Here is a 283,945-nt window from a genome sequence, read left to right as displayed (position 1 = left end):
TTCCCCTCATGGTTGACTCTGATTCATGATTAATTGTTCCTCTTCTAGGGTTGTTCTTAAACCAATTATCCCACCTACTAGAGGTCAACATCTGGAAACATTTCTCTGACCTTTCCCAAGGAGTTCATAAAACTTCATTAAATGACTTGCTATCATGAAAACAAATCATAACTATAGTATTTCTTCTACCAGTCAAGTAATCTTGCCAAAAAAGAAAATGAAATTGGCTTAACAAGCTCGTAACTGACTCAGTGATCACCGCTTCCTTCTCTAAGAACTGTGCTCACAAACCATTTATTCAATAAAGAAACAGGAAATCTGGGTTTAGTCTAGCTATTCTAGAAATGAGAAAGTTACACAGGTCTTCAGTTTCCCAATGTGTAACATAAAATGGCTGAATCAGATGACTTTTCTAAGGCCCATTGCAGCTTTAAAGGAATTAGAAGCCAGTGTTATTGGTCTAGAGCCTTTCTTAAAAGTTATAAGGAGTGGGCTTCCCTGGTGGTGCAGTGGCTGAGAATCTGCCTGCTAATGCAGGGGACACAGGTTTGAAACCCTGATCTGGAAAGATCCCACATGCCATGGAGCAACTGGGCCCGTGCGCCCCAACTACTGAGGCCTGCGCACCTAAAGCCCGTTCTCCAAAACGAGAGGGAGAGGCCACCACAGTGAGAAGCCCGCACACCACAACGAAGAGTAGCCCCCTCTCACCGCAGCTAGAGAAAGACTTCATGCAGCAACAAAGACCCAATGCAGCCAAAAATAAATAAATTTTTTAAAAAGTTATAAGGAGTTACTTCAGACATACTAAAAGGTATAATGAAGAATATGATTTCCTTTTCCCCACCATTCTTCCTATAGAACAATACTTTACCTATACAAAAAAGTTCCCCACAGTCCCTTCTCCGATGGCATCTCCCTCCTTCAACTGCAGAGGGAACCATTATCCTGAGTTTGGTACTTACCCCTGCCATGCATTTCTTTAGACTTTTAAGTTATATACCTGTATATATTCCTTTCAAATATTTTATGCTTTAAAATTTTTTTAAATTTGTCTTCATGTTTGTCCCTCTGTCTGCACATTGTCTCTGTTCTAATCTCCTTTTCTCATAAAGACATCAGCCATATTGGATTAGGGCCCACCTGTATGACCTCATTTTCCCTTAATCATCTCTATAAAGGGCCTATTTGCAAATAGAGTCACATTCTGAGGTACTGGGGCTTAGAACTTCAACATATGAATTTTGAGAGGACACAATTCAGCCCATAACAGTAATGAATGCACCACCATTTTTTTTATCCCATCTCTTCCTTTGACAAATATTTAGGTGTTTCCTATTGTTTGCTCTACAAACAATGCTGCTATCAACATTCTTGTACACGTCTCCGTGTGTACTTTAGGGAGTAGAATTATTGGGTAATATACACATTATCAACTCAATTAGATCGTGATAAAGTGCTTTCCAAAGTGATTGTAGAAGTATACACTCCTGAAAGGAGTGTATAAGGATTCTGTTGCTTCACATTTTCGCCAACACTTGTATAATAACAAGGTTTTTAAAAAATAGATGTGAAATGATTTCTTGTGGTGGTTTGATTTATGTGTCCATGATTATTAGTAAGTTTGAGTATTTTTTCATATTTATTGACTACTCATCTATAAATTGTCCATATCTTTTGCCCATTTTTCTATTGGTTTGTCTTTTTCTTATTGATTTATGAGTTCCCTATATAATCTGGATATTAATCCTTCTTAATTATATGAATTACAAATAACATCTTCAAATCTATAGCTTGTTTTCACTTTTTGAATGCTGTCCTTTGAACAGAAGTTTTTTAATGAAGTCAAATTTATTAATTATTTTCTTTATGATAGCTTTTTTATTGTATATTATTTAAGAGGTTCTTTCCTGTCTAGGAATCATAAAGACACTTTGAATATTTTCTTCTAAAAGTTCTAAATATTTGCTTTTCACATTTAAGCCTTTAACTCATTTGTGGTGAATTTTTGTGCATGTTGTAATGCAGAGATCCGATTTTACTTTTTCAATTACAAATTGAACAACAAATGTATGACTCTATTATTGAATCTATAAACTGTGAGTCTATAGGTTCTTGAATTAATCTTTCCTTCCCATTTAACATAATCACTGAAGGTTTTGTAGAAGAATGGAGCCTTTAAGAATGAATAGGATTTCAAGAGGCAGAGGTGGGAGAAGTCGTTTGAAGAAATATGGCATAAATAATGAGGAGAGGGAGGAAGAATTAGAAGACTGTCTAAAAACCAGAGAAAGAAAGAGTCTCCTTTGATTGAAATGTTGATTACTGTATAGAAGATTGGCACTGTATTGAATTACACTGTCCAATATAATAGCCACCAGGCACATGTGGTTTGAAATGTGGCTAGTCCTAATGGAGATGTGCTGTAAGTGTAAAATACACATCAGATTTCAAAGACTTAGTAGGAAAAAATAATGTAAAATATCTTAATAATATTTTGTATTGATTACATGTCAAAATAATATTTTGATATATTGAGTTGAATAAAGTATACAATTAATTTTATCTGCTTCTTTTTACTTTTTTAATGTGGCTACTAGAAAATTTTAAATTGCATATGTGGTTTGCATTATATTTCTATTAAATGGCACTGGCATGGGATGGATTTGCAGGCTGGATTTTGGATTTTGAATGCTGCTATAAAAAGTTCCATGTGTTATTCAATAAGTAGCAGGGAAGAATCAAAGGGTTTTGAGCAAAGAAAGGTCAAGCTAATATTCTTAATTTGATGACTCAACATCCCATCTACACACAGCCACTTTTAGAAACCATTCTACCATTAGCCCTATGTGGATGATTAGCTCTGGTCATTTGATTCGTACAGAGAATACTTAATATGGTAGTCCTTGTTATTGTTTTTAATGTAACATGAATGGAACAAATCTAATGTGTGTTCCTTTGAGTGAGAAATTCGGACATTAATGAGTCAAAATTTTAATAGTTCCCCATTGCTTAGGGGATAAAGTTATTCTTTTGCTCAAATTATTAATAACTCAATATTGTCAGCTTTCCAAATTCTCTACATCTCCCTCCACTCCAGTCAAATATATGTTAAGCCTTAAATCGTAGCAACGTTTTCTTAGGTCAGTCTCCCAAGGCAATAGAAATAAAAGCAAAAATTAACAAATGGGACCTAATCAAACTTACAAGCTTTTGCACAGCAAGGGAAACCATGAACAAAAATGAAAAGACAGCCTACGGACTAGGAGAAAATATTTGCAAATGATGAGGCTGACAAGGGATTAATTTCCAAAATATACAAACAGTCCACACAACTCAATAACAAAAAAAAAAAACCCAATCAAAAAATAGGCAGAAGGGGCTTCCCTGGTGGCACAGTGGTTAAGAATCCACCTGCCAATTCAGGGAACACAGATTCGAGCCCTGGTCCGGGAAGATCCCACATGCCGCGGAGCAACTAAGCCCGTGCACCATGACTACTGAGCCTGCGCTCTAGAGCCTGCAAGCCACAACTACTGAGCCCGTGTGCCACAACTACTGAAGCCCACGTGCCTAGAGCCCGTGCTCTGCAACAAAAGAAGCCCACGCAGAAAGCCCACACACCACAACGAAGACCCAGTGCAGACATAAATAAATAAATTTAATTAATTAATTAATTATTTTAAAAAATGGGCAGAAGACCTAAATAGACATTTCTCCAAAGAAGACATACAGATGGCCAATAGGCCATGAAAAGCTGCTCAGCTTTGCTAATTATTAGAGAAATGCAAATCAAAACTACAATGAGGTATCACCTCACACCATTCTACAAATAAATGCTGAAGAGGGTGTGGAGAAAAGGGAACCCTCCTACATTGTTAGTGGGAATGTAAATTGGTGCAGCCACTATGGAAAACAGTACGGCAGTTCCTTAAAAAACTAAAAATAGAGTTGCCATATGATCCAGCAATCCCACTCCTGGGCATATATCCAGAGAAAACTATAATTCAAAAAGATACATGCACCCCAATGTTCATAGCAGCACTATTTACGGTAGTCAAGACATGGAAGCAACCTAAATGTCCATCGAGAGATGAATGGATAGAGAAGATGTGGTAAATATATACAATGGATACTACTCAGCCATAAAAAGAATGAAATAATTCCATTTGCAGCAACATGGATGGACCTAGAGATTATCATACTAAGTGAAGTAAGTCAGAAAGAGAAAGACAACTACATGATCTCATTTATATGCAGAATCTAAAATATGATAGAATGAACTTATTTACAAAACAGAAACAGACTCACAGACATAGAAAACAAACTTATGGTTACCAAAGGGGAAGGAGATCGGAGGGATAAATTAAGAGTTTGGGTTTAGCAGATACCAACTACTATATGTAAAATAGATAAACAGCAAGATCCTAGTGTATAGCACTGGGATATTCAATATCCTGTAATAAACCATAATGGAAAAGTATATGAAAAAGTATGTGTGTGTGTGTATATATATCTGAATTACTTTGCTGTATACCAAAAACTAACACAATATTGTAAATCAAGTATACTTCAATAAAAGAACAAATATGTGTTAAGCCTTATAGACAGTATGACTATAGTTAACAATTCTGTCCTACATATTTGTATTGCTAAGGGAGTAGATCTTGAAAGTTCTATTACAAGAAAAAAAATTTTTGTAACTGTATGGTGACAGATGTTAACTAGACTTATTATGGTGATCATTTTGCAATATATACAAATATCAAATCTTTAGGTTGTGCACCTGAAACATAATGTTAGATGTCAATTTTACCTCAATAAAAATTAATTTTTTTAAATATGTTAAGAAATTGTTGAAGGTTGGGTAGTGTCAGAGAATGATAGAACAGAATCCATGGAGTCTGATCTTGTTATATCTTTGCTATTAACTCTTTATGTAACTTCATGAATGCTTATTACATGTCAGACACTATTCTAAGCAATTTATGTAAACTATCTTATTTCATTCTTGCAATCATTTTATTGTCCTGAGACAGAGAAATATCTTACTCAAGATCACAGAGTGGTAATAAGGATTCAAAAAGGGGCACGTAACTTCAGAACCCAGGCTTTACGTAGTGCATTTATCCTTTCAGTTTTTCAGTGTACATATGTGCACACTTTAAAATTTTTAAAATTGAAGTATAGTTGATATACAATATTATATTAGTTTCAGGTGAACAACATAGTGATTCAGTGTTTTTAGAGATTATACTCTGTTAAAAGTTATTACAAAATAATGGCTATAATTTCCTGTGCTGTACAATATATCCTTAAGTTTAAATTTAAATTTTTAATTTAATTTAAATTTTTTTATTTGAAATATTTCCTAACTTAACAATATTTTACAATTATTCCCAAGTTGTGTTCTTTTATATATGATTATTAAGGGCTGCATATCATTCCTTATTAAGGCTGTACCATAATTTATATAGCCATTTATGTCATTTACAATTTTTTTTCCAATTAAAATGCTTTGACGTTCTCGCTTGTAATCAGGTCTTTTTGCACATCCCTGATTATTTCTTTAGCACAAATTCCTATGAGTGGAATTGCTGGACCAGAGCAATCACTTCTAAAGCAGTTGGAGTTAAGCAGATGGCATTAAGGCAAAGCAACATCAGCTAACGAAAACACTTTAATGTCTCACTCTAAACCCCACCGAGGGTAATTCTCCGCGCCAACCCTATAGCAAAGGGCAGTGCTCAGATTACTGGTGGCTGTGGAACAGAAGAGCCTCCAATGCCAAGATCAATAAAATGTCTTTCTGCTGGCATGTTCAGCTTTCCGCTCTGGTTTAGTAGGATTTCTGCCCTCAAGGCCATTGGGGGTGACCTACTCCAGGGTTTGCGTCATGTAAAATTACTTGGACTCTATTAAGGGACCTACAGGACAATCCCACTATCCCTCTGCAGGGTCCTTTCTCCCACTTTATACTACACAGTTCAATCCAATAGCTTCAGAACAGCACATCTGTATTCTCTCTTAGAGAGATTCATTTTTTGTTGTTATTGTCGGGTAGGTTTTAGAACTGATATCCACCCTATTAGCAATAGCATAGCAGATCTGGTGTCACTACAACTCTTCAAAAGTGACAACATACCTCGCCGTTCTGTTAATCCTGGACCTGTTAGAGAGGTTACAAATCAAAGAAGTCTAATAATGGTTATTGGGCACATAAGTGTCTCGCAATTTTGAGTTAACTGGTAAGGCTGTTGAAAGGTGCATGATTTACGTCTTCTTGTTTTTCTTGGAGTATGAATCCAGAGCTTTATTGGGTTTAAAACAGTTTCACAAAATGCCGGCGGAAGGAAGCGATGACACAAGGTTCCTCCTTCTTAAGTAAAACACTGTAGCATAAACAATTCCTCGCGAGAGCCCGGATAGCTCAGTCGGTAGAGCATCAGACTTTTAATCTGAGGGTCCAGGGTTCAAGTCCCTGTTCGGGCGCTCAAAATCACAGATCTTTTCGGTTTTTTTTTTTTTCTCAAGTACTAGAAACCTGAAGGAAAAAAAATTCCTTCCCGCTGGGAAACTACCATGCAAAACCTCCATACTCGCCCAGAAATTGAGTGATTTGGGTAGTCGCTTCTTTTTCTTCTCTGAGAATGTTTATTTAGTATACTCTGAAATCAATGAAAAATGAAATTGATTCGATTTAAGGTAGAAGTACGCTGTGGCACTGAGATTTTCGTATATGTAGTAAGCTAAGAAAGGGACAAGAAAACAAGGAAACGCCCGAACAGGGACTTGAACCCTGGACCCTCAGATTAAAAGTCTGATGCTCTACCGACTGAGCTATCCGGGCAACTCCTTTTTCTCTTGTTTGATAGTATTCTAATAAATTGCTTCTCACATAGATTAAATTTAGGTTTTAATTAGTATTAAAGTGTTTTTTTCAGCAAGATGAAGAAAAACATTCACTTTTCTATATTTTTCTCCATTTACTTAATACATGTTTTCTTCAAGTTCTTTCATAGTTCGTGTTTCTTAAATTTCCAATATTTACTAAGCTCTCTAAAACCAAGCGGTACTAAATGACAGAGATGGGCGACCAAGATGAACATTAAAAATTCAGACAGCTACAACCTTTTTTTATTACAATTCTTCTGTCTGCCATATATTACTTCCCTGTTAGGACTTCTTAATTTTAGTTATATTCTACTGAACCAGATTACAGTATTTTTCCCATATTGTTAATGAACAATATATTTCCCTTCACTAGATGATGTAGCTGTTAAATAAGCATTCCTTAGCACAAAAGAAGGAAAGATACATTTGATTCATGAATAGAGGAGCTAATATAGGAAAACAGAAGTGACTGGAAAGGTGGGTCTGAATTTAGATTGAGAGAAAGAGAGTTTAGACCTTTAATTTAGATTTTGATTCAATTTTTGCCTTTCTCCCTCTTCCCGGCAAGTTGCAGTTTTCAAGTCAGATTCACAAGGTGAATCCTTCTAAAGCAGTATAAGTGTGTACCAGTGGAAGCAACATGGAGTATTAAGAATAAAAATCTCCAGATCAGCCTAGTTTTTCCTAAAATCAACTTCATCAACCCTGACGCATAGGGTGTGGAACACAGGATTATGAAATTTCAAGACTGATAAGGGAATTCATTTTTGTTTCTGGGAACTTGAGGCTTCTGAACACAATGAACAAAATTGCCCAGCCTCAGTTGTAGGAGTTTGTTTCCTACAATTGTCTGATTCTTTTAGAACAAAGACTAACAAACTGTGTGATCCTAAACAGGCCTGGGTTTCCACATCTATAAAATGAGGGAAATTGATTAGATGACCTGTAAGATACCTTCTAAATCTAAAATTTTACTACTCTGTTACTTTTCCCACTGTCAATAAGATTAGAAGGAATAGACTCAAAATGCAACAGGAAAGAACAATTTAATTGAACAAACATTTATTGATCATCTATTATGGCTTAGGTTCTGTGCTGGCTCCAGAGTCAGAGATATATAGGACACGGATCCTGTTCACAGTCTAAGAAAGAAGGCAGACATTTAAGCAATTAACTTTAACAAAGTAATAAATGCAGTAATAAGAATTCAAGTACAGGAAGTGGCAGGAGATGAGAATGGACAGAAAGGCAGTAGGTATAAAATGAGGACAGGGGTCCCTAAGTTTTCAGGATCGGAGTTGAGTTTCAACAAGTAACTGTCAGAGGTATGCAGAGGAAATTGTAATGAGCCAGGCAGACATTTATCTATTCAGACATTTCTTGAGCACTCATGTGTTAGATACAGGAAAACTTTTTGCTCCGTTTGTTTGAATGAGATGTGGAAATGTATTATACCTAACTTTTTTTTAAGAAAGGGAAATGGTGTCTGTCCAGTGTCCTAAAGGGGCAGAAATAAAGTTGTTGTTTTTTTTCCTGCCCAATGGCTTTGTTACATCATATTCCCTTTCCTCCAGGATAATAAACCAGTTGTTTAAATACACTGAGATTAACTCATGAATTGCTTATTGAGTACCTATTTCCACAGCAGTGAGCTAGGCACAGTGGGAAGGAAAACAATAAGTCTGGAAGGAAAATGAGGAATGAAAATTGTGTTTAGGGAATGGTGAATAAATTAATCTGGCTGGAATGGAGGGAGGTAGAGAGGAAGAGAGGGGTTAGAGACAGCTGACGGGGTTTATTTCAGGCGAAGGAGAATAATTTTATCATATAGGCAACGGCAAAGTTTGAAAGTCTAATTGAAATTTGACTTGTTAACATTGTAAAGTCACACCTGAGGTAGCATGAACTGAATCTGCTTTTGCTATGTTGCATTACAAAACGCCACCAAGTAGTGCTATCTTGTTCCTTTTTAAAAGCATGAAATCTTCCTGGAGTGCTTCATCAAGCTTCTCATTCACATTGACTATTGAACTTAATTCTCCCACCAGAGGGCAGTCTAAACTCACAGATTCTATATTTGCGGAACCCCACCCCCCAACCCCGCCCCGCCGCAAGCTAAATTTCTCCCACTAATTTTTAAAGCGACGCTCTTTGTCCTCCTACTCATCAGACTCATCGGTCTTTGGAAATCGCCATCACCTCTGTATCAGAGCTGGGAAAGGGAGGAAGAAAGGGGTCCCCAAACCAATGCCTAATGTAACTGCCTACTCAGAGACCCAGTAGTTCACCATCACTGTATACAGTCTTTGAAGTTTGAGACCATTACAAGGTACTGGGAAGATGCGTGGTACAGAGAAGTTGTTCTGAAAAGTCTCCTTTTGTGTTTTTGGCCTAATAACTCCAAACTGAGAGCAGCCTGGGTTTCTGGTGGGCTCTCCAAGCTCTCTCCCACTACCCTCCTCTCTGAGAACACAGCAAGGCTAGCAACTCAAGAATCTCCCACAGCACCTAGAGCCCAGACACTGACTTCCTTGTCATTCCACAGGGCATTTTCAGCCCTGCCCTCCTGGATGTCTCTGCTGCACTTGTGTCCCCATCCCTCTTTCCTGACACTTTCTCCTATCCTACTTTCTGACACTCTGGGGTCTCATTTCTTCCTGCTATCAACCTGGCTATTTCTTCTCGATGATCTCTTTTGCAGGCCTATTCCTTCCTGTATATGCCCACCTGGATGATCTCATATATGCCCATAACTTTGTTGATCATCTATGAACTGAAGAGTCCAAAATTGATATCACTTGTCCACACCTCTACTTTCAATTTAGTTTCATAAATCCAAAGTCAGCTAGACATCTCCACCTAAACATTCCAGAGACACTGCAAATCCAACATGTCCAAAATTAAAGTCATGGTTGCTCCCCCAACACCTGGGACCTGTCTTACTACAGTCCCTCACGTAGTAAATGGCACCACCTACCACCAATTCCTAAGGCATCAAGTGGGGAGTAATTCTACATTCCTCCCCCTCTCTGATGATCCCTACATTCAATACATTATCAAATATTATTGATTTTGACTTCCTGACTCTCTCTTGTATCTGTCCTTTCCTTTTCACACCCCCTGCCCCAGCTTTGAGATTCTCTGATCTTGCACTCTGAATGTAGACATGGCCTCCTTGTTGAGCTCCAAGCCAGTACGCCTAACCTAGCAGGATGCCAATGGCATACTCCACTTTGACGAAACAATTTACAAAGGGCTGGCAGGGTATAGGACAACCACAAGGAACAGTGTGCAGTACCCAGGGATCAGCAGGAAAAGGAGTTTCCACTCCCTGGCTTGAAAGTCAAAGGAAGGGAGTGAGTGATTATGTAAATTAAGAGAGAAGAGGAAAAGGAAGAGGGAGGGAGAGGGGCTGAGAGGGAGGGGGAAGCACCTGGAGGGAAGCTGTGATCTTTGGTTGAGGGTGGCAGCCAGCCCACAGTGAACCCAAAGAGAAGGATCCTGAGGAAGAAATATCCAGACCTCTTTGACCTCCCTCCTCCCACTCTCCTGCGGTGGCTCCCCACTGGCCCACCCCTTCTAGGAAGCCAGAAGGCCAAGAGTGGATCTACAGGGGCAAAGGGAAGAAAGACATGCAGTGTCTTCCAAGTCCTCCTGTGTAATATGCACGTCACTGATCACATCACTCCCAGTCTACACCCTGGGTTCTCTGTCACCTACAGGACAAACCTAAACTTTTTGATATGCCCTGGTTGCTCTTATAACACAAAATTTTCTCCCTACCAAAATGCTTTATAAAGCCTTTAATATGATCCCCCAGTGACCCAGGCAGGCCTGTTTCCTGTTATCTCTTCCCTGAAGACTCTTCACTCCAGCAAATTTGGAGCATTGGTGGCCCTGTGCTACTCTGTTCTCTCAGGCTTCTGAGCTTAGCCTGATGACAGGCACACAGTAAGCTGTCACAAATATTTGTGTTGTGATCAAGCAGTGAATGAGTGAGTGAATGAATGCATGTTTTTATCCCCTGTGGCTCTTGAGGATCATGAATAGCATCATGTAGACATCATGATACATGCAGAGCATGCTGCCTGCGGTCATCAAAATGGTCCATTACATTCTCTCCTTTGATCTTCACAACAGCCCTGAGTGGTAAGCGAAGCTGATGGAACTATTGATGCTCAGAGGGCGAATTGGACTACCCAAGGTCCCGGCACAGTGGGTAGAAAAGAAACACAAGCCTCTGTCACATCTCCTTTCATGAGCTTCTCCTCCCATTGTCTCATTCAAGGTTGCCTGCAATTAAGGGTCCTTTGCATTTGCCCAGATTTCACCTTATATGAGAACAGAACAATATCCCAAGAGATCCTTCTGAATCATGAACTCACTTTTTTATATTGCTTTCTTCCCCTACGTAGGGCTTCCTCTGGTTATTCAAATTCCCTTCCCAGCAAATATTTATCCTCCTTTGAGCTCTGGAGTCTCTTCCAATTCTATAAGTCTATGAATCTAAGACTTGTGTTGGGTTTGTTGAAGTCTCATATTAGTGAGGAAATTTTAAAAGGCCCCTGATATTTTTAAAAGGGCCTTTCCGACACCCTTAAAAAAAAAACCCCCACAAAACTCCAGTGAACCCAAAACAGGCTGGAAGAGTAGCTTTTAACAAATATTTAAAAGCTACTAGGGGCAGCTTTGCAGAGAAGCTGCAGAAGGGGCAGGTTTGCCGATGTTTCCCTGGGAACCCTGGCTGCAGAGTCCTGGGTATCTGATCAGAGGCTGGGAGTCTTGAGCCTTAGATACCTGAAGGGGACTGCAGGGGAGGGAGGCTGAGAACCAGGTGTTGATCATCGTCTGGCAAGAAAGAAAGAAGGAGGGCCCTGGGGGAGAACAAGATTCAAGTTTTGAGGAAAATGTACTTTGAGATCAGAGATCATAGTTATTATGCAAACCAAATGCAAATGAGGATCTGGCCAACTATTTGTTTCTTTGGGTGGAGCCCTTAGGAAAATTCTTCTAGAGACCACTGCTCAAACAAAGGTACTGAGTCAAAATTTTAAATATAACACACTATGAAAGATTTTTTTCCCCTGCGATAGTTGGGTTGGAGGACCTACTACCACCGCTCCCCCCTCAGGTTGTACAATGCTATTTTCTGGGGCTCGGGTCAGACAACCCACTAGGGCGAGTAGAAAAACTAATGAGTCTGAATGTGCAAAGCGCCGAGACAGCTTCCCCCCACCGCCACCTCCATCCTCAAGGTAGGGGCTCCTTCCGGATCTCTATCTTAATGATGGGGGGAAATTCCGCAAACCGATAACTGGACCTCAAAACTCTGTCATTTCCAGTAGAATGATTTGGCATTCATCTGACACAGAGCAAAGGGGTCCCAGCAGGGAAAAGTAACGACCATCTGCAAAAACCCTCACGCAAGTGGGAAGTGGAAATCTTGGCTCTTGGATTCCCGAAGCACAACTTGACGCCAGCGCTTTTCTCTTCCCCCACGCACTGGGAGGGGAGGGAGGGAAGGAGGGAGGGGAGGGAGGGAGGGAGAGGAGGAGAGGAGAGGAGAGGAGAGGAGAGGGGAGGGAGGTCAGGGTTCCAGGACCCGCCCCATCCTCCCGCTCGCGGCGCAGTGGGCGCCGCGGGCTGGAGCCGCGGCTGGCGGCTGCCTGTCCGGGCTGGGTCTGGCCGAGCCTCACGTCGCCGTGCAGTGCGCCAGGTCTCCGGGAGATGGCTTCTCCCCTCTCGCCCGCTACTCCCGCTATTGTCTCACCTGGGGTTGCCTGACTCTGCGGGCTCGCTCACGCTCTCGGCCTAGAGGACCCCCCCGCCCCGCCCCCGCGCTGCGAGCTGGTCCTCGCGCCCTCTCCTGCCTCTTCGCTGCCCCGGGAACCCTGGGGTCGGCGCCCGCCGCGTGCAGCTCGGAGGGGGAGCGGCCCGGGAGGAGGCGGTGCGCGGCCGCCTCGCGTGGGTGCCGGAGCCGCCCGGAGCCGTGGAGCCAGCAGCCCTGGTCGCCGAGCACACGACACATCAGGTTTTGCAGGAAACTCGCAGTGAGCACAGGTAAGACGGGCACCCAGCCGGGAGCACCGGCCCGGGGTCTGCAGATTTCCCGCAGAGTGGAGCGAGCGGAGGTCAGGGGCTCTCCCTCCAACATGGCAACAGCCGAGGGGCAACAATGGAACGAACCGAAGGTTCCCGGTGGCGGGACGCAGACGCGGTGAGAACGGAGCTCCAGTCCCGGCGCCGAGCAGGTTGCCAGCCCCCACTGCCTGCCCGCTCCAGAGGTTTCGGGGCGTCTCGGACCCCGGGCACACTCTTCCCCACCCCTTTTCTTCTAAACACACTTCCTGGCTCCCAGCTGCTGCAAGGCGACCTGAACCAGCCAGTGGTTTTGGTATTTGTTTGTTTGTTTAAGATGAGAAATAAAAAGCAAAACCTGCCCTGGAGTGAGGGTGTTGGTGGGGTGCTTTCTCTTAGGGTGGGTGGAAAGTCAGCATCTAGCCTGGGAAATATATACATTTTTTTAGCCAGATGGATAGTAGAATTAGCTTCTCCCTTATAAGGATACTGCAGCAAAAGGAGAAAGCTTGGGAGAGGGAGAGGGGCCCTCAGGCCTGAGTTCCGGAGCCTTGGGGGAGGCGCTGCTCTCCTGGTCTGTACTTGTCTCTCATTTTCAGCTCCGACATGGGTGGCTTTGATGTTGGGGAGCAGTCGCAGCAGCAGGAAGCCCAAGGGAGGCTGCCAAGCTGGGGTGGGGTGGGGTGGGAAGCCCAGGGGCTTGGCAGGTTCCTGGTTTGTGGGAAGAGGTTACCAAATGTATGAGGTTAGTGCACACACCCTAGTTGGCTGAGGGGTGTGTGTGAAGAATCTGCCATTGCTCGTGCTCCTTCACGCCAACCTTCTTTCTCTCCGTCTCCAGCCCCTTGTGGGGTCTTTGTGGCTTCCCTGCCCCAGTCCCACCAGTCGGGCCTGGGGTGGAATCTCTATTGTCTCGGCTGCCCTGATGTTTTTTCTCAATTCTGTTGGAGAATTTTGTACCCTGTGCAGGCTGGACCCAGCATGGCCCAGATTCCTTAGCACACAATTACCCAGGATCCCAGAAGTGGGCCAACATGCCCCTCCTTCTCTCTCTAAACTACCTGACTGTCTGGGTTGTGGCCAAGCAGATGTAAGTCATTTGCACTGAATTCCAACGCTGTGTCTGTCGCTGAATGAAAACTTACTGTATTGCTGCACTAGGCCTTGGAAAGATATTGGAAGAGAAATGGTCCAGGGCGTGGCAAACCTGATCCCCAAATACTCCTCCCTCCCCACTTCTAGCTTTGGATCCCAGAACAGAGAGGTTATGATGCTTCAGAATTGAAGCTTCTTCAGAGCCTGGAGGTCCCATCTGGGGTTGTGTCCATGGAAAAATTAAGTCGAGGCACAGTTTATAGCTCTGCCTGGCCGCCAGCGTCTGAGGAGATGGTGGCTCTGAGCCGGAACCCTGGACTGAAGCTGTGGCTGCTTCTCCTTTGGCCTTTGGGTGAGCCAAGGTTTGATTTCCATGGCTCTGAATTTACTGCTGAGTGTGCATGGGTGTGTGTGTCTGAATCTGATCAAACTCTCAGCCCTGGCCAGAAGGGAGCTTGTCCATTTCCCGCTCCCTGGAAGCATTGGTGAGGGAGGCCCACGGGGTGTGCTGGGGTGAGGAAGGTTCAGTTTATCTGGGTCCTCAGGCTTTTCCCTGGGGTTCTCCTTTGGGATTGTCCTGGAATACCTGCGTCCTTGGCCATGATGTAGTGGTGCTCTAGCAGATACCCCACACCCTTGTGGACCTTTGGTCTCCTCTCTGTGGTTTCCCCACCCCACCTAGGCCTGGCCCTTTGCAGGCATCTCATGTGTATGGTCATTCAGCCTGGACAGCACTGCTAGCCAGCAGGAATAAAAATGAGGGATCTCTGTTCCCTTTGGGGGTTTGTAACTGGCCATAAACTTCAGGCTCCTCATTCTCCCAGGATGTGAACTTGGACGTGATAATGCGGAGTAGTAGAGAAAATAGTGGGTGGGTTCAGCGTCAGGAGGCCTGGCTTCCTAGCTGTGTGAGCATGGACAACTTGTGAACGTAAGACTCAGTTTGCATATCTGTAAAATGGTGAAAAAAATACCCTTGGCTCATAGGATTGTTTTAAGGATGAAATACACTGCTTACCATGAACTGAATAAAATCATGTATGCAAAAGCACTCTGAAAACTGCAGAGTACTATACAAATGTAGGTTATTCATCCTGAGTTTAGTCTCAGTAATGAGGGAGGGAAAGTTGGTGGTGATGGGGGGAGGGGTGGGAGGAAAGGGATATGAAATAGAGAATGTTCCGGAACCTTTCTTTTCTGACTAAGGGAAGAGTAATGTGACAATGCCAAGGTAACTATTCTTTGGGTATTTCTCTTTAAAAGGTTGGTAGAATGGGAACTGGGAGAGAAGGGAAATCTGCTTAATGATATTTGTAGGAAATCAGGGGGAGACATACACCCCCAAAGGCTGGCTACTGTCTATAGACAGGGTAGTACTGAGTTGGCAAATAATATAATAGCTGACACTTACTGATGTCAGCCAGCTAGTAAATGACAGAGAAGAGATTCAAAGCCCTGATTCCAGACCCTGTGCTCATAACCTGGGTGCCACTCTCAGGGAGATATTGGGTCTTGGGAGAACAAAAAGTGGAAGCAGAGTTACAGAATTCATTCATACTGGATTCCTTGATTTGAATGCTTGTGAAATGGCACCAGACTGGGACATACCTTAGATAACAAACTTCTCAAGGACAGAGTTCCTGGAGGACAAATTTCCTCCACCCCGCTCTAGTCCAGCATAGTACCTTCTTAATTCTTGCATTTCCTATGGTCACATATAGCTTTAGAATTGGAAAGTCATTTTCCTGCAAAGAAATGACTCTCCCAAGGTCACATGATTACTAACAATGCTGGAACTTGCCCCACAGATCACTTTACTACTAATGAAAGGACCTATCCTTTGGCACTTCAGAATGTACCTATCAGTGGCCTATCAGTTGACCCCATCATTGTAGGGAAATTCTCTTCTCTCATGGTGATGGAATTCACTGTCCTCAAATCTCCACTTTGTTAGAGATTAAGGACACTGGACACCCGTGTTGGGGCAGAGGCTCTTGAGGTATGGAGAAGGAAGAGGAGAGGGACTCCCAGTAGCCCTAAGGCAGAATACAGAATCTGTGACAAGGGATCTTTAGCAATTCATCCTTCCTCTTCTTGAGAACTTCCCGTAGTAGGTGTAGTCTTACCTAGCAGAGGCTTCATAGTGTTTCAGAGAGAAGCCAAAAATCATTTGCCTCTTTGGAAACTCTTTTCCTTCCTCCTTAACTTTCACACCTGCCACTCTTCTTTCTCGAAAACATTGTTCAACTCCCTTCCTCCTGGACCTTTCTCTCTTAACCCTAGCCATCCCTAGTCACTGCGAGACTAATCTCCTGGGCAGTGGTTTCTTTTCTCCTTGGTAGTTCTTCCCACCATGCTTTGTGCTTCCTTCTAAGTCTCTGCCCCATGGATCCTGTCTTACGGGTTAGCTTCTCTTTCTGTATCCTCCCCACAGTGGAGGTGGATGCCAGGCATGAGAGCTGTTCACACATGTTCCCCAGGCCCACCAGGAATAAGCTTGCATGGAGGCAACCTCTCCTGCCAAGTTTTTTCTCTCTTTCTATCTTAGTCTACTTGGTACCCTTGACAGCAAACCAGAAGGCACAGAGTGAGGGGAAAAGAAGAGAGAGCCAAGGAGATTCCATTTTGAGGAAATAGTACAGTTTGCCTTGCTAGGGCGAAGAAATAGATACGAGCTCTTCCCGTCTCAGGTTCAAATTAACCTAGAACCCAGATAGGAATAATGATGGAGCCCTGCCACTGTTGAGACATCTCTGAGAGCCCCACTTTTCTGAAAGCAGAGTGTCTGTCACATTCCTGACTTGCCATGCTGTTGTGTCTGCCAAAGGGTAAAAGAAGTTAAAGTACTGGGAGCACTATTACAGCGCATTTAATTCTGACCCAAGATGGAGAGATTTTTTGCAAATTGGATATTATGGGAACCTAGGAGAAGGCAACTATATTTTCCCCAAAATATTATAACCAGGATGTCAGATTTTCACTTTAGAATTCAAGAAGGCAGATTTCTTCCTTCCTTCCTTCGTCCCTCCCTCTCTCTCTTTTTCCTTCTTTCTTTCTTTCTTTCTTTCTTTCTTTCTTTCTTTCTCTTTTTCTCTCTCTCTCTCTCTCTCTCTCTCTCTCTCTCTCTCTCTCTCTCTCCCTCCCTTCCTTCCTTCCTTCCTTCCTTCCTTCCTTCCTTCCTTCCTTCCTTCCTTCCTTCCTTTCTTTCTACTAAGAGAAAAGATGGATACAGTTCCCTGACAAGAGACTTTGAAAGATAAGAGTGGTTCCAAACATTTGGCAATTCTCTGAAGTACAATTTTGATTATGCTGTTGTATATGGTCCCAACAAGGAAGGCAAAAAGGAGCCACTTGAGGAAAAGTTCAACTACCAAGAAAGGCAAGAGCATGTGATAAAGAAGAATAGCCACCAGCACTGAGTGTCTGTCTACCCGTAGCTTTTCAAATTTTATCTTAATTCCACACTGCCCCCCCAATCCTTGGAGGAAATGGATGATAATGGAATTGTCTCATCCCCATTTGCAGATGGGAGAACTGAGGTTAAGCTTAGGTTTACATTCAAACCAAGATTAAGAAACATGGCTAAGGTTGTACAACTAATGAAAGAAAAGCCAAAGTTTGAGTGTAGGTCAGGATACTTCTAGAACCCGTGTTCCTTCTGTGCTACACTGGAGGGACCTGTGAGGAAAAAATGTCAACGAGGCCCAAGTTCTGCATGAGATGGGACTTCCCCAAGAGCCAGGTGACAGCAGCACGTGTTCTTCTGAAAGTCGTCTGTGGAAGAAATGATCACAAGAGTAATGAAAGTCTGTCAGATAATGTTTAAAAAGATCTCATTCGTTCATTCAACAGATGGTTTTTGAGTGCTTACTTATGACTTTAGGTGCTTTCAGTGACTAGGACACACAGCCTTCCAGAACATATTGCTGGGTTGGGAACATAGATAAGTGAGTAGGCTGGGTGTAGGGGGTGGGGTAGTATGGGATGCTTTGAGAACTCGTAAGCGGGGCATTTAGGGTGGTCAGACTTCCTGGAAGAAATGAAATGTTAGCTGAGATCTGAACAATGAGTAGGCGTTGGGGTGGGATGGAGGGTGAAGCGAGTGGTAAAAGAGGTGGAGGGAAAGTAGTTTAATTTGGCCAGAGGCATTGAAGGAGTTTGCATCTTACCATTTATTCATCCATCCATCACCCGTTATGCATTGAATGTACATGATGAACCTGACGCTCTCCTCAGTGCACAGCAGTGAAGAGGACAGACAAAACGAACTACCTGGAACAGTGCCTGATACATGGCAAGGGCTCAGTAAATGGTGGTGGTCACAATTATTTTATCATCTTCCAATAGCAGGTTTGTGCTAAACCCTAGGGATACAAGCTTGAGTTCAGTATGGCCCCTGACCTTGAGGTAACCACATTGTACTCCAAAAAATGCAAGTGAACGGATGAGTTTCTTTATGTAGTGCGCTAATTCTATAAGCTCAGTATGAGTCACTAGTCCTGTGGCTGCCCCAAGAGTTGGTGTAATCTTGGGCAGCATTTCATAAAAGTATAGAAGCTAGGACTAGAGTGCTTAATATTTTGGAGGTCTCTAAATTCTGAGAATCTAACAAATGCTATGGAGTATCGACCTGGAAAAACCAATGACAATTTTGCCTTCCTCATTCAGCTTCAGAATCTCTGATGCTACAACGGGGAAGTGATAACTCTTCTCTGGGTTGGTCAGACCACCCTCAGAACACAGTATTTAACAGCTCTGTGCCATGTGTAAAACATTGTATTGAGCATCGTGAGGAAGACAAAGATAAATAGGAGGTGATTTTTTTCTTCAGATTGATGGGCTTATATCTATACAGTGCTTTGTAACTATAAAGCACCTACATGGATAGGTTGTTTTCATTCTCATCACCAATGGGGTAATACAAAACAATATAAATGCAGTGGGATGCATTAAAATTTTTACAGATGTCCGAAAGAGAGCAAAGTCACTTTCAGTCTTAGGAGATGAAAGAAGGCTCTAACGTAAGAGCAGGTGTTTGTAGAGGGCACTAGCATGAGTGAAGTTTTGTGGGAAAACATGGGGCCCTGGAGAATGGTTAATAACCATCAGCGTTTTGGGGGGCATGCAGGGGACTGGGCTGGGACTCAGTGTGGGGGGTCTTGAGTACCTGATAAGGAAGGGGAGAGACAAAGTATTTCATTGGAAGAATGACACGATCAGAGTTGTGCTGCAGGATTCCCTGGCACCGGAGTGCAGATACCTCAAGGAGTCGGCAGGGGAGACAGAGAGGCTAGCTAGGACGCTATTCTAATGGTCAGGTAAGAGAAAGGAATAATAATTTTTTGGTGCTTAAGATGTGCTTTCTATAGGTTATTTCACTTAATGAAAGTAATCAGAATCTTGGAAAGGAATGGACCAATTTGAGAGAGGTTAGAACAGAAAGGCTGAGGGACTTTCTTCCCTGGAGGATTTTGGGAACGGACAAGATTGGTTGTGGTTCAGTCTGGAAAGAGCACTTGAGTGGGAGTCTGAGACCTGCTTCCCGTTCCACTTCTGCCACTGACTACCTGTGTGACTTCAGGCAAGTCATTTTTCCCCTGCGGGCCTTGGTTCTCTTATCTGCAAAGCTGTGGGTCTGGTTTTTAGGGTTTGTTTGCTTGCTTGCTTATTTATTTATTAGCTTGTTTTTTTCAGTGGCTTGAGACAGTGACACAGTGTGTTGGTGTTTGGGGAGAGCTTGGGGGTGTACCAGAATAGTCACCAATATCAGCTTGAACATTTGATAAAATGTGGTATGCCTGGGTCTCCATGGCAGGATGGGAAAAGGACCTCAAACAATTTTGGCCTCAAACAAGATTCAGTTTAACTTTTATTTATTTATTCTAATTTTAAATGTTATTTATTTTATTATTTGCTTATTGAAGTGTGGATGATTTACAACAGTTTGACTCAGTGTCTTTTACTACTTGTGTGACCTTGGGCAAATTACTCATTCCTTTTCTGTTTTCATAAAATAAGGATAATAATATGCACAGTTAAGGATTGTTATGAGGATTAAACAAGACAATACCTGGCACAAAATGCTGGGGTGGGTGGGGGAGGTCTGTTTCCTTCCTTCTCTTTCTGTGATGCTCCTATTCACTTAGCCTCCCTCTCTGTCCCCCCCACCCCCAACCTACCTTCTCTTTCTTTTCACCAAAACAAAGTGGGATACCCTGACTCCAGGCACGACAGTGGACATATCCGTGTAGTACTAATTTGACAGACTTTGTGATGGAGTTTACATACATTGCAATGGTATTTCAGCAAGGTAGCTAAGGATGGTTAGTTCCATTATGCCTGCACATTCAGTCCCCCATCTCAGTATCCCTTTCCCTGTGGTCTGGGGATTCTGGACACTGAGGCCATCTCAAAAAGGATCTCATTTCTCAGTTCCCTCTTAGGGCCCTGCATCCTGAGTGGGGTTTCTCCTTTGACCTTGGTAAGAGAGAATCCGTGGTCTCCCCCAGGGTTCAGTGTCCTTGGCTGACCCGGAGCAGGACATCCTTCCGGCCTGCTACCAGGAAGAGTGGAGTGGAACTTCATGGCTACTGGGTGAGGCCAGGCTAACAGCAGCCAAGGCCAAGTATTGGGGGGGAGGGTCAGTGACTTAAAGGGACAAGCTGCCTGGTGGGCAGCGCTTGGGGGGACTTGTGTCCTGGAGAGGGGCAAGGGATTCCTGGGGCTCAGGAACTGGGACCAGGGGAGGCCATGGACAGGCAAGGCCTATGCCAGAGATCCACCTCCCCTACCTTTTAATGGATCATTTCTCCCAGTGCCACTAGAAATTTCCTTTTCCACTTCCAGATTCCTTTAGGTTGAGCACCCCTCTTCTCAGACTCTGCTTTTTAAATGCAAACGTCCCTGGGAGGGACTAACACTTTGGCCTCTAACACCCCTGTGTAAATTAGTATCAGATGTTTGGTGGTGTTTTGTTTTTGTGTGTGTGTGTTTTTTTCTGGTCTGAAAGAAGGGGGCTACTTGAGAGCTGACACCCCTTTCTTTTCCCACTCTGGTTTGTGAGGACCCCAGGGCTTCTCCACTCTGCCTTGACCTAGGAAATAACACCTGTCCCTGAGGCTGTCCAGAAGCCAGGTGACCTTTGGGCAAAGGCCTTCCTGGGCTCTTGTGTCTGGAGTCTCCTTCCCTGGCATTTCCCTCCCCGGTGCTCTCCTCACTGGCCCAGCCTGTCCCCGCATGCTGGAATGTGGACAGGGAAGGCCCAGAGCTGCCTCTGGAGCTTAGAGGTCCTGTTTTCCTTTTTCTTCTTGTTCAACTTTCCGTCTACTCAGAGGCAAAAAATATACAAATCAATTTTCACTGCAAAGTAAAGGAGCTGTTACAGTGGAGGATTACTGGACTGAATGTCAATATTATGTCATAGTATGAGTGTGTTTCGTGTGTGGTAATTGCAATCATTGTTGCTTTTGTTGTGATCATCCATTTATAATGCTTGGTGTCAGTTTATTTGTCTTTTGTAAAAATAAAATACAGTGTGTGTGTGTGAGTTGTGGGGAAAAAATTTATTAGATTTATAGATAGAATAAGATTTGTAGTCTGAACTTAAAAGCTTAAAGAAAAAAAATACTTCATTGCTTCAAAAAAAAAACAAACAAACAACTCTCCGTCTACTTTTCTCAGGCTTCTTTGCCAGTGGCACTAAGGCTGTCACCTCGTGGTGTCTAGGCCAGCTTCTTCTCCTACCCTTAGGGAGCTAATGAGGGAATGAGTCGGAGGGTGCGGGAAAGTGTGCAGTTTGTATGATTACTGTGGCTTTGGGTCCCTGGGAGTGACTGCAGTCTATCAGGGATTTTCTTGATTTGGGGAGTTAGCACTAATTGCAGATATTCTCTATTATTAGACTGCATGTCAAGATTGCTGGTTTAGGGACTGTGGTGGCAGAGGGACAGTGGGCAGGGCTTGTGGACAGTGGCGCAGAGCCTCCCTACCAGGAGGGCGGGAAGGAGCTTGCCCTGGGCACGGTGTGGCGGCTGGTCTTTGCTCCTCCGAGGTTCCCACGGATGACTGGCTCAGTCTTTTTCTGCTCGACTGCCTTTTACCCTCTTCCGAGCCAAGCAGGTGGCTGTCAGCTGCCCACACAGCCTGTCCTTGCCCCCTGGCACAGGCAGTGCCACTACACTGGGGCTGCTGGCCCCACCTTCTCTACCCTGTAGAATTGTTCTGGGGACCAAGTCCCTCAGTCCTTCTCGTCCCAGGCTCTGGCACATCAGTGCCAAGTGTGTACTCGTGGGATGGCGTGCAAGGCTGGGGCCAGGGTTGTTTCTGAGGACCAGCACCAAGTAGCCTCCCCACATGGGTTCTGTGGGCCCTTCCCAACTCTGCCGTGGCTCCGCTGTGAGACCCAGGGCAAAGTCGCTGACCGTTTGTGGGCCTCATTCTACTAGATGGTAGGACCCTGTCATGGAGAAGAGAGATTACCTTTTAGATGTCTAAGAAAGGTGCTACCAGAAAATAACCAAAGAATTGTTACAATTGAATGAATTGGAGACACTCCCTAAAGATCAGAGTGTTGATCCCCAGCAAAGATGTCATTCTTTTGGAGGATGGTCTCACTGGCATTCTTCGGTAGACTCTGGTTAGTCTGATGCCTCTGTAGTTACCCTGAGATACACCCCCATCCCCTTGCCATGGGGTTGGGCTGTAATTTGAAGTGCTGCTCAGGGCTGCCTCCTTCCTCCTTGCAGACTCTGATGGGTTAGCCCCACCTAGCTTGTGAGGACCCAGAGAGTCTGGACCTGAGCCGTGAGGTGGAGGACATTGCCTCTCATCTCTCCCCTCTGGTGAGTCCTCCAGGCAGAGCAGAACCTTGCTGGCATTTTGGGTCCTCGCTTTGGTGCCCCGGCTGGACGGGAGCAGCTGTGACCTGCTTTCTGGATCCTGCTTAATGGGCTGGCCTCCTCTAGCGAGTTTTCCCAGCCCGTGAAGGAATCCTGGAGAACTGGATTCCAAAGGGCATGAGTTGGGGAAGCTGGACTGGAGATTCAGCTAGAGGTGACAGAGGCGACAGTCTGAGCCTTGCAGGAGCCCTTGGTTTGCAGCAAGCAAGTGGCACCGAGAAGGGCTGCTGTGTCCCCATGCCCTCCTCCACCCACTTTCTTACATCCTCCTCACAGAGGGGCTCCCTTTATGCTTCAGGAGCCTACAGGACCTTCAGAGAGGCTAAGGTTTCCTAGATGTTGCTGTTTGGAAATGTCAGGTTGTTTTCCTCATGTGGGTGGGCTGGTGTGAACTTTGTCCGTAAAGAAGTTTCCTCAGGAGTCCTCTCAACTGGAGGCCAAGATTATTAAGGGAAGGTCATCCTGGGAGCTCCTCTTTTCCTCCACCATCCAGTCCACCTCCTTTCTCTGGAGGGTCGAGGAAACTGGAAGAGTAATTCTTAACCACCGTGCTCCTTGGAGGAAACCCGGCCGATCTGAACTAGGAGGCCTGGGTCTTGGGGCTGCGGTTGCTGAGGGCAGGGGGTGGAAAAAGCAGGAAGTGTGGACCGGACAGAAGGGAGATGTGGCTGTTCTGGCTCCCGGGATGGTTCCTGGCCAAGACCTTTCTTTCCCTTTTGCCAAACGTTCCATTCAGCTGATTGCCAGCTCCTGGTCCCGGTCCCTGCCATCTTAATCGCCAGCTCTAGGAAGGAAAGTTTTGAGAGGAGCCACGAGCTGCCTCACCTCTTCCATCACTGACTCTCTTTGTACCCAGATCCCAAATCTACAGGGTGTGTGCTAGGAGCTGTGATCTCCAGGGATTCCTTGTGTGTGTGTGTGTGTGTGTGTGTGTGTGTGTGTGTGTGTGAACAGAACAGCTGCACAAATGGTTTCTGACCCGGGGACTGGGGACTCAGGACTCTGAATGCAAACCCGACTGATGTAACTGTGTCACACAGCCTCCTATCCCTCTGCTCTCTTAGGACCCAGAGAGCCCTTTATTAACTCTTGTGTCCACTTTGGCTTCAATTGGTGGAGAGTCCAGGGTAGGCCCAGGAAAGAGAGAAATGGAAAGTAAGTTCCAGTAGCAAAACTGAACCACATGGGGTTGCTTTAATTTGGCTGAGAGGAGGCTAGAGAGGGGCTGTATGAGTGGGAAGAAAATGAAAGCAGTTATATTCAGTTTCCTCACATTTGGAATTAAGTGAGAACCACACAGAGAGAACATAGTTAAACAAGAGAAAGACTGTTGGTGCGTGTGACTCAGTGATGGGCCTGACATCAAAGAAGCTTGTAGAGCTGTATAAAACCTGTAGGTTTTCAATACGGAAGCAGGGATCAGCTGCACATCTGTTTGAGGCAGGGAGCTGACCTACTTGACTTATTGTTATACCTTCCTGCTGGAGGAGTCGTATTCCTGGCACAGGGCATGCTGACTTCCCTGTTGGAGCTGGGGCTGTGGGAGGGGAGAGGTGGAGCTGGGCAGCAGAGTGTGGAGTGAGGGGTGGGGGACGGGTACCTGGCTGCAAAACCAGTGGGATTTGGGGTCTGGGTAAGTGTGGGTGCTGGGGGTAGATAGGGGCAGGGTCCTCTCAGAAGAGAAAGCTCTGGGAGCCAAAGGGATTAAGTCCTTAACCCCTTGAACCATTCTGTCCTGAGAGGAGGCACTGAAGGTCTCTTCCTAGGGCAGTCCTAGAACTGAGTCATTTTCCCTTAGTAAAAACTACTAACAGGCTGGGGGCTTGAGACCCTCCATATTTTTCACCACCTTTCTCGATAGCTCTCCATTTCCCCTGCTCAGTGAAGATGGGTCAAGATGTGCAAGGTTCCCTGCTTTGTGCCCGAAAGGGGAGATTGAATTATTTATGATACATCTGTCACCTTTGTTAGACCGTAAGCTTCCTGGAATTGTGCCATGGTCATCTGAATACTTCTGCGTCTAGCATGGTACCTGGCACGTAGCTGGTACTCAATGCCCATTAGAATCCAGCTCTGTGGCTCAGGATTTGGGGAGATGACCGAGACCCATTAGTCTGTCCCAAGCAGGGCAGTTCTCATACGGTGCCCTCCAGCAAGACAACAGGAAGCCCTCTCCACCCACGGCTGGTGTCATCGCTGGACCCTGGGGCCCCTCCCTCTCTGGCACAGGCACGGAACAGAACCAGCTCACTTGAGGGAGTGCCCTCTCCTTTCTCTCCATGCTCTGACTCTGAGCCATTGTGTGGCTCTGCCCTGACCCCCTTCCTCCCCGCCTGACCTCCAGCCATCTGTTGGCAGCTGTGTGGGCTGAGTTTGGTGCCGCCTACACCCTGGCACCGACCTGCTTGGCCATAAGCATGCCCTCTTCCTTTACCAGCTGACTGCCTGGTGCTCTTTGGGGTTCCTTTCCCCAGTTCCGTCCTGCCTTCCTGGTAGTTCTGAAACCCTAGTCTTTCTTTGGTGTCAAACTTTACCGCACATCTGAATTGCCTGAGGGGCTTGGAAATGTTCAGAGTCCAGGGACTCACCCCACTGAATCAAACCCTCCAGGAGAGGGGCCAGGAATTTGTATGTTTGAAGAACTTCCCAGATGATAATTACAAACATTCAAATGTGGACCCTATATTGGATAATACTATTGTTAAATAATAACAATTACAATTTAACGTACTGTCAACGTTAAATTTAGCTGGTATGCTAACTGGCATTGTGTTTACATCGGAGAATGTCCTAGTTCTGTAGAGATTCAGGCTGAAGTATTTAGAAGTGAAGTGTTTGCATCTTAACATTTGAAAATGTTAAGCAGAGAAAGAGAAAGTGTGCTCAAATGTGGGGAAATGTTAACAACTAGTGCATGCAGGTGGTGAAAGGAATCTGGCTGAAAATGGTCTTTCAGATGGTTTCCATCTACTTTCTGAGAGATGGATACTAGAAGAGAACACAGCTAGGGCCACCAAGGTGCACAACTCCAGCAGGCACCATTCTCTTTGTTGTGGTAGAGGGTGTCATTCATGTAGAGTACAGTGTGTGGGTGCTCCGTGGAGTTGTGCGACAGAGCGGTACTGGCCCCAGTCTTCTCTTCCTGGATGAGCTGCAGAGTAGCAAAGACCCAGGCCCTCGCCCACCCCAACTCTTTCCTGGGACCTATATGGATATTTGCTTTTTTACAGAATCCCTAGTAGCCCTTGAGGACTCAGGGAATAGAGAATTTGTCAACCCAGCAGAGCCTGGCAGGGAGGGAACTGAATTGGGGAAGAGAATGGGGGAGGCAAGAAACATGAGACTCTGATTCCTAAAATACTTTGTGTATCCCCACCCCTCCTGGAAGATGAAATTCTGAAATTCGGGGCTGAGTTCTTAGCAGAAGCCAGCTCCCTTTAGCTGCAGGTGGTTGGGGTTGATTGCTCCTGCCTTCCCTCTTTCCCTCTCTGGATTTCCCCTGTGCCTGGCTGCTGCCCTGAACCTTCACCCCACCTTAGGGGCGGCTCTCCCGGTCCTGGTTTCCTGGTCCTGCGGGGGATGCTGCTTGTCCTGCCTCCTCACCATGGATCCCTCAGCATCAGAGCGAGCAGAGCACTGCACTTTTTGGAAGGCACAGCTGCCGGTGTAGCCCCGGGTACAAGATGGGCTGGGCCCCCTCTGCACAGCTGACAGACAGTCTGGTGGTGTCCTGGCCGGGAGCCAGGGGGCCGGTGGTTAGAGAGGGGTGGCTTAGCTTTCCGTGTTTGAATTCCAGTCTGGGAAGAGCCTTAGGAGCTGGGCCTGCTGGATCTCCCTCGGGTCTTTTTTTTTTTCCCCTCAGCCGTGCCGTGTGGCTTGTGGGATCTTAGTTCCTAGATCAGGGATTGAACCCGGGCCCTCAGCAGTGAAAGCGGGGAGTCATAACCACTGGACCACCAGGGAATTCCCCCTCAGGCCTTTCTTCTCTTTCCTCCCAGGGCTAACTTTGGCGTCCTCTGAGAAATGTGACTGAAGGGAATCAATAGGTCAGAATCAAAGAATCCCAGGGCTGGAAGGCACTTTCTGTGGTGGTCTTGTCTATCTACCCACCTGCATTTACAGATGCCAAACCTGGTCCTGTTAGTTGAAACCCAGTCCTACCTTTGAAGGATCCCCAGGGAAGGACACCACCTGCATCCTGATCACACATCTCTATGTCTGAAAATTCTTACCACCAGAAAGCTCTACCCTTATATGCCAGTTGAAGTACATTTTTCTCAGTGGAAATGAGGTGATTTTGGAACTTGAGGATCTCAGTGGGAGATGACAGATTCATACACATTTAACTTTGAATAAAATATTTCAAGATGATATTTGAGGTATATACAGGTTGCTATTGGGAGCATGAACGTGGGGCACATTGTTGAATCTGGAGGTTCAGAGAAGGCTTCTTGAAGAACTTGATGTCAGAGCAAAGTCTGAGCAGTTAGAATCACATAGGCAAAGAGCGTTGGCAGTTGGGAAGGGCGTGCCCTGGAGCCGGAAGATACTGCACGAAATCACAGAGGTATCAAATACGTGGTTCTGAATGGTTGGAGATGAGAGGGAGATGGGGGCTGGTGATAAAGGCCTTGTAAAGGAATCAAATAGAGAGCCTTTGAAGGGGTTTAAGCAGAGAGTGAGATGGTCAGATTTACACTTTAGAAAGAGCCCTCTGACTGATCTGGGGAGCAAGCTTTAAAGAAGGAAAGATTAGGAGGAGGAAGGACTGTTTGAAGGCTATTATAATAGCCCAAGTGGGAGAAAATACGGGTTTAATTAGGGCAGCAGCAGTTAGCATAGAAGGAAGGACTAGATTTGGGAAGTATTAAGAGGAAAAGTTGGCAGGCCTTGGTGATTGGATATGGGGTGAAAAGGAAGGCGGAATCCAGGATGACTGTCGGGTTCCTAGCTTGGGTGACTGGATGGTGCCATTCACCCAGATGGGGAACGAGCAAGGAGGAGAAGGTTGTAGGAAGGAAATAAGAAGGTGATAGTTCAGTTTTGAACATCTGGGCTTTGAGATATGGGTGGGCATATCAACTTGATGGGGGAGAGACACATTTGGAATCATCAACACGCACGTGATGTGAGTGGGAGAAGCAGATGAGACTGCCCAGTGGGGTTGTCACATTAACAGAGGCTGAGAATGGAGTCCTGAGCCAACACCAATATTTCAGGGGTGGACAAAGGAAGAGGAGGACAATGACAGAGGTGGAGAACACGAAAAAGTAGCGTCATGGAAGCCAGGGGGTGGAGGATGTAAGGAAGAAGGGAGTGGTCTGAGAGCCAAGTGCAGCAGCAATGTCTGGGCAGATAGAAATGCCTGTGGAACCGGGTGGCCTGGGCATTGTTGTTGGGGCATTTTAGTGGAATGTTGGGGGCAGAAGTCAGATTACAGTGAGTTGAAGAGTAAATAAGGGAGAATTGAGAAACATCATGTGTCTTCTGTGAAGCTTGACTGGGAAGGGAAGGAAGGACAGGGAGGGTATGAGCTGAAGGACAGAAAGGCAAGAGAGGGTGCTCAGGGTGTAGGGTTCTGGTTTTTGTTCCTTCTTTTTCTTTTTAAGGCTAGAAGAAGCTTGATCGTGTTTATGTGCTGAAGAGAGAGACCCAGTTAAGGAGAAGAGGTGAAAGTACAGGAGAGGGAAGGGAAGTTGGTGGAGCATCATCCTGGAGGAGATCCAGTGGGTGGGGCAAGCGCCCTGGAGGCTTCTACCAGAGTGGGAGGCTGGGACCTGCTTTCCCTGAGACCAAAAGGAAGAAGGGGAAGCCAGGGATTTCCCTGGTGGCGCAGTGGTTAAGAATCCACCCGCCAATATAGGGGACACGGGTTCGAGCCCTGATCTGGGAAGATCCCACATGCCGCGGAGCAACTAAGCCCATGTGCCACAACTACTGAGCCTGCGCTCTAGAGCCCACGAGCCACAACTACTGAGCCCATGCGTCACAGCTACTGAAGCCCGCGTGCCTAGAGCCCGTGCTCCACAACAAGAGAAGCCACTGCAATGAGAAGCCCGCACACTGCAACGAAGAGTAGCCCCCGCTCGCCACAACTAGAGAAAGCGCGCGCGGCAACGAAGACCCAACACAGCCAAAAAATAAATAAAATAAATTAAAAAAAAAAAAAAAAAGGGAGGCCAAATGCAAGTGTGGATAAGTTAGTAGGGAAGAGAGGCAGGAAGGCGAGAGAGATTATTTCCAATGGCCTCTGTTTTTCTCTTCACAGTGGTGCCTGGCTAAGGCCAGTGTTACTACTCTGCTTGTCCCAGCTTGGGGCTGAAAATACAGTCGTTCTCTGGATTAAAAGGCTTAATCTCAGTTCACCTTTGAGCATTTATCTTGTGTGTCCCATCAAAAGTACTAGGCCCTCCTTTTCCTGGGCCCAGTTTCCCAACTCTGGGCAGCCAAGTTCTGGGTATCTTCATCTGCGCATCCAATTCCTTTGAATTTTAAATAGCAAGACTCCCTCTTACCCTCTGTGGATAAAAAATAATCTATAAGGAGCTGTTGAAGCATGGAGAAACTCAACAGGCAGAGAAATCAGCAGAGAGCCACTTTGTTATGCCCTGAAGCTGGGCTTGGGCTATTCCATTTTGGGGAAAATACTTCCTAAGACTCACTGAGCCAGCGTGTGCCTGATGGATGCACCAGGATCCTGGAAGGGCACCTCAGGTTAAGGGATACTCTTGTCCTAACTTGTTTGGGGTCTGATGGAACTTACCACCCACGAATCTATCTGAACTTTTTTCCTATTGATGCTTTCAATTTTCTAATCATGAGGAAGGACGTGCTTCATATGTTTGTTACCTGCTGGGTAACAGTACAATAAAATGAAGGCTTTTTGATAATTTTATGAAATCATGAACTTCGCAGCTGCTGGTGAGAAGGGTCAGAAACCACTTACTAAACACGCACCTGCCCCAACCTAATCTGAAACACATACACACACAGGTCCATGGTTCTCAGCTTCAGCTACAGGCTAGAACCTCCTGGGGAGTTTTAAAAAATACCACTGCCCTACTGCAGACCAATTAAATCAGAATCTCTTGAGAGTACCTGGGCTTCAGTACTTTTAAAAAATTCCTGTTTCTAATGTGCAGCCAGGGTTGAGAACCACTGGGCCAGCTAGCCTTTTCGTTGCAACTGTGCCTTCAGTGCCTTTTCACGTCACGGCTTCTAAAGGAAAAGGGTACCAACACTGGAGTGAATGAAGGGGCTGCTCGTGGCCAGAGGCAGCTGGCTGGCAGGTGTTATCTGCCTGTCTGGCTTCCTAAGGGCTGAGGGAACTCAGTATTTCGGCACACCTGTACTCCATCAGGTGCCCGGGTCTCACCTGTTGGCAAGCTTTGTTTTATTGCTCATATTGGTGCATTTTGGGAGGATCTTAGTGCAGTCTGAGTAGCTGTTTCATAGGGCTTTGTTGTACTTTTCATTTATAGCTTTATTGAGGTATAGTTGACATACAATAAATTGTACATATTTAAAGTGTGCAACTTGATAAATTTTGACATATGTGTATACCCGTGAAACCACAATCAAGACAGTGAACATTTTCCTCGTCCCCAAAGTGTCCTTGTGCTCCTTTGTAACCCTCTTCCCACCCCTTCCCAGAGAGCCACTGATCTGTTTCTGTCACTGTAGATTAGTTTTCATTTTCCAGAATTTTATATAAATGGAATCCTACACACTCATACTCTTTTGTCTGACTTCTTTTCCTCAACATAGTTACTTTGAGATTCATCCATGTTATTGCATGTATCAATAATTAATTCCTTTTTGTTGCTGAGTAGTATTCAGTTGTTTGGACGTATCACATTTTTTTAATCCATTCACCTGCTGATGGACATTAGGTTGTCTCCAGTTTTTTCATGTTACAGATAAGACTGCTGTGGATATTCATGTACAAGTCTTTGTGTGGACATATACTTTCATTTTTCTTGGGTAAGTAATTAGGAGTGGGATAGTTGAGTCATATGGTAGGTGGATGTTTACCTTTTCAAGAAGCTGCCTATTTTCCAAAGTGGTTGTACCATTTAACATTCCCCACCAGCAGTGTGTGAGAGCTGTCCTCTTTATTTATTTTATTAAAAAAATTTTTTTTATTGAAATATAGTTGATTTACAATGTTGTGTTAATTTCTGCTGTACAGCAAAGTGACTCAGTTATACATATATATATTCCTTTTCATATTCTTTTCCCTTATGGTTTATCACAGGATACTGATGATAGTTCCCTGTGCTATAACAGTAGGACCTTGTTGTTTATTCATCCTATATATAATAGTTTGCATCTGCTAATCCCAAACTCCCAAACCTCCCCCGACCCGCGCCCCCCTTGGCAACCACAAGTCTGTTTTCTATGTCTGTGAGTCTGTTTCTGTTTAATAGATATGTTCCTTTGTGTCATATTTTAGATTCCACATATAAGTGATATCATATGGTATTTGTCTTTCTCTGTCTGACTTACTTCGCTTAGTATGATAATCTCTAGGTCCATCCACGTTGGAGAGCTGTCCTCTTTAAATTGACTGAAGAGCCCTTGTCTCCATCTTTTCCTCTTAGCTGATACAAGGTGCCTCCTTCTTTCTTCGGGGTACCTGTGAGCGAGATGAGGATGGGATTTAGGGACCAGAAATGGAAACATGTATAGATACATTGAAGTGTGGATGAATGTAATAGATAAATAAAGTTGTCTTGGTATCTCTTTTTTTCTCTATCTTTCTGTTTCTTTCCATCTGTTGTAGGCACTCAAGAAACAGGCAGTGGCCCAGATTATGTCACCCAATCAGATTATTGACACGTCTCTTTTTGTGGCTGAATGATTGATATTTTTCCTCCTCACTTGCAGGTACCCAGACACCATGCCACAACCCTGCAGAACTGACATTGCCAGGAAGTAGAAGACTTCCTTGTTTCCTCTGTCCCCCATCCTCACCATGTCTTCGACTCAGGGCAGTGGGGAACACTGGAAGTCACTGGAGTCTGTGGGCATCAGCCGCAAAGAGCTGGCCATGGCCGAAGCCCTGCAGATGGAGTATGATGCTCTGTCCCGGCTTCGGCACGACAAGGAGGAAAGCAGAGCCAAGCAGAACACAGACCCCTCTCTCATCAGCTGGGATGAGCCCGTCCTAGACTTCTACAGCAAGCCAGCGGGAAGGCGGAAGGACCTCAAGCTCTTACGTGGTCTTTCTGGCTCTGACCCTACCCTCAATTACAACTCGCTCTCCCCACAGGAAGGGCTGCCCAACCACTCTACCTCCCAGGGCTCCCAGCCTGGCCCAGATCCCTGGCCCAAAGGCTCCCTGGCCGGAGACTATCTCTACATTTTTGATGGTTCAGATGGGGGGCTCTCTTTGTCCTCAGGACCGGGGGACACAGATGACACTTTTAAGAAACTGTCCCCACCTCCTCTGCCTCCCCGAGTCTCTATCTGGGACACTCCTCCCCTGCCTCCCAGAAAGGGGTCCCCCTCATCCTCCAAGATCTCCCAGCCCAATGACATCAACACTTTTTCTTTGGTCGAACAACCTCCAGGCAAACTGCTGGGGCATCGGCTCCTAGAAGAGGAAGAGGAGCTGGGAAGTGGGGGTCCAGGGCGCCTACTGGGGTCCATGGACTATGACGGTATCAATGATGCCATTACACGGCTCAACTTGAAGTCAACCTATGATGCAGAGATGCTGTGGGATGCCACCAGGGGCTGGAAGGAGGGCCGGGGACTCCTGAACTTTGGCAAGGACACTCCTGGAAAACCTGTGGCCCGGAGCAAGACCATGCCCCCTCAGGTGCCCCCCCGCACCTACACCTCCCGCTACGCCAACCGGAAAAATGGGGCACCTGGCAAGAACCTCCAGATTTCTGCAGCTCCGGTGAGGACCTTATTGTGTTTCTTCTGTCCCCTTTCCCCTTGTCATTCAGAAACAGAGTCCCTCTTTCTTCTTTGCTGTCCAAATCACAATCTGCTCCACACTCACCCCTTCAGTCCTCTTCTGCCCTCTGCTTCTGACATTGGTCCCCCGGGCCGTGGTGGGGGAGGGAAGAGGGACACTCGTAGAGAAGGCTCCTTTTCAGGGCCAGTTTTGTGTATCTTGGCCAAATGGTCCTTCTGGGGGCAGGCGTTTTGGAATGCCCGCTTCGTGATATAAGGACAGAACTGGGGTGAGGGGATACACTGTTGACTGCATGGCTGAATGGCCTTGTGCACTGGGGTGAGTTCCTTCTGCTTTCTGACTTTCTGCTCTGCCAAAAATGCTGCGTGGTGATGAGGTTCAGTCATGATACTAACCGATGTTTAGTGCTCACTAAGTCCCAGACCCTGGTCCAGACCCCTCAGCAACCCTGCCTGATGATCCGCAGTGGCGTAGCCCTGTTCTGTCTCATCCCAGAGCTCCATTGTTCTCGCTGGCTCGCTCGTTCGCTCTCTCTGCGTTACTCCCTCTGTCTCTCTCTCCCTCCCTTTGTCTCTCCCCCTCTGTCTCTCTCCTCCCTGTCCTCTGTGTGTGTGTGCGCGCGCGCGCGCACATCTCTCTCTCATTGTGATAAAATATACATACCATAAAATTTACTATCTTAACCAATTGTAAGTATACAATTCAGTGGCATTAAGTACATTCACACCGTTGTTCAGTCCTCACCATCATCCATCTCTTTTCACAGTGAAAATGTTAAGAAAAAAGTATGCAGTATGACAGTAATTATTTCACTTTTATCAGTATATAGTATAAAATCGCAAACTCTCTGCACAGAAGCATGGCGTAGGTTCCAGGACAGCTTTGATCTTTCTCTGGTTTAAAAAGTGTCAGCAACATCTCCATGGGCGGGGACCTGAAGCCTGCTTTGTGTTTTGCACTTGGAAACCCTGGCCCCAGGGGGAGTCAAGAGGCACCCCTGTGGCTGATGACTTCTGTCCTAACAGCTTTCCACCTCATTCCCTCCCTGTTTCCTCCTTATTCATTGTCTAAGGGACACTGGGGCGTTCCCACCTTGTGTCCCAGCAGTTGGGATCCTTCACAACTCTGGAAAAGCCATGTGGTCCTTCCTTCCTGTGCTTCGGCTAAGAGAGTCCCCCAGAGCAGAGGCAGCTCCTGGGTTAAGTCACAGCTCTAGAGCGCAGGGCTTTTTAAAGGCCTTGCTCTGAGAGGTGGGGCTGTTCCTGCTATTTATAGGGACAGGGAGATTCTGTTCTGCACAGCTGGGCCTGCTTGCGCAGCGGCAGGCCACCCTGGTAGGTGGTCACCTCTGTGGCTCCGTCTCCTGCTCCCCCCACTCCCTCACCCTTCCCCCCCCACTCCCTCACCCTTCCCCCCCCACTCCCTCACCCTTCCCCCATCCCCTGTGTGTTATCAGAGTTCTGGGAGGGAGCTTGGTCCAGAGTCTCCTTGAAGAAGCTAGGGCAAAGCAAAAAGCCCTTGCCAGTTCTTAGGGGGAAATGCGGCCTTGGTCTTCCCCACCCCAGCTTGGTGCAGGGGCTTATCCCACTGGGAGGGGGAGCCCCTCGGGCTCTCGACCCATACCACCGCCCCGCCTTCGCCGGGCTTCCAGCCGGAGGGACCCACCTTATCCCAGGCCTGTGGAGCCAGCTAAGGAAATGGTTGGCTCCAAATGCCAGCCTGGTACCCCTGCTGCCAGCCTCTGCCCCGCAGATGCCCCCAGCCAGCATTGGGCGATGCCATCAGGGCCTGCCAGCAGGGCAAACGTAAGTGGCTTTTGTTTTCTTATGGAGCCAGTGAGTGGTACTGAAAGGCATGAAAATGGCCCTCAGTCGCCACTCTGTTCTCTACCCTCCTTGCCTTCCCCTCCTCTCGCTGTCTCTCTGTCTCTGTCTGTCTCTGTCGCTCTCTCTATCGCTCTCACTTTTGTGGGTTAGTTGCTGACAGTGGTACTATTGTTTTGACTGGGACACAGGCATGAACTTGGCAGAGCCAGGGCCTCCCATGCCAACTGCCCCCACGGCTACCCTCCCCTCTCTGCACCCCCTCCATGCTCACCCAGGGGAGCAAGGCCAATGAGAGAGGGTCACTCAGAGGAAACAATCTGGATATTCAAATGAGGAGCTCAGTTGCTGCCATCTGCCCCGAGGGGCGGGGAGGACAGGAGAATAGCCAGGGGGAGGCTGAGAGGTGAGGCGTTGCGTGTGTGCAGACTGTCTCCCCGGAAGTATCCGCCTTTACCGGATGCAGGCCGGCACTCCGTCAGAGCTGTCGCTTCATTCCCTTGCGGTGGCCCCCCTGGTGGCTCTGGGCAGGCCGGCCGAAACCTGCCAGGCACCAGCTCCTCCTCCCCGCGGCTGTGCTGCAGGCCTTGTTTCGAGGGCTGCTTTAGAACTCCTCATGGGGGACTGAAAAGAGCTCTGTGGTGGGAGACAGTTTGAGGTCTTGTCTGTGAGAATCCCCACCAGCACACACATGTTCTTGGACAGGAAGTGGGGCCCAGGCAGGCTTCCTGACATTCCAGCTGTTGGGGACCAGAAGACTTGGGAGCCAGGAGGAGCTAAGCCTTCTACCCGGTTCTTTCCTGCCCAGAAAGCTGCTTTGGCGCTTTCTTCCTCCAGTAGTACTGACTGGGAAGGCACGTGTGTCTTGAATCATTGCCTCCATTCACGGTTTCTCGGTCTCTCTCTGAGTTGGGTCCCTGGGGCTTACTGTGGATGTTGAAGCTTTGCCCAGGGCTCAGCTTCCCTGGGGACTGCTTGGGCAACCCACTTGCTCTGGCCTCAGTGGTGGGACGGGGAAAAACAGCTGTCTGCTCAGCTCCCCGCCACGCCTCTGGGAGCATCCCCCAGAAAGCCAGCCCCACGGCCCAGCGTGCCGGGAACCACCTGACCTGCAGGGTTGAGCTTATTAGACACTGGCCTCTCGGGAAGGAGGTTCGGCCACACTCATGTCCATCCCACCCAGGCTTTCAGACTCAGCTAAGGCGTCAAGTACTCTTCCAACTTGGCTCTTGGTCTCCCAGGATGGCAGATAAATATATTCCTGGATTTCCCACATTTTTTTTATGCCCCTTTCACTGGAAAGTCTTTACACCTAGAGTTTAAGAGTTTAGGCCTAGGAGCCTGTGGGAAGGGGATGGCATGAGGGAAAAGGCACTGAGTAAGTTGTTCTTCTCTTAAAGGTGGGCTCCCGGCCCCACGCTGTTGCCAATGGCCATGAGTTGTTTGAGGTCTCAGAGGAGAGAGATGAGGAAATTGCTGCCTTCTGCCACATGCTGGATATGTAAGAGTTAAAGACTGGGGGGTTGGGGAGGGTTGTGGGCGCTGGGGAGGAGAGTCACCCCTTTCAGAACTTTCTAGGGAGGAAGAAGAGCCATATTTAATACATCTCAATGTACAACTATGGGATGCTTCCTGCAACCGGTATTTGCAGGCTTTTTGGAATCTTAGAAGTTTCACAGTTTGGACAAAATTCAGGAAACCTCGATCTAACAGTCAAATTGTTCCAATCACTTCAGGCTCAGTTGCCTTTAGGAACAAACACACCCCAGATGGAGATAAGAGTGTAATCTTATCTGGAGCTAAAAGAGAAAGGAAATGGAAAATTTTTCCATGGAAAGCTGTGTGGTTTTAAAACTATCCTTAATGTTCAACTCAGCTTGGGAAACATTTTGCAACTGTAACAGATGTACCAAGAACAGGGTTTCCCCCAGCTGCTTCCCCCCTGCCCCCATCCTGGCCCACAGACCCACGGGCTGAGTGGGGACGGAGGGGTCCCTGGGCCTCAGGACGGGAGGTCCCAGCAGGCCTCTTGTTGACCATTCTCTTCTGAAGGCACAGCGACGGTCCTTCTCCCTCTCTTCCTGCACAGCCTCCGATCTGGCTCTGACGTCCAAGACTACTCCCTAACTGGGTATGTCTGGAGCACTGTCACCCCAAGCCCGGAGCACCTCGGGGATGAGGTTAACCTGAAGGTGACCGTGTTGTGTGACAGCCTGCGGGAGCCGCTCACTTTTACCTGCAACTGTAAGTTAGTGGGGAGTCGGTGTGAGCATCCCTAAAGGTGGGGCAGGGGTGACGGTGTTTTGACTATGTGGGGTCTTTTGCCGTTGATTCCCAGCCCCAAACTGTGTGTTTGCCTGCTTTATCTGGTTGTTGATGGCTCTGGGGGAGGGGACCAGGATGAGCCCCGCCTGCCCCAGTGCCCCCCCTCATTGCTTCCCCTGCCTCACCCTTTGCAGGTTCCTCCACTGTAGACTTGCTCATCTACCAGACCCTGTGCTATACCCATGATGAACTGAGGGGTGTTGATGTGGGTGACTTCGTGCTAAAGCCCTGTGGGCTGGAGGAATTCCTGCAGAAGTGAGTGCCCTGGTGGGGACAAGCGGGCAGGAAGTGGCACCTGCCTTCTAGGTAGTAGGATTATGAGGGGGCTTCACCGGGGTGGTGCTGGGCTCGAGGCCTGGGGCTGGCAGCTCCCTGCCAATCCCACAGCCAGGACTCCTGCTTTCTGGGCATACTGTCAGCCACGTCGTACTTTCCCCAGGAGCTCGATCTTCCAGCGGGATTGGCTGGCTTCCTGAGCCAAATCTGCTGTGGAAAGAGCTTGGAACTGGGATTAGGCAAAGACTGAGTTGTATCTGCTTGCAGACTTCTGCGTGTGGAGGGGTGTGTGTATGGGGGCGGGGGAACTGTGTAGGGTAGCTTCTCCCGCCCTAGATTATGTGTGGGGTCTTTATGGCCAAGGGCAGGAGGAGGACTGGGCAGAAGCGCCCTGTGGAAATAGCGGTAAAAATCACAGTTGCTCTCTCCTCCCCCTTCCCCTGCCGACAAGCCTTTCCCCCGCTGGCATGTGCAGCTGGTTATCCTCCTTAGCAAAGGCTCGCCTCCAGCTCCTGTACATCCAGTGCCCTCTGCAGGGAGCAGCCTCCCTGGAAAGTCTGATGTGGACCAGTGGCAGCAATCCCCTTTCCACTGCCTTGGGACTCTGGGGTGCTGGGGTGGTGGGAAGGGGGATTGTACCCCTCAGGTGGTACAGCTGTGTGGCAGGCTGTAGAGTCAGCCAGAGGGCAGCGGATAAGGAAATAAAGAGAGCTGCTTTCCGCCCTAAGCTTCCAGTTGCCTACTGCCCACTACTACTGGCCACTTGGTGAAGCAGATCTTGGGAGTGGGGAAGGAGAGGCCGGCATCTCAGGTCTGAGGAGTGCGCGATGAGGGCCACCCCTTGCTCTTTCTCTTATATGCAGGTCTAGATGCAAGGATGGTTGATCTATGGCTAGAGCAGTTCTTGGCTGGTTTCTTTAACCTTAGGGATATTGTGGGCCCTTCCTGGACTCTGTGCTCTCAACTGGAAAACTGAGAGAAAAGAAGGGGGCAGGGCCCTACGTGGCACAACTCCAGGCAGCACAGTTCAAATGTGTATCGCTCTCCCCTAGAGGAATAGAAGGGGCCCCAGACTCAGGGGCTCCTGGTGAAGAGCACCTGCCACTGTTGTAAGGGAGCAAGGGGCACAATGGGTCACATCAACACAGCTGGTTTGGGTTCCAGCTGCCACTTGCTAGTTGTGGAGCTCTGACCCTCAGCTTCTTCTGTAAAATGTAGCAAGGGTTAAATATGTGAATGACCCAATGAGCAATCAGTAAATATTCCCAGGGAAGGACCAGTCCAAAGAGAGGATGCGGATTAGATGGATACTGTCATTTCCCTTGCAGCCCCCTAGTCCTTGAGCCCCCAAGTCCAGAGGTGGTAGATAAGCCGTCAGCTTCTGACATCTTGCCAAGACCCAGGTGGAGTGTTCCAGGGGAGGTGGAGAAGGATTTTTGGTCCTAGGGTCATGCCTCTCCCACTCTAACTTGAATGCACACAGAGGAAGGCCTTCCACAGAGAAGGTCAAGCAAGTCCCCGGAGGACCTGTGTCCATCACTCTTGGTCCAGGAGCCCCCTCCTCCGCCAAGGCTCTTCTCTTCCCTCCCATGCAACAGAAAAGCCCAGACCCCTGAGCACAAGATAGCTGCCTTGGGTGGGGGTGGAAAGGACCCTCTGGGGGTTCCAGAAAGCTGCTAGCTCCCAAGGAGGCCCTGTGTTTCCTACCCTTGCTTAGAAAAGGGGCTGACGCTGAGGGGGAGTGGCAGGTCCAGGATGCAGGCTGCTCTCAGATAAGAACCTTGAGACAGTCCCCGGGGAGGATTGGGTTTCCTGCCACCTCCCCCACCCCTGACACACTCTTCCTTCCTCCCGGGGCACTCCCACCAGCCCCACCCCACAGCCCAGCCTCTCCCACCCCCAGGTTTTGGCTGCAGCTCAGTCTTAGCAGGTTGGGGTCTAAATCAGAGGCTTGGCACCTCCGGATGTGGAAAACCCACTTACGTCCTAGCTGGACTGGACTGGCCTCCGGCCCAGGCACCTCTGTCGGCTTCTGCACAGAGCCCTATGCTTTGCTCCTCTCCTCTCCATTTCTGGCCTAGATTCCCAGCTCTGCTGAGGAAGGAAGTCCCTTTCCGGCTTCTGTTACCCAGCTGCTGGGACATGGCCCAGGCCTGCAGTGCTGGCCTGCAGGTGGGACTCAGCCTGCCCCTTCTCCTCGGCTTCCTTTCTGACTAAGGTGTGATCTGGAGGGAGGAAGGGGCTGGATCACCGAGGGACTCCCTAAGCCCCCTTCTCTGAAACTTGGGGTGGGGGGGCGGGGGTCTCACCTGAGCAGTGGGAATAGCATGCTGGTAGTCTGTAGAGATTTACATTGTTATTCACGATCGCAGGACCCACAGAGGGAGGTGAGAAGCAGAACTTTGATGAGTTGGGGATAATAGACCTGGAATCTTGGTGGGTTTGGTTGGTTGGTCTCAGCACCCAGTTGGTAATGGTGGGGGATGTGAGACTTAGGATCACAGTGTTGGGGGGAGAGTGTGACCCATTGAGCTCCACACCCGAGCCTGAGCACAGGCTGGCTTCTGTCGTGTCCTATGTACCAATGCCAAGAGGATGGGGTTTAAACACTGCCCCTGAGAAATCTCTCTGTTCCCCACTCCCTCCAGAAGTTCCCACCCCTAAAGTGAACCAGTGATAATGGTAATAAATACCTAGGAAAGTCATTGTTTGTACAGACCAAGGGTTAAATGTAATAGGTGGCATTTCTTTAGACAGACCTCTGTTTCTTTCCCCAAGCTCTACCATGACATCTCCCAAGAGCTAAGGTGGGGGTACATCACAGGTATACTCCCCCTTCACCTTTCCTCCCCCTTCCTCCTGTTTCTCTCTCCCTGAGGCTAAGGTATGCATTTCCCTTGAAAGTCCCAGTGAGTTCCCAGAATGCTAACGGCCTTGTCCCCCTGTCCCACCAGCAAGCACGCCCTGGGCAGCCACGAGTATATTCAATACTGTCGAAAGTTTGACATCGACATTCGGCTACAGCTGATGGAGCAGAAAGCTGTACGCGGTGACCTGGCCCGGACGGTTCGTGTGTGGTGGGGAGGCTGATGGCTGCATAGGGATGGGGAGGTAGTGGGCAGAGGGTGATATGGAATACATTGGGTGGACATGCGGTAGGAGCACTGAGCTGTGATACAGGCACCACCCTTCTCTGAATAGGGCACTTCTTACACAGGTGAATGATGACCAGAGCCCCTCCACCTTGAACTACCTCATCCATCTGCAAGAGAGGCCAGTCAAGCAGACCATCAGCAGGTGAGAGTGGGTACCATCTTGGATGTGGCCCAAGCAGGAACCATGAGGGGACCCTAGCAGATACCCTTACTTGCCTTTATGCCAGGGCCGGGGGTTCTTGCAGGTGTTGGGGATGGGGCCCAAGAGTCTTAGAGGAGAAGATCCCCACTTCAGGGTATGCTACATCTCTTCCCTCTAGTACTTTGCCACATTCTCCAGGTAAAAGGTGGCCAACTAGAAAGGACTTGCCAGCCTTCAGTCTTCATGGGACATAAGGGAAGAGTGGGAACCCCTTTAAACCAGAGTCTGATTCCTGAGCTGTGGAGAAGGAGGGAGAGGATGGGTCTTCCAGTACACTGGGTCTGTTCTGACATCTTCTATGACCTTTCCCTGTCCCCAACTCCCCAGGCAGGCCCTGAGTCTTCTGTTTGACACTTACCACAATGAGGTGGATGCCTTCCTGTTGGCTGATGTGAGTACAAATTCTGGGGCTGGCCCAGCTGCCCAAATCTCCTCCCTTCCTCTCCTCCAGTCCTCCTGGGATCAGCTAACACTAAAGGGATCTGGAGTAGATACTGAAAATCTATTAGCAGAGCACTTTTTTTCATTCCCTTAGCACGTGGGCAAACCAAGACTGCCAGCTCTTGGGCAGCTGGCAAGTGTGTATAGAAGGGTTCTGCTCCTCTGTAGAAGTAGGTCAGGAACCGTGCCCTGATCCTATCTCTGGAGTAGGGCATCTTCAAAGCTAAGGGACATAGAGTTGTCGCCCCGCTGCTGAACTTGAATGTGCACTGGAGTGTGCATCCTGTGAGCAAGGCCCAGGAACCTCTGATTTGAGAGGTTCTGAGGTGCTGGTGTCACAGGTGGAAAACCGTCAGGAGGTGGAGGGTTCCCAAGGTAGGGAAGGGCCAGGACTCTCCTTACTTGGATTCACATGGAGTTTTAAGCCTCAAAACCATGAGAATTAACATTTGCTCCACATGTCGTGAAGCTGAAGAAAATCAGACAGTGATCTTCAAAAACAATCCCTGTCTCACTGATGCTGTTATAGCGGTCATCCTTTTGGGAGAGTTCAGCTTTGTATCTAGCTCAGCCCTCCACCGACTACCAGAATCCCTTCTCTAGCAGCCTCTGCTTGAAAATTTACTGTGATGAGAGGGGAGTTCTCTGAACACCTGTTTTTGCACTATTCTGGCCCTCTGTTAATGGCTACTGTGGATGGAGAAGCATAAGAATCGTCTTAGCCTTCAGGGAGCTTGTGTTCCTGCCAGAAAAATGGAATAGTAACGTAAAGCTATTAGTAGACAGGACAGGTTGGTAATGAGTTAATCAGGGGCTCTTGGAGAGTGATAGAGAGGGGGACTGTCCAGGGAAGGCTTTGGGAAGGAGGGTGGAGTTTAGCTGGTCCGTGATTTGCATTTACTTAGGTAATCAGGGTAGGACAGGTAAGGGGATTCCAAATGAGAAAACTGCAGAGCCAAAGTGCAGAGGGCAGGGCATGGCCATGGTCTGAGATGAGACCTATCTGGACATTCTTGACAGTAGTAGGAGAAATAAGGCTGCGTGGGCAAGTGGGCCCTCCGTGTGATCTCTTTGGTCCCCCTGCTAGTCCCTGTGGATTGATTTTATTAAAACTGCATGTCTCTGGGGGAGACCCTGCATGTGTTTGTATAGTATAAGCAGACTGTAGTGGACAGAGGGAGGCTGGGAATAAGAGGAGGTGCAGGCAGGGTGGCTGAAAGCGCTGGGGAACGTGGGCTTGGCTCCTTTAATTCAGCAGGAGCTGTGTGTGGTTCACTAATGCTGGATGTTTGAAAATCAAGCATGGATTCCACTGGTTATTCCTGAGGGTCATGAGCCACTACTCCTCCCGGCCCATTCCTTCAACACTGTGGGTGCTGGAGGCTGAGTGCTAGCCTGCCAGCCTCACTGTGCCGCCTCCCACAGGGGGACTTTCCACTGAAGGCCGACAGGGTGGTCCAGTCCGTCAAGGCCATCTGCAACGCCCTAGCCGCTGTGGAAACCCCTGAGATCACCAACGCTCTCAACCAGCTGCCCCCCTGCCCTTCCCGAATGAAGCCTAAAATTCAGAAGGTAACGGGGCCCAGAGCACTAGCGTGGGGAAGGAGGAGACGAATATTCCCCGGACACTAGGTGACTAGGTGTCTATTTACTAAAAGGCTCTTCTCTCAACCTCCATCTTTTATGTTTGAACATTTAGTCACAGAGTTTTTGGGAAATGGATGCCAAGTCTGTCACCTCTTCCTGAGGATGAGAGTGGGCTAGGATCTGCCCCCAGGACTGGTTGCCGGGATCCCAGGCCAGCAAAGGCTTTGTTCACAGTCACTGAGGCACTGCCTGGCAGTTTTCGCACCCAGCAGGGTGCGAGACCAAAATCTGCCCCGAGCCGGGGATTTGGGACTCCGCAGTGGGGGCTGTGTGCTGTGCAGACGGGGCCAGCCAGCACGATAGGTGCTGTGATCTGTAGTGGGGTGGCCTGAGGGCTGGCGTGTTTCATTTGGGTGGACACGATGATTTTATCCTTGGTCTGGTTCACTGTCCATCACACGAATCTGGTACAAACTGTTACTCTATCCTCCCTGGGGAGCCTCTGCTCCTCAAATTTCGGTCCAGTCTGGTCCAGGTGAGCACAGCTGTGAAAAGCCCTTCTTCCAGCTGTGATGGAAAAGGCCATGGCCCTGAAGCTCCCCTCCCTCTCCTTTTTCCCCAATAGGATCCCACCGTCTTGGCTGTGAGGGAAAACCGAGGTAAGGGAGCTGCTCTCTTCATCCAGAAGGGGCAGCTGAAAACTGCAGTCTCTGCCCAGATTCCTTTTTCTCCCTGGCCCCATTGATTTATGGGTCCGGGTCTGCCTCTGTGTGTGTATGTGTGTATGTGTTTTCCTATATGAGGCATGGACGCAGCTGGAGAGCACATTTCTTTCCACAAAATGTTTTCTTGTTATTTTTACTAGTTATTCCTGTGGTGTCCCTGGGAGATGGTGATGAGGTGGTGCAAGTGTGAGGGTAGGCGTGGTGGGACAGAGTTAGCCCTGGGTTCCAGATGGAAAAACTTTCACTTGGGTAGGTTGTGAGCTCATAACCCCTGTGGTTCCAACTTTGAAGGGGCCTGGGGAGATGGTGATAAAGAGTTTTTCCCTAGGATTCCCCCTTAAGTCTTTCAAGCAGAATGTTGCCCTACAAAGCTCATATCTCTAGGATCCTTGGTCAGTGATTCCCAGTGTTTCAGATTTCGTGGACCAAAAAGCATTATTTTGGGGACCAACATAGAATTATCAGTTTTTATTTTACTAAGCAATGACTTCTTTTAAGTAACTAGTAACTATTATTCCCACTACTTCCTGAAAGAAAGGACATTTTGCACTAAATTAGTAGCAATACGTAAAAATAAGGACAATGTTTAAAATTGAGTATCTGTCATTTTATGAGAAGTTCATGACACGCTCCTGCTTTTTCTTCATTTCATCACAGATGGGTGACTGGCATTTGGGGACTACTGTCCTAGGGTATCCCATCTTAGCCAGTGCCATGACAATAAGATGGGGCTTGTTGAAGCCTCACTATTCTTCCTTCTGTCCCCTTCCTTTCACAGAGAAGGTTGTGGAAGCCCTGACAGCTGCCATCTTGGACCTGGTGGAGCTGTACTGCAACACGTTCAATGCAGACTTCCAGACAGCAGTGCACGGGAGCCACAAGCATGATCTGGTCCAGGAGGCCTGCCATTTTTTTGGGTCCCTGGCCTTTACGGTCTATGCCACCCACCGCATCCCCATCATGTGGGCTACCAGGTGAGCACTGGGCTGAATGGCCTATAGGGAGCAAGCTGAGTTAGACTTCAGATGGCTTTTTCTGTCTGCAAGTGACCCCACTGTCCTAAATTTAGGATCTGTGGCATTATGGTGCACTGTGGCTGAGGGGATGAGCCCACTGAGAGGGAGACAGACGTGGGCTGGGACATCCCAGAGGAGAGAGAAAAGGCAGCAGTGGTCAGATCTTGTCATTCCCTCTCAGTGATGGCTGCTTAGGCATCCCTGCCCCCTCCCATCCAAGGCCAGCTGATGGAGACGCTGCTGCGACAGATGGCCCCTTCCCAGATCTGAGTGAACGCCTCACGGCCAATGACTGCACTCCCCTGCAGATGTACAGTGGGAGGGGGCGGGGAGGTGGGAGATGACCCTTTGTCTGGAGTTCCCTAGGCCTGCAAGGGTGGGTGGAGGAGGACGTTAACTTGGTAATCCTGAGCTCCTCTCAGGGTCCCCCAGCATCCCAGGCCTGGGGGAATAGGCCTTTGGCTCCACCCGACCCCCGCCCCTCTCTTCCCAGACCCCCTCCCCCTCCCTTCCCCTTCTCTCTTTGTTCCTCACTTAATGTATTCCTCTGGGCGATTGGCAGAGAACAAAGGAGGCAGCCTGGGAAACCAGGGCCTTCTCTGACCTCTTCTGTCAGGCACCTGTCACGAGCCGCAGGGACTCCCATGTGTTGGCATTCATTTCAGCATATGTCGTTTTTCATCCCCCACGCTTCTCACCTGCGCATGCGCATGTGCGCAGGCGCGCCCCCGGAAACCCCATGGGCTGGAGCTGGTTCTAAGGAGGAGGCTGCATGGCTACTTCCCAATAAAGAAGGGAGAAAAACCAAGGGCTCAGCATGGAACCTGAAACTGGGCAGAGAGATCCAGATCGAGTTGCTTTTCCCGGAGCACACTTCCGCAAATCCAATTTGGCTGTCCTGTCCCTTGACCCCATGTTCCAGTCCCACTGATCAAGAGTTTTACAGGGGAAGTGGAGTTTGGCATAGTTCGGGTGACTGAGATGAGGTCTGGGAGCTGAGTGTCCTGACCTACGCCCTTTCTCTTGTAGCTATGAAGAGTTCTACCTCTCCTGCTCCCTCAGCCATGGCGGCAAGGAGCTGTGCAGCCCCCAGCGGACCCGAAGGGTTCACTTCTCCAAGTACCTCTTCCACCTCATCATCTGGGACCAGCAGTAAGACCTCCCACCAGGCTCCAGTGCCCACTGCAGACCCTTTCAGCCTCCTGAATGCCCAGATTAAACCAGGCTCTGTCACGAACCCTAACCAAACAAGCCATTCAGACTCTTGAGACTCCACTTCCCTAACTCTTAAATGGGGACAAGTGTAATTTCTACCTCTCAAGTTGTTATGAGTTTCCAATGAGAAGTATCCATAAAGGCTTGTTGTAAACCATGAAGGACCATATAAACATTAGTTTTAATAATAATTCATTGTTTTGATCTTGTCTCCCTTAAAAGGTTAACTAGTCTGAGGGAGTCTCATCTTCTCCCTTCTTCCTAAAGTTCCCGTGGAAGAGGGAGATGAGACTGTGCTTTCTCCCTTATAGATCTGGAAGGGCAGGCTGCCTAGAGGGAAGACTAATGGGCTTAGAGCTATAGGAATAAGGCTCTACTTCTAGCTCTGTCTCTAGTCGTATGTTCTCTCTGGCCTCTTCGGGCCTCAGTTTCTCAAACTGTAAAATGGGGACATTTGTTTAACTCAGAGGCAGTTGTGGCACTGAAATGAGGTAAGACAGGTTATAAATATAAACATGAAAACACAAGCACAAGATAGTATTAACCACCGTTTATTAACAGTAATTTGCTGTCCGGAAGGTAGGCATCAGCCAAGCAAAACAGGAAAGAAATGGAGGCCAGGGTGCCTCGATGGTGACATTGCAGAAGTTTGTGCGCCTTGTGCCTTTTCTGTGCTGCTCCATCCTCCCTCCAGACAGTCAGGAAGCACCTTGTTTGCTCCCCGCAGCTTCACTTTCCCAGACTGACTTATCTCTGAGTCCTTATATGCAAAACAGAACTGCAAATTCAGTATTTGGAGTGCAGATTAAAGAGATTGAGGAGGGTCCTTGGGGAGGCCAAGGATACCAGAATAGGTGGATGGAGAGTCTGTGGAAATCCTGGGAGAGGTGGGCCATTTTACAGATGGCCAACGGGAGAGGCAGACCTTTTCTCCTGTCTTCACACGTTTATGGTTCTTAGAGCAATAAAGGTATAAATAAAGTCCTTTAATTAAACAACCATCAGAGCAGGAGAGACTCCTTGGAGGCTGAGGATGGCTTCATTAAATGGTTCCCGAATTTCACCATCCCCTTGGGATTCTCTGGCCTCAATTACTACGTGCTTTACAGCACTCCAGCCCAGGCAGACCGCACAATGAGCCTTAGACCCTTTCCCCACGGAGTATCAGAGGTGTGGAAGCAGCCCAGCATGTCCCACCTCAAGCTGCCTGCTCTGTGGTCTCATTCTACTCCCTGTCTGAATCTCTGCCTCAAATCCCATAGGGCTGCTATCCTTCCTAGAGCCTTGGGGAGGGTGTCATCTCAGCGCTGCCCCTCCAGATGCCCCATGGCACCTTCATGGTCAAGACCAAGGCATGTGGGAGGAGGCAGTACAGTGTAGGCTTTGGGTGCCATCATCCTCTCCTTCTCACCGTAGGTGCAACCTTGGGCAGGTCATTCAACCCAAAATGGACACAGTAATAGGGCCTACCCTACAGGGTTGTTTGAGAGCAGTTAGGACATTGCAAGTAAAGTACTTGGCACAATACCTAGTACATGATAACTGCTTTCTTCTTTATCATCTTTGTTGTGTTCTGAGCTCTCTCAATTCTGGTTTCTCTGTTCCGAGTGACTGACACAGTGACTGACACATGGGGATGTTTGTGCATGAAAGTACTAATTTATATAGCTCCGTTCCAGTGCAGTAACCACAGTGTCACATAGCAAAAAACACCCAGTATATACACACATCACACAAGTGAAGCCATGTCTCCCTTTTCACTGATGAGGAAGCTGAGGCACAGAGGTGTGAGTAGTTGCCCAAGCTTGTGAGAGGGAGAACCAGGACTGGAACCGGCACATCCCAGGAACGCTGCCTGGAGGAGTCAGCCCCTGTGATGTGCTGTTGAGGAATGGGTTGCAGAAGGGAGGAAGTTCAGGGCTACAGCTAACCTACTGGTTGTCCTGACTGACCCCAGGTGAAGGTCCATGAGGGAGGCTTTAGAATACCAGATATACCCAAGGGCTGAGGAGAAGGGGCCCTTGGTTGGTTCTAGGCATTATGGTTTCAGCTAGAAAGGTTCCTCACTCTCTTTTTCTCTGGATGCCCAGCTGGAAGCCTCTTCCTGGGTGAAAAGAAAGGGATCAGGACCAGCTCCGTCTCCTCTTTGCTGTGGGATCAGCTGATTGTCTCCCTCACTGTAGCAGCATGGGGTCAGCTAACTCTCAAAATAGGCCCTGCAGCCTCGCTCTGCCACTCTAGCGAAGCCCTGGCCTGGCATGTACGCTGGCTGCTGGCAGGGTCCTAATTATAGCTGTGGGCCCCCATGGTAGAGGCAGCTGGGGCAGATCAGGGCCCTGCCAGTCTGGCGGGAAGGAGGGAGTGCCTCACTTACGTGGAGATTCCCCTGGAGGAGTGAAGGGCAGCGGTGGAGGGAGGCTGCTTGATCATGAAACTGCTAACCTTGGGGGTGGCCGCCCTGCCTCTGTGCCCTCTGGCATAAAAGCTGCTGGGCCCTGGGCTGGCCAGAAGGGTGTGACAGTATGGACTTTGGCCCAGGGACAGCTTCCCCGAAAGGTAATGTGGGTCCTCCCTCTTCCCACAGCTCCCCTCCCCTCTCCACCCACCCCACCCCAGGTCCTTATCCTGAACTTGGAGGGAGTGGCCGGGTGTGATTCAGGCGTGGGAGCCCGGGAGAGACCATCTGGGTTGGGTACTGGCAAGGGCTTTGGTGTCAGTTCTCTGGGCCCTGCCAGTTTGCTTTCTCACTACCCAGGGACTTGGAGGAGCCCCTTCTTTTTATCCCTTTGGCTTTGAAAATGTTTCGGGGTGAGAACAAACATTTGTGTCCAGTGGGTTAGGAGAAGAAGGGGACACGGGAGGACAGACAGGTGGGAGGGCTGTGGGGGAGGGTGCGCTGAAGGCAGAGATCATGCTGCTGCTTCCTGGCTGCTCTCAGTTGGAAGAGGTGGGGGAGGGCTGGGGATTGTTCAATGGAGAAGGATTGTCAAAAGGAGCAACTTCTCGGTGACTCTCTGCAGAAATCCTAAAACAAGGGAAGGAGTATGGCTGACAGTATGGGGCATGTAGACACCTGAACTCTAGGTGGCTCTGGCCAAGTGAGTTCTGTCTGGTCACCGTGGGTAGCCTCAAAATCAGAGGATGTTTGTCTTACTCTACCAAGAGGCTGCAAAGACATATAGACTGTGCTCCTGCAGGCATTGAGTGGAGGTTTTGCCTGCAGTTTGGGATCTGTCCTGGTTCTGCAGGAAGGCTTACCCAGGGAGCATATCGGGAGGCCAAGTTCTCAGCCTCATCTTGACTTCCTGGGCCACCTGGCCCTGGAAGCCACAGGGGTGGCACTTCCTGATTTGGTTTCCTGTCTGCCCTAGGATCTGCTTCCCTGTGCAGGTGAACCGGTTGCCTCGGGAGACCCTGCTGTGTGCCACTCTCTATGCTCTGCCCATCCCCCCACCCGGGAGCTCCTCGGAGTCCAATAAGCAGCGGCGGGTGCCCGAAGCCCTGGGCTGGGTCACTGCTCCGCTCTTCAACTTCAGGCAGTATGTGGGCCCAGGGCAGCTTGGCCTTGGCAGGGAGGAGGGGATAGGGAGAGAGGCCTGGCTGCTGCACGGGCCAATGCCCCTTGGGCAGGTTGGCCAAGTGGGGCTCACCGGCAGAGTCCAGAGGGTCCCAGCCCTGGTGGAGAGGACCAAGGCACAGGACTGGTGGCCAAGACAATTGATGTAATCAAGAGCTACTGGGCAGGACTGGTGGGAAGGGGCATGGACATGCATGCTCAGGCAGCGTCATCTGGTCTTGTCATTGGAAGGACCTTAGAGGTCATCCAGTCGGGCTCTCTATGTCATGAAGGCATCCCTGCCACCAGGTCATCCAGACCAGGGAGGGTGTGGTTAGTTTAGGAAGGCTTCCTGGAGGGGGTGGGTTTTTATAGGACGTGGAAGAAAGAGAAGGCCATGGTCTGTGGGGAGAATGAGAGAGAGGAGTTGGGCAGTGGCTTCAAGCAGAAAAGGCAGAGTTTTGGATAGGGGGAGCAGGAGGAGAACCATCTCCTTAGCTACTGGGTTTGTTGGCTTATCCCACCTTCCATCCTCCTTAGAGTCCTGACCTGTGGCCGGAAGCTTCTGGGCTTATGGCCAGCAACACAGGAAAGCCCCAGTACCCGTTGGAGTGCACCTAATTTCCATCAGCCAGATAGTGTCATCCTGCAGGTGAGACCCCAGCCTCTCCCTCCCACCAACACATCAGGACCACTCCAGAGTTGGCTCCATGTTTTCCCTTTGAGGTTTGGGCTGGGGCAGTAGGAGAAAGTGCAGAACTTTGCACGTGGGGTGATGAGACTGAAGCAGCTAGGTGAACATGGTTAGACCCAGAGTGGGAGGGCAAGTTCTGCGGAAGCTATGTCCCATCTCCTTGAAGTTAACTGATTTCAAGGAGCCTGAAGGCAGGGTCTGAGACCCTTGCCAACCAGGGCTCAGCTCTTCAGAGTTCCTTAAATTGAACCCTAATATTACTAATCTGAGCCATCCCCTCTTGGGGCCCATGGGGAAGCCCTCCCCACAGCCACTCAGTGCTCTAGTGGGGTGGACCCATTCTCTGGGGAAAGGAGGAGGAGCTGGTCAGGTCCAAGGTCTAGTTACCGTTCCTGGTTCCTTTTCTTGTGGTCATGAAATGCTTTGGTACGGAATATGGAATATCAAAGTGGATACAGAATGAAAGCTCCAAGAGGCAGACGTTTTTACCTGTCTTATTTACTACTCTGTGCCCAGGGCCCAGAACAATGTTCGGTACATATTAGGGTTCAATAAACATTTCTTGAATGAAAGAATGTGGAACTCCCTTTGAGGACTGGCTCCCTGAGCTCTGACATCCATTTTAGAAGGATGAACATGGCAGCAGAGAGCAAGGGAACCCAGCATTGCAGGCTTCAGAGTTGGCAGAGCTCTCACCTGGCATGTGGTCCCACTTTCCATGAGGAAAGTGCCCTCCAAGACCACACTGAAGGCTCCCCAACCTCAGCGTGGAGGCTCCCAGTGGCTCAGCCTAATGACGCTTCTGTTCAGAGTTTGGCCTGGGGCCAGTCCCCTCACCTAGATGCATCTCAGCCCAACCTCTTCCTCACTTGACCGTTTTTCTTTCTCTCTCTTTGTTTCCTTCTCATTTTTCGCTGGAAGTTATAGCTGGAAGGGACTTTAGCGATCACCAAGTCCAACAAGGTTATTTTACAGACAAAGAATCTGAGGGTAAGGGAGGGGGGAAGGGAGGCAGGAAGGCTGGTGGGTAAAAGAAGAGCTGGAGACCCAGGTAGGTGGCAGCCCCACCCAGCTTGCTGTTCTCTCTCCTCACTTCCCTGATGTCATCTCCTAGATTGACTTTCCCACCTCGGCCTTCGACATCAAGTTCACCAGCCCCGCTGGAGACAAGTTCAGCCCCCGCTATGAGTTTGGCAGCCTCCGGGAGGAAGACCAACACGTGCTTAAAAACATCATGCAGAAGGAGTCACTGTACTGGTGAGGCCCAGGGCATCCCCCATGTGTGACTCGGGCCTCCACTAAGTCTCTCGAGTTCTAACTGACCTTCTCTTACCTCCCAGCAGGTCCCTGTCCTCCTGCTTTGGGAGTCGAGGTGGGATAGGGTGGGCATTGCCGCCTAGGCAGGAAGTGGTGGAGAGAGGGCTCTGCAGTCCCCAGACGTTTTTCATGAGCTGACCTCAAGCAAAGTGGAGAGCTGACAGTCAGGATATTAGATCTGGGAACACCCATCCCCATGATGAGGACTTGGCCCAGAATCAGCTTGCCAAGAGGACCAGAGTTTTGCCCCACCCCCAGATAAGCTGTGTACTATTTGCTGTCCATTGGGGCAGCTGGCTGCTATGCTTACCACCCTGCCCCCACCTCCTGCCCCTTCCACACCCACAGCCTTTGCATTTCTCTGGCCCTGTCACTTTCCAAAAGGGATCAGGTGTCAAGGCAAGCTGGCAGCTGTCAGGGGTAAGCGAGTCCAAGCTGATCTCATCCTTGGGGCTGCTTCTCTCACCAGGGTTGAAGAGGCTGGAGGAGCTGGTGGGATCTGGGCTCCTCCCCGGCCTGCTCTCTCGTATACCTCTCTGGCTCCTGCATGGCCCTTGCATGTGGTGGTTGGGGGAAATGAGAGAGATGGGGCTCATCTCTCTCCCTCGTGTCTCACCCAGGGCAGCGAGAATCACTGAGTGACTGCAGACCTCCCCTGCCCCCACTCCTCTGCTGACCCCTTGCTTCATTAGCCCCTCAGCTCCCTTCTCCCATTAGACACCTGATCTCAGGCAAGGCCCAATTAGCTGCAGGTCCTATAAAACCTCCAGCTGGCCCCAGGAAGCCCCAGGAGGCCTCTCAGCTGCCCAGACCCTGAGTAGTGGGGACCACTGCCCTCTGGTGGCTCTACTTGGGAGTGATGTCCTACGGGCATCCTCAGGAGGGGTAGCAAATTCGGTGCCCTTGGCCCCTGCATGCTGCCTTGGTGTGAGATGTCCCTGAGTCAAGGATCAAAGATGTGATTTGGACCCTGGCTCCCAGAGTTTGCTTCACACATTGCAATCACTTAGGGATATTTTTAAAATTACCGATGCCTGCCTTCCCCAGACATTCTGACTTAACTGGTTTTGGGTGTAGCCTGGACAAGAGGCATTTACAAAGCTCCTCAGGTGATTGTAACATGCAGCAAAGTTTGGGAACTACTGAATTGGAGTGTGTAGCATTCTCTTGGAGCGTGAGTACCTTACCCTCTGGCTGACTCTGCTGTCTCTCTCACCTCCCCCTACCACTTCCACCCCCAGGCTCACTGATGCTGACAAAAAGAGCCTGTGGGAGAAGCGGTATTATTGCCACTCGGAGGTGAGCTCACTCCCCCTGGTGCTCGCTAGCGCCCCCAGCTGGGAGTGGGCTTGCCTGCCCGACATCTACGCTCTCCTGAAGCAGTGGACCCACATGAACCACCAGGATGCCCTGGGGCTCCTGCATGCCACGTGAGTTGTAACACCCACCTTTCCTGACCACGTGTCCTTCCAGAAGCCAGGGCTTGGCACTGCCCATCACTGATCTGGCCAGCCCTGGGGAGAATGGTCAAGTGGGCATGGAAATTCAGGGTTTTTCCACTTCTCCTTTTCTCTTTCTTTATTTTATTCCATCCCCACCCCCCATGTTATATTATGAACATTTTTCAAACATACAACAAAACTGAGAATTTAATAGTGAACATCCATATTCCCACCACCTAAATTCTAACCATTTGCATTTGTTATATTTGCTTTATGTGTTTATACTGTCCATCAATACATCTTATTTTTTTATGCATTTTGAAGTGAATTGAGACATCATAACTCCTTCCTAAATACTTTAGCAAGCATAACATTAACTAGAGCTCAATGTTTGTTTACGTTTTTTTCTTTTGAGACAAAATTTACATATAAGTAAATGCCCAAGCCTTATGTGTACATTTGCTGAGGTTTGACATATGCACACTCCTGTGTAACCCAAACCTTATCACTTAGAAAGTTCTGCTCTTACAGTCCTCTCTTCCTTCATTCCTCTGGGGACACAGCTCCCAGTCTCAAACCCCTAGATCGTACCCAATGTTCTTGGTTTATTTTCTACCACTCTTAGTAATTAAAATGTACCTGATCCACGTATTTTGCCTTCAGGACTTTTTGAGGCAAGGGTTTTGCTAATCTCTGCTAAACTAATTCTGGCTAGGTGTACTGGCTTATATATAATTTCATGATCTCTGTTATTTGCCTGGCAAGCTTTGCATTAAAAGGATGGTACCGGGCTTCCCTGGTGGCGCAGTGGTTGAGAATCTGCCTGCCAATGCAGGCGACACGGGTTCGAGCCCTGGTCTGGGAAGATCCCACATGCTGCGGAGCAACTGGGCCCGTGAGCCACAACTACTGAGCCTGCGTGTCTGGAACCTGTGCTCCGCGACGAGAGGCCGCGATAGTGACAGGCCCGCGCAGCGCGATGAAGAGTGGCCCCCGTTCGCCGCAACTAGAGAAAGCCCTCGCACAGAAACAAAGACCCAACACAGCCAAAAATAAAATAAAATAAATAAATAATTTAAAAAAAAAAAAAAAAAGGATGGTACCAAGAAACGATAATGCTTTGACCCTCACGAGGGCTCTTTGATGATGGGATTTCTGGCACAGTGGGAGTCAAGGAAGAGATCTTTGGGAGTGGGGTTGAGGACTTTATCCCATTTTCTTTAACTCATACAGGGAGTGAGAGTGGCTTCCATGGCCCAAGGCTGACTCTGACCATGGGCCAGGGCCATTCTCAAGGATTGCAATCCAGAAAAGGTGCTTAGGACTCTTCTAGTGGCTTTGGCAGATTCTGGGAGTCATTGCCATTTCTTCACCCATGGCTCTGAGGCCCAGGTGTGAGGGTGCTTGCTCACTCCTGTGCCTCAGACCCTGTGGCTGGATTGTCAGGGTCCTGGGCTCTATTTTGCAGGTTCCCAGACCAGGAGGTGCGTCGTATGGCTGTTCAGTGGATTGGCTCCCTCTCTGATGCTGAGCTGTTGGACTACTTGCCCCAGCTCGTGCAGGTGGGTGAGCTGGCCTTCCCTCCAGTTCTGATGGTCCCACCCCCAGGACCCCAAGGCAGACTGCATCCTGCAGGGATAGCAGTTGGTGTAGATTACAGGCAATCAACAAAGCCTCCTGTTCCCTGTCTCCTACACAGGCCTTAAAGTATGAGTGCTACCTGGACAGCCCCTTGGTGCGCTTCCTCCTGAAACGAGCTGTCTCTGACTTGAGAGTGACTCACTACTTCTTCTGGTAAAACTGTGTGCAGAAAGAGGAGAGGTGGACACATCTCCTTCACTTGGGAGTGTTTTACTGTAAGCCTGCGAGGGTGGGGAGCTGAGCCATCTGGGTTGCAGTATGTGGCTGACTTACCAGGTGGCCTTGGGCCAGCACCTTTTCCTCGGGGGCTCTCAGCTCACCCGCATGTAAGCGCAGTGGAGATCATCCCTGGCACTCCCCTCCACCCACGCATGGCAGAAGTACAAGGAGAAACCAGATGCAGAAAGGCTTTGAGCTCTACTTAAAGACAGCATGGGCAGACTGAGATATGGCTGAACACCTCTGTATAAGTTTTGCATCCAGAGCCTGTTTTCCTTCCCAAGTTTGGGGTGGGTTTTCCAGGGAGTTGGAGCTGGGTCTGACCACTCCCCACCCCCCCCTTGCCTGTTATCCTTTGAGTGTTCTGACTTCCCCCCTCTCTTTGCCTGGTAGGTTGCTGAAAGACGGCCTCAAGGACTCTCAGTTCAGCATCCGCTACCAATATCTGCTGGCAGCCTTGCTGTGTTGCTGTGGCAAGGGGCTGAGAGAGGAGTTTAACCGCCAGTGCTGGCTTGTCAGTACCCTGGCCAAGCTGGCCCAGCAGGTCCGGGAGGCCGCCCCGTCTGCACGGCCGGTGAGTGGGGTGAGGCTGCCTCTACCCATTTCCGGTTCTGGGCCTCTGCAGCCAGTCATTAACTTCTTAGGCATCCTGACCAGCAGGATGGCACTTGACCATCTCTGGTGAGGGGCTGGAAAGAGGTGACTCCCTAACCTACAGGCTACAAACTGACAGTCTGCAAGCTGGATACAGCCCACGGATGTGTTCTCTTTGGCTTGCAAAGTATTAAAATTTTTATTTAACTGTTTACCTTAAAGGCTAAGCCCAGTTGTGTAAGTTGTTCACTGCACAAGAGCACCCAGCCAGAGGGGGCAAGTGAGGACTAAAATTCAGTCATACTTGGTTCACTGTGCTGTGAGCCACGGCTCAGGGCTGCTGCCACCCAGAGGGGGCACCTTTATCTGTTTGCACAAAGGGGTTGTATTAGTCCAGTATTAGTGATCCTGGTTGCTAACATTTAAAAATTGGGAGATTGTGAAGTCTAGATGATTGGCTTTTTTGGCAACAGCCCAAGTGGCAACTCCTCCTTGACCTGTAGCCCACCCTCTCAGTTCACCGTGGGCTGCTTTAAGCTGTTCTGTCATCCACCCAGTCTCTATAGATGTTTGGGCTGTGGCCCAGGCTGTGGTGTGGGTGGGGTGGTCTTCCTTCTTCGCTGTCTCCAGGAGGTTGTCCCCATCTCTCGGGTGACTGTTTCCATGCCAACCACTACTGGCACCCGCCCCTGGGAGAGGCCTGGCTCTGAGTGGAGCTTATGGGCCCCTCACCTCACCCCTGCTCTCCTTTCCCCACCAGGGGATTCTCCGCACGGGCCTGGAGGAGGTGGGGCAGTTTTTTGCCCTCAACGGCTCCTGCCGCCTGCCGCTTAGCCCCAGTCTGCTGGTTAAGGGCATCGTGCCCAGGGTGAGTGACTGGTGGGTTTGGGGCTCTCGGAGTGGGGAGGGCTCAGTGGAAGGCAGGTCCTCACTGACCTGGTTATTGAGAGAGATGAGGAAGAAAGGCATATGTGGGGCCTCTTCCCAACGCTAACGCGTATGGACTTTTACCTGACAGCTCTGCGGGGTGGAGGAATCGGGTTGGGGGCTGGGTAAGTGCCTCTGCTGATGATGTCGGGGTTGAAGTCCAGGCTGGTGATGCTACCACCTGTCATTCATCGAGCACGCTCTCTGTGCCTGGCACCGTTCTAAGCGCTTTCCTTTGGTTATCACATTTCATCCGCACGACTCTTACGAAGTCGGTACTGTTGTGAGCCCCATTTTACAGAGGAGTAAACTGAGTTATAGATGGGACACACGACTTGCCAGAAGTCACACAACTAGTAAGTTGTGTGTGGAATGAACCGAAGGGATGAGAGATCAGGTGCAGGAGCTGAAGTCATAACAAACTGAACCAGGGTGATGGCAGTAGGGAGGGAGGGAAGGAATGTGGGCTCCGCAGAAATCTGGAAGAAACAATGAGCAGCAGCTGGCAGAGAGTGGGAGAGGCCGTTTTCCTGCCTGGGCCTGGGCCTGGGCCACCCTGACCCTCATCACTACCCTCTCTACTGTGGCAGGACTGTTCCTACTTCAACTCCAATGCAGTCCCCCTCAAGCTCTCCTTCCAAAATGTGGATCCGCTGGGCGAGAACATCCGTGTCATCTTCAAGGTGAGGACACTTCTCTCAAGCTTGGTGGGATGCAGATGGTGGAGAGAAGGAGAGGTGGGAATCCAAGGGCGGCAGAAGCAGCCTCAGGCCCATTCTCTTCCTGCTAGTCCACACTCATGCTGCCATTTTAGTGCGTGAAAGACTATCAGGTGAAAAAGGAAATAGATTAATTGTGTGTGGCCCCAGAGGGCTAGGAACAGTGTTGGGATGTGTAAGGATGCGCTTTCTAGGAGGCAGAGCTACCTCAGCAATGGAGTGGATAAGGTGCTGACCTGGCTGTCCCTGGAGTATTCAAGCTGAATGACTATGGCAGGCGTGCTGAAGAGGAAATTCATGTATCAGGTGCAGGTTGGACTTAGATGAATCTTAAGGTCCCTCTAACTGGTACATCCATGATTCTGAGGAATAAATGATAGTCTCAGAGCATGCAATCCAGTGGGGGAAATGAAAGGCATGCATCACTTAGTAACATATATTTGTTGTGTGTAAGTTCCAAATCCAAGGTGTAAACATTCAAGTTTTAAGGCTTTGATGGTCAGGAAGACTGCATGAAGAAGAGGACCCTGACTTCAATTCAAATGGGGACATGGGGTTGGGGGAAGAGCTGGAACACCACACGGGCAAAATGTGGTTCCTGGCCCATCTCTGGTGTCTGACCTGGTGTGAGCTGGGTGAGCAGGTCTGAGTGTGAGGTGGGAGAACTGAGAAGTCCCTGGTCACTAGTTTGGGCCAAGATTGCCCTCCTGGGAGATCTGGGAGCTGGGAGAGGTGGTGGAGGTGGTTCTGGTCACTGTCTTCCTTCATCCAGTGTGGGGACGACCTTCGCCAAGACATGCTGACCCTGCAGATGATTCGCATCATGAGCAAGATCTGGGTCCAGGAGGGGCTGGACATGCGCATGGTCATCTTCCGCTGCTTCTCCACTGGCCGTGGGAGAGGTCAGTAGGGAGTGGGCGGGGCGATGACTGGGCAGCTGGTGTGGGGGGCATTCTTGCTTACTGCCCTTTTGCCATTCCCTGACGAGAACTGTGTGCTTCTCCAGAAAAATGAAAAGGGCAAGATTATCCCATTAGAAGCTGTGGAATGGCATTAAAAAAAGAAGGCAGGGGAGAGAGACTATTATAAAATAAAGCAGTCTTGGAGACATAACAACCAAGCATACTGCGTAGACTTTGGGTCCCAATTCTAACAAACCAACTGTAAACAGATACTTTTTGACACAGTTGGGAGAAATTTGCATGTAGACTGGGTTAGATCAGATCAAAGAATGGTTGTTAGATTTTTGGATGTGATAATGGCATGGTGGTTATGTCCTTGCTAGTTATACTTGAAATACTTATGAGTGAAATGACATGTATGGGATTTACTTAAAAATAATCCAGCCGCGAATGGGGTAGGGGGAGGGTGGAAGAGAAGGGGGGGAAGCAGGGCTGGGTGAGTGAAATAGATGAAACAAGATTAGCAAAGTGTTGATAATTTTTGAAACTGGTTTTGTGTGAGTTCATGATACCATTTCTTTATTCTTGTATGTATTTGAAAATCCCATAGTAAAAGTTAAAACAAAAAAGGATCATGGCTATGAGCTGGGGGGACCAAAGAGTCACAGCATGGAGTATGAAACCAGGGGAGTGATCTTTCCCCTTATTATCAGACTTTGTCCAAATGCCCTAGAGCTTAATTTATAGGGAAGCATCCAGCAAAGCTCTTGTAGTCCTCTCCTGACAGACGCCTTCTCTCTGCTCTGGAGAGTGACTTGATGTCTCCCCTCACAGGGATGGTAGAGATGATCCCCAACTCTGAGACCCTGCGCAAAATCCAGGTGGAGCACGGGGTGACCGGCTCCTTCAAGGACCGGCCCCTAGCCGACTGGCTGCAGAAGCACAACCCTGGGGAGGACGAGTACGAGAAGGTAGGATTGAAGCGTGGGGTGAAGCTGGGGTGGGATGTGCGTGACTCCGGCACACTATGTTCCCATAAGGCCCACACATGCAGAGAAGACAGCTCAGCTGTATTGGGAGGAAAGAAACACTCTTGGTTGACTGGTGCCTCCAGATGTCTAGAGGTGGGTCAAATGACTTTTGTAAGCTGACCAAGAACATCCCCTGGTATCCAACTGGGAAGCCTTCGCTGAGTTCCTCTGGCAGATTGAGTTTGGAGGAGGGGGCCCTCTTAGTCATGGATCCTATTCAGGTCCTCCTGTGTCCTGCGAGGAGTCCAGTGGTGCTTTGCAGAACAAGAGTTGGAAGAGACTTTAGAGATCATTTTATCCAACTCTTCTTTTCATAGATGTGAATTAAGACTCACTCATTTGTTCCCAGTTATGGAGCTGGTTTGTGACAAGCATGTAACCGGAAGCCAGGATTGAGGATAGATATGAGACAGAGATGATAGAAAAGGTAGCTGACCTTCCTTCCTCAGGCAGGGCTATACTGGATGGTAGGGCCTTGGTGACCTGCTGTGTTCTGTGGCTGGTCCACAGCTTCATGGCTCTTGCCTCTGGGTTAATTAAGTTTAGGGGAGAGAGTAAATCATAATAACCAAGCTCATAAGAGAATGACCATAAACCAGAAGCGATCCATATACTAATTTATATTGATCAATGGCTTTTATCCCTGAAGGAGAACCTACGTGGGCAGCCAAATTATAATCAGAATGTTGTTCAGTGAACATGTAATTAGATGATCTTCCGAGGCCTTAAGTGTTTGCATTCCCCAGGGTTTAATTCCTGGCCTGCCGTGCTCTTTGTACCCTTCTCGTGCCAGCTCATCATCTCTTATTACTTTACCGCCCACTTGCTGATGACTTCCAAAGCCATTCCCTCTTCCGTCTCTCACCACCCGATTGCTGGACCTCTCCGCTTGTGTTTCACCTGTACGTCAAACTCAGTATAGGCAAAACCGAGCTTTCTGTCTCTCCTTGTCCTCTTGAACCCTGCTTTTTTGTGTTTCCTGGATGGTATGACTCTCTCTGTGCAGTCACCCAAGACAGAGCCATGAGTCTTCTTGATGTTTCCTTCTGCCTCTCCTCTGCTTTACCAAGCCCTGTTCCCCAGATGTCTCTTGAATCTGTCCTCTTCTTACAATTTCTTTCAGCCATTTGCTTTCTGTCCCCTGAACTACTGGACTGCCTCTCCTCCTTCCATTACCATCCTCTGCTTGATTTCAGAGTCTTTTAAAATAAGGTGCAAACTGCTCATGTCACTCCTTTGCTCTCAATTCTTCAAAGGCTCCCTGTGTCCTAAAAGATGAGTCCGTCATCCACAACATTGCCGCAAGGCCTTTTGTAATCCAGCCCTGCCTGCCCCTGTGGTCTCATCCACTGCACCTCCCCATCTTATGATAATTTATGCTGTAGTTTAGGGAGCTACTTGCATTTCTTCGATACCTTTAGACGATAGTATTTCCTTTGCCTGGAAAGCCCTTTCTTCCCTTTCCCATCCCTCAAAACCCACCCCCTGTATGTTGTAAATGTTAAGGTCCTCTACCCTTGGAAAGGAGCGATATTGTTTCCTCCCTCCCTCAACCCCATGTACTATTTATACTAACATGTATTTTTCAGGTATTAAGCAGCCACCATACAGCAGCACTGTGCTTGGTGCTGGAGTTATGATTACTCCTTGCCAATGTAATAAAGAGTCATAATAAATATTATAAAAGCTTGTACAACAAGAATACACACAGAGAGTAACTAACTCAGTGTCTCAGTGTTTAATATCCGTCTTTCAAAAATAGCTCTCAGCTCTTCTAGTCTTTCTGTTAGAATGATGCTGGTAGTTTCTTACGGTGCCTTCCAGGAGGAAAGAACTAGAGATATTTGTCTCTTGGCCACCTACTCAGCAAACAGAGTACCTCCATCCTATAAGTGAAACCCCTTAAATCAGGAGAGCTCTCTTTATACAGTGAGACTTCTTTCCAGTAAAAAGCCAACACCCTGCATAACTTAGGTGATGAGACTTTAGTTATTTACTCTGTGGCAGAGTACAGGCATATAGCTGCTTTGTAAGTCAAAATAGGATGCCTTTCAGGTAGAAAGACCATCTGTGACATGACGACAGGTTGATGGAGATGGTCAAGACTGGGAGTTGATGGGTTATACTTACTGAGTGGTTTCTTTTCAATTATATATTTCCCTATCATAGAAATCATCTTTTTCTTCCAGAAGGTACATTCTGTGATTTCTTTACAAACTTTCTATTCTTAACTTCCTAGGGATTAGTCAGCTGGTTTAATTTAACAAGTAGCCAGGGGATTTCTGTGTGTAGCTGGTTTTGAAGTAGGCCTGTGGAACAGCCAAGAGGCTGCTGGGAGATAAGATCCCTGGACCCTGGGAAAGTGAGAATACTAAGTTCTGAGTGAATGGTGCCTGTAGGGGCTCAATGGGGAGGAGTCAGTGCAGGCTGCTAAGATCTGGGAAAGGTGTGGAACTCAAGGAAGGTCCTTGAAGGCTGGGTGGCAGCTTGCAGAGGGAGGTGGGAAGGACATGTGTTCTATGAAGATTTCTCTCATTCCCAGCTTTGTCCATTCTTACTTGGCTGTGACAACTGTTGCCTCTGCTGATGAGTCTTTCTTGAGTTCTCGGGAATTCCAGAAACCTCACAAAGAGGATTTAGAGGATGAAAGGTGTCCATTCACTAATTCCATACATTTTTACTGGAAAGACAGATAAGGGGGCAAACGTTGACCAGATAAAATAAGGTAGACCCAACCCCTTACTCCCTCCCCTCCTGCTTTAAACTCAGAAATTGCTCTAACACATTTTACCAACTAGAGATGTCTGATTTTCAAGTGTAAAACATCCCCTAGAAGTGTTAAGCTGCCTCAGCTCTTCCTTGGAGTGAAGTGACTTTAATTAGATTAGCATTCATCTGTTACCAAGAACAGTGGAAATGGGAGTCATACTGGGGGCAGGGAGAAGGACAGAAGAATTCTGAGCAGGGTCAAGAAGAGGCCCTTAAGTCAGCTGCCTCAGTGCTGTGCTTGAGTTAAGGTCACCACAAACAGTTGGGAAAGTTGTAAACATCAGCCTTCCCCGATTATGGGCTGGTCAAGTCTGGGCTCCCGGATCAGTGCACTGTCTTTGCAACCAGTTTCCCAAGGAGAAAGAAAGGTACAGAAGGTGGTGAATTGCAGATAACGTGGTGGAGATATACCTATAAGCCTTCCATCTCCTTTTGCCCCATAAGATACAAGAGAAGTTTCTGTGTGCATCATTGTGTAAGTATGTGATGAAGGCTAAACAGGCAGATGTGAGAGCTGTTGGACTCATGAGAGAGGGGCAGGGCTGGCTGAATTCAGTCTGGCTGTGCCCCTGGGGTCCCTCCACACCAGCTTTATGTCCCCTCCTCCCCTCTGCCTTCCTTCTCCCAGGCTGTAGAGAACTTCATCTATTCTTGTGCTGGCTGCTGTGTGGCCACGTACGTCTTGGGCATCTGTGACCGACACAATGACAACATCATGCTGAAGACGACTGGCCACATGTTCCACATAGATTTTGGCCGTTTCCTGGGCCATGCCCAGATGTTCGGGAACATCAAGCGGTAAGTGGTCTCCTGAAGCCAGGATGTGCGTGTAGGCCAGGGAGGTCAGCGGAAATGGTTCGGAGCGGGAACACGAGCCCTTGATGGGAGGGCCCGCACTGCAGAGTGTGGTCCCTGGGCTGAGCAGCTTTGGAGAAGAGAAGACTGAGAAAGAGGTCAAGTCCTTTCAGGGCCTTGCGGAAGAGGGCAGGCACCAGCCATTCTCCCTCCCTGCTGAGGACTGAGCAAAGGGAAATGAGCCCAAACCCCAGCAAAAGGAAATACAACTAGATATCCAGGGAAAATATCACAAGCTCACAGGCAAGGAACCAATGAAGGATGTGTCTGGGGATTTTTTAAGATTAAGGGAGGAAAAGAAAAACGAAAATGTTAGAGGAGCCACATCTGTCCATTTCACACAGGTGTTGAGGGATGAGGAGAACCATCCCCTGACGCAGCCCACAAAGTGGGCTTCCTCCTTCATGTTGACCTTCTACCTGTGTGTTCCCCTTGGCCCAGGGACCGTGCCCCCTTTGTCTTCACCTCGGACATGGCGTATGTCATCAACGGGGGTGACAAGCCTTCCAGCCGCTTCCATGATTTTGTTGACCTTTGCTGCCAAGCCTACAACCTCATTCGCAAGCACACCCACCTCTTCCTCAACCTTCTGGGCCTGGTGAGGAGCTCCATCCCTTTCTGAACCCCTCCTTCTTATCATCTGGCACCATCTTTAAGACTCCCTTGTCTTGCTTCAAAGGATTTCTGGAGATCTACTTCTCTGAGCCCTAGGTAAAGGCAGGGCTCAGACCACTTGGAGACAGTGGTGTCTGCAGGTATCTGACTTCCTGCTCCAGCCCCCCCAGTTCCTGTGGACTGCTAGCCACTGCCCACAGCATCTGCCTGCCACCCTCTAGAAGGGTTAGGGAGCCTAGCTGTAGAAAATCTTGCCTTATGGTAAGGAAGAAGAAAGAATTCCTGGTTGTTACAGGCACCCTCTCTTCTTCTTTGCTCTTCTAGATGTTGTCCTGTGGGATCCCTGAGCTCTCAGACTTGGAAGACCTCAAGTATGTGTATGATGCCCTGAGGCCTCAGGACACAGAGGCCAATGCCACCACCTACTTCACCAGGTAAAACTCTGTACAAAACAGTGCTGCCCACTCTGGGTAGTTAATTTCCAGGCTGCCGGATTGGGAGGAGCAGGGCTAGGGAAACGGGAGAGGCTTAGCTCCGGTGGCAGAGCTTAGAGTTGACAACATGGGTCAGTTGTCCCAACTTTGCCTTTGACTTGGGTAAATCATTTTACTTCTCTCAGACTCAGTCTCCCGTCTGCACTTGGGTGCTGACCTTTATATAGAGGTATTGCGATCCCCTACTTGCATTCTCACCATGTCCTCGGTCAAGGATTTTGTCTATGGGGCAGTGTATAGTAGGGATTTTGTACTAGTTTTTAGCTCTCTGGATCAGAAGCTTCCCCCTTGTCAAAACATGGAATTCCATGGTTCCATTTTCCCATATTTGACTCTCTTAGACACACTTTGTGTGAAAGCAGGGAAGTGTCTGTATACTAATGTCTACTGTTTTGTCCGTTTTATTATGCACCCTTTTTGGAACTTAGCGAGCTAAATTTTCTCTGTTGGGTCTAATATAGTACCTTTCCTTTTGAACTAAAATCTCTGGATTGAGCTTTGTTTGGTGAGGTTCCATTGTACTGAACCTTGAAACTCAGTGTGACAACAGTATTTAGACATTTACATGGTGAGCCCACGGTGGCGTCCCTAATTCCTTCCTACCTTGGTTTAACTGTCTTTGGCTCAGGTGGGCAGTGGGGGGAGATAAGACCCCAAGGTTCACAGAAATAAACTGTATGCTGATCATTGTGTGTAATCATGCACTCTATGAGGATATCACACAGGGAAAATGATCTGATCTGAGCTGAGTATTAGTCTCAGGTGTCAGGGGATATTTCTCGAGATAGCTCTGCCAGGCATTGGGGACTTGGGTCCGTGGTCACATCCTTTTCTTCCCATCCTCCTGCAGGTTGATTGAGTCCAGCCTCGGCAGTGTAGCCACAAAGCTCAATTTTTTCATTCATAACCTGGCTCAGATGAAGTTCACAGGCTCAGACGACCGGCTGACCCTTTCCTTTGCTCCCCGAACGCACACTGTCAAGAGCTCTGGCCGCATCAGTGATGTGTTTCTCTGCCGCCACGAGAAGATCTTCCACCCCAACAAAGGCTACGTAAGTGTTTTCTCCGATCTGACCCTCCCTTGCTCCCCACTGCCCCAGCTTATTGGGGTTCTGACTGTTTCTTCCCTTCCGCACTGTGGGCGCTGGAGTTGACTGAGCACCCTGTGCTGGGAGCAGTCGCACACCACTTCCTTCTCCACTGCCCAAGTGGCCTGCCTACAATCAGGGAGCTGAGTTGGATGGCTGTTCCCTCTGAGTCAAGGGTCTTGTGAAACAAGGATTCTTGTTAATCTTTGCTTTCATTTTGCTGCATATGTATATTATCTTTGTCTCCATGAGAGACATTTTTATCCTCTTCCTTCTGGAAAGCGTAACTCCTCCAACACACATGCGTGCACACACACACACACACACACACACACACACACACACACACACTTCTGTCCCCTCACCTCCCCCCTTCATTGGGTGCAGAGGGTTTGGCAGGGCGTATTCTCTAAGATTTGGATTTTGCAGATTTATGTGGTAAAGGTGATGCGAGAGAATGCTCACGAGGCCACTTACATCCAGAGGACATTTGAGGAGTTCCAGGAATTACACAATAAGCTGCGGCTGCTCTTCCCTTCTTCCCTCCTGCCCAGGTAGCTGTTGCCTTTACTCTCTGCACTGAGGGATACTGGGGAGGGAGAGCGGATGGGGGCTGGGCAGGACTGCAGGAGTGAGAAACTGCCCTTTGGAGAAAAGACCTATGTCCTTGGTTTTCTCCTCCTGGCGATGAGTTTGATGACAAGTGCTCCCCCTGCTGGTCATGCTTTTCTGAGGCTCTCAAGAGGTCTTCCTCCAGCCTTGAAAATAAGCTTGGGTCCACCTGCCAGGAGAGCAACCTGGGTCTACAGGTAGGGGATTGACTGAATCTGAAGATTTTTCGAAGTTTCTAATCTTCTAAAGAGTAAAAGTATGTTTCAAGTAGATAAACAAAATGCGGTGTATATACAAAGTGGAATATTATTATACTGTATGATTCCACTTATATGAGGCACTTAGAGTAGTCAAATTCATAGAAACAGAAAGTAGAATGGTAGTTGCCAGGGGGAGGGAGCAAATGGGGAGTTGTTTAACGGGTATAGAGTTTCAGTCTTGCAAGATGAAAAGGGTTCTGGAGATGGATGGTGGTGATGTTTGCACAACAATGTGAGTGTACTTAATTCTGAACTGCACACTTAAAAATGGTTAAGACGGGGGACTTCCCTGGTGGTCTAGTGGTTAAGACTTCCCCTTCCAATGCAGGGGCTGTGGGTTCGATCCCCTGGTCGGGGAGCCAAGATCCCACATGCCTCCTGGCCAAAAAACCAAACAAAACAAAACATAAAACAGAAGCAATATTGTAACAAATTAAATAAAGGCTTTAAAAATGGTCCATATCAAAAATATATATATTTTAAAAAATGGTTAAGATGGTAAATTTTATGTTATGTGTATTTCACAACAATTCAAAAAAGCAATTTTTCAAATGAATTTTTACCTTGATGGGGAAAACTGGGGGCTCCAGAGCCGCTGAGGCACTTCTGGGGAGCTGTAGGACTCTGCTCAACAGTTTGGTTTTCTCATCCGGTGTCCTAGGAACTGTCTGGTGTGAGGTGCTGCGTGTGTGTCCTTGGCACAGACCTGGGGAGCTGGGGGAGGCATGGAGTCGGGGAAAGGTCCCTGGGAATGGAGGCTGGTGAGAAATGCAGATCGGGTGACTGAAAATGCAAGTGAAATGTGACTAAATCCTGTTGCCTCTTCATTATCTTTCTCCATCTTCCCCCTCCTGCGTCGCCACTGCCCACCTGCCGCCCAGCTTCCCTAGTCGCTTTGTGATTGGCCGCTCACGGGGAGAGGCGGTGGCGGAGCGGCGGAGGGAGGAGTTAAATGGCTACATCTGGCACTTGATCCACGCAGCCCCTGAGGTGGCCGAGGTGGGTGGCTGCCTCTGTTCCTGGCCGTCCCTGGCGCTGGTGGGGGGGTGGGGGATGCGGACGGAAGCGGGTGGCAATCATGGAGGGGACTTGGCTTTTCTGGGTCTGACTGTGTGCAGGAAGAGGTGGGTGGGTCGTGGCTCCAGCCCCACGGGACTATGCACAGAAATGCAGTGAAACACAAACATTCAGCTGGGCACGCGGAGAGACAGGTCCGTGTTAGGTGCTTGTAGTGAGCAAGAGCCTGAGGAAATGGAAGGTTTTGAGCAGGTTGAGTGTGTGTATCCACCTAGATTTTTTTTAAAACAAATGGTACTATAATGGGCATAAAGACAAATACAGTCATCCGGAGTCCCATCAGCCTAAAAAACCATCTAACCCCATTTCCATGTTTCCTTCCTATTTATCCATATATAAATGTGACTTTTATAGTTTTATAGTGGTCATAGCTTAAATATAATGCTATATTCTGTTCTTTTTTCACTTAAGTGTTTATAGTAAGCACAACTTTAAATATGTGTACCAAATTAATACACCAACTTGCAATACCATAATCTCTTTAACCATTCGCTTCTTGAAAGATATTTAGATCATTCCCCTCCCCCCTTTTTTCACTATTAATGCTAGAGTGGATATTTTCACACATTTTAGTTTTTGTTTTTGTTTTCCCTAATTGCTTAGTAAACATTCTCAAAAGTAGGATTCATGGGGCTTCCCTGGTGGCGCAGTGGTTGAGAATCTGCCTGCCAATGCAGGGGACACGGGTTCGAGCCCTGGTCTGGGAAGATCCCACATGCCACGGAGCAAGTAGGCCCGTGAGCCACAATTACTGAGCCTGCGCGTCTGGAGCCTGTGCTCCGCAACAAGAGAGGCCGCGATAGTGAGAGGCCCGCGCACCGCGATGAAGAGGGGCCCCCGCTCGCCACAACTAGAGAAAGCCCTCGCACAGAAACGAAGACCCAACACAGCCAAAAAAAATAAAATAAATAATAATAAAAAAATGAAAACTGACATGTGCTATTACAAAGTAGGTGCAGCTGAAGAAAAATGCTTTAAAAAAAAAAAAAAAAAAAGTAGGATTCATGGTCTTTGTCCAAGGCTGGGTCAGGCATTAGTTCCCCGACCAGGGGTTGAACCCGGGCCTGCCAGCAGTGAACCGCCAAGTCCTACCCATTGGGCTGCCTGGGAATTCCAAGAACAGACTGCTTTTGACCTGATGCGACCTACTTTTATTTGATTATTTTTCTTTTCTTTAAACTTTTGTATTATGAGAACTTTCAAAACATATAGAAAAATAGAGAAACAGTATAATGAATGCCTATATATCCATCACTTAAACAGTTATTATTTTGACATGTTTGCGTCATCTATTTTTTATGAAATATTTTAAAGTAAATCACAGACATCGTGACTTCTACCCCTAAGTACTTACTATGCATCTCTAAAAAACAAGGACATAATCTTACATAACTACACTGTCATTATATCACCCAAAACATAGTCCATATTCAAAATGTCCCTGTCATCTGCAAAATTCTTTTAACAGTTGGTTTGTTTGAGCCATGACCCAAACAAGAACTGCATATTACATTTGGTTGTCACATTTCATAGGTCTCTTTTAATGTGGAACAGTCCTTTTCCTTTTTTCACTGGGCCATTGTCTTACTGAGGAATGACCCTGTTTTCTGATTCCATTCCAGTGTGATTTGGTGTACACCTTCTTCCACCCCCTGTCCCGGGATGAGAAGGCTGCGGGCACCAGCCTGGCTCCCAAGTCCTCAGGTACAGTGCCTTCTCTGTGACATTTCTGCCAACCTCTCTGAACCATTCCCAAAGGTCATTTTTCCTGCCCCTGCCTCTTCCCAGTTCTCTTTCCTTGACTCGTCTCTGTTCCTTTGCTTACTGGCTAGAGAATCTGGTTTCCCACTCAGGCTGTGGGTCCACAGCTCCTTAAGCAGATTCCCCAGGGACTGGATATGCTTACACACTGGAATTGGATAGACGCCCCCAACCCAACTCTGAGTCATGTTCGCAGATGCCACTTGGCAGATCCCTGATGGGGTATCAGGACTCTGACGTGGAGTTACTGGCAGCGGGTCAGAAGAAAACAGAAATGTCTGCCTGGCACCAGATGGGGACAGGGCTGGCCTCATGACGTTTCTCAGTTTCCTTTGTCCTTACAGATGGCACATGGGCCCGGCCGGTCGGGAAGGTTGGGGGAGAGGTGAAGCTGTCCATCTCCTACAAAAACAACAAACTCTTCATCATGGTGATGCATATTCGGGGCTTGGTAAGTGCATACACAGTCCTCATTTGGATCTTTATCTTTCTTCTGGTACTTTTCTGACTGATCAGACCTTTCTGCCCCCCTCTCGTGAGAGTAACCACAAAGATTACTGAATGGGCCTGCTACTGTGCTAGGCCTATGGTATGACCAAGCAATACTAGACACAGCTTTTTACAACCTGTGGTCTTTGGCAAGTAGCCCAATTATTCTTAGCCTCGTTAAAATGAGGATAATGTTAGCACCTATCTCATAGGGTTGTTATAGGGATTAAATGAGATAATGCATGTAGAGCACTTGACATAGTGCCTTGTATTATTATTATGGTGATTATTATATGGGAGAGGCCCAAGGGGCGTATTTCCTGGTTATAGAGGTAAGGCAGCCATGTGACATCCTTCAAGCATAATCAAGGCAGAGTATAATCGCTAAATTTTTGCTATGATTCTAAGAACCTTGTGAGTGGAAGGGGAAGGGAACTCTTATTGAATACCCACAATGTGCTGGACTTTTGCAGGTTGGGGCATTAGTATGCAGCAGGAGGTACATGAACTTTGGAATCAGAGAGATCTGGGTTTCACTCTTACAGAATCATTCATTCATTATATTCAACAAATCTTCATCAACTGCCTACTATGTTCCAGGCACTGATACATTAGCTCTGGATACAAGGGTAAACAAAATAAAATCCCTGCCCTCAGGGAGCTTACATTCTAGTAGCAAGAGGCAGACAGACAAATAGTTAAGTTAAATATATGGCAAGTCAGATAGTGGTAAGTGCTCTGGCGAGAACTAAGGCAGAGAAGGAATACTGGGGTGGAATGAAGGTAGCAGCAATTTTGCAGAGTGGCCAGGGAAACCCTCATTGATGAGGAGGTATTTGGGCAGAGGTGGAAGGAGATGAGGGAGGGAGCCATGCACATACATCTGAGGGAGGATTGCTCCAGGCAGAGGGAGCAGTTAAACCCAAAAGCCCTAGTCAGGAGCCTGCTTGGGGCATGTCAGGAACTGCAGGAGGAGGCCAGTATGGCTGAAGCCCCTGGAGCAGAGGGGAGAATAGCAGATGGTGAGGTTGGAGAGGGCAGACCAGAGCCTTGGTCCCACAGTCAGGAGTGTGGCTTCTCCTTGAGTGAGATGGGAGCCATTGGAGGCTTTTGCGCAGAGGCGTGACAAGATCTGACTTAAGTTTTAAAAGGATCAGGCTGAGTGAATCACTAATTGGCTGACCTTGAACAAGCAACTTAATCTCTCTGACTCATTTCTCTACCTCTTAGGGGTTACTTGGATCAAAATAGACAAAAGTTACTGGGCAGAGATATCTGGGGACATAGTTCATTCAGAACAGACCAAGTTATGGCGTGCCCTGAGCATTCGTATACGAAGTATAGACTGGATATCATAGACAATCTGATTGATGTTTTAGGAGGACACCTAACGTTACCATGGTAGGTGTTTCTAGCAGAATGCAATGGGCTGGGAAACATAAATTATTGTGCATTGCAAGAAGCTAGGTGTGGGAGAAGAGGGTCTGGATCAGGGAGTGATCACAGGAATGGTGATAAAGAGACAGATAGAAAAACCTTCATCTTTTTCTCGGTTTTCATTCCCTTTGTAGCAACTGCTCCAGGATGGGAATGATCCCGACCCCTATGTCAAGATTTACCTCCTTCCTGACCCTCAGAAAACCACTAAGAAGAAAACCAAAGTGGCCCGGAAAACCTGCAACCCCACCTACAATGAGATGGTATGTGGGGAAGGTGCTGGGTGGGGCTGGGGTTGGCCGACTGTGCCAGTTTGTAAATAAAGTTGTATTGGGACGTGGCCATTACTATTCATTTAAGTCTTGTCTGTGGCTGCTTTCATGTTGTAGCAGCTGGGTTGAGTCATCGTGACATAGATCAGAATGTATGGCCTATAAAGCCTAAAATACTTCCTATTTGGCCCTTTATATAAAAAAGTTTGCTGACACTTAGGGTAGGAATTCCACAGCTGGGGCATGGTCTGTGGGGAGGAAGAGCCTGCTGGTCCTTTGCTGATAGTGAGCAGCGGCCCCAGTGACAAGCCTTCATTTGCTTGAGCTAAGAGCAGGGGTCTTTATTTTTTTTATTATTTTTTATTTATTTATTTGGCTGTACCAGCTCTTAGTTGCAGTTGCAGCATGCATGTGGGATCTAGTTCCCTGACCAGGGGTCGAACCTGGGCCCCCTGCATTGGGAGTGTGGAGTCTTATCCACTGCGCCACCAGGGAAGTCCCCCAAGAGCAGGGTTCTTTAATTTAATCTGCATTTTTTTTTAATCAGTCATCAATTTTATACACATCAGTGTGTACATGTCAATCCCAATCGCCCAATTCAGCACACCACCATCCCCACCCCTCCGCAGTTTTCCCCCCTTGGTGTCCATACGTTTGTTCTCTACATCTGTGTCTCAACTTCTGCCCTGCAAACTGGTTCATCTGTACCATTTTTCTAGGTTCCACCTACATGCGTTAATATACAATATTTGTTTTTCTCTTTCAAGAGCAGGGTTCTTTAAAGCTTCCCTTGGGTTCTGTATGCTTTCTCTGTTCCCTCGGGCTCTGTCTGGTTGGGGAGGTAAAGTGGTCTTATGCTCAGCCACATCAGATCACACCACCACAGACTTAAGCATCTCCCCCTTCCATGTTCCCTGTCTCACTACTTCCCTCTCTTCCCAATTTTGCATTTGCAGCTGGTATATGATGGAATCCCCAAGGGAGACCTGCAGCAGCGGGAGCTACAGCTGAGTGTGCTGAGTGAGCAAGGATTCTGGGAGAACGTTCTGCTGGGGGAGGTGCACATCCGCCTGCGAGAGCTGGACCTGGCCCAGGAGAAGACCGGCTGGTTCGCACTGGGATCTCGAAGTCATGAGACCTTATGAGCCCAGCGGAGCCGTGGCCCAGGACCCCAGGCTCATGTCAGAGCCGGGGGAGAGGACTCTCCCTGCTTGACTTGTCCCTTCCTTGTGTAGGGGCAGGGCCCGTGGCGGGGCTCCCCTCTGTCCCGGCGGATCGGGCCTCCGTGGTAGGAGGCAAGGAGAGTAAAGATGCTCTCTGCTATCCGTTCCTCTGCAGACTGCGTTTGGGTTGGTTGTGATGAGCAGCCCCTTGGAGGCTGTGAGGGTGCAGCAAAGTTTTAAGTTTACCTTGTGTCAAGGGAGCAATGCCTGGTTTGAGGTGTGGGGGGGGGGCTGTAGAAGTAGCATCTGGGGGGAGGGTGGGTGGATATCTTTATTTTTATTTTTAAAAAATGAAATAGTAATGTTGTCCTGACTGGACAGGAAGCCTTGTGAGAAGGGACTTACATGTGCCTCAGAAGGCAAAAGAGCAATTGGACTTTTTGTATGATTGAGGTTCTTATTGGACTTTTCCCTAGGATTTTATTTGTTGTTTTTGCATTTCTGTCTATAGGAATTATTTGGGGAGGGGCCCAGTGGGCCCTCAGTTAGTGCCCTCCGTCTCTGAGGCAGGTCGGGAGGGACGGGGAGGGCTGCGTGTGCTGGACTGAGGCCTGCGCCACTGGGCCTTTCTGATTTTGCCTCCAAAGGAGAGCGATGTGATACCTACGTGTGTAACGAAGGGCCTTCCGTATGGAGGTCTGCAGAGGACCTGTGTTCAGGGACCTGGGCTCTTTTGGGGGGAGTTTTTCCTCTCGTCTTCCCCTAGTTTGCTAGGACTTGCCCTGAATACTGTCTTCTACCCCTCTATTCAGCTCTTCTGGGGGTCATCTGGTCCCTGTGAATACACCTGGGTGCTCCCCCATAGGTCTCTCCCTTCATTTTTCTCTGGTGAGATAAACTGCTGCCTCAGCCCTTAGGTTTGGTTTCACCCCAGGGTGTCTTGGCCCTAGGAATGGGCCTCTAGGCTGCAGATGCCAGCGTGGCTGGCTGTTGCGTGGTTTCTGGGAAGCTTTCCTCATCACCCACCACTCCTTTTGTTTTGCTGCTTCTCTCCCAAACTCCATTTCTGTTACATTTTTTTAATAAGAATTTCTCTCATTCTATGGGGCCATAAACCTATTTTGTCTGGAGCCAAAGGGATGCCCCAGCTGAAGAAAAAGGGTGCGGGTGGGGGATCCCATTAAAACTGTTGTTTTTTCCAGTGATTTTCTTTGGTTGTGAGGAGGCTGGATTGAGCTGAGCTGGAAGGGAGAGACTGGGTCTCTGATCTCTTAATACTTTTCATTCCCTACCAAATGGATTTGAAATTCACTCGCACGCTTTACTCCGAAAGGTTGTCTTCCTTGAAAAAAGGAGAGACTTTGAATTTGATATTAACTTTTTAAATTGGCTGGTTGTGCCCGGTGATTGGGGAATGGAGTTAAGTGGGGATACGATGTGGACTGTCCCTCCCCAGCTCCAAGGATCAGAAATTCCCCCTTTCGCTGACTCATTCCATAACTGGAGAAAGAAGCTCCATTCGTTGAAGCCACAGAGCAGCAAGGAAGTTTAAACTTTTAAATTAAAAATGTCAAGGATAAAGCTGGCTGCTGTGGGCAGGGGTTAGGGGAGTGGAGAACAGAGGTGGAACTTCTCTAGATGAATGGACCAGAGATGTGCTACGGGCTTTTTGCCTGTAGCTCATTTTACCTTGACCCTCTATGCCCCTGTTAAAGAGGTCTGTGTACTGTACCCACTTCCCAGACGTCCTTTATCTCCTACTTTCTCTGGAATTGTATTTTCTAATAAATGATGTTTAGAAAAACAAAACTATCATTTTCAAGATTTGTTGATGTTTAAATGTTTAGATTAAAACATCTGATGTGGGACTTCCCTGGTGGCACAGTGGTTAAGAATCCGCATGCCAATGCAGGGGACACGGGTTCGATCCCTGGTCCGGGAAGATCCCACATGCCGCGGAGCAGCTAAGCCCGTGAGCCACAACTACAGAGCCTGTGCTCTAGAGCCCACGTGCCACAACTACTGAAGCCCGCGTGCCTAGAGCCCGTGCTCTGCAACAAGAGAAGTCACTGCAATGAGAAGCCCACTCACCACAACGAAGAGTAGCCCCCGCTCACCACAACTAGAGAAAGCCCTCGCGCAGCAACAAAGATCCAATGCAGCCAAAAATAAATAAATTTATAAAAAAAACAAACAAAACAAACAAACAAAAAAACATCTGATGTACAAGATGAAGATAATAATGATAGTAGTGTTTCTACAAATGGTAACTTTTATATGCACTGGTGTGGTGCACCAGGCATTTCACATGTGTCAGCTAAATCTTTCCTTAAAACAACTTGATCAGGTGAGTATTATCTTCCCCAGTTTACAGATGAAGGAACTGAAGCCCAGAGAGATTAAGTAATTTGCTTAAGGACATAGCCAGTCGGCCTTGGCTCTAGAATTTGAACCCAGGTTTATTTGACTCTTGAGTGTTTTAATATACATGATGTCATTTTTCATTACAACTACCCTGGAAAGTAGACATGGCTCATTTGTTAATTCTGTCAACAAACTTTTACTGTGCTTACCAGTGCTACCTGGTGGCGTGCCTCCATTCATAAAGAATACTGACCTTGGAGCTGTGCCCTGGGCCCTGTACCAGGTAACCGGCTGTGGGTTACAGATAAATTAAGACAGTTCTCTGCATTTAAGAAGTTTACTGCCTAGTGATATTTAACCAACCCCATTTCATAAGAGAAGAAACAACCCCTGAGATGCCATGCAACGATTACGTTGTTAGAGCAGAGCCGTAGCCCAGAACTGAACCCCAAATGGAAGCTGGAGGTGACGTTACCCTTGTTCAAGCAGTTTACCCAGAAGTTTTCAAAACTCTCCAGTTTGGAGTCATATTTTATGCTGGGAAGTTTTGTGGGGCTTCCAAGGGACTGTTAGTAATAACAGTAGTAAGTGATAACCTACCTGCTGTGTTTCTAAGTGGTTTTGAGATGTCACTGCAGTTCTGGGCAAGTCCCAATGGACCTTTTAAAAGTTAGAACTTGAAACCGGCAAGAGTCTTAGTTAAGGAAATTTCTTGGCCAAATGGGGTAGAAATCTGAACCACCCGGAGGGAGTGGGAATGAGAGAGCTGGGGAGTTGGGGGAGAGGGGATGCCCAGAGAGAAGAGAAACAAAAGAAGCCCAGGAGACTGGATTTTCTGCGTTCAAACAGCGGTGGTAAAAAGGAAGTAACTGGACTTGTTAGGATTTGGGAGCTAAAGGTTAGACTGGACTTGAAAGGTCAAAAGCGAGGCAACATTTTAAGTTGGGAGGTAATTCTGGTGCCTGGGACTTGTCTGAGGTGTCTGTCCACAACACTAATGGCCTTCTCTGGGTCAAGTGGGTACCAGGCACTGTGCCTACTAAGATGACAAAGGTGTGGATCCCATCCTCAAGGAGCTCAGAGTCCAGCTAGGGAAGCAGACATGGAAACAGATGATTTCAGTGCTGTGTCTCAGGGACAAAGGTGGAAAAGGGGAGGGGTGGGCAGGCGGAATGGGAGCTATTTGAACTGAGTTCCATCAGAACTCTGGATTTCATTCTTAGTGTGACGGGGATGCCATTACAAGGTTTTGAGAAAGGGACTGCAGCACTCTACGTTTTCGAAGATCATTCTGGCTGCTGTTTGAAGCAAGAATGGAAGCAGTAGTCTAGGAGGGGAATGAGAGTAGCATGGGGATAGTGAAAGGTAGTTAAATTCTGGATATATTTTGAAGGTAGAGCTGAAAGGATTTGCTGTTGGATTGGATGTGGGGTTGAGGGAAAGAGGAATTTAGGATGACTCGTAAGTTTAGGGCCTTGGCAACTGGACAAAAATGACTGTGGGGGCATTATGGGATGGGGAAGATGGGCTTGGTGGATCACAATTAAGAATTTTGATCATGGTAAGTTTGAGATGTCTGGACATCCAAGTAGAGAAGTAGGAGGATGGAATCCGAAGCCCAATGGAGGGGTCAGTCTGGAGTTTAGAAGTGAAGGTCAGCATTTAGTTGGCATTTAGTGCCATGGAACTGGATGAGATCACCTAGGTTAGAGAGGCTAAAAAAAAAGGCACCGGTGACTGAGCTCTGATACAGGTCAACATTTAGAGGAAGAGGAGGAGTCACTGAAATTGTAGGGAAACCAAGGGAATGGTGTCATGGGAGTCTAAAGAAAAGTATTGTCAATATCCTAGGGCTGCTGTAACAAAGGACCACAGACTGGGTGGCTTAAACAACAGTATCACAGTTCTGGAGGCCAGAAGTCCAAGATCAAGGTGTCGGCAGGGTTGGTTCCTTCTGAGAGTTGAGAAGGAGAATCTGTTCCATGCCTTCTCCTAGCTTCTGGTGGTTTGCTGCCAATCTTTTGCATTACTTGGCTTGTAAGTACATTATCCCAGTCTCTGCCTTCATGTTCACACGGAGTTCTCCCTGTGTGTGCGCATGTGTCCAAATTTCCCCTTTGTGTAAGACATAGTCATGCTGGATTAGGGCCCACCGTAATGACCTCATCTTAATTTACAAAGACCGTATTTCTAAATAAGGTCACATTCGTAGGTACTGGGGGATTAAGACTTCAATATCTTTTAGGGGAGTGCACATCAACCCACAAGTCAGAGAACTGGATTTGGCAAAATGTTCTTAGTGATGTTGATAAGAGCTGTTTTAATGAGTGTTGGGGATGAAAGCCACATTGGAGTAGCCTGACGACAGAATAGGTGTGGAGAAAGTGGAGACTGTGAGAATAGACAATGCTTGAGAAATTTTTGCTGCAGTGGTGTAGAAACTCGGAGGTGCACGTATCCCGGAGAGGTTTTCTTTTTTTTGTTTTTTGTTTGTTTGCTTGTTTGTTTTAAGATAGGTGATATTAACCCATGTTAATGTGAGTGTTCCACCAGCTTAATGAATAAACATTGTGAAACAGTCTCAGTGTAGGAGATGCAAAGCTGCTAAGGAACTATCTAGGGGGACTTCCCTGGCAGACCAGTGGTTAAGATTCTGCGCTTGCACTGCAGGGGGGTGCAGGTTCGGTCCCTGGTCTGGGAACTAAGATCCTGCATGCCGTGCTGCCAAAAAAAAAAAAGGAACTATCCAGGAATGCCTGGCATGGATGAAATTTGTCATTACAAATAGGAAGTGAGTCAGTCAGCATGTCTGAGTGCTTTTCTCCAGCAATGGTTAGCTGCAAGGGGGTAGGCTCAGAATAAGTGGATAGTTGGGTTTCACTAGGGTTGGGGTTTTGCCAGAGAAGAATATTGGTGTAGAGCACAAGAATGAAGGGTCTTTGCAAGGGGGTAGTTTTCATACTGGACCATGGAATTCATGCTTGGGTAAGGAGGGAAGTGAAGGAGGGTGATGAATCACAAAAAAAGTGGTAATGGCAATGGTTTGGAGGTTTGGCGGGTGGGGGGGCGGTGATAAGTACCTGAATAGGGATTCCAAGGCAGCGAGCTGGAAAGATAGGAGGTGGTTTCCGGAGTGTGGGATACTTGGAAAAAGATTTTGGAGGTGGTACTGACTGAAAAATGAAGTGAAAAGCTATACACCCTTTACCTCAGGCCCTGCAAAATCTTTAAAAATAAACATAATTAGCTGAGGTTTAAATTACCTTCTGCCAAAGTGCCAGTCAGCTGGCCCGTCTAAAGACTTCTTGTCTTCACCAGCACGCACACAGCCCTGGCAACACAGCGCTATCTCTGCGAACAGAGCTGCCCTCCCTCTGCCGCCTGGTTGATAGAGGGCTGCAGGAGATGGTTCACACTTTAGTTTCCTGCAGAGACTGACAAGGCAAAGTCACATATTCTTAGAGTTTTCCAGTACTTTATGATGGCATTTTTTCCCTTTAGAGCAACTTCCAAGGTACGGAAGATAAAAAGTATGTATCCAATGACTAGATGGGGAAGGAAAGGCCCATTCAAGATGTTTTAAGGAACATTTGGGGGGAGGCCCATGGTGTTAGTGACAAAGTTGAGAGTGGAATGTAAAAGTCTTGACCATAAGGAAGATGCTATTATTTTAAAGTATTATTACGCTTCCATTCATTCAACAAACTGGCACCTATTATGTGCCAGTCAACATGCTAGGTCAGTGGTTCCTAAACTTTTTGGTCTCAGGACCCCTTCCTTTTTACACTCTTAAGAATTGTTGAGGACCCCAAAGAACTTTTGCTTATGTAAATTATATCTATGGATAACTATTGTTTTAGAACTCAAACCTGAGGAATTTAAAAAATATTTATTAATTAAAAAATAATAAACCCATTACATGTTAACATAAATAACACTCTTAATGAAAAAATATTTTTTTCAAAACAAAAATGTCTAGCAAGAAGAGTGGCATTGTTTTACATTTTTTTCCAAATGTCTTTAATATCGGGCTTTATAAAAGACATCTAGGATCTCATGTCTGCTTTTGCATTCAGTCTGTTGCCAGATCCCATATCATGTGTCCTTTAGAAGGTACATGTCCACTATATACTCATGAGAAAATGAGAGTTAAAAAGGAAAATAGGGCTTCCCTGGTGGCGCAGTGGTTAAGAATCCGCCTGCCAATGCAGGGGACACGGGTTCGAGCCCTGGTCCTGGAAGATCCCACATGCTGCGGAGCAACTAAGCCCGTGCGCCACAACTACTGAGCCCGCGGGCCTAGAGCCCGTGCTCCACCACAAGAGAAGCCACCACAATGAGAAGCCGCGCGCCGCAACGAAGACCCAACACAACCAAAAATAAAAACAAATAAATTAATTAATTTAAAAAAAAAAAGGAAAATAACAGCTTAGTATTATCATGAAAATATTTTTGACCTTGAGGATCCTCTGAAAGGGTCTTAAAATGGGATCCCCAGGGGTTCCCAGAGCATACTTTGGGAACTACTGGCATACAGCCCTCAAGGAGCTGAGTCCAGCAAGAGAGAAGAACATTCACAGGGATATATAGTGTAGTGCTCTAATAGAGTATAACAATATAATTCTGACTGGGAAGTTCAGCAAAGACTTCAAGAAGGTGTTGCCATTTGAGTTGGACCTTGAAGCATGAGTAGGTATATAACAGAGGAGGTGATGGCTTTCTTGGCTGAGAAACAGCATGAATAGTGGCATGAAACAAGCCCAGTGTTCCTAGAGTATAACCTGCATGAAGGGAAGTTACTGAAGAGAAGTCTGGAAAAGTATAGTGGAAGGACAGACTGTACAGAGCCTTTATTCTGCAGGTGATGTGAAACAATTGTTAGCTGCTACATAACAAATATTAGCTGATGTTTGTGCCCCTACTCTATCTAGGGTAGGCACGATATTAGGAATTTCGTTCACTCACCAACCCACTGAAGCTTTGAGTATATAATTTGCATACTTGGATCTCTTGGTCTATTATTAAACTGACTCCTATTATTAATACATTTTTTCTGAAGTTCTGAAGTTCTTAGGATTGTAAATGAGGTATTTCCAGAGATACGGATAATAAGATAAAAAGGGGTAAACCACAGAAATCGAGGACCTCTTAGTTTCCTAGAAAGAAGTGGCTGTTCTCTGAACAGTCCCAACAAAGAGGAGCAGCTGGCCTCCTCTTGGCTCCTAAAAGATCTTACTGCTGTCCCCAGTGCTCAAAACTGCTACACTCCCTCAGTAACAGATACTTGACTTCAGAGGTGTCGTCGATTAAAAAGTTTTAGCAGAAATAAAGAAATGGACTAAGACCAAACTCACAAGAGAGAATCAAATGTAGCAACTAAGATTATGAGACATAATTTTTTCAAAGGATAATGGTCTGTGCTTCCTTCTTTGGGTGTTGTATCCTGTGGTTCTGTGGGCTCAGGATACAAATATGACTTGAATATGACTTGAATGGGAAGTATAAAAGAGAGTAAACAGTTCTGGGGGCTCCGTTTCTTTCCTCCTCTGTGACTTCAGTTTGCCCCACCGAGGGAATTGTCTAACAGGGACACCACGTGAGAAACATGAGTTCACTTTTTTATGAGACATATGTGGGTTGGATGCTGAAAGACCTCAAAGCTAGATCCTAGGTAGAGCTAAACCGTTGGTTAGAAACCCTAAAACCGACGGGGCAGGAATGCATAATGATTCATTTTTCTTTTTTTTTTTTTAATTTTTATTTTTTTGTTTATTTATTTTTGGCTGTGTTGGGTCTTCGTTTCTGTGCGAGGGCTTTCTCTAGTTGTGGCAAGTGAGGGCCACTCTTCATCGCGGTGCGCGGGCCTCTCACTATCGCGGCCTCTCTTGTTGCGGAGCACAGGCTCCAGACGCGCAGGCTCAGTAATTGTGGCTCACGGGCCCAGTTGCACCGCGGCATGTGGGATCTTCCCAGACCAGGGCTCAAACCCGTGTCCCTTGCATTAAGCAGGCAGACTCTCAACCAGGGCGCCACCAGGGAAGCCCTCATTTTTCACTTAAGACTTATTAATCACATTACTAGTGTTAACACCAGATATGTATCTACACAGCATTTCCCAACTTTTATTATACTAAGATCTTAGGTTGATGATCTACTTAGCACTCAACAACACTGGAACTCCAGTGTTGCATAGATATATGCAAGTCTAAGATATTTGTATACACTTGGGTGTGTATTAGGCCGTTAAAAGGCTTCCAGGGAATTCTCCACCTCTTTAAGCCGCACCCCTTGGCCCAAAGGGCGGGGAGGAGGGGCTGGAGGGGGGGGGGTGGAGGGGGCGGTTTCCTAGGCGACCGCCGAGCAGCAAGTGCGCACGCGTAGAGCCTGGGCCCGGCTGATGCAATCTCCCTCGCGCGAGCTGCGTCTACCGAGAGTAAGGAAGCCGACAGGGACCTGAGCGAGGCCAATCAGCGGCCACAAGGAAGAGTGCGGAAAGGCCCGCCCGCCTGATCCTGCGAGTGACGTTCGGCGGCCCTGAGCTGGTGGCGTAGCCGTCCGCCATCCTTCGTCTCGTCCGCTTGCCTGGAGGCGTCCTGCCTCGGCGCTGGCCCTGCGGCCATTTTGAGCTTCGCTTCCACCCGCCCGCCGGCCCAGCCCTTCCGGGGTCGCTTAGCTGAGGGGCTTTTCCACGGTCCGTCTCTCCTGGCAAGTCGCCGCCGCCGCCTCCGCGGAAGGGCTCCTATCTATGGTGGAGAGGGCTGGAGAGGACTAGGACACCTCCTTTCCGCCAGGATGGATGTCGCCTCGGCCGCCGCGTCCTGTGCCCGCCGTTCCGGACTGTGGTCTGCCGCCCGCGGCCGAAGCCGCTCTCCTCTGTGGCTCTTCTGTTGGCCCGGGGATCGGCCTGGGGCATCAACTCCGCCGCTGGGCAAGGCTGAGACTCTGTAGGCCTTTTGGAGTCCCTCCCGGCCGCCCGCCGCTGAGCTCCGCGTTCCTCCCTGAGAGACTGCCGAGAACGCGGAGATGGAGCCGGCAGCAGACGGATCGCGGGAACGGGCCGCCCCGCTGGCGGACTCCCGGTTCCGGCTGCCCTTCTTCTTCCCTCGGCGCTCGCGACCAGGCACTTCCAAGTTCCCCGCACCTCCTGCCTCGGAACACTCCGGGGATCTCAAACTGGCTTCTTGTCCCCCGCCCGAGGCTCGGCGCAGCTCGTGGATGCAGGTGCTTTCCCAACTCTTCGCGCCGCTCCCCGGCTTGCTTCAGAAGCTGCTGATCTGGAGCCAGCTTTTCGGTGGGATGATTCCGACCAGATGGCTAGATTTTGCTGGAGGCTACAGCGTGCTGAGAGCCCTGAGGGCCCGGGAGGAACCCGCCGCCCCCACGGCGCCGAAATCTCTGAGTTCGCTGCGGCTCGACCCCTCGGCTGACGCGGCCGCCGTTCCCCTCGATTGGCTAGAGGAGGGCATCCACTGGCAGTGCTCGTCCCCAGATCTAGAATTGGAACTTAAAGCCAGGGGAGGAACTTTGGACTCCGCAGCCCACGCTTTTCTCCTAGAGCAGCAGCTGTGGGGAGTGGAGCTCCAAGCCAGTCTGTTCTCCGGCCGGGAACTTGGCCCTTCGCCCTCCGGGCCTCTCAACGTTCAGCGCTTAAGCAATGCCAACGTCGTCTCCTATTTGCTGAACCCCTCCTATCTGGACTGCCTGCCCCGGGTAGAGCTGAGCTATCAGAGCAGCGCTGGAAGTGGCGAGCTGGTCGATTTCCAGGCGCTGAGCTCAGAGAGCGGCTGCCTGGATGAGGTCCCGTCTCATCCCCAGCCGCTCAACGCGGAGATGGTTCGCGTCTCGTGGCAGGGATGTGCGCCTCTCTCTAGAGAAGGGCTGCCCGAAATCCACCATCTTCGCATGAAGCGGCTGGAATTCCTTCAGCAGGCCAGCAAGGGCCAAGCGTTACCCACCCCTGACCAAGATCATGGCTACCACAGCCTGGAGGAGGAGCACAGCCTGCTCCGGATGGATCTGAAGCACCGCAGAGATAGTGCAACACAGTGTGTTCCCGCTGCTGGAGCCGTTCCCGGAACCGCTCAGGAACCCACTGAGGAGAAAATAGAATTGTTGACTAAAGAGGTTCCCCTTGCTCTGGAAAGACAGGGCACCTCGGAAGGCTGTCTATCTTGTGAGGTTCCTACGGAGCAGGAGCCTGGAGAGGACCAAACAAGTGTAGTTGACTCCTCAGACATAGACGATGACCTTCCCACTTCTGCCAGACCAGCCTGTAGCAACAAATTGATAGATTACATTTTGGGAGGTGCAGCCAGTGACCTGGAAACAAGTTCTGATTCAGAAGGTGAGGATTGGGATGAAGACGCTGAGGATGATGGTTTTGATAGCGATAGCTCACTCTCAGAATCAGACCTTGAACAAGACTCAGAAGGGCTCCACCTTTGGAACTCTTTCTATAGTGTCGATCCTTATAACCCCCAAAACTTCACAGCAACAATTCAGACTGCTGCCAAAATTCTTCCCAGAGACCCTTCTGGCTCAGAGACGGATTTGTCTGACAAGTCTAATCTAGAAAATCCTCCCCGGACTGCAAGCCTTCCTGAGTCTCCTGACCGTAATTCTGGAGAAGAAGATGACTGGGAATCTAGTGCAGATGAAGCAGAGAGTCTCAAACTGTGGAACTCTTTCTGTAATTCCGATGACCCCTACAACCTTCTAAATTTTAAGGCTCCTTTTCAAACATCAGGGAAAAATTGGGAAGGCTGTCGTGACTCAGAGAGGCCATCTGAGTCTATTGTGGCCATTTCTGAGTGTCACACCTTACTTTCCTGTAAGGTGCAACTGTCAGGGAGCCGAGAAAGTGAATGTCCAGACTTGGTACAGGGTGGGGTTCTTTCTGGAGAAAGACACACACACATCCAGAGAAAAAAGGTTTGTTTCTTTCTTTTAACATGCCTGATAATTTGTATTGCCTGTTCTGATGTGGTTAAGGATATCAGCATGACTTTCCTGGAGGCATAACAGTGCATTTTTTTGAGGAAGGACTGCAAGCTCTTATACTTGGATTGAGAAATGAGCTTCCCCCCCAGCCCCCACTTCCCTCATTAGAGTGTTGTTCCTGTTTGAATTGAAGGTGCCATTGTATAGATGTTAGCTGGAAGGTGCTGTTTTCTTTTGGATTGGCAGCTCTGGACTGTTTTCCTCCAAGCTTCAACTTTTCACTTTTTTTTTAAGAAACAAAAATTAAACCTTGTGTGTACACGATTTAATTCTAGAGATTGAGAAGATCCTATTATAGCCATAGAGTTTTAAATGGTAATAAATGTGGTGTTTGCAGACGCTTAGTGTTGTAGTTACATGATAACAGTGTCTTCGTTCCTGTCCGTTAGAACCCAAAGGGATGATGGTACCAAGTAGCAAGTCATACTTGTCTGGTTGTTTGCCATGAAAGAAAATACTAATTTCAATATTAAAAACTTTTGGACATTTGGGATTTTAATTGACAGTCAAAAACAATACAGAAAATAGTGTTGCTTTTTCTTGAGAAAGCAGTACTAGTTATTATTGGCCAGCTGCAGGTTAATAATCATTTGTAACAATGATGGTCACTTATTTGGTTTTCTTGAGTAGTTGCTTCCTATTCCCAGGCTAGTCTTAAAACTTCACGGAGCATTTTATTTTACTCTTTCAACACATTGTCAAGTTAACCTTATTTTGGGAGTCTTTTGAATTGCTTTTTTTTCTCTGTTGTTTATTCAGCTGAAGTTATTAATTGGAGAGAGATCCCCCCAAACACACAGGGTATCTTTTATTGTGAAGGGAAAGTTTCTTCAGTTACCTTTACTTATATTTGGAAAGAGAAAGGTGTAGGTAAATTATTATTGACCTCAGATTCTGCAGCATCAAAGTTTCAAGTGGAAAGAACCATCCACTGGCTCCAAATGACCAGCTTAATACTTTGAAACTCTTCCAGGGGTAGAAGATGTCCCTAAATGGTGGTAATCTTATGTCTTAGCCATAGAAGCAGAATAAGGCATATTAAAAATTAAATTTCAGTTTACACTTTTGTGAATGCTGTCATCAAAGAGTTTTCCTCTATATTTTTAAAGGGTCCCTGACAAAATGACCTATTTAGTGAATAGGTAAGAAGCGAAGTGGGGCAATGGAAGGAGCACTTGGCACCTGGAGACCTTTGTTCCCCACTCCTGAGTAGTTAGGGCCAAGAGATTTGGGAAGACAGCCAGAGCTAGGAAGTAACTTGACCTCTCATGGCTTTGATTCACTTATTTATCTTATGGAAGTAATAATAATAATAATAACTATTGTATGAATTATTGCACGGTTTAAATGAGGTGAGTAGATAAAACTCACAGTTAGTTGCTTTGCCTTTAAAATGGTAGCTCTTTCTTGTTCAGGGACCTCAGGCCAATCTCATGCCTCCTTTTAGCTTGCTCATTGAATAAGACTGAGATGAGTCAAGGAGATGTGTCTCAACTATTACTATGAACTAGAAGCAGCATTTGTAAAAGATTATGTCTGAGATATGGTAAAATTATTTATAGCCTTTGACTACATGCCATTCTTTAGGTATATGGGAATAATGGATAGAGCCTACTTCTTAGAATAAGGCTTTCAGATCTGGGAGTTTAAAATGCTTTGCGTCATGGCATAACATGATGCAGATTGTGGAGCCAGACTCAGGGTTTGAATCCTTATTGCATGCATAGAAGCTGTGTGATTTGAACAGGTCAGTTAACCTACCTACCTTGGTTTCCTTATCTGTACAATGGAGATGATAGTAATACATACCCTATAGGGTTGATATGATGATTAAGTGAGATAAAAATTGCCAAGTACTTTGAAAAGAGCCTGGCATATGATAACCACTATATAAATGTTTGTTGTTGTTATTTATCTTGGTGACACAATGAATGAGTAACACTAGAATGCAATATCTTTTAAGGTATTACATACCTACTAATTGTCCTCGGGGGTATTCCTTGGCCTGATGTAAAGGGAATGAAAGTAGTAGGTCACAGTGGGATTAGCTGATGTAACTATTGAACGTATTTTAAAACAAGTTTTTACTTTTGGTGTTTGATATCTTAAAAAGAAACTTCTATATTAGAAATTAAGTAGGGATTAAAAGGGACTGTCACTCTTACATGTGATCATGTATATTGTAATATTCTCAATTTCATGTATATGTAGTGATAGCGTATTGAGGAGGAATACAAAGAGGGTTTTTATCTTAACTACAGTCTCTCTTATAGTAACATAACTTTAAAGATATGTTAATTTTACTGCAGTTTGTTTACTAAGTAACTCTCTTCTGTATTCTTATTACAAAAGTAATAATATAAGAATAATACTACATATTTATGATTCAAGAATTGGAAAGCACTGAAAAGTGAAATTTTTTTTTGGAAAAAGGAAGAATAGAAATAAGTGACGATTTTGTTAAAGCTTTTGTGTTGTAATAAAAGCATTGACTCCAGGAATATATTTCTGAAATATTTTGTTTGGAAACATTTGTCATTTGGAAGAGTATCACAGAATTGATTTCCCTAAGGATTAAAAAAAGTAAAGATTAATAACATCAGAAGAATTTCACTTACCCATCTGGATTCATTTTTAACACCAAAACTAGGAGGGGGTAGTCTGGGGTTGACTGGATAATGGATGGGGGATGGGACTCTGGGTGTTGTGTGTGTGTGTGTGTGTGTGTGTGTGTGTGTGTGTGTGTGTGTTGTGTGAGAGAGAGAGAAGGAGAAAGAGAAAGGAATTAAAGGGACATTTGCCCACTGTTTTATTCAGGTGTCATCTAGTCAGTTAGAACCCTTCCTTTCCTCCCTCCCTCCCTTCCTTCCTCCCTTCATTCCTTCCTTTTGCTTCTGTTATATTTGAGATTAAAATTAGTCTATATCTTTATAGGTAACCTTCCTTGAAGAAGTTACTGAGTATTATATAAGTGGTGATGAGGATCGAAAAGGACCATGGGAAGAATTTGCACGGGATGGATGCAGGTTCCAGAAACGAATTCAAGAAACAGAAGACACTATTGGATACTGCTTGACATTTGAGCACAGAGAAAAAATGTTTAATAGACTCCAGGAAATGTGCTTCAAAGGACTTAATGTTTTCGAGCAATGTTAAGATGATGTGACAGCCTCTGGCCCTAGCAAACACTACCTCTTACTTGAGAGGTTTCTTTTAAAAACAAAAATTGGCAGCTGTCCTTTGACTTTTTTCTTAGAGGATATGCAACTTGGATCCAGTGACCTAATTTAATATATTTTTTTTTGCAACATATCCCACTCAGAAATGTACAGGTTTGAAGCCAAGCCCTGAAAATGAAGGATGAGACGGTGTGATTTCTAATCCTCCTTTTTTGTTTAGTTGGATTTGTTTTTGAATGTTGTTTGCTTGCTGAAGTGAAAAGGGGACCTCTTATGGTGTAGTTTTGCACTTTGAAAACCTATTTTCTTGGGAAACAATATTTATAGGGTTCGAAGCCCATTTTTCATTCTAATTTAAATTACGTGTACCTGTCTAAAAACTATGGGCTCTTTTTTCCCCCCGAACATTCTGAAATTAATGGGCTGTTATGTTTTCTCTCTATATTTTTTTATTTCAGTAATTTGGCCCTTCTACTTCAAGGCTAAGAAAATAATCTTGTATGTACTACCAACTTAAAGTACATTATCTTGTGTCATTGTGGTTTTTTTTTCTTTCTAAAAATGACTGGTTGAAAATGTGTGGTGGGTTTTTATTTCTGGATTAAGCTCTACCTAGGATATTTCCAAGGACTGCCACAAAACCTATATGTGCAGTACTTTCTGTTACTTTGGGAAAGCTGCATATTTCTGCCAAATTTTAACATCTGATACACTTAATTTCTGTGCAAACTCTTTTTTGAAGAAGATTCTGTATATGTTATTATAGTTCCCACTTGGGTGGTTCTTTGTGTCTTCAACAGGTAGAAATTGTTGTAAAAGACAGCAGAAGTAATAATTGCATCATAGTTGCTTTTAAATTTAAAAGCTTAAAATTTTCCTGGGAAGAAGATAGGAGACATCTCAGAGCAGTTTGGTCTTGTTGTATGTGCTCTCAAAAGAAAACCAGTGTTATTAATATCATGCCTCAGCACCGTCACTTTTAAAACCTGTCAGGATGGCACTGTGAACTTGGAAATGGGCAGTTCTTAATTTTCCAGTTTGAAATGTAAAATGTAGACTTCAGTCAATATCCAAGTTTATGGTGTTCTCCTTTTTTAATAGTGAGAGAAGTAATGGCAAGACCTATAGTTTCAGGAAAGAACTATAGATTTAACAAATAGAAAGTCTTAATATCTTCAGCCCAAAGTTTACTTTTGTTTTTTTTTCCACTTGAAAAAAGACGGTATCTTTAATAAACAAAAGTGACAATGTTCATTTTCCAAAGCAAACTACAAGCAAAAAAAAAAAAAAAAAAAAACTAAAAAGAAATGAGATTTTCCAGATTTACCTTGACCAAAGTTTACTTTTGAATCAAAGTTTCTGCAGTGACTGATTGTGTTTGGTTTATTTAGCTAGTTCTACATGGTGTGCATTTGTTAGGTTGAGGGAATGTTAACCAACTCCTTAATGGTCTATTTTTATTTCATGTGCCTCCTATCACAGGTAATGGAAAACATGAATAGAATAGATGACCTCTTAATTTTGAAGTTGTTCCAGAGTGGGGACAAATTTTTCATCAGAAGTGCTTGCAGGGTTACTACCTCAGTTTATAATCTACCTGGTCATTATTTTATTTGTTTGGTTTGCTCTAAGAACTGCCTCTAGTGTTAATATGTATATATATGTGTATATATATATTCATACGTAAACACACTGAGAGTACAAGTAAAAGTCAGTTTTTTGCAGAGCCCTTCTTCAATGTGGTTTGTGCCCCTGCATTTTAGGTAATCACAGGGAATGCATTTATAGAGTCTGGTATAACACCATGGAAATAAGCTAAGTTTCAAACACCAGCTGTGTCAGTTGGAAAGAAGGTGTCACTTGCCTTGAAAAGAAAACTTTGAAAATGTGTAGGCATTCTTTTAAAACCAGACTGAAGTATACTGTTTTCAGAGACTTAGGTTGTGTTTTGTGTTTCTGAAATCTTGCACCTCTGCATATATGAAAATAATGGGATATCTTTACATTTACTGGATTTTGGAGAATTGTTCCCTTGAGATTCCAGCCTCACTACCAAATACGTAAAAGCTTGGTGAAGAGTTCTCGCATTTACTACCCTCCTTTAAAAGAAGTGATCAGGTGGTGATAAGGACAAAAGGGACCATTTTAGAGTTGGACAAGGGAAGAAACAGAATTCTTACCAGTTTCATTCCGATTCTAGTTGCTGGAACAAAGTTAAACCTTCAGTCTTAAAATCCTTGGAAGTTTTAACTGAACATTTTACACACCTAAAAGTCTTGCAACGGTGCTTTAAGTATCAATGTAGCATATGAAAGGCTTTGTACAGACAAGTAAAATTTCCTTTTCTGAGTGTTCAAATGTGATAACACCATCTCGTCATCTTTAACTTGAAATCAAAACTATCAGATTTTATTTTTTTATAATTTAAGGAAGGTGAAGTTAGGGGACTAGAAGACATCTAAATTGGCTTCTACAGATCCAATGATTTAAATGTAACCAGTTTGTTGGGACTTTATAGCTAAAATTATATTTGTGTATATAACTGTTAGCTAATCTGTAAATTGTAATAAATATATTTGCAATTATTAAATGTTACAAGATATTTTGGTTCAATTTTATATTGTATTTTACATTATTTTCAGTATTACTGAGCAGGATTTCCAGAATTAAATCAGGTGTTTTTGTAGAAGCACTGTAAACTTCAAAGGTGCTGCACAAATGTATGTGGTTTGAAAAGGTTATGTGACCTGGAAATTACACCACACCTAACTGAAGCAGAAGGAATGGTAAGGGGATAAATATTATAATTGTAAACCACATTTTGGTATTAGAAAAGAGAATTTCGTTCTTAAGAGTATGAAATGCCCTTCTTAGAGACTGGGGGTTTGATTCTAAAATTGGCCCCAGCTATGTATTTCTGCTGCAAAGAAAACAGTAAAATTGGGGGCTTCCCTAGTGGCTCAGTGGTTAAAAATCCTCCTGTCAATGCAGGGGACACGGGTTCAAGCCCTGGGCCGGGAAGATCCCACATGCTGTGGAGCAACTGAGCCCATGCGCCACAACTACTGAGGCCCTCACGCCTAGAGCCTGTGCTCCACAACGAGAGAAGCCACCGCAATGAGAAGCCTGTGCACCGCAATGAAGACCCAATACAGCCAAAAATAAAAACAAATTATTAAAAAAAAAAAACAACAGTAAAATAAACTATTCACAGAAGCAGTAAATTCATATTCTGGGATTAGCATAGTGTTTCTACTAAGTATCAGGGAATTCTGTTTCTTTATTTTGTGCATTATTATTAATGATAACCATGGTATTTGTAAGTCATGATGTTATCTCATGATATTGAATAAATGTGATGGTAACATCAGAAAAAACAAACTTATCCTGAAAAAAAGACATTGGGCTATAGCAAGCCTGTTCATGGACTAAGGCATAATAGCATTCTTAATTTAGGCATTTGGATCTTCCAAGCTAATGAAAAATTATTAAAGGTGTATTTCTGAACTGGAAGGAAAGAAATTAACATTTAGTTGCAGATAAATCAATGTTTAGTACAAATTGAATTGACGGCCCAGGTTATACTTCTATTACCATCTTGGGGTTAATTTAAGCATTTTTGGCTATGTCTCCCCAGGAAGGGGAGAAAATATAATAATAGTCATGTTTACACCAAGCCAGATTTATTGTTATGACTATCCTGATATCCCTATAGAAGTTGTGCTGTGTTTCTTTTTTATTCTACTTTAATAGAAAGTTTAAAGCAAATATTTAATTGCTGACTCAAATTTTGATAGTTATACACAGATTTGGGAGTTTGTTGTTCTCATTTGGAGACTTCCTTTGGACCCTCCTTTATGTACCTTTTAAAAATAAAAATGGAAATATCTTCATTTTTTTCTCATGTTACTTATAAAAGTAATATAGAGATATAAAGACATCCTGGTACATTCTAAAGGGCAAGTATGTTGCTCAGCATACCTCTTTGAGCTAAGAGACAATTTCTTTTTATGTGCGTGAAGAGGTTTTGATATTTCTTCATTCAACTGATTATGACACGAATGTTGGCTATTTGGAATATACCTACATTGGTTCTTAGGATTCTTATGGACTTAGTTGAATGCTTTGGTCAATACAAAAAACCAGTCTTTTTCTCCCTGGATTTGCTCCATTGAGACTAAGTTTTTATTGGTTAATTATGACTTTAAAATACAAAGGCAGCATGATATCAAGCTCTGCAAAAATAGGTGTAATAAATAGGATAAATAGATCTAACCCTGCTCACTTTGAGGATTCATACAAGACCTATAATGCTTTCAATTAATACATATTAGTGACAGTTTTGACACCAGGGAAGTTAGAAATAATTTTACACGTGGAATGGAGAACATGGTGGAGGTGGTAGTACTGTGTAACAATTTGAGTCACATCATTGTTTTACCATTGGCCGACTCCTTAATTTCACCAGGGAAAGATAGGGGAAACTAGATTTATGGAAAGTGGGTTGCTTGACCCAGGGAGAGGATACCCTGGAGATCTAATGAGAACATAGGTCTAGAAAGCTGAACTATAAGCGAAGATGCTTTGGAGCAATTTTTCAGGTTTTGTTCTTCAATCCATTACCCCTCCCTTTGTCTCAGTACTATCCTTTTCTTCCACTTTCCTCCTGCCTTTGTTTGCTGAACATTTTATTTTCACGACTGTTTCATAGATCCTTACCTAGAAGAAGAAGGATGAAGACTTTCACAGCAAAAGAACAGCACAATTGCCAGAGGTGTGTTCATTAGCAATACTATCCATCAAGAAGACACATTGCACATTTCCCCACCAAAATGTTAGGTTAATGTATACACTGAGACTGGATTAACTTTAAGAAATATCCCAAAGATGTTTAGGGTCAAAGAAAGAGGTGGTACTAAAGCTGGATTATGCTGCTTTGAGGTAAGCCTGTTTTTCTTAATGGGCTTCACACATTGGCTTTGAAGGCAGAAACCAGAGAGGAGTCCCAGAAGAATTTTGAAAAAGGCTCATCTAGATGTATGTTCTGGAATGGTTGTTTTTAAAAACAAATTTCATCGTGAGAAGACTGTTTGGATCTCAAATATCATCTCCAAGAGACCTCTGACCACCCTACCCTCCAACCCCTTTTTCCCACTATCTTTACCTTTTAAAATTATATTCACAGCCTAGGACTGTTGCTGGCACATTATACATAGTCAACAGATATTTGTTGAATGAGTTAATAACTTTTCCTAAAGTGAGTTCCCATATAGCCTTTACTGAGAGTTCATCAACACAGCCATGTCTGATTAGAATCCCATGTGCCTCAGCCGTAGATGATATGGAATCACAGAACTGAAGGGTCCTTAGGGAGAAGCTGTAGTAAGCTCTAAATTTGTAGAATGTAATTACAAATTTCAATTGTAATTGAAATTTGTGCTTAGGGATACCGCATCAATTAATCTGAGTGTCATTTAACAAGGTGCATGTTAATTTATGAAGTTAATATGTGAGCAAATCAGCTGAGACCTTCCTTTTCCAGAATTAAAGAGTACCAAAGTATTGTACTAGAGAACCAAAGTATTTTTCCCACCACACCAGAAGTTTCAGTTCTACTCCTTTTCCGGCAGGTTGGCTTTGAGTTTCTAGAGATGCACTGTTGATTCCACCAGATGGCGTGACTTGCCATCTCGGAGTGCCTGACAGGTTCCTTTTATTACTAATCTGATGGCTGTTGCTTGCTTGGAGGTCATTCCCTTGGTGTATAAACAAGGTGGCAACTGCCCTGCTGTGCCCATTCTAGGCCTGCCTGGCCCATTGTGACTCCACCTTTTAGTGGTAACTACCCATCAATGGGGGCTGTTCCTTATGGGAGAACCAAGATTTGTATTTGAACACAGATAAATGAATTGATTCTTCCTGATCTACATGGAGGAATAATAAAATGAATATGACGATTTAGGAGACTGGAGGTGAGATATAGGAGGCTGATGTATGGATATTTGCCGGGGTTTTGTATTAGGGTTTTTCTAGTTAGGGTTTTATCTCACTCAACTATTTGTTCAGCATTCAGTTTTCTATTGCATTCCTGTGCATCAGGGCAGTCATTCTCAATGAGAGGAGAGAGGGTGCCACATCGCTCGGAGCATGGGGACTCACTGTGCCTGATTACAGAATTATACATGCAACTGGCGTGGAAAGAGGAAAAGAGCCTCAAGAACTATTGGTCTGGGGTTTGTGCTGGTGTTACCTGTTTCCCTCTTAGAGCTAGTAGCCAAGGCCAGGTGGATATCCAGGACTGCTCTCTGGTAGGTTTGGTATTGGCTCCAAGGGGCTGCTCCGATCTGCTTCCAGGTGTGCAGAATGGAGGCCATTACATGTTTGCATACAATTTTCCTGTGCCTGCAGTGACTGAGGCACCTTTCAACTGTATTATTGTGGTGCTTTTCCTTTCTTTTGTTTCTGAGTAGGGAGGGTAGGCGTGTTTTTGCACTTTCAGGAATTTACATGGGAGTTTTTTGTTTGTTTTTTACTTCTGTTTGCCATATTTTCTAGATATTCACCTCTGAACAGATTCCCTTCCCCAGGGCAACCCTACTGAAAGTCACAGCTTGATTGGCCTGGGGGGTGTAACCAGTACTGTCTGAGAGATGGCAATACTTTTAGAATAATATTGAATTACAGAAGAAAAGTCCTGCTGGGAAGTCATAGGGTTGAAGCAGGTACGTATTCTTGCAATTAATTTCCCAGGTTGTTCCAGATGGGGTGACAGTTACATTAGCTAATGTCCCTTCTTTTTCCCTTTTTCTCATTCAGTCATTAAAAAATTAAATTTATTTAAACTAAACAAAAACAACAACAACGGTTCACCCATTTCTCCCACCTCACCCCCACTTAGTCTCTGGCAAAACCCCATCAGTTATCTGTATCTTTGAGCTTGTTTTTGTTTGTTCAGTTGTTGTTGTTGTTTTAGATTCCACATATAAGAGAGAGTATACGATATTTGTCTTTGTCTGACTTATTTCATTTAGCTCAGTGCCCAAGAGGTCCATCCAGGTTGTCACAAATAGCAAGATTTCATTCTTTCCAGTGTCCCTTTTTACCCCTTTCATTTGGCATAGACCGCCCTCAGGGTCCCTTGGGAATATTTACCTTCTGTCATCAGGTTTCATCTACCCTCTAAAGGCTTCCCTGATGACTCCATCTCTACATCCTCAGAGCTCATTATTGTGTTTTTCAGTATTACAGCGCCCTGTACATGTTCTTATCACTGTTCATCACATTGAATTGTAATTGTTTGCAATTCCATTTCTTCCTGTAGATTGTCACCTCTTTCGTGGAGGGGTCCTCAGCGCAGGGACCAGAATGTCTTAGGTGCACAGTATACTTTTCTTTAACTCAAGTGACAATTTCCAGAGCCTCCTTCTCTCAATGAATAGGTTTCCCTACCCCACACAACGGTTGAAATTTATTAATTCAAATTAATTTAATTGCTTTTGTTTCAAAGAAGCAAATAAATGTGTGAAAAGTAATGTAATCTATTGTAAACATTTTTATTTTTAGTACTTGAGATATTTTTGAGAAGCTAATATTGCTAGTGATGACTTTACACCTAAGGTTTTAAATCAGTTGATGTTATGTCTTCATTACTGATCTTTCAAGTGATAGCATGAGGCTTATTGAAATTAGATCAGTGTTATGAAAGGCACTTCTTCATTAGGCAGGGTATCATTCATATCCAATTTTCCTGGTTAAGGACTTCTTTTTTTTTCAATCAGCTTATTGAGGTATAATTTACATATAATAAAATTCACCAATTTTAAGTGTAAAATTCAATGAGTTTTGAGAAATGTGTACAGTCATGTAAACACTACCACAGTAAAAATATAAAGCATTTCCATCACTCCAGAAAGTTCCCTCAAGATCATTTCTATTCAACCACCTCCCCAACCTCCAGCTTTTTGCAGCCATTGATCTGCTTTTTATCACTGTTTCACCTTTTCTGGAATTTTGTAAAAATGGTATCATTCATACAGTATGTACCTTTTTGTGTCTGGCTTCTCTTATCCAATGTAATGCTTTGAGATTCATCTGTGCTGTTGAGTATATCAGCAGTCCATTCTTTTTTGCTGCTGAGTAGTATTCCATTGTATGATTATGCCACGATTTATTTATTCAATCACTAGTAGATGGACAGTTGATTTGTTTCAGTTTGTGGCTATGGTGATTAAGGCTGCTATGAACATTTGCATGTAAGTGTTTCTGTGGATATACATTTTCATTCCTTTTGGATAAATTCAAGAATGATATTGCTGGATCAAATGGTAAGTATATGTGTGTTTAACTTTATAAGAAAACTCCCAGTTTTCCAAAGTGGCTGTACCACTTGGCAGCAAAGTATGAGAGATCCAGTTGTTCCATGCCCTTGCCAACACTTGATGTTGTAAATCTTTTTAAGTTTAGTTATTCTAGTAGGTTTGTAGTGACATCTTATTTTAGTGTAAATTTTCATCTCCTTGATGTTTAATGATATGGTAAAATATGTGTTCAAATCTTTTGTCCATTTTTTAAACCAAGTTGTGTGTGTGTCTGTAAAATATTTTTTCTTAGTCTGTAGCTTGCCTTTTCATTTTCTTAATGTCATTTGAAGAGCAATATTTTTAATTTTGCAGAAGTCCAATTTATCTATTTTTTCCTCTATGGTCCATGAATTTTTACCCTATCTCATAAATCTTTCCCTAAGCCAAGGTCACAAATATTTTTGCTTATTTTTTTTTTCTGGAAGTTTTATGCTTTTAATTCTGACATTTAAGTCAATGATCCATTTTGAGTTAACTTTTTTTTTAATTATTTATTTATTTATTTATTTATTTATGGCTGCGTTGGGTCTTCTGTGCGAGGGCTTTCTCCAGTTGCGGCAAGTGGGGGCCACTCTTCATCGCGGTGCGCGGGCCTCTCACTATCGCGGCCTCTCTTGTTGCGGAGCACAGGCTCCAGACGCGCAGGCTCAGTAATTGTGGCTCACGGGCCTAGTTGCTCCGCGGCATGTGGGATCTTCCCAGACCAGGACTCGAACCCGTGTCCCCTGCATTGGCAGGCAGATTCTCAACCACTGCGCCACCAGGGAAGCCCCTGAGTTAACTTTTGTATATGGTATGAAGTAAGGGTTGAGACTCATGTTTTTGCACACAGATATTAAATTGTTGAAAGGTAACCTTGGCACCGTTGTTAAAAATCAATTGAAAATATACTTGAGTCTATTTCTGGACCCTCTATTCTATTTCAGTGATCTGTATCTCTGTCCTTACATAAATGCTACACTGTCTTGATTACTGTTAACATTATAGTAAGTGATTATTGAAATCACTTTGTTCTTTTTCAACATAATTTTGGCTGTTGTCGGTCCTTTGCATTTGTCTTTGAATTTTAGAAGCAGCTTATTAATTCTACCAAAAAAACCCCCAAACTTACTAGGGTATTGAATGGGATTGCACTGACTTTATAGACTGACTTTACAGTGCTGACATCTTAGCAATACTGAGTCTTCTGATCCATAAACACACTACATCTCTCCATTTATTGGGGTTTTAAAAAATTTCTATCAACAATGTTTCATAGATTTTCATATACACTTATGAAATATATGAAATACATGTATTTATTTTTGTACATTGATCTTGTATCCTGTGATCTTAGAATTTTTTACATAGATGATCACATTTTAGAATATTAACAGTATATGCCTTTTATTTCTTTTTTCTTGTCTTATTGTACTGGCTAGGATATTTAGTACATTTAAAAAAATTCCCTTAGGTTTTCTTTTTTTTTTTTTAATATTTATTTACTTATTTATTTGGTTGCATTGGGTCTTAGTTGCTGCAGGCGGGCTCCTTTAGTTGTGGCTCATGGGCTTCTTTAGTTGTGGCTTGCGGGCTCCTTAGTTGTGGCTCACTGTCTCTTTAGTTGTGGCATGTGAACTCCTAGTTGCAGCATGCAAGTGGGATCTAGTTGCTTGACCAGGGATCTAACCCGGGCCCCCTGAATTGGGAGCATGGAGTCTTAACCACTGGCGCCACCAGGGAAGTCCCTTTAGTACGTTTTTGAATAGAAGCAGCGAGAGCAAACATCCTTGCCTAATCATTAGGACTGATGATGTCTTCTCTTTCATTCCCAATGTTGGTAATTTATGTCTTTTTTCTCTCTTATCAGTCTGTCAAGAGGTTTATCAATTTTACTGATCTTAAAAAAACCAGCTTTTGGTTTCATTGATTTTTTTCTCTATTGTTTTTTTTTTTTACTTTGCTCTATTTTGTGTTCTGGTCCACTGATTTCTGATTTGTAGTCTTTTTCCTTCTTTCACATTCTTTGGGTTTGATTTAATTGTCTTTTTCTAATTTCTTAAGGTGGAACTTAAACCACTGATTCAAAATCTTTCTTTTCTTCTAATGTAAGTACCCAATGCTATACATTTCCCTATAAACACTGCTTTAGCTCTTTCTCAAATGTGTTTACATGTTGTGTTTTCATTTTCATACAGTTCCAGATATTTTCTAAAATTTCCCTTGTGCTTTCTTCTATGAACCATGTTTGAAGTGTGTTAACTTTCAAATATTTGGGAATATCCAAAATTTCTTGTTGATTTCTAATTTAATTGCACTGTGGATAGAGAACATACTTTGTCTGATTTTAATCCTTTTACATTTATTAAGACTTGTTTTATGCCCAATCATGTGTCTATCCTATAGAATGTCCCATATATATTTGACCAAAAAAAAGGGTATTTTTTAAAAAAATATAAACCAGCTTTTTAAAAAAATTAATTTATTTTTGGCTGTGTTGGGTCTTTTTTTTAAAAATAAATTTATTTATTTATTTATTTTTGGCTTGTTGGGTCCTCACTGCTGAGCGTGGGCCTTCTCTAGTTGTGATGAGTGGGGGCTACTCTTCATTGTGGTGTGCTGGCCTCTCAAAATGGTGGCTTATCTTGTTGAGGAGCATGGGCTTTAGGTGTGTAGGCTTCAGTAGTTGTGGCATGCAGGCTCAGTAGTTGTGGCTTGCGGGCTCTATAGCGCAGGCTCAGTAGTTGTTGTGCACAGGCCTAGGTGCTCCGCAGCATGTGGGATCTTCCTGGACCAGGGCTCGAACCCATGTCCCCTGCACTGGCAGGCAGATTCCTAACCACTGCGCCACTAGAGCAGTCCCTGCATTGGGTCTTTGTTGCTGCACACAGGCTTTCTCTAGTTGCGGGGAGTGGGGGCTACTCTTCATCGCAGTGCGTGGGCTTCTCATTACGGTGGCTTTTCTTGTTGCAGAACATGGGCTCTAGGTGCGTGGGTTTCAGCAGTTGTAGCTCACGGGCTCTAGAGTGCAGGCTCAGTAGTTTTGGCGCACGGGCTTACTTGCTCCGCGGCATGTGGGATCTTCCAGGACCAGGGCTTGAACCCGTGTCCCCTGCACTGGCAGGTGGATTCTTAACCACTGCGCCACCAGGGAAGTCCAAAAAGTGTGTTCTGATGTTGCAGGGTGACATGTTTTCTATGTGTCAGTTAGGTCAAGCTGGTTGATAGTGCTGTTCAAGTTCTCTATATACTCACTGATTTTCTATCTAGTTGTTTTATCAATTATTGAGAGAGGTGTATCAAAATCACCAACTATAATTGTGTGGTTTTTTTTTTTATAAATTTATTTATTTATTTATTTTTGGCTGTGTTGGGTCTTCGCTTCTGTGCAAGGGCTTTCTCTAGTTGCGGCGAGCGGGGGCCACTCTTCATCGCGGTGCGCGGGCCTCTCACTGTCGCGGAGCACAGGCTCCAGACGTGCAGGCTCAGTAGTTGTGGCTCACGGGCCTAGTCGCTCCGTGGCATGTGGGATCTTCCCAGACCAGGGCTCGAACCCGTGTCCCCTGTATTGGCAGGCAAACTCTCAACCACTGCACCACCAGGGAAGCCCTATAATTGTTGAATTGACTGTTTTATTTCTGCCTTCATTACTGTCATTATTTTGTTAAGACAATTTTTTAGAACAGTTTAAAGTTCACAGCAAAATTGAGAGGAAGTTACAGAGATTTCCCATATGCCCCCTGCCCCCACCCCCCCCAGATGCACAGCCTCCCCCAGCATCAGCATCCCCAGAGTGTGGACATTTGTTACAAATGATGAACCTAGGCCGACATGTCATAATCACTTAAAGCTCACAGTTTACATCAGTGTCATTCTGAGTATTGTATGTTCCATGGGTTTGGACAAATGTAAAATGACGTGAATCCACCATAATAGTATCACACAGAATAGTTCCACTGCCCTAAAAAATCCTCTGTGCACCCATCCCCCATATTCATCCCTCCCTCCCCTTCCCCAGGCTCTGGCACCACTGATCTTTTTAGTTTCTCCATAGTTTTACCTTTTCCAGAATGTCCTATAGTTGAAATCCTCTTCAGATTGGCTTCTTTGACTTAGTAATATGCATTTAAGATTTCTCCATATTTTTTTCATGGCTTGATAGCTCATTTCTTTTTGGCCTTGAATAATATTCCATTGTCTGAATGTACCATAGTTTATTTATTCATCACTGAAGGACATCTTTTGGTTGCTTCTGTTTGGCAATTATGAATAAAGCTGCTATACACATCTTTGTGCAGGTTTTTGTGTGCACAAAAGTTTTCATTTCCTTTGGATAAATACCAAGGAGTGTGATTGTTGGATCGTCTGGTAAAACTATGTTTAGTTTTTTAAGAAAGCACCAAAATGTCTTCCAAAGTGGCTGCACCATTTTTGCGTTCCTGCCAGCAATGAATGAGAGTTCCTGTCGCTCCACATCCTCACCAGCCTTTCATGTTGTCAGTGCTCTGGGTTTTGGCCATGCTAATAGGTGTGGAGTGGTGTCTCATAGTTGTTTTACCTTGCATTTCCCTGATGACATATGATGTGGAGCATCTTTTCACGTGCTTATTTGCCACCTGTATGTTTTCTCTTTTTTTTTTGGATTTTATTTTATTTATTTTTTATACAGCAGGTTCTTATTAGTTATCTATTTTATACATATTAGTATATATATGTCAATCCCAATCTCCCAATTCATCCCACCACCACCACCCACCCCCCACCACTTTCCCCCCTTGGTGTCCATACGTTTGTTCTCTACATCTGTGTCTCTATTTCTGCCCTGCAAACCGGTTCATCTGTACCATTTTTCTAGGTTCCACATATATGTGTTAGTATACCACATTTGTTTTTCTCTTTCTGACTTACTTCACTCTGTATGACAGTCTGTAGATCCATCCACGTCTCTACAAATGACCCAATTTCGTTCCTTTTTATGGCTGCGTAATATTCCACTGTATATATGTACCACATCTTCTTTATCCATTCATCTGTTGATGGGCATTTAGGTTGCTTCCATGACCTGGCTATTGTAAATAGTGCTGCAATGAACATTGGGATGCATGTGTCTTTTTGAATTACGGTTTCTCTGGGTATATGCCCAGTAGTGGGATTGCTGGGTCATACGGTAATTCTACTTTTAGTTTTTTAAGGAACCTCCATACTGTTCTCCATAGTGGCTGTATCAATGTACATTCCCAACAACAGTGCAAGAGGGTTCCCTTTTCTGCACACCCTCTCCAGCATTTGTTGTTTATAGATTTTCTGATGATGCCCATTCTAACTGGTGTGAGGTGATACCTCATTGTAGTTTTGATTTGCATTTCTCTAATAATTAGTGATTTTGAGCAGCTTTTCATGTGCTTCGTGGCCATCTATATGTCTTCTTTGGAGAAATGTCTATTTAGGCCTTCTGCCCATTTTTGGATTGTGTTGTTTGTTTTTTTTAATATTGAGCTGCATGAGCTGTTTATATATTTTGGAGAAAAATCCTTTGTCCTTTGATTCATTTGCAAATATTTTCTCCCATTCTGAGTGTCGTGTTTTTGTCTTGTTTGTAGTTTCCTTTGATTTGCAAAAGCTTTTAAGTTTCATTAGGTCCCATTTGTTTATTTTTTGTTTTTATTTCCATTACTCTAGGAGGTGGATCAAAAAAGATCTTGCTGTGATTTATGTCAAAGAGTGTTCTTCCTATGTTTTCCTCTAAGAGTTTTATAGTGTCCAGTCTTACATTTAGGTCTCTAATCCATTTTGAGTTTATTTTTGTGTATGGTGTTAGGGAGTGTTCTAATTTCATTCTTTTATATGTAGCTGTCCAGTATTCCCAGCACCACTTTTTTTTTTTTTTTACAGGATAGGTTCACATATATTTTTCTTTAATTTTAGAAATTTATATAGTTGTTTTTATTTATTTATTTATTTATTTATTTATTTATTTATTTATTTATTTATGGCTGTGTTGGTTCTTCGTTTCTGTGCGAGGGCTTTCTCTAGTTGTGGCAAGCGGGGGCCACTCTTCATCGCGGTGCATGGGTCTCTCACTATCGTGGCCTCTCTTGTTGCGAACCACAGGTGCCAGACGCGCAGACTCAGTAATTATGGCTCACGGGCCCAGTTGCTCTGCGGCATGTGGGATCTTCCCAGACCAGGGCTCGAACCCATGTCCCATGCATTGGCAGACAGACTCTCAACCACTGCACCACGAGGGAAGCCCCCAGCACCACTTATTGAAGAGACTCTCTTTTCTCCATTGTATATTCTTGCCTCCTTTATCAAAAATATGGTGACCATATGTGTGTGGGTTTATCTCTGGGCTTTCTATCCTGTTCCATTGATCTATATTTCTGTTTTTGTGCCAGTACCATACTGTCTTGATTACTGTTGCTTTGTAGTATAGTCTGAAGTCTGGGAGCCTGATTGATTCCTCCAGCTCTGTTTTTCTTTCTCAAGATTGCTTTGGCTATTCGGGGTCTTTTGTGTTTCCATACAAATTGTGAAATTTTTTGTTCTGGTTCTGTGAAAAATGCCATTGGTAGTTTGATAGGGATTGCCCTGAATCTGTAGATTGCTTTGGGTAGCATAGTCATTTTCACAATGTTGATTCTTCCAATCCAAGAACATGGTATATCTCTCTATATGTTTGTATCATCTTTAATTTCTTTCATCAGTGTCTTATAGTTTTCTGCATACTGGTCTTTTGTCTCCTTAGGTAGGTTTATTCCCAGGTATTTTTTAAAAAATTTATTTATTTATTTTTGGCTGTGTTGGGTCTTCGTTTCTGTGCGAGGGCTTTCTCTAGTTGCAGCAAGTGGGGGCCACTTTTCATCATGGTGCGCGGGCCTCTCACTATCGCAGCCTCTCTCGTTGCAGACCACAGGCTCAGTAGTTGTGGATCATGGGCTTAGTTGCTCCATGGCATGTGGAATCTTCCCAGACCAGGGCTCGAACCCGTGTCCCATGCATTGGCAGCAGATTCTCAACTACTGCGCCACCAGGGAAGCCCATTTTATTCTTTTTGTTGCAATGGTAAATGGGATTGTTTCCTTAATTTCTCTTTCAGATTTTTCATCATTAGTGTATAGGAATGCAAGAGATTTCTGTGCATTAATTTTGTATCCTGCTGTTATCCTGTATTAGCTATAGTAGTTTTCTGGTAGCATCTTTAGGATTCTCTATGTATAGTATCATGTCATCTGCAAACAGTGACAGTTTTACTTCTTCTTTTCCAATTTGTATTCCTTTTATTTCTTTTTCTTCTCTGATTGCTGTGGCTAAAACTTCCAAAACTATGTTGAATAATAGTGGTGAGAGGGACAGCCTTGTCTTATTCCTGATCTTAGAGGAAATGGTTTCGGTTTTTCACCACTGAGAATGATGTTAGCTGTGGGTTTGTCATATATGGCCTTTATTATGTTGAGTTAAGTTCCCTCTATGCCTACTTTCTGGAGGGTTTTTTATCATAAATGGGTGTTGAATTTTGTCAAAAGCTTTTTCTGCATCTATTGAGATGATCATATGGTTTTTCTCCTTCAATTTGTTAATATGTTTTATCACATTGATTGATTTGCATATATTGAAGAATCCTTACATTCCTGGGATAAATCCCACTTGATCATGGTGTATGATCCTTTTAATGTGTTGTTGGATTCTGTTTGCTAGTATTTTGTTGAGGTTTTTTGCATCTGTATTCATCAGTGATATTGGCCTGTAGTTTTCTTTCTTTCTGACTTCTTTGTCTGGTTTTGGTATCAGGGTGATGGTGGCCTCGTAGAATGAATTGGGGAGTGTTCTTTCCTCTGCTATATTTTGGAAGAGTTTGAGAAGGATAGGTGTTAGCTCTTCTCTAAACGTTTGATAGAATGTGCCTGGGATGCCATCTGGTCCTGGAGTTTTGTTTGTTGGAAGACTTTTAATCACAGTCTCAATTTCAGTGCTTTTGATTGGTCTGTTTATATTTTCTATTTCTTCTAGGCTCAGTCTTGGAAAGTTGTGATTTTCTAAGAATTTGTCCATTTTTCCAAGGTTGTCCGTGTTACTGGCATATACTTGCTTGTAGTAATCTCTCATGATCCTTTATATTTCTGCAGTGTCAGTTGTTACTTCTCCTTTTTCATTTCTAATTCTATTGATTTGCGTCTTCATTTTTTTCTTGATGAGTCTGGCTAATGGTTTACCAATTTTGTTTATCTTCTCAAAGAAACAGCTTTTAGTTTTATTGATCTTTGCTATTGTTTCCTTCATTTCTTTTTCATTTATTTTTGATCTGATCCTTATGATTTCTTTCCTTCTGCTAACTTTGGGGTTTTTTTGTTCTTCTTTCTCTAATTGCTTTAGATGTAAGGTTAGGTTGTTTATTTGAGATGTTTGTTGTTTCTTGAGGTAGGATTGTATTGCTATAAACTTCCCTCTTAGAACTGCTTTTGCTGCATCCCACAGGTTCTGGGTCATCGTGTTTTCATTGTCATTTGTTTCTAGGTATTTTTTGATTTCCTCTTTGATTTCTTTGGTGATCTCTTGGTTATTTAGTAGTGTATTGTTTAGCCTCCATGTGTTTGTATTTTTTACATATTTTTTCCTGTAATTGATATCTAGTCTCATAATGTTGTGGTCAGAAAAGATACTTGATATGATTTCAATTTTCTTAAATTTACCAAGGCTTGATTTGTGACCCAAGATATGACCTATCCTGGAGAATGTTTCATGAGCACTTGAGAAGAAAGCGTATTCTGTTGTTTTTGGATGGAATGTCCTATAAATATCAATTAAGTCCATCTTGTTTAATGTGTCATTTAAAGCTTGTGTTTCCTTATTTAATTTCATTTTGGATGATCTGTCCATTGGTGTAAGTGAGGTGTTAAAGTCTGCTACTATGATTGTGTTACTGTCGATTTCCCCTTTTATGGCTGTTAGTATTTGCTTTATGTATTGAAGTGCTCCTATGTTGGCTGCATAAAGATTTACAATTGTTATATTTTCTTCTTGTATTGATCCCTTGATCATTATGTAGTGTCCTTCTTTGTCTCTTGTAATAGTCTTTATTTTAATGTCTATTTGTCTGATATGAGAATTGCTACTCCAGCTTTCTTTTGATTTCCATTTGCAAGGAATATCTTTTTCCATCCCCTCACTTTCAGTCTGTATGTGTCCCTAGGTCTGAAATGGGTCTCTTGTAGACAACATATATATGGGTCTTGTTTTTGTATCCATTCAGCCAGTCTATGTCTTTTGGTTGGAGCATTTAATCCATTTACATTTAAGGTAGTTATCGAAATGTATGTTCCTATTACCATTTTCTTAATTGTTTTGGGTTTGTTATTGTAGGTCTTTTGCTTCTCTTGTGTTTCCTGCCTAGAGAAATTCCTTTAGCATTTGTTGTAAAGCTGGTTTGGTGGTGCTGCATTCTCTTAGCTTTTGCTTGTCTGTAAAGGTTTTAATTTCTCCATCAAATCTGAATGAGATCCTTGCTGGGTAGAGTAATCTTGGTTGTAGGTTTTTCCCTTTCATCACTTTAAATGTGTCCTGCCACTCCCTTCTGGCTTGCAGAGTTTCTGCTGAAAGATCAGCTGTTAACCTTATGGGGATTCCCTTGTATGTTATTTGTTGTTTTTCCTTGCTGCTTTTAATATTTTTTCTTTCTATTTAATTTTTGATAGTTTGATTAATATGTGTCTTGGCATGTTTCTCCTTGGATTTATCCTGTATGGGACTCTCTGTGCTTCCTGGACTTGACTGACTATTTTCTTTCCCATATTAGGGAAGTTTTCAACTATAATCTCTTCAAATATTTTCTCAGTCCCTTTCTTTTTCTCTTCTTCTGGGACCCCTATAATTCGAATGTTGGTGCGTTTAATGTTGTCCCAGAAGTCTCTGAGACTGTCCTAAATTCTTTTCATTCTTTTTTCTTTATTCTGCTTTGCGGTAGTTATTTCCACTATTTTATCTTCCAGGTCACTTATCCGTTCTTCTGCCTCAGTTACTTTGCTATTGATTCCTTCTAGAGAATTTTAAATTTCATTTATTGTGTTGTTCATCATTGTTTGTTTGCTCTTTAATTCTTCTAGGTCCTTGTTAAACGTTTCTTGTATTTTCTCCATTCTGTTTCCAAGATTTTGGATCATCTTTACTAACATTACTCTGAATTCTTTTTCAGATAGACTGCCTATTTCCTCTTCGTTTGTTTGGTCTGGTGGGTTTTTACCTTGCTCCTTCATCTGCTGTGTGTTTCTCTGTCTTCTCATTTTGCTTAACTTACTATGTTTGGTGTCTCCTTTTCGCAGGCTGCTGGTTCGTAGTTCCCATTGTTTTTGGTGTCTGCCCCCGTGGGTAAGGTTGTTTCAGTGGGTTGTGTAGGCCTCCTTGTGGTGGGGACTGGTGCCTGTGTTCTGGTGGATGAGGCTGGATATTGTCTTTCTGGTGGGCAGAACCTTGTCCAGTGGTGTGTTTTGGGGTGTCTGTGAACTTCTTATGATTTTAGGCAGCCTCTCTGCTAATGGGTGTGGTTGTGTTCCTGTCTTGCTAGTTGTTTGGCATAGGGTGTCCAGCACTGTAGCTTGCTGGTCGTTGAGTGGAGCTGGGTCTTAGCGTTGAGATGAAGATCTCTGGGAGAGCTTTCGCCGTTTGATATTACATGGGGCCGGGAGGTCTCTGGCAGACCAATGTCCTGAACTCGGCTCTCCCACCTCAGAGGCACAGGCCTGACACCCAGCCGGCGCACCAAGACCCTGTCAGCCACACAGCTTAGAAGAAAAGGGAGAATTTAAAAAAGAAAGAAAGGAAAAAATAAAATAAAGTTATTACAAAATAAAAATGTTTTTTAATTATTAAAAATAAAAAAAATTAGGGGGCTTCCCTGGTGGCGCAGTGGTTGAGAATCTGCCTGCCAATGCAGGGGACACGGGTTCGAGCCCTGGTCTGGGAAGAACCCACATGCCGCAGAGCAGCTGGGCCCGTGAGCCACAATTACTGAGCCTGCACGTCTGGAGCCTGTGCTCCGCAACAAGAGAGGCCGCGATAGTGAGAGGCCCGCGCATCGGCGATGAAGAGTGGCCCCCGCTTGCCACAACTAGAGAAAGCCCTCACACAGAAACAAAGACCCAACACAGCCATAAATAAATAAATAAATAAATAATTTAAAAAAATAAAAAAATAAAAAAAAATAAAAAAAAATAAAAAAATTAAAAAGTAATAAAAAAAAGAAAGAAAGAAGAGAGCAACCAAACCAAAAAACAAATCTGCCAATGATAACAAGTGCTAAAAACTATTAAAAAAAACAAACAAACAATGGACAAACAGAACCCTAGGACAAATGGTAAAATCAAAACTATACAGACAAAGTCCACCTCCTCAATTTGGGTTGATTCATTGTCTATTCAGGTATTCCACAGATGCTGGGTACATCAAGTTGATTGTGGAGATTTAATCTGCTGCTCCTGAGGCTGCTGGGAGAGATTTCCCTTTCTCTTCTTTGTTCGCACAGCTCCTGGGGTTCAGATTTGGATGTGGTCCCGCCTCTGCGTGTAGGTCGCCTGAGGGCGTCTGTTCTTTGCTCAGACAGGACGGGGTTAAAGGAGCAGCTGATTCGGGCGCTCTGGCTCACTCAGGCCGGAGGGAGAGAGGGATATGGAGTGCGGGGCGAGCCTGTGGTGGCAGAGGCCAGCGTGACATTGCACCAGCCTGAGGTGCGCCGTGTGTTCTCCTGGGGAAGTTGTCCCTGGATCATGGGACCCTGGCAGTGGCGGACTGCACAGGCTCCCAAGAAGGGAGGTGTGGATAGTGACCTGTGCTTGCACACAGGCTTCTTGGTGGCGGCAGCAGCAGCCTTAGCATCTCATGCCCATCTCTGGGGTCCGTGCTGACAGCCGCGGCTGGTGCCCGTCTCTGGAGATCATTTAGGTGGTGCTCTTCCTTCTGTGGGCAGACGGGGAAGGAATCCCCTCTCCTCGTGCACCCCGAAACAATTGTCTCTTGCCTCTTCGGCAGTTCCAGACTTTTTCCCGGACTCCATCCCGGCTAGCTGTGGTGCACTATCCCCCTTCAGGCTGTGTTCATGCAGCCAACCCCAGTCCTCTCCCTGGGATCTGACCTCTGAAGCCCGAGCCTCAGCTCCCAGCCCCCACCAGCCCCAGCGGGTGGGCAGAGAAGCCTCTCAGGCTGGTGAGTGCTGCTTGGCACCGATCCTCTGTGCAGGAATCTTTCCACTTTGCCCTCTGCACCCCTGTTGCTGTGCTCTTCTCCGTGGCTCTGAAGCTTCCCCCCTTCCACCCCCCTCCCCCCACCATCTCTGCCAGTGAAGGGGCTTCCTAGTTTGTGGAAACTTTTCCTCCTTCACAGCTCCCTCCCAGAGGGGCAGGTCCCGTCCCTATTCTTTTGTCTGTTTTTTCTGTTTTCTTTTGCCCTACCCAGGGACGTGGGGAGTTTCTTGCCTTTTGGGAATTTTGAGGTCTTCTGCCAGTGTTCGGTAGGTGTTCTGCAGGAGTTGTTCCACATGTAGATGTATTTCTGATGTATTTGTGGGGAGGAAGGTGATCTCCACTTCTTACTCCTCCATCATCTTGACCTTAGCCCGTTGGAAGATTTTTAATCACAGTTTCAGTTTTATTACTTGTGATTGGTCTGTTCATATTTTCTATTTCTTCCTGGTTCAGTCTTGGAAGGTTATACCTTTCTAAGAATTTGTCCATTTCTTCCAGGTTGTCCATTTTATTGGCATACAGTTGCTTGTAGTAGTCTCTTATGATGCTTTGTATTTCTGCGGTATCCATTGTAACTTCTCCTTTTTCATTTCTAATTTTATTGATTTGAGTCCTCTCCCTCTCTTTCTTGATGAGTCTGGTTAAAGGTTTATCAATTTTGTTTATCTTCTCAAAGAACGAGCTTTTAGTTTTATTGATCTTTGCTATTGTTTTCTTTGTTTCTATTTCATTTATTTCTGCTCTGATCTTTATGATTTCTTTCCTTCTACTAACTTTGGGTTTAGTTTGTTCTTCTTTCTCTAGTTCCTTTAGGTATAAGGTTAGATTGTTTATTTGAGATTTTTCTTGTTTCTTGGGGTAGGATCGTATTGCTATAAACTTCCCTCTTAGAACTGCTTTTGCTGCATCCCATAGGTTTTGGATCACTGTGTTTTCGTTGTCATTTGTCTCTAGGGATTTTTTGATTTCCTCTTTGATTTCTTCAGTGATCTCTTGGTTATTTAGTAACGTATTGTTTAGCCTCCATGTGTTTGTTTTTTTTTACTGTTTTTCCCCTGTAATTGATTTCTAATCTCATAGCGTTGTGGTTGGAAAAGATGCTTGATATGATTTCAATTTTCTTAAATTTACTGAGGCTTGATTTGTGACTCAGGATGTGATCTATCTTGGAGAATGTTCCGTGTGCACTTGAGAAGAAAGTGTAATCTGCTGTTTTGGATAGAATGTCCTATAAATATCAATTAAATCTATCTGGTCTATTGTGTCATTTAAAGCTTGTGTTTCCTTATTAATTTTCTGTTTGGGTGGTCTGTCCATTGGTGTAAGTGAGGTGTTAAAGTCCCCCACTATTATTGTGTTACTGCTGATTTCCTCTTTAATAGCTGTTAGCAGTTGCCTTATGTATTGAGGTGCTCCTGTGTTGAGTGCATATATATTTATAATTGTTATATCTTCTTCTTGGATTGACCCCTTGATCATTATGTACTATCCTTCCTTGTCTCTTGTAACATTCTTTATTTTAAAGTCTGTATTATCTGATATGAGTATTGCTACTCCAGCTTTCTCTCGATTTCCATTTGCATGGAATATCTTTTTCCATCCCCTCACTTTCAGTCTGTATGTGTCCCTAGGTTTGAAGTGGGTCTCTTGTAGACAGCATATATATGGGTCTTGTTTTTGTATCCATTCAGCAAGCCTGTGTCTTTTGGTTGGAGCATTTAATCCTTTCACATTTAAGGTAATTATCAATATATATGTTCCTATTACCATTTTCTTAATTGTTATGGGTTTGTTTTTGTAGGTCATTTTCTTCTCTTGTGTTTCCCACTTAGAGAAGTTCATTTAGCATTTCTTGCAGAGCTGGTTTGGTGGTGCTGAATTCTGTTGGCTTTTGCTTGTCTGCAAAGCTTTTGATTTCTCCACTGAATCTGAATGAGATCCTTGCCGGGTAGAGTAATCTTGGTTGTAGGTTCTTCCCTTTCATCACTTTAAATATATAGTGCCACTCCCTTCTGGCTTGTAGAGTTTCTGCTGAGAAATCAGCTGTTAACCTTATGGGAGTTCCCTTGTATGTTATTTGTCATTTTTCCCTTGCTGCTTTCAATAATTTTTCTTTGTCTTTAGTTTTTGTCAGTTTGATTCCTATGTGTCTCAGCATGTTTCTCCTTGGGTTTATCCTGCCTGCAACTCTCTGCGCTTCCTGGACTTGGGTGGCTATTTCCTTCCCCATATTAGGGAAGTTTTTGACTATAATCTCTTCAAATATTTTCTCGGGTCCTTTCTCTCTCTCTTCTCCTTCTGGGACCCCTATAATGCAAATGTTGGTGCGTTTAATGTTGTCCCAGAGGTGTCTCAGGCTGTCTTCATTTCTTTTCATTCTTTTTTCTTTATTCTGTTCCGCAGCAGTGAATTCCACCATTCTGTCTTCCAGGTCACTTATCTGTTCTTCTGCCTCAGTTATTGATTCCTTCTAGTGTATTTTTCATTTCAGTTATTGTATTGTTCATCTCTGTTTGTTTGTTCTTTCATTCTTCTAGGTGCTTGTTCTTTAATTCTTCTAGGTCTTTGTTAAACATTTCTTACATCTTCTTGATCTTTGCCTCCATTCTTTTTCTGAGGTCCTGGATCATCTTCACTATCATTATTCTGAATTCTTTTTCTGGAAGGTTGCCTATCTCCACTTTATTTAGTTGTTTTTCTGAGGTTTTATCTTGTTCTTTCACCTGGTAAAACGTCCTCTGCCTTTTCATTTTGTCTATCTTTCTGTGAATGTGATTTTCCTTCCACAGGCTGCAGAATTGTAGTTCTTCTTGTTTCTGCTGTCTGCCCTCTGGTGGATGAGGCTAACTAAGAGGCTTGTGCAAGCTTCCTGATAGGAGGGACTGGTGGTGGGTAGAGCTGGGTGTTGCTCTGGTGGGCAGGGCTCAGTAAAACTTTAATCCACTTGTCTGCTGATGGGTGGGGCTGGGTTCCCTCCCTGTTGGTTGTTTGGCCTGAGGTGACCCAGCACTGGAGACTACCTGGCTCTTTGGTGGGGCTAATGGCAGACTCTGGGAGGGCTCACACCAAGGGGTGCTTCCCAGAACTTCTGCTGCCAGTGTACTCGTCCCCACAGTGAGCCACAGCCACTCCCCACCTCTGCAGGAGACCTTCCAACACTAGCAGGTAGGTCTGTTTCAGTCTCCTATGGGGTCACTGCTTCTTCCCCTGGGTCCCGATGTGCACACTACTTTGTGTGTGCCCTCCAGGAGTGGAATCTCTGTTTCCCCCAGTCCTGTCAAAGTCCTGCAATCAAATCCCAATAGCTTTTAAAGTCTGATTCTTTAGGAATTCCTCCTCCTGTTGCTGGACCCCCAGGTTAGGAAACCTGACTTGGGGCTCAGAACCTTCATTGCAGTGGGTGAACTTCTCTGGTATAAGTGTTCTCCAGTTTGTGAGTCAGCCACCCAGCCATTATGGGATTTGATTTTATTGTGATTGCGCCCCTCCTACCATTTCACTGCGGCTTCTCCTTTGTCTTTGGATGTGGGGTATCTTTTTTGGTGAGTTCCAGTGTCTTCCTGTTGATGATTGTTCAGCAGGTAGTTGTGATTCCGGTGCTCTTGCAAGAGAGAGTGAGTGCATGTCCTTCTACTCCGCCATCTTGAACCAATGGCTTTTTTTTTTTTTTAAAGGTTGCTCTTTATCTAATGGGTTAAAAGGCTGCCCACTTTGGAACAGCAACATTATTCTTTTTTTTTTTTTTTTTGGCCATGTTGGGTCTTCGTTGCTGCGTGCGAGCTTTCTCTAGTTGCAGTGAGCGAGAGCTACTCTTCGTTGCAGTGCGTGGGCTTCTCATTGCGGTGGCTTCTCTTGTTGCAGAGCACAGGCTCTAGGTGCACAGGCTTCAATAGTTGTGGTGCGTGGGCTCAGTAGTTGTGGCTTGCGGGCTCTAGAGCTCAGGCTCAGTAGTTGTGGTGCACGGGCTTAGTTGCTCCATGGCATGTGGGATCCTTCCAAACTAGGGATTAAACCTGCGTCCCCTGCATTGGCAGGCAGATTCCTAACCACTGCGCCACCATGGAAGCCCCCACTATTGTCAGTTTTTGATTCATGTGTTTTGGGGCCCTTTGCTAGGTGCATACAAATTTATAATTGTTTATATTCCTGATTTTACTCCCTATGGGACATTTGGAAAAGTCTGGAGACATTATTGGTTGTTGCAACTACGGAGATGCTGCTGGCATCTAGTGGGTAGAAGTAGGGATGCTGCTAAATGTCCTACAATGCCTGGGACATCCCTCGTAACAAAGCTTTATCCAGCCCCAAATGTTATGTTCTGAGGTTGAGAAACACACTTTCTTTAATACTTTATACCCAAAGCTCTAGCAGTTTTTCAAGAATAAACACTTCTCATTTTGTGGGGCAGGGTCTGCTTTGGTTCATTTCCAGAGCCCTGAGGTATTTCTTTTTGGCAATTTTGTCCAGTTTTATGTTTGCTTTTGGTGGAGAGGATTTGACAATCTCTTCATGCCACCATAGCTGTAAGTCTGACCATCCTTTTACTTTTAACTTATCTGTCTTTGTATTTAAAATAGGTTTCTTGTAGACAGTGTATAGTTGGATTTTTTAAATCCAATATGATTATGTCTGCCTTTTAATTGGGAGTATTTCGACCACTTATATTTAATGTTTTGTTTTCTATATGTCCCATCTGATTTCATTCCTTTCTCTCTCTTTTCTTGCCTTCTTTTGGGTTGAGTATTTTTTTGTGATTCCATTTTTTTTTAAATTATTATTTATTTATTTATTTATTTTGGGCTGTGTTGGGTCTTCATTTCTGTGTGAGGGCTTCCTCTAGCTGTGGCAAGCAGGGGCCACTCTTCATCGCGGTGCGTGGGCCTCTCACTATCGTGGCCTCTCTTGTTGCGGAGCACAGGCTCCAGACGCGCAGGCTCAGTAGTTACGGTTCACGGGCCTAGTTGCTCCGTGGCATGTGGGATCTTCCCAGACCAGGGCTCGAACCTGTGTCCCCTGCATTAGCAGGCAGATTTTCAACCACTGCACCACCAGGGAAGCCCCTTGTGATTCCATTTTATCTTCACTATTGACCTGTTAGTTATACCTCTTTATTTGATTCATTTTTGTGGCTATTGTAATGTTTAAATATATAGGTTAACCCATCAGAGTAGACCTTTAAATAATATTATACCATTTCATGTGTACACACACACACACACACACACACACCTTACGAAGTGTGCTTTCATTTCTTCCCTCCTGTCCCTTATGCTACTGTTGTAATACCTTTATCTTATATGAAGGCTATAAACCTGCAGTGCATTGCTATTATTTTTGCTTTAAATGGTCAGTCATATTTTAAGGAGATTGAAAATTGTCTCATCTAGCTCTTAAACTCTTTGAGTTCCTGATTTTGTGCTAGGTCCATTGGAGTTAAAAATGTTAGATGTAGAGGACTTCCCTGGTGGCGCAGTGGTTAAGAATCTGCCTACCAATGCAGGGGACACAGGTTTGAGCCCTGGTCTGGGAAGATCCCACATGCCGTGGAGCAACTAAGCCTGTGTGCCACAACTACTGAGTTTGCGCTCTAGAGCCTGCGAGCCACAACTACTGAGCCCATGTGCCACAACTAATGAAGCCTGCACTCCTAGAGCCCATGCTCTGCAATAAGAGAAGCCACCGCAATGAGAAGCCTGCACACTGCAATGAAGAGTAGACCCCGCTCACTGCAACTAGAGAAAGCCGGCGTGCAGCAACGAAGACCCAACACAGCCAAAAAAAAAAAAAAAAAAAAAATGTTAGATATAGCATTTGTCTCTTCAAGTTAACAGTTTCAGTTTACCTTTTCCCAGTAACAATTCTGATATTGCTATTGGGAATATAACCTGGTATTGCTATTGGGATCATAATCATGTGTAATTTATCTAGTCATTTCTTTTTACTTGAGGGGTTAACATACTGGCTTATCATCTGCCTTTGACGCTGATCCTAATGTTACTTCCTCATGATTCTATGTTTCTCTGTACTCTTTCCCAGAGCACACACTCTTCTTTGCCTACTCCATCTCATAGGAAGTTTGAAGGATCAGTCCTGTCTGGTTTCCTTCCCAGGGCTCTTTCCAGTGCTATGAAGAGAACCTAGGCATTGGTCCAGACAGAGTTGGGCTTGAATTCCGGTTTTCCATTTCCACCAGCTGCATGCCCTTGAGTAAATTACTTGAATTTTAGGGGGTCATACCTAAAATTTGAATAATAATACCTCTCAGAGCAGTTGGGAGGACTAAATGTATGAAAAGCTCTTAGTACCGCATTTCACACATCATAATAATACCAAACACTCACATCGCGTGTACTATGCGATATATGTATATATCTCCCAGTTTACAGATGAGGGACCTGACGCATAGTAACCTACCCAAGGTTATACAACTAGGGAATGGCAGAAAACTGGGAGTTAAACCCAGGTTGGTTCCAGAGTCCATACCTTTAACTATAATTCTTCACTCAGTCTCTTAGTAAATATTAATAGAAATAGGGTTGGACTTTGAAAAATAAGTACTCTTGATCAAGTGAATGTTGGGGAAAGAGGGAAGTTAAAGGATAGGAAGGTAAAGGACATTTCAAGTAGAAAAAATAGGTTTAGAGAAAAGGTAGAAATGGAAGAATATAGAAAGCATGTTGGAGAAATGAATAATAGGCTGGTCAGGCTGGGTATAGTTTCTATGGGATGGAGGATAAGATTTATTATGCAGGATCTGAATGATAGAGTACTTTGAAGGCCATGCTAAAAGATTTGGTCTGTTTCATTCTACATAAAGCGTCAAGCCGTCAAGGCAGTGACATGGTCAGACTGGTTCTCTTGGACTAGCTCTTGGGTCATTTGGCAGATGGATTGAACTAGAATAGAGAGATCAAGTAGAATGTTCTTATACAAGTACAGGTATGAAGTAATGAGCTCAACCAGAGAGATGGCTAGACTGGAAAGGGGGAGTCATGAAGGTATTATAGCTGACAGGACTCAGTGGCTGGTCAGATGAAGGAGAAGGAGAAATTACAATGGGACAGCTTTACTATGTTTGGTGACAAGGAGGAAGGTGATGTTTAATAAGCATCTTAAACTCAATTGGCCAAAACAGAACTCATGATTTACACCTTCAAATCAGTTTCCCCTGAGTCCTCTTTATCTCAGAATATAGCAAAATCAACAATCACCTCATTGCTTGGCCCAAAAAACTTAGGGAGTAGTGTGACCAACTGTCCTGGTTTGCCTGGGACTTGTCCTGCTTTTAGCCCTGAAAATCCCACGTCCCAGGAAACTCCTCCATCTCAGGCAAACCGAGATGGTTGGTCATCCTAACCTAGAAGTCACCCTAGATTTCCTTCTATTCCTCACATTCTGTATCCAATCAGTTGGATATCCCTCCTTCCAGATATACCCTCTTTCCACCTCCATTGCCACCTGGTCCAAGCTTCATCATGTCCTACCTAGAAGGAGTAGGCAATTGGATACTGTATCTGAAGCTCAAGGGAGAGGTCAGACTCAGATAGAAATTTGGGAACCAGCAGCATGCTGGAGATTGCCTAGGGAGAGTATGTAGAGAGAGTACAAAAGCAGGCCAGGGTAGAGTTTGGATACTCCAACATTTTGAGATTAAACAAAGGAGAAGTGGTTACCCAAGAAATGAAGAAGGAATAGCCAGTGAAGTGGGAGATAAACCAGTGGTTACCCAAGAAATGAAGAAGGAATAGCCAGTGAAGTGGGAGATAAACCATGGTGTCATGAAAGCCTGGAGAAAAAAAGAACTTCAGGAAGGTTGTGGTGGCCAACTGTTTCAAATGCTGCTATGTAAAATGAAGACAAAAATGTAGATTTAAAAGAGAGTCCCTGTTCCCAGGGAGTTTCCGTCTATAGGGAAACAGGAGAGTGAAATCCCATACACGATGAGTGCTGTAACAGCGATAAACACAGGATACCCAGCCAGTGCAGAGGGCTCCTTCCTGGGCTGCGTTTTGAAGAAGAAAACAGAGAAGAGTTCTTCAGCATGAGAGGGCCACAGGCACAAATGATAGTCAACTGTAAGGGTTCAGGATGGCTGGAGTGAAGAGGCGTGAAACAAATGGGGCACCCAGTACAGGGAGGTGGGAGGGCCAGAGCTGTCAAACACATCAGAAGTGTCACCTATGGTGAGAAAGAAAAGGGTCTGTTGGATTTGGCAACCTGGAAGTAAGTGTTGATTTTATTTTTTATTTTTTTAATACATTTATTTATTTATTTATTTATATTTTTTATTTTTGGCTGCGTTGGGTCTTTGTTGCTGTGCGCAGGCTTTCTCTAGTTGCGGCGAGCGGGGGCTACCCTTCGTTGCGGTGTGTGGGGTGGTTTCTCTTGTTACGGAGCACAGGCTCTAGGCACGCGGCTTCAGTAGTTGCAGCACAGGGGCTCAGTAGTTGTGGCGCACGGGCTTAGTTGCTCCACGGCATGTGGGATCTTCCCGGACCAGGGCTCGAACCGGTGTCCCCTGCACTGGCAGGCAGACTCTTAACAACTGTGCTACCAGGGAAGTCCAGTAAGTGTTTATTTTTGTCAGAGAATTTTAGCCATTTTCAAGGAGCTGTGGGGACAGAAACCAGATTGTGAATAACTGGGAGGTAAGGAATTAGGCAATCACCAAGCATATAGGTCATTCCTTTAGGAAACTTGAAGGGAAAGGAAGGAGAGAGTGGGTGATAAAGTAGTTGGGGTTGGGTGTGGGCATGGAGCTGGGTTTTGCTGTGGTTTTTTTTTGTTTGTTTTTTGTTTTTAAATTAATTAATTAATTAATTTATGGCTGTGTTGGGTCTTCATTTCTGTGCGAGGGCTTTCTCTAGTTGTGGCAAGCGGGGGCCACTCTTCATCGCGGTGTGTGGGCCTCTCACTGTCGCGGCCTCCCTTGTTGCGGAGCACAGGCTCCAGATGCGCAGGCTCAGTAATTGTGGATCACGGGCCTAGTTGCTCCGTGGCATGTGGGATCTTCCCAGACCAGGGCTCGAACCCGTGTCCCCTGCATTGGCAGGCAGATTCTCAACCACTGCGCCACCAGGGAAGCCCGCTGTGGTTTTTTTAATGGTAGAAATCTTGAACTTCGTTATAGGTTTTCGGGAAAGAACTGGAAGAGGGGGAAGCTTGAAAATATAGGGGAGAGGAGATAACTGATGTTGAGTAAGATTTCTGAGGATCTGGTAAGGGATGGGCACTTGTAAGAATGAGAACATGGAAGTTTAGCTTTGGATAGGAGGAAAGAGAGACAGATGGGTAGAAATATAGATAAGGTGGTAACAGTGGGCATAGGGAGACTGCAGTGAAGGTGTTCTAGGTTAGGGCTGTGCCTTTCTTATGACCTTTATTTTCTCTTGGAATAATGGTGGTCTGCTGCTGACTATAGAGTGACTATAGACACAGCAAGAGACCTGTGGAAGGCTGGAGAGTGTGAATGATAGGGGCATCAATTTATTTAATTCCTACAATTGCTTGATATGATACATTTCTGGACATTGGAGCAGAAAAAGGTGGGCAGATTAATCCAGAGTGGAGTTTTCAGTGTGGGTACAGCTGAGGACACGTGGACTAGAATACTGGTTAGTGAAGGGGTGAAGTGACAGGCCATGAGTCTGGGCTGAACAGTGCAGGAAGTGAAACAAGGTTTTCACTGATAGATTAAGAGGAAACTCATGAGGCTAAAGGTACAGTAGGAAGGCAAGGAATAGGTGTACAGGGAAGAAAGGAATGAGGGTATTAAAAGGACCAAAACTGTGGTCAGAAAGTAGGATATTAGAGTTTATGTTTTCCAAATTGGAGTAAATCTGAGTTGTGAGAAAGTCTAAGGAACAGCCTTGGGTGTGAGTAACTTATTGGAGTGGAGGTGAATGTCCCTGGAGTTGCAGAGATTAAGGTACTGTGAGGTTAGGACATTGGATAGTTTATTCACATCAGCACTGAAGTTACCCAAAGTGAGAGGGAGATAAGGGATGGAGAGGATGATGCTGAACCAAAAAACAATGTAGGGGACTGACCAGCAGGTTGGTGGGTGGCAGAGACAGGAGGAGAAGAAAATGGTTGGCTAAAGGCTGGAACAGTTTCAGTATCTCTATTCAGAGATAGAGGCATAATGGTGCTTTACAAGTTTATTGAACTAAACTGAACCAAAGTGCTGTGTTAATTCCAGGAAATGCCAAAGTCAGCACAGCTGCCATTTTTTAGAAAAACCCCAGATCAGACATTAAAGTCAGAACAGAAAGAGCACTGCCTAAGCTGTAGATTCAAGAAGAGACCCAGAGAAGAAATATCAGCAATGACTACTGGACCATTTCTCCAGGCTCCACCCAGCCTGCATATCTTGCCTTGAGCTGATGATTGACTATTTCATTCCACCCCTCCCCCTCAGGGAAGCTGCCAGTGCCAGTTCTTTGCTCCATGACACAGTCCTGGCAGGAGAAGTCAGACAGCCATCTTGGGCTGGCCTCATTCCCAGGAGAAGCCAGCTCAGAGACCATGAGAGATGCAGCTGAAGGAAGCACATTTCAGACTCTCCTCTCTAGGGTGAGCAAGGGCTCATTAGCTAAAATGATCATCTTCCCAGGGCCCTTCTCAGACCAACTTAAAAATAACCTGAGCTGTCTCTCCACCCTGGCACACAGGAGTACAAGTCTCTTCCTGCTCAGACAGAACCCACCCTAACCTCAGCCCTTCTAGAACACAGGCACCATCTGCTCATTCCTCCTCCTTGTGAGTGATGTGAATGCACTCAAGGCTCACTTCCAGGATAGTATTCTCTCTTGTTCTCCTCCTGCTTCACTAGTCACTTGTTATTCAGTCTTCTGTGCAGGTTCCTTTTCATTAACACGACCTCTAAAAGGTAGAGTGTCCTGGTTCTCAGCCCTTGGTCTCTGCCTCCTCCCTCCCTACACTCATTTCCTTTGTTATCTCAACCTGCTTCATGTCATTAATACCATCTAATCGCTGAAAAAATAACAAATATCTCTACTCCTGAGACAGACTCTAATCTCATATACCCAGTCACCTCCTTGGCATCTCTACTTGGGAATCTCATAGGCAACTCCAGCGTAACGTGCTCAGAGTTGAACTGGTTTCCCCACTCTCCCCTGCCACGCCTGCTCTTCCTGCAGCCTATTCCCATCTCAGTCAGTGGCAACTCTGTCCTTCCAGGTGCTCAGGCCAAATACCTTGTAATCAGGTACTAGGGAGCCTTGGAAGTCAGCCTTGAGTGTATTCTCATCACTCACGAGGAAAAGGAATGTGCAAATCATGCTTCATTCTCTTTCTCTCATAGCCCAATTACAATCTGTAGGCAAATCCCATTAGTTCTACCTTTAAAAGATACCCAGAATCTGACAATTTCTCACTGCTTCTACCCCCCAACACCATGAACCAAGCCATCATCATGTCTTGCTTGGATTATTGCAGTAGCCTCCTAACTGGAATCTGTTTCTACCCTAGTCCAAATAGCAGCCAGAATGATCCTCTAAAAAAGTTAAGTCACAATGATCATATTGCTCCTACACTCAAGCCTCCAGTAGTTTCCCATCTCATTTAGATAACAGCTGATCTTCTTACAGTGGCCTGGAATGATCTGGCTTTCCTCACTCCCCCCCACCCTGCCCCCCACTAGTCCTCTTCTCCTACTACTCTTTCCCTCATTCACTGTGTTTCAGCAACGCTGGCCTCCTTATTTCACAAACACTCCAAGGATATTCCTGCCTCAGGGCCTTTACACTTATTACTTCCTTTGCCTAGAACATGTTTCCCCAATGTCACATGGTTTGCTGTCTCAATTCCTTCAAGCCTCTGTTCAAATGTCCTTCTTCTTAATGAGGCCTTTCCTGCCAACCCTATATGAAATCTATGGAATATAAGATAGCAGCATCCACTGCTCTCCTATTCTTTTACTCTTTCCATTTTCTCCATAGACTCATCGTCCTCCGAGACTATGTATTTATTAAATGTAAATTCTGCGAGAGCGAGGACATTCTGTTTTATTCACTCCTGGATTCCCTGTACCTAGAAGAATACTGGGGTCACAGAAGGTACTCGATAAATATCTGCGAAACAAATGTAATTCAGTTCAACTGGCTGTAGGGAAACTTCAGGAGTCCACAATCCTCTGGTTACCAGAACCAGTTCAGCAGTTTTTTATAACAAAAACCGCCTCTCTCAAACCCTTATCAAGTCACGACTTTAATCAAGCAACTAGTTTGTCTGGGCTCTTGCATGTTTACATAATCGTATATCTAATCCCAACAGAGAGGGCCTTGCCTTCGTTTCCTTTGCTTCTTAGTTCCTGTAAAATAATCAACAGTGGCTGGTGACCGAGCCTGCTGGTTAGCATAGCTATTAAACACCAGCACTCAGTAAAAATTACTGTTGTGGTTATTCTTTAGTAGAGCAGAGGTATCGGTTATAATCTTCTTGTAATTGTGAGTCTCTTGGCCAAATGTGTTTAAATGATAAAGCAAATGTGTTGAAATACAGCTTTCTACTGATCAGGTTTTCAGGAGACCTGAGTTGTGGTCCTAACTCTCCTGTGGAATCACCACAACTCTGGGTACTTCTCCTGAGTTCTCCAATACCCTCTAGGGGGAAAGTGTGGGCTTTGACTGGATGGTCACTAAGACCATCTATTGAAAAAGAAGAGTCTGCATTCTCAAGTCACTAGAAATGCAGGTGGTTATCTCACTGGCTTTCCCAAAGAAACATTGGTTACAACAAAGAAACAGGGACACAAGACACTGTGACCTTTGTACTGGTTAGGATTTTTTCAGTTGTTAGGGTCAGAAACCCAACTCCAACTGGCTGAAGCAAATAAGTGTGTTTATTGGCACCTGCAAGTTGAAATTCCAGGGGTAGAGCCTCTTCTGGCAAGCTGGGTCCTAGGGCTCATAGGATATGAGGACCCAGTCTGTCTTCATCTTCTGACTCCACTTTCTCCTGTATTGGCTTCACTTTCAGCAAGCTTTCCCTGCATAAAGACCCCAGCAGCACCAAAATGATACCTGCCAGCTCCAAATCCAAGAGATAATGGGCTTCTTCCCAAGAATTCTGGGATCTTTTTAAAACTGAATCTCATTGGTCTGGGCTGAGTCATGTGTCCTTTCCTGAACCAATGGACCTGGGGTGGGGGTGGAGGCAGCCCATCAACCCACGTGGACGGACAGTGGCAGAAGGGTAGATGCCAAAAGGAAACTCAGGGGACTATTAACAGAAGAACGGAGATTGAATATTGGACAAGTAAAAATAATGGACGTTTGTTTCAGTCCTCATTAACTTATGATTTTCTTATAGATACTGTGTTAATTTCCCATGTTGCTATAACAAATTACCTCAAACTGGCTGGCTTGAAACAACAAAAAATTATTTTCTCACAGTTCTGGCGTCCAGAAGACTGAAACTGAGGTGTTGACAGGGCCACACTCCCTCTGGAGGCTCTGGGGGAGAATTCCTTCTTTACCTCTTCTAGCTTCTGGTGACTGTCGTCGACATTCCTTGATTTGTGGTGGCATCACTTCAACCTCTGCCTCTGGGGTCACATTGCTTCCTCCTTTTCTGTCTGTCTCAAATCTCCCCCTGCCTTTCTCTTATAAGGACATGTGTCATTGAATTTAGGGCCCACCCAAATAATCCAGGATAATCTCCTCATCTCCAGATCCTTGTCTTAATTACATCCAAGTAAGGTCACATTCATGGGCTCCAGGGATTTTATATGGACAGCTTTTGGGGGGCTGTTTTTCAGCCTACCACTGGAACCAAGCCAGAAGCATAATAACATTCAAGTGACTGATTTAAGCTTTCAAAACGTACGAGAGAATCAGAATCATTTCTAAATTTTGCTGATATATTTTATCCACATGCTTTGTTGCCTTTTAAAGAGATAAAATAAAATTTGCTGTAAGGGAAAAACAAACAACTAAATTTCTGACTTGATCGCAAAGCATGTAAGGTTTTCATTTCAACATAGCACACGCCTGCCCTCTTTGAGGTAATTGTTGAACCAATAGCTATTTTTATTTGAGTTTTCTAGTCCCTTTCTGCATTGTCTTTAGTTTCTTTGCTAAAATGTCTTTATTAGCAGTATCAATCCTGATCATAATTGATAAACAAGAACTAGAATGTGAAGAGTCACTGGCGAGAATACACCACAGTTAAAAAAGTATTTTCAAACTTGATTTCTTTTCTTATTTCAAATGAGTAAAAAATCTCAACCACTCGCTTTTTTTGTGTGTGTGTAGGTAAATGTTCCAAGGAGCCCCAGGCTAGATTAGAGATAAACAAGACAAAAACCTTGTGAAGCAATCAGCAGGAGCCCTTACTCCTCAAAGAAGACAGCGGTGTAATACATGTTTTCAAAAATATGTCATTTTGTCCCCTATATCCACCCACCTTCAGCCCAAGAAGCCACCCTTACTGGTTGCTCAGGTTGGACTGGGAGTGCACTGGTTTCTAGTATTTTCCCTGGAGGCATCTTAGCGGCAATTCTGGTGGTTCAGATCCTCTGATATCACAGGGGTGGGCAGGTGGCTCAGTGCTTTATCAGAGGGATGAGGCTTACAGGTGTTTCACAAGGCTGGGGAAGGGGGTCTGGTGAGGAGTCTGACCCTTTGACCCTCCCTCCCCAATTCAGGAACTACAAAGGGGCACGGATCCTCATCTATGCTTCTCAGGTGCAGCTCTGCCTTACTGTCCAAAGCAGCTTTCTTTACTAGAAACATGTAGGATCTAAGAAGGGAGAAAAGAGTTGGGTATTATGGGGTTTTGCTCCTTTTTGCATCTGGAGAATGGACTCAACTTAAACCTGGCACCAGGAATCAGCCTGTATCTGTTGGCAGAGTGAATTTCCAGTGTTGGAGGTAGAATGATGTAATGGGAAGAGCTTTGGCCTGGACATTGGTGGGCAGATCCTTGCTCAGTGACCTGAAGCTTCCCTTCCCTTCTTCGCTCTTCTGTTTCCCATATTTAAAACAAGAACCTTGGATAAGATGTTCTCTGAGGCATCGTCTGGCTTCAGTATCTATCAGATGTATACACATTACACCTAGGTTGAGCATTTGAGTTTCCTGGGAAGGCTCACTGGTTGTTTCTTTTTCCAGAAAACTCTCCCCGCACACACCCTGATGTGCTGCTTGTTATGTTTATCACGCCCCTAAATAGGGTCCAAAAGTACAGGACTGTGGTTAGAGTTAAGAGCCATTTCTAGTTAGGACAGTATCAGTTGTTCATCAGATATAAATTCGGTGCCCCAGGTAGGTGCTGGGGCTATAAAGATGAATCAAATGGAGTCCCCGCCCCGAGGGGCACACAGCCCAATGAAGGAGACAGGATTGCCTTACAGTATGATAAGCTCCACTACAGGGTTATTAATAAGGCTCCATGACACATAGAGGATGGACATATAAATAAATCTGCCTGGGGTGGAATCAAGAATGGCTTTCTGGAGGCGGCGACACATGGGTAGACACCAAAGGGATGAGTAGGAATTACGTAGGTAGAACAGGCGTCCAATCCCTAGAATGCCCACAGTAAGTATGCTCACTCGACAGAGACTTGCCAGCTGCCATGTGACACATTGCATCCTCTAAAGACAGGTGTCTCTCCCATTGTCTAATTATTCCCTTGGGTCTCACACATGGATTAAGACAGTATGCATCTAATTGGAACCCCAGGGGGCAGGTCCTGAGTAAGCTGGGAAAGCTGACTGGAGTCCAACTTTGATTCAGACCAGAGACAGCAGAACTGTGGGCTCCAGCAATACCGTTTTTGATCTGCTAGTATTGAATGCTTGCAACCTGTACCACAGAACACATTCCCTCCTCTCTCTCTCTCTGTCTCTCTCTGTCTTTCTCTCTCTCGCTCTCGCTCTCTCTTTTTTCCTTTCCTTTTTCCCTTTTCCTTTCCTTTTCTGGTGCAAATTAGGGGGAAGGGATATAAAAGCTGTTGGTTTCTGAGTGTGTTTCTAAGATCTCACTCTGATTCTACTTAGTCATGGTAGGCTCCTTGGAGGAAGTGCTCAGAAAGAAAGGTGAGGACTGGCTTGACTCATTAGTTTGACATCTTAGCAAAAATGGGCCCCTTGCGACTCACACCCGTGCACCCTTCCCTGCATTTGACCTGTGCTCCTCTACTAACCTCCCGCCAAGTAGAACCAGGTTTGATCACTTCCCCTTTTTCGGTCAGTGGCTGGACATGTCCCTTAGGTTCGTGATTCAAAGCTCTTTCAGCCAAACTGGTTCCCCCGCGCCCGGTGTCAGGACTCGGGGAGCCGCCGGGCCGCGGCTTTGAAGTCCCCTTGGAGCGGCGCTGGGCTCCGCCTTCCGCTCGCCCGGCCGGAGGTTGAGAGCGGGCTCGGAGCTGGGAGCGGGAGGCAACACCCTCGCTCGCACACGGCAACCTGCTCCCTTCGGGGAGGGATCCTCCGGCTCGCGCTCCCGCTTGCTCGGCCCCGCCAGCTGCCCGGCCGCGGGGAGCAGAGGGGACTGAACCCTCGGCGCTGCTCGTTAGCAGTCCCGGCGAGAGGAGCGGCAGAATTACTCATGCGCTAATTGCCCGTCATTAAGTTAAGGAGACGGAGGGGAGCGCAGACTCCAGAGGCAGGAGGTGTCTGGGGCCGGCTCCGCCGCGCACGCCGAGCTCGTTCAGCCCGGCCAGGGTTAAGTCTTCCGCTCGCTGCTGCCCGGCTGGCGGCCAGCTGCCTTCAGCGAGAGGCCAGAGTCCCTGCCAGGCACCCGGGAGGTACGCCGCGGGCCGGGCTGGACCGCATCGGACCCCCTCCCCCATCACCGCCTGGAGGAGGAGCAGAAAGTCGGGGGTGCGCGGTAGGCCCCCGCCCCCCAGCCCGGCGTCCGGGTGGGCAGAGAGCGAGAGGGGCTGCGGGACACCGAGATGGCCGATGAGATTGACTGGCTGGACTTGCCCGGCCGGTGGACCTATGGAGTTGACCGCGGGGGGAGAGTCTTCTTCATCAAGTATGTGGGTCTCTGTCTCATCTTCTCTCCCTCTCTCTCTTTTCTTTAAAGTTGTCTGACTTGAAAGGCAGCAGGGCTGGGGGCCGGCAGGAGAGGGTCGGGGTAAGCGGTGGCTGGAACAGCAGGCATGACTAATAAGTTTATCACGATGCCTGTTTGAATGTGTCTCCCGTCTTCTCCCCAGTGGGTCAAAGTCCAGCAGAGGCTCAGCATTCCCTGCACCTAGAAAGGCAGGGCAGGGCAGGTGCAGACCTTCCCCTCTCCCCTGGTCACAGGCAGGATGGGAACCCTGAGGAGAATGACTAGAGCCGGTGCCCAGCCTGCAGTTCCTTCCTTTCGGCTTTGGCCATTGACAGGGACAGGGGTGAGTCCTTTCTTTCTTGTGTCCACTCCCCCACCATTTCCTACGGGAAGACTTGGCCTAAGGGACAACATCCCAGGAGACTCTGCCTCTACCGCCCGCTTCCCTGCAGTCCCTCACCCCAGGACTCAGGGTTCCCTAGATGGCAACCCCTCTCCCTCCTGCATCTTTATGGGGCTGTGGTCAAGGGGAAGAAGATGCCCACAGTACATTTAGTATTCTTTAGAGAGAGGGAGGCTTTGCTGCTCTCAGTAATATATTAGCACTGTTATATTAATTTCATATACCAAAATGGCTCTGGCATAATCTCATTATAACAGAGTGGCTCCGCTGGTGCTATTTTGGCCTGCTTCTACTATAGGCTTCCTCTGCCAGGATAGAAATTTCCTGATAATATAGCAAGTCTAGAAGCACAGCATTTGAACTGTTACCCACACATGATGGGTTTTCCCTTTCTCAAGATAGCCACTCACAGAACATTAGAGCTGAAAGGAGGCTTGGATGCAACCCCCTCATGTTTCAGACGGGAAGCGAGGTCTGCAGAGATTGAGAGTACTTTTCTGAGATAAAAGCACTTGTTAATCAGAGCTCCGACCAAGCCCGGGCCCCGCTGAATTGAATGCATTGCTTTCCCCCCTGTACCAAAGTGCCTTTGCAGGAGCGCAGGCAGCCAGTGGTTTCTTGTTGGTGTTACTGTTTCCACATTTGCTGTAGGCCTTTCTCCTGTAGTTATCATTACTGTGATCAAAATTGATGTTGTAATTATACTATCTTAGAAATTAAGTCCACTAAAGTTCTTGACCCTACGTCAGATTCTTAAATAACAGAACTTCTCCAGGATTTAAACTGGAGTCCCTTTGGTCAGTGGTTTGAGACTTTAGAATCCATAAGAATCACCCAAGGAACTTAGTTAAAAAGGCTGATTCCCAAGCCCTGCCTCCAAAGATTCTGTCCGAGTTAGAAGATCTGGGGTGGGCCTTGGAATCTGGATTTCCACAAGCTCCTCGGGCATTCTGACGAAGTAGTTAATTTGGCTTTTCTCATCTTTCTTCTCAATCTCTCGCTTGCCTTCCAGCTTCTTTTTGTCTTTCATTCCACAGACATTTATTGAGTATCCGCTATTTGTCTGCTGCAGTGTTAGGTATTGGGATAAAAAACAATAAGATACAGGTTTTTCCTTGAAGGTGGTAGAGAGAAAGCGCAAATAAATACTTATGAAATAATAAGATACATTCCAGAGGTATTTGCATGATGCTATAGGAACATAAGGAAGAAGGAACTAATGCTCTGAGGAGTTGAGGGGGGCCTCCCAGAGGAGGAAACATTTGAGCTGATTCTGGAGGAGAGAGACTAGAGTGAAAGGGGCCTTGAGGCAGAGGCCTGTGGGATGGAGGGCACTGGTGGTTGCCGGAGCCCAGGTTATCTAGAACACTGAGAGGTTCAGCAGAGGTGGAGGGGAGGTGGCTGGGGTGCTGCAGAAGGTGAGGCAAAACAGGTAGGAAGTGGGCACGTTCGGAGAGGCCTTGTGTGTTAGGCTAAGGCGTTCGAACTTGATCCCGTAGGTGATGGGATACCAAAGGAGATTTTAAACAGAGGAGTGACATAGTTAGATCTGTGTTTTAGAAGGAGCTCTCTGGCAGCTGCATGGACGATGATTTGAGGGCTGAGTAGGGAGGCAAGGGGAAAAACTTGAGGTATGGAAAGCAGTTAGGAGGCAATCACCAAAGTCCAAAAGACTTGAATTAAAGCAGCGAGAATAGAGGGGAAGGGCAGGGAGACGTGGGAGAAATCTTTAGGCGTAGAATTGAGAGTTTCCATTTACTCCCTGAATGTTGGGGAACGAGGGGTGAGAGGGGGAAGAGCTGAAGATAAATCTTAAAATTTTTAACTTGACTTTGATAGAAATCAGGAGTATGGGAAGAGGAACAGACTTTAGGGAAAGTACAGGTCCAGCCGGGAAATATTGATTTTGAGGTCCCCATGGGACATTCAGGAAGTGATGTCCCACAGGCGGCTGGGTGTACAGGATAGAGGTTGAAGAGAGAGGCCTGGGCTGGAGAGTCTTCATGTAGAGCTGGGACCACCCCGGAGTGTGTGAGGGAGAAGACAGGAGGGTCCCCAGGCAGCACCGCATTAAAGGAAAGGATAGAGGAAGAGAGGCCAGGCTGGAGGAGACCCAGGGTGTGGAGGTGGGCAGCACCACGGCCAGGGTAGCGTGCCCCCCAGATGGCAAGGAAGAGAGATGTTAAGAAGGAAGGGATGGTCAACCGTGGAAAAGCCAGATGAGCTTAAGACTGGAAAGTGTTTACTGGATTTAGGAACTGGGGGTGTTTAATGACCGCTAGGGATGTGGTTTCAGGGGAAGGCTGGCAACAGAAACCAGATTGCAGAGGATTGGCGAATGGGAGGCCAGGAAATGGGGACAGTTAGAAGGAACTAGTTTCTAACAGGGATGTTTGGTCAGTAAGAAGAGGAACATGAGAAGAAAGCTAGAAGGGGGGACGGCATTAAGAGAGAGATAGAGGGTTCAGACTGGAACACACGAACAGGAGTGGGGGCTAAAGTGATGGACCCGAGAGGGAGGAGAAGTTGAAGATGCAAATCTGCGATGCTCAGTAGAAAAAGGGTCTAGAAAAGACGGGAGATGATGGAGACTGTGACCCACGCAAAGGGCCTAGCCTTCAGTGGGAGAAGGCCACCTTTTCTCCAATGTAGAGACAAGCATTAAAGGATTGGTGGAAATATGGATAAGTTTGAGGGGGAGGTTGAGTGTATTGGGTAGAAACCTGCCTAATGGTTTCTATTTCTCTTGAGTTAAGAGATGAGATTATCCATTGAGAATGGGTGAGAGGGAGGGGAGGAGAGGCAGGCTTGGGACTTGAGGTTGGTGGGAAAGCCTTAGAACACTTGGCAAATGGCAACTGATTGGGGCCCCTGAAGAAGATTATAGCTGGTGGATTTGCAATGACCCCAGTCCTCCCGGTTCCACAATTTCCCCACCAGCCCAAAGCTAGAGTGGAGATGGTCTGTGACTGTATTGTTTTTCACCAGGGGCTGATGACTGGAGGTTGGGGGAAGGTTGGGGGAGAGGAAGTTGAGGGAATGGTGGGTTGTGCCCACCTCTGTGACCCTGTGATTGTCGGTGATGTCCAGGCGGGGTGGAGATAGATGTGAAGTCTGAAGGAGCCGATAGTGTGAGAGGAAGAAGGGGTCAGGGCCAGAAATCTCAGGGCAGCTGAAGAGGAGGTGTAAGGAGGTGCCCCCTTCCTTGGCTCCCTCTTCCCCTGCCTCCCAGGACCAAAGCCCAGACCACAGGTCATCTCCAGTGGTGCACATGGCTCCAGAGCCCTGTGACTTTGTTTATTCTCTCTTCATCAGAGGGGTGGGTCATCTGGGAGCGCTCTTCCTGCAGCACGTGTTCAAACTCATAGGAAAATTAGTGGAGTCAAGGGAAAAGAAAGCATAAATCCACACAAAGACTTGGACCCAAGTGTTCAAAGCAGCTTTATTTGTAATGGCCCAAACTGAAAACAACCCAAATGTCCATCAGCAGGTGAGGGGATGAGCACATGTGGTATATCCTGCAAGGGAATGAACTACTGACATGTGCTAGCACACGGAAGAAAGAAAAGAAGGAAAGGAGTCAGACAAAGAAGCCTAGTTTGTATGATTCCACGTATATGAACCTCTAAGAACTCTAGAAAATGCAAACGAATCTATAGTAACAGGAAACAGATCAGTTGCTGCTGGGGGGTGGGGGAGGATAGGAGCCGGCAGGGTAGGAGACAGGAATTACAAAGGAGCGCAAAGAAAATCTGGAGGGTTCACATCTTGATTTTGGTGATAGTTTCACAGGTGTACAACTATGATGTCAAAACTTATTAAATTGTACACTTTAAATATGTGCAGTTTAGTGTATATCTTACTTTAGTAGAAATTTAGTGGCACGCTTCTTAGTGGAGTTTATTATATTAATTAAGGTATTAATTATTGAGTGGAGTCCTGTCCTGGACCCCAAGGCCCCAGCCTAAAGCCTGAGTGATACAGGTGATCTGGGAGTCCTCTCCTCCACATACATCTGGCTCAGGAAATATTTGTGTCCTTGGTTGGTGGGAAAGGTCAATGGACTCATCTGCCATGGCATCTAGAGCCCAGAGGATCTGCACTGCTGGGGAGCCCACCTTGCTGGGAGTGAGATGTTAAAAAGAGCTTGGGTTTTAAGGGGGGCACATCTAGGTCTGAATCCTGGCTTCATCACTTATTGATTGTATGAATTTGGGCAAATTACTTAACCTCTCTGAACCTCAGATTCATAATCTGTAATATTCCTAATGTGAGGGACCATTGTGAATGATGGTATACAGCCCTGCAGACACTCAGGGACTGTCAATTCACCCAGCCTCCTCTTCTCTTATCCATTGAGAAGCTGCCAGTTAAGGACCTTCCGTGTATGTCCCACATGGCTTCACCATTCACCTTTAATGTCACCTCCTTCTTGAAGCCTTCATGCTGTTCCCCTTCCTTAACTCCATCCAGGGAGTACTCCCTTCTCTGACGGTGAAATGCTCTCTCTGCATAGCTATAGTAGGGATTATATAGCTCCTATCACATCATATTCCAAATATCTTTTTACCTGTCTGTTTCTCCAGTGAGTTAGATGTTCTTTGAGGTCAGGGATCCAGGATTATACATCTCTGAATCCCCAGAGTCTGCTCAGTAAATGCTCTGTGAATGCGAGTGAATGAAGGCAGCCTGGGTGCCCCCATGTCAGGTGTCTGGGATCGGACAGTCAGTACTGACGTGAATGTGGAGATGGGTGTCCTCCTCAGGGAAGCCTCTTTTGTATCTGACATGTTCTTTCTGGTCTTCTCTAGTGATGAGGAAAAGTCAACCAGCTGGGTGCACCCTGGTACAGAATCACCCATCCAGAGTGGACACTCCTCCAGCCCAGGTAAGGATCTCATCTGTCCCTGCCTTTGCAATCCATGAGGAGCAATGGCTTGAGGTGGCTGTGGGAACCCCCTACCCTGACTTTGCTTCTGACTTTTCCTTTCTCCATGGACAGACTCAGCTGAACATTTGACCCACCACGTGGGGGATTTTGCAGGAGGGTTGATGCTCACCTTGAGGTCTTTGCAAACTTCCAGCCCCATGACTAGTGTCTGGGACTGACCTTTGAGGAGAAAGAGTTTACTCCTCTCTCATCCCCCTGCCCATTCAGAAAATCCCTTCCATCCTGAGAGCTCCCGAACTGGGCAGAACCCTAGCCCCCAGTGCGGTACCATAGAACTTTATGCCATGATGGAAATGTTCTCTTTCTGTGCTGCCCAGTACAGTTGCCATGAGCCACATGGGGTTACTGAGCAATTGAAATGTGATTAGTGTGACCTAGGAACTGAATTTTTTATTTAAATTAAATTAACTTTAAATAACCCCACATGACTCGCAGGGACTGCTTCACATTGAGGGGAACATGAAAGAAAAGGGGACAGGGCCAACATTGATTGTTTACTATGAAGAAGACTCCATTACTAGCCTTCAGGGACCTCCCAGCCTAGTGGGGAAGATAGGACCCCTCCAGGCAAAGATGATTTCATTCTAAATTGAAGAGGTGGAGACACCAAGAGTCAGAAGGCCTGGGGTACTTCAAGTGAACAATCCATCCTTCTCTTCGGGATGCCACTATAGACCAATAAGGGGAGGGGTGGGAGCGACAGCGTTGGAAACCCCCTACCCCTCTGGCTTTCCAGCCCTTCACCCAACCACACAGAGTCCCGGTCACTCATGGACACGCTGGGTCAAGGTGTTGACTTGCCCAGAGCCTACTTTCTTTTAGATTCGGAACTAGAATCATTGTGGTTCTAGAGCCAGAAGGGACTTCAGGGATCATGGAGTCTGACTCCTTCATTTTAAAGGTAGGGAAATGGAAGAGCAGAGAGCAAGTGCCTGGCTCAAGGCCACTCAGTTAATAAGCAAAGCAGCGTTGGGGTTAAATGCGTAAGTTCTAGAGACATGAGAGACCTGAGCTCAAATCTTGGCTCAACTTTCTATTAGTGTGGTCTTGAGCAAGTGGTTTAACTCTGGGACTCAGATTCTCAATCCGTAAAATGGGGATAGGATTATGAATCTCAAAAGGTTGTAGCACAGATTAGGCAACAGAGTCACTGTCAACAGTGGTGACTGCTATTGTTATTGTCACTATTGTATTTTTGACTTGAAGTGAATTCCTGACCCCAGGGCTGGGGCTGTTTTCTTCTTCTGGGTTGGTGTTGGCTGTTTGCAGTTTGAGTGCTTCCAGCTCACCATGACCCTAGGTAAGGCTAGAGGATGCATGCAAGTCTGTGAGCCAATTCTTTCATTTTTGCCTGCAGCTAACTGGTTGTCCAAGGCTGGGAAGGGGTTAAGATGCCCCTGAAGCTTGCTGGGAGGGCAGCTGCCTTAGCGGGCACTCCGCCTGGACAGGAATATAAGCACTCTTGGTGTTGCCCGGGCAGAGAGGGCAGTGTGGAGGGAAGTTGCTGGAAACGGCAGGGGACATAATCCACGCTGGCCTCTTTCCCAGGCACATCACACTGGCAGGATTATTTATGGTTCTGACCCAGTGGGGATCCCTCTATTTGGGGAGGCTGCCAACCCACGCCCTTCTGAATGGGAACATCCTCGCACAGGGACAGAGGGGAACAAGTAGCATTTATGGGGCAGCACAGAGGAAAGAATGTGAGCTTTGGAGGCAGCAGACCAGACTCACATCCTGGCCCAGACACTTCCTGTGTGACCTTAAGCAAGTTGATTGACCTCTCTGGGTCTCAGTTTCCTCATCTGTAAAAATGTTTGGGCTGATGCCTATTGTATAATGTTGCTGTGCAGATTAAATATGCTAGTAGTGGTGAAATGTGTACCTTAGAGGAAGGAAGCTCTCACTAAGTGACAGCTGGTGTTATGATTTCTATGGACCAAGTCCTGAGAGGGAGGTGGGCCCACTGGCTGCCCTGCTGCATTGAAGCAGCAGCAGCAAGTATGGAAATACATACCCTTGATACATAGGGGTGAGTGAAATGAGTGAACAAAAACTGGGCCCACCACTCTGTAGAGCCCAAGCCCTGCTTTCCAGCAGCTTGTACCCTAAGGCAGCTGATAACATGGCAGGAGAGATTCAGACCAGCAGTGAATAGCCGTATTTTATAAAACCTCGTACACAAGGTAAACGTTTGAACTGATCAGAAAAGTGGCAGTGATTGTTGAGAGAATCCGCACCTGTTTTGTAATGTGTCAGCCACAGGGCTTTTGCACCCCCAAAGGAACGATCTCTACCAGTGCCCTGCCTGTCCCCACCTCTGACACTGGATTCTCTCGGGTTCCTCAGAAGACCCCTCCTCCTCTCCCTCGGGTTTGCCAGGGAGGCAGGACTCTGCCAGGGTGGCTGTCTTGGGAGGGTGGGCAGAGGTGGAGGCTAACAGCGTGCTCTTTGGAGAAGGAGGGGCTGTGTCTCTCTGGAGCTGTCCAGCGGGGGCTGCGCCCACCTGGAGGACTGCCTAGGCGCTTCCGAGCCAAGGTCAGATTCTTTGGCTACTCAGTCCTCTTGTTTTGCAAGTCAGTGATTCTCCATTCTGAGCATTTTCATGGATAAATTTTTTCGGAGGTAGTATTAAGAAAAATATTTTTAAAGTCTCTTCATTTTTTCTGGGACTGATTTTCTGGTCCTTGGTGTCTTGTCCAGAAGCAGCAGAATCTGGAGGTAATAACACTGGTCTGGGATTTGAAGACTCGAGTCCTGGTCTAATCTTGGGTGCTAATTATCCATAAGGTCTGGGGCAAGTGACCCACCCTTGGCTCCAGCTTCCGTTTCTGTGATATTAGCAGGGGTGATCCTGAGGACCCTTCCAGGGCAATCATCTATGCATTCACTGCTATATCCCTGGGGGCCAGCACAGGGCCTGGCACAGAGTAGAAGCTCAATAAAAGTTTGTTGAATGAATGAGCAAAGCCTGCAAAGCAGTGATCTCTTTGGTCACTTTACTGCTCATTGATGGGGGATGTCTCCTCCACTGCCATCTTTCTTATTTGCTGGAAACACAGACTGATAGAAATAGTGGACGGAAAAGGGTGAAATTGTTGGTTTGAACACTGCTGGCTTATCTATGAATTTTCCTAGTTCTCCTGGCCCCCATCCTTCCAGAGTGCAGATTGGGCTTGTGGAAGAGAGGGTAATTTTGTGATCTTGCTTCCTCACAGGTTTGCCCAAGGGCTGGGAGATGGATTCCACCCAGGAGGGAGCTGTGTATTTCATCAAGTGAGTAAAATGGAGTTTCTTTCTGGTCTTGCTGTTGGTTCTACTTTTGTCCTTGTACCTGATGCCTCCTTGGGCAGGGAGATAGTTAAAGGGTCTTGCTGGAGGCCTTGCTGGGGTCTGTGAATGGCCAGGAGATGTCAAAGCTTCCAAGTGAGCACTGCAGATAAAGCCCAGGGTGTGTGTGTGTGTGTGTGTGTGTGTGTGTGTGTGTGTGTGTGTATGTTCGTCCAAGAGAGCCAGTGTCAGTCATGGGAATTTTTCTGAGATGGGGTGGGGTGGGGAGGGGTGAGTGGAGCTCTGGGCTGGGCAATGTGGGTGGGAGGGACAGAGTAGAAGAAAAAGGCTGTTCTAGACACTCAGGACAAAAGTTTAGAGGAAGGAGATGAAGCACGGTGTGTCATGAGAGGTGGGAAGTGGAACTGGTTGGAGGGAAGGTGTGAGCCGGGCAGGTCAGGTGGTGGCAAGGTGGACAACGTCACTCTTGCCCTCCTGGATGGGGGCATTTGCCATCCTGGGGGTGGCGGGTGTGTGTCTGGGCTCTGTGTTCCCCTCGGGGTTTGGTCAGAGCCCTCTGTTGGCTGGGGTAGCTCGTGTTCTCAGCAACTTAAGGTGCACCTGGGAAAGCTGCCTGGATGTAACCGTGGAAGCAGAAGGCAGCTCTTTGGGCTGGGGTGCTCCACATCTACCCAGCTGGACTTATTTCCCTCTGCCTTGGCCTGGGTCTCTCCACCCTCCAACCGGGCTGGGTCCTGGCTTTGTTCCCACGGGTGAGGCAGGCGTGCTCAGGCCCGCAGGGCTGGTGGAGAGCAGCTGCACAAACACTGGGGCCGGCAGAGGGAGCCCTCACCCAGCCAGCGAGGGAGAACCTCCTTCCCGCCCTCCCTTCCTCCTCGCCTTCCTTGTCTGTGCTATGAGAGGTCCTCTTTCCATCTCCCACCTCAAGACCAGCCAGCACTTACATCAACTCGGCTGTTAACCATATTCTTAAACAAAAACAACAACAAAAATGGACAAATTATCCATTTTGGAAGTTGTTTTGATATGACATGGCTCTTATAGCCTGGGCTTTTCCTGAAATTGAGCCAACTCCTTGCTTCAGTTAAGACTTACTTCTTTTCTCCTTGAAGATACCACCTTAGTATTCCTTTATGTATGCCTGGTTCTTGAGATCATTTATGAAGCACTTTCTTATTTATTTATTTATTTATTTATTTATTTATTTATTTATTTATGGCTGTGTTAGGTCTTTGTTGCTGCGTGCGGGCTTTCTCTAGCTGTGGTGAGCGGGGGCTACAGTTCGTTGCAGTACACGGGCTTCTCATTGTGGTGGCTTCTCTTGTTGCAGAGCACGGGCTCTAGGCGCGTGAGCTTCAGTAATTGTGGTTCAGTAGTTGTGGCACGCGGACTTCAGTAGTTGTGGCTCGCAGGCTCTAGAGCTCAGGCTCAGTAGTTGTGGCGCATGGGCTTAGTTGCTCCGCGACATGTGGGATCTTCCTGGACCAGGGCTCAAACCCGTGTCCCCTGCACTGGCAGGCGGATTTTTAACCACTGCGCCACCGGGGAAGTCCCTTATGAAGCACTTTCACATGTATTTTTTTTTGGCTGCATGTCATGCAGGATCTTAATTCCCCGACCAGGGATGGAACCCATGCCCCCTGCAGTGGAAGCACGGAGTCTTAACCACTGGACTGCCAGGGAGTCCTGAACTTTCACATGTATTACCTCATCTCATCAGTCTTTAAAAACTACTATGGTCTGGCCTTGCTCCCCTCACTGCCCTCATCTCCCACAACTGGGCAGCTGTGCTGACTTTCATTTTTCTTCTCCATCAGGCCAAACTCACTTTTACCTCAGGACCTTTGCATTTGCTGTTCCCTCTGCCTGGGTGCACTCTCCTCCTATTTTGTACATCTGGCTCCTACTTAACATTGAGCTCGTGTCATCTTCTCAGCGGACCTTTCCTGATGACCCTTCTGAAGTTCCCTCCTGCTCCTCCTTAGTCCCCCTTATTTTTCTTCATGGCACCTACCGCTACCTGAAAGGTTTTTGTTTATGTATTCCTTTACTTGTTTTATTGTTGGTGTCCCCCACTGCTGTGTCAGCCCTGAGAGCAGATTCTGGCTATTTTGTGTTCTACTCTGTCCTGGAACCTTTCTGGCACAAGATAGGAACCCAATATTTGGTGCAATGAATGAATAAATGAAAAATGTTGGGAGATAAACAATAGAGGCATAATTAATTCCTCTCTACCAGCCCAGAGCATTCTCCTCAGCACCCCCAATTCACCCTTTCCAATCCTGAACTCATTGCCTTCCCATCACCAACACCGGTTCCATCTTTGTCAGAAGTGCCACCAAAGCAGAACCTTCAGGCCCCTCCCCCATAGGTCCTGTCAATTTTCCTCCTAAATATCTCTCAACCCACCCACTTCTCATCATCCCCATGGCCACCACCCAAGTTCATGCCCACATGGGCTCTCACCTGGATCATTCTGCAGCTTTCCAACTCATCTTCCTGCCTCCAGGCCATATTGCTTGCAAGAGTGCTTTTTTCTTTCTTTTTCTCTCTTTCTTTCTTTCTTTCTTTCTCTTTCTTTTTCTCTCGCTCTTTATTTCTCTCTCTCTCCTCTCTCCCCCGCCCCCCATCTCCCTCTCTCTCTCTCTCTCTCTTTCTTTCTTTCATTTTGGCTGCACCAGGTGTTAGTTTCGGCATGCATGAGGGATCTAGTTCCCTGACCAGGGATGAAACCCAGGCACCCTGCATCGGGAGCGTGAAGTCTTACCCACTGGACCACCAGGGAAATCCCAAGAGTGCTTTTTTCTACAATGCAAATTTGGTCATATCATTCTCCTTTAGACACCTTTCATGCTTCCCATCAGTTATAGGATAAAATCTAAATTCCTTACTCAGGCACTTGAAAGGGCTTTGTAATCTGGCTCCGGCCCCCCTTCTCCAGCCTCCCCTGACACCCCATTTTGATAGACTAAATCGCTTGTGGTTCCCTTAACACACACCTCCATTCCATGCCCCCAGCCTTTCTTAGTGGAATCCCTCCTCTAATATGGCTTGTGTCCACCTGTGAACACTTGCTCTTCCTTCAAGACACTGCTCATTGTGTCACTTGTTCAGGAGAGCCCACCTGTATTGTAATTGTTTGTTTACACATGTGTCATTTTCCCTAGATCAGTGGTTCACAAACTTAAGTGTGCATCAAAATCACCCGGAGGGCTTGTCAAAACAGATTGCTTGGCCTCAGCCATAGAGTTTCTGATTCAGAGGGTCTGAGACTTTGCATCTCTAACAGGTTCCCAGGTTACGCTGCTGCTGCTGCTCTGGGGACCACACTTTGAGAACTACTGGTCTAGAATGAAAACTCATCAAGGGCAGAGGTGACATAAGGTAGCTGTTAGGTCCGGAAACATAGACAGTATGATTTCATTTTGTATTGTGATGAAATGTCAGCTATCCTATCATACATTCGCATCATTCCCAGATTTGGTGGCCACTCTGTACACCAGGAGCAGCTGTGGCCACTCTCAGAGCTGAGTGCTTTACTACATTTACAACTCATTCAATCCTCGAACGGCTTTATGAGGGAGGTACTGTCATCTCTAACTGTTTGAGAAAATAAGGAAAAAACCGAAACTGAGTAAATACTTGTTCAATGTCATGAAGCTTATAGAAAGCAAAGCTGGGATTCAGCCTCACGTCTGCCTGATTTCATAGGCTGGGCTCTTAGCATAAAGCCACAGCTGCATCCAGCATCCTCGGTGCCTTGCTTGGACAAGGGGGGCATCAATAACCCCTGACTGAATGAGTGAGTGAGTGAATGAATGAATGATTCTGGCCCACTCTCCGTATTTTCACAGTTCCCTGCACAATCAATTCCTTACAAAGGTTTATGACATTCGGTTGGTGGGTGAGTTAGAAACTGAGGACCTCAGACATGGATCCCAAGAGGTAATAATAAAAGTAAGATATATAACTTGGGAAGCTGGTTTTCTCCTTCTTCTTCTTCTCCTTCTCCTTCTCCTCCTTCTCCTTCTCCTCCTTCTCCTTCTCCTTCTTGTGTGGTTGAGTCAAATTTCAATGAGCAAATACTGATATTTGCCTGGGATCAGACAAGTATGATAATTGTGTGTCGATAAACTCTTTCCTTCATAGTGCTTGGGAGGTGATTCTCATGTTTCCACAACTGATGTCATTGCTCAAGCCTGCCTGCAGTTTTAAAGGGGTCCTTTACCAGAAAGGGTGGTGCAGGAAGAAGAGAAAAAGCAAAGGGTTAAAATGTGGGTAAAACCCATTGCAAGCCTGTATGCATGTACCACATATGTCCACTAGAGGACACCAAAGCACACATGACTGGCCCCACTAAGGCCTCTAAAGGGTCGGCTCAGTGGTGACTCCTCAGGCTGATTGGGTGGGTCCTTCCAGAGCCGATAGGGCCATCTTGACCATCCTCTGCCACATCTCAACCACTATGGGTCTGGTAGACTTCTTTCTGATGCTTAAAGATCTGGCTATGTAACACCCATCCCTGATTTTCTCTGGCCCCTGACTCCTTCCCCTGCTTCCTGCTAAAGCAGCCAGCTACGGAGCTTGCCAATTCTGTCTCCAAGAGTGCGTTTCTCTTCAGTTGGCAAAGAGAGTGATAAGGCAGGGACGCTTTCTGCAGAACCACACCCCTGATAACCCTTGTTCCCAATCTGGGCCCCACTGCTCCTCCCCACTGGTACGGTGCCCCCATGGGCCATGCCAGCCTGGCCTGGCACCTCCTCCATCTCAGGGAGTCCCACCCCGCCTCTGTCACTTCCTTGTTCTTGTCTGAATACTTCCTCCAAGAAGGGGCCAGAATGGGTTCTCTGCACCTGTGCCTCCGCTCAGTCGGGAGTGGCTCAGCGCTTTGCCAGGGTCTGTGGGGGGTAGGCGTGCAGGAGCCCAGGGCTCTGCCCCCAGGACTCGAGGGCTGGGTCACCGTGAGTCATCAATATAGACCCCAACCCGTAGGACCCGAAAGGAGGCAGTGTCCCAGGAAGTACGGTGGAGCTTCAAGAGCTGTCCTGTTGTCTCCAAAGGGCAGACAAGACAAAGGAGAGAGGTCCCAGGGCAGTAAATTTACTAATTAGTGACCCGACTGGCTCTGCTTTCAGAAAGGCAAATAATACCCCAGAACAGTAAAGCATGAGACAGATGAAGAGAAAGGTGGTGCATGGTATGTGGCTCAGGGCAGAGAAGCCCCATTTGCAGATGAGGAAAACTGAGGCTCAACAGTCAGGTAGCTTGTTCAAACTCCCTCAGCTGGTAGGGGATGGAGCTAGGGCTCAAACTCAGGTAGGTCCTGAAAGATAACTCATCATATGGGGCTCCTTTTTCTGCTCCCCAACTGGTACCTTCTTGCAGGAAGAGAGCCATCTGGACGTGGCCAGTGAGGAAAGGGCAGGGCATATTTGAGGGGTAACGAATCAATCAATTTAGTGGCCACCAAGACTGTGTGGTGAGGGGTGGCGATGACACTTGAAAGGCAGGGAGGACCCGACCCGAGTGTTTAGAGACTGTGAATCCCTGACTGAGAGTTTTGCACTTTCTTTTCCAAGCGCTGGAGGCCATGGATTCCAGAGCAGAGAATGGACAGAGTCATAGAGGCACTTTCTTTGGAATATTCTCCCTCACACCCCCTCCTCACACCCTCCCCACCTGAGTCTCTCAGATAAGTCTCGCTTCTCCTCTGCTGGGTTAACAGAAAGAGAATTTAGATTTGGCGAAGGTAAACTATTTTCTCAGCTTCACCTCACCCATCCTTGTTGGACCTCTAAGACTCTTCTGCTGCAGCATCTCCCCCGCCTCTCCCCCAAAGCGAAGGCTCTGCTCCCACAGCCATCTTCCCTCGGCCTCTCATGCCCCCACAGCCACCGGCTCTCCCAGAAGCATCAACACTTCTGGCTCTGGCCTCTCGGAGGATCCAAGGGACTCATCTTCAGCCCTTGCCCTCTGTCTGCCAGAGAGAAAACCCTCCCCGTAGGCCCGTCTGTCTGTCTCCTGCCCTTTCCAGCTGTCTGAAGATTTTGTGGGATGGAGGCTGGGGTCCTTGTCCCCTTTCCCACCTTCTCTGTCCCCTCCTGGATGCTGTACTCTCTTGCCCCAGCCTTACTTCACTCCATTGGCTCTTCGAGGCCAGAGATCCCCCAGAGCCCCATATCTTTGTCTGGCTGGGAGCCAGCTCTCCCCTGGCCTGTACTGGGCAGCCTTGCCAAGTCCTGGAGAGCTGGGGCAGGTGGGTTAGGCTTAATCGGTGCTGCCTGCACTGCGCCTGCCTCCAGGACTTCTCTGCCCCTTCAGCTGGGTTGAACTCAGCATCTCAGCGTGGTGGGGTGTGACCTAGGGATCCCCCTCCCCACTACAGCTGCAGGCAATTGCATGCTACTCTAACCTGGGATCCCCAGCTCCAGCCTGGCCTGCTCTAGGGTGGGAAGGATGGTCATTCCAGTAGCTCTCTCTGGGGTGTGTGGGAGAGGGGTGTAGATCAGATCCCCTTAACACTCCCCTTCCCTCGCTCCTCCTGGACCCTGGGAGGAACTCTGTGCTCCTGCACCTTCCATAGTACATTCTTTTTAAAGATAAAGGCTTCAGTTGGTGAAAATGATGCTTACACTCAGATCACATTAAAAGAGACCCAGGGAGAAGGGAAATAGTTGTATTTAAGTGAAGAGAGGCTTATTTTTTAAAAATCAAGTTCATTCAAATAAACATTCAGGAAAGATCTAATGATCAGGTGGGTGGGTGCTGGCAGCTGCCCTTATCTAGCCCCTGCTTACTGAAATATTTCTTTGTTCAGAAGTGACCCCAGGAACTCACTGGGGTCTCCAGCTTCTGGGTCTCAGGGGCAGGTAGGACTGAGACCCGGTGAGCCTGCCTGGACGCTCCCGTGGGAATACTCCATTTTCTTTCCATCTTTCTGATCCTGGCTGTGAAACTCAGTGTTTCTCCTGCACTTAGTTATTGTCACAGAGAATCTTTCCAGCATCCACAGAAATGTGAAGAGAAGGAAACTGAGGCAGAGAGAGAGAGGGGGCAGGGGGAAGGGAGAGAAGAAGGGAGAGAAAGAGATCTCTGAATGGCATGCGCTTTTCTACAGCAGAAACAGGGCTGAAATCCTATTATCTGAAGCCCTCCTTTCTGCCTCTGACCCTCAATAATGCAAAACACAGGTACCCCCAGCATCCTTGCCCAAGGTCATTGGAGACCAATTTGGGCTGAGGACCTAGAAGGTCCTGACATCTTGTAACAGACTCCAGTCAGCTCCAAACATGATTTCTTTAAATTCGCTGTGTGGGGTGGGGGGATGTGAGGGCACTAGGCCTCTGGCCAAGGCCTCCTGACACCCAGAGACGTGCCCATCTCTTGGGCAGACAGCCATGGAGACAAAAGACAACCACAGGCAGGCCTGGTGAGGCCCCAGATGCCAGCCCCCTGGGCAACTTCTGGCTCCCTGCGCTCTGGTGGGAGGACTACAAAATGCAGCTTACACAGACGGTGGCCCAGATCCCCTTTGGGGGGCAGCCTCGTCGCAGTGGTGGAAGGCCAGGAAGGCTGTGCTGAGGTACTCTGTTCTCACTCAGGCAGGCAGCATGGGTGGTTAACAGCTTGTCGCTGGTGTGGATGGAGTTAAAGCTTTCTGGGGACTATTTACTCCTGATCCTAAGTGACAGCTCGGGGAGGGAGAGTCACGTGGCCCTGAAATCCCCTCGGGAGACGATGGAGCATGCCCAGCTGCTTCTGCCTGGGAAAGACACTGGATTCTGCAGTCACCACAACAGCATCCTCTCCCTGCGCCAGGGACCTGCCAGCTGGAGAGATGACTGATTAGACCACATCAGATCCGAGCCCTGCTGCTCAGAAGGGGGCCCCAGGGGTGGGGAGGAGGACCCCAGCCGGCCTGAGCTGGGGGGAGGGGCGCCTGAGGGCTCGGAGAGTTGCAGCTTTTCAGCGTGGGGCTCACACCTCAGAAGCCGGTGAGTCTGTCTTGATGCACCATATAGATGAGGTGGGAGGAGGAAGGCTGGGCTCTGGTCAGGGCTGGCCGCCCGCCCGCCGCCGTGTGAGTCTGGGCTGCTGGCACTGCGGAGCCACTGCCTTCCGCATCCCTCATTCTTGGCAGTGATACTTAGGGATCATGGATGCTGAGAATGTTAATTATAGCCCTCTCTGTGCCCCCACCCCCACCTCCAGAACCCCCAGTGAGGGATAATGTTGTCTGAATTTATCACATTTGAACCGCATCTCCTGAGTGAGGCCAGCTTTGGGGCTGCCAGCTTCCTAGGGTTCAGCTGGGGCCCCCAGCCTGGCTAGAGCAAAGAGGCCAGCCCCACCCTGCTTCTAATCTTGCCAGAACAGTGAGTTTAAGGCCAGCAGGAAGGAGAGATGGGGGTGTGGTCTGGGGGTCAGGCTCAGGTCAGCCCCAGGGACCCACCTCCTCAGTGTGGGAGGGGTCAGGGTGTGTCTTTTATGGGTCAGAGGTTGGGGCTTGGGGCTGCTGAGGCTCTTGAATTCCTAGGAGGCGTCTGACCTCTGGGGCCTCGGGTTTAGCCGGGAGCACCTGAGGAGCTGGAGCCGGATATGTGAGCATGGGGGGATGGGGGCATGGGTTTATAATGGTAGGGCCAGGCGGCAGCTAGCAGAGCCTCGGGCTTATTGTGTGAGGCTCTGGGCAAAGGTTGAGGAAGTGGCAGGGTGGGGTGTTGAGAGGTAGAGTGGGGGCGCAGAGGGGAGAGTTAGACGGGAACGGTGGAGGGAGAAGAAGGGAGGAGAGGCTATAGGCACCTCCATAGGGGAGATGCTCCTTGCAACCACAGGCAAGCGCGGAAGGGAAGAGAGGGGGCTGGAACCTGGGAGGGTCAGGGATGGCAGAGCCAGGAACGAGGGAGCCAGCCCTAGGGCGCAGGGCTGGGGCGGTCTGAGCGACTGGGGGGCAGGTGGTGGGACGAGGATGGACTCAGAGTCAAAGGGGGTCACGGCCTTCAAGGCTTGGCAGCACCTCCCCAATCCCTATAGGCCCCTGGCCCACAGTCTGGCTCCCCTGAGGGCCTCCTGCACGTGGGGGTGGGAGCCCTGGTTGGACTGTCTCTGCCTGAGCCTGCTGTCCAGACGGCCATAGGGACATCGCAGGCACCTGCCCTACGAATCCCTTGAATTCTGGCTTCCAGGCTCCTCTGCAGGAGCACGGAGCTTGGGGGATCCTGTGGGCTCCCACCTCAGAGGGCAGGAGATGAGCAGATTTCGCTGGCGCTGGTGGAGCGCAGGTGGGAGGGAGGCCCCACAGAGGCCCAGCCTCTCCCCGCACAGGCGCACAGGCGAGGCCTCCCTGGAGGAGCCAGACAGCGGCCCGAGGCTGGAGCCATCTCCAGGTGGGGCGGCCGAGGGGCGAGCCTGGCACTGCCGTGGTGCTTGCCTGACAGAAAACAAGCGCTCTCTGTGTCCTCACCAGGGCACAGAGTGCTAGGCTGCAGATATGAATTATTAAAAGTCCTTGGCTTTCCAATCAGCGGCGAGGTGCTAAATGTGTTAGCGCGGCTGTGTAATTAATCCTGGCTGCGGCTGCACAGGCTCGAGACAATGGGGGCCTTTTTTTTTTTTTCTTTTGCCGGGTTTGGCTTTTTTTCCTTCTTCACAGGAAGGTGATGGTGCAGGACGCATTACACAGATAATTACTTTTAACGTGTCTGCCTGGATTATTGAGTTGGATTCTTCCTGCTCGGTGGAAATGAAGTAATTACCGAGGAAGTCAGTGAACAGGCAGCCGCGTGGCCTGGGCTGACACCCGGCCTGATGGGCCTGAGCCCGTTTCCTCTGTCTTCCTCCCTGGCCTGCTGTGGGTCCCCTGAGGCCTTGGCACTGAGCCTGTGGGCCCCCCAGAGGAGGATCAGGAGGAGTGAGCTTGCAGCGGGGCGTCGGGGAGAGCTTGCTGAGCAGCGGGGGCTGCGGCCATAGCAGTGGGTCCTGGCTTTGAGAGGTTTCCCACGGTGTGCTGAGCTCTGGGCTGAGGTGCTTGGACATCAGTGCATTAGTGAGATGACTTTGGCAGGCCAGTCTCCAACCAGTTAAAAAAAAGCCCACATATTTAGTGAGGAAAGAACACGCTTTGGGAAACATTTAAAATAAACAGGAAGCGCGTTGAGGATAGGCTGAGTGGGACCCTTTCCTTGGCAATCACTCAGTCCAGGTGAGCTCCTGCTCTGCGCCCACAGCTCCAGATGCCCTCCAAGCCCAGACCAGCCCTCTGTGGCCTCCCTGAGGGGAACACCATCCTCGCCTGGATAATTCCAGCGACGGGGAGTTCATTACCTCACCAGGCTGCCTGCTCCAAGGTTAGAACGTTCTATACGGAATCAAAATCTGCCCGCTTCTGTGTTCTGCCCTTTGGTTTTGATTCTTTGAAGCAGCACAGAGCAAGTCAGCTCTCTTTCCCACAGTGATAAAGCTGGTTTTCTTCATATTTAAAATAGTGTATAATAGCCTTTGGATGTAATGTATTTTATGTAATCACATTTGTATCGGACATTTAGGTGGTTACCCTTATTTTCCTTTTACAAATAACACAACATGATCATTTTTGTGCATGAGGCTTTTCCTGTATTTTGGATTATTTCCTTAGAATAAATCCCAAGACATAGAATTAATGTGATGGAGGGTATACATTTAAAAAATTACTATTCTGTGAGTATGAAAGTAGTACATAGTCATTAAAAATGTAGAAAAACCCATAAAGAAAAGATTAAATTATGTGTAATTCTCTCAGAGATTTAGTGTATAATTTTAACATTTTGGTGTATATATGTTTTTATGAATTCATACACAGACATATGACTATATTTATTATCAAAATACTGTTAAAATTTTGGAACAAGTATATATTTTTTTCACTTAAATAAAAAGCATTTTTCCACGTCATTAAGTATTCTTTTACAACATCATTTTTAAGTGACTGTCTGGTATTTCATTATATACCTATTCTATTTATTTGTTTGTTTAATTGGCCCCTATGTTAAACTATGTGTTTCCAGTTTGTCATTTTTATAAACAATGCTACAATGAACATATAAATATCTGAATCTATACACGTATCAATGATTTTTTTCCTTAGGTTACATTTCCAGACGTGGAATTCCTACGTTTTAAAATATTTTGACATATTTTGCCACTTCCTTGTTCGAAAGTACTAATTTCCATTCCCAGCAGCTGCGTATAAGAATGCCTTTTTTTGCATGAGCATCAACATTGACAGTTATAAATTTTTCACTGTTTTAATTCATTGTTTCTTCATTGTTTTAATCCATTTGTTTGATTAGTAGTGAGTTTTAAAATTTTAAAAAGAGGTTTTAAAGTATGAAGGGCCCATCTGTTGTCATTTGTTCGTTCAAGTCTTTGCCTTTTTTTTAAAAAACAATTTAGTGCAGTTGTCAAGATCGCAGTTATGGGGCCAAACTCAGGTTGAATCTGGGCTCTGCCACTTACCAGGGATATGAGCTTGACCGTGATTTAATCTCGCTGTGCCTCAGTTTCTCCTTCTGTAAAATGAAGATAATAATGTACCTTATCTCATAGACTTCTTGTGAAGATAAATGAGGTCACATATGTAAACCACATAGAATCATGCTGAGCAGAGTAAGTGATTAATGTGTTTGTTATTATCTTACTATTGTTGATTTGCATGAGAAACATATATCTGAAGCCAGTATCATGATTCCCCTCCCCCCAAATCCCCCAAGTCTCCATGTTTGAGGCTAGATGCCTCCAGTGACCACCACCCCCTTCCTCATGCTCTCCTGGTACTTCACCCCAGGTTTGGTCTCACCAGCACAGAGCATAGTGAGACAGCCACTCCCCATTCCCAGGGTAATCCCCTGGAATGTCACACTCTGTAGCTTCTTCTAGCAGGTGCCTGGACAAGGGAGTTTGGCTCCTCTGGTGTCTTGTGGCTCCCCTTCTCCAGCTGCCCAGTCCCCCTGCCCAACCCCTCACACGCTGCCAGGTGCACATCCTCTCTTGATCCCTCAAACCTACCCAGACTGTTCCCCATTCCTTTGAGCCTTCTTTGCACTTTCCAAAGTAGCACTAGCTGATCTGATAAACTAATTCTGGTCCATGTGTTAATAAGAGAGAGTCAGTGCACTGCCTGCTGGGGTGTAGAGAGAACGCCCAGCTGGAATTTGAAGACATGGATTCAAATCCTGGTCCAAATTAGCAACTGTATGATTTGTAGCAAATTGCTTAATCTCGCTGAGCTTTTGTTTCTTGGTCTGAAAAATGGGGTTAGTATCACTACCTGCTTACGTAGTTACTAGCTAGATGAGTAATACATATGAAAGTGATTTGTAAACTGCAAATAATTACACAAATGTCAGTTATTATTAGACATGGTATTTGAACAATGTATATCAGAAGGCAATGCTTTAATTCAAAGGTCAGACAGGTGCCGAGGTGGGTTAGTAGGAAATATGTTTAGGGCAGATGGTATCCAGGGTGACTGTCAAATCCTCCCAGGTCATTTAGTCTCTGTAAAGGGTTGGTCCTTATTGTGTGAACCCAGGATATAGGGCTGGGCAAGTCAACACTGATCTGACAAACATGGATGGATGCTGAGGCTTTCCTCCTGCAGGGCTTGGGAACCCCCTCCGTGCGGGAGGTGAGGTCCCTCCCTAGCTCTGACATCACCACGTCCACTCAGTCTGGCTCATCATTACCTGAGAACCCGAGTCTATAATTGCAGGTGCCAATTTGCTTTTAATTAGCCTAATGCTTGCAATTAGCTTGTTAAATTCAACCTGGCCTCTGGTGGTAAGGTCATTTTTCTGATTTTGCTTGGTTCCTGGGTCCTCATTAGCATCAATGGGCTATCCACAGACTGCAGGCCAGCCCACTTGCCTCACCTGAAAGTGCAGCTGCCTAGCTGGGGAATTGAAGAGGTCATAGCAGGGAAGGAAAATCTGCTTTTGGTTAGGAGGGATGGTGGGGTGGGAAGGTGGCGTGGGAGTGTCCTAATGGAAGTGTAGTTAGCCTTGTTGGAATCACAAGTGAGGTCCAGAACCCAGGTTCCTTCATTCTAATCCAATGTTCTTCCGCTTCTGAGCCTCAGTTTCCCCATCTCTAAAATGGGAGTAATAATTCCTGCCCTGCCTGCATCACTGAGGTTCAAATGAGTTAATGTAGGAAGTGGGTGTGAATGTAAAGCAACATGAAATTGCTTTATCACATCAAATGTGGAAGTTCTTTAGAATTAGACAAATGGTCCCAGTGTCCCTGGACACTAGTTCCTGGTCACTTCTCATGATGTCCCATAATTCCTGATTCCATTGTCTTCTTATCTTGTTCACTCTCCCCCAAACCATGGGTGATTTGAAGGCAGTGGCACATATCAGGTGCTCGATAAATGTTGGTTGGATATATAAAGATTTGGAGGGGAAGGAGTTTGGCCCAAGGAATAGACAATGGGGAAACAGTCATGAGAAAGCCTTTGATGGCATTGGTGGGGGGCATTTATTTCCTGTCCTCCTCAGGCATACCCCCCCACTCCACTACACTGGGCTGTTTCAAGGCAAGAGATAGTCTTATTTGTTTTTGCCTTTGTGATGTTCCACACAGAGCCAGGCACATAGCAGTTGTTTGATAACTGCTTTTTGACTGACTGACTGAATGAATGAGACAGGGTAATGTGGTAGAGAGAGCATGGAATTAAGACAGATGAACAGGACTTGGAATCCCAGCCCCATTACTTTCTTTTGGCAAACATTTACTGTATGCTCATTATGGACCAGGTACTAGGTTGTGAAAATGAATTTTTAAATTCACAGTCTAGTAAGGGAGCAGATGTGTGTGCAGATGATTGTCCTGTATATGATAGAGACATATGTTGCATTTGTTGGTGGCCAAGAAAGAGAGCAATAGAGTCTCCCTGGAGAGTCAGGAAAGGATTCCTGAGGAAGGGCCTGAAGCTGGGTCTCATCAGTTTGGGAAAGTTGCTTAACATCCTTGAGTCTCAGTTTCCTAAGCTATTGTGTGAGGAGACTAAAACCTCGTTTATGGAGGTAAGGATGAAATGAAATAAAATAATGTGAATAAAACATCTGGCACCAAATAATCTTTTAATAAATGTTAAAAATGTTTTCTTGAAGCCGGGTTGGGTACTTGGAGGAGGTACACTAGCCAGGGGCTCAAGGAATTTCAGAAGCTGATTTGTACAGCTTCATTTTAGCTCTGCAAGTTAATACCTGTGTGACCTTGAACAGGTTCCTTAACTTCTCCAAGTCTCAGTTGCTATGTCTACCAAGTGGGGATAACAAGTTTGTTACCTGGATCGATGGAGAGACTTCAGGCAAGGTACCTGGAACATGCTTGGCACATAGTAAGTACTAGAAAATAGTAGCTCTTCCTTGTTATTATTACCAGCATATATCATGGAGAGACTACGTCTGCACGCTGACACACACATGTTGCATGCATGCTGATTCCCGGATATGCTCAGAAAGGGAGGAGGGTGAGGGGGCCCAGGGTTAGGCTGGGTGATAGCCATTTGCTGCTCATTCTGAGAAACCTTCCTCAAGGTGAGGTGACCAGAATTCTGCTGTAAAGTTTGGAGGCTACCAGGCTTGAGTGACAGAATTGGGTAGGTTGGTTATAGCTCTTGCCCCCAGCTGGGGGAGGCTGTCTCATGGGAAACTAAGAAGTAGCCCCCTACAGCAGGAACTTAATTCCCTCAGGCATGTAGGCCCCTCAGTCTGGGCCATTCCTGCAGGCAACATCCTAGTGGCTCTGTCGCCCGCCTGGTCCCCGACCTTCCTAAGCAAGGCAGCCTGGCGGCCATGCTGGGTTGCCATGGTAACTGGCAGCCTCCCAGTGGGTTGCCCTGGTAACCAGTTAGCTAGTATGGGGGGAGGGGGATGGTGAGCTAGGGAGAATCAGCCTCAAAAGAGGCAGAGAAGGACAAGGGTGGGACCAAGAGGAAGAGAAATCCCAGATGCCCCCAGCATAGCCTTCTTATCTCTCCCTCGTGGGACTGGGAAAGCCAGAGAAAGGCAGGTAGGAAAGGATGTTGTGTTGTTTCCTGCCATGTGTATATGTGTATTTTGTGGTATGAGTCATCTTGGGCAATGCAGGACGTTTGGAAGATTTGATAGGGCAGCGCAGGAGCTCTCTCAGGCCGTGACAAAGGCAGCGAGGTCCAGAGAGGGAGCCATGGACTGTCCAAACCTAGGTCTCCATCCTGGTCACCCCACCCCCGGACAACTTAACTTGTTTGAACTCCAGTTTCCTCATCTGTAAAATGTTAACACAGGCCTTCAGGGACATTGTTTGGGACAGTGCCTGGCACTGTCAATGATGGTTCCCCCCTCACCTTCCTCGCTGATTTTCTATTCATTGGATGCTTTCCAGCCTGTGAACAGCTTGTATTGGAGGCCCACCCTAGTCCGAGCCCAGCACAATGGGGGGAGGGGGTGGGAGGGTTGGAATTCTTGAGAACCCAGAGACCTGGCTCTCAGCCTCAAGGAGTTTACCATCCCAATCTTCTGAGGGCAGGAAGCAAGTTTATACAGGTGGGAACATTTGCAAGAAAATTTTCAAAGTAGGACCTAATCGAAATTTTTGACTGCCACCAGCAGAAAAACATTTTTCATCACAACCCAGCAAACACGTGTGCGATACCCTTACTGTGTGTGGTGCATGCTTCGTGTTATATTTGAGTCTAGTCTGGTCTATTTGTTTTAAAAAAAGATATCTTGAACCTTCGGCTGGATTTCATACCCACTTTTGGGTCACTGCCTTCAGTTTGAGAAACACTGGGAGAGAATCCTAACTAAAGCTCCTCAGGCATGTATAGGACCTCGGGCTTCTCCCACCTTCCATGTGTGAGGTTGTCTGGTTGGATCCTTACAATTGCAATCCGCGAGGTAACTGAGGCTCAGAGATCATATGACCTGCCCAGGGTCGCAGATCAGAGGTCATACGATTGGCCCAGGGTCGCAGAGGCAAGGCTTGAAAGGGGGTCTTTGTGCTGAATCTGTTGCCCATTTTCATTCTTGCTGCAAGAGGAATTGGAGGATTCCTCTACAAACAGAGAAACCAGGCTCTAAAGATCCCAAATGAGGGCCTAGAGCTGAGCCTAGGCCTCCATCCCTCTTGTCTGCTAGATGCCGAGGGTGCTGTGAAAGATGAGGCCGAGCCTGAAGCGGTCTGGGTGCTCCCTCTGAGCCTGTGAGGGAGAAGGGGCGAGGAGGGCGGTGAGCCTGGCTGCACTGAAGCCGCCCCTCACGAGCTTTCCTGGGCGCTGAGCCTGCGTCAGGGTCCTGGGGCTGCCTACAGGCCCAGGCTCCTGGAAGATTTTCTGATAGGAAAGCCTTAAGCGAGGCCCAGGAAAAGCCAGTTTTTAATTGTCCATCTCCAGCGTGACGAAGGAAGTAATAGCAGGAGGCCGCTCAGGTACGGCCTTGACCACAGAGTAGGCTCAGGTCGGGGAGCGCTTAGTACCCAGAGGTGAGGAGTGTTGACCCCCAGGAGCACGGCCCCGGACAGAAGGCTGCCCCTGTGAATAACCTGTGACAGATTCAAGATCAGGCCCAGAGTAAGAATCAGAGTGTGTGGAGGAGTTCACAAGGCTCGGTTCCGTTTCCAGCTGTGCTGTGAGAACGTGCCCGTCTTTCCGTGTCCCAGGACCTGTGTCTCCCGTCCTGGAGACGGGCCGGTCCCCCTCTTCCGGCGTGGACTCTGCCCTTTGCAAACAGCAGAGCAAGGTGCTCACATCTGAGGCGCTTCGTTTCCGTTTGGGTGTGTTCCCTTTGCAGCGTCTACGCAGCCCCTCCTGCACAGGCTGCCTGGTGTTGAACGGAGGCCTGGGGAGCAGTGGTGGGGCTGCAGCTGTGGGAGGAGAGGGCCGGCTTCAAGCCTCTGTCCTGGTCCTCTAGGCTTCATGCTGTCTGACTCGGTGGCCAATGTGATGAGCATCCACGACCCCGACCCCTCGTGGCCAGGCTGCTGGATTCAGGGCCTTGGGCCAGGGCAGTGGGTATGTGACTAGGAATTCTGCTGGGGCTCAAGCGGGGGTGTGTTTCTTTCTGAGGCTGGGTGAATAGAGGCTGAGAGATGGTGGGTTTCCAGTCAGGAGAACTGATGCCTTGGGATCATACAAGGAGACTGTGTGCAGTGCTTGAAGATGAACTGATTCACGTGGGAGTTGGATGGACATGTGTCTTGTAAGATGAACTGATTCACGTGGGAGTTGGATGGACATGTGTCTTGTAAGATGAACTGATTCACGTGGGAGCTGGATGGACATGTGTCTTGTAGGGACCCCTTATTTCTGCATCCGTGTATTCTATGTATGCCCGGTATGCTCTATACTAGCTTGTCCAGGGCGACTTGATTACCCCTTTTTACTTATGAAGAATCTAATATTTCTGAGATGATGGGCCACTCATCCAAGACCACGTTGAGAAGTGGAGGAGGAATCAGAATTGGGATTTATGGTTTTCTGCCCCTCATGTGACCCAAGTTTGAATGCATGCATATTAGCCAGAGATAGTGAGATAATGGAGGTGGGAGTGAGAGGGGGGGAAGATGTGATTATTTTCCCCTACTTTGTTATGACACCCCCAACAGTCACGGCTCATTTTTGGCCTCTCAGGGCTGCCCCGCTGGCCTTCCCCAGGTGCCCAGACCCTGTGTCCTGGGAGGGGCAGGAGGTAGATGCTGCTTCCTCTGGAGGAGTGAGGGTGTGTGCATGTGTTACTTACAGGTTCATGTGCATGTAGGAAGGGGCTGTCAGCTGCTGGCAGCCCTTCAGACCATGTGGAAAGAAAGTCACAGAGATGCTGAGGAGAAGGCTTGAAGGCAGAGCTGAGCTGCAGGGGGAATCAGGGACCACATGTGGTGCTGGTCCTTACAGCCCCCTTGGCCCACACAGAGCTGGAGGAGGGCATTATCTAACCAGGCAGCAGCTCCTCCAGGAGCCACAGCCTCCTTTAGCAGTGCGGGCCTTCTCTGAATCCAGAAACCAATGTCCTCATTTAAACCAACTTAACCCTCTGGTGGCAGCCGGCAGGGCGGGCTTAGCTCCTTCTCTTCTTTCCCCTGTACTCCACTCCCAGGTGTTTCTGCCCTTCCCCAACATCCCCATCATTGTAGTTACTTTCCGTGTGTGTGTGTGTGTGTGTGTGTGTGTGTGTGTGTGTGTGTGTGTAAATGTGAGTGTGGAGAGAGATGGGGGAAGTTGGGTGAGCTTACTTTTCCTAATGCCTCTGATCGCACTATTAAGGTCAAGTGATTCATCCCAGAAAGGAGGGTTTGTGTAGGGAACCTGCCGCAGGGGCAGGGAGCAGGGCATGGGGTGGGAGAAGAGGGAACAGGAGGGGTCATGGTTGATGCTGCTGTCCTGTTCAGGGTGACGCTTGTCACACCAGCCACGTCCGTCAGCTCTCTAGGACTTGTGCTGTGGGTGAGGCTATACCCAGGGCAGCATGCACATGGGTTCTGAGGGGGACCAAGATGTAGATCCCACAGACCTGCCTCATGGCAGCAGATCCCAGATGTGAAGCAAGTAGGCAGAAGAGGGAGAAACTGAGACCTCCGGCACAGGGGCGATGGGGAGTGTGGAGAAGGTTCCCAGTGGAGGGAAGCCTTGACGGGAGTGGGGCCGAGGTCTGAGAAAGGAAGCCTGGATCGGCATGGACAGGGCCAGGCTCAGATACGTGTTGATGGGCTACCTCTGGTCAGCTGTTCTGGAGGCGGAGTGGCAGAGTGTGGCGACTTAGAGAGTGTCTAGACCCCAGAAAGGACTTTCTTGAATCTAAACGGAAAACATTCTGATCGGGCCCAGCATCTTCCAAATCTGGTGTTGTCAGAACCAAGGCCAAGCCATCAACACTTGTGTACCTATTAAGTTATATTTTCAAAAGTGTCCTTTCATTGGCTGAAACAGCCAGTTGGAAATAGAAGTTGCTCTGAAATATTTTCTTTCACATATGTCTTTCTGATAAATTTGTATTTCCCCACAGTAATTAGCATAGTGTCTTGAAATAGTAGGTGCTTGATACATACCTTCCCCCACTTTCCCTGGGCATTATCCTTGGGATGGGGCAACATGCAAGAGAGTAAGATATGAAGATGCTCTCAGCCCAGGTCCTTTTGTGGGCTGAGATTTCAGGTGATTTCTCTTCCTTCTGGTTTAGAGCCAGTTATTGGCTGAAGGATTTGCAGGGTGGAGTTTGATCGTATTTCATCCATCCTTCTCTGCCTTTCCTCTTGGAGACGTGGCTTCATCACTCACTTCTGGGGTACTTGGATAATGTAGATAAGGTGCTGGCCCAAAGTATAATTTGGGTTAGGAAACACTGACCTCTTTCATACTTTTTATGATGACTCTCTATATTCTTAATTATCTCTTTGAGAAGGAGTGAGCTATTTTCAGCCAGTTTAGAGGAGTTTATCACTCCCAAAAGAACCTCCTGAGATGGTAACAGGTCAGGGGAAGGAGGTGTCAGCAGGAGCTCGTTTGCATATTTGCCATAATCCTTCCTTTGGCTCAGTTTACAGGCATCCTAGGCAAGTTGTAGTCTGGGCATAGCTGTCACTTTCTCTCCATCACATACACCAGAATCTGTGGGCAAGTCTGGGCTAAATGTAGCTCATTATAAACGCTGTGCTCGGATGTCAGAGCCTGTTTTTCCAGATGGAGGGACCAAGACAGGAGAGGGACCTAGAGTCTCAGGCTTGGAAGCAACCTTTCATTTGGTCCAAACTTCCTCCAAATAGCAGCACCCCAGACTTGTGATCAGCCAGCACCGCTTGAACCCCCAGTGACTAGGAGCACTGCTCTGTGAAGCAGCTTTTTCTACTGTTGGACAGCTTCAACTCACATCCTTCCTTGATGCTGAACTCAAACTTTTCTTCTCTACCATCCACCCTTTGGTTCTAGTTCAGCATCCTGGCCATCCTGATCATTCTTTTCTGAGCTCACTTGTTTGTCATCATTTCAAGAGTCAGACCAGTGTTAAGAGACAATATGACAGAGTGGGAAAACATAAGCTCCAGGATTCATCTGCCTGAGTTTGCACCTGGCTTCACACTCATCAGCTCTGTGACCCTGGTTATAATCCTAACCTCTCCGAGCCTCAGTTCATCCATCTGTAAAATGTGGATAATGATGGTACTTACCTCATAGGGTTGTTGAGAGGACTAAATGAATTAACACATGTAAAAGGCTTAGAACAGGGCCTGGCAGCTACAGGCCACTCCATGCATGGTAGCTTTTTATCTTCTCTTAAAATAAATTGTCTAGAATTGAACACAGTATTCCAGATGTGGTCTGTTCAGCGGGACTCTGGTGCCCTCTGCTTGACCATCTCTTTCTATTATATCAGACTCAGTTTGCAAATCACCGGTGTTTAAATTGGGCTCATTGGGCTGAAATCCTCAGGTTATTTTCCCGTGGACCGCTGTTAGGTTTAGATCTCCCCTCTTCTACATAAAAGATGTGATCTGCTTTAGAGGGAAGGCCAGTGTCAAGGGGAGCCCAGAGCGTCCCTTCACATTTGTTCCACACACACATGAACCCTCATTGATGCAGTCTGGTCATTTTTATAATGCTACTCTATATCTGGTGTTCTATTTGGAAAATACCTTGACCCACACTGGTCTGAAATAAAGTCCCCACCCCACCCCCACCATGGGTCTTTTCTCTCTCAGTGGGTCTCTTTCACTCTTCTCTGCTCATCTGATGCAGACTTGCTTTTCAAGTGAGCTGAGCTGAGCAAGTACTGTTGGAACTTCCTAACCTCCAAATTCAGCTCCTCCACTTCTCAGGGTTCCCGGGCTATAGGGGAAGGGACACAGATGCCCCAAACGTATTCAGAGTGCCTGGTTTCACAGGTAAACCTTTGAGACCCTGTAAATCCTTACTCTTTATAGGCCAGCTGCCTCTACATCATCTGGGAGCTTGTTAGAAATACAGAATCTCAGGCCTCACTCCTGACCTACACAATCAGAATCTGAATTTAACAAGATCCCCTAGGAGTTTCATATGCACGTTAAAATTTGAGAGGTACTGGTCTACATTATTCAACTTGGGGTAGGAATGAGGGTGAGGTGGGGAGAATTCTGTCTTCCAAGATCTTGAAATCAGTCTTACTGACGAGGCTTCTAGGGACAGGCATGAAACTATTTCCAGAATATTTGGTCATTAACTGTCTACATGCCCTGTTTGCTTCTTGGACTGCCAATAATAGGGTTTTTATAAAACACTCATGCATTTTTAAAAATATATAGATTGTATTTGTGTTTCCCCATTTTATTAGTAACAAGCTGTTGAGCATATTTCAAAGCTTTGAATTATATGTACAATTGGAATCTTTTAAATGATAAGTGTAGGGTTTTACATTTATGATATATTGCGTTGGCCAAAAGGTTCATTCAGTTTTTTCCGTAAGATGGCTCTAGTAGCACTTAGTTGTCTCTAACTTCAATTTGTTAGATTGTATGTGACAGCTGTCATATCAACGTGCATTTAAAAAAAAGACATCAAAAAAAAAAAAAGACATCAAAATTGGTGAATTTTTGTGTAACCATTTTAATATTGAAGATGGAAAGAAAAAAGCAACATTTTTGGCACGTTATGCTTTATTATTTCAAGAAAGGTAGAAACGCAACTGAAACGCAAAAAAAGATTTGTGCAGTGTATGGAGAAGGTGCTGTGACTGATCAAACGTGTCAAAAGTGGTTTGCGAAGCTTTGTGCTGGAGATTTCTCACGGGATGATGTTCCACGGGCAGGTAGACCAGTTGAAGTTGATAGAGATCAAATCAAGACATTAATTGAGAACAATCAACGTTATACCATGTGGGAGATAGCTGACATACTCAAAATATCCAAATCAAGCATTGAAAATCATTTGCACCAGCTTGGTTATGTTCATCTCTTTGGTGTTTGGGTTCCACATAAGTTAAGTGAAAAAAACCTCGACTGTATTTCCACATGCGATTCTCTACTTACACGTAATGAAAACATTCCGTTTTTTAAAACAAATTGTCACGGGTGATGAAAAGTGGATACTGTACAATAATGTGGAACGGAAGAGATCGTGGGGCAAGTGAAATGAACCACCACCAACCACACCAAAGGCCAGTCTTCATCCAAAGAAGGTGATGTTGTGTATATGGTGGGATTGGAAGGGAGTCCTCTATTATGAGCTCCTTCTGGACAACCAAATGATTAATTCCAACAAGTACTGCTCCCAATTAGACCAACTGAAAGCAGCACTCGACGAAAAGCGTCCGGAATCAGTCAACAGAAAACGTATAATCTTCCATCAGGATAACACAAGACCGCATATTTCTTTGATGACTATGCAAAAACTGTTACATCTTGGCTGGGAAGTTCTGATTCTTCCGCCGTATTCGCCAGATATTGCACCTTCAGATTTCCACTTATTTCTGTCTTTACAAAATTCTCTTAATGGAAACAATTTCAATTCTCTGGAAGACTGTAAAAGGCACCTGGAACAGTTCTTTGCTCAAAAAGATAAAAAGTTTTGGGAAGATGGAATTATGAAGTTGCCTGAAAAATGGCAGAAGGTAGTGGAACAAGAGGGTGAATACGTTGTTCAATAAAGTTCTGGGTGAAAATGAAAAATGTGTCTTGTATTTTGACTTAAAAACCAAAGGCACTTCTTGGCCAACCAAATATTTCATTTTTGTCAGTGTTAGGCCAGTATTTCAGTATGTGGAGTCTTGATTCTGCCATAAATTTGTTAGCCATCCCTCCTGGCCTTGTCAGGAGCAAATCTGGTAGCCTTGCCTTCTGAGTCTTTATGCAATTTGTGGATGAAACCGTGGAACACAGCAGGATCTTGAACAGACCCCTGTAGTGCTCATTCATTCATTCAGCCAGCCTTACTGAGAGCAAGAGCTGCATCCTGCAGTCAGATGAGTTGGTTTGAGCTCTGGCTCTGCTCCCTGCTGCTTTTGTCACCTTTGGCAGGGTATTACCGTCCCAGACTCCTGTTTCTTCATCTGTAATTGAGGAAACTGGAGTAGTCATCAGGATCCCTGAGGTGCCTTAAAGAAATACATGTGCCTGGGCCTCCTTCCCTCTCCCCCAGAGATCCTGATTCAGTTGGTCTCTGGTGGTACCCAGGTACTAATGTATTTTTAAAAGGCTCTCTAGGTAATTCTCGTGTGAAGCCAGTATTGAGAACGCCTGGACCAGATATCTCTAACTGCATGATCTGCCACTCCGATCTCAGAGGCTCCCTGGCAGCCTGATAGGCATCTTCTGGGGCCTCTGGTCCCACAGCCTGAGCAATACTGGCTGGGTCTGTGGTAGGAGAGACGGCTTGGTGTGCTGGTGTAGCACAGTGGCCAGGTGCTGGGCAGGCCATGCAGAACCGTAGGGTATACCCTTGTCTTCCCCAAATCCCTGGGAGAGGACTTGAGATGCCTCGTATCAGCCACTCGCTCTCCTGCCCTTCTCCTCTGGACAAAAGAATTATCTTTGACTTCTCTGACATTAGCTACTTTCCTGTGTTTCGGAGCTTGCTGCTTAAGAAAAATAGCCAAAGGACAGTGTAAGTCAGTTTCAGCATCAGCTGGACAAGATGGCTCCCGGTCTGATTCCTCTCTTTGTCCTCTCTTTATGTCCCCCTGTAACTCAGGAGGTGACAGCACCTCTGAGGCCTTCTCTTACAGGTCTTTCCCTTCGTGGGCTCCCACAGGCCAAAAACCACCCCAAGTTGGAGCTGTGGCAGCTCCCGGGAATCTTGCTGGCAACACGTGGATGCGTGCAGACTCCTCTGACTTGGCACTGGGGGTCAAAGCACTGGCTTGCCTAGCTTGGCTTATTTGGGGCAAGACTGGCCTCTACCCTGGGGCTCAAGATGTTGCTTTGAGCATCCCTTCACTGCTTCTGGGGTAGGAGCGTGCCCAAGATCTGTGTCATCTTTTCCCATCCCCTTCCTCCCCACGGTCACTGCTGGGTACCACCGCTGGATACAGGGAGTGTCTCTGCAGTGGGCTTGTTAATTGGCGCTTCAGCTGGCTGATTGACTCTAATGCGGGTGAACATTTATTTACCCCGGCAGCGCCTCTCAGACAGCCGTTAATTGCAGGCACAAGAGAGACAATAATTATGGGATAATGGGTGTCTTTTGTGGGAGTCCTTCTCCTTGCACTGTGTTAGCAAACACGGAGGGTTTGTTTCCTAACATTCAGCTCCCCTACTGGAGAGATGCCACAGCTCCATCCCACTCGCTCCATTCCTGTCATCTAGCCCCCACCCCTCCCCCCAGGGTTTTACCCACATCCCCTGGGTAACATCTTCCAAAATATCATTTCCTAATTCCCATGCAGTCATGACCCTATTTTTAGGATTTGTAAGGTTGAATTGGTGCTTTTTAGAAAGTAGTACCTTAATCAACTTTGCCTAAAACAAGGGTAAGTAAATACTAAACTATGTGCTTTATTCCATGGGCCCTTCTGATCTTTGTTAATATTTTAACATAGTTATAATTAGCTATTGTCCTGTGCCACGCATTTTTTTGTTTAATGTTATTTTATCCAAACACGTCCAGGTATGATGATGGTCTGTAAATTTTTCATTTTAGATAGCTGTAAATAATTCTGTCATGTTATTCCATTACTGTATTGCTTTTCTCTTATTACTGGGAATCTGGGCTGTTTCCAGTTGGTTGCTATTATGAATAGCTCTGCTATAAACATCTTTATATGTTACTGATTTTTTCTCCTGGTTATTTCCCAAGGGGTAAATTGAATTATGAGTTATATTGATCTGGCATCATGTTGGGAAGAGTTGAGGGGAGTGGGGAGCTGGAGGCTACTGGGAGAGTTTAACCGATTCCCTCCCCTCCCTCTCCCTCTCTTCTCACCTCTTTTCCCATCCATTTCTAGTAGGATTCTTGCTCCAACTTCCCTAGTAACAGCCCAGGTTAGTGAGGTGGAGACTTAATGCTCTGGCAAGAAGTGCTGCGGAGTAGACCACCCCAAAGGGTAGTGGCTTAGCACAACAGTGATTGCTCCCTTCGGGTTCTCTGGGTTCCCCAGGCTCAGCTAGGTGCTTGCTTGGGTTGTCTCCTGTCCTTGCAGTCATCTGAGGGCTGCACTGGGCCAGACAGCCAAGGTGACTCCTCACATGGCTGTCCTCTGGGAGCTCAGCTGGGGCTGTCAACCTGAGTACCGACATGTGGCCTCTCCATGTGACCTGGGCTTCCCTCAGTGTGGCAGTTGGTTCCCAGAAGGAGTGTCTCAAGACAGAGTATTCCAAGAGACCCAAGTGGAAACTTTAAGGCTTCTTATGCCCTAACCTCAGAAGTCACACAACGTCACTTCTATTACATTTTATTGGTCAGACTGAGTCATGGGCGCACCCAGATGCAAGGGGAGGTGGAGCAGTCTCTATCCTTCAATTTGTAGCCATCTTTGATCTCTATTCTTAAAGACGGAAAGCATGTACTGATTAGTATCCTATGAATCCTATTAGCTTCTGCCTTCGGAAAGGCCATGTGAGAGACCTGGCCCCTTGGTTTCCACTCTGAATCCTGCCCATTCTCAGGCTTAGAAGTCGTGTGATCTCTCCTCAGAGCCTTCCCTGGTGGCCCCAAAGGCGTCATATCTCTCTTCCTGGTCCCTCCTCTCTTCCCTTTCTAAACTCCCAAGGCTCTGTATCTGTGTCTGCCCTTGTCTTACACAGCTCTTATCACACATCATAGCATTCAGTTATTTATGGGCCTGGCTTGTTAGGTTGTAAACTCCTGTCCCATTCTTCTTATTAACCTCCACACCCTACCCTAAAGACCTAGTGAAAAGGGGGAAGGGAATGGAATTTTGGAAGCCCTTTTTCCATGCCAGGCATGGAAAAAGGGCTTCCAAAATTCCATTCCCTTCCCCCTTTTCATACATTGGACACTCCATTGTCTGTTGAATGAATGAGTTATTTATCTTAATGAAAGCAGGGGTAGGGGAAGAGGACAAACATTTACTGAACTTAGTATGTGGAGCTTTATATGAATTATCTTATTTAATTTTTACAACAACCTGGGAAGTATGTAGTGATATCCCTATTTTACAGATGGTAAAGCTGAGGTTTAGAAATGTTAAATAATATGTCCAAGGTGACAATCACTGGGTCACGGAGGTAGAAAATTGTAGAGCCTAGGTCTTTGGGAACTTGGGGCAAATGTTCTCTCCTGTACACTTAACCTCTTGGAACCTTAATTTATCTATAAAACAGGGAGGATAACACTTACCTCATAGGGTTGTTTGGATGAAAGGAGATAAGACATGCCGAATATCCAGTGCTTGGTGTAGAGTAGGCATTCACTCCATGTTGCCTGTCATCCATGACTTCTTGTTTGGGAGGGTTTGACAAGCACTCTGTACATTTGGGATGCCTTTATGGCTAGCGGTGTAGTGGATGGACCTGCCCTGCTAACATCTTTGTGTGTGTGCGTTGTTCGCCAGCACATACATAACTGCTCTGGAACATGCTTCCCAATTACTCCTCCCCTCCCCCTGGAGCACTTGGGAGTCATTTCCCCTGGATTTTCCTCTGGTGCGCACCCTCCCACCTTCTTTGTAAACATAGTGCCGACAGCCAGGGCTCCAGTCACCCAGGTGGCTTCCCCTAGAGCAGCTGAGCCTGGGGATTCCACTCTTCCACATTAATTGCTTTTGTTTGGTCTTTGAAAATTAATTCCAACAAGAGCTCCTTAGTTCTCTTTCTTTTTCCTTATCCTCATGCTCACGTGTTCTCTTCACCTCTCTGCCCTGTTTCCAGTTTTTGTTCTCTCTCTGTCTCATCACATACAAGTACCCCATTCAGGATGATTATACAGTGGTGATGTTTCACTGGGTGAATTATTATATAGACTTGAAAGGAGATTGCCTCATCATTCTCTGGCTGGCGATGCTGCCTGGGAAGGGAGGAGCTGGCTAGTCCAGGCGTCCACTAGTCTGGTTTGGTCTTCTGTCCCTTCATTCCAAGCTCAGTTTCATCTCCCACTCCCCTGCCTGGCCACTGATAGATAGCATTGAGTTGCCAGAATCGCAGATGGCAGAGAAGGTTGGATTTATTTTTTCTTAACTCTTCTCATACCCCTCCCTCCAAAGATCCAAACTGAAAAGGCTGGGAGTACAGAGAGACGGGAGTTACTTAAAATTCTTTCCTCCCTGCCTCAGGTTCTTTTTTCCTCATGATGCTAGGTATTTGGTAGGGCCACAGGGCTGAGGAGAGGGGAAATGGAAGCCCTGTTAGCAAACCACCCTGCAGGAGCCATGGAGGAGACCTCTCTAGACCCTGCTGTCTTTTTTTTTTTTTTTTTTAAAGTCCTGCTTCTCATTCCATAGAAGAAGACTTTTTTTTTTTTTTTTTTTTTATATTTTATTTTTGGCTGTGTTGGGTCTTCGTTTCTGTGCGAGGGCTTTCTCTAGTTGTGGCAAGCAGGGGCCACTCTTCATCGCGGTGCGCGGGCCTCTCACTATCGCGGCCTCTCTTGTTGCGGAGCACAGGCTCCAGACGCGCAGGCTCAGTAATTGTGGCTCATGGGCCTAGTCGCTCCGCGGCATGTGGGATCTTCCCAGACCAGGGCTCGAACCCGTGTCCCCTGCATTGGCAGGCAGATTCTCAACCACTGCGCCACCAGGGAAGCCCGACCCTGCTGTCTTTATCACTCTGGGCCAGCAGTAGCAGGAGGCTTGTCACAGGCAGTTGCTAGTTTTTGTGATTCTGTTCCAGTCTGATTCTGTTCCTGGATGCCTGGAGTTTGACAGATCTTCAAGTGCAAAAAAAGCATTTCCTGCATCCACATGTATGTCCTTTATGCTTACCAACTCATGATGGGGGGTGAAGTAAGGAGGAGGAGGGCAGACCAGTTACAAGCTGGTCCAGTGCATGATTCTGAATACTACTTCCCACCACACACACACACACACACACACACACACACACACACAAACACTTTCCATGAAGTCTGGCCTGATGGCCTTAGCCAGAAGTGATCTCTCCTTCCACTGGATTCCTCTGGCACAGTGACTTGTAACACTTACAGGAAATTTATGCTTTTGGTTGTAGGGTGGAAGTAGAAGATCATATTGGACAAATTGGGGCTGGATTATATAAGACCTTGCATCTCGAGTTAAGAAGTTTAGCTTCTATCCTGTAGTCAGTAGAGATACATTGAAGGTTTATGAGCCAGGGCATGACTGAATTATCATTTGAAGAGGGGAAGCGGGGGAGTGGGGGGTGGAAGTGGGGGAGACCAGATTCAGAAGCACTCTTTCATCTCCAGGGCAATGGAACTGGGGATTACATAGTTCAGGTGGGTCCCTGGGTCATGTTTAAGTCTGTAGTTTAAAGACAACATCATGGACAGGAAAGATTGGTTGGTGATGGAGGTTTCTGATGACAAACCGAGAGCTATTTCAGGGGCTTAGGGGGTGAGGTTGGAAATCCAAGTCTTAGGATAAATTTGAATTGGTGAGTGGAGGCAGGAGGGTTAGGGTTAAGGTTAGGGTTAGGGCATATGGGACCAGATGGGAGATTAGGTACAGGACCCCTTGGAAAGCTCCTCTGACACTAGAGAGGTTTGCATCCCCACGTGTAGGAGATTTTGCCCTGTGCTCTGGGTGCTAGTCATTTGTTAGAACAGTAGGACTCAGGAAAGGTGAGCTCTCAGGGGAGGGATCAGGTGTCCCCCTGGAACAGCTTAGAAGCACCTCTTAAAGTGACCCAGCAGAATTGTTTGCTGGCCATCAAAGTAATTGAGGTGAGGTGACAGGGGACTGTGGCAGAGCAGTGGCTTGGGGGTGTGGGAGATTGAAAAGAAGGTGCAGATATGCCCACGTCACATATGTACCATCATTCCCCTTGCATGGCTAAGAACAGCTGGCCCTTCCGTCCCCCCTTCCTGCCCACACAGAAGAGGGGAAGTGGGGGACTAACATGATTCCTTGTCTGTCAGCTTTCTTCCAAGGTCACTTTTGTCTCTGCTCATCAAAACTGGCACCATCTTTCTGGCACTGCCATCCCTCAAACTGGGGCTACCCAGTGTTTCCTGAGTGTCTTCTTGCCTTAATCTGGTTTCTCTGGCAGAGAGCAGAGAAGGGTGTAGCTGCCCACTGCAGCCTCAAAGATGCAACCATTTGAGAGATGGAATCCTCCTTCAGACTCTAATCCTGAAAAACAGCCTCCCTCTCCCCACTTCCTCCCCCAAGAGGGGCCTTCTCTAGAGCCTTTCTTTGGTGGGGAAGGAAGGGAGGAGTTTGGTCCAAGGGGCCCAGCCTGGGTGTCTATACATTGAGTAGAGCTGTCTGCAGTGCTGGGCTGAGGCCAAGCTCAACACACCCCCAGCCCCACCAGCTGCCCCAGCCTTCCATAGCCATCCTGCTTTCCCTGCCTGGCTGGGAAGGGGGTGGGGGTTGTGGGAGTTGTCTGTTGGTTAACCCTCTGGCGGCCAAGGGGAATGAAAGAGTCCAGGAGGAATGTGTCTCTGTCTGTTTCCTAGACAGGTGATCTCATCAGACCAAGTCTAGAATGGCAGGCCCAGAGCCTTCCTCCAATGGTGACTTTACGGGGAGTGCAAATATATTTCAGGGATAATTAGAAAAGTTGTTTGGATGGTCGGGAGCTTTTATTGACTCTTTCTTTTAGTTCAAAGATTTAAGATTTCATTGAACAGGATGCAAAGGGGACTTTGCTTACAACTCACCTTATTGCCTCCCCCACTTGGCTTCTCCCTCTGAGATGGGGGGAGCTATGCTGTTTGTCTTATTCCCCTGCCCAGATGCATGATTGCCTCATGAGAGCTTTCTCTGGCACCTGGGCTGAAGCATGTCTAGTGCATAGAGCCTGCTCCCAGGGAGGGCTCTAGAGACGGGGGATTCTCATCTTCCTCCACCTCTGCCACGATCAGCATCATATGACTCTTGCCCATTTATGTTCGAATGCTGGGGAGAAATGGCTCAAGGCTGGACCTCTCAGAACTCAAAACCTCAGAAGGACTTTGTAATTTGAATAGGCTGAGGAAGAATTTGTTGTCGATCAGGAGCTAGATGAGTGGACATTTCTTAAATTTTTAAGGGAATTTATTGCCAGTGAAACCCTGAACTTGCCATAGAACAGCCTGCGTTTAACCCCTGAGGCCCCTGAACTTGCCCGATCTGGAAGTAGGTTGCTAACTCTTGGCTGAGGTAGCCCTTCAAAGGAGCTCTTCCCAGAGCGGCTGAAGAGTAGGACCAGGGCTCCCCCACCCAGAGAGCAGGACCTGTCCTCCGCATTTAGTGTTTATCCTGCCTCCTGAGGTCCAGGCCCTGGGCTGCCTGAGGGGAGAGAAACAGGCTCTGAGAGACAGAGATGGGGTTCCTGTCCTGCCTTTGGCATTTCCCTAAGATGTGTAACTTCAGATTACTCACTATCCCCTCTGAGCACCAATTGTTTAATCAGCTGAGGAATAGGGATAACAATGTAAGGCTTCCCTCCTTTGGGTTCTGTGAAGCTGCAATGGGAAACAGTCTGTGTATATAAAGAGCAATGTGCAAACGTCAGAGATGATTATTTATAGCATTATTCTTAGGAGAGGCAGAGAACTCTTGGAGTCCTGGGTTTGAGCCCCAGTTCCCCATGGAAGTTCCTGCAGCCCACAGCTTTCTCCCTGGAGGAGTAAAGGAGAAGCGACCCTTGGGGTATGAATTGCCTGCTCCTCCAAGCCACCGTGCTTTAGCTTAAGCCTGATGGTTAGAGAAACCCTGGTCAACCCACAAATACCAGTCCCAGGGCCAGATCATGCTACCCTGCCCCATCCCTTACTTGCCATCCTTCCTGACTCTCCTGTGCCTGCAATTTCCCTCTGATGGGGCTGGGGGGCCTCTGCTCTCCTGCGTAAGGTGCTGAGGCCTGGAGGCCTCAGTGTTCTCTGACTTGGTTTGTCATTTGCCTTATCCTTCTTTGGGATGGAGCTGCAGAGCCTGACAGAAACCTGCTTCCTCCTTCCTAGGTGTGGCAAGAACTTTGTTTATGGTAGTGATACGTCGCATTTATAGAGCGTGGCTTCCTCTAGAAGTCCAGAGCTCTTGTCCTTCAGCGCTCGCTCCCATCGCTCTGCAGGCACGGGCTGAGCAAAAGGATCACGGTAACTTTATGACGAAGGCTTGGAGCTGTTCAGTGACTTGCCTCAGGTCGCAGCCAGCAAGTGGCAGAGCCAGGATTTGAGTTTCAGAGTCGGCGCTGCCTCTAGGGTTAGTTGCAAGGTCCCTCGACTCTCAGTTGGGGAATTTGTGGTCCACTTGCTCAGGGCCTAAAGGGTGAGGATGGATGCCTGCTCTCCTGGCTTTGGTGGAGGTTGACTCCAAGGTAACCTTGAGTCTTGTGGTCCCTGAAGGTCAGTGAGCATGAGGAGGTAGGAGGCGGTCATCTTGTGACCGCCCAGCATGGGCATGAATATGGAACAGGCACCTTGGATGAACACTAGGTTAATCCCGTGTCCCCTTCAGCAGTGTGTCCCAAAAGGGCGGGCTCTGGCAGACTCCCTTGATTGGCCACTTGGCCTGAGGTGGAGCCGGCCCCTGGCACTCCTCCCCTCAGGAGGCAGGTGGGTCAGTCCGCTGTCTCTCTCCAGGAGCAGGCTGCCAGGAGGTAGGAGAGGACCATGGGGCCACGAGGTGTGTCCGAGAGCTGGCTCCTGCACGCCTGTCCTGGGCCAGTGAGGCAGGGAGCTCTCTCTGAGCAAACTGGGCTGGGAATGGCTGCTGGGACCCTGGAGGCCAGGGCTGCGGGAGTGGGGTGGGCAGTTGGCTGACCCATGGCTCTGGTTATGTGGTCCTGGGGGCCTCTGGAACCTTCCCCACCCCACCTCTCTCGCCTCCCTCTTTACCGCTGCTTTCTTTCTCCCTTGCTCTCTTCTTCTCTTCTCTCCCTTGTACTCAGTTATTTCCTTGGCAGATCTGAGCTCTGGAATGTGCCAGTTCTGGTGCTCACCCCTCTACTTCCTCCCTTCTAAAGGCTTCTGCAGACACCCCGTCGTACCTGTGCAGTTCCTTTTCCTTCTGAATTCTGCGTCCCCTCTTCCTCAGTCTTGTCTCCTCTCCCAGGAGCTCTGCGAGCTGCAGCAGCAGGAAGTGGTAGGGGAGGACCAGCCTGGGCGGTGCCAGCTGTTTGCCCAGGGTGGGGTTGGCCACAGCCTGGGTCCCTGGGCCGGGCCAGAGTGTGGGCTTGGGTGCTCAGCTCTGCTGCGGCCTGTCCTCCCCACTCCTTCTGCCTTCTCCCTCCTCTGCTTCCCCATAATGGAAGCGGAAAGGCAGCTCAGCATTTGATCCGGCCGCTGCAGATGCTCCTTCGAGGGATGCCAGTTCTTTTTCAACCCCCAGGGTAGTGAGAGGCTAAATTCAGTATGGGACTGGGAAAGCTGGGAAAGCTCTTCGTTTTCAGCTCTGAGTCAGGATGGTCTGAGGGAAAGCCGGAGTGTGGCATTCCGCCTCCAAAGATTTGATTTGGCTCCACTGCTGTCTCGTGGTGGGACCTTGGGAGGGTTGCTTTCTCTTCCGTAGCACTAGCTCTACCTCTGTCAAAGGCCTGAGGGGATCCAGCCGTAGAAAGTGAGGTGTAAGTTGTTGCAGTGCTAGTACTGGAAAGGGGAAGGCAGTCTGGGGGGTCCTCTCCCATCATGTTCTTAAGGGTGGAAGAACAGAGGCCAGAGCCAGTGGCCTGGCCACTTTGGAGGAGTTTATTGCACTGTGCTTATATCACCACAGTGATGATCATGGAGAGTCTGATTTTTACTTAAAAAAAACTTTTTTAATCATAGAAAACTGCAAACGTAGACAAAAATAGAATAGTGTAGTAGCCCTCATGCACTCAAGCTTCAGTAGTTTTGTTTTTTTTAAGCTTCAGTAGTTTTCAAGTCATCTCATGGACCATCTTGTCTTAGGTACACTCCCAATCCTTTCTACCCTCTGATTATTTTGAAGCGAATTCTAGACAGCTTATCATTTCATCTCTACACATAGGGATTCTTTAAAAAAATCATTATCACACCTAAACAAAATGAACAATTCCTTAATATAATGAAATATCCAATTAGTATTAATATTTCTCTGATTATTGTAAAAATTTATTTTCTAGTTTTCTTTTTAATTTGGCTCCGAATAAGTCCATGTATTGTGATTGATTGCTACAGCTCTTAAGTCACTCTTAATCTATAGGTATTCTTTTTCTTTCTCTTGCAATGTTTTGCTGAAGAAACTGGGTCATTGGTCTTGTAGAATTTCTCACATTCTCGATTTGGCTGACTGCATCCTCATCATGCCATTTAACATGTTCCAAACCTGGAACATGTTAGGGCTTGGTCAAACTCAGGTTCCTTTAATTTATTTATTGGAGGGGCAAGGATCCCTTGGTTGTGGTGTGTACATCTGTCAGGAGACACACAATGTCTGGTTCTCTCCCCTTTTGTGATATTAGCAGCCTTGATGATCATTGCCTAGATCCATTCATTCATTACAGGCTAATTGCCTATTAATGACTCTCTCTAATTAGACGTTGCTTCTTTCATCCCACAGTAATTGATCTCTTACTTTGGAAAGAAGCCTCCTTCTTTGGGAGGTGTTGCTGTGGAGGCTGAGACCACATGGCAACAGGGTGGCCCACTCCCACCCGTTCTGGTGTCTCTGTGGATTGGTAAGGCAGGTGTCTTATAAATGCCAGGTTGGGAGTCTTGGAAAGAGTCCTTTGCATCTCTACAGTGTTCAGTCGGATTTCAGGTTTTTGTTTTGACGGAGGGAGTGAAAGCCCGGGATACTCCGAATAATTTTTCCAATTAGCTTTGATTTACAGTTCAGCCATATTGAATCAGATTAATGCTCAGACACAAACCTTCCCTGACTATCTCCTATACCCACCCCCTAGCTCATACTACTATCTACATACTATTACTCATACCTGATAACTCTTTATATTTGTATAATAGTTGATAGTTTGCAAAGCACACACACACACACACACACACACACACACACACGAGATGGAGGCGTTGAGGTCAGCTTGCTTGAGTGTGGATTTTGATCCAACTTTCTAACTGCTTGGCCTTGGGCAAATTAGCTAACTTCTCTCTGCATCAGTGTCTCCACCTACCTTACAGGGTAGTTATGGATATTAAATGAGATAATGTAAACAAAGAGCTTAGCACAGTGCCCGACACATAGTAGGTGCTCAGTAACTGTTAGCCATTGTTATTTTGAATGATCTGCTCAGAGCAATCCAGTATCTAGCTGTGAGATCTGCAGACACTGTACAAGAACAGAGCAGCAGCAGACAACTGAAAGCTGACCGTATATCACAGATGTAGGATTGTATGCTAGCTGTTCCAGGAGCCACCGATAAGGAGGTCCAAGCAGCATTTGAGAGCAGTTTCGTTTCTTTTCAGCTTAGCCAGAGTCATCAGAAAGTGGCCCAGGGCTTCAGCCAAAATTTTAAGGATGATGAAGTTGTATCCAGAGAAATCAGGGACCTTGCTCTCAGAAACACGTGCCTCAAATGGGGAAAACAATCCAGCCACCCTGGCTCCCTGATACCTGCTCTGTCCCTTCCTTAGGAATGGGAGCAAGCAGGGAGGGAGTGGGAGGCCGTGGGGTTTGGCTTAGACTTGCTCTTGTATTTTTCCCTTTTGGAGGCCTGGCTGTTTCTTGCCCTTGAGGAGGCCCCCTGAGGCCTTGGGCCTAGAGAGCCAGGTGGACGCTCCTCCTCCCCGGGAGCTTGCAGTCCCCTGGGGCCTGGCACAGCTGCTTGCCCATCTGCCCATGCAGATCAGAGATGGAAATCTGCAGTTAGACAATTAGACACAACAACCTGCCTGGGCAGAGGAGGAAGCCTACTTACGAGGTGCCAATCAAGTGTGGGACTTCCAGTGCTCTCCTTGGCCTAAGTGGGCCAGAGACTCCAGGCCGAGAAGGGCTCTGGCAATGGGGCTCATGGAAAGAGAGGAGACTGGCAGGCACCAAGCTCTTTTGCTCTGTATGAGCTCTTTATCACTGGCTGGTTCCTATAACTCTTCAAGTGCTGGGCAGTATAGACAATAGGACACCATTTGTGGGCCTTGAGAGAGACAGAGAAAGGAATGGAGCTGAGATGAATAGGAAGTGAGGCCTCAATGGGAAGGACAGGTAGGAAGGCTGGGCAAACAGTAAGCATTGCACTGCTTTCTTAGGCATCAAAAAAGGAAGACTGGAACTTAATGAACAAAATAAATTATTACATTTCTGTTTCACTGGCTCCTGCCTGTTATATCCTTGAGCTAGTTCTTCTGCTGGGAGCTCAGTCTTGTGACTCAAGCATGTGAGCAGAGAGTGGCAGAGTTTCCATCCCAGGCAGAAGAGAAAGGGGGAAGGGAGAGACTGGGGCAAGGCAGAAACCCAAGTAGCTGCTTTGTCCATAATTTCAGACTACAGAGGCTGCTGTTTGGAGCTGGCTTCTGCCTGGACCAACTCTAAGCAGAGGGCTCCAGGGTCTGGGCAGTAAGCAGAGTTCAAGGGCACAGAGCCATGAACATTTGGATCATATAGCTGGAATGAGGATGCTGGGGGCCAGTGGACACTGAGTGAGGTCGGATTAAACTTTCCCCCAGAGTCCTAATGCCTAACTCTGTGCTGGTACACAGAAGCCACTCATGAAATATGAATTGAGTGAATGAGTGGATGAATAAATAAATGAATGGACCAGTTAAGGAGAAGGAAAAGGGGTTTGACTACATTTCTCCTTAGACCCTTTAAAAATTCTCTAGCTTGATCCTTAGGGTTTGGACTTAGGTCTCAAAATGGTTGTTTGTTGGGAATGTGTTGTAAATCGGGGCAAAGCTTGATTATCTATCCCACAGAGCACTGCTTTGTGAATTAACCAAGATTTGGGCTTTCTTCTTTCCCTTTTATCTCCACGTCTCTGCATGTGCTCACTTGGGTGGGTCCGTGGGGACACAGAGTGGGACAGCCATACTTAGAACCTTAGAGTGAGAGCTGGGAAAAATCTGTAGCTTTCAGCTCCCTGAGTCCTCCATCCCTCCTTGGGTTCTGAGTCTGGGTCTCAATTGCCTGTTTCTTTCCCAGTGCTTTGCACATAGTGGGTACTGATAGGACATTTGCTGAATAAAGAAATACTAAGTTGGCAGAGGCAGGAGGGAGACGCCTTCTCCATCCTAACTTCTTAGGCCCTGTTCCTTCTTCCCGGCCTTATAATGGGGCAGACTGCCTTTAAGGGACAGAGGAGGTAAGTATCCAATCATGCCCTCTGGTCTCCATGAACTCAGGGGCCCAGTTTGAGCCTGGGCTCTGTTTCAGCTGGCAGAAGGGGCATGGAACTGGAGCCTGCCCTCAGCCCTAGAGAAAGTCGGCTACAGCAGGACTGGACACGTCGAGTGCTCAGCAGCCTGTCCTACAAAGCAGCTTAGGAGAAAATTAAATGGATTCAAGCCAGGGGAAGCTCAGCTCACAGCACTGGACTCATTAGGTAGGGCACTGGGCAGGGTGAGGAACGGGGGGCGCTGCCCTTTTTTGTGCTCTGTCCAGTCTGTAAGTTAATGACAGCTCAGCTGTACTTGGCATTGGCAGCCTGAAAATGGCTGTTATTGCCTCTCCCCATGCCCATTCTTGAATCTCTTGCTTGCCCTGGCCACTGAGATCTTTGTAGGATGAAGTGACCTCTGGGGAAAGCTAGGAAGCAGAGTCCTGCTCTATGGCATCCTCCTGGGTTTTCTTGCAGGCTACCCTAAGAAATCACCAAGAAGGAACTTTTTCAGGCCTCAGGGTCCTGAGCAACCTCAGTCATTTTCTAGCAGATTTTGTCCTCAAGTTTAGAAGGCAAACTTATCCAGATCTTCTAGAGGAACTAAGACCCAGCGAGGCCAGCATGTGCCCAAAGGCTCCCTGGGAGGCATCTGGGCACTTGGCGCCAAGTGCAACCCTGGGACCCAAGCTCTCAATATTTCTGAGCATCAGAATTCCATGGGGTGCCAAACCAGAGGCTTTTTAAACATGTGAGCCCTTCTTTAGGGTGACCAGTTGTCCCGATATGTCTATGTTTTAGCACCAGAAGTCCTGCATTCTGGGAACCCTTTTTTGTTGGGCAAACTGGAACAGTTGGCCACCAATCCCTGGGGATTCTCTGTGCCAGCCCTCTAACCCCGGTTTGCATTTCTCTGCATTGCTTAAATCACGGGGAACATTTCTTCCCGCCATTCAGCTTCTGTGGGCTGATCCTAGAGATCTGAAGGCACAGATAACTGGGCAGAGATGTCACCTACCCAAGGTGCATGAGGCACTTCATCCCCATTTCTCAGGAGCTTTAAGACGATCAGAATAGTTGCTCCTCTCTCTGCAATTGGAGCAACTGAAGCACAGCCTGGAGGTGGCTCCTGCCTGTCTGTCGCCAAGAGCTCTGACCAGATCTCACGTTTCTGCATCTCTTCTCCTCTAAATAACTTCAAGCATCCTCTGGTCCCTGGTCTTCTGTACCCTAACATGGTCCCTAGGCCAAAGGATGAAGACATGTACAGGTGACACAATACCCTCTTAATAACTGGAGAAGCTGAAGTCTATGGAAGGTTTAATAAGCTTTTGGCCCAAGATCACACAGAAGCACTAAGATCAGAATCAACGTATAATTCAGCACCTTTAGGCACAAATCTTCAGCTTTTGTGATTTCTGCAATAGTCTCTCCTGCTTCAAATCAATTCTTCTGAATCGTATCCCTCCCAGTTAAGATTTCGTCAGAGAAACTCGGCCTCAGAGAAGATTATTTCTACATTCTCTATCTTTGGCCCCTGTCCCTGTCTTGTTGGTGGTGAGACTTTTCCTGTCTAAGTGTCAGCCTCCTTTCTGATGGGGGCCAAAAATAGCCAGAGCTGGAGTTGCCTAGCCCCGTCCTTCCCATCCCCTCCCATAAAGGGGTTATTCACTGAGGCCCCTCTCTTTATCCTATTTATAAATCTTTCCAACACGTCTTTGTCCCAGTGACAGACACTGCTCTACCCTCCTTAACCCTGCCCTCTCCTTCAGCCTTGGTTGAAATGCTAGAAATTTCCTTCTATCCTCTGTTCTTCACAATTCATAGCCCTGACTCTTACCAGGCCTGTTTGACAATCAAGTCAGAGAGAAGAGCTGCTCTTTTGGGGACAGGCCCCCGGGTCATGGCAGGACTCTGGGAAGTAGACACTGGAGAGGACTCATGAAGCCCTTGTGCAGCTGAAACACCCCCGCTCCCCGCACCCGCCCCTGCCCCGGGCTGGATTTTCATTACACTTCATTACAGCCAGGGGTGACTCATGCGGAACCTTGGGGCCCAGGGCAGAAGTGTGACTTCAGTCTTCACTCAGCACTCATCAGAACACTCATTCAGTGTGCTTGTAATGGGAATTGAGTGATTATAATGGATGGCAGGAGCATATGACCTGCACTTGGCTAACGTGGTCAAGAGCACAGCTCTGGAGTCAGTCTGCCCAGGTTCCATCCAAGTCCTGCCACTCTGGGTATTTAACCTCATTTTGTCTCATCTGTAAAAGGGAGATGATAATAGCCATCTCAAAAGATTGCTGTGAAGATGAAGTGAGTTGCATTTAGGATTATGCCTGACACAAAGTATGCACTCAAATAGCTATTATTATTAGCTAGCTCATACCCTCTGCCATTTGCCTCTCTAGTAAGTTGTTCATTCATTTGACAAATATGTATTGAGTGCCTATTATGTACCAGGAATACAAGGATAAACTTGTTCAAAGTTTCCTGTTACACGAGCATTTTCTAAGGCCATCTATTTTTGCTTTAGCCTCTTTCTTCCTCAGGATCTATTGGCAGCAACTGCAACTGAGGTTGAGAAATGGGTCATCACTCAGGTCCCATCTAGCTCTTGATGACCCTAGTCTGCATGGTGTGGGGCAGGGTTTTGTGCATAGGTCACTCTCCTTGGGAGTCAAAGGACCTGAATTCTGTTAAAGACCTGGCTGGTAACCAGGTCATATCATCCAAGTGACCTTGAACAGGTCACTTCATCTTCCTGGGCTTCAGTGTCCCCATCTTTCAAACGGAATAATAATGTCTTCCAGCCTTACCTTGTATGGGTGCTGTGCCGATAAAATGAGATAATGGATGCAAAAGCACCTTGCAAAAGTAAAGTTCTTTGTAAATGACAGGTGCTAGGATGACAAAGAGGGAACAGTTTCCAGAGAACTCCCAATCTAAGTGCGGAGGTGGGCCTCCCCCAGGAAAGGGCCTGAAGGTAATTAACATGCGTGCAAGAAGCTCCTTGAGGGCACTGAATGTCCAGTGCCTAGCAGAGTGCTTGGCACATAGTGGACACACAATAAATACCTGGCACATAGTTGTAGGCCTTTAGTAAATGTTTGTCAAACGAACGACTATAACGAATTGCTCTGTCCAACGTAGTTGCAGGGAGGATATTAAGTTCTGAGGAAATGCAAAGCGAAGTCAAGATCAGTGTTGGGTGTGGTCTATCAGGACAATGCTAGGACTAAAGTCATACAATTTAGAGCCTTGAGTTAGTACATCATTATTAACTCCTTAAAAAAAAAGGAAGTCTGGGCACACACAGGTGCTCATTTATTTGCATATTTAAACTGGGCAGCATGAGACTTAGGGCGAGGGGTGGTCAGACCGACCTGAGGTCCTGTCTAAGCTCTGCTGCCTACTGTGTGACTTGAGCAGGTTTTTCAACCTATTGGGACCATCCTGGAAAAGATGATTTAGATTTAGGATGGGAAGAAGGAGAAGAACTTGCATCAGTAAAATGACACTCCATGAGACAGGAAGGGCATTTGCAAAGTCCCCAGGGCCAGTTAGCTTGGTTTGAGTTGGTGAGGGGGGGGGGTGGTCACAGAAGAAAGGATTAAAAGGAGTGTTGTAAAAGGGTGTTGGGGAAGAGCCCTTGAAGCCCAGGCAGAGGAGTTTGCATAGGCAGTAGCCACAGCTGGGTTTTGAGAGAGAAAAATGCTTGGTAGGGGAATGTGGAAGAGCACGTTTGAGAAGTTGATTGTGGCTGGTGGGGGAGCAGACCACAGGAGGCCCGTTATCTGCTGTTTCCCCGTTAAGGACAGAATCCCAGTGGTTGATAGCTCTGGATAACAGGGACAGTGGTTGGGGCTGCAGGGGCCTGGGACCACCTGCCAAGCAGCTGCTAATGACACTTTGAAGATGGCAAAAACTGGATGGCAGCCCTCTGCCATGCAATTTCACTGGCTTCTCCCAGGCAGAGTGGGGAGCTGGCCTGGCTTTTTAGTTTTGGGAACTTCTGTTGCAATGGGAAAGGAAGGGAATAGAGAATTTCGGAGGCTGCCTGGGCAGCTAGGACTAAAGTCATACAGTTTAGAGCCTTGAGTTAATACATCATTATTTCCTCCTTTTTAAAAAAGAAGTCTGGGCACACACAGGTGCTCATTTGTTCACATATTTAAACTGGGTGGCATGAGACTAAGGGCAAGTGATGGTCAGACCAACCGGAGGTCCTGCCTAAGCTCTGCTGCCTGCTGTGTGACCTCAAGCAGGTTTCTCAGCCTCTCTGGGCACCACTTTTCTCATCTACAAAGGCCTTCGTCAGAGAGTTAATTTGAGGATTATAAAAAATTGTGTCTAAAGTACTGAGAGCTTCACTACATAGTAGTATGTAGTAAAGTTCTCAGGAAGTGGTCATGGTTTACGTTTTTAGTGTCTTCTTCCCAATATCCTTTCGTCTCCTGCTAAGGGAGAGGAGGCAGAGCAGGTACTGCAGAGCCCCAGGGGCAGCTCCTGGCACCTGCTTTTCCTGACTCTGCTGTAGGCTGGGCTCTGTGCCTGCACTGTCCTATGCACTGGGGACACCAGCCGTGAGACTGCCTTTCTCTCCTCTGTATCCTGGTACCTCACAGTGCCTGGCACAGGGCAGACATTTACTAAATGTTTGTTGGATGGAAGGTGAATTTGACATGGTCCTTTAAAGTTCAAAGTCTATCAGGGGAGACAGACTTATAAACAAAGAATTGAGAAAAATAAGACTAGATGCACAGAGGGCTTAGCAAACACAGAGGAATGAAGACTGCCTGAATGGAAGTCAGGAGTGGCTGTAGGGGGCAGGTTTGGGCTCCACCTTAAAGTATGGGTGTGTGGGTGGAAGGGGTGCAGGCAGAAGGAACAGCATGCCTGGAGGTTGAGATTCACGAGGCAGCATGGGAACTGGAAATACATCAGCATGGTTGGGGCTGAAGCACAGAGAACATTTCAGGAATCTCAGGGTAGGAGGCCAGAAGGTGATGTGGCTTGTGAAGAGCTTTGGCAGCTCTACCCAGGAGAGTGGGTTTAATCCTTTAAGGGTTTGAGCAGGCATGGATCACAGTTTGCTTCCTCTTTTCTCCTTGCCCCTGTCCTTATGGCCCTGCACAGATGAGTTACCTGAGGATCAGAGAGGCTTGTGGCCTGCCTGAGAGCACACAGCACATTAGCTGTAGGGTCAGAATGAGAGCTCAGTGCCTTGGCTTCCACTAGCTGTTGCTTTATACAGTGGACTGTCGTTGTGGATGCCCCCGAGGACCATCAGGGCAGCCGTGGCCTCCAGCTAACACTATGCAACATTCTGCCTTGTCCATTCAGAGAGCCCGGTGCGATTGAGCCCGGACCTCCCTCCCCCGCCCAGTTCTCTGGCACAAAGGAGAAGCCACAAGATCCGCTGGAATACCTTCCTGCTTCATTTCCAGGTGCCTGGCTGCCTGGCATGTGCCAGATTTGGCTTGAGGACTTGTTTTTCAAAAGAGATTGGGCAGGATTTGCAGAGTGTGATGGCGTTATTCAGGATTTTTTGGAGAAAGCCAAGAACCCCTTCTGCCCTCACCTGCCCCTACCTATTCTAGAGATCTAGTCCCCAGAGTTTGCCTTCAGGGCCAGTGTGCCTTGCAGATAGGAGGTCTCCACAAACACATATGGAGTGAGCAATGGACCACATGGGAAGGGGCTGGGGACCTGGTACTTTCCAGAAAAGGAGGAGGAGCAGTGGGGGCCTCACAGGAGCTCAGGCTGAGCAAAGAGTCTCCTTATCTCCTCACCCCAGGGAAATTCCAGAGAGAAGCCAGCTTGTTAAGTTATGGTTTCCAGTTGTTTTCCTGAGTCATGCAGGAGCCAAGCCTGTTCAGGAGCCCCCTTCCCACAGAAGCCGCCCCTCCCTCCTGCCTCAGGGAGGTGGGGTGGGTGTTTGTGGGGAATCCAGCTGGAGGAATGTGGCTTCTTCCTCAGGTTCCTGTGGCACCAGCTCCTCACCTGGGGAGCACCCCCAAAAGCTCACCCCACTTCTGGGGCTGGGCGTCCAGTGGAGGGGCCTCCCCAGCCTATGTTGCAGGTCCCCATTCCCCTGAATCCATCCCCATCAACCAGGACAGGAACGAGCCCCCATGTAACAGGCAGGAACGACAAGGCATGGGAGGCAGTGCAGCGTGGGAGCATCCGAGAAGAAGCGGCAACGGGCTCTGCTCACTTTCTGGAGGCTCTGCTTCACTTTCTGGAGGTGAGAAGGAAGGACAATGGTGTCCTGGGAAACTGCCGGGCCTCCCTGGCAGCTGAAGGCCACCCCCTTATAAGTGCTCCTTAATTATGTCCTGGACAGGCTCTGGGGGGGTGCAGCCTGTGTCTGTGCGTCCCCGTGAGACTTAGATCAGCCGAGGGCCATGTGCCATGGTCCAGTCCCACTGGCTTGAGGAGATATTATCTCCTGGTACCTGCTCACCCATCCTTCCCCCCTCACTCCTGCCTGGCTTCCTGCTTGCTCCCCCATCTTTCCTTTCTCCCTCCTCAGCCCTCCCTCCCCCTTCCATTTCTCTCTTCTCCCCCCTCCCTCTTTATCCATTCCACTTTCCCTGCCTTCCCGCCCTGTCCTCCCCAGACGTTTATTGAGAAATCACTACATGCCAGATACCAGGAACACGAAGATGAATAAGGCATGGTCACTGCCCTCGGGGAACTGGGGGAGACAGATACGTAAACAGATCATCGCAATATGGGATGAAGTCGTGGCTCAGAAATGCCTGTGCAGGACAGGGAGCAGTCACTTCTGTTGGGCTGGGAATGGGGGGTTGCTGGAGGAAGAACAGTTCCTACCAGTTCCAAAAGGAGCCTGGCCTTGCTGGGACCTGCCCTCACTTATATTCACAATGTCTGTGACCAGGAGCAAGTCCCTTAACATCTCTGGATCTCAGTTTTCCTATTTTTTTGTTTGTTTGTTTGTTTAGAGTGTTTGAGGCTTACTACAGAATGAAAAGACACAAACAAAATCATGGGTTTGGCCTAGTAGGAGGCAATGTTAGCCAATTCTCACTGGAGAGGATGGTGAACAAGGATGCTGGGAATTTCAGAGGAAATGGTCCATGAAGCTGGTGGGAGAGAAGTGGCCGCTCCTCCTCTGGCTCTGTGGAGGACCGTGGGCGGATCCTGGGAAAGAAGAGGCTTCATTCAAAATTACAGTCGTGTTGTGTTCTTTTGTCTCTCCTCTTTCTTCCCACCAGAAGTATCAGCTGGGTTTGATGAAGCCCATGGTTGGTTCCAGAGATAAACTGCTCAGATTGAGTACTTAACACATATGGTTACGAGCCCTGTTAACCAACTTCATTTCCTCCAACTATTGTAGTAGAACTCTCTGGACTCTATGATGGGACCCTGGGGGTACTGTTTCCTGAACTCAAGCCATTAGAAAATTAAATTGCTTCGCCTTGAGGTGAGTGCAGATGAAGCACCCCTCTCACGAAGGGGGCAGCCTCCTCGGTAGCAGAAACTTTTTAGGTCTGGCTTCCCTTTCACTTGTGAGAAGGTGGCATCAAAGTGAAGCAGACAGTGTAGTATAGTGGGTAAAAGTCCAGACTTGGGAGGTAGAGCTCAAATCCCGGCTCCACTACTGATGAGCTGTGGGGCACGTTAACCTCTGTGTGCTGTTTCCTCGCTTGTAAGACAGGAGCAGTAATACCTCCCCCATAGATTGTATTGAATTAAATGAGTTAATCTGGAAAGCACTTAGCATAGTGCTCTCAGACGCTTGTACTCACCCTGCTCAGGCTCTTGTTCCTCAGATTACCTAAGCCTCTTTCCCTAAAGCTATGTGTGCAAACACTCATGAAACCTATGAGACTTGGGAATCTGACTCTTAGCATGTATTGTCTTTGGAGAGACACTTCTTAGCTTTTCCCACAGCACTGGATTTCAGTCTTTCCCTCCACACTACAGAAAGATATTTACCATGTAAGCACACACACACACACACACACACGTATGCATAAATACAGAAATTACACTTTTATATAGCACTTGTGCCAAACACCTTTCCAAACGCTTTATGTATATTAACTAATGTAATGCTCACAACAGCCTTATGAGCTGGACACTGTCAGGGTCCTCATTTTATTTTATTTTATTTTTTATTTATTTATTTATTTATTTTTGGCTGTGTTGGGTCTTCGTTTCTGTACGAGGGCTTTCTCCAGTTGCGGAGAGCGGGGGCCACTCTTCATCACGGTGCGCGGGTCTCACTATCGCAGCCTCTCTTGTTGCAGAGCACAGGCTCCAGACGTGCAGGCTCAGTAGTTGTGGCTCACGGGCTTAGTTGCTCCGCGGCATGTGGGATCTTCCCAGACCAGGGCTCGAACCCGTGTCCCCTGCCTTGGCAGGCGGATTCTTAACCACTGCGCCACCAGGGAAGCCCCAGGGTCCTCTTTTTAAAGATGAACACACTGAAACATAGAAAGACAAGTGACTGAGTCAATACTCTAACACTGTGTGTGTGTGTTATGGGTTTGAAAAGTATCACAAAATAATACTCTTACCAAGTGCACACTGATATTTTCTATTCTGTTCCATTAAATTTTAAAAGTGCTGATCTTGATTTACTCAGTTGATTTCACAACCTGCTGATGAGTCGAAAATTAACATCATGAAAGTCACTGTCCTACAGAGTCTACTCAGAAAGAGAGGAGGGTAATGAGGGGAAACTTCTGAGGGGAAGGAGGACAAAGACATGGCAGCTTCGCGTGGCCTTTGTCTAGAAGTGGTGGAGCTCTTGCTGGGAGCGCTGGGGCTCTGAGACTGGGAAAGGGCCTTGTGGCTCCCAGATGGGGGCTCTCAAGAGAATGTGCTCCGACCCTTGGAGGTGGCTGGAGCAGGGCTCAGGATGTCGCTCTTGTTATCTTATCCCTTCCCAGAGTCAGATCAGGGAAAGGCATCCCAACCTGGAGCCCAGGATGCGGGCCTAACTGCTGAGGGTTTGAGGTACCTGGGCCTCGTCATGAGCAGATTGGTGGTCTATCAACAGTACCCTGTGTCTTGCTTTTAGGTTTAACTTTTTTTTTTTTTAGGAATTATTTATTTATTTATTTATTTATTTTTGGCTGTGTTGGGTCTTCGTTTCTGTGCAAGGGCTTTCTCTAGTTGTGGCAAGCGGGGGCCACTCTTCATCGTGGCGCGTGGGCCTCTCACTATCGTGGCCTCTCTTGTTGCGGAGCACAGGCTCCAGTCGCGCAGGCTCAGTAGTTGTGGCTCACGGGCCCAGTTGCTCTGTGGCATGTGGGATCTTCCCAGACCAGGGCTTGAACCCCTGTCCCCTGCATCAGCAGGCAGATTCTCAACCACTGCACCACCAGGGAAGCCCTAGGTTTAACTTTTGAAACTCTTATATTTATCAAGTTACTTTATGCTCACAAGAGCTAAATTGAGTGTAGGTTCCATTCCATTCCACAGGTGAAGGAAGAGAGTCAGGTTCAGCCTCTCTTTTGGCCTCAGGTTTGTTCAATGGTTCTGCCAGGGCTCAGGGAAGCCTAGAATGCAGGCTTCGGGCTTCCGGTTCCAGTGATTTCAGCTGCAGATTATACGGTCGGTGGTGTGATTGAGTGTCAATCATGGAGATATTTAAGGAAGTGGATACACAGAGGCTGTTTCACCCATCTGGGGTTCATCACCTGGCTCCTCTGTGCTTCAGCCCCAGTTGCCCCCGGTGAAATATAGCAGAGCGCCCCCCGCCCCTGGGTACTCTACGTGGAGGCCGGAGGCACGAGGAATAGGCCGTGCTCAGCTTCCGTCTGCCTGTGGTGTCATTCTTATCAGGGTGAGTTTGATATCTGTACTGACTTCACCAGGGGGGGACGGCTTAAATCCCAGCCAGTCAGATAAAGGTACCCAAAGACTGGGAGGCTAGAGAAGGTGGAAGCCAGGGGAAGCTGTGACCTTTTAGAAGGGACCTCCGTCTCTCTGGAACAGGTCAGCGGAGCCACCGCCCTCTGGAGCAGGAGGAAGGAAAAGATCAGCTCAGGAGGCCCTGCCAGCTCTGGGGAGCCCTGCCCCACAAGTCCGGCACTGGTATTAGGGACAAGGGACTGCTGGGGATGTTGGGACCACTAGGCAGGCCTGCTGGGAGCATTTCTCCCGGGTCCCTATCCTGAGCGCCCTACAGCTGTCTTTCAGGGCAGCTGTCTCCCGGGCCTTGCTCGGGTTTCTGGTGGGGACTGTGCTCTCACACCCACTCCCACATCCTGTGTCAGGAAAGCCAGCCCCTCACCCAGCCAGTGCCTCGTCTCCCCTCATCTGTCCCGGTGGTGCTTTTAGTAGTCTAAAAAGTTAGGAAAATATTTTTCAGAGCTGTGGTTGCTCCTGAAGGAGCCCGGCTTCCTGTTGCTGGGAGTGAGCCTTCAAAGATCATTTTATCTATGGATCAGTAAGAACATATTTATTGAGCAGGAGCCACTTTGTGCCTGGTGGGGTTCACAGCCTGGCCCCCAACACTCCCCCGGCTCTAGTTAGTTATGAGGGGTAAACGAGGTCATAAATATGGAGCAGTAAACTCAATAGTGAAGACAGTACATGTTAGTTCCTATCGCTATTCTTTCCTCCCGGGGTGACCCCTGACCTAGTCCAGGGGCCGGTCTGCCCCACCTCTTTTCTGTGGCTCTCTTTCTGGGATGCCTGCCCTGGGTCTCTCAGGAGCTGTTGTCTCCATGCGGATGCCTCCCTGACCATCTCCCGACTCTGCCTTCATACTGCCCTCATCACGGGCTGTCTTTGAGGGGAGGGCAGTTTGGTGGGTTTGGTTTGTCCGTGTCCAGTACTAGGTTGGGTGTTCCTTGAGCACAGGGACCCCCTCTCATCTTAGTCTCTAGCACTGTGGGTGCACAGGATGTCCATGTAATGAATGGCCATATATGCATGGGGGAGGGGGCTTTCTGTGGGCTGGGGGTGCTTGGCAGAGGCTTTCTGGAAACGGTGGCATTGGAGTTCAGCCTTAAAGCAGTGTCCACCTGCCTCCCCTGGGAGATCTGGATTCAACAGGCAATCTGGGAATCCGTTTTTTAGAGAAAGTCCTCAGGTTCTCAAACAATCAGTTTGGTTGAGATCTGTTACCTTAAAGGTTGGCTCGCTCTGGTGACTGGAGAGGAGTGGGGCATCCTGGTGGGAGGTGGGGCATGGCCAAAAGCAGAGATCCCTAAGGCTTTTTGGGGGAAATATTGGGAAGCTCTGGCTGGATTAGAAATTTTTTATGTGGAGCAGTGGAATAGGATGTTTGAAAGATGACTGGGGATGAACTGTGGTGAGCCTTAGGTGCCAAGACAAGGTGTTAGGCCTTTATGTAGCAGGCAGGGGAGGGGGCAGCCACTGGAAATTTCTGAGCAAGAGAGTAACATGATGAAAACAGGCATTAAACCATACTCTACAGGGAGGAAATTGGCTGTATTTTTAAAGCACAAAGGCAGAGTCCTAAACTTCCTCTGATCACTCATTCCAAGTGCTTCTTGGTGTCTAACCTAAATCTTTCTTGCTGCAAAGTACAGTTTGTCTCCTAGGAGTTGGAAAACACCTGGACAGAAAGAAAAGTCCTTCTCCCATTTCTGTCAGACGAGAACCCACATATCTTGGTGGAACAAGTATGTGCGCCAGGGTCCTGGGCCAAGCCGGCAGAGCCCCGGGGCACGGGAGGGCACTGCGGCCGGCACTGATATAGGTGCCCACCTCCAGGGGTGTGGGTTAGAGTCATCAGAGCCCCCATGGGATTAGAAGCCCTGGATTTGTCTCTTTGGTGCTGTTGTGCCTCCCCACCCCCAGTACCAGCATAAGAACTGCCCCTTGGAAAAGCTTGCGGGCATCAAGACTGGCCCCTCTACCCTCCTGCTCCGTTGTGAAGGTAAGAGAGATGAGGCTGATAAAGGTCTCTAAGCCGGGAGAGAAGGGCACAGAAGAAGAACAAGGTATGATTCAGCGATGGGCACAGGAGAAGAGGTTGGGGGGTGTCTCACCCCTGCTTGTCGGGGTGCCCATCGGACACCTGAGAAGAGGCTCTGCTAGGAGGGAGGAAGCTGCGGTGTCTGCCCCGCTCCAGTCTCCAGCTTAAACCAACCCCAGGCTCAGGGGAGCGGGCTCGAGTTTGAGTCTGTCTTGTCCTCCGAGGGTCCTCCTCGGCTGTTGCCCTCGCCCCCTTCCTCCACCTGCCGTCTGCAGCAGTATCTGGTGGAATCCCAGAGATGCCAATCTCTAAAAAAGAAAGCTTTTCCTGAACAGGGACTCCAACCCCCTCCCCCCGGGCTTCCAGGGCAAGTGGAACATTCCATTTAAAGGGTGAAACAGGAACAGGTGAGCGTACAGTGCAGAAAAGAGGGAGGACTCAGAGACAGGTGAGAGGGGTGCAGCTGAGCCACTCACGCTGCCCACCTCCACCTCTGCCACCTTCCTACCCAACTGCTGGAGGGCCCCTTGCTTCCTGAGCCCAGACCCCAAAATAGGATATGGCTCTGGGACACCTAAAGAGGCCAGGTAGGCAGACACCCTCTCAGAAGACCCTGTCCTTCGCACCTGGGGACCTGTACTTTCCCACCCACCTGGGGCTGCTGTGTCCCACAGTTCTGGGGGCACCATTCACACTGTGCTCCGTGTGAATGGCACCCCCAAGCTGTGCCAAGGCCGGAAAGTCAGTGCCAGCAGATAAGGAGGAGGGCAGAATCAGACACTTTTCTGTTCCAGGCAAACAATAGGGACCTTCCAGGAAGCTCGGGGGAGGGAGTTGCCTGTAAGAGGATCCCCGCTGGATGGTCTGTGGGGTGACTTAAACAGGTTTTTGCATTTGCCACTGAGTGCTTAATTAGACACCTACATAGTGCTCTCTGCTAATGACCATGTCTCCCAGGGAGATGATAGATAAAGGGGTGGGTGGCTTCAGAGGCCAGGTGGAGGTCTCAAGGACAACCACCTGAGAATGGGGGCGAGGGAGGTAGAACCTCCTGGCATTTCCTTGGGCCAGTATGGACTACAGAGCATCAGAGAGAGTGGGTGCTTTCTCTCCAGGGACTGAGGAGAGATGCAGGGCTCGGGGCCTGTTTCTGTCTCCAGTCTTAACATCCTGTGTGGGCTCCAAACTCCTGGCTGTGGTTTGCCCTCTTGAGAAATGGGGAGGGTCATCCCCTGTGTCCAGGTAGTCACTGATGCCAGATGAGCCCAAGGTGCATGTTTCTGGAGGTAGGTGCTCTGAGGTGCAGAACAAACCCGTGTTTTTTCCAGGCACCTGCACGTTAGGTTGGAAAGAGCCGGGTAGGGAGCTCTGACGATTGCCTGGAGGAGGGCATCACTCAGCGCTATGCTCCAAATGGACAATTAGGAACCATTCTGGGATCTGAAGCTGAGTTTTGATAATGGACTAAGAGCTTAGCCGCAGATATTTCAGAGCTGCTCAGAGGGTGTGCTAGAGGCAAACTGATGCTGGTAATTATCTGCTGATGACGGGGGGACTGGCTGGATGTAAGTGTTTGTGATCCTTCTTGCCTATCCTCAGCCCTCTCCAGCTCATCTTCCTAGAACTGTGGTTGTTGGGATGTGGGACAAAGAGGCCCCAGCCCTCTCCTGGGTGAGCCAGCCAAATATTTACCAAAAGCAGGGCTGCAGAGGAAAGGTGCCAGGATCCAGGTAAATGTTGTGTTTGTACTGCCCAAACAATGCCATGCTTCATGGGCTCCCGAATGCCACAGCTCCCTGAGCCAGGCCCCTGTGAAGGCTGACTGTAGGGAAGCACGGGACTGTGCACCGTGTGTGAGACAGAGAGATGCCATTCCCATTCTGCCCCTGGGTATCTCTGGGATGCTGGCATCCTGGCATTGGATTGTCTTTGGTCTCCTTTCCTCCATCCCAGGAAGGCCCGAGTGTCTCAGGAGTATGGAATCCGTTGAGGGACTGCAGGATGGCTGTATGTTTCTGATGGTCATGATGGAAGTAATCATTTCTGCCCATTTCAAAGACGGGGTGGGGTTAGCAGAGATGATCTAGTGTCATGGAAACTTTGGGCTGTAGGGAAGACTGAATTTTGAAGCTGGGCAGACCTAGCTTTAAATTTTGGCCTTACTGCTTACTAGCTGTGCGTCTTGGGGCCAGTTAACTAACTCCTCTAATCAGAGTTTGCTGTGGCCTAAAATGGGATTTCAGGACCCACATTGCCGTGGGTGATTGTGATCATTCCTCCCATAATGAAATAAACCAATCTATTCTACAGATTAGATAAAGCATAACCCTGAATGCTTTCCTGTTGGGAAGCAGGGACTATATTCAATTTCATTCCATAAACATTTTTTTAAATTTATTTTATTTTATGTATTTATTTTTGGCTGCGTTGGGCCTTCGTTGCTGTGCACGGGCTTTCTCTAGTTGCGGCGAGCGGGGGCTACTCTTTGTTGCGGTGCACGAGCTTCTCATTGCGGTGGCTTCTCTTGTTGTGCAGCACGGGCTCTAGGTGTGCAGGCTTCAGCATTTGTGACTCACAGGCTCTAGAGCGCAGGCTCAGTAGTTGTGGCACACGGGCTTAGTTGCTCTGCGGCATGTGGGATTTTCCTGGACCAGGGCTCGAACCCGTGTCCCCTGCATTGGCAGGCGGATTCTTAACCACTGCGCCACCAGGGAAGCCCCATAAACATTTTTTTTTTTAAAATAAATTTATTTATTTATTTATTTTTGGCTGTGTTGGGTCTTCGTTGCAGTGCGTGGGCTTCTCATTACGGTGGCTTCTCTTGTTGCGGAGCACGAGCTCTAGGTGTGCGGGCTTCAGTAGTTGTGGCGCACGGGCCCAGTTGCTCTGTGGCATGTGGGATCTTACCAGACCAGGGCTCGAACCCGTGTCCCCCGCATTGGCAGGCGGATTCCCAACCACTGCGCCACCAGGGAAGTCCCATAAACATTTTTGAACAAAGGTATTTCCAGTTCCAAAGAGTCAATGATTTTATGTCTTTAAAAACCCTTTGAACATCTTGGAAGGAAGAAATATTCGAAAACTCTATTATATTTGGCAATTATCATTAGTTTTCTTTTTGTAACCCACTCAGGAAGTCTTTAACTGTTTAGTTCAGAACTGGAAACAATGGGTGGAGGCAGAAAGTGTGATGATGGCACTCTTCAATAGTGGGACAGGCCACCTTCAAAGGTAGTGAGCGTCTTGCCCTTGCAGGAGTTCACGTGGCACCTTCATCTTTCCAAGTGTTGGAGAGAGCTTTTCCTGCATTGGGTGGGAGGGAAGACTGCTTTGTGCTGAGATCGCTTCTCCTAAATGTGGGAGGTTCTGGTTCTGGGATCACCAAAATTCCCCAGTTGAGGACAGGGGGTTTCCCTACACTACCATGTGAATGCATGAGAGAGCAGAATTAGGGGAAATTTCCCCTGGAGCTTCCTGACAGCCTTCTCCAAAGCACAGCCCCTCTCATTTGGATCAAGCCTTGACTCTAACATCTTTCCTCTCCCTATATGTTCTTTACTACCATCAAAGGCTTGTGTGCACTCTTGCCTTGCCACATGTCTCAGAACCAGCTTCTATTCTGGGTGGGTCTTTTCCGTGTATTCCAAACCATCTCTAGCGGGATGGGAGATTAACAATCAAGCAACCATTTATGGTGTTCCTACTAGGTGCAAGGCACTGGTGTAGGAGCTAAGGGGGAAGGCAAGGAATTGTCCCAGTCCTTAAAAAGCTTCAGTCTCTCTTTGGAAATAAGCTTTACACAAGTAAAAAGTCAGTTAAGGGTACAAGGCTGTATGAGACAACAGCTGAGTGGTAAAGACAATAGTAGGGGTGTGTGTGAGAGAAGCAGATAGCTAGTTCTGGGCTGAGGCACTTGGTGAACTGGGCCAATGGATTTTGGACACTGATTACTGTTGGAGTGAGAGACAGGGGTGGGAGAGAGTCAAAGCTGACCTTGTAGTTATAAGCCTTGTTGCCTGGGACAGTTAATGTTGACATTGACAGAAGTAAGAGAACTTAGATGGGGAGCCCATTAATAATTGACTGTTTTTTAACATGCATAGGTTACAGTATTCAAATGGTACAGAATAGTATTCAGTGAAAAGTTTCCCTCCTGCCCCCTCTCAGATTTAGCCTCAGCTCCCTCCTTGAAGGTGATCACTGTTACCAGTGTCTGGTATGTCCTTCCTGAGATGCTCTAAGGCAGTCTAGGCTCTGACCCATGAGCCAAATCTGGCCCCCCACCTAATTTTGTATGAGCCAGCAATTGTGTTTATGTTTAAAGGGCTAAAAAAATAACAAGAAGAAAGTGGTTTGTGATGCATTAAAGTTGTATGAAATTTAAGTGTGTCCACAAGTACAGTTTTATTGTAATACAGCTATGATCATTTGTTTACGCTCATTTCTTTGCATATTCTCTGTGGCTGCTTTTGTGCTACAAAGGCGGAATTGAGTAGCTGCAACAGAGACTATAAGGCCCACGAAGCAGAAAATATTGATATTTACCATCTAACTGTTTACATAAAAAATTTGCTGACCTCTGCTCTAGACAAATATATATAGGTAGTTACAAATCATTTCTTAACCCAAATGGTAGTATATGAAGTTAATTGCTCTGTCCCTCACTATCTTCATTTACTATATCTTGGAGACTGTTCCATATCAGTACTATAATATAGGTGGTCAGTGTGTGGTGAGTCTTAATTTGATTTTAGATATGTGAGTTTAAGGCCAAGAACAGTTACCCTTGGGGAAATGCTCAGTGTGTGGTTGTGCTCGTGGGACTGAAACTTGGAGCCTGGAGGTGGAGATGTGAGGGACATCTGCAAGGAGGGCTTCGATGTGAATCTATGACCTTGGCCTGTAGATCAAAGATTTTCCTTTATAGAAATGAAGCATTGCATTCTGAGCACTGTTCAAAGTAAGCTCTGAATGCTAATAGGTTGACATAAAGACAATGAACTGGAAACATTAAACCAACACCTGGAGGAACAGTAAGTACTAAAGGCAATTTAGAGTTACCTTCTTGAGTCCGAAGCCAGCCAACAAAAGCTAGTGTGCAGTCGTGGACAGAGGGGTGCACAGTGGATCTTTACTGAATGCCTATTATGTGCCTACTGCTTTATACCTGTTACCTATGTATTGATAATTGTTACTCTCTCATGTAGAATCATTTGCCTCATTTTACAAATGAGGAAATTGAGGCTCAGAGAGGTTAAGTGATTTTTCTCACAATCAGTGGTTCAAGTGAGAACCTAGTTGTGTTAAAGCATATTCCATCTGACTTCTAAAGCCTTCTCTTTCCATTCTACTACCCAAGATGCCAAATCTGGCTGGGAGTCACGGCCTAGCTTTGACAAGCCATTTCATCTTCCTGGCCTCATCTCCCTCATGTGCAAAATGAGCCAGTTGTCATCAGATTTCCCTTCCCACTCTCACCTGGCCTGATTCTGTTACAGGTGAAACATAAGGGAAGGGGTGGCGCTACAAGAGCCGGATGCAGAAACTTGGAAGAGGAGAGGAAGGTGTGGTTAGCAATGAGTATATACCAGACCAGTTATCTGGAAACTGATCCTTAGGAGAATATTATTCCTTGATATGGAGGGAGACTCTAGAAATCTTTGCTCCTAAACTGAACTTACCCATCACCGTCAATGCCATGACCCTGAGCGTCACTTAAGCACCTGGACTTGAACAGCTGGAGGGGCTGGGGCTGGGAGAGACTGTGGACAGCGCCTGACAGGTCTCTCTCTGGGCCTGCGTGGCTCCACTCTGCTCTCCTCTCTCGGGCTTTCTGGAGGAGCTGCAGCTAGAGGGCTGTCTGATGTTACCAAGTTGCAGCCTGGGTGGGGAGGGAGGGGAGTGCGAGGGCGGGTAAGCCATCAGACCCAAGGAGCCGGGGGTGTGAGTGTATTTATATAGGACTCAGCCAACCTGCAGTTTCAGATTTCAGACTCCGCTTTATCAGGAGAATTTTCCCTGGTTTTCAGTCAATGCTAGAGCAGGGAGCGAGCTGACACCAGAACCTTCCTGGAAGGCTGGGGAAATTTTGGATTCCTGGTCCCTCTCCTTGTCTCCTTCCTTCTCATGGGAGCTGCAGCAGCCACTCTTAGCAATTTTCTTGGGTCTGGAGTATTGTTAGGATTCCTTCCCAATCATCAGTCTGCGTCTTCCAGTTGGGATCTGACTTCCAGCATGGAAGGTAATATCTGGGGTCCTGGGCACATGGGCTAGGAAGAACTGGGGCTACCCAAACTTCAGTGGGGAGGACCGGGGGGAAGGATGCACATGCTGGGCAAAGAGGAATAATTCACAATAAGAGCGATGAGGGAGAGAGAGAGAGCAAGAGAGAGAGAGAGAGAGAGAGAGAGAGAGAGAGAGAGAAGGAGAAAGAGAGGGAGGGAGGGAGGGAGGGAGGTGTGTCTGTGTAGGAGGGAGAGGGGGGAAGGGAGGGAGTGTGTGTGTGTGTGTGTGTGTGTGTGTGTGTTGGGAGCATTGCTATTGTATTTGGAAAACAAATCTTCTTTTAACACTTTCTCTTTACTTATCCCCTCTTTATCTCCTAACAAATAAGACTGTCCCAAGAACGTCCATCTTCCTTGAGGGTCTCCAATCATAAAGTTAGAGAAAATTTCTGGCTTCTAGAATGTGAATAGTTCCTCATTTGGGGGTAGGGGGCTGCAGAGGGAACTTAGTGACATGGAGGTATGTGTCCAGAGGACTAATGTCCCTAGAACCGGCCCTGGTTTTTGCAGGCATTTGGAAACACTCCTGGTAAAGCTAACTGTAAGTCTGCGGTGTGGTGGGAAGGTGTAACCACTATAGATTCCAGTATGGTATCCGTGTGGAATTAGCTTGAACCAGCTGAACAAGATCAAAGCTGTGAGACAAGTGCCAGGAGCACTTTCTTCTCAGAGGCTCGGAATTGGGCAGGATGGAGGCCAATGCCTGGGGTGGGCGTGGGGTGGGGACTTGGCGCTCTTCCCGAAAGCACAAATTTGGATGGGGTGGTGATTGGTGAGTCAGGCTGGCTGAATGTGGTTCTGTCTTCCCAGGGCTTGTGTGGTGTTTCTCAGTGGCAGGAGCAGAGTTCAGAGACCTACCTCGTACCAGGGCCGGTGGGCGGGCAGCCTGGCCTCGCTGCCAAGACCTGTCTGTGCAGTCGTGCCCAGTGGGCAGCACATGCGGTGAGGCAGGATCCGGCAGGAATGGCGGATGTGCCAGGCCGAATGTGACTTGGCAAGGGCCTGGAGGCGGCTTTTGAGAAGCAAATTTGGGGCAGTGCGGTAAGCATTGGAAGAGGGGAGTGGTGGAGTCCGCTGGAGGCAGAACATGGAGTGGATGGAAAGTACCCAGGAGAGGGGACCAGGGAGTCTTAGGTTCTGATACAGTCCCAGGCTGCAGCCAGCAGGGACCTCAGCTGTCAACATAGGTGCAACCTGAAGTAGGTGAGAGAACCAGGGCTTACCTACCGACTTCTGAATATAGTGAGATAGATGGATGAGAGGTGATGTGGGCTGGGCAAGCACAGTAGAAACACATTTTCAGCCCGAGAAATTATATAATGCAGTAGAGTCTAGGAGGCAATCACACAGTTATTTATTAGGCAATATAATTAGTAGGTTGTATAGTCTGGTCACTTTTGAAACTATGGGCATTTTAAAAAATTATTTTTTACTTGCATCACCTGCTACTTCCAAATAGAATTCCAGTGTCTTTGTATACTTGCAATGCAAGTATACTGATGCAATGCATCAGTTTGGCCAACGGATAATAATAACCTTTCATTTTATTCAGTTGTGTATGGTTTTCCAGCTTGGAGTGTGCTTTCAGAGACACTCTCTTCTGCAGATTCAATATATTGAAACATCGGTTCAATTCAGCAGATGTTTACCAAGCCCTATTCTCTCCTAGGTACTGTGTTAGAGATTGGGTATATAGACACAGATGAGACCTGTTTCTGCCCTCAAGGATCTCACAGTCTAACTGCAGTCCTGTCAGGAAGACAGAATATCATTCCCACAATATAGATGAGGAAACTGGAGCCAAAAGGTGCTAAAGGACTCATGGTTAGTCGGCAGAAGGACAGGGATTAGGATCAAGATCCAACTCCTAATCCAGTGCTCTTTTGTGTTTCCCCTGTACCACAGTACTGTCTCGACTTCCCTCCGCCTCTTCACCCCCCACACTGTCTCCGTCAGAGTAATGAGCAAGAAGCAATCACCTGTGGAAGGCAGCCCGGAAAAACTGCTCCCTGGAATGGAGTCAGTCCTCTCTGGGCTCCTACTTGTGCAACTGAAACGGCATCAGTGGGTCTGCATCTATGTTAGCTGCTGATCTGATGCTCTCTACCACTCACCAGTGGCCGCCTTTATCTCTTAGATAATTCTTGACTTGGGGCAGATTGTCTTCCTCCTTCTTCTCACTGGATTATCTGAACAGATAAGGGGACTGTAAAATCCAGGGGCTCACGGAAACCTGGGAGGCTCCACATGGGGGTGGATGCTCACTGAACACTAGATTTATAAACTAATGAACATTGCTTAGTTCTTTGTAGTTGACAGAGTGTGCTCACATGAGCAAAGAACAGTATGCTTGTCAATTCCCCCTCCCTTCCACATTTGCCAGCTCAGGTTTCCTGGAAGGGTCTGAATCACCAAAGCTTAGGATTGTTCTCTTCATTTTTAGGCTTAAGCTAAAAGGGACATAGAGAGGTCATCTGTCCCAGTGATTATCAAATTTTGGTCTGTGACAGAGTTTTCACCAGTCTGAAATGAAATGAGAAAAAAAGGGAAAGCATACTGAATTTTTTTTCAGGAAGCAAAATGTATTCAGTTTAAAGGATTACTTTGGGGGCAGGAGATGTACTCAAATATTTATTCTGAGGTTATGGCTTGCTTATTCTTTTCATGAGCTGATGATGAGAGTAGATGGTAGCTAGGCTTTTTTAATGTCCTTATTTGGCAAAATAAAGAGTTGGCAACTTTACAGCGGTTCCTTACATTTCATTTTTTGAAATTTAACTGGTCTATGAAATCAAAAAATCTTGCCTCCCGGCAGGATCTTCTTCAAACAGATGAGACTCTGTCTCCCTGATAAGGGCTCTTTGGGGCAGATTTCTGAAAACTTGGATTCTGATCTTGTCACCACTGTTCTTTCCCTGTGGGTCCTTGGATCATGATAAACTCACACGGAGTCTCAGTTTCCTCATTTTTACACTGTGGGAGGTTTCTGCCTCCAGGATAAGGTCACTGGCAGAGGAATGTGTTCTCACTTCCTCGTCCTCTTTGTCAGGAAGTCTGAGACTCTCCCTTCTCTGAGGGGCTCTGGGATCAGGCCTTGCTGGTTCCTAGTCCTATAGTCATTTTTGGGAAATGATGGAAGTCATCTCTCATGCTTGGAAAAGACGGAGAGGATTTGTAGTTTGAAATATGGGAGCAGCATGAGGTATATTTTACATTTGAGGTCTTGGCATCCAGTGTTAATCATTTGGAAACATGGGTATTCAAAAGATCTTGCCATCAGTTTTTGAAATGGTGGACCTTCTTGAGCTCTCAAGAATATCAGCTGGAGCTTTTCTAAATCTGGAGGCTCCTGGAGGCCTTAGAGTGTCTGGGTCTTCTACCTTCTGGAGAGTCAGGCCTGGAATAGCAACAAATATGTGGGAATCCCCAGGCAGCCCCAGCTGCCAGACTGAGACATGTGGTTGGGTGTGCACATGTGTGCAGACTTGTAGGAGAGAAAGCGTTTAGAGGAAAGTCAGTTTGAAATCACCCTGGAAATTTAACTAGATGCTCTTTTTGAGATTTGTTCTAGGACCCTTTTTTCCTGAAAGTCCAGAGGCCTCTTAGTAGGAGAGAATTTTCTGATTTTCCACCCCAATTTTATGTTCTGAAACAAGAGCCCTCCTAGCCTGGGAAAGCAGTGGAGATCCTACCTGGGCTGTTGAGTTTGTGGGAGTGGGTAGCAGACCCTTACCTGAAGCTTTCCTGGGACAGAGAGAGAAGTAGGACAAACTACTAAAGGCAACAGGGAAGCCTTAGCCTCTGAGCTCGAAGACCAAGCCTAGGTGCATTAAATTCTCCTCTCCCAAAGGTTTCTGGATGGTGATGGGGCAGTAGAGCAGCACAACCCCTAAGAACAGTGCTACAGAAAAGCCTAAACCCGTGAATGATGGCAGACACCACAGACTTATTCAAATCAGTGGAGGGGGAAAGACAAAGTGAAAAAGAATCCAAGAAGTGCAGATGAAAGATCTCCGCCACCCGAGGTGCTCCTGCACAGGAGACCCCTCCACATACCCTCTGATGGCTCCACCTAGGTTTGGGACAAGTGAATCATGTGTCAAGGCAGTGATTCTCTTAGCTCATCTCTGGTCACCAGCGACAGTGGCTTTCCCCAAGGGGGCTTTCATAAGGATTTTGTCCTAACTTTGGGTACATTGGGACACAGAGTCAAGGAGTACAGTGAAATTCTTAGAAATTAGGATCTCTTCTGAGATGTTCAAGACGAAAGGGCAGAGGGTGAGAACCATTCAGCATGCCTTTTTCTGACTGTAAAGGTCAACGAGAACATGACTGGGACCTCAAAGATGTTCCCATCCTTGTCACGGTGAGGCAGTGGAAAGCAATATCCGGACTCCAGGGCCACCTTTGTCTTCAATCGGCTGCATGATCTTGGGTAATTCAGTCCCTCTCTGGGCCTCAGATTTCCCATCTGTGAAGCGAGGGGGTTGAATTTGATTGCCACCATCCTATTCAACTCTCCATGCCTCAACTCTCCATTTGACCAATAGGTAGACCTTATCACTCCAAGAGGAGAGTCTCGTGCCTTTCTCAGAGCTGCAGGTCTGCTGTCCAGCAATTGCATGTCTGTTGGAAAAGTGGCTTGAGGTGGCAGGATGAGATGGGTATTTTCAAGACAGCAGATCCAGGGTCAGAACTGAGATGCCCACTTGGACGACAGTGCATTGGGACAGGTCAAGTCCTTCACAGTCATCAGTAAGTCCTGTAATGGACGGCTAGAGCCAAGGGAGCTGAGAATAACAGTTGCTCAATATTGCTCACAGTTATGGGCCAGGGCTGCTTTCCTATTTTAAAAGCCTCCTGGGGCCATGAAACAGCATCAGGAGAAACATGCCAAACCTGTTCCACTGTGTGTCAGATATTTGTTTCTCATCCAGAGTGTCCATCTTCATCATCTCCCTCACACTCAGCATCTTTTCCTTCCTTTAGCCCAATTCCCCACACACTTTGGCCCCCTCTACCCCTTAGTATTCCCCGAGGCGCTGTCATTTCTTCCCCTGGGAATGCCTCTAGGGAGTAGGTAGCAGAGATGAAGCTGTGGGACGGTGGTAGAGTGGGGAGAGCGCTGGAAGCCCAGTGAGGTGGGGAGTTGGAGGCATGTTTGGAATATTCAGGCATGTCTGTACCTGAAGTCCAATCAAATAAGAACAACACACTGCCTCTGCTAGCTCTGTTCGGGTGGAAAAGCAGCAGATTCGTACAGGCTGAAGGGCTGGTCTTTGGATCCTCTCCCCTACCCCATGCCAACTTGTGTCTCAGGTTGCTGGCTCCAGGCTGCAGGAACCCAGGGACCCAGGAGAGATTCAGATTGTGATGAGGCAAATGCTTTAAATGTTTGTCAACATCTTTAGTTTAAATAACTCTAGTGGCTTCCTGAAACCCCTGACTTCAGGGGCTGGAGGAGGAGCTCAGGCAGCTCTACAACTCATCATCTGGAATGCCTGGGGCCTGTGGATTTCAGAATGGTGACATGACGCACACCCTGTGTATTACATAAGAACCTCCAGCAGGGTCTGGAGCAGCTCCGAAATCACACATACTAATATTTCTGCAGCAAGATATATCTAAAAAGTCATACAAGTGGGATAAATAAAGGCTAAAAAGAGTCTCATGCCAGTTCAGGTCATGCTTTGCTACTAACTAGGTTCAAGTCAGGTTGGGTTCTGTTGAGTTAGGAAAAAACTTTTGATTTTCAGATATTTGTGGATTTGGGACTGCTATTAAGGCATCGCAGTTCTATATTGCCTCACATAATCCTACCAGGTGGAATTAGCATTCCCATTTTACAGGTGAGGAAGCTAGGGCTCAGAGAGCATCAGTAACTTGTCTAATGCCATTCGGCTGATAAGTGGATTCCAATCACAGAGCTGAGCTGTGATTCCAATCCAGGTCTGTCCGTCTCCGGAGCCAGGCTTTTTCCTCCGAGGTATGATGCACTTTACCTTTAGGAGTGACTGAAGGAGAGTTGAGGGTGGGGGTGGGGAGCTCTGACTTCGGCATCTTCCCTGATTAGGAAGGCACTTCCTGCACATCTGATAGGGATCATTTATTGGCTTGTTCTTATTCATACCTTGACTTCTGGGATCCCAGTAAGCTAAAGTCTCAGAAGAGAGGAAGCTAAAGTTCAGTCAACTTTGTGGCTTACAAGAAGAATCCAGCTGGCTTCGTGGGGGCTGTGAGAGCCAAGAACAAATGGGGTCAAACTGGATTTAGTGAGAGAAGCATCATCTGCAGTGGAAACAACCCCGTGCAGAACCAATGGAATGCACAGTGCTTCCTGCTTCCCCGCCCACCACCTGCTGTAGAAGGCTTGCCTTGAATAGGGACCCATCTTGAGAGAAGGACTGTCTGGGAGGGTCACAAACTCCAGATGAGTGTGAGGGTGGTGTGCAACTCGAAGTAAGGAGAATTCAGTTGCGGGGGGGGTCTCGCTGGTCTTCATTAGTGATGTGAAAAAAGGTCAAAGGAAGAGCTAATTCAATTTGTTGAAGATACACCGCATGCTTTTTAACACTTCATTGGAAAGATGGACGTTGGTCTGTTGTCTGGGCAGTGACATAGGTAACCCCCTCCCCCTACCTTCTAAGTGCTGTCAGATGGTGGCTGCCATTTCTGGGTCATCTGTAGGTCAGCTAAGATTTGAACTCTTACTACACAGGCACACAGGAGTCCACAGTGTCCTGTGCTGTCCTGCTGTCAGTGAACTCTAAGCAGCACTCGGGCCAGCTGCTCTGGTTGGGGAGTGGTCTGTGCTGTGTGTGTCCTTCTACCCATTAGGAAGGGTGGTAGGTTCGTTGCCATAGGAACAAGGAACATCTGCTCCAGACAACTAGAGAACAGAGTGGGGGAAGATATTATTAAAGGGACCATTAACTCATGGAGTTGCTGCCTGGAAAGTAGGTTTCTCTAAAGAAGACCTGAGGGGCAGATCAGAACCCTTGGTCTGAGACAACTGTGAGCCTGTAAGGTGGCAAAGGACCCTCATTTGCTTTGGAAAGTGCAAGAGGGAGGATATAAGATTTTCTTCTCCCCCAAATAACGGATGTCCTCTGGGAACGTGTCTCAAAGCTGTGTTAGCCTGTGGGCTCCGAGCGCCCTGGCCCATCCATCAGCAGGGCTGGTCTGCCACCTTCGTTAGGGATCTTAGTTCACCCATATAGCCCCCACTTCTCCTGTTGCCCACTCCCCCTAAACATCCTGGGAGCGTTTCTAAACTGGGTAGTAGCAAACTTATCTGCTTTCTCTGACTCTTACCTCCACCCTGTCCTCTCAGACAGCCTGACTTCTAGGCCAGTCAAGGTCTTCCAGCACCGTTTTCTGCTACCCTTGGGCAAACTCCCTGGTCCTTTTCCTTCCTCTTCCTTTTACCTTCCTTTTCTTCCTCATGCCAGCCACATCTGCAGAGTTGAGACGTTGGGTCCTCCAGAAGTCATCTTGTTCTTCTTCCTGGTATTAGTTAGGACTTTTGAGTACGTTACTGGAACTGCTCAAAGCACCTTAAACCCCAAAGGGGATTTTATTGTAAGGGCCAGAGAAACGGCTGGACCACAGGAACAAACTAGAACCAAGAAGCTAAATGCTGCAAGTATGGTCTTGCCCTTTGTTCCTCTCCGTGTGCTGGCTTCAGTTTCTTCTCCCTGCAGAGCCCTTCCAGCTCCGTGGTCAGCCTACAGGGTAGAAAAGATGGCTTCCAGCAACTCCCTCATGTACCTGTTACCTGGAGAAGGAACGATCTCTTTTTTTCTCTCAATCCCAATTCCCATCCCTGGAAAGATGTTTTGGCCGAGCTGGGGTCAGGTGGCTACCTATAACCAAGAGAGTAGTGTCAGGTTTTAGGAGCATGGCTGTTACCACCGGAACTATGTGGGTATCAAGGTGGAGGGGCAGTTTCTAGAAAGGGATGGGTACTTTCTATCACCATTAGCCTTTCCTGGACCTCCAAGCCTAGAGGAGTTTGGCTTGGAGAGTTCACACACCCCTGGCCTCTTTTTTTCAGCTCTTTTCCCGCCTGGCTATGGGGGCTGGCAAGTCCTAGTAGGTAGCACGGCAGTGTGACTGAAGGAGCCAGGGCATGGCTGCGGAGTCCTTGCCGCTCCCCGTGGGTGGAAAAGGCATGGAACCCGAATCTTGAAGGCCATTCAGGTCCCCAGCCTACCCAGAGTTATCACTCTAGCCTTTTAGTAAAGTCCTTCAGGAAAGATTTTTATCGTTCCATCAGACACTAGGGAGTCAAGATCTAAAAGCCTCATGCCTAAAAGCGCGTCACTGTTTCTAAATTCAGTCTTTCATAATGTTATTGAGTCCACTGTCCCCCATTCCATCTCGGGCTTGTGAGGAGGACCGATGCCCGCCATCTTGTTTAGGTTAGGATCGAATCAGTGACTATGAAATCATCCCCTTGCATGAGAAGACAGGGATTTGGGCCAGGGGATATGGGATTTGGAACCGTTTCTGGCTGGCTGCCGCCCTTCATCCAAATGAACTCCAGAGAAGAGAAACACATTGAGGGGTCAAGTTGTCTAAGCCTTTCATGGAGCTGTCCCTCCTTCACGCCTTCCTCTGCCCAAACTCTCACCTCCATCCACTGTAATGGCAGACACGGCCAGAAGTGCTGGGGCTGGAAGGAGGAGGCGCTGAGGAGGCAGGCCCCACTTGGCTCTGCTCCGGGAGGGGCGGGAAGGCAGTGGAGAACTGAGCCCTTCCCTCTGCTCTTGCCTGACTCCCCTGGAGCCTGTGAGGTGGGGGTGTCTCTGGGTGGAGGAGAGGGAGGGCCTGCAGGGACCCAGGAGCTGAGCTATTTCTGGAACACAGAACACATCTGCAGCAGCCACAGAGAAGGTCAAACTCTGGGCGCAGGGCTGGAATGCAGGGGCCAGGCGGCCGGGGGAGCTGCGGTTTTACCCCTCTTGGCAGCTTGGAGGGCCCCTGCCTTGCCCTTTGGGGAAGGTGGGGCTACCCATAGCAAAGTATGTGGGGTAGGGAGAGATGTGGCCCCAGTGGCGATGGTGATGGTGCAATGCATTGGAGGGGGTTTGGGGAGTGGCACAAAATCCAAATACCCATTGCACTGAGGTGGAGAGAAATTTAATTCCAGGGTATGGGGGCTCTATTTCGTGCTCTCTGTCATGAAAAATAAATCAGGTCAGGCAAAGCACTGTGTGATGGGAAAGAGAAACAGTGCTGAGGCAGGGGCTGGGAGGCTCAGACAAACACAAGTGTGTGAGCTGTGCCTGAGTTCAGAGGTACGGACGGACAGACGTGGGGGCGAGTTTACCGGGAAGCGGTGCAGCTTAGCTTCAGCCTCCCACTCGCACCAGCGCCTTCCAAGGCTCCCTCTAACTTGTACTTGTAGTCTTTTTCTTCATAAGAACTGCCCAAATTGTATAAGCTTCAGGCCCCACAGACCTGGCTCTGCCCCTCCATTCTCATGCACCCACATTCACTCACCCTCCTTCCTTCCCTTGCTGCCACTTCACAAGCCCTTTCTTCTACATACAATACCCGGTGTCCTCCATGCTTTACCCTCATCCTCACACATGCCTGTGTGTGGCCTGGGGCTTCTTGAGTTTCTGTTTATAGTTAGAAAATTGCCCTGCTCCAGCTCTGCCTTTGTCACAGAGGGGCCATCTTGGCTAAATCTGACTGCTGCTTGACCTTTGGGCACCCTGCCCTTGGTCTGCCCCTCTTCAGCCCCCTAGATGCATAATCTGTTGGTTTGTTTTCCTTCTCATGCTGTGGGTCCTCCTCAGCTGGACCCAAACGGTAAAATAGGGAGAGAGCTCCAGAGGAGCTTTCTCAAGGAACCTGAAGTGCTCAGGACTTGGTAGCCTCTTTTGTCCTCTCAATCCCTCTATGCGCAAGGTAATTCCCTGCTCAGGCCCAGTGGGCCCCAAGGGGCAAGCACTTGCCCACATTATACAGCTGGATGGGTGCAGTACAGGCACTAGAACTTGGGTCTTCCCAGACAACTCCTTCAGCCCAGTGATGTAGTCCCTAGAATTGACTTGCTTCTTAACTTCCAAGTGTGACATGACACAGAAAAACAGAATCTCCCTCCTAGTTCAGAGTATGATAGGGCAGACCTCCCTCCTCTTTGAGATTCTTAGGTGTTGATTATTCTGGCTCCTAAGGGTAAGGGGTCTGCCTCAGATGATCACAAGTGATCTGAGGTGGGTGGTGGCTTAAAGGCATTACAAACTAGATTGAGGAATATCTAAAGTGCCATCTTGATGGATAACTTCTTTAGGAGCAATTATTAAGCATTCATCTTCACGTGTCAAAGTGCTAAGGGGTTTTGTAGTCAAAAATTAGGCCATTGGTTCCCATGAGTGAATGATCTGAGACAGAGGCAGACAGTTAATAATGATTACTGGCATTTACTGAACATGACTAGGTGCCAGGATCTCTCTTGAATTCTCTGCTTGTATAATCTCATTTAATCCTATGACAGACCCTTGAGGTAGGAGTTTATATTATCCCTGTTTACAGATAGGGGAATGGAAGCACAGAGAGGTTAAGTCACTCACTCAGAGCCCCTTAGGTAGTAACTGGTAGAGTCAGAATTGGAACTGGGACAGTCTGACTCCAGAGCCAAAAATCTCAAGGCCAATGCAGATTCAACTCAGCAAAAATAAACTAAAGGATTAGTTTGTAGGATGATGCACGAGAAGGGAATTTCAAGTTGCACAACGAACTTGAAGCGGGAAAAGACTGGCTTTGGGCTGTGTCCTGGGCTCTAATCCCAGCTTTCCCACTTCCGAACCGTGTAGCCTTGGGCTGCTTACCTGACCTCTCAGGTTCCTCCTCCATAGTTGCAGGACAGCAGTACGTATCTCGGGAGGTTCAGCAGAGAATGTGCTAGTGTCATGCCTTGGGTAGGTGTTAATTTCCTTTCTTTTCTGTGCCAGTTGTCAAGGTTAATTCTTGTTTCGGGAAGAAAATGTCCAACCAGCCCTCCAATACCTAGTCTTCTGGACAAGACTTCCTGCCATCACCATTGGTCCCTCTTGGGACTGCCTGGAATTGGAGGAAAGACAGGCTGGAGAGAGAGGGGCATTTGGCTTAATGTAGCTCTCAGGCAGCTGTCACCCTCTGACCGTTATTACTTCATTATCTTTTCTTTCTTTTAAAAACAAGGATATTCTCTTGCATAAACACAGTACAATCAACAAATTCAGGAAGCTTAACATTGATACAATACTATTATCTAATAGACAGTCACCAGTTGCTCTAGTAATGTCATTGGAATCTAATCCAGGAGCATGTCTCTACTCCACTTTAATCTGGAATAATTCCTCAGCCTTTCTTTGTTTCTCATGGACGGAGGTTTTTGAAGAGTGCAGGCCTCTCTCTGGCCCTTTCTGGGCCTTGTCCAGTCTCCCCATTTCCCTCCCAGTCCCCCCAGTCTCATCCCTGAGCAGGGCTGACTTGGGTGAGGTGACTGAGGCACTCTCCTTAGGCACAAAATTTAAGAGGATGCCAAAAAACTCAGTAATCAAGATAAATGACATTTAATGCGATATTTTCAAAAATCAAAATCAGTGCAAAAATTTCATGAAGAACAAAAATATCAACATTTTCAATAACAACAGGATAAGTAGCAGTGTCATTCCAAGCAATGTTGGAGCCTCAGGCTAAAGGGAAATTGAGTAATACTGATCTGGTCTTTATTTAAAATGATATTTCATTCATCATGGATTTTTTTGCACTAATTTTTATTCCAAAAAATATTACATTAAAATATTATCAATCTCTATCATTGAATTTTTAGATGACTCTTACATTTTGTGCCCCCATGCCCTGCAGAGTGGGTTTCCTCCCTCCTGTCATCCTGTCCTCAGAACAAGGGAGAGAGAGAGGTGGGGCTCCCAGCCAGCCCTGGCCCTGGCCAGGGCGGAGGAGGAGGGAGGGTGGGGGACAGAGGAGGAGGGAGAGGAAGGGTGCAGAGGCCTGGAGCCCTCTAACAGCTTCCAGCTGCTTCCACACCCACCAGACTTCCTGCCTTGGGAGTGGTGTTTGGTTGGTTTTCCCCCCCTCTTTTCTCATCAGATGTGTGATCTGATTAGATCCTTAGATACCCTCATCTCTCCCAGTCTCCCCTGTCTTAACACTGCATGGTTCCCCTTAGTTGAGCCTATTCTGACCCTAGATCTGCCCCTGTTTTCATCCATCCTGGGACCCCTTCTGGGTCTGTCACTTGTGCTGTAGAAAAGCATCCACCCAGTGTGGGGTGAGCACCACGATGCTGGTTCACGTTCCACAGCTCTGGGAGCGGAGCCAGGGCTGAGGGACAGGCGGGCGTGTCAGCCAGGCTGTGGGCAGACCGCGTGTTAACAGGAAAGAGCTCCAGACTGAGGTTAAGAGACTCTGGGTTTAGCCTTGCCTCCCATGTAGGAGGTGGGTTATCTTAGTCAAGACCCTTTACCTCTTTGAGCCTCAGGTTTTATGTTTGTTTGTTTGTTTGTTTTTTGTAAAATGAGAGTGTTAATATTTTTCTGCTTACCTCATAAGACCGTAAAAGAATCAAGTGAGATAATGATGAGAGGGCTTTGTGAACTGTACAGGGTTTTACCTGATATTTTCCCTTCTGTCATAAAACAAATAATTCTTTATTTTTATAAAGGCCACATTCAGGTCTGCCACATTATTTGACCTAAATCCAGGAGAGGAGTCCAGGCTGATTCAAGGCCATGTCCATTCCTGTCTTTAACCAGCAGACTAAAGTGGATCACTATGAAAAGCTGGAATCCGTGCCCACCCCGCCTTCACTTGCCCACATTCATCACAGTATAAAACATAGTGGGTGAGGCCCAGGAGTAGGTGCTGGGTTTTTTTTTAATGTCTCATATAATATACCTCTATAAGAGGTATAATTGATTTATGATAAACTATTTAAAGGGTAAAATTTGATGCATTTCTTGAAACCATAACTACAATTAAGATAATGCACATATATCCATCACTCCCCAAAGTTTCTTCCTGCCTTTTTGAAATCCCTCTGTCTACCCTATGTCCATGCAACTTCTGATCTGCTTTCTGCCACTACAAATTCGTTTTATGTTTGTAAGGGTTTTGTATAATGGAGTCATACAGAATAGATTTTTTATTTGGGGGGAAGGGGTCTGGCTTCTTTCATTCAGCACAATTATTTTGAGCTGCATCCATGTTGTTATGTATATCAATAATTCATTTCTTTTTATTGCTGAGTCATATTCCACTTTATGGATGTAACACATATTGTGTTCACCTATTCATGGACATTTGAGTTTTTTGCAGTTTGGGGCTCTTACAAACGAGCTGCTATGAATATTTTTGTTCAAGTCTTTGTGTGGACATATGCTTACATTTCTTTTAGGTAAATACCTAGGAATCAATGGGTTGTATGTTAAACTGTACGAAAAAGTTTGGCAGTTTCTTAAAAAGTTAAACAAAGTGGACGTACCATTTATAGTCTCATCAGCAGGGTATGACTTCCAGGTCATTTACATTTTTGTCAATATTTGGTATGATTAGTCCTAATTTTAGCAGTTCTGGTGGGTGTGTGTAGTGTTATTATGGATTCAATTTGCATTTCCCTAATGACTAATGATGTTGAACATGTTTTCATGTGTTTTATTTGACATAGTATATCCTCTTTGGTGGAGTGTCGGTTTAAATCTTTTGCCCACCTTTTTTTTATTATTGTGTTTGCTGTCTTAATATTTAGTTGTAAGAGTTTTTTATATATTCTAGATGAAAGTTTTATGACACATGTTTTGCAAATATTTTCTCCAGTTTATGGCTTACCTTTTTATTTTTGTAACAACATCATTTGAGAAGTAAAGTTTTTTATTTCAATGAAGTTCTATTTCTTTTTCTTTTTGGCTGTGTTGGATCTGCATTTCTGCGCGTGGGCTTTCTCTAGTTGTGGTATGCGGGGGTTACTCTTCGTTGCGGTGCACAGGCTTCTCATTGTGGTGGCTTCTCATTGTGGTGGCTTCTCTTGTTGCGGAGCATGGGCTCTAGGTGCATGGGCTTCAGTAGTTGTGGTTCATGGGCTCTAGAGAGCCGGCTCAGTAGTTGTGGCGCATGGTCTTAGTTGCTCCACGGCATGTGGGAACTTCCCGGACCAGGGCTTGAACCTGTGTCCCCTGCATTGGCAGGCAGATTCCCAACGACTGCACCACCAGAGAAGTCCCTGAAGTTTGATTTCTTGATATTTTGTTTAAAAGTTGGTGCGTTTGTGTCATATTTAAGAAATTTGCCAAACCAAAAATCACTAAGATTTTCTCCTGTGTTTTCTTCTAGAAATCTTATAGTTTAAGCTCTTACATTTTAGGCCTTAGTCCATTTTGAGTTCATTTTTAATGGTAGGGTCAAGGGGTTTTGTTTTTGTTTTTGGTATATGGACCTCTAGTTTTCCAGCACCATGTACTGAAAAGGCTGTCATTCCCACATTGAATTGCCTTTATACCTCTGTGGAAAACCAATTGACCATATATACATGGTCATTTGGTCAATTCCTGGACTCTCTATTCTGTTACATTTATCTGTACATGTATCTTTATGCTGATACCACATTGTCTTGACTACTGTAGATTTATAATCTTGAAGTCAGGTAATCTAAGACTTCTAACTTTATTCTTTATTCTTCTAACCTTATTCTTTTTTTTAAAATTTTTTGGGGTTATTATAGGTCCTTTTCATTTCTATATGAATTTCAGAATCACTTTGTCAATTTTTACAAAGAACCTATTGAGATTGTATTGACTCTATAGGAAAGTAAGTGGAGAATTGATATTTTAACAATTTCCTTTTCCATACAAAGAGTATATTTCTCCTTTTATTTATATTTTATTTAATTTCTCTCGCTAGTGTTTTACAGTTTTCAGTATATAGGTCTTGCACATCTGTTGTCAAATTTATTCCTAAATATTTCATATTTTTTACCCTATTGTAAGTAGTCTTTTTAAAATTTCAGTTTTTCATTGTTTGCTGCTAGTATATAGAGATACAACTGATTTTTCTATATTGACTTTTTATCCTGAGCCCCTCTCCCCCTTTAAAACTCAATTTTACAGAGCAAGAACCTGTAAATACTGAGATGCAGGGCTTTTACATGATATGATAAGCATTTAAAAGCATGTAAAAACATCAGCATCTTTCCCCATTTTAAGTTAATAAATCATACTGTAGCAGCCCTGCAGCCAGATGTGAGAGGAGGGAGTGGTATGGTGAACCTGACCCTCCACAGGCAGTGCAGCCCTAGATTTCTGGGGTATTCTTGAGGGTGAATGGAGCAGGTGGGAATGCATGCAGCCCCTTTAAGAGACCAGGGCCAACCAGCCATCAGGCCGCTGGGAAGGCAGCCCAGGAGATAAGATAAGGCCCCCTGGCAGGTTTAAGCCAGGGTCTTGAGCCACAGTGACTGGACTACTGACAAACAGGAACCAGGGGTGATGAGAGGAGGTGCAGCTACTAGACTCAGACTGGCACGAAGTGGAGCAGCCTGACCACCCACTGGGGCCTGAAAGGAGAAGGGGATATTAACTGTGGGTGTGGAGAAAGAGGGCACTTGCATTCTCCTGTATAGCCTATCATGTTTATGATCATGGTTTAAAAACGCTACTAGACTGTACTTCAAGGCTTTCTATGTAGTAAATGTTCCATAAATATGTTTATTAACCTCTATATGCTCCCTCTACTGATATCCTTATGCTGTCATGAGATACTTTGTTATTGGATTTGGAGACTACCTGATTTTTTGCTCAAACTAGAAAAATCCTGGCAAGGACTTACTCTGAAAAGTCTGGAGCTGCTCATTTGCACATATCTGCATAGATTTGCATGTGTCCTACATGTAGATACTAATATGCTGGATTTAGATTTCCCCAAATCAGTTGCCTATTTTTAAAGGGATAAAGAGGTGATTTGACTCTACTCATTCCTGCTCACCTTTCTTCTGCATCCTCCAAAGATGCAAAATTATTTCTGCAACTTTGAAATATAAAGAAGACCACCCGTGACACACAGTTTGTGCAGTTACAAGCAATCCTTTGCCTGTCAAGTTATTGTCCATCTTCATTTCTATTACAATTCCTAGCTCCAAACTCCTGGGTGAGTCAGGGAATTATTAAGGCAAAGAAACCCTGTAGCTAAACAAGCAGGAGCTGAAATTGCTTAGAAGCCTTCCAGGATTGTGCCCTGTACCTAGACAGAGAGGCTAGAGGCACATACATTGACCTGAAGACCACCTTCCCACTGTTTCCTGGCCCAGGGCTAGGGATGCTATGACTACCTTTGTCTGTTCTCCCTCCTCCAGGAATAAATAAAAATATCATCCCCTCCCCCCAATCCTGGCTCCTCTATTGGCCTGCTAGGCAAATATTTCATAATGTGGGCTCATCCAATTGGGCATCATGCCAGAGCCGAGCACCTCAGGTTGCCAGCGTGCTCCAATCAGGCGGGGCAGCCTGGGTGGGACTAGAGGGCTCCTGCTTTCCACATGGGAGGCAGCAGCATTACTCAGGTGGATGGCATCAAGGTGGGACTTGCCACTTTCTCAGAGCTGGGAAGAGGGGACAGGGCTGTCCATCAGCCAACTGGAGGCAACCAGCACTGAAGGGGTTAAGGCCAGTCAGCATGTGTGGCTGTTAATGATTGCTACCCACCAGGGACCTGGTGAGTGTTAAAGGAGAACCTTTTCCCTATTCCTGAGTGTGAAAGGAGTCAGGGCGAGAGCAGAGGGGACCACAGAGAAGAGCCGGTGAGTGAGAGGTTATCTGTCTGCTACATATTTGTCTGGGTGGCTCTGGAGCAGGTAAGAGAGCACCAATATTCCCATTCCATCAGCTAGAGTGGGCTTTTGTTACAACCGGATACAAATTCTCAGCTTGGGGCCAGATTTCGGTATCATTCCTATTTATTGGAAGGAAATCTTTAGGGTTGTCTTAGTCTAAGGGGTGTGAACTACTTGGCACAGAAGCCGGAAATACACATCATTGTCTGTCCTGACGCGGAGACAACGGTTTGGTGTGGCCACCGTGCACACAAAGCTGGAGCCCTGCTCTTCCCTTCTCCCTGAGCCATTGTCTCCGGAGAGGGGCTCAGGAGCCCTGGGCAGAAGCACCATCCGCCTCTTCACAGCCGTTTGCTGGGACCAGCCCGGAAGGAAGGCAGGGAGGGCACAGCCAAAGGAGGTGGGCATAACTGTGCCTTGCCTTTTATTCTTTTTACTTCAAGTCAGGTGTGGAGAGGTGGGAGGCAGGATGCAAGGGGTGGGGGTGGAGCAGAGAGTTGGCGGGGACTCAACGTGTTAGAAGATAAAGTTTGTCATTTGGGAGCAAAACAAATCCAGGAAGAGAGAGAACCAGTCTTTTCGGTTTAGATGTCTGTTGTCCCCTTGCCCCCAACTGCCCATTCAGGACCCTCATTCCCTCCAAATACTGGGCCTCTTTGACCCAGGCACCTTCTCATGACAAGTCAGACTTGTGCAGGGAACGTGGACAAGAGTTTCTTGGCTTCGTTGGAGGAGGTGCTAAGACGGAATTTTCTCAGCTGATTCTGTGTGTGTGTGTGTGTGTGTGTGTGTGTGTGTGTACGTACTCATGCGTGCACAAAAAAATGAAAGCCTGATTTGTCTCCAAAGCAGAAATGTTGACTTTACCCCCTCTTAGCCAGGAGCCCTTTTGTCCCCCTGCCTCTTTCTCGGGAGGAAAAAGGTTCGATGACAGAATGATAATGGCAGGCGGCCCTGGAGGGTCTGTTGGGTAGGAACAGAGTGCGCCCTGTGCCAGTCTTGAAGGCAGGTTTGAGAGATAAGGCAAACCCAACCCCCGTGGCTTTCAGCTGTGGTGCTTCCTCCGGCTAAGCTGCCCACAGGCAGACAGAAACCCGGCACGGTAAGGGGGAGGTGCCAGCCACCAGACCCAGTGGGACAGGAGCAAATGCAGCCAAGCTTCTGGGCGTGTGAGCCAACAAAGAGGGGGAAGTCGGGACTGGGGGAGGAGCCGGGCCACTTTCCGTGTTCTGCCTTGTACCAAGAGTTAGCCACACATAAGACTAGCCACCCTCTGTCCTCACACTCCCAGAGAAGCAGCCCAGAGGAATCGGTATTCCCGGGCAGGGAGGGCTTCGTGGGCATACAACCTGCACAGTTGCCCTGTGTCCTCAGAAGGGTTTGGTTTAATGCTCTTCTGTCGCCATCCTGAACTTCTTAATTTTTGAGCAAGGAGCCCTGCGTTTTTATTTTGCTCTGGACCCTGCGAAGTATATAGCCGGCGCTATTCCCAGGCCAGCCACAAGGGGCAGCAGCAGGATGGTGTTCCTATGCTCCAACAGGCATAGGCAGACTCACCTGTTAATCAGGTGTCACTTACCAAGAATGGCTTCTGTCCTGACCGGGACCAGTACAGCATCCCTTTCCCTTTCTTCCTCTCTACTCTCCTCCCAAAGCGTCTGTTTCTTCTTGTCTTAGCAACCCTGCCTAGTCTTCCTTCAAGGCTACTGCGTGGCAGGGGGACAGGGGAGGGGCCAGCAGTGTCCCTTACCTGATTCCCCCCCCACTTTCCTTTTCTCCCCAAGTTCTTCTTTCCCTTACCTGGGCTCCAGGCAGGGTCTAGGTCTGGGAGCGCCTCTTCCATTCCTCTGAGATCGTCTCCCCTCCCCTCTCTAAGCCACAGTTATCAATAGACACACTCTGGCACCTGCTTCATGTGCTATTTGTTTAGGAACAGATTGGACCCCTGTGATTACCACAGACTCCTGGCTGGGTGGGGGCCGGGGTGGGGACAGGGGAAGTGCAAGGGAAGGAAGACTCCTGAGCCTGCTGTCCTCGGTGGCAGTTCCTCTTCGCCTCTCTTCCCCTCTGTGCTGGCTCCTCCCACTGTGGACCGCAGGACCCTGCAGACCACGCAGCCGACCTGTCTGCTCTTCCTCCCTCCAGCCTCACCAGAAGTTGGCCAATCCAAGAAGGAAAATGAGGCAGGAAGGAGGGACAGTTCCTTGTTCTTTCCCCTTTTCCAACCTCCATGATCCTCTCTGTAACCTTTCCCAGTTGCCTCCCCCAGGGCCTGCCCCCAGTAGGGCTGTTAGTAACAATATTTTCAAGCCCTGGAGGGGAGTCTTAATGCATATATTTTAAAATGATGTATTATCCAAATTAATTTTGATTGGACTTTGGAATGTATCATTTGATTTTAGATTTTTAACTTTTTTGTTATTGTTGTTGGTAGCAGATTTCCTTTTTTTTTGTTTGTTTGTTTAGCTGAGGACTGTAAGAGAACTTGCATTTCCTGAGGACACTGAGCACATATCAGCTGGCAGAAGGACAGACTGCTTTGGAGTTATGTGTTTTATAGAGTCCAAAAATATTAGAACTGGAAGGCGGCTTAGAGAACACCTAGCCCAGTGCTGTCCGATAGAATACTCCACAATGGTGGAACATGCTACAACTGTCCTGTCCAGTTTGGTGGCCTCTAGCCATGGTGGCTCTTGAGCTGTGGCTAGCGTGACGAAGAAACTGAAATTTTAATTTTATTTAGTTTTAATTAATGAAAATGTAAATAGCCACATATGACTAGCAGCTACTAAATTAGATGGAATTGTGCTCCTTGTTTTATTTCATTCCTTTATCTTATAAATGATTATGACATCAGCCACTGACTGAGCAACTGTTAGGTGCCAAGCGTTCTCCTAGGTGCTTTAAGTATGTGATCTTGTTTAACCCTCCCAGCAATGCGGTATCATTCCATGTTACAGATAGGGAAACTGAGGCCCAGAAAAGTAAAGAGGTCAGTACTGCTCAGCCACAGCCATGCGCCAGCCATTCTTTGTTTTCATGTTACAGCTCTCTTCAAAAGTTCTCCAAGTCCTTTCCCTTCCAGGTCTCACTTTCCCTCTCTGGGATGTCAGGGGAGCTCACAATGATTTTTCTCAGCACACAGAGGTGGAGGCAACAACGTCTCTCTCCAGACACAGTCATTTCCTGGCTGGTTGCACTGGTGGCCCTTGTCCCCAAGCTCTTTTTGGATCTTTTCTACAGCAGACAGCAATCCGGGGAGATTCCTCTGCCCTTCGAGCCCTTAGCAAGCTCCCTGAGTACATGGGAAATTCCAGATTCCTCACTCCCTGCAGAAGGAGGCGTTCAAAATTTCCCACAATCCATCTGCATCCCTGCTTACCCGTTACTCCCAATCTAGGAGAGACAAGAAGCTGAGCCCTCCCAGGGGGCAGGTGAGAAGCAGTGCTCACACTAGACCTTTGCTGCCATCCCACCTGCCTTTGCATCCACACCCCATGCAGCCCTCTGAGGTGGGGGCCTCCTTCTCCCAAAGCAGTCACCAAGGCTCCTGCCCTCCTGCTCCCATTGATTTATTGCTCTCTTCTCCCCCAGACAAAGCCTCTGCTCAGTAGACTCTTATCAGAGTCCGGCTGGCCAGTAGGAAGTGAGAGGGGAGAGGAGGGGCCGTGGAGCAGATGGAACCCACCCATTGGATTCCCTTGTGAGAGGATTCAAGGCTGAGCTCTCCTGCCTCGCACTAGCAATTCAACATCCCAGAGCAGAACAGCACATGTTCCCTCCTCCCACCGTGGTCAGACCACTGGCCTGCCTTTAAGCCACTCCACCAGACAGCCATTCAGTTCCTGGGTGTGAGGTGCCGGCCAGGCACAGTGACACAGAAGGTCCAGGTTGTAAGCAGTTTGTGTGTGGCTGCCCCCCCACACCTCTGCGCCCAGGCAGGTGTGGTCGGACTAACATTTCTGGGTACCTCCCACCCTACATCTCACACAGTGCCCAGACCTGTAGCCCATGGGGGTTAGCAGCAAGAGGGTTTGTGACTTTCACCCCTGTGTTCTTGCAGCAGGCCTTGTGGAGCTGTAGTCTCCCCCCTGAACCATGAGGCTCTCTTCTCTCCTGGAGATGAGGAGCTCAGGCTGGAGAAGCAGCAGGGACTGGGGACAACCAAGGAGACAGGAACTTTGTCTTGTCTCTCTTGTCGCTAGAGCTGGGGCAGTGAATCTCGGCTCCCCTGCCTCTGGAATGGGCTTTGCCTTCCTCCCAGTGCAAGGGCCAGAGACCACGTGAGTTTAATGTTTTCCCTGTTTTACCCCTTCAGAGCAGCATCACCTTTCTTCCTCTGCTGTCTAGTCTGGTAGGAAATGTGTGTTGTCTTCTAAACAGGTCACCACTTATTACTACTGTTTCATTCTTAAAACGAGGAAACTGAGGCATGGAAGAGCTTGACGCCCGCAGATTGCTGGATTGGGAACCAAGAAAGCATTTGTAGCTTTTGAGGGTGTGGAAGGAGGGGCACCAGCCCAGCTGCATTACTCTCCAAACACTTACTTTGTACAATTCGTTCCCTTGGGGTGGGTGGGGTGACTGCTCTCTGTGGGACACCAGGACCAAATCTGCTGAGCTAGGAATGAGGAAGGCTGGTTCCAGTGACCTTCCATAGGCCTAGAAGCAGACAGCTGAGCTTCCTCAGTCTCTGAAGGGTAGGGGTTTGGGATTTGGCTCAGAGCTTGGCGGGGGGGTGTGTGTGGCGGGGGGGGGGGCGGTGGTAATTAATTATTGCTCTGCCCGTTACCTCTTGGGCCTCTTTCCAGTTGCTGACTGTCAGGAGAAAGCAGCTTGGAGGCTGAGGGGAGGGGACTGGAGCCCTTTTCCCTCTGCTTCTATCTGGCTTAGATGGGGGCCACTCAGGGGAAGGATGAGAGAAGGAAAATGTGGAGCTGGAGCCATAGAGAGCTCCCGTTTCTCCTTTCATTTCCTTTTCCCCTTAGCAGGGACAACACAGAGGCACAGGACGAGGAGCATGAGGACCCCCAGGGAGCTGGGTTGCCCCAGTTTTCCAAGTTGGGTCAGGGTGTGAGGGGGGAAATGCCTCCCGACCTGCCTGAGATGACTTCTGTGCCCAGAATCACAGTTCTTAACACCTGGAAGGGCCGTCGGTGTTCAGATAGTTAAGGAATGGTCATCCCAGCAATGACACTCAGTAATTTATCAACCAGAAAGGACACTGGCTTGGAATCCTGGAGGGCCCCAAGGTGTCTCTGGATCACATAGAGGAGGGGAGGGCCAGTTATTAAAATATTGAAATTCTTCCTTATTGCAAGAGTAGCCCTTTACCAACCAATATGGAAGAACTTCAGCATTTTAATAACTGGCATGGTTATGCCGAATATCCACCCTGTTTATCTTTATTTTTCAGAAGACAAATGGAGTTCCATAATGTAAAATAATCAGTTTGAAGATAAGATAATCCAAGTTGGGGTAGAAGATCAGCATGAAGATTCCCCACGAACTTCCCCTGAGTGATATTTGTACTCTCCCCCTCACCAGACACACACACACACGCATAAACACACATGCACGCACTCACATACACACAGTGAAGCATTACCCTGACTAAAGAGTACACAAGGCCCTCATACCCTTACCTGCAGTTGTAAGCTTGAATGTCCAGGCTCAGGCGATTATATAGTGAGAGACTAGAGGACATCCACATAGGATGGAAGGGAGGAAGCCTGGATCTGGATCCCTGATTTGTAATTTCCATCCCTTGGCTACTGAGCCAGCTTTTCTGCTTTCTACCTGAGGTAGGGGCCAAACTCAGGTGAAATTCCCCCAGTGTTCCATGATTGGTCATAGCAGGGGAGGAAAAGGTGTTTTGACCCTTTGGGGCAGGGAAGGGGCTGTGAGGACAGGCAGAGTTTAGCAGGAAAGAGAGCAGCCTGAGCCTTATCTCCTAGGCACTCAGCCCAGTAGCCAGCATTTTTGGATGTTCCAAGCTTACTTGGAGAAGACACTCTAATCTTGCCAGTTTGGAAATGACTGTGGCACAAGAGGAGGGCTGGAGTGAGGGCTGGAGTGAGGGCAGGGACGAGAGAAGAGAGTAAATGCAAGTACAGGGCTGACAGCTGTGTTCCTAGAGCCTGCAGGACTGGTATTTTGATCTGTTGGCAGCATTTGGAAAAAAGACAGTGTCAGGTAGAGGGGCCTTTCCCGCTTGCAAATACCTAGAGGTGCCACCAGGGCCGACCCCTTTCGGCCTCCTCTTTGTGTGGCTGCAGAGGGATTTGGGTGGGGAGAACTTGGCTAGGAAGTGTATTTTTTCCCAGGAATGACGGGGGTTGGTGGGAGTCTCAGGAATCAGGCACATCAGGATTGTTGAGAATGTAAACCAAGTTGGTTTTTAATTGGGAGAGAAAGGTAGAACACATAAAGCTCCTTGAAAATGATGATGAGATCCAGAGGGGAGGTGGAGAGCAGGAGCCAGAAGTCTCCCCCCCTTCGCCTCCTTTGTCGGCTGCAGAAATCCTCCCTGGTGTGTGGACAGTCTGAGCTTGGAATTTGCTAGCTGCGGGAGAAGGAAGTGGGAGGGACGGGCCATAGCAGCCCTCCTTCCCACTCGCCTCGCAGTCCTCTCTCCATCTAATGAGCGATAATGCCAGAAGCCAAGGCCTCGTCTGGATGGGAAAGCCTGGCGGGGCTGATTCTCAGGAGCTCTGGGGATGCCGCAGCTTGGTGTCCTGCAGATAACCAAGAGGGGCCCAGGGTGGAAGGAGTTGAATGTATCTCTGTAGTCATTCTGTATTTATCACGGAGGGACCTCTGGGTGTCCATCCTGAGTGTGTGGTGCGTGTGTGTGCACACACGTGTGGACATGCATGCCTGCAAAGAGTCACGAAGACCCAGGTTGATTTTGCTGCTTTTGACTGCGTAGTGCCAGGTGTCACTCCAGATAGATACCGATTCTTGGGGAGGATGTTTGGAGATGAATCAGTACACAGTTACCTTCGTAGTGAGGCTGTCACTAGCGCCTGCAGTTAGAGGCTGCAGGTGTCTGTAGAGCTGTAGAAAAGCCCAAACTAGATGGAGGACAAATGCTTGGAAAATGGAGAGGATCTACTTCTTTTCTTTGTAATTTATTGGTTTTGGCACTTCTGGAATGCCAGTCCCCGCATTCCCAGCCCCTGCTCCATCCACTGCCATCTTAAGCCTGAGACTGTGTATTTTTCATTTTCTAGCTCCAGTACCTAGCATATTTCTTGATTTGTTTTTTTTAAATATTTATTTATTTATTTATTTATCTGGTTGAGCTGGGTCTTAGTTGCGGCAGGCCTTAGTTGTGGCAGGTGGGCTCCTTAGTTGCGGCATGTGAACTCTTAGTTGCAGCATGCATGTAGGATCTAGTTCCCTAACCCAGGTCACCTGCATTGGGAGTGTGGAGTTTTATCGACTGCTCCACCAGGGAAGTCCCTCTTGATTTGCTTTTAAGCAGAATAATCATAGCCATTATCTCTTGTGCATAAAATATTTCACATTTTGAAAGTTTCCAGTTATTGCTTCATAGAATTAGAAAGTACCTCATTTGCATGTGAGAAAACTAAGGGCCAAAGAAGTCAAGTCACCCTCATGTTGGACCTTGGACTGAAAGCCTGGTGTTGCCAATTCTCTTCTCACTGACGGCACTGCCATTGGGGCCACCTTCGTAGGTACCGTGGATAGGGGAACACCTAGTGGGCAACTCGGGAGTTTAGGGATGCTCCAGCCTTCATAGCAAAATCTCCTTTATTGCTTGAGATTCCCCCTTCCCTTGGGTGGAATTCAAGAAGTCCATTTGGAGATGGATTCATAACCATTTGTTCTTGAGAAATGGAGGCCTTTGACATCCCAAAAGAAAGGGAAGAGGAGAGAAAAAAAAAAAACTGATTACCTGTCCCTGTTTCCCTTTTTTAATGTTCCGTACCTGGTAAGTTCTTCCTGGTGTCTAACCTAATGAAAACCTGTCATCTGTGAAGTTTAGTGGCAAAGGAAAAAAACTCCAGCCAGGCATTCTGTGTGCTCACTTAATCCTGAGGATTTCAGAGCCCTCAACAAGCAGGGGAAACCCTTGAGCCTTCCTTCCTCCTCCTGTGCTATCTTCAGTGGGCATGGGAGAAGTAATTTAACTTGCAATTTAAGCAAAGGCTGTGGGAGGCCCCTGAGCTCAAATTGAAGGGAAAAGGGATATTTTTGCCTTCTAGAGGAAGAAAACTCATTTCCCAATGCACCTCCACCCCTCCTCCTCTGCAGATGAGCTTAATTTTCTTCCCCTCCTAATGAAGATGGATCAAAGCCAAGCTATATATTCAAGGGGGAGCCAGGCAGGGGAGCTAAGTGAAGGGGTGAGGGGACGGAAACAGAGCTGCTCTCATGGAAAGGAAGTAATTAATTTTAAGAGAGAGCAAAGATAGGGAAGCCCTTGGTAATAGAATGTCAAACTCCAAATGCAGGTGGCTAAAAGTTAAATCAGAGCATATGGAGTTTCTTTTGTTCATTCATTCACTTATTCATTCAACAAATATTTATTAGGTACCTACTGTGCACAGGCAGAGACCCCAAGCAGGCATCAGGAGAGGGCCCAGCTCTCCATAACCACAGCAGGGCTCCAATAACTGGATTAGGGATAGGGAGAGGTGGGATCTGGAAAGTGAAGCCACTTGTCATCAGGATAAAGCATTTGCAGAAGTACCACTAAATGGCTGAATATATTGACCTTTTGGATTTAGGATTAGTTGCTTAAATATCAGCAGCTGTTGACCCCAGCTATATCCACCCAGCTTGTCTCATCACGGGTTAAATAATTATGTTGTCCTTTTCCATTCACTGATTGCTTTGTTCTCTGACCGAGTTCTGTCCTCAATCCAAAAAATTAGATTAGCTCCTCCCTTTCAGTGTCTGTTGACATCACATAATTGCCATAACAACAGACTATGATGTCAACAGAATGCCTGGTGCTGCTGAAAGGAACCACATTGGCCAGAAAGGATTCTGTCATCCAAAGATAAAAATGGAATGATATCAAAAGCCAGAGGAACTGAAATTTGATATCAAAAAAGAACATCTCAGCAGTATAAGATAACAGTGGGTCTGGAGCTTCCTTTCCTGGAACCCTTCACAAACAAACAAGGCACTTACTGAGACTGATTGGAGAGCAGGCTTGCCTGGAGGCAAGGGCTTGGAAGAGATGACCTTCAGAAGCCCCTTGCATGGAGGGCCCTAAGACACAGAGGACATTAGGAAAAGGGGAGATGTGACCATCTTCGATCTCTGGAGAGTTCAGAGTAGCTAACAACGATGCAAACCTCCCTGCCCCAAGCAGATCTGACAGTTTCCAGCTGGAATTTATTATATTGCATCTGGGCAGATTTACAAAAATAAACACATGGTGACCCCCTCTGAGCCTCATTTGCTACCCTCTTCCTCATAAGATTTGGGAAGAAGCTTTTCTTCCATTTCACCCAAGCAAAGAAGCCAGTCCTCACCACCAGCTCTGGCTCCATGACACCCACGCCCATGTGCTTCACTTGCTCCCTCATCTGCTGGGCCGCCCCAAGCGCAGGGCAAGCAACCTGGGTCTGTGTCTAAAGGGAGTGTGTAGGGGGATGCTGCAGACAAGCTTCGTGTTCATTCTGCTCCTGTCCGTACCGAAGGCTGGGCAGGCTGGGAGGAGAGAGAGCTTCCCGGCTTCGGCAGCAACAACAATAGCAGCACGTGAATCTGGAGCCTCATTTAACCCTTGTGCCCACTGGGTCGGAAGGGTCTCTCTGAAGCAAGTGGATTTCAGCCCAAGGGCCTGCGTTCTGGGCTAGGAGTTGGGGAGGCAGGGAGGGCTGTCTTCCTGCAGGTTGGGCTGGCATGGGTTTCTGCCGTGCAGATGGGAATGCAGCCCCAGACTCCTCCGTCCGCCCGGCTACTCTGCGTCCTTAGCTCGGCGAGGTCAGACTACCTGGAAGTTGTACACCTGCTCCCTGTACTCCGTCTCTCCATTTTTGCATTTTCTCCTTGGGCACCTGAACTGAGAAGATGTCATCCCCTGCTCACTTATTCTGCCTCTGGCATTCTGCCGGGCAGTGTTCTGTCTGAATGCTGGGAAGCTGCAGACCCTCTAGGGCACCTGGGCACCCCTACCACCACCCAGGGAGAGGCCCTCCCCCTTCCTGGTGCTGGAGCCAGGAGGAGGGGAACGAGCAGCGCCTGCCGCTGCCACGTGCTCCTGGAGCTCAGCCACGGCCCTGTGAGCCGGACCGGAGGACTTACTTCTCAGAGGGATGGTACGAGCAGGGTGGCTGGTGGGTCCTCTGAGGCTGCCAAACAGGGGACAAAGCTGCCAAAAAGATGTTGAAGTTTCGAGCTGATCGACGGGTCAGGTAGGGATTTCTTCAGTGGACTGTGAACGAAGTGAAGTGAGAGCTGAGTTGGCAGGTCACTGGATCCGGGGACGTCAGAGCGAGGGGCCTGCCCGATGTGACCTGGAGAAGGGAGAGTAGTTAGGTCAATGGTTGCTGCATTGCAGTGCTTGTGAAGGGGAAGCTGTTTTGAAATTGGTAGCGCCGGGATGGAGCAAGGACGTCATTTGTAGTGGTTGCTGGGTAGGAGAGTCTGGGGCAGGAAGAAATTTGGTGTCCTCTGAAAGACTGGTACCAGCTGACAGCAGACTGTGAGTGTGCCTCTGTGTGTGCCTGTCTCTCCGTCCATCTATCCATCAGTGCCTGCAGGAGAGGTTCCAGCAGAGTTAGCACAGGGAACGTGTACAGCAGAATGGGCCGAAGGGGACGGAATGGGTGGAGGGGTGTCAGGGGGGCAGGTGATCTGTGCCACTGGGAAACAGCAGAGACCTTGGTGCCTCAAGGATCTTAGCTGTCACAGACTGCCTGCCCCCACCCCTAGATGAGGCAGAGCCAGGGATGAGGGTGACTGGAAACAGCTACTGTTCCTTGCAAAGATCCCCTGTGGTTAAGTTGAGGAGAGCATCCTTACTGGACCTGGGAAGAAGGGAGGAGTAGAGTTTGAGAAGCAGGGAGCGGGTTATCAATGTGCTAGAGTTAGAACCCAGGCCGAATAGACACTGGCCAGATTTAGGGTCCTGGCTGCAAAACCAGATTTCCACAGAGGCTGTGGCCACTGCCCACGGGGCTTCTAACTTCCACATGTTTTTGGATTCGATCTGAACATGACTGGTTTGGAAGCTGAAAAAAATACCCTCTGATATGATTTTTAGCTTCAGCAGACATCTTAAGGGCTGGGAAGCATCCTCGGCTATGGAAAGGTGCTCTCCAAAAGGTTATTTTACTTCTCTCATGCAGCTGAAGGGACCACGCTGTGGTCTGTTTTCCCCTGGTGCTAGCTAACCTGCCACTTGCCAAGCAGAGCGCTGGCCCTTTGCTGTGGGAGTGCGTGGTGGCCTGGTATTAAGACCCACAAGCTGCCGTGCAGCCTTGGTAGGCTCTGTGCAGGCACCAGCTTCTGGGGGTGGACTGAGCATGCTCTGGGCTCTCACAGTATCTCCCAAGAAGGGTAGGTGAAGAGGACCTTAAAATTGTTCCAGCCCCCCACTGGCTGCACGCTTGAATCTCCCACAGCTTTCTTGCCAGGTGGCCCTCTGCTTGCAGAATCCATCTCAAACTGCTGCCATTTATGGCTTAGACCCTCTGCACCAGCCCCTCCCTAAGCTCTGTCTGCTGCCCTTCCTCCCTTACCTCCCTGCAGAGCCACCGGGAGCTAGCCTGGCAGCCAACCAGCCAGAAGAGCCACAGCTCCCAAGGGAGCCTCCCATCTGCCTCTGCACAGACCCCGGCCCTGGCCCATGTTCGCCCCTGCTTCCTGGCAGGCTGTCCGCACTACCCTCCCTGGCCACAGCATCCCTTAATTAGATCTGACTGAGAGCCAGCACTCACCTCAATGCTGGACAGCTCCTGAGGTGCCGGCTAGTCAGGTAGCCCCTAGACGGGGAGGCCCTGGACTTGGGGTGTGAGTGGGGCCCAGCCCAAGCTCAAGGATGGAATTTCTGGATGTCTCATTTCATTTGAAGAAAGAGATAGAGCAGGAGAGGAAGGAGTCCAAGGTTGCAAGAGAATTCTTTTAGCAAATAATGAGTGAGCGGTTTTTATGTGGAGCCCTGGCAGGAGTTGTCCCTGGGAGGGAACCAGCCAAACACCAAGTCTTGACTATTGGGGCCCCTCCCCGCCCCCCACATACATGCCCAGGATGGCCACTGAAAGGGTTAAGTGGGGTTTCTTTCCAGCCTGGGGATCTCTAGTAAGTAATTAACACTGTCAGAAAGACATCTTCCCACCCCCCTCCCCTCCCCTCCCCTTCCCTCTCCTCCCCTCCCTTTCCCTCCCCTCCCCTCCCCTCCCCAAACGACCTTCTACAGCCCAGCCCTCTGTCTTGCTGCTTACGGTCCCACTGGAGGACAGAGCAACAAGCTCCTGTGTGGTCACCATCCCTGTCACTGCCGAGGGCCTGTCCACCCTATAGCCTGTGTCTCTGCCTTCTTCGTCTTGACCACAGCTTCTCTCTCTCTCTTTTGCCTCCACAGCCATAATGAAAGACGGAACACATTTCTACACCCACTGACCGGCCAGGTCCCAGAGGAAAACAAAAAGTTTGACTTGAAAATGTACGTTTACCCCTTACTTGCTGTTTGGCCTTTCCGTCCTTAACCACCATCATCCTGCTGCCTCTGCGTAGCTAGGAAGAGGAAGGGAGTGGGGGTCAGAAAGGAGAGCGGGAGAGGTTTCGGGTTGCTCACCTCAGTTCTGAGGACTGGAAACTTCTGAGACCCATCTGGCTTGATACCCTCAACCACTTTTTTCTGGAATCTTGCAGGTCCCAGGTTGGTGTATCCCATGGGCTGAGCTAAAGGAGTGAGACATGTCTGAGGCTGGCATATCAATCACCCAGGGCCTCTGAGGAGAGTAGTGAGGGAATCTGCTATGACCACGAGAGCCAAATGCTAGTTCCTCTGGTCTTGGCTCAGTAAATGAAAGGAAAAAAAGATAATTAAATGACTCTCATAGTCCAAGTTCCAGAGTCCTAGGGTCTAGGTTTTTAAGATAAATTTGCAGGAAAAAAAGAGGAGACTGTCCAGGGTTACTGGTATATAATCTCGGAAAAGCAGCGGGAGCCACTGAGAGGACCCCTTGGGAGCGCTGAGGGGACCTAATTTGTGCTGAATGCTGGAACAGTGAATGCAGGGTTGGGAAAAGGGATGGGTGGCACCCATTGTTTCTTGGTCTCACTAGTCACTTCTTTTTTGGTCAACCTGAAATCAGATCGACCTTGGACATGTCCAATAAAGCAGGTGGGAAACGCCCAACTACCACCAACAGTGACCTATCCAACCACAACATGGTGTCCGAGGTCCCTCCAGAGCGGCCCAGTGTCCGGGTAAGTCCAGTCCCCCACGCAAGCTGTTGGGGAGGAATCCTAGGAAACGTATTAGGCTGCTTACTTTTTTCTGCAGGTTCCAAAGAGCAGGTGACGTGATGCAGGAAGTGGAGAGTGGGGAGGAAAGAGGGCTCAGACCAGAACCATACAGAAGACCAAAATCTAGACCAGGGGTTCTCAACCTTAGCACTATTAGCATTGGGGGCTGGATAATTCTTTGTGGTGTGGGACCATTCTTTCTCTGTAGTATGTTGAGCAGCAGCCCTGGCCTCTACCCACTAGATGCCAGTAGCCCCCACCCTGTGACAACCAAAAATGTCTCCAGACATTGTCAAATGCCCCCTGTGGGACGAAATTGCCCCACCCTCACTGAGAACCACTGATCTAGGGGGACAGCGAAAGAAGAATAACTCATGAGGGACATGGCAATTGGGCGCTCAGAAAGGGAGGAGGAAGGAAAAGACTGTCAGGGGGAAGAAGTAATCAGAGAAGAATGTTGCAAAGAGGTCCAGTAAGATAAGGGCCAAAAGTATCCATGGGGTTTAGCAACATCGTGGTAATTGGAGACCCTGATAAGAGCAGTTCAGTGGTGTGAGGAGGGCAGAAGACAAAGACAAGCTGGAGAGGGCTTAAGAGGAGATGGGAGGGCAGATACAGGACACTGAAAAGTAGAAAACTGCTCTTCTAAGAAACTAGATAGTAAGTGGTAGTGTAGTCATACAATGGAGGACTCTCCAAAAATTAAAAATGGACTGGAGCGAGATGTATAACAAGGATAAATCTTAAAAACATAATGCTGAGGAAAAAGCAAGTTGTAGGATATGAAAAATATGGTATCATTTATGTAAAATGTACAAACATGAAAAGTAATTCAGCGTTTTTATAGATAAGCTTGCAGTACAAGCATATAACCATGGACAGGCATACTAATTTGTGGTCAGTGGTCACCTCTAGGGAGGAAGAAAAGGTAATGAGATTGGGGAGGGACTCAAAGGGAGTTTCAGCTCTATTTGTCATGTTTTATTAGGGAAAGAAAACAACATGCAGTGGTGACTTAGTCCCTACTTTTCTGAAATGTTTGAAATATTTCAAAAAAAAAAATTTTTAAAGAAACTTGACCATGAAGGGAAATGAGGGGTGGAGGGTGGCAGCTAGGAGATATGCAAGATGCAGGGAGGTTTTCTTTGTTCACTTTGTTTCGTTTCAAGGTGTTAAGGGCAGGAGGGGAATGACCCAGTAGGTAGTTTCAGGAGAAAGGGCATAGCCAATGAGTCATGTTTGTGTAGAGACAGGAGTCAGGTGCCAATTTGCTGTCAGCCTGGATAGGGGAGGGGCCCTCTTCCTGAGGCTGCATAAGAAATGTATGTGAAACGTGGCGGTGGGGCTAGGAAGTTCGAGACACTCCCACCTGATGTTTTCAACTTTTGCAGGAAAGTAGGAGGTAGGGTTTTCTGCTGAGAAGAGTGGGGTGGATAGAGAGGCGTTGGGGGGCGGGGGGCTTCAGAATAAGCCCAAGGGTCAGTGGTCAACAAGGAACATTTGGAATATTGCCCAATAATACTGAAGGGTCATCTGAGGTCGTAGACTGAATCTGTGTGGCTCTGATCCACAGGTGTGTGTGGTTTTTCTCCAGCAATGCTATGGCCTGGCAGATGGTTGCATTGACCTAAGGTTGAGGGTTGCTGGGAAGCTGTGGCAGAAAGATAAGGAGGCTAGAGTATTACTGTGGGGTTGGCAGGGGAATGGCTGAAGTGGCAAGGAGCAGATTTTAGGCTGCAGAGAGCAGGTGAAACTATGACAGATGACGGACTGAGAGAAAAGGGAAAGATTTTAGGATTTACATATTCTGAGGGTGGTGGACGACTTCTTCAGATGGCTGATCTCCACCATTATATGTGGGTTTTTTCAAGTAAAGTACAGAAAATAATTTCATTTCCCAGTTTGGGAGGTACTTTATGATAAACCCCAGTTTCTTCTTTCCTTCCTTCTACAAGTATTTACTAAGTGCTTATTGATCGCTGGGCACCTTGCTAGGCTCTGGTGATAAAGAGATGAACAAAACAAAAGTTTTTCCCTACAAAGAGCTCACAGTCTCGTACGGGAGGCAGAAAGTCCACAGTTCTGTTGCAGTGTGACAGATTCTAGACTATGAGAAGATTCTGAGAAGAGGGAGCAGCAACTACTCTGGGAGAACAGGGAGGTTTCGTGGACATGGGGGGCCTGCACTAGGCTGTGAAGGATGAGTTGGGATTTGGTAGTGGACAAGGGAAGTGGGGTTCCCCCGCCTCCCATGGTGAGCAAAGCCCTAGGGAGATGGGAGAGAACCACTCGGAGTTTGGCATGACCAGCAGTGGTGCCTTTCTGGCAGAGTGGCAGAAAGTGGCTGGTGGCCCAGCCAGATCTTGTAGACCTGTCCTTGTGTGCTGTGCTGAGGATTGGAATTCTCTCCTAAGTGACGAGAGGTAGTGAGAAATTTTAAGCAAGAGAGTAGTGTAATTAATAAAGTATTTTAGAAAGATAACCTTAGTTCAATACAGAGGGTAGACAGCCAGAAGAGATGACAACCCGTGAGGCACCAACAGCGGCATTGGAGAAGAAAGGACAGGCTTGAGATCCATTAAGAAGACAGACTTGTCAGCCCTGCATAAATGATGGTGTGGAGGAATGGAGGGAGGAGGGGACGGTGTGAGCTTGTTCAGAGTTCTGGTTTGGGCCACTGGGTAGATTGTGGCCCAGTCAAAGAGATGAGAAATACGGTAGAACAAGTTTGGTTAGAAACAGGATGAGTTTGGTTTTGCGCTTATTTAATCCTAGCTGGACAACTAGTGAGCAAATGGACTGGGACAAATGAATCTATATCTAGATTCATTCTAGCAAATGAATCTAGATCTGGATTAGGGAGTTTTCAGCATATTGCTGGCAGCTGAGGCAATGGGTATGGATGACATTACACAGGCACAATGTATGACGAGAATAAAAGAGTAAGTTTGAGGTCTATCAACACTTAGAGTGGAGGTGGAGATTGAGAAGGACTGGCCACAGATGCAGATATTGAAAAGTAAGGACTAGTGCCCCAGAAACCAAAAGAAGAGTTTCAGGAAGGACAGAAAGGTTCACATTGTCGGTGCTTAAGAATGTCAGGGACTGAGTGGCCTGAGTTGACATCGCAGGGACCATTTCTGAAAAGAGGTGGAGGAGGTTTAGGAGTAAAGGGAGGAGAGGAAGTCAGGACTCTTCCCAGCAGCCTATCTCTGAGGAGAAAGAGAGGGAAGGGAGGGAAGGTGTTACCTGACGGGGACAGTTGGTGGAGGGTGGAGGGGGCAGTCAGGTGTGTGTGGGTGCGTGAGGGCCAGTGAGGAGGAGGAGAGAGAACGATTGAGAGAGACAGAGACAGACAGTGAGAGAGAGGAGAGATAGAGATTGAGAGAGAGAAACAGAGACAGAGAGAGAGACAGACAGAGGGATGCTTTAAGATGAAGAGACCTGAGCATGTTTGCTTGGGAGAAGCAGCCAGTGGAGGAGGAAAAAATGAAGACAGATTTGAGAGGTTATCAACGAAGCAAGTCTCAGAGGAGACAGCAGGCTGGACCCAATAGCCTTGGAAAGGAGGAAAACGCCTCTTCTTCTGACATTGAAGGGAAAGAGACAAGGAGAGTGGTAAGGGCAGTAATTTTCTGGGTAAAAGGGTGTGAAATTGAGGAAGCGCCTGTCTGACAACCTCAATTTTCTCTGTGGGGGGAGGATCCAAGCCACTGCAGGGAAGGCAGAGGCGCGCAGGTCGCTGGGCTCGGGAGAGAGGTGAGGGTGTGCAGCGGAGCACCGGGGACCGAGGGGTCACGGTGGCCTCGTCTGTACTGTGGTGTGATTGTTCTCCAGCAGCACCATAATCTGGCTGTGAGTGCAGGGAGGGTGGATAATTTGATTAATCTGGGATTTAGAGTTTCAGAGAAGGTCAAGCGGAAAGGCACTGGATAGGGTGTTGGTGTTGGAGAGTGCGGTTGATCTATTCCACCAGGGGGCCTAGGCTTTGTAGGGAAACAACTAACACCAGGAGATAGCTCATGGATCCAGGAAAAAAAGGCAAGGATTGAGGAGTTGGGGATCGCAGTGGAGTAGAAAAGCTGGTGTCGTTGAGGGATGGCGTGAGACAGCCCAGAGGATGGGATGCTGTGATCAGAAGATGGGGATATGAGAATTGACAATGCTGGTGGTGAAGGGGCTTGGGAGATGGCCAGGTCTAAGGTGTTGCCATGGGAGTGAGTTGCTGGGGTGGAAGTGGAGGATTTTGGACTTGAGGACATCAAGGTAGTTTAAAGTTAGGCCAGTGGATGGGTCATCCTCCCTCTCACTGTGGAGCAATGAAATTGTCCACAGTGATGGCAAGACTTAGAATGGAGAGGATGACTGATATCAAAATCCTCAGACTCTGAAAAAATGATCTAGAAGCTGATAGTGGTGAGAAGGGCTAAACAGTGAAAGATCACTGATACTTCGAGAAAGAGAGATTGTTGCCAGAATATGGGGAACTCCCTGTGGCAATAAGGAGCTAGGAGAACACCCGTACATCCTCCCTGCTCTGTGGTGTGTTGGACATTCAAGAATGAATAGGGGACTTCCCTGGTGGCGCAGTGATTAAGAATCTGCCTGCCAATGCCAGGGACACGGGTTCGAGCCCTGGTCCGGGAAGATCCCACGTGCCGCGGAGCAACTAAGTCCGTGCGCCACAACTCCTGAGCCTGCGCTCTAGAGCCCTCGAGCCACAACTACTGAGCCCACGTGCCACAACTACTGACACACGCCTAGAGCCTGTGCTCTGCAACAGGAGAAGCCACTGCAATGAGAAGCCTGCACACCTCAACAAAGACCCAACACAACCAAAAATATATAAATAAAATAAATACATTTATAAAAAAAAAAAAAGAATGAATTGGGCTTGGAGAAGATGATGACGTAGGGAATTTACTTGAAGTTGAGTGGGTCTGGGAAAGCATTATGAAAGAGGTAAGGAGTAAGGCCAGTAGAGAAGGATAGGCCAGGAGTGAAATGAAATATCTTATTTTCTCCTTAAGAAAAAACAAAAAACACACATCGCTGTGAGACAGGTAGGACTATAATTTTGAGCCCAATTTTAGAGATAAGAAAAAGAGCCAAAGAATTGAAAGGCCGTGCCCTTGAATTAGTAAGAGATCCAAGCTTCTCACCTGGGCCTCTTAACGTGAGGGCCCCCAGGGCCCTGGAGAGGGATAGCTCCCACCAAGGGCAGCTCCCCTTGCGGGTGGAGCAGGAAGGAGGAGAGGAAGAGTTAAGCTGGCTGCTCTCTGCATCCCTAGGCCACCCGGACGTCCCGCAAGGCCATCGCTTTCGGCAAGCGCTCGCACTCCATGAAGCGGAACCCCAGTGCTCCTGTCACCAAGGCAGGCTGGCTTTTCAAGCAGGTGAGGCCTCCTATTCCATTCTGCCCACCGCATCCCTGCTTTCTCCTCATAGTGCCGTAATTCCTCTGTAGTTATAACAGCCCATGTATATTTTGCTATGTCCTTCCAGGTCCTATTTTGGTATATCTCTGTGAAATCTCCTAATTTTATAAAGTCTCAGAGAGGTTGAGTATCTTCCCAAAATCACAGAGAGAAATTAGTGTTATATTTGGGAATTCAGCCAGGTCTCCTGATGGGCAGATGCAATGACTTTGAAATACGCTGTCATCAATCCTATCAGAGCAACCCAGTGGCTCAGTCAGCAGGGCCCTCTTGCTATGAAGGGCGGAGGATGTCTCCTCTAAGTCTAGGGGTCCAGTTCTCCTCGTTGACCTGGCCACTATCCCTGCCTGACCTTCTGCTCACTCTTTCTGGCTCATCGCTGTACCGTTTATCTTCCCTGGGGGAGACACTGAGGCCCAGAATGACAGAAGTGGAAGGTCACAGGCAATAATGTAATGTCATTCCCTGCCTCTAAGGGCTCTTGGGGGTTGCTGCCACTTGTTAGTGGCAGAGCTGCAAGCAGAGGCAGGATGTCCTTATAATGAGTGCAGCACTCTTTCCACTGCACACACCCACCTCCCCAGGCCCAGGTCACAGACTATCCTGTCTATTCCCCACTTCTCCTGCAGGCCAGCTCCGGGGTTAAGCAGTGGAATAAGCGCTGGTTCGTTCTGGTGGATCGCTGCCTCTTCTACTATAAAGGTGAGCTTGCGCCTGGCACTGGCAGGGGCTGTGGGAAGCCAGGGCCCCCCTCTTTCTCATTCTGCCCTGTCACAGGGCTCGGTTTCTGATGGATGTTGGGGGTGGGGGGGCACATATCCCCCCTGTGGTCTCCGGCACCAGTGGCACGTGACAGGGGATAAAGACAAAGCTCACTTGCTCACTCATTCACTCACTCATTTCACATTCGACAATATTTACCGAGTGCCTACTAGATTTCAGGCAGAGTCCTAGGCCCTGGTGGGTGGTGTGGTGGATGAACAAGACAGTCAGATGACAGAGGGTGAAGTCCGGGGGAGGGCGTGGGTGGGAGAAGAAAAGGAGGAAGAAGAGGAGGGTCCCTGGTCATCACTAGCAGGTCACCTGCTAATTGGACCTTGTATGTTGAGCTTCCCCCATCCCACTGGAATGTATGATCCGATCTGTGTAGGCAGGATTTTTTGGTCAGTTTTGTTCACTGCTGTATCCACAGCACTGAAAACAGCACCTGGCACATAGTAGGTGCTCAATCAATGTGGAGTAAATGATTATCCCCCAGCTTCTGCCCTCTTCACCCACTCCAACATTCACTCCCTTTCCTCCCCCACAGAAAGGAGGGCAAAACTCTTATAACTTTGGTGCAGCAGCCTCTAGGAAGTTATTTTTAAAGTATGTACAGCAACAATATGGCAAGCAGGGCAGGGAGGAACTAGTGAGGGTTGATGACAGTGATGGTTCTGTCACACTGATGCCGCGCAAGGAGGCCTGGGCACTGAGGAGAGGATAAAATGATGTAGCAGCAGGAGTGGCTGTTTCCTTTTCCTGCATGCCCTGGGAATGGCAGAGCTCTGATTTCTCCAGGTCTCCTGGGAGCAATTCACTGAATCATTAACTTTGGCAAACAAAGGTTGTACCCAGTGACCCCCCCCCCCCACCCCACCCCCCCGCCCTTAGAACACTGCTGTCCCTGTGCCCTGAGGCACCTGCATCCCAAGGAGAGAGACCAGGAAGGGGATGCACGTCCAGGGTCTAGTCACAGAGGAAACCCCAAGATTGAGGGAGAAGAATCTGCTCAGGCTGGGCCCCGGGATGTAGGGCCGCACAGGAGCCAGAGTATAACGGAAGCTGGAGGGAAAGCCAGGGTCTCTGCAGGGAAGGCACTCTGGGCCTGGTGTGAGGGGAGAAACTTATGAAACTCTGAACTCAAGGGACATGGAGATGGGGGGTCACTATGCACTGAGAGATGCTCTCAGGAGACCCCTAAACACTGGCCAGGACTCAGCCAGGCAGGGGGCCCACCTCCTCCTGGGGCTGATGGCGTCTGCCTTCCCGAAGAAGCTCTGGGTTCCCAGCCCTCCTGTTCCTTTGGCTTAGTCCATCCTCTGGGTACCATGCCGAGGTCTGCCCAGGAAACTGGACCTTGGGCTAAGTATCTTGTGCAAGTGATGAGTAAGGGGAGAAGGGGAACTAGTGGAGTCTGTAACCCCTGTGAGATTTCTTCTGAACCTTAGCTGAGGGTTTTACAGGGTCTCCAGCCCCAGGAATAAAGAGCTATCCCAGGGAAGTGGGGAGGGTCTTGCCATGGCCTCATAGTTAGCCCCAACCTCATGGTTCCCACACAGCACCCCTACCCTTTCGGTCTCCTGCTGATAGCTGGGGGCCTGGCTAGCTAATCCATCAGGCTCCTTTGGAGATTCGGGATGAATTATGCAGCAGCCTGATTGTTAGCCTGCTCCTGGGGATCAGGGGGCCAGGCAGGGGCGTGTCTCCTGTGCATACATGGGGACTGTAAAGGGGAGGGGTCTAGTCAGGAGAAGACAAAGCAAGCTGCCAGGTGCCTGGGAGAACCTTAGAGACAGTTACCCAGAAGAGCCAGAGCCGAAGATTCGAGCGTCCACTCTACCGCGCCGCATCCCATTATATCCTGTTCCGTGTGTCACTGTTGGAATCACCTTGTTTGGAGAGGCACTGTGGATGGGAGGGAGGTTAAGAATGGTAGCTCGAAAGTTAGACTTCTTGGGTTAAAGACTAATCCACCACTTTCTACTTAAGTAACCTTGGACAAGTTATTTAATCTTTCTGTGTCTCAACCTCCTTACCTATATAAAATGGAGATCATAAGAGTTCCCATTCATAGGATTGTTGGGCAGGTTAAATCCGTTAAGCCTTTAACTTAGAACAGTGCCTGACATATAGCAAGCACTCCAAAATGTTGGCTCTTCTGTGCTTGTTTGCTTGCGTACTGGAATGTGAGCTCCCCAAGGGTGGGCGCTACTACTCTCGCATTCACCTCTACAGTCCCCAAGTCTAGAACAGTGCCTGGAGGGCTGCCACGCTCCGCGGCTCCAGGGAGTGTGCCTCTTGCTGTGCAGAGCGCGCCCCGTGCGGTTGCGTGGTGGCCCCAAGTGCCTGACAAATAGTAGATGAGTAACAGATATTTGTTGGTATTTATCCTAATAGGGCTGATACACTCCGCCCCCCTCCCCCCCGCACACGTACATCTCACTGTGCCTCTATTTCCGCGACAGATGAGAAGGAGGAGAGCGTCCTGGGCAGCATCCCCCTCCTGAGCTTCCGGGTGGCTGCGGTGCAGCCCTCAGACAACATCAGCCGAAAACATACCTTTAAGGTCAGTTGGCCTTCCTCTCCCAGGTCAGGTAGGGGAGGGAGGCCGGCTCTTCTAGAGCACACAAGAATGGAGCAGCGTCGAGAGCCACCTCCTTAGGAATCCCAAGTGGTAGTACTGGGGGCAGCAGGCAGTGGTCCCCGGGCTCAGTACAAGCTGTTGTAAGGCTCACGTGAGGCTGCGCCGGGACCCCTTCCTCTTCTCTCCCCAGGGTGAGCCTGTAGAGATGAGCTTCAGTGGTACCACAGTCTTTCCTGGGGGAGAATTAGTTATGTGCTGAGGCCATGGACCCTCTGCCTGGTGGCCTGGCACCTAGGAAATCCCTCACAGCAGAGGCAGGAACTGTGGGCAGGTGGGTTTCTAAGATCCATTCTGGAAAGTCTTCCTCCCCACTTTAGGCCCAGGGAACTAGACCCCCAATCAAACTTACTCAAAGGGTCTCAGATGTAAGTTGTTCACTACTATTTAGTGTACAGCACGTTCCCACTGGCCCATGTAAGGGCCCTCAATTTGTCATTTGTCCTCACTTTCCTTTTTTCCCTTTGCCCTTCAGCCCTGCTGCCTGCACCCTGTCCCCTCTTCAGCCCTTGTCATGGGCCAGCACCCTAGTATTTTTGCCACCTTGGAAAATGGGTTTGGTAGGCCTGTGTTTTGTAGTTTCCATAAATGACATGCTCTAATTAAAAAAAAAAAACAAAATCTTTGCAGAAAGTTAGGAATTGAGTTTCATTATAATTGAAAGCTACAAACCTCACAGAGACACAATTTGAGGGAATAAGGGCCCAGGGAGATGGACCTCACCTGCCTGCTCAGCGTCACTCCTCGGAACCCCTGGGGGATCCACCCATCAAAGACGGGACTGCAGCTGTCTCATCCTAGGCCAGTATTTTTCCACATTTAAAAATTCATGGCCCAATAAAAACAATGAAAATTCCATGCCCTTTTCATATTTTATGATGCAAAGATCATAGGTTCTTTTTCAATTTCCATATATAAAATTATGATATCAACCATGTATTTTCTTAGTGCAAAGCCCTCTCTCCCCCAGTTGAGAATTGCTGTCCAAGACCCTGAAAACCCACAGGTTACTCGAGGGCAGCATCCGAGTTCCTGGGGGCCCAGAGACTCTGCCCTTTCTGTCCTTCAGCTCTGGTCACCTGGCCACAGAGAGGTGGGCAGACACATAGATGCTGCTCCGGGGAACAAAGAGGGACTTCTTAGGCGTATAATTAGTTTCCAGCCTCCAAGGGTCCTGTCTGCAGAATGAATAATCAATAAAACACTGGCTCCAGGGAGCCGGATTTTAGCTGGGGAAATAGGAACAGGCTGTTTAACCAACAACAAACAGGCCTGCTATACACAGACACGCACACACACCCACACAATCAGACAGCCTGTCTTACCCTTCCCCTCCAGACCTGCGTGCGCGCGCGCACACACACACACACACACACTCCAGCTAGGGAGCTCTGCCGGCAGCCGCATTAGAACAACGTCCCAATGACTGACACACCCCTCCATAAACCCCAGATCTCTGTGCCCATCAGCCCCTCTCCTCCTTCCTTTTCCCCTGAGGAGTGCACTGCCTCTTTAAAACCCAACTCTGAGGGCTGTGCTCAGTGGCCCACAAAAGGTTCGGATTGTGGCTATTCAGTGGAATTTCTCCAGGGAAGGGAGGGGAGATGAGACAGATGGGAGGCTTGTCCTGCTGGGGCCACCAAGCGAAACCCTCAGATGGCCAGTAATGAGCCAGCACTGTTCCCACCCAGCCTGCTGCTGAATGGCCTTCCTCTGTCCCTGCAAAGCCCCGTGGGGGCTCTGTGAGCTCATCCATGGGGGCACCTCCCTCAATTCTCTGGTCCCCTTTCATGCTTCCAGGCTGGTGTCCCCTCCTGGCTCCCCATCAATCACCCTGTCTTTTCCCAGGCCCTCTGCCTTCTCCTGTCACAAGCTGTTGTTCCCGCGCCTTTGCTCTCTCCTTGTTTCCCCGTGGGTATGTTTTGTCCTCCAGCTTGACCGAGAGCTCTTCAAGTGCTAAGAGCGTGTCTTTGCTTTCCCTGTGACTGGCACCCAGGGCAGAGCTCTGCGCACACAGGATGCTCACTGGGTGCTTAGCAAATTATTTGCTGCCACTCCTACCAGCCCAGGACACACCCACTCGTCCCACCTGTGTGTCTCTCTCCTCTACAGTAACCCTGTGTTCTCCACCCCAGAGGGCTTGCCTGGGCCCCTGCTCTCCATATCCCTGTGCAGTTTCAACCCCCAGATGCCTCCTTACAACTTCACTGGCTTTTCGTCAGCACCTCCCTGTCTGCCTACCTGCTGGGCAGCCCTGCTGGAGGGTGGGGACTGGCCGGATCCAGAGGAAGGAGGCCCACCTCTGTCCTTAGAGAAGTAGGATGCTCCCTCACTGGGTAATGGGTCCTGTGGAAAGACATCATGTGCTGGGGAAGGTGCTGAGGAAAAGTGAAGGTCCAGCTGGGAAAGCACTCGAAGGGTGTGGATTTGACACTGTTGCTTAGGAGAACCCTGGGGCTTGGTCAGAGGAGCCCTGTCTTGTCTCCTTCCAACCCCCAGAGACCCAGGATTTAGCACCCAAGCGGTCATAGGCCAAAGTGAAGTCCACATCTGAGACTCTTAAACACTTTTGGATCTCTCATGTTGAATGGGATGAACAAGGCTAGCTGCTTTTTCTGGGAGATTGGTCTCACCTAGGAAGTGTTCTGAGACCCCCAGAAAGAATCTAGCACTGGAGCGTCTTTTCCTCGTGGACCCTCCCCATCAAACAGATGCATCAGTTAAGGCCAGAGCAAAATCTCGAGTTGTTTACAGTTGCAGGGCTGGTCGGGAACAGAGCTAGGATTAGCACTGGGCTGCCCTGCCTTCTCTCCTCAAGCAACCCATGTTTGCCGGGTGCGAGCTCTCCACCCCCACTCCTGGTGGGCTGACCTGAGCCTTGCTGGGTGCTGTGGTCCCAGTGGTGACACTGAGTAAAGGGGCTAGTCTGAATAGCTCCCCACTTCCCTCTTCTCCTCAACGTTCCTGTCACGTCTCCTGTCTCTCCCTCTGGTGTTCGGTTGACCTGTTCTCTGCTTCTCCTCCTTCTGGCCGCGTGAGGACCCCTCCTCTGGACAGGAGCTGGCTTCTGGGTTACCGCCTGCTGCGCCTGCTTGCAGCCGCCAACTAGGTAGCGTGCTCTGACTGTCTGTGCATGCCCTGACTGTCTGTGCATGCCCCCCGTGTGCCCGCGCTGTCCCGCTGCGCGGAAGAGTGCCAGCTTCTCAGAGGCTGAGCTGGGGCCGAGACTGGCATGTGGTTGTGGTAGGGGGGCATCTCTCCCGGGCATGGGGTAATTGCCCTTCAAATCAAACATGGAATTTGACGGGAGAGCGGGCGAGGTAATTGTCCCTCAGGTGGGGCAGGTCAGCTTACCTGGCTATTGAGCTGCCTAGTGGTGTCCAGAGAGCTAGTCAAGGCAGATACTTGGATGCCAGCTGGAGCACTTGGGACAGCTGTGGGCCTCCTCACATTGCCCTGAGCTCCATATGGGGCGAAGAGCTGCAGGTCAGGGGAACGACCTGCCTGACCACCTGTCCTGTGGGCGTGGGTGTCTTCTCCCCACAGGTGACTGTGTGCTGGGTGAACGAGGCTGGGGACAGTTCCACGCACTGCCTCTCCCCACAGGCTGAGCACGCCGGGGTCCGCACCTACTTCTTCAGTGCCGAGAGCCCCGAGGAGCAGGAGGCCTGGATCCAGGCCATGGGGGAGGCTGCCCGAGTACAGATCCCCCCAGCCCAGAAGTCGGTGCCCCAAGCTGCACGTCACAAGTGAGTGCCAGGGACTGGGCATAGGCGTGAGGACTGCTATTAGAGAGAGAGAGGAGGGGTGAAGAGGCGCCCATCTCTATGCCCTTGCTGAGCCCAGCATGTGGACTTGAACCTCTGAGAACATGTGAACCAACTCCTTGCCTCCCAGCAGGGTGCCTGGCTAAGTGATTTCAGAGCCTGTAGTCTCTTTTCCCCTGGCCAGCTCCTCCTCTTCTCTCTGAGCTGGTGGAGGCCAAGAGAGAAGCCAGGTTCCATCCGGGCCTGGCCAGGAGCCAAAGACCAGGGTCATTTGCTCGTTTTGTTATGCATACAGACTTTGTGGGACTCAGGTTTGAATCCCAACTTGGCCACTTGCCCACTGTGTGACCTAAGTGTAAGTTACTTAACCTCTGACCCTCAGAGACAATAATCATAATCCTACCTCATAGGGTTGTTGTGAGGACTCAATAGTATAGGTAAAATGCTTGACATGCAGCAAGCACTCAGTATGTGACTGCTCCTGTCACTTCATCCCGTCATCACCCGGAGTCTCAGCACCTGTCTCTACTTGAACTGGGCATTGAGTCTTAAGTTAGATGTTAACAGGGAGCCGGCAGAAGGAAGTTTTACAGTATAGACTCCAAGTCTGTGTACATGTCTTGAAAATGTTTACCAAGCAGTGTCTCAACAAGGATGCTTGACTATGTTGAATTGGGGAAGGTGTAGGGAAAACATTGTCATGAGATTCCATCTTTGCTTTGACCAAGGGGTGGAATTCCAGAACTTCACTCATTCTTTTCATAAATATTTACTGTAAATAGAAATGTGTATAGGGTGCTAGGAAAACAAGGTAGGAAAAGTCTGATAAGCCCCTACCTCATGGAGCTTATACTCTAATAGAAAGTCCTGGAAGATGCTTGTTTGGGAGAGGGGAACTAGCCTCTTTCTATGCCTGTGAAGTTTGAGGCAACAGCTTCAGCCCCTGGTGCGCCTTCCATGTTTGATCTCACACAGTCCTACCCACCCTGCCAACGAGGAGCCCAAGACTCGTGGAAGTTAAGTAACTTTCTAGAGGAGAGAGGGCTGACCTGTCACAAACCTCTGCAGCTGAGACATCAAGGATGGTTCCGATTATGTGTAGTGTATAGTGCACACCAAGTGAGGGGGGCTGGATCAGGGACAGACTACAGGAGAGACCTAGTCTGGGTGAGGTTAGTCTCGGCCATAGCTAGGAGGCTGGACTCAAGGCGTTTCAGCAGAAGGGAGCGGAGGGTGACACACGAGGAGGACCAGGAGGGCAAGACGAGCACATATGCACAGGCAAGCTTGGATTATGCTTTATAATTGCCCAGGCTGGAGCAAGAATATAAAACGGTAGGATTTAGGAAACAGAATTGGAATTCATTGAATCCTGTTTCCATCACTGCCTTCCTGTCCATCCTTCTGCACTCCTTTTCTCCTTCCCAGTTTCCCCCAACCTGAACCCCATGCTGGGCTGGAGTCCCTTACAACATCTCCCTTGGCATCCCACAGCCACGAGAAGCCAGACTCTGAGAACATCCCACCCAGCAAACACCACCACCAACCCCCCCAAAACAGCCTTCCCAAGCCTGAACCAGAGGCCAAGACTCGAGGAGAGGGTGATGGCCGAGGCTGCGAGAAGGTGGAGAGGAGGCCTGAGAGGCCTGAAGTCAAGAGCGAGCCTCTGGTGAAAGCCAATGGTGTCCACGCTGGACCGGAACCAGCCTCAGACCCGGGCAGCCCTTACCCTGAGGGCCCAAGGGTCCCAGGAGGGGGGGAGCGGCCCACCCAGCCCAATGGCTGGCAGTATAGCTCCCCAAGCAGGCCGGGGAGCACAGCTTTCCCACCTCAGGACTCAGAGAGTGGGGGGCGCCGGCAGAGCTTCCCGCCACGTGCCAACCCCGACAAAATCGCCCAGCGCAAGAGCTCCATGAACCAGCTTCAGCAGTGGGTGAACCTGCGCCGAGGGGTGCCCCCTCCTGAGGATCTTCGGAGGTGAGGCCTGGTGGGGTGGGGTGGAGTGGGGATGGTGTTCCGGCTGGGGGCTGGGGCTGGGGGAGTGACATGGAGGCACCCTCTGTTGGAAACCTTCTGGAAGCCAGGCTGAATTGGGAAACCAAGAGAACCCCAGGATTCCCTGCTTGCCCAGATGCTTACTAACCCCATGGTTCCATCTGTAGAGTTTGCCCCCTGCCCCTGATTCTTGCTCCCTCTGCCTACTTCCTTCAGAGGAAGGGACAGAGCACCCAGTGCCTCTCACAGGACATTGGGCGGCCTGAAACATGCAGGCAGTCACAGCGAGGGGCCTTTAAAGCTGTTCCAGCCAGACATCTGTCCGTGCTTCCCACCCTTGTACAGCATCCAGTGTTTCTACCAATGTGAGACTCACTAACTGCCAAGGCAACTCACTCCGTTTTTGAAGCTCTAACTGTTTGCAAGCCATTATTTATAAGCAGTTTTTTAAAAAGAAAAACGTTGCCACTCATTGGCCCTAGTTCTTCCCAATAGACCAATTTACTTCTTTATCTAGTGACTGGCTTTCAAATATTTGAAGACATTTATTGGACCTGATTGTGTTGATCAGGGCAAGTGGGTCTGCCGCTCCTTCCCTGGGGGTCTGGGAGGGCAGCTCACTGCGGTGGTCTGCCCTGCCCTGGGGAGAGCGCCTCACTAGGGTTGAGTCCCAGGAACGGACTGGTTGGGTCCTTGACAGAATCATAAAATCAGCGAAGGCGTCCCTTTGTCCCTCCCCCGTTGTCCCCCCCCCCCCCCAGGTGCCTGGTGCACGAGTGCTCCTTCTGCTCTTAGCCTCTCTGGAAAGAATCTGATAAATTGGTTCATGCTGAGATAGAGATGGCTAATACGGCTTAAAGTTTCTCCCCAGGGAGACAAAGAGACAAAGATGGAAGCTCTGAATGGTGAAATTTCTGGCCTCAGGGAACTGGTTGAGGGGGAGAGCTTTGAGGACAGGTCTTTCCTTGCACTTCTGGAAACAGCCTTCATGCCTGGGCAGTGGGCGCCCCTGTATGCTCGCAAGGTCAGCCTAGGGCACCGTTCACCTAGTCAGACCCCACTCTAGGCTGGAGGACAAGGAGGAGGGGCTGGGGCACGGGCAGGGGGCTGGGGGCGTGCCCATTTTGTCTGGCTTCCTTACAAAGTCCTCTCTGTGTCAGTCCCTCTAGGTTCTACCCTGTGTCCCGTAGGGTCCCTGAGTATTACAGCCCCTACTCCTCCCAGTACCCTGATGATTACCAGTACTACCCGCCAGGGGTACGGCCGGATAGCATCTGCTCCATGCCGGCCTACGATCGGATCAGCCCACCCTGGGCCCTGGAGGACAAGCGGCACTCCTTCCGGAATGGAGGCGGCCCTGCCTTCCAGCTGCGGGAGTGGAAGGAGCCTGCCGGCTATGGGCGGCAGGATGGCACCACCTGGATCCCCAGCCCCTCCCGGCAGCCTGTCTATTACGATGAACTGGATGCCGCCTCCAGCTCCCTGCGCCGCCTGTCCTTGCAGCCCCGTTCCCACTCTGTGCCCCGCTCGCCAAGCCAGGGGTCCTACAGCCGCGCCCGCATTTACTCCCCCGTCCGCTCACCCAGTGCCCGTTTCGAGCGGCTGCCGCCTCGCAGTGAAGACATCTATGCTGACCCTGCTGCCTATGTGATGAGGCGGTCCATCAGCTCCCCCAAGGTGAGCCACCAGCCTTCCCCTCCTTCCTCAGCCCCTGAGATCCCCCAGAAGCCTACCACGATCTGCTGAGAAGAGGTGGAGATGCAAGGGCATCTGGGGACATGGGGTCACTGGGCTGTGTCACCAGGACCAGGGATGCTGCCCAGGGGGAGCCACTGGCCCTGCGGTTCTATCCATAGGAGAGCAGCCTTGGGGGCTTTGCCTTGCCCCTGGGTAGGAACACTGCTCTCTGTGCCCATCCCCAGGCTGTACCAGGAGCCCTAATTCTATATAAGAGGACAGAGAGGGTTCTATCTTTTCAAATCTTGAGGACCTGGACAGATCATTGCAAGGATATTGCAATGGTTAAAAGCTGTCCATTTTAGTTTGAAATCTGCTCTGGGACAGGTTACAAACATCCCTAACCTTGAACTTCAGTTGGTGGGGAAGTCCATATCCCAGCCGGACCCCCTCACCTCTCCAATCCCCTTTCTCTTCCAGTATGATTACCTGGGAGACAGGCGGCCAGTCCCTGCAGGACTGTTCCCCTACAACTACCCACCATCCCCCACGGTCCACGATAAGATGGTATGTCCTCTCCTCCCACACCACTTCCCCTCAGGACCTCTCCTCCCAGGGCGGGGCCAAACTAGGGCAGACGCAGGGATGCTCTGTGCCCAATGCCTGGCCCGTTTGGTCTTTAGCAGCCTCTGGATACCTCCTCCCTCCGGCCTGGACTCTAGCCCCAATATAGAGAGTGGTGCCTGTTACCCCTCCTCCTCTGTGACACAGGGCAGAGGAGCAGGGACAAGATCTGGAAGCGTGAAATGTCCCCATTCTCTCAATTTCAGAACAACTCCTCCAGCATGCAGAGGGGCCTGGACAGGGGGCTTAGGCTATGGGTTGGGAAGAAAAGTTAAGCTAGAGCTCCCAAAACAGGCATGATCTTCTAGTCTTCTTCCCCCTAAGCGTACTTGCTTCAAGCTTGTCCTTGCCTGGAATGTCACTTTGGGGGGAAAGAGACTAGAAGTCGGATTGAGGAAGAAAAGATTTTCCATACTGTGTCTCCTCCTACTTTCTCTCCCCTTTCTACTTGTGTCGCTTCCGGGAATTTGTTCTCCTGAGAATTTTTGTCTCCACCTGGAGAACTCGATGCAGATGCTCCACCTGGGGAGTTGGGGAGAGCCACTGGAACCAACCGGCAGAATCCTTGTCCCCGACGGCCTGTTACTGACCCCTCTCTCTGAGTCTCCTCTGCTGGTGTCCAAACTCTATAGCCAAGACACACAGCAAATGCACCCATCCATAAACAATGGATTTTCCAGAAAACTCAGAAAAAGCTCCAGGAAGTGCTGACTAGATGGCTTCAGTGGTGCTTCCCTCTCCCAGGGCAGGGCCAGGCCGACCCAGGAGCCTCGGAGTGTGTCCCTTCTCTCGCTGGGCTTGTCCAGCAGACAACCTCTGTGGCTACCCGCACCCTTCCCCCCTCCCTTCCCTAAACTCCTCAAGGCCAGAGAGGCCTCTCTTTGTCGCTGCCCAGCTAACTCTTAACTGCTTTGCTTCCTTTTTATTGTTTTCTTTTGTCCTGTTCCTGTTTGTTTGTGTTGCTGTTGGGCCTCGGGCTCCGGGTAGGATGAACTTTTAGACCTTCAATTGCAAAGAAACCTAGAGTATTTGGATCAGCAGGTAGGCAGAGCTGGTGCCCCTTACCATCCCCCTGCCCTCCCTTCACGTCTCCCTGCTCCTCCCCGCCTCCTCATCCTCCATCCATTTGACAACCTTTGTTGGCAAAACCAGGACACAACAAAGTGGCTTATATTTGGTTTGCACCTTCACACCCCTTCTCTGCAAAGCCCTTTAGGGCAGCTGGGAGTTTCCTGGGGAAAGGAGAATTGTAAATTACCACATGAATAATTAATGTCACCGCCTATTTGTTCGACCCAGATGGAACTGCCCCCAGGGGGCAGGCGGGAATTTGCATTTTTGCTGGATAGAGTTGCAGAGACAGGGAGGAGCTCTGTGCTGGGGCCTAAGAGGCTGAGGATTTAGTTCAGCCTGAATCTGGGGAGTTAGCCTAGCCTATTCCACAGGTTGTGGTTAAACTCCACATTTTGTAAGTGAAGGACCACAGACCTGCCCTCCAATGATTTTTTAAATTATGGTAATTCAGTATATATGTTAGTTCCTCTGCAAAGTTCTTTTGTATACATGGCTCATGTTTTCCTGAGAATTCAGTGCTGTAGGCAGAGGGAATGTTATCAATCCAGTGTTACAGATGAGCATCCTGAAGAGGCAATGAGTGTCCCCATGTGATGAAAGCAGTCGGCTGCCTGGGTTCTCACCTTTGGCTACCTTGCCTTTTGAGACTAAGGAGGCTGTGATACTGGGTTTAGACAGGCCAGGGGTCAATATGCTGGGCAATTTATATGAGCACATACTCATATTAAGATCTGTGCTACAAATCATGGGGGACCTGGATGTGTACCAGATCCAGGTGGAGGCAGCCTGGGGTGGTGGAAATAATAATGTTAGTAATAATAATAATAACAGTGGCAGCAGTTACCATAATTGGATGCTTCCTCCATGCCCTGCACTATTCTAAGCATTTTACAGATCCTAACCTTTATAACAACTCTGCAACGTAGGTATTGTTATTATCCCCATTTCGTAGGGGATATGATGAAACTAAAGCCCAGAGAGATCAAATAACATTCCAAGGACACACAACCAGTGAACAACAGAGCTTGGATATGACTCTGAGCTTTTGACTCAGTTTACAGCTGAGGAAACATCTAACATGTGAAGAAGCTGGGGTTGAACCTCATCAGGATGCTTTTGTGCTCTTAACATTGCAGAGAGAACCATAAACTTGATATCAGAGGACATGGCTGCAACTGCTGGTGGTTCTAGTCGCGAGCCATGTGACCGTCATCTCACACGGTCTCGGTGTCTCAGTGAGCTCGTCCTCATGGGAGCCCTTGGGTACTGGGAAGCATGATATACACATTTTAATCAGCAGTGATGGCTCCTGGCCCTCAAGAACATTGCATTTTAGTCCCAGAAGGAGCATGTGGTGTTGACACCATAAGCATTCTAGTCTATGTGGGGATGACTCCCAGCAGGCCTTCCTCCCCGCAGCCCATCCACACCGCTGGCTTTCCAAGCATTCAGTGCAGATGGCAGGGCCCCTTCCTGGGGCCTTCTGCCCTCACAGAGGGGCTGGGGGCTTCAGAAATAACCTTTCAGAGGACCTCTTCCTAGATAAATGATAATACTCTTAAAAGGCAGTCTTGTATGATAAGAAGAGTCCAGAACGTAGTCAGGACACGGCACTCTAGTCCAGCTGTGCCATTTACAGGATTTTTTTTTTAAACCCTTGGTCTCTCTGGGTCTTTGTTTTCTCAATCATGAGACGGAACATTGTAGGACTGCCCTTTCTGCCTCACAGAGTTATTGGAGAGTCAAGTGAGAATGTATATGAGAGCACTTTGGCAGGCCATTGATGAGGGCTAGTGATTGCTACTATGATTATTTTATTGTTCTTTTTCTTCCAAAACTCAAAAATATTAATTGACCATCCTTGACCCCAGTGCTATATATAAGGTACTGGGTTAGGTGCTTTCTCACAAAATTTCTCCAACATTTTGGAGAGACAGAAGGTGACACACAGGAATCCTCCTAGAGGCAAGGCCCACATGGGCTGAACGATCCTGAAAGCCACAGCATGTGTGGGAGCAGGCCAGGGTGAGAAGACCCCCGCTTCCTTTATTGTTTTAGATCTACTGGTTGGGGAAGGAATGAGGTCTGTGGGTGACCAAGAGGAGCCTGGGCCTCCCTTGCCCTCTCAAAGCCTGATGTGTTGGTAGATCTGCCTTGTCCTACACACATACACATAAACACCACACACGGGACACAGGTATGACACACAGGCAGCAAACATAAACATACACATACCACATACAATCACACATACACCACACTGGCACACCCCGTACACAACAAACACAATCTCATTCACACACACACACACACGCACATGCGCGTGCACAGCCTCTAAGAAGATAAGGGCTGACTTGAGTTCAGATCCTTACAGAAAATGCGGTTGATGTCCTGTTGACTTTTAACCATTTTGCAAAGACTCAACCTCATATTACAATTGCTCTTTTAAAAACCTTTTAAATCACACTTTATATCATAGAAAAAATTTCCAACTGGGCTAAAGAAGTAGCAAAATCAGATCCTAGGAAAGCCTTTTAAAACGCTCTAGAGCCTGTGAATGGGGTTGGAGGGGTGCCCCTCGCCCTCTCTACAGCACGCAGAAGCAAGGCTGCTTTGGGGCTGCCGTCTACACAGGGCAAGAGGGAAATATGTGTGGGTCCAGCAAAGATTGGGAAGACAAGGGCAAAAAACGTGGGGGTTCCCTGAACCGTGACCTGAGAAGATCTGCCCTAAGGTGGCTCCGTCCCTTCCCTTACTCACTGCCCCTCCCCAAGAAGCTTTTCCTGCACAACTCCTCTCTGTCTTCTGCTGCCTTCTCCTGGAGATCAATTGAGTTAAAGGGACATAGCCAAGGACACTCCCTAATATGTTTACATTTGATGCTATCACACTGGAACCAGTGGGGGAAATGATGGCATTCCTGGTTGATTTGGTTGGCTCGTCCTCCCTCCCTCCCTGTCCCTCTCCCTCACCCTTCCTCTCTCCCTTTCTTTTTCATCTGGCAAATAGTCTTTCCCCCTCCATGTTCCTGATGATCCTTGAAGCATAAGGATAACGTGTTGGGAGAGCAGTGTTCCAATCTCTGGTGTCCCTTTAACGTGGCTTACGTGCTTTGGCCTCCTTGTTTGCTCCCTGGCGCCATCCCAGATTGGCATGGATGCTACCAGCCCAGCTCTGGAAACCGTGTTTAGCAATCCTTTGTACTCTAGAGCAGAGGTGGGCAGGGTTTGGGGAGAGAGATGTGTGCCTTCCCAATGTGACGGCCCATCCAAAGAGCAGGTCACATTTTCTTTAAAGTGGTTTCATTTAGTTCAGATTTTGGGAGATCGGACTTTCCAACTGCCTGTGTGGTCTTTGACCAAACCAGTGTGAGAAATGAGAGCTGGTCCAATGGGATGAGACCCACCACACTCAGGCGCCCTGGGGAGGTGTCACTGGGCTGGGGCCTCTTCAGAGCCACAAGCGAGGGCACAGTGGCCTCCCAGCTCCCTTCTGTGGGCTTTCCTCAAGGGCAACTTCAGTGCGGGTCCTGAGACGGAGTTCACAAAGGGTGAGTGATGGGCAAGGCCAGGCAGAGGATGCTGGAGGCCTCAGAAGGAGCTGTCCTTTCCTGTTTCCTGGAAAGCAAGCACAGGCGGGCGTGGGGAGACGTCTCTCTGTGGGTCTGAGTTTGAATCGTCTGTTCCTTCCTCTGCTGCAGATGAGTGAGAGTGAGACTCTCATCAGTATGGTGAACCGCATGGTGGAGAACTCCTCCCCCAGGGCCCAACTCTTCATGCAAGTAAGACCTCTGCCTGGCAGCATGGTCCCCGTCAACACCATTTTTCAGCTGCTTGTGCATGGTCGGTCCACCCATCAGGGATGAGTCCACTCCGCCTGCTCACCTGCCAGGCCTCATCTCCCAGGCTCAGCCTGGCCTCCCTCCTTTATTTTCACTGTGTCTCCTCCATTCTTCACGCTCATGGGTGAACCCAGGCCCATTTCCCAGACCATCAAAATAGGCAGCACTGACATCTCATGCCATGCCAGGGATCGCAAAGCTGCTTTTTAATGTTCGGGACTTCTCTTTCATGTTTGGTACCTTCTTAACAGTTGTTGGGGTGAAGGGCATGAGGGGTGTGATATGGAACCATCCAGTGACAGAGTTGTGTAGAATGTGCTATGGTTGCTGCATGTGTCACCAAGGGCAGGCGCCTTTGCTAGACTGAGAGACGCTTCTGGTTTAAGCGCAAGCCCTGGGGCTGGCGTTCAATCTAGTAGGGTGGTCGTTCTCAAATTCTTCCAATGCTCATTCTGTTCTCCCAGGTCTTATCCTTATCAAAAACAGCCAAGACTTAACTGCTGTTCTCATGGTTGTTACCAATAAGCCATTTGGGAGCTACACAGCCCTGGAGTCCCTCTTGGCAGTAGATTCTAGACCTTAGAGGAGAGGAGATACAGAGCGCGAGTGAGCAGCATCTCTACCTCCAGAATCAGCCCAGGACAGTTGGGACGGAGCTTAGGCCGGGCTGTCCCACGCTTTCCTGCCAGGGGGCAGAGCACTAGCTCAGCCCAGGTCCCCAGAACAGATGCTGCCTGAGGTGATGGAACTGTGGTCGGTGGCAGGAACGAGGCAGGATCGTCAGCTCTCCCGTCCCTACGTGCCCGGCCCTGGCTGTCCTCTGCTGTGGTAACCGGCCTCCTGTTCCTGCAGGTCCCTCCATACCCAGAAGTGTTCCGGGACAGCCTCCACACCTACAAGCTAAACGAGCAAGACACAGATGTAAGAGCAGCTCGCCCGCTCCCTCTGTCCACTCCAGCCCCCCCCGCCACTGCCCTCCTCATCCTCACTCTCCTCCATGGGGGCTTTTCCTCCATCCATCTCTCATCTTCTGTGGCCCTTCATACATTTGATTCCTGTCCTCTCTCACCACAAAGACAACATTCTGCCTGAGCCTCCTCTCGTTCTTACCACTCACCCCTACCTCCCACCATGGCTGTGTGTGTTTCTCCACTGAGTTCGAGACCCTCTTATCTACAGCGGTGGCATGTGCTTATTTCAGGAGCACAGACTTTGTTAGGAGGTAGAGCATGTAGTCCCCAGGTGCCTGGAAAGAAGAACGAGGCCTGGCTCCACCCTCAGGGAGCTTCTGGGCAGTGGGAGGCCCAGGTAGCAGCAGGTGGCAGCACAGGATTCACATGCTGAGCGGACTGTAACAGGGTCTGCAGGAGTGCGGGGCAGGGGGACCACGTGGGCTGGTGGAGGCCGGGGACAAAACAGGTGGCACGTGAGCTGGGCCTTGAAGTAAAGGGCCCAGAGGACAAGATTTGGCCCACTAGAAATAGCCAAGGGGGTATTTGAGGAGTGGCGTGGATAAAGGTGTGGACGCAGGAAAGCACAGGTCTTCCCAGAAGACAAGTTTGGCCTAACCTGCCTTGCCTGGGTAACAGATCTGCCCAACAGGCAGGGGAGACGCTCTGTACAGGCAAGGACCAGACCTCAGAGGGAGCCACCGTCAGCCATCCTGAGACTCTGGAAGGAGGAGGGGAGATCAGGGTCCTGTGGGACTAGGGAACCACTTTACATTGTTCAGCGGTTTTGCTAAGACTGTTGTTCAGAAACCGGCCTACGCCTCTAATTCATACACACCTGGAGGCCTAGGAGGCGAGGCCGTGTTATCTTCTCAACCCCTTGTGAATTGGAACCCCAAGAGGATGGGAGTGCAGAAGCTTAACATTTGGCTCTCAGCCCTCTCCCCTCTCAAGGTGACTCACTTCCTCAGAGAATAAATTTGTCTCCCCTCCCAATGGGTCTTTGGAGAGTCCCCCAAGGTGAAGACCATCTTCCCGTTCCCAGGAACCTCCAAGGTCAAGGTGAAGGCCCAGGGTTCCTTGGCAGGGGAGAGGAGGTGGTATCCAGAGGCCAGGCCCTGCCAACCCAGTTCCCAGGTCCCCATCAAACCGTGTCCTTCACTCCCTTCTTTCTCCCTCCCTTCCCCCTTGGGGACCCCAGAAACTGCTGGGCAAGTTGTGTGAGCAGAACAAGGTGGTGAGGGAGCAGGAACGGCTGGTGCAGCAGCTCCGAGCTGAGAAGGTGAGAGCCGTGGGGTGGCCCTGAGTGGGGCAGATGGGGGGCTGGCCCAGAGAAGGTGTGGGTTGCTATCTCCATCCTGACCAAGCTGATGAAGCTTTGCCCCTCCTTAAACTTCTGTCCTGCCCTTAATCAGACCTGCTGAAGCTCTTCTGGGGACCTTAGCCAGTGGGAGGGAAACCTCCACTAAGCTGCCTGGTTGAACCCCTAGGGCTCAGGCCTCTTGCTGCTGAAAGCCCGGGAGAGGAGATATCAAGGCTGCTCACAGCCATTCCCCTGCCTTTCTTCAGGAGAGCCTGGAAAGTGCCTTGATGGGGACCCATCAGGAGCTGGAGATGTTTGGAAGCCAGCCTGCCTACCCGGAGAAGCTGCTGCACAAGAAGGAATCGCTGCAGAACCAGCTCATCAACACCCGGGTGGAGCTGTCTCAGGCAACCACGGTAACGTGGGAGCTGGGTGTGTGCTCCCACCCCGGTCAGCGCCTGGGCAGGGGAGCCACCTCCCAGCCTGTGCTCCTCTAATTCCTGTTCTCCTCTGACGGCAGGAGCAGGGTGCTGTCTGCGAGGGGCATAAACAAAGACCTTAACACTGCCTTACAAAGAGGCAGCAAGTGTGCCGGCCTGCTCATCCCATTGAGTCTCCACCAGGGAGACTGGCTTGTTTCCCACAAGCCACATCTGCACCAGGATTCGTTCAGCACAAAGTGAAGTTGAGGGCCACTTATTTCCTTGGCTGCTCTAACAGCTTTGCTGCCCACCTTTTCCTCTCCCCTGGAGAACCAGGATACCGGCAACATGCCACCCTGGTTACTTCCCAGTAGACACAGGGCAGACCCTCTGACACAGAGAGCAGCAGCAAAAGCCCCAGGAAATTGTGGCCCAGAGGGAGGAAGGTCTCTAACCTCCAGAGAACAGGCACCCCCAGCTCTTTCCTTTTTGCCCTCTACTCTCTATCACCCAATCTGGGGAGAACAGGAGGGGTGTGAGAGTGAGATTAGCCCCTTTTGGCCTGCCTGCCATCCAGAGAGGATTCCGTTTTCCCTCTGTTTGGGCATGCAGTAGGCTGGGCTGTTGCACCTCCTAAAAGGCCAGTGTTTGGCTGTCATCAGAATGTCTCAGCCCTGTGCCCTCTCCCGTCCCTCTGCATCCTCCTCCCTGATCTGCCGGGCCCCAGGCCCTGAGGCAGAACGAGGAGGGGAGGTTTGGCAATTGCAGCTTCTCAGTAAGCCCTCCCCTTGCAGGCCCTGGCGAACAGCACCATGGAGTACGAGGGCCTGGAGGCAGAGGTCTCTGCCCTGCACGACGAGCTCTGGGAGCAGCTCAGCTTGGACCTTCAGGTGAAGAGGCCCACAGGCAGGCGGGGCTGCTGTGTGCTTCAGGCCCTCCTTTGTCATTTTGGCCAAAAGAGACCACGCTGACTTCCTTTCTTGCTTTAGAAATTTCAGAGACTTATGACCAGGAGTTGGTCCTGAGATGAAAGGCAAGGTTCAGGGCCTCTTAAAACAGACTCTGAGTTTCAGGGTGAAGATAATGTGGGATCGTTCTTTAGTTCCATCAAATCATGGGGGAAGAAGAAAAGCTGAAGCATGGGAGACTTTAACAGATATAGGAATGTAAACAAGATCATGATAAATACAAATCTCTCTCATGACATCGGAAGAGTACGCAGTGTGGGAGCCATCCACCAGGGAATTTTTAGGCGGGAAAGAGGCCTTTCTTTCTGGGATGGGTCAAAAACACTCTGCTTGGAGGCAGGAGGATGGACATTCCTGGGGCATTCGTCTTCTTTTCCTTCCTCTGTCTTTTCTCTTCCCAGGCTCTGCCCCTTCTCTAGCTCGCTTTGCAAGCCCTGTCTCTCTGATGCAGTTAACACCCTGGTTTCCCCCATTTTCCTGCTGTTTCCCTCCTGGTAACAAAACTTACCACCCAACCTTGCAGCTTGTTAGGTGGGTGAGGTTAGGGGCCTCTGGGCCAGAGGCCCCAAATGCCACCATGTTCTGTGGGCAAGCCTCACTTTCAACGCAAACATTTTGGGAGGTAAGATAGCATCATGGTCAGGAGCACCAGCTCTTGAGCCCAGATTCAGATGGTGACCACACTGCTTACTAACAGATGGTCTTGGGCGTGAGCCTCTTCGCCTCTGAAGTGGAGACAACTGCTGTCCTTGCCTTGTAGAGGTGTTGTGCAGCCGCAGTGAGTTCATGTGTGCAAAGCACTCAGCACAGTGCCTCGTATAGGCGGGCAGGGTGGGGTGGGGGGCAGCGGGGCATGGAATGTTAAATAAAAGGTAGCTATTATTTTTCAAAGAGTGGGCACTGTAATTGAGTAGAATTCATGCGTATCAAACAGTCCCACAGTATGTGAAACAAGACAGTAAACCAGAAGCTCTTGCCCCTGGAAAACAGGCCACCATCAAGTGTCCACCTAGAGGGGCGTTCACTCCAAGACCACCCTGAGCTCCCCTGGGTGGGGGGCAGAATCAGAGGGACAGGTTCTCACTCTCTTCGTTCTGAGGCCACATGTTCACCTAAAAGTGCTCTTTGCTGTGACGGCAGAGCCCTCTCCTCCCGCAATTCCGGAAGCGGAAGAGGCAAAAACTGCCCGTGAGAAAGATGAGTGTGCTAGAGGGATGTGTGTGTGTACATGAGCGCGTGAAAGCTCCCGCCGGGACACTCCTTGGTAGCCACTTCCTTTGACCTGCTCTCTGGCTGTTTCAGAATGAGGTGCTCAACCGACAAATCCAGAAGGAGATCTGGAGGATCCAGGATGTGATGGAGGGGCTGAGGAAGAATAACCCATCCCGGGGCACAGACACAGCCAAGCACAGAGGTAGGCGCTCTCTCCACCGGCCTCCTGGCTCCTGGCCTCACCAGAAAAACCTCCAGTGTCTCTGGTCTCCATCCCATACCTGCCAACTCATACCTCTCCAGGCCCTCACACTGTGCTCAGAGCCAGTCAGGGCCTTCTCAGGGCTCCAGAAATTTCCCCCCTCCCAGAATAGACCAGATGTACCAGTCAGAGATGCTGTTGCCCTGATACTCTAGATTCCTCCCCAGAACAGGTCACAGAGCACCTGCACCTTCCCAGCCCCTAAGCCCATGGGCCCATTGGTGATCTGAGACCATTACCTTAATGTCTTCCTTCAGCCCAGGGACCTTGGGCTGGCTTTCTGTGACACCTTTGAGGTAGTGGTGTCATTTCCATCCATTATCTTTTCCTGCCCAGCTCGCCTCTCAAGAGCCAGCCTGTGAGCCAGCCCGTTATAAGTCCCTTCAGCAGGCCCAGGTGGCCCTAAGACCCTAAATCCTCCCCTGCCTTCTCCACCTACAGAGCCCAGCAACACTCCAGGCCACACCCCTACCCCTTCCCTCATCTCTCTCCTCTTCTGTTTCCCCAAAGGAGGACTTGGCCCCTCAGGCACCTACAGCTCCAACAGCCCCGCCAGCCCTCTCAGCTCCACCAGCCTCACCAGCCCCCTGAGCCCTTTTTCATTGGTGTCTGGCTCTCAGGGGTCCCCCACTAAGCCCGGGTCCAATGAGGTAAGCTGAGATCACGGAGAAGAAGGTGGGTGGGGGAGGGAGGACTAGGTCCTCATTTGCCTGAAATTGTACCAATTCTGTGCCCATCTCTTCCCCAGAGGCCTGCAGTCCTAGTGCTTCATCTCTGTCTAAGATAGTCATTCTCACACCCAGTTTGGTGACCCTCCCTCCAGACTTCTCCTTTACTTGTTCTCATCTCCAACTGTCATCTTTAGTTGCCTTTCAGGGAAGTCTTCTTGAGCACCAGGATGGTTAGCAGAGACACCAAACACTTAATAGGAATTTAAATCTAGGATTGTTCTGCGGGTGAGAGGGCTGAGGGTTGGTGTGGGGGGCATTTGCCTAGTCAGTCAATCAGCAAGTGTTTTCTGAGGCTCTACTCTGGGCAAGGGACGGTATGAGACCCTCTCAGAAAGATGCCTGAGGGCCTTCACCCCACCCAGCATCCAATGGGGACCAAGACCCATTCACAGTGAATAACCCTCCTCTGGAACGTGGTGGCATATGTCTCAATACTGAGCCACGTGGTTCAGATTGTAAATGTTCTGATGTTCCAAAGAGAGGGTGGAACTTAAACTGGGCCATGAAGCATTGGGACAGGTAGAGGAACAAGGGAAAGGCATTACAGGCTGGAGAGCTGGCAGAAGCAAAGGTACAGGGGAGGGGTGTGCCCGATGTGATAGGGAGACAATGAGGAGAGATCTTCAGAGAAAATGGGGGACCAGTGCACAGGTGGGGGCTCAGCAGAGGAGGGCCTTGTAGGCCAGGCAGGGTTAGCTCTGGAGGTGGCACTCCATCCAGGCGACGGGCGGGAGTTTGGTGGTCCAGGGCCCCGCCCCAGGCTCCAGCAATGTTGTCGTCTGCCTCTGCTAATGCTCTTTTCTTCTGCTCTCACAGTGGCTGCTCTTGTTCCTCCTAATGCTCTGGCTTCTCTCTGCCTCAGGAGCCTGGCCCCCCGCGGCCTCCCCTCCCCAAAGCCTACGTCCCCCTGGAGTCTCCTCCCACCGTGCCTCCACTCCCTAGTGAGAGCCGCCTCTGGCCATACCCCAACTCCCCTTCCTGGCATCGCAGTGGCGAGACAGCCAGGGGTCAGGTACCCAACACCCTTGGGTCCTGGAGGGCAGGGACGGAGGGAACGGGGCCCGGCAGGAGACCAAGTCATTGTCCCCTTTCCAGTATTAATTTTCCCACAGCTCAGCTTCTACTGGCCTCCTGTCAGACTCTGGGATAAGCAAAGGGATGGTTGAGATCCTCATACTGGTCCTGTTTCCCCTTTTTGCTTCCTGTGGACAATGAAAAAATGAGTTGCTGCCCTACCCCATGGCAGCCCATGGCTGTAGGTGGTGGTTATGCCCCGCTCCCTACCAGCATGACCAGACGATGGAAATCCAGTGACACCCCACCACCCCCCACTGGTGCCATTCCAGTCCCTTCCTGCCATTGTCCACCTCAGACCCCAATCCTCCCATGCTCTCCCTCTCCCCTTGCCTGTGTCTCTGCCTTGTCTATGTCCTCTGAGTCTCATCAGCCCCTGAAGTGTAAGGATACAGACCCTTTTCTCCCCTGTTCTGGCTCCTTCTCTCACCTGGATCCCTAGCCAAGATCCAGGAGAAATATGCAGTTAGGCTTGGAAGAGGTTGCATGGTGAGTAGAAAGACTCCTAAAATAGGCTCAGCTACTTACTGGTAATATGCACAACCCTTGAGGGTCTGCCTAGTGAGGTGGGCAGAGCAGGTATCATTGCCTTGGTTTTACGGACAAAGAAAGGTGGTAGGGACTTACCATGCTCTGTAGTTGGGCCAGAGCTGGAGTTTCTGACCTCTGGTCTAGTCTCTCTGTACTCCCTCACTGAGACTTAGATTCTTCATCCCGTGGGAGGGGATGGCTCAGATGATGTCTGAGGTCCTTTCTAGTCACATGATTCTGTGAGACCACCACCTAAATGCCCTTTTCCTTCCCACAAAGCTCATCTTGTTCTTTTGCTCAAGTCTGGGTGGGATCCCAACAGAATCCACAGGTATCCTTGGCCTTGTAGCCCCCTCCTCCAACCATTCCTCCTCAGGCTCACAGCAAGTCTGTGCTTTTGTGTTGCCAGGAGGACTGGTTGGGCTGAGGGATCTCTCTGATGGGCCTCAATGGAGGCCCTCTTGGAGGCCCTGAGCCCTCATTCCCAAGAGGAACACCATTGGCCAGTCTTAAGGTGGCATGGGTGGGAGGCTCCAGTGCATCCTGCCCACTTCCCAGCTGGCACACACAGTTCCCTGCCCCATGTTTTTTCAAAGGTTTGCACTCCCACACTGCAAACAAAGAAACACCACCAGGGACCAAATTCTCAGTGGTCACTCTAGCACCATCCATCCATCTTCTTATCCCTTCTCCCTAGCCCAAGGCAAGCTATGAGCAAAGCAAGAAAGACCCCCACCAGACATCACCCCTGGACACCACTAGAGACATCGGCCTTGTGCCCACCAGGCAAGAGGTGGAAGCAGAGAAGCAGGCAGCTCTCAACAAAGGTACTTCCTGTTCCATCCTCCCCTGGAAGTGAGGCTAAGGGTCAGAGAAGAGCCCAGAGAGGTGCTCGCTCACACCAAGGAGGTGCTTCCCCACCTGGGCCTCTCACCTCCATGGAGGGCGGGACTGAGCCTCTCTGAGAAGCAGGCTGCCCTGTGTCCCTTTTTATGGGACCCACTGGCTACTGTGTCTCCCTGCAGTTGGCATTGTGCCCCCTCGGACAAAGTCACCCACTGATGAAGAAGTGACACCATCAAGGGTGGTGAGGAGGAGTGCCAGCGGGCTCACCAATGGACTCTCCTCCCGGGTGAGTGCACGCCCGCAGGCCCCGAGAGCTTGTGCAGGCCTGAGCTGGGCTGGGAGCCCAGGGGCCTCCGTGTGTCCACCTATCTGTCACTGTTCAAGAAACCCAGGGCTAGAGAAGGAAGGTAGAACAAGAAGGAAGAAGGCAAGGGGAGGAGTTCTCCTTCAGGGAGATGTCACGGGACAAGGAAGCTATGCATAATAAAGATATAAGAATATTTAACAAAATTATTGTAATGTGCCAGTGATGAAATACAAATGCAAAAGTCAGTGGTCAGAGTCAAATGTGCTGACCAGAGGCACCGTGTTAGTTTCCTGGGGTTGCTAGGAAGTTAACAAAACACCACAAACTTGGTGACTTAAGACAATAGAAGCTTATTCCCTCACCGTTGCAGAGGCCAGCAGTCCAGAATCAACGTGTCCGCAGGGTTGGTTCCTTCTGGAGGCTTGAGGGAGCCTCCATTCCATGCTCCTGGCTCTGGCTGTTGCTGGCAATCTTTGCCTTGTAGACGCACCCCCCCCCCAACTGCTGTCTCCACCTTCACATCACCTTCTACTCTATGTGTCTTCTTTTTTTCTGTTTCTTATAAGGACACCCATTATTCGATTTAGGGCTCACCCTAATTGGAGATGATCTCATCTTGAGCTCCTTAACTTGATTACATCTGCAAAGATCCTATTTCCAAATAAGGTCACATTCACAGGTACTGTGGTTAGGACTTGGATATATCTTTTGGGGTCCACTCTTCAACCCATTACAGGCAGGCTTCCCAGAGAAGGGAAATTTTAAGGGATTAGGGCAGATGAAAAATCTGGGTGGGGGGGTGAGGCACCAGTCAGAGCCCCGTTCTCCCACTACAGCAGGAGCGCCCCAAGAGTGCTGTGTTCCCTGGTGAGGGCAAGGTCAAGATGAGCGTGGAGGAGCAGATTGACCGCATGCGGCGGCACCAGAGTGGCTCTATGAAGGATAAGCGGAGGAGCCTGCAGCTCCCGGCCAGCCCGGCCCCCGACCCCAGTGCCCGGCCTGCCTACAAAGTGGTAACGTCCTCCCAGCCCCGACAGGCATGGCCTGGCATCTGCCAACACTGCCCACGCCCAGGTCCCCACCAGCCTGGCCTGGAGGGGTTGCAGGGAGGGAGGAGGTCTTAGTCAGGGAGAGACCAGGAAGGACCCAAGCTGGGCGCCTGGGAGACCTGGGGGACGCTTGTCCCCACTGGGCAGAAGAGATACTACAACAAGTGTTTCCTTTTTTTGTGTTTAAAGAAAAATAACTCACAAAAAGGAATGCCTTGATTATTTTGGCTGAAGTGAATTATACAAAATTCAGTTAACAGAGGATAGTACAAAATCTGTAACCTAGAAGTAGCCGTCACTTGTTTCTAGAGCATTTCCTATGTGCTTAACATTGGGCTGGGGGTTACTGAAGGTAATCATCATAGCTCACCATCACATGGCACAATACAAGTCACAATCCCTTTCATGTTATTTCATTTAGTCATTTCAAGGATGCTGGATTAGAAAGTATTACCCCCATTTTAGAGATAGGGAAACAAAGTCATGAGAAATTAAGGGATCTCTGGGCCACACAGCTATTAAGTGCAGAGCTGGGAGTAGCCCAAACTATTGGCCTAATTTTTCTTTCCATTAAATTTCAGAAATACAAGAAAAAGTATGGCCCATGAGTCCTGCCCTCAAACACTTTACATTCTAATTGGTGGACTAGAACTTCTAACATATGAAAAAATTAGAGATCAATATAAGACACACTGATTCAGTTGCCCAAAATATTATATATGGCCCAGGATGTGAACACAGGTACAGCAGCATGGGGGCAGAAGACAGTGATGAGATTTCACCTTGGGGCCCTTGCAGGTGAGCAGGCTGTGGACAGCAGCATGGAAGAAGGATAGCTCAGCAGTGGGGGGTGGCCAGGTCAGGCACGCTAGGCAGGGACAGTGAGGACACAGGCATGGTTAGGGCTGCGTGGAGGCGTGGGTAGCAGTGGAGGTGCTGCTGGCAGTGGGACAGAGGCCCTGCGTGGTCACGACGGTGCTGCCGCCTAGGTGCGCCGTCACCGCAGCATCCACGAGGTGGACATCTGCAACCTGGAGGCAGCTCTGCGGGCAGAGGAGCCTGGTGGGCAGGCCTACGAGACACCACGGGAGGAGATTGCCCGGCTCCGCAAAATGGAGCTGGAGCCCCAGCACTATGATGTGGATATCAGTAAGGAGGTGAGCAGAGTCCAAGAGGGGCCGGGCGGGGGCAACCCCAGGAAGGGATAGAGGCGGTGACCTCGGCCCCTCCACAGCTCTCCACCCCAGACAAAGTCCTCATCCCTGAGCGGTACATTGACCTGGAGCCTGACACTCCCCTGAGCCCAGAGGAGTTGAAGGAGAAGCAGAAGAAGGTGGAGAGGATCAAGACGCTCATTGCCAAGTCCAGGTAACAGGCCTTCGGTGAACCTCCACTTCCTCTACCCACCCTGGCTCCTGGGGCACCTGGGGCACTAGTGCCACGGAATCCAGTGTCCAGACTCATGCGGTTGGGGTTCCCGAGCCTCCCCAGCAGAGAGCAAATGGAAGCAGTGGTTCCAGGCAGCAGACCGGGCCCAGGCACATGGCAGGGTTGGTGACGCTGCCATCGGTGCCAAGAAGACCTACTGGGCTCGTGCACGTGCTGTCATCAAGACAAACTGATGGGTTGCTCTCTGGTGACTTCTTTTCCCTGTCAAGCCTGCCCTAAATGTTCACTTGACCCTTCTAATTCATTTCTAAATGGTGCAGGTAGGGGTCCCAACATGCATTTTGCTAGGGTCCCACTCACCCCAGGAGACAGGCTTGCTGGGAACCGGAGCCTGCACATTCACAGGCCCCTGGATCCCTGCCAACCTCAATCTGCAGGCCCCCAAGCCAGTCAGACCATCCTGTCCCGCCCTCCATTTCTGTGTGTCTGTGCCTCTTTAGTATGCAGAACGTGGTGCCCATCGGCGAGGGGGACCTTGTGGACGTGCCCCAGGACTCAGAGAGCCAGCTTCAGGAGCAGGAGAAGCGGATTGAAATCTCCTGTGCCCTGGCGACCGAGGCCTCCCGCAGGGGCCGCATGCTGTCTGGTGAGAGGGGCTGGGCCTCGCTCCTCCAGGGAGACCGGCTGACCAGGCATAGGGGAGGTAGTGCAGTGCGGCAGGGGGCCAGGGACAGAACAGGGAGATGTTCCTTGAGGTCAGAATGAGCACTTATTGAGCGCCAGGGGCTGTGCTAGTCTCAGGGGGTGCAAAGGGGCCAGAGTTGCCGACATCTGGGAGCTCAGAGCCAGGATGACCCGCCTAGCTGCTGGATAGAGGAATGGCCAGAGGCCATGCGGGGAGCGCAGGGAGCCATTCTACCTGGGCAGGTCCAGGAAAGGCCCAGAGAAGAGGCGATAACTGAGCTTGATTAGAAAAGATGCAAGTATGTACCAGTGGTGGAGTGAGGGCCAGGTATTCCAGGGTATTCTCTGACTTCCCATTCGTGCTGCATGCAAACAGCAGGAATGAAAAGGGAAGATGGTACAAGCAGCCAATACAGTCACCGCCTTGGCTACTGACCCAAACCCACTTTTCTGCTAAGAAAAGATGAGTACAAGGAACTGACTTCACACTGATACAAAGGCTAGTGGGTCTTAGTGGACACTATGGGGTTGCAGCCAATAGGATTCACTTCCCCTCAGCTTGAGGAGAAGCACCCCGGAATAGAGGAGAATGTAATTGGGAAGAATAGAAGAGACCCTATGAATGGGAGGCTTTGAGGTGGAGGAAGGACAGTGGTTAAGTAATTAAGCATGGGAGACAATATTCCCTCCTCCTGAACACGAAAGGTGCTTAGGAGGGAGAGAGAGAGGGAGGGTTCTGAAGACCAGTCCAGACGAATGCCCTGGATGGATGCCAGGCTTGTGATGACTTTGGTTGAGGGGGCAGAGACAGGTTGTGCCGGCCAGAGTTATGGTAGCCTGGGCAAGTGTCAGATTAGAATCGTGGCTGGACGCACAGAGGAAGGAATGGCGTTTCGTGTTGGTGACTCGGAGGGTTTCAATTTTTGCTCTTTGAGGCTCCATTTCCTCATCTGTAAAATTCAAATAAAAATACCTGTCTGGCGGTGTGAGGATGGAAACAAGGTGTGCTAAGCACCTAGCACCGTGTCTGTCACCCAGTAACTGCTCAATAAATGCTAGCCGGCTGTAGTAGAGGTAGTGCTGGTGCTGGTGGTAGTATTAGTTGAAACAGCAATAGCTAAAGTAGAAAGAGAAATGTTTTGTGGGTTTTCTAGCTATTTTAAATATGGATATTTTCAGAAACCAGAGGGTTTTAGGCTACAGCAAAGAGGATTTAAGTAAGCGTTAAGGAAGAACCTACTAGCAGTTGGCATATAAATGGACATTAGAATGGGTGGCCAGGGAAAGCCCTTGGAGATACTTCAGAAACAGGCTTTCAGTTGGTCAGAAGTTGAGGGCAAGAGAAGGGATGGGCTTCAGAGAGCCCCATCTTGCAGCCAGAACCAGAAAGCAGCAGAACCAGTTTGGCTACAAGGAGGCTTCTGTCAACCGCCCTCGAAGCTTCCAAAGATCAAATTCCACATGCTCTGGGCAAAAGTCAACTTCCTATTTCAAGGGTTAGAGCATACAGCACTGTTAAAACTTCCCTCTGCCCCTTCCCCTGTCCCAGCCCCTGGCTCTCTCTTCTATAGCTCCCCCGCCAACGGTGCCATGAAAACAAAACCCACCCTGGCTCTTCAGATTCCCCCTTGATACACATGGGCTTATATTTCAGGGTCAGTGTGCTGAAAACAAATGGTCACCTTGCTTTTGCCAAGACCCCAACTATTTATAAAATGGCTGTGGCAGGGCCAGACCTCAGACTTAGCCCACTGTCCCCACCACCCCTGGCCTATGGCCCAGATTCCCAGAGCCGCAGTTCTGCCAGGCACAGCAGGCGCTGTGGGGGAGGGGGGGAGCGCTGGGCACAGGGGGCATGAGGACAGTGCAGCGGGCAAGGGACGTAGTTAGTGCCTGAGTGGGGGTGTGTGGCGTGGATGCTGTGGTCGGTGGCGAGCTTGTAGCAGTTGTTGGTATACCTGGTGTGCAGTATCTGGGAAGATGCGGCAATTTTCAGTTTGTATGTGTGGCGTGATGTCATTGCAGTGTCTGTATTGGGTAATGGTTGTAGACACATATGTATGGGTGCGTATGCACGCATGTTATGTGTGGGTGGAGGGAAAGTTTGAGTACAAATATAGGAGTGTGTCTGTGTGTGCAAAACGTCTATGGGTGTTGTGCGGAGACCCATTATTTATGAGTACAGATGGTGTTTGGGAAGCTGTTGACGTGAGTGTACAATACGTGGGTGGAGGTAGTGCTTATGAATGCACATATTTACGTGTGATAGGCTTTCTTTGCGGTATGAGGAATGATAAAGAGTATTTGTGTATATGTTGCGCACAGTGTATGTACTGCACATTTGTGAACACACACCTGTGTGTGCAGGATGGAGAGAGCACAGCCTCATGAATGTGAGTGCATGTGACCGATTATGCCTGCAGATGTGGTAGCACTTGTGAACACACAACTGTAATAGCACATCTGTCCACTGCCTATCCACTGCATATGTGAATTTATTTTGATGGATATATTCCTAATGTGTTTAGTATTTTTCTGACTTCTTAAAGAGGTTATATTTAGCAATCAATCTTTCTTGCTTTCGCTCATTTAGTATCATTATAAACATCCTTATTTTGCTGACCTCTGTGGAAGAGATGCCCTTGGGGGCTGTAATCCATACAGATCTGTTTGTAGCCCTGCTAAATGCTACCAAACTGTTACACTTTTTTTTGGTAATACATCTTTATTAGAGTATAATTGCTTCACAATACTGTGTTAATTTGTGTTGCACAACAAAGTGAATCAGCTATACATATACATATATCCCCATATCTCCTCCCTCTTGCGGCTCCCTCCCACTCTCCCTATCCCACCCCTCTAGGTCGTCACAAAGCACTGAGCTGATCTCCCTGTGCTATGCTGCTGCTTCCCACTAGCTAACTATTTTACATTTGGTAGTGTATATATGTCGATGCTACTCTCACTTTGCCCCAGCTTCCCCCTCCCACTCCGTGTCCTCAAGCCCGTTCTCTATGTCTACGTCTTTATTCCTGCCCTGCCACTAGGTTTGTCAGTACCAGTTTTTGGGGGTTTTTTAGATTTCATATATATGCATTAGCATACAGTATTTGGTTTTCTTTCTGTCTTCACTGTGTATAACAGACTCTAGGTCCATCCACCTCATTACAAATGACTCAATTTCATTTCTTTTTATGGCTAATATTCCACTGTATATATGTGCCACATCTTCTTTATCCATTCGTCTGTTGATGGACACTTAGGTTGCTTCCATGTCCTGGCTATTGTAAACAGTGCTGCAGTGAACATTGTGGTACATGACTCTTTTTGAATTATGGTTTTCTCAGGGTATATGCCCAGTAGTGGGATTGCTGGGTCATATGGTAGTTCTATTTTTAGTTTTTTAAGGAACCTCCATACTGTTCTCCATAGTGGCTATATCAACTTACATTCCCACCAACAGTGCAGGAGGGTTCCCTTTTCACCACACCCTTTCCAGCATTTATTGTTTCTAGATTTTTAGATAATGGCCATTCTGACCAGTGTGAGGTGACACCTCATTGTAGTTTTTTTTTTTTAATAAATTTATTTATTTTATTTATTTATTTTTGTCTGCGTTGGGTCTTCGTTGCTGTGCGCGGGCTTTCTCCAGTTACCGTGAGCAGCGGCCACTCTTTGTTGCGGTGCGTGGGCTTCTTGTTGCTGTGGCTTCTCTTGTTGCAGAGCACGGGCTCTAGGCGCATGGGCTTCAGTAGTTGTGGCGCACGGGCTTAGTTGCTCCGTGACATGTGGGATCTTCCCAGACCAGGGCTTGAGCCCGTGTCTCCTGGATTGGCAGGCGGATTCTTAACCACTGTGCCACCAGGGAAGTCCCCTCATTGTAGTTTTGATTTGCATTTGTCTAATAATTAGTGATGTTGAGCATCTTTTCATGTGCCTCTTGGCCATCTGTATGTCTTCTTTGGTGAAATGCTTTAAAATTATTATGTCTACTTTTTACAGAAGATTTTCTCTCTTCAGTTGTGCCTTATATAGATGTCAGTGGGCCTCTCAATTCCTCTCTCTCTCTCCTGATTTTCCTGTTTCTAATCTCTCATGGGCTAGAAACTCAGCAAATCAACATATATCAGAATTGTGTGTAAATAAGTGTAACTGGACTCCAAGGAGCTCTTCAATGAATAAATTTGTAAGAGCTTCACTGCATGTACATTGTAACATCTATTTGGCTTCCTTGAGATCTTCCTTGCTTAGGTTTTGATTTTTTGACTCTTTTAAAAGTTGAAGTTGCCAGACAACTAACCATTATCTGTGATACGGACATGCACACAAATGTGTGTTTTGAAAGAGTTTGTGTATGTGTTTGTATGGCAAGTTACAAGTGTGTTGGGTCATGTGCAAGGCACAGGTTCAGAAGTGCCCATACACACACATCTGAATTATGTGTGCTGAGTAGAAAGGTTTGGTATTGCTGGATCCCATGCACAGACTGTGGATCACTTCCCGTCGGGGAGAGCACTGCGTGTCTTATGTATGTATGTCGGCGAGTGTAGATATGCGTGGGGCTGCATTGGCCCTTTCTCTTGTGCAGAGGCCAGGGAAGGTGATGAGGTCCAGGGTAGGGTGGGAGCAAGGGACTGGGAAGTTCAATGCCAGGATCCCTCTCTTGGGGGAAGCACAGTGTGACCCTGGCTGAGGTCTGGTTCTTCTCTGAGCCTGAGTGAGGATGCTCTCTCACAGCTGCACCAAGGGTGCACCAGGGTCTGGAGACGGTGCAGAGCTTGTTCCTAACAATACGACTCCCCTTTCCTTGTCCTTCATTTTGCTGTTCTCAACATGAAATAATAATGATAATAGAGTAAAATCTCATTAATTCGAATGGCAGCACTTTAAGGCCTTTAATGATCTGTTTAGGGGTGGATTGGAATTTGCCTTTCCTGGATTGATGAAAAGAGATAGTAAGTGACTGTGGGGAATCGTTTCTGAACCCTCCAGCCTAAGTTAACCGACTGGCTTGAAGCCTGTCAGAAACCTCTGTTTGCATGGAATTGATAAACATGGTGATCACTTGGATTGAGTCATTGAATGAGGGCCTGATGATTTGGATTAGTGTGATTTTACTGCACTATTAATCATTATCACTAGCGATATCACTGCCTATGAGGTGCCATCCCTCATTCTGTTCCACAGTCGTGGAAAGGTACGTGTATCTCCCGGTTGCAGGGATGGAAGGGGAGCCCTGGGCTCAGAGGGGCTGGGCCTCGCCCACAGTCACACTGGTTCTCAGCAGAGCCTGGATTGGGCCAGGGCTCCTCTGGGGCCCCATGCTCTCCTCCATGGCACCCCTGGAACCAGGCCAGCTCTGCCTCAGCTTGAACAAGTTCCCAAACTCAGCTCTCCTTCTGCTTGCCTCCTGCCTTGCTCCCGCGCACCGCACGGAGGGGGGCCTCGCTTGCTCTGGGTGCCCAACCTACCTCCTCCCACCCCCGGCCGCCCCTATTCACTTCCCTGTTCATTTCTGTTTCCAGTGCAATGTGCCACCCCAAGCCCTCCCACCTCCCCTGCCTCCCCGGCTCCACCAGCCAACCCCCTATCGTCTGAATCCCCACGGGGCGCCGACAGCAGCCATGCCATGCGGGTCTGAGCTCTGACGTAAGCACTTTTCTACTGTATTTCATCCAGCCCAGGGAGCGGGACCCCCTCCCTCACCCCCGTTGAGCCATCTGCACCCTCTTGTTCCGCCCGGCACTGCTTCTCCCCTCACCCCAGTGCCCCTTGCCGCTCTTTCCCTTCCATCCATCTGCTTGAGCCCGCAAGCATCCCCACGCAGTGTCGGGCTAGAGCCGGCTGGCAGGGCCGCTTCTTGGATGCTGCAGTGCCAGTGGCTTTGCTTCTCCAGAAGCAGACGGGAACAGAGCTGAGGCCTCTCCTGTCCGCTGTCTGAGGGACTGCCCTGACTCCCACCCCTGCACTTCCTGTCGGCCAAGAAGCCTGCCATCTGCTGAGATACACAGCAGTCCTGCCTCAGAAGCCCCCAGAAGCTGCTTGTCCCAGATCTTATTTCTCCCAGATCACTCCCAGAGCTTACTGTAAATTAAAATCGCACTGGGAGATTCTAGGCAAAGGCTGTGTCCCTTCTTTCCCCCTAGCACGCAGCTGCTCAATATCAGGCAAGTGAACAAGAATTGACTTCTACTCGTTTGTTCCCCTCTCTCAGGGTTGAGGGGGTGGGTAGGTTTCCACAGGTTTTTGCAAGGCAAGACTTCTCTCTGGGGAGGGTGGGCTGGAGGGTCTGCCCCTCTGTGCAGCGCTTTTCTCACCCGCGTCTCTCTCCTCCAGTGCAAGCCCTGGCCGAGGCCAACGCCGTGAAGCTCCACAGAGCCACGTTCTGAAGCCCGCCTCTGCCCATCCTGGCCCCCTGGCCCCCCGCCCCTGTGCTCCCGTGGGAATGCCACAGAGAGCCAGGCTGGGGGCCGGGGTTCTGCCGAGAGGAGCACGGATGCCTCAGTGTCCACATACCCACGGCGCCCGGCCCTGAAGCCCTTGCTGCTCAGACGGTGGTCCTAGGCCAGGGCGTGAGATGGTGGGGTGAGGAGCGCCATCCTATCTGATGCCCACGGCACAGGGAGCCTAGGTCTGGCTCTGGCTGGGGTTGTGATGGCCCTACTGGAACATTCCCTGATGGAGAAGATGCCCTGGTGGGGAATGCGCCCTGGGCTATCTTAGGTTAGGACTCCTCTCTTGACACCGAGAACAGCACCCACCATCACCCCCTTCCCCCATCACCCCTGCCGTCCTGCCCCAGCTGTGCCCAGGGTCTTGGCACATCTCTGCTTATGGGTGCTCCTTTGGGGTCCAGTGGAGACTGACCACCCTGCCTGAGCCAAAGACAAGATGACGAGAGATGGGGAGAGGCTCCTCGGCTCCCAGAAGACAGTGCTGGCTGTGGATAGAGAGCAGCAGGTCTGTGCAGTGTCTGAGGGCAGGTTGAGAAGAGTAGCAGAGAGAGAGGGAGAGGTCTCAGGAGAGTGGGAGGAAAGGGAAGCAGCAGAACTCATGCGCAAGTAGGAGGAGGAGGAGGATGGAGATGAGAAGGGGTAAGGGATTGGTTTCCCCAGGGTGGAACCTTAGGTTAGTGCCAAGTATAGTGCCAGCTGTTGGCTCTGCTTCTCCCACCTCGTCCCCAGGATCAGCGGGGCTGCCAGACCGAGGACCTGCCATGGAGCATACTGCTGTGGGTATGGAGGTGTGAGCTGAGGGGCCGGGCAGCAGCAGTCTGGGAGATGGCTCTTTCTAGGTCTGGGCCTGGTTCTGGGGTCAGGAGCAGAGAGAAGGACCTGTCTTACGGAGGGTGTGGTCAGCCTTGGGGCCTTTCCTAAACATTTCTGTGACATTATCTTGTCTCCCTTCCCCCTGAAATGTGCTGTGGGCCAGCTGAGCGTGTGCCCTGGAAAGAGGGAGTGTGGCCTTAATCTGGTAGGCCAGATTCTGGGGCCCTACCCTGCATCCCAGGCATTCCAGGCATCCCAGATGAGGACAAGTTGAGGCTGTATGGAAGGTCTCCCTTCTAGCTTGGCTCACTCACAACCCACCTACCCAGGGAGCCAGTAGTGGAGAGACAGAAGCAAAGCCCATTCTCCGTATGCTCCACCCACCTTCAGATGAATGTAGCCAGAGAGGATGGAGGAGAGAGAGTGAAGCTGAAAAACCTTGGCCCCTAGGCCTTCTCTTTGCCAGAGCTGCTGCCCAGAGACTTCAGTCTGACCTCCAGCGGCCCCAAGAATGATTACTTCATCTTCCAACAATTCCTCTCCACTCCTTCGTGGCTGGGACAGTTATGGTTCATATGCAAGTAAAGTTGACAATTCACTCAACAAATATTTACTGAGCACCTTTTATGTACCAGGCACTGTTCTAGGTGCTTAGGATATTCTCATGCTTCTGAGGGTTTACAGACGGGATTCCACTTACCTTCACTTCTAGCAGGTTTTTTGAACATGACCCTTGGCTGCAGTTCCCATCTTCAGCACAGCTCAAGCACCCCAAACCTGTCCCTTCCCCGCGCCCCCCCAGACTGGCAGGTGGGATTGGCTCCCAGGTAACCGGCTCTCCCTTCTCCATCTTCTCCCACACCTTATCCATCCATAAGAGACAGATTTTTCAGGGCCTTCCATGCCTTCCCCTTTCTTTGTCTGTCTCTCCTTTTTTTTTAAGTGATATTTTTAGAAATACATGTAAAATACCAAGGATTAATGTCTGCCCCTCTGCCACCTCTCTCTCACCTCTTATTTCATAAAGCTGGCTCTTTATGTTGCTTTACATGCCTTAATATATGTTTTATGAAGATTATACATATTATAGATGTATATGTAATATATATATATATTTGTTTGGATGTCTGATCCTTTACTAGAACTCCTGCCCAGGCCCATTTTCTCTCCTTTACTTTCCACATCATTCCTAGCATACTGCGGCCATACCCCATGCTTTTTGATCCAAAGAAGGGGAGAGGAAAGACTTATTTTAAGACAGATCTATTTTACGCTTTTGTTATAAAAGCAAATCTATTTTCAAAATGTGCAATGTCTGAATGGAATTGGCAAATGATATGAGGAGACTGGGACGGCTGCCTCTAGGTCCAACCCTCCACCCTTCCCTCCTCCTCGGCAGCTTCCTTCCTCCCATTCCCCAGTCTGCAAAGGGCTGGTCCCCAGAGCTCACCCGGAGAGGATCTTGCCAGGGCAGGACATTCTCTTGCAAGTCCTGGTCTAAGGATTTGATTACACTGTCAACTTTTGATGACCCTCTAGGGTTATTGGGTGTGAACCCTCTTCAAGGAAATGTTTACAGTTGTGTGCACAGAAGTACAGCCTCGCAGGCACACACCCCCCAGATGTGCTCCTGGACCACCTCCTTTATCACCCTGCTGGAAAGGGCAGCCTACGCCAAACAGCACTGAGAATGTCAGTCTATTCTTTGATGGACCTAGAATATTTTGCAACGGCCAAAGGAAACGGTTTGGCATCACGGGTCCTTCGGGGCAGATACATTCAAGTTCCTTGGGCTTCTCACACTCCTTTTCACTTGATCCCTCACTGGTCTGGGTGACACCTATGGCATCTGTCTCCCTCTATGACCTTTCTCCTGGGGGCCATTGTTAAGGGGATGGTACCCCAGTCTGGCATCCAGACTGCGAAGTCAGCCCAGAGGGTCCCACGGACAAGGTACATCTCAGACTTGCCAAGGACTTTCTTGCTGCTGGGGCTCTGAACTAAGCCAGCTCAGCCTTCCAAACTGCTTATCGACTATTGAAGTGGGCAAGGGGCTCTTGCCTTGCAAGAATTTGGGCAGAATGGATGTCTTTTGTCCAGATCTGGAATCAAGGGTTTTGGAATCTAGCACAGAGCTCCTGGCCAGCATTTGAAGCCTGGCTTCCCACTTTGACATTTGCTGGCACCCTATTCCCAGCCTAAAGCATCTCGCTATGAATGAAGGGGGCCTAGATGGAGGCCCAGGGCGAAGTAACCAACCTGGTGACAGCCCTGGTTACTAATCTAGGGCCTTCCCAATTAGCACATTACCTCCCTCATCAATAACCAAGAGGCTGTAATAAAATACTAATACTGTCACTTTAGAGTTTTTCTGAGGTTGCAAGCTGTGTGCACTTGCTCGCCTTCCTTGGTGAGAGGGATGCTCTTGGAGCAGGGCTGACTATAGCAAGACAGAATTAATTCCTTTCCCTTTAGGTATCCCCCGACAACCTGGCAGCTCTTCAAACTAACGAAAATATGAAATATACATATATATATATACACATATATCTATTTATGCACATATTGGGGCCAATTTGATTTGCTAGTATTAGACAATAAACCATACAAGGAAATTTATGACTCAGTGTCTTTATTTAGTATAAAAGTGACCTTAGAAGAAGAGTTAAGTTTAGATAAACAGAGGGCATCTCTGTCAGGGGACCAAACAGCCGTACCAGCCCCTTAGCATCTTTCTAGCCGATGAACCCTTCCCCAGGGAGGGGCTGTCCTGAGTGACAGGCGGGAGCTTGCTTCCCTCTCAGCAGCATTCTTTTTAGATATAGGTACTGAAGCACCCAGTGAGTTCTGCATTTGTATCTTGCAAGTTTGTATAAACCCAATGCAGGGAATAAATGGTTTGTACAAGTGGTGTGTCTGGCACTCTGTGTCCGTGTCTGCCTGTGGCTGGCCTTGGGGTCCATGAGTGTTTACGTGCTTGGCAGAAGAGGGGAGGGGTATCTGGGGCCATCCTTCCCTAAGAGAACTGGGTTCAGAGCATATGCACCCCCCATTCCCCCCCATGCCTTGGGCTGTCCCATCTCAGCCTCCCCAGGCAGGGATCCTGGAGTTCTCAGAAGCGTGCCACCTCCCATGAAACTAGGGAATGATGGTTTGTTGTCAACACCACTGTCATCTTTTTGATCCAGGTGATCCCAGATCAAACATTTGTCCCAAGGTCCTGTACAATGGAAATATCAGATTCTTCAGGCCCTGGAAGCTTCCACTGAAAGCAGGGGTGGGGGGGTGGTATCAGAAAGGTTGCCCAAATTCTTTTCATCTAGCCTCAGTGTTTTGGGGTCATTTCTCTTGGCAGGTACTCAGTGGTTATCCCTTATTGACACTCAGTGTGAAGGACTTTACCAGAGCTGCTCAATTTGAAGTGTTTGTGAGGAGTGAGAGTCAAGAAGCCCTGTGAATTCTATAGTGCGGGGGGGGTGGAGAGAGAACGGGAGACCAGGACAGCGGCAGGCTTCCCTGGGCTTCTGCAGGATGTCTGGGGAGAGGAGGAAGCATTAATGGTTCAAGAAAGAGGATATAGGAAGGCAAGCTTCTTGTAATTCCTGATTAGCCTCAGCCTGGTTCTAATGACTGATTTTGAATTCTGGACACCTCTTCTCATCCTTAAAAGGCTAGTGGAGTATGTATTTTGTATCTATCATCTATCTATCTATACTTTTAAAAATAAGTAAAATGACTGGATTTTGTAACATCCCTGGGAGAGCTATAAACCCTTGATGTCCCTTTGTGAATCAGGGAGAATTGGGACCAGATACAGGCTCAGACAGACCTTTAGAGCTGGAGGAGGTATACTGGAGAAATTGTCATTTCAGGACCTGCCTCTCTGTCTGCAGCTCCCCCTCTAGGCCAAAGCCATTGACCCTGGAGAGGAGGTGGAAATGTGAGAACACAGGGCACTGCTGGGCGCCTCTTTCCAAGCATGATGCTCACAGGTCCCTGCCCCGCTCCACCTCTGGCCCAGATCAGCCCTTCAATCAAGCCAGGCTGGGGTTACAAAAGGGGGCAGTAGTCAGGAACTATAAATGAAAAAAAGCAACTAGCAGAATGCCCTTTAAGGAGTAGTGCTCTGTAACTGTGTGGTTGTGTATTTATTCTTGAAGAGAGGCATGCTAAGGGTCAGGCGGCAGCCAGGCTTCAGACCCTGCTGCTGCCAGGGAATGGGGGGCCATGCCACATGCCCCCTTATCCCTAAGCCTCCAGTGCAGAACTGGCTCACCCCATTGCTGAGAATGATGGAGGAAAGGAGATGCCATGCTCAACTCCCTGGCTCCGCTCCTTGCTAGCTGCATGAAGATTTGGACAAGTCACTAAAATTCTTGAGTCTCAGTTTCCTCATCTGCGAAATGGGGGATTTAATTACCATCTTACGGAGCTCTCAAGAAAGTCAATGAAAAAATGGATGAAAAACCCTTTGAAAACTCAAATTCATTTACAAATGAGAGGAGATGGTGGTGACACTGTGTTGGCCCCTTGGCCTGCCTTTAGGGCATGATGAGGGAAGAGGGAAAATGTTTCCCAAGGTCTCCCCTTTGCTGGCTCCATAGCCTTCTCTGGAGGACGTCAGCAGGGCCCCTGTTGTTCAGCCATCTGAGGTGTCCCTCCCCCTGCCCACTTCTATTCCTCCAGCCCCAGTGAGTAGCTGCACTATCCCAGCCCTTCTCCACAGTGATCAGGACAGGCTTTCCAGGGCCTACGTCCTCCTCCCTGGGGTTGCCCCCCATGAAGTGGGCCCCTCTCCAGGAAGATGGCATAGACAACCCCTTGGGGCCCCAATTCTGGTGCCCAGTGCTGTAATCTGAGAACCAGGTGAAGAGGGCCCAGCTTCAGGAGGGTTCAGTTCTGAGCTTACAGGTGGGCTCTCATTGTTAGGGGAGGTATTGTTAGCTGCTATTTATACTCCTGTGGGAGCAGTTTAAAACCACAATTAAGAGGAGATCAGAAGTCTTTCACATAACAGCATTTAACAGTGCACGAATAATAGTAATATTAATAACACAGTAATTTATCATAACTATACTAGAATAATAAGAAACAATGGACTCGTTATTTACTGTGAGCCAGGTACCGGGTTCTATGCACCTCACATGCGTTTACTCACTAAATTCTCATTATATCTTTACGTGATAGGTATTATTATTATCAAAGGAACTGAGCACAGAAAGGCTGAATAAAACATCTGTCTCATGGAGCTAGGATGAAGCCCAGGGTGTTCTGATTTTACAGCCTGAGCTCTTAACCTACCAGTTTCAATGGGGATGATACTGCCTCCTAGGGGTGATTTTGGAAATTTTCAGGGGAGCTTAAGTTTGTCGCAGTGCTAAGGGGGGCAAAACTCTTACTGGCGTTTAGTGGCTGCAACGCACAGGGGCAGGTTTCCAAAATAATAATTGCTTTCTGTCCTGCACGACTTTAAATGTACAAATGGGACTAACGCACTACCAGTATGTCAGTCATACTGGAATTCATAATAGTCCCTAACAAGTTGTTTTATAAGCTAAGTTTTTTTAAAAATAAGTTCTATGAATAACTCAGTAAGTTAGGAGATGGTTATTATGGAGAAGGCTCTTAAGTGGAATAAGACATTGTCTCAAAATTGTTGAATAATCTGCTCCACTCATGTCTACACAATGTATTCTAACATTGCAACTACTGTATATTTGGTTCCAATGCAGTAGGGTCTTACTGAATAAGCAAAGAGGCTGACTGAAAACAGTTAACAGAGGAGCTCTGAGAGAACCAAACATCATTAGAGCAAAGACACTTGAAATGCAAGGGGTCTCCTTGGATCTCCTCAAGAAATGTTTTTAGAAATTATTTCATATTATTGCCTCCTTTATATTTTTTAAGTTTTTTTTACAGCCCAAAGACGAACACCTATGTTGTAACAATTATATGTGGAAATGTTTTGGGGAATTGCCTGTTGTTTTTCTATTTTTTCTCTGATAACTGTCCCAGGGGTCCACATTCAATTTCTCTAAACGGCTTATATCACCACTTCTCTTCCAGTCCATCCTCTCTTCCCCATTGCCTATTGGAAATATATGATCTCCAAGGCCTTTTAAGGTCCACACAGACTGAATTTTGCCTCAACACATGATGGCGTTTCAAAATACAGATCTATGTGTCTGTGACATGTCGCCACTACCCCATCCCATGTGGTAACATGGGGAGCTATTTAAACAACACACACACAACAAACGCAGTTTTTGGTTTGTTTTTTTTGTTTTTTGGCTGCGCAGCACGGCTGCAGGATCTCAGTCCCTGACCAGGGATTGAATCCGGGCCATGGCAGTGAAAGCCCTGAAATCCTAACCACTAGACCACCAGGGAACTCCCTCAAACTGTTTGTTTGCATTCACATGGTGTTTCCTCAATGTCTCCACCTTGCCATCTCTAACTTGCTTTGCTATGTTATCTCTACTTCAGTGAAGTTTTATTTCCCTCTTTTTTATATGCAAGGACCTCTGGTCTCTTTTTACTTAGCTAACATTAGTTTTTATTCTGGTATTCACTCCCTACCGCTCTTTCATTTTCTTTTATGGAGAGAGGGGTTATTTGGGTTTTTTGGAGGGGTGGTGGTATATAATGGTGGTCTATTTCTCTTAAGTTCAAACTTATTACAAGTAGGTGCAAGCAATCTGCCTACTTTACTTATGTCTTCTGTTAAGTTTTGCCTGAACATTTATATACTGAGAGACATTGTGTTTTATTATAATTTTTTCTTCTTTATTATAATTAGCTTTGAGGGTTTTTTTTTAATGATGTATGTAGACTGGTCATATCATCTATGAATTGCACTGCAGGATAGAGGGGACATTACAGAGGGAATGCTGGCTCTAGTGGGATTGAGAACCACTGCTCTACAATGAGAGAAAGGATGTTAGGAACTGTCCAGCCTCTCTTTTTTTCAGGCCCACAGAGGGGTGGAAGGATGCAGCCACATCTACACAACTGGTGGGTGGATTAGAACCAGGTTTCCTGAATCGTTGTCCAGCCCTACCCTAAGCCTAAATTCATCTTTCATTTTCCATAGCTCAACTTCACAGTCCAAAGTTGGACACTGCTGGAGGAAAGGAGATCAGAAGCCCTCCGTTGTCTATCTCCCTTGGGACGTTTTTGTCCTAGATTCAACCGAATCTGGCGCTCTCCTAAGGCTGCCAGCAACAGGTTTTACTCAGTTGTTTGTCGCCCCTAGCGTCTAGCGTGGGTACTGGCACAAAGCGAGCAAACTACTTACAAGATGAATTTAGTACTTTTCCGAAGAGAAACAGATCCCACCTCTTCCCACACCTTCCACCAAGCCAGTAAGGAATCCAGGTACTCCTAAATCCCAATTCTTCCATAAAGAGTCCAAATTTTGCAAAAGAGATGGAAACAGCTGAACTCAGCCTCAGGGCATGGGGTGGTGGGGAATACAGGGGTCAGATGGGCGTGGCCTTCTCCGAGTGGGCGGAGCGCGTGGGAGGGAGCAGTGCCCTCTGGGAAGAACCCGGAGGGAGACTTCTGACTTTAAGCAGCCGTGTGTGTGTGTGTGTGTGTGTGTGTGTGTGTGTCTGTGTGTGTGTCTGTGTGTGTGTGTGTCTGTGTGTGTGTCTGTGTGTGTGTGTGTGTGTCTGTCTAGGGGAAGTTAATGATTTACCAGAGGCTCATTTCACAACTTACCAAGGGTCAGCTTCCCTTGAGCATGTACAAATTCGGTCCTCTGGGCTCCTCACCCCTTGCCAGCTTCCACCCGGAAGGTCCCCCAGGCAGCCTGCAGCATGATCTCCATCACCGAATGGCAGAGTGAGTGCGAGGGGCCGGTGCTGTCGAGGGGGCTGGGCTGGACCGGCTAGGGTAGGTGAAGATGCAGCCCCTCCCAGCCGGGATCTTTCTCTGGGGAACCTGCAAGGCGACCTCTGGAGCTAGTGGCTGGGAGCTGCCCTGTTGGCATCCTTCAGGCAGCAGGGCCAGGGCCGGGTGTGGCTCCCTGCCTTCCAGGGGGTGGGGGGTTGCCCAGGGCCCCCAGGTAGCCAGAGGCTGGTGCCTGGAGGAACTGGCAAGTTCACCACTCAGGCTGGTCCCTTCCCCATTCAGGATTCTTAAACATGGGATACTACAAGGGTGGACCTAGAAGGCCTCTGCCTATTGAGACATCTTTCCCCCACAAAGTCTTAGGGTATCCTGTGGCCCTGGCCCCTTCTTATCAGAAACTAAACTCAAATCCCCTCCCCAAATCACTCTGTCCTCACTCCTAAATATCTTTCCCCTTTATTCAGGGAAGAGGGCAGGGAGGTAGTCCCAAGGTCCAGGAGAAGTGGTGAAAACTGTGGCTCTGTAAGTTTCATTTGGGTCAGTTACTTAAAGCCAGTGTCTTATCTGTGAACTGGAGATAATACTCATTCATTCACTGAACAAATTTGTCTCCTTTATGCGCCAAGCACTGTTTTGGGCACAGGGTATGCAACAGTGAATGGAACAGACATATTCCCTGCTTATGTTCCAGAATGAGGAAACAGGTAATTAGCAGATGAAGTCAGTACGTAGCATGTCAGATGGTGATACCTCCCTCTGGACAAAAGTAAAACAGGGTAAAGAGGCTTGGGAGTGCAGGGTAGGAGGGGTTACTGTTTTGTATAGAGTGGTCACTAAGCTTACCTGGTAAGGTACTTTTATACAGAGGCCCATAGGAAGTGAGGGAGCAAAGCCACGCAGCTGTCTGGGGGGAGGGGGGGAAATGTTCTAGGAAGAGGGGACCGCCAGTGCAAAGGCCCTGAGGCATTAGCATACTTTGGTGTGTTTGAAAACAAGGAGGCTGGTGTGGGTGGAAACAAAGTAGAGGAGAGAGGGGAGAGCAGTAGGAGGATAGTCAGGGAGGGTCACTCAGAGGCCAGGCTGTATAAGAATTTTGGTTTTATCTCCATAAGATGGGAAACCATTAGAAGGTTTTGTGCAGAGGAGTGATATGATCTGCTTATATTTTTAAAAGATCACTCTGGGTGCTGGATTGAGAATAGACAGACTGTGGAGGGGTGGGGTCAGCAACAGAGAGACCAGTTTTGAGGCAAGAGGTGGTGAAGGAGACCAGTTCCGAGGTAAGAGGTGATGGAGGAAACCAGTTCTGAGGTGAGAGGCAGTGGAGGAGACCAGGGTGGTAGCAGCAAACTGGTGGGGAGTAGTCAGTGCTGGATCTGCGCTGAGGAAATTGCTGAAAGGATTTGCTGATGGACTGGATGTGGGTTGTGAGAGAAGAGTTCAAGTATGCCTCCAATATTTTTCAGCCCTGAACAATTAGAAGGGTTGAGTGGTTGGGGAAGGCAGGAGTTGGGTTTTAGACATGTGAGTTTGATGTCAAGTAGGTAGTCAGGTATATTAGTCCTGCAATGGAGAGAAATTTGGGAGTTGCCAGCATACGGATGGTATGTAAAACCATGAGATCGCCTGGGCACAGTTTCTCAGCCTCCCCACTACTGACATTTGGGGGCAGAGTAGTTCTTTGTTGTGGGGGGAGGGGGATCAGGCCTGTCCATTGTAGGATTTTAGCAGCATCCCTGGCCTCTAGCCACTAGATGGCAGTAGCACACTCTCACTCCCAATTGTGACCATCAAAATGTCTTCTTATGTTACCAAATGTCCCCAGGGGAACAAAATTGCCAACCTACCCATCAGCACCCACCCCTCCACCCCAAGTTGAGAAACACTGACTTAGGGGAAAAAATAGAAGAGGGCTGAGGCCTGAGCCCAGGGGCAAGCCAACATTAAACCAAAATGTGCTAAGTTCTATGAAGAATGTGCTAAGTCCTACGAAGAGAAAAAAAATGAGGGAACCAGATTAAGTCAGGAACAGATAGTGGACCAGGTTTCCCTGAGAAACTGACATTTGCGTTGAGACCTGAAGGAGTGTGTGTTGGGCAGATAGCAAGTGGGGAGAAATTGCGTGTACAAAGGCCCCGAGGCAGGAAGGCTCGTCATGGAAACAATGATGTGTTTGGAGTATGGCAGGCAAGGGCGGAAGATGAAGCTGGACAAGCAAGCCTAGGCCCCATCATGCAGGGCCTGTAAGCCAAGGCACGGGTGGGAGGACTCTTGCATTCTAAGCCAGTGGGAAGCCATGACGGATTGTACGCTGTGCTAATATGAGCGGATTACATGTTTTCCAAGGCCCCTGACTGCTGTGCGGAGAAGGGATAAGAGGGTGGCAGGAACGAAGCAGGAGACTAACTGGGGGATGTCGCAGGAGTCCAGGAAAGAGATAATGGTGGCTTAGAATTAAGTGGTAAGAGTGGAGAGAAGTGGACGTCTTTCAAGATACATTTAGGAGGAAGAAGCAATAAAACTTAGCTGTGGATTGAATGGAGGAGGGGTGGTAGGAACAGTGAGGGAGACTCAGTGATGGCTCTTGGGCTTCTGCCTCGAGCTGCTGAGTGGGTGGTGATGACATTTCATTCATTTGGGGAAGACTGTGCCAGGTGCAGCTTTAAGGAAGGAAAATCAATAGCTCAGTTTGGACCTGTTGAGTTCAAGATGCCTTGGAGAGAGAAAAACATGCAGATATGCCAAGTAAGCAGCTGGATAGGAGTTTGGAAGCTCAAAGGAGGCATGGACTAGAAAGATAAATATCAACATTGTCAGCACACAAGAGATACTTAAAGATGTGGACATTCATGTGAAACTAGAATGAGAAGAGAAATGACCTGGAGCTGAAGCCCTGAGCAATTCAAACCCCAAGAAAGAGAAAGAAGTGGGAGCTGGCAAAGAAGCCTGGGAAAGAGTGGCCAGAACAGCAGGAAGAAATCAAGAATATGGTGTCACGGAAGCCACCACAGGATATTTCAAGAAGGGAGTGGCCAACTGCTGACAGATGAGGACCGACCCCTCTCCTTTGGATCTGGGAACATGGACGTCATGGGAGGCCCAAGCAAGAGCCTCTCTGTGGAGGGGGTGGGGGCAGAAGTGGACCGGACAGGGCTGGTTAAAGGCACTTTTTCTAGAGCCAGTCTACTGGGTTCACACCCTGGTTCTGCCAGCTGCCGGCTGTGCACCCCTGGGCACAGGTTAAGACCTCTCAGTGTTTCCGTTCTGTTTGTGAAATGGGGCTAAAGCATACCTACCTCATAGGCAGTTATGAAAATTAAACGAGTTAATACATATAAAGTGCTTAGACTGCCTGGCACCATGTGTTCATTAGTGTTAACAATTATTACTATTAATCACTGTTGTTAATTTTGAAAAGAGAAACAAGGCTCTTTCTCTTCCCCTTTGCCTCCTTCCTCTTCCTGAACAATTCAGTCCTAAAGCCATGAGGTAGCAGGGGGGCGGTGCCCAGGGCGGGTGTCAGGGCCCTCGCCAGGCTGGTGGGTTCACACTGGGGTTTGCCTGGTGCCAGGCCAGGGGGAGGGGGGCATCCTGGCAGGGTTGGGGTGGAAACAGGAGAGTAACTTTATGGTGGAGGGGCCTGCAGACTCCGCCTTGATGAAGTACTTAAAGAAACGTCATTCAGTAACAGGTCAAATTGGAACTGTGCATCACCTAATAGATGCAGTGAGAAGAACACAGCATCACCTCTTGTTGATATCTCTGCATAACCTGAATCTAGTCATGAGGAAACATCAGACAAACCCAAACAGAGGGACAGCTACAGGATAACTGGCCCAAATCTTCGTAAGTGTCAAGGTCATGTCAAGGGGAGACTGAGGAACTGTTTCAGACAAAACAGCCTGAAGAGACATGGCAACCACATGCCACATGTGATTCTGAACTGGATCTTTTTGCCGTGAATGATATGACTGGGACAACTGATGAAACCTGAATGGGGTCTGAGGGTTGGATGGTAGTAATGTATCAGTGTTAATCTCCTGACTTTGACGTTGTGTCCTGGCTGTATAGGAGAATAAAGGAAACCACAGCCAAGTATTCAGGGGCGATGAGATAGCCGGTGGCAACTGCTTTCAAATGGTTCAGGAAAAAAATTCTTTGTACTGTACTTGCAACTTTTATGTCCATTTGATATTGATTTTAAAAAAAGAGGGAGAGGGACTTCCCTGGCAGTGGTTAAGAATCCGCCTGCCGGGCTTCCCTGGTGGTGCAGTGGTTAAGAATCCACCTGCCAATGCAGGAGACACGGGTTTGAGCCATGTTCAGAGAAGATCCTACATGCCGCGGAGCAACTAAGCCCGTGCGCCACAACTACTGAGCCTGCACTCTAGAGCCTGAAAGCCACAACTACTGAGCCTGTGTGCCACAACTACTGAAGCCCGTACACCTAGAGCCCTGCTCTGCAACAAGAGAAGCCACCACAATGAGAAGCCACCACAATGAGAAGCCCGCACACCGCAACGAAGAGTAGCCCCCGCTTGCTGCAACTAGAGAAAGCCTGTGTGCAGCAACGAAGACCCAACGCAGCCAAAAATAAGTAAGTAAATAAATAAATAAATAAATACAGAAGAATCTGCCTGCCAATGCAGGGGACACAGGTTCGAGCCCTGGTCCGGGAAGATCCCACATGCCGCGGAGCAACTAAGCCCATGAGCCACAACTACTGAGCCCACGCGCCACAACTACTGAAGCCTGCGTGCCTAGAGCCTGTGCTCTGCAACAAGAGAAGCCACGGCAATGAGAAGCCCATGCACCACAACGGAGAGTAGCCCCCGCTCGCCGCAACTAGAGAAAGCAGCAATGAAGACCCAACACAGCCAAATAAATAAATAAATACATAAATTAAAAAAAAAAAAAAAAAAGAGGGAGAGAGAAAGTGAATGGTGTCTGAGGCTCCCTTGCACAGCCTCAGACCAGAGGGACCCATCCGCCTGCTCCAGGGGATATCGCTTTCCTTGGAGCTGTAGCTGCTTTCTGGAAGCAAGAAAGACATTGAACCTGGCTTCAGTTAGCGCTGCAAGGCGGGGTCTAAACAGGACTTCGGAGCAGCCATCAGCCCGGTTGTTCTCTGCAGTCTGGGGAGGGCCCCACTTCTCACCAGGTGGTGCCCTGGAGAGCCAGGCCTCTCTGGAGAGTTCCCTCAGTCTCCCAGCTGTTCTCTGCCCCAGAGCCTGGAGACTGGGTGACCTCCAGCAAGGGGTGCGCTGCCCCAACTGTCTGCATCCTGGGGACGGTGGGCTGCAGGCGCTTCTGTCACTCCTGGTGATGTGTCCCACCCCCACCCTCTCTGCCATGCTTTCTGCCCCAAGAAGAACTTCAGGAGCAGCCCCTGGCTGGTAATTTGACTGAAATCCCTCAGCTACTCCACAGGTGAGAGAGGCAGAGCAAGGTCTGAGGCTTGTGTGTGAGAAACACAGTTTCTGACCCTTTTCTATGGGGTTTTGTGTTCATGGTGCAGTTTCTCCACTGAACGCTGGAAGCACTAATTGTGGCCCATAAAGAAGGCTGACTCCATTGCAGAAAAATTCTGGAAATGCACCAGCCCTTGAAGGGCAGTGTGGAACAAGTTGGAAAAGTAATAACCATATAAGCCAGCAAATCATTTTTGCAGAAAAAAGTATAATATAGGAGAGAAGACATGAAATATGAATTTGAGAAATGTATGCTATTTCTACAAAAAGAGTAAGAGGCTGTAAAGTGTTTACAGGATGGGCATGTGGATATTTTAACAAAACAAAATGAAAACCCAATAAAATGCCCATGTTATGTTTCCACACAAAAATATCTACTAAGGGAGATAGAGCGGAAGGGTATATTGTCAGAACTGACCTATTTTTATGGTGAGTGTAAGCTAATAAGAGATTTTTATAACAGGCATAAAAACTTAAAATACCTTTGTCATTCAGATTAAAGAAATATGGTTGTGGTCTTCCTCCACAGTACCCTGGCCCGTGTAAAATTATCATGACAAGATAGATGTACTTCTAGACCCTCAACTTATTGTCTCTGAGGGTAGAAAAATCATGCAACATGGGAAGACAGAACACAACCTTCATAATGACCAAGGGGGTTGTACTCTGCCCAGTGTCTTGGGTTCTAAGAGATTTAATTCAGGCAGGCATTCTAGGAGGTGGAAATAGGAAACAAACTTGAATAGATTACGGAGATTTGTCAGAAACAGGAGGAATCGCCATTAGTAGCAGATGGATTCTGGGCAGCGGGGGGATATGCTGAGAGAAATTATGTTGTACTGGTTCCTAGCAAATCCAGCTCTGCCAAAAGGGAGACCCAATTAGACTGGCATTTTTCTAGAATATGAGTTGCACGAGGTTTCAATCCATAATTTGAACAATAAATCTCATCTCTGTATTTTTAATGATCTTTTAAAGAAGTCCTTTGGCCTTATTTCTATACTGGAACTGATCCTAATCCTCTTAAGATCTGTATGGTAACAGATTAGGAAAGATTAACTACCTACCTGAAAGACGATTGTGTTTCATTTTCTTTCAGTTGTAAATATAACTTAGCCAGTAAGCCTAATCTTCATAATTTTGTTTTTGTTTTGTTTTGTTTTTACAGTTCTGCCTCTTAACAACCAGACTTTTAACAACTTTTTACAACTCTCTGTAGAAACATAGCAATAATACCAATTTCATAGAGATTGTAAGGATCAATTCTAAGATGTTAGTTAACAAGCCCAGTAAAATTTTACTCTTTAAAAATTACCTGTGTTTTCTTTGTAAAAGTTAAGCCATTTTTAATAAAGTTATACATGTTGTAGTTTAAAAAGACACTCTTGCCCTAACCCTATTCACCATATAATTTACAACAAAAAGAAAATAAGGCATTTTAGCTATATTAAGTAAATAAAGCAAGTTGCAAAACTGTATATACAATATAAACTTAAAGTTGTACCTCATCAGTAATTTTTTAAAAGGAAGCAACACAGTTCCATTTACCATAGCATCAAAAAGAATAAAATACTTAGGAATAAACCTAACTAAGGAGGCAAAAGGCTTGTACCCTGGAAACTACAAACTGTTGCTGAAAGAAATTTTAAAAGACACAAATAGGTAGAAAGACCCATATTCATGGATTGGAAGACTTAATATTGTTAAGATGTCAATACTACAGAAGGCAGTCTACAGATTCAATGCAATAATGTATCAAAATCCCAATGGCGTTTTTTGCAGAAATAGAAAAATCCATCCTAAAATTCACATGGAATCTCAAGGGATCTTGAATAGCCAAAGCAATCTTGAAAAAGAAGAACAAAGTTGGAGGTTTCAAACTTCCTGATTTCAAAACTTATTACTAACCTACAGTAATCAAAACAGTGTGGGACTGGCATAAAGACAGACATAGAGACCAATGGAATATAAAAGAGAGCCCAGAAATAAACCCTGGCATATATGGCCACATGGTTTTCAACAAGGGTGCCAAGACCGTTCAATGGAGAAAAGACAGTCTTTCCAACAAATGATGTTGGGAAAACTGGATATTCACAGGCAAAAGAATGAAATCGGACCCATACCTTACACCATATGTAAAAATTAACTCAAAGTTCATTTTAGCTCTAAGTAAGATCTAAAACAAACTCTTAGAAGAAAACATAGGAGAAAAGCTTCATGATGCTGAATTTGACCATTATTTCTTGGGTGTGATACCAAAAGCACAGGCAACTAAAGAAAAAAATAGATACACTGGGGCTTCCCTGGTGGCGCAGTGGTTGAGAATCCGCCTGCCAATGCAGGGGACACGGGTTCGACACGGGTTCGAGCCCTGGTCTGGGAAGATCCCACATGCCGCGGAGCGGCTGGGCCCGTGAGCCACAATTGCTGAGCCTGCGCGTCTGGAGCCTGTGCTCCGCAACAAGAGAGGCCGCAATAGTGAGAGGCCCGCGCACCGCGATGAAGAGTGGCCCCCGCTTGCCACACTGGAGAAAGCCCTCGCACAGAAACGAAGACCCAACACAGCCATAAATAAAATAAATTAAAAAAAAAAAAAAAAAAAAAAAAAAAAAGATGGCTAGCAGGACATCAGAGCCGTTAAAAAAAAAAAAAAATAGATACACTGGACTATATGAAAATTTAAAACTTCTGTGCATCAAAGGACACAATCAACAGAGTGAAAAGGCAACCTACAGAATAGGAGAAAATACTGGCAAATCTTGTATCTGATAAGGGGTTACTATACAGAATATACAAAGAACTCCTACAACTGAACAACAAAAAACCCCAAACAACCTGTTTTAAAAATGGGCAAAGGACTTGAATAGACACTTCTCCAAAGAAGATATACAAATGACCAACAAGCACATGAAAGATACTCAACACCACTAATCATCAAGGAAATGCAAATCAAAACCTCAATGAGATACCACCTCACACCCCTTAGGATGGATGCTATCAAAAACAAAACAAAGCAAAAAAAACAGAAAGTAACAAGTGTTGGTGAGGATGTAGAGAAGTTGGAACCCCTTGTACACCACTACTGGGAATGTAAAGTGGTGTAACTTCTGTGGGAAGCAGTATGGTGGTTTCTCAAAAACTTAAAAATAGAACTACCATATGACCCAGCAATTCCACTTCTGGGTATATACCCAAAAGAAGTGAAAGTAGAGTCTCGGAGAGAAATTGTTCACCCGTGCTCACAGTAGCATTATTTACAATAGCCAAAAGGTGGAAGCAACCCACGTCCATCCACAGATGACTAGATAAACAAAATGTAGTATATGCATACAATGGAATATTATTCAGCCTTAAAAAGGAAGGAAATTCTGACACATGCTACAACATGGATAAACCTTGAAGACATTATGCTGAGTGAAATAAGGCAGTCACACAGAGACAAGTACTGTATGATTCCAATCATATGAGGTACCTAGACTAGTTAGAATCATAGAAAGTAGAATGGTGGTTACCAGAGAGAGTGGGGAACAGGGAGTTGTTTAGAGGGTATAGAGTTTCAGTTTTGCAAGATGAAAAGAGTTCCGGATGTGGGTGGTGGTGATAGCACAACAAGGTGAATGTACTTAGTACCACTGAACTGTATACCTAAAAATGGTTAAGATGATATATTTTATTTGTATTTTATTGTAATTTAAAATTTTCAACTTGATTCAATTTAAAAATGAAGCAACACAATGAATTGTCATTTGTTGACTACCAGAGTGGCACAGATAAAGTAAAATTAACAATTCTGTGTGATGGAGAGGGTTTAAGAGAAAGGGAACTTCATATCCTAAATAGCCTGCGTATCTGTGCTGGGCTCCCTGGCTCTGAGCCAACTCCTGTAGTTCAAAGAACGAGGAGACACAAAGCAAAAGACACGCTGTTGCTGGGGCCCACCTGTGGTTGAAGTTAGGGTTCCGAGGGGTGTGTGGCAGGGCAGCCACGGTGCTGGCTGGGGTGTAGACTCCGAGGTGATGAGCACATTTCCGGTCAATGACTTCTCTTTCCCAGTCAAGTGTGAGAGGTCATCATCAGAAGGCTGGGAACTGGGGCGGTTTAGAGAAGGAAGGAGACACTGTGAAGAATTGTTCAGGAGGGCAAGCCTCCTGAGAAATAGGGCAGGCCAGCTGGGCAGTTCTGAGACACTTTGGGGATATGGTTGTGAGTTTTCAGTGGTACCCTTCGGCCCTGGTGTGAGTTGGGCATCAAGCGGCTCCCAAAAGCAGAGGCCAGGAACAGAGTAGGCAGAGTTGTGTTCAGCCAGAGACCCAACCCTGATAATGATCTAGATGACGTGGCATTTGAAGACAAGAGGAAACTGAAAATAGAAAGTGGTGAGAGTATCACTAGCTACTAGACGTTGTGAGGACAGGACGCCAGAGTATATAGAACTGACCAGCAGTTTCCAGGTGCTAAACATCGATTCGTGCCCATCCTTCCCTTCCCCTCCTGTCATTCCCTGAGAGTACAGAAGCCAAGATTCCTGGATGGCAGTGGGGCCACCCCATCCCCCGCCCCCCAGAGGGCACCTGTCCAGCGGCAATGGGGGGAAGTTCCAGCATCCCAAGCTGCTCCCCAAAGCCCATCCCACCACAACCTCCTTGCCCATTGCAGAGATTGGTGTGGGCACCACCGGCTTCGGCATCTTCTTTATCCTCTTTGGAATGCTCCTGTACTTTGATTCAGTGCTCCTGGCCTTCGGAAACGTGAGTCCCCAAGCCCTGTGAACACACCTGAGGTCTCCGTTGCCGGGAGGGTCAGCCCTGAGTTTATTCAGATCGTGCCCATCCAGGTGCTGGGCACCACCAAGCCCAGGCAGGCAACGGGTGGCTGGGGATGGATGGTGAGGCCTATGGGGCACAGAGAATCTAAGGACCTGGATTCTCATGCCAGTCTCCGGACAAGGCCCTGAGGGTACCAAGATGAATCAGACGCCCGTCAGAATCCCACCACCTAGGGACAGGAATGTCACATCAACATACACGACTGGGGAGGAAGGCAGGGGCAGTGGTAAAGTCACTGTAAGATAAACACATCTAATATGAAACAAGGTGCTTGGAGAAAAGAGAGCACGCCCTGTGGGAGAAGGATGAAAAACAATTTAGAAAAATAAATGAGTGTGGGGAGGATAAAGCACTTCCAGGTGGATGGAACAAGAGAAGAGGTATGGAGAAGGGGAGGGAAAGCATGGAACGTGCCGGAAGAAAGCCAGAGAGTTAAGTTTGACAGGAGGCCAGGCACTCTTAAGGGATCGTTAGGAGCCAAGCTGAAGGTGGTGACAGGGCCATAGAGTGGAGGGCCTGGAGAATGCTGCCACAGGCAGGAGCCCTGACACTTCCCTGTGACACTGGGTGTGGCTGCCTAACCTATTTAGGCTTCAGCCTTCACCTTTGTAAAATGGAGAGAATCTCACTGTCTTTCCCATCTTACTTAGGAGGTGTGATGAGAAATGATATCATATAAGAAGTGCTTGGGATCCAAGAAATTGGGTCGAATTGGGTGACAAGGCAGAGACCTTCAAAGGTCTCCCGGTCCACCCTGCCTCTGGGCACTTCTGTTCCTAAGCAGTTCAAATTACTCACCCTCTCCGATATTATCCCTCCTTGAAGAGTTAGCAAGTCCTGCCCCATGCCTGATGCGCAGCTCCAGGCCTGACCCCTGACTCCCGAGGGAGCAGAGGGAGCCAGTGTGTTTGTTCTCACACCCACCCCCTCCCTCTCCCACAGCTGCTGTTCCTGACCGGCCTCTCCCTCATCATCGGCCTGAGGAAGACGTTTTCCTTCTTCTTCCAGAGGCACAAGCTCAAGGGGACCAGCTTCTTCCTGGGGGGCGTGGTCATTGTGCTCCTGCGCTGGCCCCTCCTGGGCATGCTCCTGGAAACCTATGGCTTCTTTAACCTCTTCAAGTGAGTGCAGGTCCCCTTCCCCTGGATGGGCCCACCAGGGCCTCTGAATGGCTGAGATCAGGTTTGGGCAGCGTGACCAGCAGTGCATACAGAAGCTGGACTTTATCCTGCAAGAGACGGGAGCCTCGGAAGGGTTGAAAACGGGGAGGAGCATCAGGTGGACACCAACCGTAGGCTGAAGGATAAGTTGGGGGAATCAGCCCATCCATCAGTAAGCACGGAGCACCTTCTGTGTACCCATCACTGTGCCTGTCACCAGGGAGGAGACACAGGACCTGCCCTCAAGTCTAGCAATCCAGATAGGGAGGAAGGGCAGTGAACTAAAATCTACTAAGCCCCTCACATGCACCAAGCATGCTCACAAGCATCCTCTCATTTTGTCATCTCCACAACCCATTGTAGGACTGTCCTCTACTTGCAGATAAGGAAACCAATGCGCAGAGAGGCTGCCCCTGCCCGAGCTCTCACAAGTAGTATGCAAAGGATCTGAACTTGACCCAGGTGTCTCTGGCTCATGTTCCCATATCCCTCGGCCCGTCCAGTGTCAGCCTGGGCCTGGTGAAAGACACGGCGGAACTCAGCGAAGGTGTATGGCCTCCATCAGGGCCAGGGAGGTGTCCCAGAGGAAGCAGGACCTGAGACAGGCCTTGAGTGGTGGGTAGGGTCTCAGAGAAGACTGAAGGGTCCTTAAGAAGAAGAAAGAAAAGGATACTGAGGAAGACCATCTCTGGGGCACTGTGGAGAGAACAGGGGTGGGATGGGGATGATGTGGGCTAGAAGAATCATGGCTTATGGACTCATGGGAAGGAGCTGTGGACCAGGAACCCTAGGCTAATCAGAACCATCAGCTTGCTCAGTGTAGCCTTGAAAACACCTGATCGGCCCGATGCCCTAGACTTCAGAGACATCATGTAGTGTGGTTGCAGGAAATGAAATTCTCTCACATGTGTTCTGCCATCCATTATTTTTCAACGATGTCATTATTCAAACAGTCATTCATTCAAATAGTCAGGTATATAAAAAGTACCTACTACGTGCCAAATACAGGGCTAGGTGTGGGGATATGGCACTAAACGAGGAGAAACTTCCTGCGGAGCTTCCAATTTAGTGAGGAAGACTAACTCTGACACTAGTTACCATTTATTGAAGAATTGGAAGTGTGAGTGGGGCCACTGCAGACTCAGTAGTTCTAACCAAAAGTAAACCTTGAGAAAGACACCCTGCAGCCGCACTGAAGGGGCAAAAAAACCCCACAAAACTCAGAGCTATCAGAGACCTCAGAGACACAAGCGAACCTCAGGGACCTGAGGCCCAAGGAAAGGAAGTAGCTCAGCCAGAATTCAGATTTCTGCTTCCCTTCCCACACCAACCTCCGTGCCTCCAAGCCCTTTGGGGGATCACCCATCCATGCCAGGGGGTGTGTGCTAAGAATGGGGCACCGAGGCGTGGGGGAGAATAAAGTGAGCACGGCCTCCAATGGCGATCCATGCCTGGAGCCCAGGAAACCTGCGGCAGGCGGTACACACCCAGTCCAGGGAGGAGAAGACAGTAACAATAATAAAAATAAACATTTCCCAAGCATTTCTTTGTGGAAGGCCCTATGAGGTAGATACTATTATTATTAACCCCATTTTACAGGTGGAAATAGATTCAGAGAAGTGAAGAAATTTGCCTAAGTTTATACAGCGCCAGTGAGTGGTAGAGCCAAGATTTGAACCCAGGGAGTCTGACCTCAGGGCCTTCATTCTTAACTACTCCACTTGGCTGCCTCTCAAAAAACAGGGGTGCAGAACCACGCCCGCCCCCAGTGCCCAGGGGCCCATTCTCTTGGGAGCCAAAGCTGGAGCCTTTGGGGGGACCTCAGCCTCACTGCCCTCATCCTCCCCTCTGGGGCCATCACTGACCACTCCCTCCACCTCTCTGCTCCTAGGGGCTTTTTCTCTGTCGCCTTTGGCTTCTTGGGCAATACCTCCAACATCCCCTTCCTGAGCATGGTTAAGTGGATTATGCGTGTGGCTTGGTGGCGGTGCCTTGGGGTGGGGGAAGCGCACGGACTTAGTAAAACAGCTGCCCCAGGTGCAGTGGACACCTCCCCATCTCCCCTCAAAGCCCCTTCCCCAGGTGGGCCAGCCTCAGCTCCTCTTCCCCTCCCTGTACCTTCTCCATTTGACAACAGCAGATGAGATGAGGGGTGTGAGCAGTTGTGCCAAAGGTGTGGGTGTAGAGAACGGTGTTTGTCAGTAGCTCCCTATTAGAGCCAAAGAAACGGAGCCTTAGGGAGTCTAGGTGACCCAGCCAGAAAGTGCCAGACTTCTGGAGAGTGGGCTGAGTCTGGGCCCCAGGCAGAGAGAGGATGTGTGACAGCCAGTGACAACAGGAAAAGCAGGTGGCAGATTCTGTCCTCTCCTTGGGGCAGGCATGGGGCAGTGGTCCCTAGCCCCTGCCCCTCCCTTTCTCTGAAGCACCTGACAGAATACAAGCTCTCTGAGAAGCCCAGAGAGGCTCTAAGCCAGCACTTTGACATGCCTGCCCCCGGACACACCCCCGCTGTCCCCTCTCCATATCTGCGCCTGGCACTGCTCCCAGCTCTCAAGGCCAGCTTCGTAATAACCTAGATATTGAGTCCGCTCTGCACTCTTTGTCTGGAGTAATGATTCTTGGCTCCCACAGCTGTTCCAGAGGCTTCAAGGCACCAGCTCAATGGTCTGAACAGCAGAGATAAGCTGCTTGAACTTGGATCATTGGTTGAGGGGGCTGGAAAGGAAATGGGGGCCACCCCCTCAGGCCCCCACCCCGCAATGACTCATCTCCCCATCATACCTGGACCTCTCCAAGTCCAGAAGGAAGGATGGAGCCGAGTGACTGACCTCAAATCCCCAAGTCAACGCAAGAAGCTGTCAGGACTGCTGGAAGCAGAGATCCGGGTCCCTCCCATGGAGATTGAATGGGATCACACCCCACCCTGTATTTATCAGAGGAAAAGCAAAGATTAAATCCCCAAGCTGTAAATGTGCCTGAGACTCAAAGTCAGTGTCTCTAGCCCATTAAGTCCATTCTCTGACTCAGGGCAGGCCCACACACATGGCAAGAAGCAGGCCTGCTCTCATGACCTATCATTCTTACCCTCGTGTTTATTAGTCCTAATGAGTGAGATAATATGTTTGCAAGCCCCTGTTAGCAGGAGGTATTAAACAAGTGATGGGTATTAATCCCCATCATGGTGGGAAGTGCTTCTCAACCATTAATTAGGTGGATGTCTGCACAGCTCACTCACCAGGTAGCCTCTGTGCTGAGGTAGAGACATAGCCCTCACCTTCCAAGGGCCCCAGTCTCTGTCCTGGGAAGCACTTCATTGAAGGGTAAAGCGCATCCTTGCAGGCCCAAGAAAGAGACAGGAGTCCCCCGCAATGCGTACATTTAGTAAGTCTCTGTGAGGGCCCCTGTGTCTGTACGGAGCAAAGGAGCGGGTGCTGAGGGTGCAAAGGGAAGGAGACCTGCCCCACTTCAAAGCAAGGCTCACAGCAATTCCAAAACGGTGTGATCGAGGTGCCACAGGACATGACTGTGGGGCTCCAGGAGCAGCACCTCCGGACACACTGCAGCTGGAAGGCACTCCTCCAAGTTCCCTTAGTGCTTCCCAGGTACGCCCACCTTCTAGAGCTGCAAAGGTGCTGCTTTCTTAGCCAGCTGCTCACATACCTGTCCCGCCCATTGGACCACGGCATGTTCATCTCCAAACCCTGTGCTGAGCACATGCTCAGGAATTGCTTGGGGAAAGAAGGGAGGAAGGAAGGAAGAAAAAAAAAAGAGACAATCCCCCCACCCAGTCCCAGATCCCAGATCCCAGCCCAGGAGCCGCCTTCTGGTCTGAGACCCCAACTGAGCTGCCAGAGCTGGGAGCACACGGGGAGCAAGGAGCCCCCGGGGCAGACTGTGCCATCTCCTCCCCCTTCCTCCCCTGCATCCTGCTCACTTGTCTGGAGGGGGAACATTGCACGCCGACACTCTGCCCCCCCAAACAGTCCATTTCCATGTTGTTTGGGGCAGAATGGGTCTTGGAGTGGGTCTGGGGAGAAGCGGTGAGAAGGCTGGAAAGAACTAGTGGCAATCAGAAAGCCAGCCTTGGAAGGCTTCTGGAGGGGCAGGAAAAGGCTAATGTCAGTCATGAGAACCAGGAGGCGGGAGTCAGCCGTCATCGGCTCGGAGCGCGGTGCTCTCTGAGGGGGTCTGAGGAGGAAGGAGGGGGAGGCAGAGGTGCGCCTATGCCTGGAGACGTCACCATGGGCTTTATAAAAGGGACGTGACCAGGGAGCTGGTGACAGCGAGCCCAGGAGCCCATCTCCCCTCCCTCCAGGTGTTCACTCACCCAAGCAGTGTCATCACCTCGGAGACCCCTCAGGACGGAGCCAAGGCAAGGTAGGTGCGCTGCAGCACCCACACCAGGGGAGGGGTCTGGCCGGACACAGGGAGGCTCCCAAGCTGGGAGCAGGAATTCAGTTCCAAGACTGACAGAGGGGTCCCAGGCAGGCCAAGGGGGTGCCGATCTTCCCTGATTACTCGGCTGGCCAGATTATTCTGGGACGTCCGGGTAAATAACGTTGACTTGCACTTTATGAAACCAGGACCTTGGGGATTCTTTTCTGTAGAAAGAATGAGTACAGTGAATGAACTCTCTGGCTGGGATGAGAGGCCAGAGAAGCTTTTGGAGGGAGCTGGGGAACTCCTGGGGCTCACAGGCTCAATAGGACTCCTCTGGGCAGTTCCCTGATGTGTGGATGGCAAACACAGACCTAAACAAAGAGCCCCTGTGTACCCTGCCAGCCCTGGCACTAAGAGATGGGATCACCCCAGAAGGGAGCTGCCCCACCCCAAAAGCTTTCCAACCAAGCCTGGAATTCCTGTTGCTCTCTAGGTACAAAACCCCTGGGACAGGGAGACCACAAAAATGCCCACAGCAGGGCAGCCACTAGTGGCCCCTTGGAAGCTGATGGTTCTTTTCCAAACAACTCAATTCTACCACATGTGTTAAAAGCCCCTGTGCTGGGCAGTGAACCAAGAGTTGAGGGAGGGGTGTAGGTGTGTGTTGGGGACAGGTAGTGGGGGAAAACCAAAGTTCTCATGGTAAGTGCCACCTATGATGGGAGGGGGAGGATGCAATACGGGTGAGAGGAGCATAAAGAAGGAACGCTACCTTCTAACCATACAGCCTGCCCTCTGCCCCCTTCCTCACTCACCGTCCTGCCTCTGAAGAGCAGCCTGAATGCTCCATCTGAAACGCTAATCTACACACATTCCCCTCTGGCTCACACCGCTCCGGGATGAGGCCCCTGGTGGCCCCTTCCCCAGCCTCATCACTCACTCTCTCTCCAGCAAAGTCTCACCCTCCTGGCAGGCTGGAGGGCCTGCACTTCCCTCCACACCCAGCTTCAGCTCCCTTGCTGGGACTGCCTTCAGTGCTCAGAAACTCAGCTCAGGCGCCACTCCCTGCAGAAGACCTGCCTGGACCCTCCAGATCAGGCTCCCATGGGCTCTGACACACCACCAGGCCTCCCCACCCATCCTGTACTCACGTGCCCCCAGCCTATCATTTACCATGTTATTTTGAGATGATTCTGATTACGACTCAATTTCTTGTGCTAGATCTCAGGGGAGGGCCTGGGGGAAGCAACCCCGTGTCTTAGCACACCTGTGCACCCATAGCACCAACCAGGTGCTGCGATCAGGAATGATTTCTGAACTAACCTGGACCCTGTGCATCCATGGTCTGAAGCCACAAAAGAAATGGTTTTACACTGTTCTCTCTAGTGGACTGATCCTCTCTCTACTCCATGCCCCGCCCCAGGCCTTTAAGGCAGGTGCAGAAAGCCATGGTCTGGGTTTCAGGGTGTCACAGAGTCAAAGTCTGCAAGGATAAGTGACCATCTGAGGGGACAGTCTGTGGCCAGTCTGACTCAATGCTCTTATTTTATACACGGAGCAATAAGGTCTAGAGATGGGAGGTGACTTGCTCTTGTCTCACAGGGAGGGAGGGTGGAGTTGTGGCTAGATTTGAGTCCTCCTGATGCCACTCTTACTCTACCCCATGCCTGCGTCCTGGTGGGAGCAGGGAGAGGAGAGGGGAGTGGGGGCAACAACAGAGGGATGGATGGGGCTGAGCCACCGTTAGGAGCTGATGGGCACAAATGATAGTCCGCCTGCCCTGCCCACTTACCCCTCGACCACAGAGGGAGGCTCGAGCCTTTAGATCTGGCACCCACTCCCTCTGCTCAGCCTGCAGTGTTGCCTGGCTCTCCACCAATTTGTCTTTAATCACGTTTGGACAGTCTCAAAGTGCCTGATGATTTTTCAAAGAGAAATCAGACTTGGGAGCTGGAAGAACTGGGGGGGGGGTGGGGATGAGAGGGGAAGGGGGATGAAGAGGGGGTCAGAGTACACAGCTCCCACCTCAACAGCCAAAATCATGAAGTCAATTAAATTCATATCCTCTCACAGACCACAGGGAATAGAATATGGAGACAGTGACCTGATAAATCAGGGAAAGTTTTTTTCTCTTTCCTGAATTACAGGCAATAAGACAATTTAATGACGGTTTTCAAGGCTATGAAGGGTTATGAGAGTGAGCAAGATGATTGCCTCTTTCTTCCTTTTTCTTGAAAAAGGAAAGGAA

The 283,945-nt window shown here is 48.1% G+C and overlaps 4 protein-coding genes and 2 non-coding genes across 15 annotated transcripts; 5 read left to right on the top strand and 1 right to left on the bottom strand.

The window, feature by feature from the left end:
• The first annotated feature begins 6,419 nt into the window (after positions 1 to 6,419).
• TRNAK-UUU lies at positions 6,420 to 6,492 on the top strand. Its single transcript has one exon. It is a non-coding gene; the product is annotated as a tRNA-Lys (tRNA).
• A 285-nt stretch (positions 6,493 to 6,777) lies between these two features.
• On the bottom strand, positions 6,778 to 6,850 carry TRNAK-UUU. Its single transcript has one exon. It is a non-coding gene; the product is annotated as a tRNA-Lys (tRNA).
• Positions 6,851 to 12,481: 5,631 nt separating this feature from the next.
• On the top strand, positions 12,482 to 71,865 carry PIK3C2B (phosphatidylinositol-4-phosphate 3-kinase catalytic subunit type 2 beta). 4 transcript variants are annotated; one of them, XM_036856436.1, is made up of 35 exons: positions 12,482 to 12,954; positions 31,854 to 32,874; positions 36,119 to 36,219; positions 36,808 to 36,962; positions 37,178 to 37,298; positions 40,274 to 40,385; positions 40,537 to 40,616; positions 41,004 to 41,067; positions 42,543 to 42,689; positions 43,330 to 43,363; positions 44,208 to 44,403; positions 44,627 to 44,755; positions 45,475 to 45,597; positions 49,032 to 49,199; positions 49,757 to 49,868; positions 50,838 to 50,873; positions 51,025 to 51,167; positions 52,469 to 52,657; positions 54,138 to 54,231; positions 54,369 to 54,463; positions 54,923 to 55,103; positions 55,884 to 55,991; positions 56,641 to 56,733; positions 57,542 to 57,671; positions 58,506 to 58,642; positions 62,100 to 62,269; positions 62,768 to 62,924; positions 63,266 to 63,375; positions 64,286 to 64,487; positions 64,953 to 65,077; positions 66,277 to 66,394; positions 68,095 to 68,176; positions 68,578 to 68,684; positions 70,294 to 70,422; positions 71,388 to 71,865. In XM_036856436.1, exons 2-35 carry the CDS (start codon positions 31,942 to 31,944, stop codon positions 71,574 to 71,576), a joined length of 5,070 nt encoding a protein of 1,689 aa, XP_036712331.1. In that variant the 5' UTR covers positions 12,482 to 12,954; positions 31,854 to 31,941; the 3' UTR covers positions 71,577 to 71,865. The 4 variants fall into 4 exon arrangements, with proteins under 4 accessions (XP_036712331.1, XP_036712323.1, XP_036712336.1 ...); XM_036856428.1 differs by having other exon boundaries at positions 50,838 to 50,900; XM_036856441.1 differs by lacking the exon at positions 50,838 to 50,873.
• An 8,054-nt stretch (positions 71,866 to 79,919) lies between these two features.
• PPP1R15B (protein phosphatase 1 regulatory subunit 15B) lies at positions 79,920 to 88,265 on the top strand. Its single transcript, XM_036860432.1, has 2 exons — positions 79,920 to 82,889; positions 85,893 to 88,265. Exons 1-2 carry the CDS (start codon positions 80,982 to 80,984, stop codon positions 86,112 to 86,114), a joined length of 2,130 nt encoding a protein of 709 aa, XP_036716327.1. The 5' UTR covers positions 79,920 to 80,981; the 3' UTR covers positions 86,115 to 88,265.
• Positions 88,266 to 123,149: 34,884 nt separating this feature from the next.
• On the top strand, positions 123,150 to 260,910 carry PLEKHA6 (pleckstrin homology domain containing A6). Of its 7 annotated transcripts, none has more exons than XM_036864601.1 (28): positions 123,150 to 123,715; positions 128,951 to 129,027; positions 132,309 to 132,366; positions 216,302 to 216,382; positions 217,038 to 217,152; positions 222,483 to 222,587; positions 223,259 to 223,331; positions 225,857 to 225,957; positions 229,639 to 229,781; positions 231,294 to 231,776; positions 232,955 to 233,471; positions 233,952 to 234,038; positions 238,870 to 238,950; positions 239,863 to 239,931; positions 241,162 to 241,242; positions 241,530 to 241,679; positions 242,480 to 242,575; positions 243,956 to 244,067; positions 244,638 to 244,777; positions 245,721 to 245,870; positions 247,161 to 247,290; positions 247,489 to 247,595; positions 248,453 to 248,629; positions 249,655 to 249,822; positions 249,900 to 250,033; positions 250,555 to 250,700; positions 256,264 to 256,387; positions 257,075 to 260,910. In XM_036864601.1, the coding sequence occupies exons 1-27, from the start codon at positions 123,633 to 123,635 to the stop codon at positions 256,377 to 256,379; spliced, it is 3,780 nt and encodes a 1,259-aa protein (XP_036720496.1). In that variant the 5' UTR covers positions 123,150 to 123,632; the 3' UTR covers positions 256,380 to 256,387; positions 257,075 to 260,910. The 7 variants fall into 7 exon arrangements, with proteins under 7 accessions (XP_036720496.1, XP_036720488.1, XP_036720503.1 ...); XM_036864593.1 differs by having other exon boundaries at positions 229,579 to 229,781; XM_036864608.1 differs by lacking the exon at positions 245,721 to 245,870 and having other exon boundaries at positions 229,579 to 229,781.
• A 4,674-nt stretch (positions 260,911 to 265,584) lies between these two features.
• On the top strand, positions 265,585 to 280,291 carry GOLT1A (golgi transport 1A). The gene is made up of 5 exons (XM_036869768.1): positions 265,585 to 265,851; positions 275,988 to 276,079; positions 277,100 to 277,278; positions 279,209 to 279,272; positions 279,949 to 280,291. The coding sequence occupies exons 1-5, from the start codon at positions 265,827 to 265,829 to the stop codon at positions 279,985 to 279,987; spliced, it is 399 nt and encodes a 132-aa protein (XP_036725663.1). The 5' UTR covers positions 265,585 to 265,826; the 3' UTR covers positions 279,988 to 280,291.
• Positions 280,292 to 283,945: the final 3,654 nt, after the last annotated feature.

This window comes from Balaenoptera musculus, chromosome 1, assembly GCF_009873245.2.
Source record: "Balaenoptera musculus isolate JJ_BM4_2016_0621 chromosome 1, mBalMus1.pri.v3, whole genome shotgun sequence".
NCBI lineage: Eukaryota > Metazoa > Chordata > Mammalia > Artiodactyla > Balaenopteridae > Balaenoptera > Balaenoptera musculus.
This window is presented reverse-complemented; position numbering and strand designations above follow the sequence as displayed.

Excerpts from the sequence above, each read along its gene's own strand:
- PIK3C2B (XM_036856428.1), top strand. The coding sequence starts at position 31,942 with ATGTCTTCGACTCAGGGCAGTGGGGAACACTGGAAGTCACTGGAGTCT. Across the intron at positions 56,734-57,541 it reads ACATCCGTGTCATCTTCAAG|TGTGGGGACGACCTTCGCCA; the intron begins GTGAGGACACTT and ends TCCTTCATCCAG. Across the intron at positions 64,488-64,952 it reads TCCACCCCAACAAAGGCTAC|ATTTATGTGGTAAAGGTGAT; the intron begins GTAAGTGTTTTC and ends TGGATTTTGCAG.
- PPP1R15B (XM_036860432.1), top strand. The coding sequence starts at position 80,982 with ATGGAGCCGGCAGCAGACGGATCGCGGGAACGGGCCGCCCCGCTGGCG. Across the intron at positions 82,890-85,892 it reads CACACATCCAGAGAAAAAAG|GTAACCTTCCTTGAAGAAGT; the intron begins GTTTGTTTCTTT and ends ATATCTTTATAG.
- PLEKHA6 (XM_036864593.1), top strand. The coding sequence starts at position 123,633 with ATGGCCGATGAGATTGACTGGCTGGACTTGCCCGGCCGGTGGACCTAT. Across the intron at positions 233,472-233,951 it reads GGTCCATCAGCTCCCCCAAG|TATGATTACCTGGGAGACAG; the intron begins GTGAGCCACCAG and ends TTTCTCTTCCAG. Across the intron at positions 247,291-247,488 it reads GCAGGCAGCTCTCAACAAAG|TTGGCATTGTGCCCCCTCGG; the intron begins GTACTTCCTGTT and ends GTCTCCCTGCAG.
- GOLT1A (XM_036869768.1), top strand. The coding sequence starts at position 265,827 with ATGATCTCCATCACCGAATGGCAGA. Across the intron at positions 265,852-275,987 it reads CTCCATCACCGAATGGCAGA|AGATTGGTGTGGGCACCACC; the intron begins GTGAGTGCGAGG and ends TGCCCATTGCAG. Across the intron at positions 276,080-277,099 it reads TGCTCCTGGCCTTCGGAAAC|CTGCTGTTCCTGACCGGCCT; the intron begins GTGAGTCCCCAA and ends CCTCTCCCACAG.